This window comes from Bos indicus x Bos taurus, chromosome 5 (genome assembly GCF_003369695.1).
Source record: "Bos indicus x Bos taurus breed Angus x Brahman F1 hybrid chromosome 5, Bos_hybrid_MaternalHap_v2.0, whole genome shotgun sequence".
NCBI classification, from domain to species: domain Eukaryota; kingdom Metazoa; phylum Chordata; class Mammalia; order Artiodactyla; family Bovidae; genus Bos; species Bos indicus x Bos taurus.
The window spans coordinates 52,798,545-53,083,058 of record NC_040080.1 but is presented as its reverse complement, the minus strand read 5'-3'; the positions used below and the strand labels follow the sequence as shown (position 1 = coordinate 53,083,058).

Below are 284,514 nucleotides of genomic sequence, written 5' to 3'. Positions count from 1 at the left end.
TTTAATATGCCGTCTAGGCTGGTCATAGCTTTTCTTCCAAGGAGTAAGCATCTTTTAATTTCAACCATTAGCCGTTGGAGGTCTCTTATTTGCCAGGATGGATCTCAGTATCCTGGCTATGTTTGGCCTCATGACATATCTGAGAGGGGAAATCTAATGACTTCTACAGCTCCCTAATTGGGTTTCATATTTTCTCCAGCTGTAGAACAGTCTTAAATTAAAACTTGGATGGTTCAAGAAGGATTACTTAGATATATTTATAAAGCCAATCTCTCAGTTAAGAAAGTTTTTGTATGAAGCAAGCTATGCACAAGCAGAGCTGCTGATGATATTGCCTTTGCACTGTCTGGAACACTTGAAACAGCTGGAAGACATTCTTTCATGGCTGAGCAAACACCTACTATTGAGGCCCCTCATAGCCTTGCCTTTCTCCATATCTTTTCTGTAAGAAGCCTTCCTCCTCAGCTACCTTCAGAGCTCCTTGTACCCTGAACCTTCTCCTGGCTGCCATCCCATCTTACCAAAGAATTTAGACCAAAGTGATTTATCTTCAAGGACACTGGACTCATAGGAGTATAAATTAATCCTCACTGCTATGATAGATAGATTCCTTAAGCTCAGAGGCTTCACACAGTTGAAATTTATTTTTTGTATGTCCAACAATCCATGCAGGTAATTAGCAGGTAGCCTTCAATACAATGAGTCAGGGATCTCTGCTTGGTCAACTCCTAGGGGCTGGGGATCTTCTCTTCCAAGAAAATAAGAGAATGTTGTAATCACTGGGGGAAAATTTTTATGGGTAAAGCCTGGACATGGGATCTATCACTTCCATAAATATCTATTGACAAGAACGAATTCCATAGCTACATCCAGCTGCAAGGGAGGCTGGGAATTGTGATTCATCTGTATCCACCAGATCAAGAAGAAGATTTGGTTAGTCCCTAGTCATTTCTGCTAAGGTCCTACACTGGGAACTGAGAACTGGGCTCTCAGCTAACTGAGCTACTATCTATCTGTGCAACAGGACTGAGTTAAAAGGTTTTGCTTTAAAAGATTTCTGAGGTTGGCTTTTCTTTGGGAAGACCCCCTCGAGGAGGAAATGGCAACCCACTCCAGTATTCTTGCCTGGAAAATTCCATGGACAAAGGAGCCTGGTGGGCTACTGTCCCTGGGGTCGCAAAGAACTAAGCAACTGCACATGCAAGAGGTTGGCTTCAGCACCTAACAACAAGACTGTGAGCTGCCTGGGGGCTCAGCCTTGGACACTTAGTAAATGTTGTTAGGTGGAAAATTCCTGTAAGAAAGTGGATTTGGGGTTAGAAACAGTCTATTTATCAACAAAACAAGAAAGTCTATCTGTAAACTAGGAGTTAAATATATGTGTCAGCATGTCAAAGTCAAAGTGAAGTCGCTCAGTCGTGTCCGACTCTTTGGGACCCCATGGACTGTGTAGCCTACCAGGCTTCTCCTTCCATGGGATTTTCCAGGCAAGAATACTGGAGTGGGTTGCCATTTCCTTCTCTAGGGGATCTTCCCGACCCAGGGATTGAACCCAGGTCTCCCGCAATGCGAGCAGATGCTTTACCCTCTGAGCCACCGGGGCATAAGTATCTATTAAATGTGAATTTGGATATCAGGCAATTGGTTCCCATCCTCTAACAAGATTAAATTCTTACCATAAGATGGGTGGCTCACAGACATGTTAGGAAGTGACTATCCATGGTCATTTTGGGATTTTCTTGTGCAACATACAATCTGTTAAAAACACCACAACATTGATCTTTAGTGGTCTTTGGAACAGTACAGACTGACTAAAAATATTGTCTTCCACTAACCTCCAATGAGGCAACATGTTTTATGAGAATAAAATTTGTGGACCCCATTTATTGCATTATGGTGAAATTTTATTTCATGTTCTTACACATATGCAAATATGCCATTTTGAACATATGCTTGGAGAGAAGGCAAAAGACTGCTGGCAGTCTAGCCACTTAGCTCAGACAACAAACAATAGAATCTTTTTTTAAATCTGAATCAGAGCTTCTTACTTTGAAGATGACAAGCAGCTCTTCCTAATCCCCAAACAACATAATCCTGCATTGCATTGTCCATTTTATTTTTTAATCCATTTATTTATATTTATTGGAGGGTAATTACTTTACAATATTCTGATGGCCTCTGCCATACATCAACATGAACCAGCCATAGGGATGCATGTGTCCCCTCCCTCCTGAACTCCCCCTCTCTGCCTTGTCCATTTTAGAGGATAGACAATACCGTATGCTTACAAATTAAAATCAGGAAATTTTAGGTCTGCTAAGAAGTTGAACAATACAATCCTGATTAGAGAAATATGCAAAGACTGCCTTCCAGATGTACTTTGCATTTGCAAAATATTTCCATAACACTTACAGACATATGGACATAAATGATATTGTATTTGCCATGTCTGCATTTATTCTCATGAAATTGGATCAGAGATTAATTTCAGGGGGTGGTAGAAAGAGCTCTGATCTAGGAGTCCAGAGTTCTTAAATTCTTGACTCAGCTCTGCATTTACTAGCAGTGTAATTTTGAATAAGTTACCTAACTTCTCTGGGCTCTGGTCTCCTCCTTTGTAAAACTGATATTTTGATTAAATGACTTCCCCCACATACAGTATATCTTTAACCTTTCTGAGTCTCCATTTCCACAAATATAAAACTGCATATAAAATTATCTACCCTTTTTCCATCTTAGGGCTCTCTCAAGAATAAAAGAAAAAATATACGGATAAGAACTGTGAAAACTACAGAGGGATAGGCAAATGTAGAATGTTTTAAAGAAAAATAAGCACATTTGTAATGTCCAAATCTCTTGCAAACTTATTTAGTCTAGACCCAAGGATGGATACAGTGGAGTTTAAGATTCAGCTATGTTGATCCATCTAATCATCATTTCGAAAATTGAGAGTTATTTCCATTTTTGACAGGCTGTGGAAGATAGCCTAAAAATACAAAAGGGAAATTTTTAAAATTCCTTGAGATAAAGGAAAATGGGGACACCTTGATCCAAAATCTATGCAATGCAGCAAAAGCAGTTTTAAGAGGGAAACTTAAAACATAGTCACACATCAGGAAATAAGAAAAATATTAATTAAATTATCTAACCTAACACCTAAAGAAACAAGATAAAAAAAAAAAAAAAAAGTAAAGCTCAAAGTTTAGTACAAGGAAGGAAATAATAAAGATCAGAGCATAAATTAATAATGACTAAAAAAAAAAAGATTAATTAAGCTGAAAGCTGATTCTTTGAAAAGACAAAGTTTACAAACCTCTAGCCAAACCTCATTAAGGAAAAGAAAAAGAGAGAGAGAGCCCAAAGAAATAAAATCAAAACTGCAACAGTTACAACCTATATCATTAAAATACGAAGGATTATAAAAAATTACTATGACTCATACATGCTACAAATAGGACAATATAGAAGGAATGGACTTCCCTGGTGACTCAGACGGTAAAGCGTCTGTCTACAATGAGACCCAGATTTGATCCCCGGGTTGGGAAGATCTCCTGGAGAAGGAAATGGCAACCCACTCCAGTATTCTCGCCTGGAAAATCCCATGGACAGAGGAGCCTCTTAGGCTGCATGGGGTCGCAAAGAGTCGGACACTACTGAGCGACTTCAATTTCACTTTCACTTTCACTTTCTTTCAGAAGGAATGGATAAATTCCTAGAAATCTGCAGTGATTTTGGAGCCCAAAAATATAAAGTCTGTCACTCTTTCCACCGTTTCCCCATCTATTTGCCATGAAGTGATGGGACTGGATGCCATAATCTTAGTTTTTGAATGTTGAGTTTTAAACCAATTTTTACACTCTTCTCTTTCACTTTCATCAAGAGGCTCTTTAGTTCTTCTTTGCTTTCTGCCATAAGGGTGGTGTCATCTGCATATATGAGGTTATTGATGTTTCTCCCAACAATCTTGATTCCAGCTTGTACTTCATCCAGCCCAGTGTGTCTCATGATATACCCTTCATATAAGTCAAATAAGTAGGGTGACAATATACAGCCTTGACATACTCTTTTCCCTATTTGGAACCAGTCTGTTGTTCCATGTCCAGTTCTAACTGTCGATTCCTGACCTGCATAAAGTAGGAAGTCAAGAAATGCCTAGAGTAACAGGAAAATTTGACCTTGGAGTACCGAATGATCCAGGGCAAAGGCTAATAGAGTTTTGCCAAGAGAATACACTGGTCATAGCAAACACCTTCTTCCAACAACACATGAGAAGACTCTACACATGGACATCACCAGATGGTCAATACCGAAATCAGATTGATTATATTCTTTGCAGCCAAAGATGGAGAAGCTCTATACAGTCATCAAGAACAAGACCAGGAGCTGACTGTGGCTCAGATCATGAACTCCTTGCTGCCAAATTCAGACTTAAATTGAAGAAAGTAGGGAAAACCACTAGACCATTCAGATATGACCTAAATCAAATCCCTTATGATTATACAGTGGAAGTCACAAATAGATTCAAGGGATTAGATCTGATACCAAACATGTAAAGAAGTGTTAATACCTCTTTTCTTGAACTATTCCAGAAAACTGAAGAAGGACCATGTCCGAACTCATTCTACAAAGCTAGCACCACCCTGATTCCAAAACTAGACAATGACACCACAGAAAAGATAATTATAGGCCAATATCACTGATGAACATAGACACAAAAATGCTCAACAAATTATCAGCAAATAAAATTCAATAATATAGTCAAAGGATTATTCATTATGATCAAAGGGATGTATCCCAGGGATGCAAGGATGGTTCAATATCTGCAAATCAGTCAATGTGAAACATCACCTTAACAAAATGAAGACTAAAAACCATATGAACATCTCAATGGATATAGAAAATTTTTTCACAAAATTCAACATCTATTTATGAGCTAAAAACTCTCAACAAAGTGTGTATAGAAGGAACACACCTCAACATAATAAAGGTCATATATGACAAACCCAAAGCCAACATCATACCCCATGGTCAAAAAGTAAAAGCATTGCCTCTAAGATCAGAAATAAGACAAGGATGACCATTCTTATTACTTTTATTCAGCATAATATTGGAAGTCCTGACTGAAGCAATCAGACAAGCAAAAAATTAAAATGAATGCAAATTGGAAAGGAAGAAGTAACTGCTACTATTTGTAGATGACATGACACTACATAGAAAATCCTAAAGACACCATCAAAAAACTATAGAACTAATAAATAAACTCAGTAACTTTTCAGGATACAAAATTAATATACAGAAATCAGTTGTATTTCTATTTCTATTTAATAGCAAACTATCAGAAAGAAAAATTAAGAAAATAATCCCATTTAAAATTGCATCAAAAAAAGTAAATACCTAGGAATAAGCCTAGCCAAGGAGATGAAAATCTTGTACACTGAAAACTATAAAGCACTGACAAAAGAAACTGAAGATGACATAAACAGGTGGAAAGATATACTGTGTTCATGAATTGGAAGAATTAACATTGTTAAAATGGCCATAATACTCAAGGCAATCTAGAGATTCAATGCTATCCTTATCAAAATATCAATGGCATTTTTCACAGAACTAGAATCAAGAATCCTAAAGTTGGTAGGGAACCACAAAAGATCCCAAATATCCAAAACAATCTTAAGAAAAAAGAACAAAGTTGGAGGTATCATACTCTCTGATTTCAAACTATACTCCAAAGCTACAGTAATCAAAAAAATATGTTACTGGCACAAAAACAATCACACAGATCAACAGAATACAATGGCAAGCTCAGGAAGAAACCCACGCCTATATGGTCAATTAATCTACAATAGGGGCTTCCCAGGCGATGCAGTGGTAAAGAATCTACCTGACAAAGCAGGAGATGCCAGAGATATGAGTGTGATCCCTGGGTCAGGAAGTTCCCCTCAAGTAGGAAATGCTGACCTGCTCCAGTATTCTTACCTGGAAAATTTCATGGACAGTGGAGCCTGCCAGGCTACAGTCCATGGGGTCACAAAGAGTCAGCCACAACTGAGCACACACACAAAAACAAATCTGTAATAACAGAGGCAAGAATATACAATGGGGAAAAGACAGCATTTTCAATAAATGGTATTGGGAAAACTATAGAGCAGCTATATGCAAAAAAATAAAGAAAGAAACTGGACCACCTATATACAAAACAAACTCAAAACAGATTAAAGACTTAAATGAAAGACCTAAAATCATAAAACTTCTAGAATAAAACACAGCCAGTAGGTTCTTTCAGCATCAGTCTTAGCAATATATTTTTGGATCTGTCTTCCTTAGGCAAGTGAAACAAAAGCAGAATTAAACAAATGAGACTACATCAAACTAAAATACATAAATAAATAAAAACTTTTGCACAGTGAAGGAAACTATCAACAAAACAAAAAGGCAGACTATTGAATGAGAGGAGATATTTGCAAACAACATATCCTATTGAGGATTAATATACAAAATATACAAAGAATTCATATACCTCAATATCAAAAAAATATCTGATTAAAAAATGAGCAGGGTACCTAACCAAATATTTTTCCAAAGAAGACATATGGATGGCCAACAGACACATGTAAAGATGCTCAACATCACTAACCATCAGGAAAATGAAATCAAAACTACAGTGAGATATCATCTCACATCTGTCAGAATGGCTTTATGATAATGTTTATGAGAGTGTAGAAAAAGGAGAACCCTCAACACACTGTTGGTGAGACTATAAATTAGTATGTCCCTATTTGAAAATAGTATGGAGGTGGATGGGCAGTGCCTTCTCCCTGAAATGGGATTTCTGCTAAATGATTGGATGGGTATCAGTTTCTGTGCACAGTGCATTCTGAGAGTGCTCCTCATCTCTGAATATAATTAGAAGAGTGTACTAACTACATCCCGAATCAAGCAACTGGAATTCACATGGAGGATTTCTCTCTAACTTGCCAAAGACACTGGCTTGTCCTGACTGAGAAGTAAGCATCCTCTGCTCTGCTTCCTCTGAAGGAGTAACTGTGGGGCCCTTCATGATCAGGGGGCAAACACTGGATTGAGTAAGTATATTTCAGCATAGCTGCTCTTTTCTGCAACCAAGGGATCATGAGGCTGCAGAGTTCCAATGATAGGAGACCTCCTACATTTCCGTTCAGCCATTGCACTGCATTGAAACATGTATAATATCATATAAGAAACGAATCGCCAGTCCAGGTTCGATGCAGGTTACAGGAAGCTTGGGGCTGGTGCACTGGGATGACCCAGAGGGATGGTATGGGGAGGGAGGTGGGAGGGGGGTTCAGGATTGAGAACACGTGTACACCCGTGGCAGATTCATGTTGATGTGTGGCAAAACCAACACAATATTGTAAAGTAATTAGCCTCTAATTTAAATAAATTTAAATTAAAAAAATAAAATTAAGTCTAATATCATAAGGGCTTAAACTCACATTGTGTATTTGGGCAGGATTGGAGAAAGATATTTTGATACTCAGAGCATCAGCACTGCCATATGTAATTCAAAATAACATATGCTTTTTTTTTTTTTAACTTTACATAATTGTATTAGTTTTGCCAAATATCAAATGTCTTGTCTGCTGGGATGTTGCTATTCTGATTGTAAACTTCCTGACATAATATTGGGTTGGCCAAATAGTTCATTCAGGTTTTTGCTAAGATGGTATGGAAAAACCCAAATGAACTTTTTGGCCAACTCAAATACAAAAAGCCAAACTTTTCTCTATTTTAGTGGATTTCTATTTAGTTTTTTTTTTTTTTCCCAAGGAGATGAGAGATTGTTTTTCTGTCTACTTTGCTGGTTGCAAAAGCATATATGTAACCCTTGTGTTAGGTAATCTATCTATATGCAGATTAGGAAAACAAAACAGGAAAGATAGATTTTTTTTCCTACCTGGCCCTCTCAGTCTGCCTGAGCCAGGTCCACTCATTTTAAAATGAAATCAATACCAACAGCAAACTTGAATTAATAAACACTAAATGGGTAAAGTTTCACACAATGCTCCTTGGAAAAATAACATTTCTGAATGTGATCACACTGTAAGAACAAACTTGGTAGTTTAAGTTCTAACTCTAGTATAAGTTCTATAATTCTAACTGGTAGCATAAATTCAGCCTATAAATATTTATGTTGAATACTATATTATTTAGTAAACTTGCTAACCACTCTTCTGATTTTAGCCTGCTTTTAAATTTTAACCAGAGATAGGAATGAATCCATTTGCAATGCAGGAAACATGGGTTCAGTCCCTGAGTGGGGAAGGTCTCCTGGAGAAGGGAATAGCAACCCACTCCCATATTCTTGCCTGGGAAACCTCATAGACAGAGGAGCCTGGCAGGCTACAGTCCATGGAGCCGCAGAGTCAGACAGGACTTAGCGACTAAACAGCAACAACAAAAAAGTGTACAGACAAATATAAAATGCTAGCATTCAAAGAGTAGTTGATGGACAAAGTACAGTTTTCATCCTCGTAAAGGTGGCCTGCCCTTCTAAATCCCCTGTATGCAGTTTCTTAGGACTCTGGTTTAAGAAAGGTACTTATTATCCAAGGAACTGCAAACATAATGCATGTGATAGTCACATTTATAGTTTGCTTACGTCATTTTATTAACCAGAAGCTTAAACTTCAAACTGCAAATTGCATACAAATTGTAACCCACAGTTGTTTCCTGGATCAGACTTTTAAAGGTGAAATCCCCATTGTCCCTAATTCAGACTCTTTTACTCTTGACTAAGAGGTAATCTCCTCGGTGTTTAACAGGAGGCAACAGCTTGGGAATTCTCTCCCATTTCAAGTGCACACAGAACTGCTACTGCCTTTTATAAAAGTTGTGCATAAGCCTGGATACAAAACAAGCTAGGAAAAAGAGTCCAGTGAATTCAAGGAAAGTGCAAATAACCTCAAGGCCTAATCTTTCCTTTTCTGAGAGTAAGTGAATTTTATGAATCTGGACAAAAAAATTCCACTGAAGTGAGGCTTTGAGAAACATTTGTGCTGATGATGACAGTATTTTCATGGTAATTCATCAATGTTCTTGCAAAGCAATGGTAATTTACTCTAGCAAAATCCAGCTAATAGCCCTGTAGATTTGAGGCCTTCTTCCAGGAGGCCACATGCACATCATCCTGCTCTCTAGTGCCTGTGGACTCCATCACCACTCAAGAATTCCAAGCTAAACTGTGTTGTTCAGTCACTAAGTTGCATCTGACTCTTTGTGACCCCATGGACTACAGCAAGCCAGGCTTCCCTGTCCATCACTATCTCCCGGAGTTTGCTCAAACTCATGTCCATCAAGTCGGGGATGCCATCCAACCATCTCATTCTCTGTTGTTCACTTCTCCTCCTGCCTTCAATCTTTCCCAGCATCAGGGTCTTTTCTAATGAGTCAGCTCTTCATATCAGGTGGCCAAAGTATTGCAGCTTCAGCTTCAGCATCAGTCCTTCCAATAAGTATTCAGGACTGATTTCCTTTAGGAATGACTGGTTTGAACTCCTTGCAGCCCAAGGGACTCTCAAGAGTCTTTTCCAACACTACAGTTTGAAAACATCAATTCTTCAGTGCTCAGCCCTCTATATGGTCCAACTGAACATCCATACGTGACTATTAGAAAAACCATAGCTTCAACTATATGGAACTTTGTTGGCAAAGTAATGTCTCTGCTTTTTAATATACTGTCTAGGGCTGAACCCCTGGAACATCCAGGCCTGGTTTTTCCATGTCACAATTTCAAAGCCAGTGCCCAGTATGGAAAGCCCAACTGGGGTTAGAGGGAGTGGTGAGTTGGGGGAGGAAAGGGGCAGAAGACACAGTATTAATGATTGTCAAGCTCTGAGAGGCCTTAACCTGACAGCTATCTTTCTGAGCAGAAACAAGACTAAAACAAAAAAGCAAATTGTAAAAGACATCTATCAGTACCATTCACTTCCCTTTCTGATTCTGAAGAAAATACATATTCATTATAGATTTTTTAAAAACAGAAAGACTTCAAAAGGGACAAAATCATCAGTAATTTTATCCAGGTATTTTTACCCAGACATCTTTTATCCAGATACAGTTCCTTCCAGTTTTTCTCAATGCAGATTTTAATTACTCTATGCATTTTATGGGCTTCCCAGGTGGCACTAGGAGTAAAGAACCTGCCTGTCAATGTAGGAGCCATAAGAGACATGGGTTCAATCCCTGGGTCGGGAAGATCGCCTAGAGGAAGGCACGGCAACCCACTCCAGTATTCTTGCCTGGACAATCCCCTGGACAGAGGAGTCCAGTGGGTCACAAAGAGTTGGGCATGACTGAAGCAACTTAGCACACATGCAACTTTATTGTGTATAAGTACTTTTTTGAAAATATGATTCTTCTAGTCACAGAATATCACTATCTCTGGACACCTGTAAGTTACAGAATGTTCATATTACTAGACAACATAGGTGGTTTCAATTACTGCATAACTAAACATAACAATGTAGTGACAATCCTCGTACGGAAATCTTGATCTCACACTCTATTTTCTCAAGAAAGATTCTCAGAAGCGATGAAAGGTATCGATAGATATGGACATTTCAATATACTTGATACATAAAATTGAGTCAGGAATTCCCTGGCAGTCCAGTGGCTAGAACTCCATGCTTTCATTTTCTGACAGATTCAAACCCAGGTCAGGAAACTAACATTTCACAAATCTCATGGAGTAGCCAAAAAAAAAAAAATTTAAAAACTTAAAAGTTGAACAAGGTTAAATAAAAAATAATAAAAATTGAGCTAAATTGTTTTCCGAAAAGCTGTAGCAATTAGACAATCTGTTCAACAGCAAAGTAAGAGTCTCATATTAATGTACTTTCATCAACATCGAGCAGTAATTTCAGGTCAAAACTCACTTTTGTAGTTTATGCATACACAATACATTATGTATAGCTTTGGTTTGCTATAAAGTCAACATATTTGGAAAGCCACAGGAAACAGAGTGACCTCCAAGAGCATACAGTATACTGAAAGTGAAGCAGCTTGCCTGAGGTCATCTGACCATTTAACCATGAATTTGGGACTAAAAACCAAGAATTCTTCTAATTCCCAGCCCAGTTCCTAAGCAGTAGCGACTTTCAGTAAAAATAAAACCAATTTTAAAATGTGGAGAGAATGGGGAGATAGGAGATACTTTTCATTGCTGCTTGGTAAATAATTTTTTTAATTAACTTATTTATTTTAATTGGAGGCAAATTACTTTACAATATTGTGGTGGGTTTTGCCACACATCGACGTGAATCAGCCACAGGTGTACATGTGTCCCCCTATCCTGAACCCCGCCTCCCTCCTTCCTCTCCACCCCACCCCTCTGGGTTATCCCAGAGGACCAGCTTTAAGTGCCCTGTTTCATGCTTCGAACTTGCACTGGTCATTTATCTTTACATATGGTAATATACATGTTTCAACACTATTCTTGCTTGGTCAATAAACTTTTTCCTCATTGAATTTTCATATCTTTGCAGCACTGCCCCAGACCAGCAAGCCTGCTACCCAGCAGTTCACCAGTCATCACTTTTCAGCTCTCAGAGAGGGTCCTTTGGGAGGAGAGGAGTCACAGAGTGCAAATCTTATGTTTCAGAATTAACCACAGTAGTGTCATTAGGAAACTCAGTCTAGCCCGAAGATACCTCATGACAATCTAAAATCAAATGCAAGTGAGTCTTCCCTGCCTCTGTGCATGTGTGTTCAGTCGTGTCCATCTCTTGGTGACCTCATGGACTGTAGCCTGCCAGGCTCTTCTGTCCATGGAATTTTCCAAGCAAGATTACTGGAGTGGGTTGCCATTTCCTCCTCCAGGGGATCTTCCCAGGGATCGAATCCACATCTCTTGCATCATTTTACATTGACTGGTTGTGTTTAAACAGCTTCAGTCATCTGACTCTTTGCAACCCCATGGACTGTAACCTGCCAGGCTCCTCTGTGCATGGGATTCTCCAGACAAGAATACTGGAGTGTGTTGCCATGCCCTCCTCATTGGCAGGCAGATTCTTTACCACTGATAAAAGGCTATGCAGCTTCTTCCTGGTCTGCTGAGAACACCTACTCTTGGAGCCATCATGTAAGAAGCCTAACTGCACAGAGCCCCTATTGAGGAAGTCTACATCCTATTGAGAAGCCCCAGGGAGATGCACTGATTGACAGTTCCTGATGAACCCAGTCTTCCAGTCAGCCCAGGCACCAGGCATGTGAGGGAGGAACTTCCAGATCACTTCAGTCCCCAGCCATTTGAATCAGTCACAGTCTTCATAACTTTCCGCTAATGCCCCAGACTTCATGGAGCAGAAGCAAGCCATCCCCACTGTGCTCCCAGCTGAATTCCTGATTCACACAACGAGTGTAATAAAATGACACTTTTATTCATTTTATTCATTGCAGAGAAGGCAGTGGCACCCCATTCCAGTACTCTTGCCTGGAAAATCCTATGGACGGAGGAGCCTGGTAAGCTGCAGTCCACGGGCTCGCTAAGAGTCAGACATGACTGAGCGACTTCCCTGTCACTTTTCACTTTCATACATTGGAGAAGGAAATGGCAACCCACTCCAGTGTTCTTGCCTGGAGAATCCCAAGGATGGCAGAGCCTGGTGGGCTGCCGTCTATGGGGTCGCACAGAGTTGGACATGACTGAAGCGACTTAGCAAGGGCAATTGGTTATACAGCAATAAGTCATACCTTATTCCAGTAATAAGATAATTGAGGCTTCTTGCATAGCTCAGTTGGTAAAGTATCTGCCTGCCATGCAGGAGACATGGGTTCAAGTCCTGGGTCAGGAAGTTCCCTTGGAGAAGGAAACGGCAACCTGATCCAGTATTCTTGCCTGGAGAAACCCAGGGACAGAGAAGCCTTGTGGACTACAGTTCATGGGATCGCAAGAGTCGGACATGACTTAGTCCTATCTTTTTGCTATCTTTTTTTTTTTTTTCATTAATAAGCTGGAATACCTCTCCTCTGCTCCCCTATCCCTCATCCTCCCCACCCTCCTGTTCCATTGCATTATTGCTATGGTCTAATCTTTGTGTCCCACCACCACCTCCAAATTACATGTTAAAATTCTAATGCCCAGTATTATGGTTTTAGGATGTGAGGCCTTTGGGGTGATTAGGTCATCAGAGTGAAACTTCATGAACGGCAGTAATGCCCTCATAAAAGAGGCCCCAGAGAGGTCCCCTTCCACCCTGTGGGGACACAGCAAGAAGTCAGCAGTCTACAACCTGCAAGAGGGCTTTCCCCAGAACCTGACTAGGCTGGCACCCTGATTTCCGAGTTCCAGGCTCAAGAACTGTGAGAAATAAATTTCTGCTGCTTATAAGCCACCCAGATTATGGTATTTTGTTTAACAGCCTGAATGGACTAAGACAATTATTCTCCATATTTTCCTTTTCCATCTTCAGCCCATGAGCTACCAGGTCTCCTACTTTTCTTTCAAAAATCTCTGACGATTGGATTGGAACATTCATAACAATATTGAATATAAATATTTTTGATAACTGCATTGACAAAGAGACTTGGAAGTCACTGTGAAGCACATGAGAATATTTAGAAATGGACTTTTCAGTTGACATTTAAATGTCTGTGACATTTTCTCTGCTCTTTTCTATTTGTCATCCATTTCCTATCCCAGATCCTGCTGCTGAGCCACATCTTTTTTTAATTAATTTTTGTTAGAGTATAGGTGCTTAGAGGAGCAACCCCACGTCCAAGGAGCGGCGGCTGCATGGGCACAGGAGGGCCGAGAGGAGCTACTTCAAGGTCAGGAGGGGCGGCCATGAGGAGATACCCCTTGTCTAAGGTAAGGAGCAGTGGCTGCACTTTGCTGGAGCAGCCGTGAAGAGATACCCCATGTACAAGGTAAGAGAAACCCAAGTAAGATGGTAGGTGTTGCAAGAGGGCAATAGAGGGCAGACACACTGAAACCATAATCACAGAAAACAAGCCAATCTGATCACACAGACCACAGCCTTGTCTAACTCAATGAAACTAAGCCATGCCATGTGGGGCCACCCAAAATGGACAGGTCATGGTGGAGAGGTCTGACAGAATGTGGTCCACTGGAGAAGGGAATGGCAAACCACTTCAGTATTCTTGCCTTGAGAACCCCATAAACAGTATGAAAAGGCAAAATGATAGGATACTGAAAGAGGAACTACCCAGGTCAGTAGGTGCCCAATATGCTACTGGAGATCAGTGGAGAAATAACTCCAGAAAGAATGAAGGGATGGAGCCAAAGCAAAAACAATACCCAGTTGTGGATGTAACTGGTGATAGAAGCAAGGTCCGATGCTGTGAAGAGCAATATTGCATAGGAACCTGGAATGTCAGGTCCATGAATCAAGGCAAATTAGAAGTGGTCAAACAGGAGATGGCAAGAGTGAACATCAACATTCTAGGAATCAGCGAACTAAAATGGACTGGAATGGGTAAATTTAACTCAGATAACCATTATATCTATTACTGTGGGCAGGAATCCCTTAGGAGAAATGGAGTGGCCATCATGGTCAACAAAAGAGTCCGAAATGCAGTACTTGGATGCAATCTCAAAAACAACAGAATGATCTCTGTTCGTTTCCAAGGCAAACCACTCAATATCACGGTAATCCAAGGCTATGCCCAAAAAGTAATGCTGAAGAAGCTGAAGTTGAACAGTTCTATGAAGACCTATAAGACCTTTTAGAACTAACACCCAAAAAAGACATCCTTTTCATTATAGGGGACTGGAATGCAAAAGTAGGAAGTCAAGAAACACCTGGAGTAACAGGCATATTTGGCCTTGGAGTACAGAATGAAGCAGGGCAAAGGCTAATAGAGTTTTGCCAAGAGAATGCACTGGTCATAGCAAACACCATCTTCCAACAACACAAGAGAAGACTCTACACATGGACATCACCAGATAGTCAACACCGAAATCAGATTGATTATATTCTTTGCAGCCAAAGATGGAGAAGCTCTATACAGTCAGCAAAAACAAGGCTGGGAGCTGACTGTGGCTCAGATCATGAACTCTTTATTGCCAAATTCAGATTTAAATTGAAGAAAGTAGGGAAAACCACTAGACCATTCAGTTATGACCTAAATCAAATCCCTTATGATTATACAGTGGAAGTGAGACATAGATTTAAGGGACTAGATCTGATAGACACAGTGTCTGATGAACTATAGATGGAGGTTTGTGATATTGCACAGGAGACAGGGATCAAGACCATCCCCAAGAAAAAGAAATGCAAAAAAGCAAAATGGTTGTCTGAAGATGGCTTACAAATAGCTGTGAAAAGAAGAGAAGTGAAAAGCAAAGGAGAAAATGAAAGATATAAGCATCTGAATGCAGAGTTCCAAAGAATAGCAAGGAGAGATAAGAAAGCCTTCCTCAGCAATCAATGCAAAGAAATAGAGGCAAACAACAGAATGGGAAAGACTAGAAATCTCTTCAAGACAATTAGAGGTACCAAGGGAACATTTCATGCAAAGATGGGCTCAATAAAGGACAGAAATGGTATAGACCTAAGAGAAGCAGAGGATATTAAGAAGAGGTTGCAAGAATACACAGAAGAACTGTACAAAAAAGACCTTCACTACCCAGATAATCACGATGGTGAGATCACTCACCTAGAGCCAGACATCCTGGAATGCAAGGTCAAGTGGACCTTAGAAAGCTTCACTACGAACAAAGCTAGAGGAGGTGATGCAATCCCAGTTGAGCTATTTCAAACCCTAAAAGATGATGCTGTGAAAGTGCTGCCTCAAAATGCCAGCAAATTTGGAAAACTCAGCAGTGGCTACAAGACTGGAAAAGGTTAGTTTTCATTCCAGTCCCAAAGAAAGGCAATGCCAAACAATGCTCAAACTACCGCATAATTGCACTCATCTCACACGCTAGTAAAGTAATGCTCAAAATTCTTCAAGCCAGGCTTCAGCAAGACATGAACTGTGAACTTCCAGATGTTCAAGCTGGTTTTAGAAAAGGCAGAGGAACCAGTGATCAAATTGAAACTATCCACTGGATCATGGAAAAAGCAAGAGAGTTCCAGAAAAACATCTATTTCTGCTTTACTGACTATGCCAAAGCCTTTGACTATGTGGATCACAATAAACTGTGGAAAATTCTGAAAGAGATGGGAATACCAGACCACCTGACCTGCCTCTTGAGAAACTTATATGCAGGTCAAGAAGCAACAATTAGAACCGGACATGGAACAACAGACTTGTTCCAAATAGGAAACGGAGTACGTCAAGGCTGTATATTGTCACCCTGCTTATTTAACTTATATTCAGAGTACATCATGAGAAACTCTGGGCTGGAAGAAGCACAAGCTGGAATCAAGATTGCCAGGAGAAATATCAATAACCTCAGATATGCAGATAATACCACTCTTATGGCAGAAAGTGGAGAGGAACTAAAAACCTCTTGATGAAAGTGAAAGAGGAGAGTGAAAAAGTTGGCTTCAAGCTCAACATTCAGAAAACTAAGATCATGGCATCTGGTCCCATCACTTCATGGGAAATAGATGGGGAAACAGTGGAAACAGTGTCAGACTTTATTTTTTGGGCTCCCAAATCACTGCAGATGGTGACTGCAGCCATGAAATTAAAAGACACTTACTCCTTGGAAGAAAAGTTATGACAACCTAGATAGCATATTCAAAAGCAGAGACATTACTTTGCCAACAAAGGTCCATCTAGTCAAGGCTATGGTTTTTCCAGTGGTCATGTATGGATGTGAGAATTGGACTGTGAAGAAAGCTGAGTGCCAAAGAATTGATGCTTTTGAACTGTGGTGTTGGAGAAGACTCTTGAGAGTCCCTTAGACTGCAAGGAGATCCAACCAGTCCATTCTAAAGGAGATCAGTCCTGGGTGTTCTTTGGGAGGAATGATGCTAAAGCTGAAACTCCAATACTTTGGCCACCTCATGTGAAGAGTTGACTCATTGGAAAAGACTCTGATGCTGGGAGGGATTGGGGGCAGGAGGAGAAGGGGACGACAGAGGATGAGATGGTTGGATGGCATCACTGACTCGATGGACATGAATCTGAGTAAACTCCAGGTGTTGGTGATAGACAGGGAGGCCTGACATGCTGTAATCAATGGGGTCACAAAGAGTCAGACACGACTGAGCGACTGAACTGAACTGAACTGATAGTTACTTAACAATGTTGCTTTACTTTCTGCTATATAGCAAAGTGAATCCACTTATTGAATGTATAGAATTCCCAGAAGCTTCTATTACTCAATCAAATAAACAGTTTACAGAGGTCAATTTCAGTTAAAATAGTAAAATAAGCTACCAAAGTTGTAAGCACTTTAACCACATTTTTTAGCATCATATCCATATGAGTTAAGTCTTATTAAACCCATTTTACTGAAGGGGAAACTATGACTTAAAGAGTAACACGGCTCCTACATGGTGAAGCTAGAATTTGAATCCAGGGTCATATGACCTCAAATCCAATTCTCAACTACTGCATGAGTAGCTTTCAAGCCTTTCAGCCATGCCTCATGGTGAAAAAAAAAGAAAAAATTTAATCTTACATCATAGCCAATGAACACCGACACATATGAACTAGAAGTGTCAAGAAGCAATAAATACCTTACCAGGTATACAACACATTGATCTTCTCTATTCTTTTTGGTCTAGTTCTCATTTTTAAAATGTAGTTATGTGTCTTAGTTGCTCAGTTCAGTTCAGTCGCTCAGTCGTGTCCCACTCTTTGCAACCCCATGGACTGCAGCACACCAGGCCTCCCTGTCCTCACCAACTCCTGGAGTTTACTCAAACTCATGTCCATTCAGTAGGTGATGCCATCCAACCATCTCATCCTCTGTCGTCTCCTTCTACTCCCGCCTCCAAGTTGCTCAGTCGTGTCCAGCTCTTTGCGACCCCATGAACTATAGCCTACCAGGCTCCTCTGTCCATGAGGATTCTCCAGGCAAGAATACTGGAATGGGTTTCCATTCCCTTCTCCAAGGAATCTTCCTGACCTAGGGACTGAACCCAGGTCTCCTGCATTGCAGGCAAATTCTTTACCATCTGAGCTACCAGGGAAGCCCAAGGTGTGTGTGTGTGTGTGTTAGTCGCTCAGTCATGTCCAACTCTTTGTGACAAAATGTACTTAGTAGTCCATCAAATTGATTGCATAACTTCTTGCTAATTGAGAGACTAATACAGAGACTTAAAATATCACTACATTCCTTATCCAACTTGACTTATCTGGGAGGTCATTACTCCAAAACCCTTTTCTACTTTAAAGATTACTCACCAAAGAGCTAAACACAAAATATTTTAATACAACCTTTTTTAAAATTAGAAAGAAACTTTATCATTTCTATCAACCTCTTCTCTTTTTTAACATGGGACTATTTAATGAAAAGCTCAATTTGATAAATTTAGCAAACAAACTAATATCTCAGTTCCATACTAGATTTGGTTGCTTGACAGCAATAGAAGATACAGGAAAGATATTCACCCTGCATTTGCCTCATTGCTCAAAGCCCTTCCCAAGCAAGCTGCTGGCCACAGCCCCGACCAGACACCACAACACAAGAACCCATTTGCCCCTCCACTTCAGCTATTTGGACCATTAGCTGGGTAGAGAATGATGTGCCTGGCGTGAGAAAAGGAGCTGGACCATGTGAGGAATGAAAGTGAGGGCGTGATAAGTCCCTTCAGTAATGTCCGACTCTTTTTGACCCTATGGACCATAGCCTGTCAAGCTCCTCTGTCAACGGGATTCTCCAGACAAGAACACTGCAGTGGGTTGCCATGCCCTCCCTGCCATGCAGGGATCCAGAGATCAAACTAGGGATCGACCCAGGGATTGAACTCACGTCTCTTACATCTCCTCCATTGACATGTGGGTTCTTTACCACTAGTGCCACCTAGGAAGCCCATGAAAGTGAGAATGATGGGTAAATAATCCAAAGAATTGAGAGAGTAGACACTGAATGGTCATGTGGCAGGATGGGGCTGGAGAGGCCATGGTAATGACCGACATACCACAGTGATGATGATACCGAAAAGGCCACACAAAGCAGGAGGAAAATAAGTGCGTGTGAAGAGGAGCACACAGATGCCTTGTGCCCCCAGACAAAGAGGAGCTGGTCACTCTAGGCGGGACAAGTCCCATGGGCTTTCTGGTTTCAAATTCAGTGCTGTGTACTTGCAACAAAAACATACATTTTTCTTTCTGGAGATTTGTAAAGAGTTTAGTTCTTTACAACACAAATTTCCTTAATTAAATGGGCTCTTGAAATATTCTCACAGCAAGAATCTGAGAGAAGGGCAGAGTAGGACAAACACAGAGTCACAGACAAGAGATTTCATGGACACAAGATTTATAGAGGACCATTCCTATGCTTTTGTCTTCTGGAATAGTAAAAATCTTCATTACAATGCCTTTTATTTGAGTTATACAATACTTTATAGCCCACAAAATAATCTGTAAAGTGGGATAATAATTTTACCTGTTTCATATTTTTTGTGGAAGGTGAAATAAGCAAACACAAGAAAAGTCCTTAAATTAAGACTTTCCATATAGTTGATGCTCAGTAAATAGGACTTGATCTTATGACAATACTATGACATGGGAGGGTATTACATATGACAGGTAAAGACATGGGCACGCAAGAAACCCCAGGCCATGCTAAAGGTTACACGGCTAAAAAGTGGTAACAGAGGTCTTTGGGCTCTGCATCATCCAGAAATATTCTGCAGATATTTATGGAGTCCAGAATCAGTGCCAGGTTCACACCATCACAGTGAATGAGACAGATGCATTTCTTGCCTCCAGAAAAATTACGGCAAAATATTCCTTCCCCACATCTTATGTTTCTATAATATAGGCATCAAACTAGAGAGTTGTTCTTTTTTTCACACTCTACAAGCAAGATTAAATTAAGCTCTAATAAGAAAAAGCCACAAGACTAGAAAGGCATGCATCTTCTGCTCTCTTGAGAAATTATAGTTTCCTCCCCTGTATCTGTCTATAGCCTCCTAGGGTTACCACACCATGGTGCTAGGCACACTATATTGTAATTCCTTGAATAATTTTCAGTCCCCATTCTTTACCCAAGACCGTCAGCTCCCTAAGAACAGAAACTCTCCTCAGGGCAGCACAGTGTGCTAGTTGCTCAGTCATGTCCAGTGCTTTGCGACCCCATGGACAATAGCCCATCAGACTTCTCTGTCCATTGAATTCTCCAGGCAAGAATACTGGAGTGGGTTGCCATTTCTTTCTCCAGAGGATCTTTCCAACCCAGGGATCAAATCCAGGTCTCCTGCATTGCTGGCAGATTCTTAACCGTGTGAGCCACCAGAAAAGAACAGAGTGGGTGCCAAATGAATAACTGGTTGATTTTAATTCAGTTAAAGGCTAGAGTGCTAAGTCGCTTCAGTTGTGTCCAACTCTTTGTGACCCCATGGACTGCAGCCTGCCAGGCTCCTCTGTCCATGGGATTCTCCTGGCAAGAATACTGAAGTGAGTTGCCATGCTCTCCTCCAGGGAATCTTCCCAACCCAGGGATTGAACTCGCATCTCTTCTGTCTCCTGCATTGGCACACAGGTCCTTGACCACTGGCACCACTAGGCTTTTATATCAATGCAAATGCCTTGATTTTTCTTAACATTCAGGTTGGTCTTAGTTTTTAGTTCACTGAAAGATTTTTATTCCTTGTGTTGGTGGGGTTCCCCCACCATGGTGATTTTTTTCAGTTTAAGAAATGCATAAGGCACAATGAGACCCAGGAACTACAATGGTTCCTGCCACAACTATCAATAACACTTCAATACATTTTCTAATTAATTATACACATATTTATTAATATCATATTATTCACTATATATATATTAGATAGAGAAGCAAAGAGAGAGATCAAGAAAGATAGTGAAAAAATTGGTGTAGAATCCTTTGAAGTTTTTTATTAAAATTAAATGTAATTCTAAAGAAAAAATTCAAAACCATCTATCCACTAAAGACAGTTCTCACTTTGAGATAAAGCCATCACTTTGGGTCAATTAAACCTTGCCCAACGTGGGTTGTTTGTTTTTTTTTTTCCATTATTAACATATTTCATTCCTACCAATTCAGAGTAGAGTGATTTTGAGATCAAAATGTCTTTCCACCAAAGCTGGAGTTTACAAAGTCAACAGTGCTAAATGTTAATGGATTCTGCCCTCATGAACCAGGGGTATGGGGAGGTAGCTGGACCATTTAAAAACTTCATAAAGATCAAAGATTGGGAGTTAGCTATGAAGAAGTGAAGGTTTATAGAGACCCTCAAGATAAACTTTCCAAAGTTGGACTTCTCTCCTGGTTAACCTAAATCAACGGCATCTCTGGGGAATACAGTAAATGTGAACTTTCGTGTGGCCCTTTTATTTGTATGTGTGTGTTTTTGCAAGCACCACGGAATGGCAGAGGCTTCCTCATCAGTGGAACCATGTAGATTCAGAAAAAGCCATCTTCCATTGAGAAGACAATTGTTTTCTATAGAGACAAGAAACAAATGCCTGTGACCCAGGTCACCTCGTCCCAGCAGGCTTTTGCTGCGGCTTCCTCTGAGCAAACACAACAAAGTCCGGAGCAGTCAATCCTGCCGCCCCACACTGGGCCCCTGCAGTTGTGCTCTGCTATTTACCCTTCCTATTAATCTGTCAGTGTTCTAGTCAAACACGCAAAACAATATGGTGGGCGCATAGTTCGATTGGCCATTGCTAAGTAACTTGGGCCAAAGATGAAGAAATGGAACTTCCAACCCACAAAATGTGAGGCCCAATCTGGCTGTTCGAAAACGTTCAACAATACTGGGGCATGACAATTTTTCAGGGTGGCTGTGATTTAACATCTTTGTCACCAGAAAAGTGGTCTCATTAATGACATTCCACTCTGGAATCTAAATTCAGGTCATGTCTCTGTTCCTATCACTGCGGGATAGGACCGTCTGGGCGTTTTGGAGAGGAAGGTGCTCCGAGTGAGATGCCATCATCCTGTTAGTGATGGGACTACTGGATTTGGTTTGGCACACAGGTAAGCCTCTGGCTGACAACTGAAACATTCTTTGAAATGAAAAATGTCATTGTTGATACAACACTCTTGGAACACTAAAATGTTATAGCTCCACAGTTCCAAAATGTAATCCAAATTACCAAACAGTTGGAGTGAATTTAGTAGCTCATTTCCTCACTCCACTTTCCTCCTTTTCTGTTAGCCAAGAGGAAGCCTCAGAATCCTTCTCAACACAAAGCTCTAGGTGGCCATTTTTAATCTGTTAGGATTTGGACAAAAGATGAAGCAAATAAGTCATTCCAGCCCTGGAGTATCAAATAAACAAACTCATCAGAAAATAAGATGAATAGACGATCAACAACTGTCCGAGGCATTCTCTGCTAGTAATACAGGGCATGCATTTCCCTGTTGTGAATTTTCAGAAATCACACAGGGTGGGAAGAATATGTAGAGGTATTCATGCATCTGAGAGGCCGGGATGCAGTACAACAAAGTGAAAGAAAATATGGCTGTGGAAGTCAGGCTGACTTGGGGCTCAAATTCCCCCCATTTACTATTTACTAGCTACTCAACCTCTGGCAAGTATATAAGTCTGTGCTGAGATGTTTGTTCATCCATCAAATGCAGAAAACCAGGTTGTATAATACGTAAGTCAGGACTTTTCAACTCTGGTCCCTGCTCCATTTTTTCCAGCTATTTACTTCACAGACCAGAGGCATCTTTGGGTTCATATCCTTGCAGTTTTTGACCCAAGAGGAAAAAAAAACCCTCTCTTCCCAGCTGGAGTTTAAAAATTGAGAAAAAGAATTCTGATTGGCTTGACTGAGTTGTGTCACTCACTGGACTCCCACCATGGGGACTCTGATTGGCCCAGACTGGGTCAACTGCCCACCGGTTGCCAAGGTCCTGTGCTCAGGCTATCCTGAGAACCTCGGTGACAGTGGTAGAGGCAGTTTCTCAAAAGAAGTATTGAGTGGTGAAAATACTTTCCTGGGATAGACAAAACAGTAAATGTGTGCTCTAAGACCACATCAAGTGAAAAAAGTAAATAAAATAATACATGCAAAGAGCTTAGTAACTGGTACATAGTAGTATTCCATAGATGGTAGCAAAAGTGATGGTATTATTATTATAAATCTCCAGTCTCAAAAGGTACAATCAGTAGGAGGGTGATTCACAGAAAGATATTTAATGCTTCATATCAAGTTCATCACTTCTTGATGTCAGTTTTAAGTCTGGCTACTCAGATTGTGTGCTCAAATAGCATTCTCAGTGAAAAAGCCGAGTGCAATGGTCATATTTATCCTACTTAAATATAAATTTAGCTAATTCTAGTTGCAGAGATTTCACTTTGGTCCAGCTCACTGAAGAAAAGGTTGTGTTAAAGGATGCAATTAAGAATGTGATTTATTTATGCATTTACTTGTGCTCCTATGTGTCAGTCACTGGGCCAGATGCTGGGTGACCCAGAGAAGCAAAACTGACCAAGTCTCTGCCCTCAGGGAGCTGACTTTCCAGCAGCGGAGCCAGAGAGACCAGCTATGGGGGAAAATGAAGCACCATAAAAGGGGGAAAAAGCACAGAACGGATTTTAGATAGAGCCAGGCCCTCTGAGGAATGGCATCTGGACAGAGACATGAACCAAGCAAAGGAGCTACGAGAATGCTTTCCCCAAGGCCAAAGAGAGAGAACGGTGAGTACTGAGTCTGGATGTGGGGCAACGTAGCCAGAGCAGAGCAAGCAAGGTGATGGGGATGGGAAGTGATGGTAGACAGCTTGGCCACCCTCTAAGAGGCCTACAACCATGTTACCTTACATGGCAAAAGGGACTTTGCAGACGGGATTAATTTAAGGACCTTGAGGTGAGGGCTTTGCCCTATATTATCCAGGTGAGCCCAGCATCATTACCAGGATCCCTAAAAGTTGAAGAGGAAGGCAGAAGAAAAGGTCAGAAACGCACTATGAGAAAGAGTCAACCCAGTGTTGCTAGAGTGAAGGTGGCAGGAATCAAGGGATGTAGGAGGTTTCCAGAAGCTGGAAAAGGCAAGGAAACAGAACCTCTCTAAAATCTCCAGAAAGTAACGCAACCTTGATTTCCCAGTGAGACCCACGTCAGACATAAGACCTGCAGAACCACAAATAACAGATTTGTGTTGCTTTAAACCAGTAAGTTGGAGAAGGCAAAGGCAATGCACTCCAGTACTCTTGCCTGGGAAATCCCATGGACGGAGGAGCCTGGTAGGCTGCAGTCCATGGGGTCACGAAGAGTCGGACACGACTTAGTGACTTAACTTTCACTTTTCACTTCCATGTATTGGAGAAGTAAATGGCAATTCACTCCAGTGTTCTTGCCTGGAGAATCCCAGGGACGGAGGAGCCTGGTGGGCTGCCGTCTATGGGGTCACACAGAGTCAGACATGACTGAAGCAACTTAGCAGCAGCAGCAGCAAACCAGTAAGTGTGTGATAATTTGTTACAGCAGCAAAAGGCAATGAATATAGTATCATTCTTAACATTACCAGATGGTTATGTGTCAGTGAAAAGTCAGTGTTTTCTTGAAAACCTTGACTTATGCAACTTATCAGGAGTAAACCAGTTGCTTTAAAGTGAGGATATAAGCCCCACCCTAATGATCTGGAGCCATCTTTTAAGTACACAAAAGAAAGAATGGCAGAGAAAATAGGGGCTGTCTCTCCAGGTTTTCCTAGCAGAGATGTAATGTATCCTTAGAGTGGCAAAATTTTTTATGAGGGGATTAAAATAGGATGCTATAATTTACAATGATGTGGATAAATATGGAAATTAAGGGAAAGTTGAGCACAGAAGAACTGATGCTTTTGAACTGTGGTGTTGGAGAAGACTCTTGAGAGTCCCTTGGACGGCAAGGAGATCCAACCAATCCATCCTAAACGAGATCAGTCCTGGGTGTTCTTTGGAAGGACTGATGTTGAAGCTGAAATTCCAATACTTCGGCCACCTGATGTGAAGAGCTGACTTATTTGAAAAGACCCTAACGCTGGGAAAGATTGAGGGCAGGAGGAGAAGGGGACAATGGAGGATGAGATGGTTGGATGGCATCACCGACTCAACAGACATGAGTATGGGTAAACTCGGGGAGTTGGTGATGGACAGGGAGGCCTGGCGTGCTGTGGTTCATGGGGTCACAAAGAGTCAGACACAACTGAGCGACTGAACTGAACTGAACTGAACTGAAGGGGATGTTCCAAACTATAAGACCAATAGCACTGAATCAAGAATCAAAACTGTTGGCTAAAATGGAGCAAATCTACTGACATAAAAATATGTAAGAAGATGCATTACCTCTCATACACTACCTGTATCCTGACTGCAAAGGGTCTGATTTAGAGTCAATGAAAATGCTGCTTCTCCCATTGCTCCCTGCTGTATCTCTTTAGACATCCGTTCCATGAGTTCAACTCCCTATAAACAGCAGATGGAGAAAGAACAGCTTAACAGTGATGAGACAATGAGGAAAATGACATTTTTAAGATACTGAATCATCCTAACTATGAACATACTTCTTTTCAGTGACTGTCAACAAAATTATATACTTTTCTACATAAAGTTCTTGATCGTCTTTGTAAGATGTAATCTTAGGTACTACTGGGATTTTTGTTTGTTTGTTTGTTTGGTCAGTTTTACTTATTTTGCATTATAAATGGTATCTTTTAAATTACATGTTTTTCTAATTATGTTAAGGGTTCAAAAATGTGATTTAATTTTATATACAGTTTTAAAGCAGCAAATTAGCTAAACTCTCATATTAAGTCTCAAATATATGTCTATAAATTATTTGGGGTTTTGGTGTGAACAACTGTATCACCTGCTAATAGTGACACTATGTTTCTTCCTTTCCATTTTTTACTGTCTTACTGCACTAGCTTACATCTCTAAAATAGCACTTAACAGCTTAGTGGTAGTAGGCACCCATGTTTTTCCCCAAAACAGATTTATTGTAGATATACTGAAATAAATAAAGCTTGCATGCACAGGCCCCTGTGAGTTCTAGGAATTACTAGGATTTGCACCATATTCAATGGTGACTCACTCCAGTACTCTTGCCTGGAAAATCCTATGGGCGGAGGAGCCTGGTGGGCTGCCATCCATTGGGTCGAGAAGAGTCAGACACAACTGAGCGACTTCACTTTCACTTTTCACTTTCATGCATTGGAAAAGGAAATGGCAACCCACTCCAGTGTTCTTGCCTGGAGAATCCCAGAGACGGAAGAGCTGCCATCTATGGGGTCGCACAGAGTTGGACATGACTAAAGCAACTTAGCAGCAGCAGCAGTACCATATTCTAGGTAGAAAGGGCAAGGCTAGAGAAAGTGGGAGGCACTTCTGATAAATTGCTTTAAAAGGTCTCAAAGTGACAAAACTAAACACACTTTTCCCATATGATCCAGCAACCATGCTCTTCAGCATTCACCCAAAGGATGTGAAAACTTCAGTTCAGTTCAGTTCAGTTGCTCAGTCCTGTCCGACTCTTTGCGACCCCATGAATCACAGCACACCAGACCTCCCTGTCCGTCACCAACTCCCGGAGTTCACTCAGACTCACGTCCATAGAGTCAGTGATGCCATCCAGCCATCTCATCCTCTGTTGTCCCCTTCTCCTCCTGCCCTCAATCCCTCCCAGCATCAGATTCTTTTCCAGTGAGTCAACTCTTTGCATGAGGTGGCCAAAGTACTGGAGTTTCAGCTTTAGCATCATTCCTTCCAAAGAACATGATCTCCTTTAGAATGGACTGGTTGGATCTCCTTGCAGTCCAAGGGACTCTCAACAGTCTTCTCCAATACCACGGTTCAAAAGCATCAATTCTTCGGTGCTCAGCTTTCTTCACAGTCCCTCTCTCATATTCATACATGACCACTGGAAAAACCATAACCTTGACTAGACAGACCTTTGTTGGCAAAGTAATGTCTCTGCTTTTGAATATGCTATCTAGGTTGGTCATAACTTTCCTTCCAAGGAGTAAGCGTCTTTGAATTTCATGGCTGAAATCACCATCTGCAGTGATTTGGGAGCCCCAAAAATAAAGTCTGACACTGTTTCCACTGTTTCCCCATCTATTTCCCATGAAGTGATGGGACCAAATGCCATGATCTTCGTTTTCCGAATGTTGAGCTTGAAGCCAACTTTTTCACTCTCCTCTTTCACTTTCAAGAGGCTTTTTAGTTCCTCTTCACTTTCTGCCATAAGGGTGGTGTCATCTGCATATCTGAGGTTATTGATATTTCTCCCGGCGATCTTGATTCCAGCTTGTGCTTCTTCCAGCCCAGCATTTCTCATGATGTACTCTGTATAGAAGTTAAATAAACAGGGTGACAATATACAGCCTTGACGTACTCCTTTTCCTATTTGGAACCAGTCTGTTGTTCCATGTCCAGTTCTAACTGTTGCTTCCTGACCTGCATATAGGTTTCTCAAGAGGCAAGTCATGTGGCCTGGTATTCCCATCTCTTTCAGAATTTTCCACAGTTTATTGTGATCCACACAGTCAAATGCTTTGGCATAGTCAATAAAACAGAAATAGATGTTTTTCTGGAACTCTCTTGCTTTTTCCATGATCCAGTGGATATTGGCAATTTGATCTCTGGTTCCTCTGCCTTTTCTAAAATCAGCTTGAACATCTGGAAGTTCATGGTTCACGTATTGCTGAAGTCTGGCTTGGAGAATTTTGAGCATTATTTTACTAGCGTGTGAGATGAGTGTCATTGTGCGGTAGTTTGAGCATTCTTTGGCATTGCCTTTCTTTGGGATTGGAATGAAAACTGACCTTTTCCAGTCCTGTGGCCACTGCTGAGTTTTCCAAATTTGTTGACATATTGAGTGCAGCACTTTCACAGCATCATCTTTCAAGATTTGAAATAGCTCAACTGGAATTCCGTCACCTCCCCTAGCTTTCTTTGTAGGGATGCTTTCTAAGGCCCACTTGACTTCACATTCCAGGATGTCTGGCTGGTAACCATGATCACACCTGGGTCATGAAGATCTTTTTTATATATTTCTTCTGTGTAGTCTTCCCATAGTCAACACTTGTTCATGGGTATTTTAGGATATTGGCATCTATATTCACAAGTAAAACATTTTATTGACTTTGTTTTTTTACACTACCTTTGTCCAGTTGGCTATCAAATGCATTTTAAAATTTTCACCAGTTTTTATGTACTATAACAGTTTCTATAATGTGGAGCTTCTGTTTCTTTAAAACATTGAAAGATCTTGCTTGTAAAACTGTCTGGGCTTAGAGCCTTTTTTAGAGTTAATTATTTGAAAGCATTTTTCATCTTTGTCATGACTACTGTTTAAGTTAAGCCCTCCATCTCTCTTGAGTGAATTTTAATTGTTTTTGCATGTCAATATGATAATTTTGTTGAGGCTTTTAAATGTATCCCCCCAAAATTTTTCTACATAGGGGTTTCTTATATTTTAAATCTCTATATGTACTAAATTAAGAGGAAACTCTGGTTCATGGATTTTATTTCCTTGAAATTACAGGTATAATAGCTTCTGTTTTGGGAGAAGGCAATGGCAACCCACTCCAGTACTCTTGCCTGGAGAATCCCATGGACGGAGGAGCCTGGTAGGCTGCAGTCTATGGGGTCGCTAGGAGTCAGACACGACTGAGCGACTTCACTTTCACTTTTCACTTTCATGCATTGGAGAGGGAAATGGCGGCCTACTCCAGTGTTCATGCCTGGAGAATCCCAGGGACAGGGGAGCCTGGAGGGCTGCCGTCTATGGGGTCATTAAGAGTCGGGCACAACTGAGCAACTTCAATTTCACTTTTCACTTTTCACTTTCATGCATTGGAGAGGGAAATGGCAACCCACTCCAGTGTTCTTACCTGGAGAATCCCAGGGACGGGGGAGCCTGGAGGGCTGCCATCTATGGGGTCGCACAGAGTCAGACATGACTGAAGCGACTTAGCAGCAGCAGCAGCAGCAGCTTCTGTTTTATGCCTCAAGGGAAAATATAGAAATGGTCCCCCCCTCAAGAGATAATTCGTGAGACTGGAGAAAAGCTTATATATACAGGGCTAAATTTATCAAGAGTTACACCTTTAAAAAGGTGATATAGGTACAGCTCTCACTGTGTGTTTTTACCTTGCTTCCTCTTCTACCTTCCTGTGCCTGGACATAGCAGGTCTGGTTTCTACAAGGCAAGTTCCTGCAGTCAATATGGTGAGCATACCTCATAGACCTTGGCAATAGGCCTGCCAATCACTATTTTCCTTGTGAATTATAATCAGTCATTTCAGACTGGAGAGAGTGGGAATTCCATTCTGGTTTGAACTCAAGCCTCAATTCCCCAATTCATCTCTATCAGGAGCCCTTTACTCAGAGAGTAATTTGGCCTGTGTTAATATAGATGATTAGCTTGATGCAAAACATCAGCCTTTACCCTATGAAATAGGACTGAAGAGAATGAAGGAATGAAGGGAATGATTTTCCAAACATAACCCCTAATTTTTTAGATACATCTCTTTTCATTCTCAATTTTATGTGTTTGTGATTTTGTTTTGTTTTGTTTTTTCTTAAATAGGCTTTCCAGCAATTTGCATGTTATTACTGTTATTTCACAGTCTAAACTAAGAGATTCAGTCTGGGTCAAAAGTGACTGTAAAGACCTCAACTTCATGAGTTTATACATCTTCATTCTAATGTTACTCTACTCACATGGCACAGTTTCTTTACATAAACTTACTTCTCTCTGCCACTTTCTCCTCTAACAAATAATTTCCTCCGCTTCAAGTATGTTTCATAGCTTCTGCTTATTCAAGTCACCCATTTGATTATGATCTTTAATGGATCTTTCCCTAGCTCAATACTTTTCACCTCATCCTCGGATGCTCAGTATTCCCAGTTCAGATTCAGGAGGTAGGGAATCTTCCCAGCTCAGCTCATGCCTTCCTGCCAAGAAACATTAAAGATCCCAAGGAAGCTAAGGAATGACAGGGGGTCCATGCTCAGTCACTTCAGTTGTGTCCAACTTTCTGCCACGCTATGCGCTGTAGTCCGCCAAGCTCCTCTGTCCATGGGATTCTCCAGGCAAGAATACTGGAGTGGGTTGCCATGCCGTCCTCCAGGGGATCTTCCCAACCCAGAGACCAAACCCATGTCTCTTAAGTCTCCTACATTGAAAGGCGGGTTCTTTACCACTATTGCCACTTGGGAAGCCCAACAGGGGGCCTAGGGCCTCTTAAGTGTCTGTCCCTAAGCCTATCATCTTGATTTGGCCTCCTCAATAACAGCTCAGAAAAAACATGTTGAAAGAGATTTCTTGACTCACACCCTTATTCAAGCCCATCTCCCATCTTTGTTCTCTCCCCTATTCCCACACTATGATCACAGTCTCCAAGTTCTCCAGCCCTACATCCTCTCCTCTTGGTTCCTCCCTTTCTCTCATCACCTCCCTTGCATGCTCCCATCCATCAAGTCCCATCATTGTTTCTCTAAAGTAGATCCCAAATCCATCCATTCTCTTCATTTCCATTAATGCCATCTTCATCCAGACACCATTATTTCTTATCTGGATTATTACAACAGCCTCCTAACAGTTTCCTAACCAGTCACCTCACTCCCTATTCCTTCCATTCTTCTCGCTGTACTCCACAGAGCAGCAGTAATGACCTTCTAAACACATAAATTCAATCAAAGAGCTCCCTCACTTAAACTCCTTCAATAGCTCCCTATTTTTTCTAGGACAAAATACAGTCTTCTCCTATGCCTGACACAGCTCTCCATGATCTGGCTAAACTTTCTATGTCATCTCACATATGCTTCTCCCACTTAGAGTACTCCAACCACAACACTTTCTTTCAGAGACTCAGGACCCTTCAAGCTCTTCTCTGCCTAGGATCTCTGCACACATGCTTCTTTTTGCTTGACCTTCCGTCTGCTCCTTCACTTGCTTTACAGGTTAGATCTTCTCCGAGTATCTTCACTTGGCCACCCTATCCAAAGAATATTTCTCCCATTATAATTTTTTATTTTATTGCCTTATGTTTTCATTTTTTTAAACCTATCTCCCTAAATTATTGGAAAAGAAACTACAAAGAGAAGAGCAGAAGAAAAGAAAAAGCCAAAAAGAGAAGCAAAAACAACAATTTAAAAAACCTTCAAAAAGAAAAATGAAGGAAAAGCAAGAAATTGGAAGGAAATAAGAATAAAATTTTTAACCTTCCTGGAGAAAAAAAAAGCTCATAAAATTTTTAAATAAATGCAAAGGTTGTATGTGCCGCAAGTGAACATTGTAACCACTTTTTCCCCTAAGTCTTAGGTAATGGTTTCTAACTTTTCTGCCTTCAAAATCCTATAAGTCAATTTTCCTTGAATTCTGGTGACTACAAAATTCTCTAATTTGGAAACTTATCAAAATGAAGCCTAAGCATTTGAAAAAGTCATTATGAGCCACTAGAAGAGTCTAATGCTTCTTTTGTCATTGTAAGTTTGCACAGCGAGCATCCAAGACAAATTTTAAAATAAAACGACCCTCTCTTAGGACCACGGGTACATGAGGCATCGTTTCCTCACAATAGCCTGGCCCTCTCGCCTCCTTTTCTCCTCTGCAATGCCTCTTTGTAAATCCCAGGTGTTTGTGGGCATAAAGCCCATCTGAAGGGAGTTTATTGTGAAGAGTTCTTTCTTTGCCACTTGTTCTAAACCTGTTAAGAGAGTGCTACATGCCTTAGACCAAATCTCCATAAAAATCAAGAAACAAGAAGTTTTCTGTACTCCTGCCCGACAGCCACACTATGACATTGGTTCGACAGCTCTGTGACCCTGTATTGTCCCAACTTTATTCACTAGTCTCTTTTTCTTTTTCTCCCTCCCTCCCTTTTTTTAAGCCTTTATTGGCATTTTTTTATCTACTGTAAAATGAAAAGGAGGAGGTTGGTTTTTTGTTGTTGTTTTCTTTCAGCACCCTATGTGGCAGCTAGAAAAAGCTATCTGCAGTTACTGTAGTAATGGTTTCAAGAAACACCTGCAAATCAAAGAAAGACACCAGAACAGGGTCTTCAGATTTTTTTTTTCTTCTTCCCTCAGAGTTCCTTCTTGGCCATTATAGAGTAGGCTCGGGAATGAATTTATGTGACAGCTATGAAGTTAGTATTAAAATTGTGAATAGTGCCTAGCAGTTTTCATGCACTTACTATGAGATCGCCTCAATTTGCCACACAGCGGTGAATAGGGTGAGGAGGGCGGGGTGTCAAATGAATGGGAGGAGGAGGGACTGTGAATGGGGAAGGTTTCCCTGGAGGGAGCAGCACGGTAGTTACAAGAGAAGAGTGATTTATTTTTGAAATTTCAGATAGAAAAGCCAAGAGAATCTGCCTAAACGTCCTGAAGCACGAGGGTGAAGGATGTGAGATAAATGATAGGTTTGTACACATTTAGAAAGTGTCGACGCCAACTCTAGAATCAGGGACCGGGCGCGGGGTGGGGATAGGGGGTGCGATGCTAAATCCATTCCTCTGGTCTTCCAAAATTGAATATTAAATGCCAGCAGGGAGCAGATGTGGGTAGGGGCTGCAGAATGGGGGTAAGGGCCACGGAAGGAGGGGGTTAAGCGTTTAGTTCAATGGAAATTAACCACTTGGGGAGAATTAGAAGAGAGCTGGAGCGGACTGGGCGGGGGAGCGTGTCTATTCTGGCTAAGGGATTTGGGGAGGGCATTCAGAAAAATGAGGTGAGCCAGCCTGCAAAAGCAGGGTGGGGCGTGCCCTCCGCCGGCCTCATGGCCCCGCCCCCGCAGCACCCGCAGCTCCCCCACCCCCCGCATTAGCATGCGGGCCGCAGCGGGCCGGCCGGGCGGGGGAGGGCAGCAGTGGGATCGCCGCGCGGGGCTCATTGTGGGCCGCGCTCGCCTCCGCGGGGGACCATCTGCTCGCTGTCAATGCATCACCTGCTCGTCTGGGCCGTCGCCGGGGCAACGGGGGGCGGGGGATTAAGGAGCGTGTGCTTCTCGTCCCCGCCGCGGCGGCGGCGGCGGCGGCGGCGGCGGCGGAGGGGGCGAGAGCTGGGCGCTCCTCTGCTTCCCGCAGCCCTGGGACAGGTCTGCCCGGCGGAGGGGCCCGGCGATCACCGTGGCGAGCGCGGGCGCTCGCCGCTGCCCCTCGGGCTTTGCAAAGGCACCCGAGCCGCCTCCACTCGAGGAGGTGGCGGGAATCTCGAGGTGGGGCAGAGAGCAGACTCACCCAGAGGGCGAGAACTGCGACTCTCGCGTCTACCTGGAGCTGCGTGGGCCAGGTCCGGGGGCGGGAAATGGGGGACGGTGGGTGCCGCCCTCCGCCTCTTCCAGGGAGCTGGCCCGCTCAGCCCGTCCCTGCGGGCGCAGCGCAGTTCAGAGCCCTGCAATCTCTGGGCAGCCACAATGGGGTCAGTGTCACGGGTAGAACTTCCTGGGCTCCGGCCTACCATCCAAGTCACAGATAACTTCCCCACCTCTCCTCTGACATTCTAGTCTGCGGATCATCGCCAAGACTGGAGGAGCCTTGGAGATCAGAATATGAGTGATACCTGCTCCTTGGGCTTACCTGAATGGGCTGCTTTTCCATGGAGGGGATAATTCTAGAGATAAAAACCCGAAGAAGTCCTGAAATCCCTCTTCCACCCACTCCTATTCCTTGCACTCAGCATAATTTTTGAAGACAGGAGAAGCTTAGTGAGTGATGCAGCCGACAGCAGGGGGCAGAGCTAGGCTGCAGATGAGAACAGGGCCACTGGGATTATATTTGATCCAAGTCATGCTCTCTGGTTTAGAAACTTCCACGAAAATCTATGCTGTGTCCTTGCCCATCTCCACACCACCCCGCAACTGGTCAAGGACACCAGCTGCACCAACAGAGGTCAGTGATCAACAAGGAACAGTTAACTGCCCCACCTAAACCTAATACGGCCCACAAAGAGCCAAGGAGTTGTTCAGCTTTAATCACAACTCATATCTGTTTTTCGTTTTTCTTTCTGTGCTGGCCAACTGCTTTCATTCCTTTGCAGAATAACAGAAGCAGTAGAAAGTTGAGATTCACTGAGCCCCAAGCTGGATGCCCCCATTCCCTCCCAGATCACCATCTAAAACACTTTCAGCCAGGTAAAATCCCAGCATGTTTCTAAAGCTTTCTGAGTCAAGAATACCCCAAATCTTTCTAGAATAGATCTCATTCCAGAAGCTGGCAACCCTTGAGGGACCAACAGTCTTTGTTGGACTAACTTAGTAACTCAAACCCACTTTCTGCAGTTCTGCTTTCTGAAGAAACAGAATTTGTCTTCTTTTCAAGTCAACCCTTTGTATTGAAGAAATCGTTACATTGTCTACTAATCTTCTCAAATTTTCCCCAGTCTTTTGCTACATTTTTCTTTTCTTTAATAAAATCAATATTTTAAGTTATGCTAAATCAGATTTGTGATATTGACCTTCTATAACTTCTCCAACTAAAATCTCATATTCATCAAATAAATTTCTCCCACACTCTTATGATTTCTAGATATAAACACCATGAATTAGGTTGATTTTGTGATTAAAATTTCAAAATTTACTGTTACATTTATTTGTTGTTCCTATCATTTAATGTAAGAGAAAAAAGTCAACCATAAAAATATCTATGTGCTTTTCATGAGATGAAGGAAAAAGAAAAACAAGTGTGTAATGTAGAAACTTGCTTAAAAGATTTTTAAAAATCTACCCATCCAAAATTGCTTTTTTAACTTTCCAGAATTAAAGGTAAGAGTTCTTAGAAGGCATGCTCTTTGATTCAAAAGGTACTTCTGAATAGACAAAATCATGGCATCATTCCCACTATAGAAAAAATAATTGAAACCAAAAGATAAGTACCCCAAGATTGTTACAGACTGTGGCTGGGGATGTTCAGGGCACCTTCAACCCCACCAACCACCCAGCAGAGCAGCTTTCCCCCTCCAAAAGCACCTCAAAATGCTCTTAATCTGCTCTATTCCCACTTCAACAGCTGCTGGCTTCAAGACAGAGATGAGAACCCTTCACCAGTTCAACAAATAATCATTGAACACCTGCCATGTGTAAGGCAAACTAGACAAAGACCCCTCGCTCATGGTACTCACTATTCAACAGGGGTACACAGATATTTTTTAATATTTATTTATTTTTGGCTGCATCAGGTCTTAGTTGCAGTATGTGGGACCTTTCGCTGTGTTGCTCAGGCTTTTTTCTAGTTGCGGCTTGTGGGCTCTAGAGTACAGGCCCAGTAGCTGTGGCACACGGGGTCAGTTGCCCCACAACATGTGGAAGCTTCCTGGAGCAGGGATCAAACCTGTGTTGCCCACTGGACCACCAGGGAAGTCCTAAATTGATTTTTTTAACTCTTTATTCTTTTACCCAACAAATATTTCTTGAGCACCTAATTGACAATTTAGATAGAGGAAAATATACCCACAGGTAAGATATCTCTCTCAAAAGAAAAACACACACACAAAAAACAGAGCATAATGTAATTAATCAGAAAATATTATCAGTAGAACAAAGTGTCATGGAAGTATAGAGACAGCATCAGATGATTTTTGTCTAGATACAGCCGCACAGATGTCATAAACTGAACCATGAAGAGTTAGTAGGCATTCCCCAGCACCCAGATCAGGACCTGGCACATAGCAAATGCTCTAAAATAGTTGTTAAATGAACGATATATTCTCTAAGTAAGGAAGAAATTCCAGAGGAAGAAATCACAGCCTGAGCAAAGGCTTCAAGACATATTGTTTAAGGAATGAATGAACAATTCACTGTGAGCAAAACAAGGGAGAAGAAAGAGAAAGATGGACCAGTGGTGTGGAGGCATGTGGAGAAGAGACATGAATATCCTGCCAAGAATGTGGACTTTGTCTTGAAGACCAATAGTTTTTCGAGAGCAGAACACTTGTTTTAAGCAGAATCTTGCAAGAAACTCAAATACAATGAAATTGACCAAAATACAGCTGCCCTAGCTCAAAGAGGAATAGGATCTAACATCCTGCTTCCTGTCCACAACCTTGCCCACTAGGCACTGCTGGGGAACCCTACTATTTCCCCTTGAAATACTTTAAAAAAAAAAAAAAAGTGCCCTGGGGAGTGGGCTATCACTGAACAGCATTAAGCATGAGAGTGTGAGTCTGGATGAAAAGGAGTCTAGGAAAGCATTTAGGTTGCTATTGAAATTGTCAAAGCACAAAATAATGAGGACATGTTAGATAGGTGCCACTGGTAGTGAAATGGATGACAAAGAGATTTCGAAGATGAAATCCTTAATATGAATGATCTTTCTGCTTCAGGGAAAATAATTTCGCCTCTGGTACATTCTGAATTTTTGATATTTTTCAATAGTAATATGTAACAAACTGTGCATCATAACTATTACTATGCCCAACACATTCCCACACTTGCAGAAGTTTTGGAAAAAATATAAATTCCTTAGTACTAGCTGCTTCAGATGTGGCCCATATGTCAGAATATAGATTTTTGAGTCTTAAGATAAGCAAATGGAAGATTTATAAATATAACCAAAAGGAGGGTAGAGATGAGAGATATCTAATGCTCCTTTAACTTATTAATCAGGAGAAGCAATTATTGAGCAACAATCAAAGTTATGGTGCATAGTGACACTTCCCTGCACCCCCACAAATGTAAGCATTCAAGTGGTTTTCTTAAAAGTCACATGAAATTCGTCACTGATTACTTAAATTTAGCTACAACTGCACATTAAAAATTCCTCATGGGTAGAAAGCTTGCAATTTAAAGAATCCACAGCACTCTTGAACTGGGTAGGAACAAAGATATATACTCACACAAATAAGCTAAAGGAAAAGACGCAGCAAAGGGGAGCTGAGAAGCTGAGGAAATTCACATGATGAAGATAGCTGGCATTTAGCCAAAACTGAAAACTATAAATATTAATCAGATGAGAATCAGTGTCACTTTACTGCAAGAATGTTCTGTAATTAAAAGGGTGGATATTGTGTTGTGCATGTTAGCACAATTGCCACCCATAACATTGGATGCCAGCAGCTCCTGAGTGCTAGAACACAGATCTCTAAGGATGTCACCTAGCAGAGGATTTACTACATAAGCATCAGACATTTACGTCAAATTCAAATAACACTCTAAAATAAAGGGAGAAGAAATACCAGAGTTTCAAAATTATGCTTCTGTCTTGAAAAGGCAAGAAAAGTAATACTCACTGGATGCCTGTTAAATGCAGGCATCTTCTAGATGCTTTCCATACATCATGTCACTTAATCCTTTTAATTCAAGCTTGTAGACAAGGTGTCATCATAACCACATTTCAAAGATACAACAGTTCCTAAGTTGGCTTTGCAATCCAGGATATGGCTGCAGGTGAGTGTCTGAAGTGGAGCTAAAGTGAAGTATCCCTGACACTGACAAGTTTACAATCATAAGATTAGAATGCTGGATCATCCACATGAGCACTGAGTCTCCCAGGAAACTGATGACCTTAGAGTCAATGAGAAGGGTGGGAAGGAGGCACCAAAGCTCTCATTTGGGAAAATGAACAGTAACTCTACTAAGTTTCAGTGGTCAGGCAAAGGATGTTTGGGCAACCTACCAGGTACGTCAAAGGAGAGGGGATTGTTAATGGTTGAAAGAGCCAGTAGGGGCACAAAAGAATATTGTTCCCTTCTTTCTTCTGTGTCTGATCAAAGATAAGTGAGGATGAACAGCTTCTGCCCCAGGGGGGTGCAAAGGAAGTCATCCTGTCAAAGGAAAACAAGTTTTAGTTAGGTCAGAAGTGGAGGGACCTTTGAATGAAGAGGCCAGGAATGCAGAGGGGTTCCGATTGGGTCACTGTGTTGTCTCTTCCTTGCCTACAGTCTAAATCCACATCCTTCAGGGTTATCTCAACCCTCCATGATATGATCTTGTCCCGTTGTGCCCTCACTAGTGTTTAACAACCAGCTCTCTGGGAGGATAAAGTCCTGATTTGTTGCCAATTTCCATGATGTAAATACTCCAACCAAACATGACTGACTTCCAGCTTCCAATGTGCCATTAGTGAGAGCAGAGTTTGGGGAAGATATGCACAAGCAGCTTTTGAGGAGTCAGTGCAAGTTGACTCACAAACACCACTGCCCTTACTCTTTCATGTTTTCCTGTCTCTTTTTCCCACCCTGTATTCTTGTTCAAAGATGAGGCTGCTCACTTGTGCAAGCTCTACATTGCACACCGTGGTAGTGCCATATTCATCACAGTCCTCACTGGTATGTCTGTGTAATATGACAGTTACCCTTCAGATGGTGAGAAATATAGAGAAAGATGCCTTCCTTAATTTGCACAAAGGGCATCGTTTGGTTTTCGTGCTACTCAAAGACCACATACTGCAAGTCATAAGCCAAATCCAGCCCACAGACATGCTGGGTTTAAAAATGCTTGCTTCTTTTATTTTTTAACTACCTTGCTAACATTTAAAAATAGAGAAACAAACCCCCAAATGTCTAAGTTCTCTTGAAAAAATCAGAGCAGGCTGTATTATTAACATATGGAAAGTTCTGACATCTAAAGCAAGATTGTCATTCAAAAGATATCAATATCCTTCAGTCATCCTGAATACTTACCATTTTTACCTCAATAGTCCATTGGAATCTATGTCATCTGGACTCTCTCCCCTGCAGCTCCTCTTTTACCTTCACTCAGTTTCTAGAATAGTCTTTCCACCTTGGCACCTTGCACCTGCCATTCTTTCTGAAACTCTCCACTCTCCACCCTCTTCACTTGCCCGATTCCTACTCATCCTTCCATTCCAATTTAGACATAATTCCTACCATCAGCTCTCACCAAGACTTCCTAACAGCTTCCAACCTCCTTGTATCCAGGCCATGGGCCACAGAGCACTTGGAGTGACCTTTTTAAAATGTAAATCATAGCACAGTGCAATTACGATGAAACACAGACTCCTTAAAATGACCTTTAAATAACTGTGGGGTTCGGACCTCTCTCCATTCTTTGTCACACTATCTCCCTTTCTCCTTCACAAGCACACTGCACTTGTGCTCTGGCTGCCCGCTCTGCCTGGAATTCTCTTTCCTAAGTCTTCATAGACCCCATATCTTCATATCATTCAGGTCTCAGAGCCAATCACCTGCATGTTCTCAGAGAGGCTTCTCAGTCATCTATATAAATGAGCAGCCCTCTTCCCTACCAGCCTCCCTCCCTTCCTACCATCACATCCCTTTGTTGCATTTTTCAGATATCCCCCAGCACCTCCAGATCACAACTCCTGGTGGTGGATCTGTTGATCTGCACTTCTATTAAGCTGCTGTGAATGGTTCTGATTCACCAACTTGGGATGCCCGGGCTATAGTGGAGGTGATGGAATTCCAGTTGAGCTATTTCAAATCCTGAAAGATGATGCTGTGAAAGTGCTGCACTCAATATGCCAGCAAATTGGGAAAACTCAGCAGTGGCCACAGGACTGGAAAATGTCAGTTTTCATTCCAATCCCAAAGAAAGGCAATGCCAAAGAATGCTCAAACTACTGCACAATTGCACTCATCTCACATGCTAGTAAAGTAATGCTCAAAATTCTCCAAGCCAGGCTTCAGCAATACGTGAACTGCGAACTTCCAGATGTTCAAGCTGGTTTTAGAAAAGGCAGAGGAACCAGAGATCAAATTGAAAACATCCGCTGGATCATGGAAAAAGCAAGAGAGTTCCAGAAAAGCATCTATTTCTGCTTTATTGACTATGCCAAAGCCTTTGACTGTGTGGATCACAATAAACTGTGGAAAATTCTGAAAGAGATGGGAATACCAGACCACCTGACCTGCCTCTTGAGAAACCTATATGCAGGTCAGGAAACAACAGTTAGAACTGGACATGGCACAACACACTGGTTCCAAATAGGAAAAGGAGTACATCAAGGCTGTATATTGTCACCCTGCTTATTTAACTTATATGCAGAGTACATCATGAGAAACTCTGGGCTGGAAGAAGCACAGGCTGGAATCAAGATTGCCAGGAGAAATATCAATAACCTCGGATATGCAGATGACACCACCCTTATGGCAGAAAGTGAAGAGGAACTAAAAAGCCTCTTAATGAAAGTGAAAGTGGAGAGTGAAAAAGTTGGCTTAAAGCTCAACATTCAGAAAACGAAGATCATGGCATTTGGTCCCATCACTTCATGGGAAATAGATAGGGAAACAGTAGAAACAGTGTCAGACTTTATTTTTGGGGGCTCCCAAATCACTGCAGATGGTGATTTCAGCCATGAAATTCAAAGAGGCTTACTCCTTGGAAGGAAAGTTATAACCAACCTAGATAGCATATTCAAAAGCAGAGATATTACTTTGCCAACAAAGGTCCATCTAGTCAAGGCTATGGTTTTTCCAGTAGTCATGTATGGATGTGAGAGTTGGATCGTGAAGAAAGCTGAGGGCCGAAGAATTGATGCTTTTGAACTGTGGTGTTGGAGAAGACTGTTGAGAGTCCCTTGGACTGCAAGGAGATCCAAACAGTCCATTCTAAACGAGATCAGTCCTGGGTGTTCTTTGGAAGGAATGATGCTAAAGCTGAAACTCCAGTACTTTGGCCACCTCATGTGAAGAGTTGACTCATTGGAAAAGACTCTAATGCTGGGAGGGATTGAGGGCAGGAGGAGGAGGGGACAACAGAGGATGAGATGGCTGGATGGCATCACTGATTCGATGGACGTGAATTTGAGTGAACTCCGGGAGTTGGTGATGGACAGGGAGGCCTGGCGTGCTGCAATTCATGGGGTTGCAAAGAGATGGACACGACTGAGCTACTGAACTGAACTGGCCAAAAAGTTATGGAAAAACCTGAACTAACTTTTTGACCAACTCAATATAATAGGTGAGAAAAAAAAAAAGTAGCAAGCATGTTGAGGATTGCTGTGGCTCATTGTTAGTGATTTGTTCCTTCTGAGTTTTTGTAGTTCAGTACCACAGTGATGGTATGATACCACAAACCCAGCATGCTTTTATTATCATCAGTTCCCTGTCTTTTTATTAGTGATTTCTAATGCTTCCATCATCAAAATTCTACAGAACTGCTAGAAACAAAACCACAAATTCCTCCAGTCCCCATGAAGAACAGTTATGATCATACTAGTGAATGGATGGAGTGTAGGATGGACACCCAGAGGTGAACTCAGCAAGTTAATAGGATGAAACAAGCACAGACACATGTTAAGAAGAAAGCCACAGAATCTACGGGTGCTCAAGGATTGATGGGAAAGTGTCTAATGTCACGAAGAATTGTTAGATTAAAATCTTACTTAATGGTGATGAAAATACAAAGCCTAAAGGTAAAGAAAGAAATGGAAAGTGCCCATGTGATTAGCACATGTGAATAAATCTTGTGAGTAGAGGGACTGTTTTGCTGCCAGGGTGAACATGAGAGTCACAGAAAAATTATTTCCCAGCAGCTTTGCAAGCTTTTGAGTTTCTCTTAGCAAAATTGATGCCATTTGGTATGTCATTTCCATGACAAGCTTCCATATGAAATACTTAAATAGGAAAAAAAAGTCCCAAGTCAAATCTGAAAGCCTACATCCAATCACCGGAAATGCAATTCAGTCAGTATAAGACTGACAGTATTGAAGTTGTCCACCCTCCTGCTAAGAAGAAATATCACTCTTCTCTGAAATTTCCCTCATTTCCCAATTTGATAGAATCTCTCCTAGGACTATACATATATATATATATATATATATATATATATATATATACACACACATACACATACATATATATTTATATGCAATATTTTAGTTAATCCTCACAAGAACCCTTTGAGGTAGCTACAATATTTTCCCCATTTTATAGATGAAGTCAACTGAGACTTAAGGATGTTAAGTAATTTACTCAAGTCCATACAGCCAAAAGGTGATTAGGATGCTATTTACATTCAGCCCATCTGATGCCAGAATGAAATAATTTGTAAAGCACTCAGTTCAGCAATCGAATGCTTAGAGTGATCTTTTCAACACTAGGGTTTCCTCATGCCCCTCCCCATCTGCACCATTTGGTAGGTATTAATCCTACACTACCTTATGCTCCAAATTATGCAATGTTTATTGCTGAAGAATTGGGAAGGATACAAGAGTAAGTCTATAAAGTATCTCACTCCTTCTGAAGTTAATCACCACCCAACTAAGAAGCTCAAGGAAGAACCATTTTGCCAGAACATTTCCAAATCTGCCATTTTCAAAGGAAAAATAAATAAATAAATCTCAGCCCCTGAGCCAAGACTGAACACCTGTAGACAGACTTGAACATGCAGTTTAAACAATAACCAAAAAAGCATCCTTGTACAAAATACAGATGAGACTGTCAAAGGAAAGAAAATGGTAAATCACAGTGAGTTTCCAAGCCTGAACCAACTTAGCATCACTTATGAGCAGAGCAGGTACTGGATATTATACCCGGGGACCCTGACTCTAACCAACGTTCATTTTTATTCTGAATTCCTGTTTTGAGCAGTACAACCCGGCAAGCTTTCAGAGGTCACACCCACAGGTGGTATATAATAAATCCTAACAGACACTTTCTCTTTTCTTCCCTAAACACATAATAACAATTTCCACATCCTGTTTCAGCTTAGACCTTTAGACTTTCTGAACCCAGGGAGTTCTGACATGGAGATATAATTTTCTTTAAATCCCTCTGAAGCAATCCTTTCATCTGTGATAAAATTACAGTATCACACTCCCTCCCTCCTTTGTGAGATAGACTCAAAAGAAGCTGGGTCATAAGTATTCGAGGACAGAAAACTTTGATGTGAAATCAATAATCATATATTTGCCTCTTTTCTAATGACTGCAATTTGGGTTTTGGCCCATCTTTAATCCTTGTTGCACTTCTGCATACTGCACTTCTCCTCTGTATCCTAGACCTGCACATCAGGGCCAGCCCCCTCTTCTCCCAACACTTCCCAAGCAGCTAGGAAGTGACAGACATCACCTGGCCACTTTGGAGAGATGTCAAGGTACCCTTCCATGAGGCTGGGTGACAAAATTTTCCATCCTGACTCTCAAGAGGCTCCCAGGTGAGAGTTCCAATTTTTAAAGCCCCCAAAGAAGAAATGGCAGAGAGGCAGAGAGGCCTTTGAAATGAGAATTTCATTCACCAAAGATGTGAGTCTCATTATGACCTTCAGTTGGAGCCCAGTGATGTTTAGAAAGTTGAAGAAGTAAAAGATAACCAAAACAAATATTTTATATGTTTAGTATATATTTAGTAGAATTATATTTTATATAATTTATATCAATAATAGTATGCGTGCATGCTAAGTCACTTCAGTCATGTCTGACTCTGTGACTCTATGGACCATAGCCCGCCAGGCTCCTCTGTTCTTGGAATTCTTCAGGCAAGAATACTAGAGTGAGTTGCCATGACCTCCTCCAGGGGATTTTCCCCACCCAGGGATCACACCCATGTATCTTATGTCACCTGCATTGGCAGGCAGGTTCTTTACCACTAGCACCACCTGGGAAGCCCTAATAGTATACATTTATATAACCACATTATATAATGTGTATAATAAAATTATAGAATACATGTATGTATATATAGCATATGTATATATACATACATATATATATATATATTTTTTAAGTTGCTCAGTCACGTCTGACTCTTTGTGACCCTATAGACTATACAATCCATGGAATTCTCCAGGCCAAAATACTCGAGTGGGTAGCCTTTCCCTTCTCCAGGGGATCTTCCCAACCCAGGGATCAAACCGAGGTCTCCTGCACTGCAGACAGGTTCTTTACCAGCTGAGCCACCAGGAAAGCCCAAGAATACTGGAGTGGGTAGCCTATCCCTTCTCCAGCAGATCTTCCCAACCTAAGAATCGAACCAGGGTCTCCTGTATTGCCTGCAGACTTTTTACCGGCTAAGCCACCAGGGAAGCACACATGCATTATAGACATGCATGTATATACACACATATACATACATTCATATATGAGATGTAACAAAGATTATCACTATAAAAACACCCTTTAATCCTCACTTGGGGGTGTAAGGCATTTCAAGCTGGTTCACTCCATCACTCAACTCTCCTTTCTCTTATTCCTCCTAACTTTGCTCTCACACTTTCTAGAGACATACATATACTCACTTACTCAAAAGAGCCACTGACGTGTTCGTGCATCTTCAAAAAGTTTGTACAGCTAAAACCAGGGCAAGTAGACATGTGTCCCTTGGTCATTAAGTTGGCCAATAATGTAACATCCTTGATGAAGTCAGTAATGGATTGATGCCTTTCTAACAGCTATTCCTTAAATATTCAAATTTTTACATTTCTTTACAGTAGTATAAGTCTTGAAATATAAAAGTATACTTTTAAAATTTACATATTTAAAGCCCTAGCTTCACTGTTAGGAAATGGAAGCTAGCTATATACTCTTGCCTTAAATGTGCTTTAATCTACTCTGCAAACCAGAAGTCCAGGAGGCAAACTGACCAGTCTCCTGAGAGCAGTTTGAGAAGTGAGTGCAAAGATTTGCACCTGCTCCTTGGGAATCTTGGTCCTTTCCCAAGAAGATGAGCCATATTTTCTTTCCCATCATGATGGTTCTGAACTGGAAGTACATATTTTCTCCCTCACATCACATTTTCAGTAATATTTTGGTTCCTTTCATGGAATTTATAGCAAAGAGCCCAAGTGGCCTGCCCTCCAGTGAGACTTTGGGAAACTTTCGGGACTGTTGCTGGGGATGGGGAGGACGCTGGCCTTGACTGTGGACACACACCTAAAACACCTACTGCTTTCTGCCCAGCATCCGTTCCAGTTTCTTCAGGCAAGAGTCTGCTAACAGTCCTTTAGGAAAATGCTCACCCCCAACTTTCAATTCATCTGTCCAATGGGGCATGTGTCCCAAAAATGGCACAGTAACCAATTTGGAGGTCAGGATGTTTGCATGAACCCTCAGGAAAGGGGAACTTTTTCTAGGAGGTTTGGCAAACTGGTAGAAGGGAAACCTGGAGTTCCATTTGGCCATTTCCTGCCACCATGTGAAAAGAAAGATGAGACCACAGGGAGGGAGCAGAGATTCCAGAAAGAAAAGGATTTCTGAGGCCATGACTTCATAACTGATCTAGCCATGCGTAAGGCCAGTTATGACCCAGAATATCAATTACACAAACAAATACCTTCCCTTCTTTGCTTAAACCCATCTGAGTTAGGTGTTTTTGGTCCCTTGCAACTAAAGACGTCCTGAATAAAAGCAGGCTGTATAATCAGACTTTTCCTCCATAACCAAAAAAAAAAATTATTTTAAGATTTTATCCTCAGATTAGGAGGTGAGGTCTTTCTCTGAGGATGGATAACAGTCCATCTCTGGATCTGGATCTCTAAATTTGCAAGAAAATTAAAACAGAACCAAAACCCACTTGAACTAAATGCATCAACAGAAAGAGCATTCAGTCCTTTAACAAGCATTTATTAAGCACTAAATGCTTGCTGGATAAGTCACTGTGCCCAACATTGGGACAGCCTCTGAAAGAGAGGTAGCATTGCTCTCCTGTTGCTCACAGTCCCCAGAGGAAGCCAGAATATGAGTAAGTACTATGCCACGTGACGACAGGTGTTTTGGAGAAAAATAAAGCTGGATGGGGATTGTGGGGGGGATAGGGAATGGTAGGGAATGGGGGATGGGTTGATAGGAGAGGCCTCTCATCTGAGCAGAAACCTGGAGACGTTGTGGGAGGGACACACACAGCTCTCCGTGGTGGTGGGCAGAGTGGGGTGGGGGGCAGGAGGCGGGGGGTGGGGAGGGGGGAAGGGAAAATGGTTCAGGTCAGAGGGTGGAGTACCAGGGAAAACTCAAAGGTGGGAATGTGCTGGGCTGTACCCATGATCAGCCAGGAGACTGATGTGGTTGAGACAGGTAAGGAGGGATCCAAAGGAAGTAAAGTCAGAGTTAGGAGAGAGGCCAGATCCTGGGATCCCCCAAGGCATTGGAAAGACTATACTTTGACTCTGACTCAGATGGGAACCACTAGAGGGTTTTGAGAAGAGAAGAGATATGACCTGACATCACAAAAAGAATCAAATAGTTTCGCTTTAGAAAGTGAGTAAGGGGATGGGCAGGGCGGGGTAAGACAGGGGCTGAGAGAGAAGTCTCTAGGTAATCCCACTAAAGCTTTTAGACAGAAATAGTATAAAAACCTCCAAATCCAAGTAGTTTGTTGGTATGATACTGTAAAGGGAAGAAATGAAGACTACTGAAAATGATTCACAATTATACCGGCCGGTGAAAGAGTTCAAAACCATAGTGCAGAAATAATTATTTCAGTCTCTCACAGTTCCAGACCAGTGGCTCCCAATCAGGGGAACATTTGACAATATCTGAAGACCTCTGGGGTTGTCATGATTTGCAGCAGGCAAGGCGGGGAGAGAGTGCTCCTGGAAGCTTGCGGATAGAAGCCAGGGAGGCTGCTGAACATCTATAAGGCCCAGCACAGGCCCCCACTGACAAAGAACTATCCAGCCCCAGATGTCAATAGAGCTGAGGATGAAAAACCCGAGTCTGGAGGATGTAAAGACTCATTGTTCTTAGTTTTTGTGTTAGTGATTCTTAAACTGGCAATAAATATGAAATCAGAGAAGCACAAAATGGATTTGATTATTTTCCTCCTTGGGTAAATCATTTGAAAGGCAAAGATTATAGCTGCTATTTTACATTTAAGAACAACTTATTAAAAAAAAAATGAACAGTGGCCTATGTTCTCAAATAGACCATTGGGGGTAAAAGTGACATAAGAGTATTCCTAGATTTGCAATGGAAGAAAACTTAATTTTTTTAATATGAAAATGTCATTCCAGAGAAACAAAAGTACCTGGCACAGATTTTGCTTTGGGGAGGAAAATGCCTTTGAAAACCCAACTAGTTGCATAATTAAGTGATAATGAATGCAGAGCTGTACTTTGTATTCCATTCCAGCACATTGGAGTTGAATCTGAGCTTGAAAAGCTAAATCCCTCAGTGTTCTGGCCCCTCATCAGTGAAGTGCAAATCAAGGCCTTTAACTGCTACAGAAGGGGTGGCTCCAAAAAAAAGTGTGAACTACAAATATGATGTTTTCAAACTGCCTGCTTTCTAATGATATGCTAACTGTATGTAATAAAAAGAGATGCTTCATTGGAACAAGAAAGCGAACTATCATATGTGATGTTTTATGTACAATGGAGCAATAATCTACTTAAAATGAAAGAAAGGCTCTTAAATTCCATTTTATATGGTGAGCAGAAACACTTTCTGGATTTTTAACTCACTGATGGTTGTACCTAGAGAAAGACTAAATAATATTTTATATTTGTGCTCTAGCCAGCATTATGTATCAGAAAGATGTGTGAGAGTACATATGCGTGTTGGAAGGAGCTTTCTCCTAGGTTATAGAAATGCAACATTGTACAGTTAGTCCTTGGAAACTAGTTTTAAACTAAACTGGAGAAACATTAACCTTAATAGAGGCTCTGCAAACAAGAAATTCATGACTTGATGAACTACTTAATATGTTCTCATCATAATTAAAGAACATAATATAGCAACCTGTGGCTAGGCAATCATTCAAAGGAGCCCATATCATTCGATTTTTTTTTTTTTTAAAGAACTAACCATTTAAATTTCCTTATTTTTGGCTGTGCTTCGAGGCATGCGGGATCTTCCCCAAACAGAGACAGAACCCGTGCTCCCTTCAGTGGAAGCGGAGTCTTAACCACCAGACTGCCAGGGAGGTCCTGATACTGAGGTTTAAAAATGAACAAGCATAAAGTTAGGACTTCCCTGGTGGTCCAGCGATTAAGAATTTGCCTACCAATACAGGGGACAATACCAATACAGGTTCAGTCCCTGGTTGGGGACTATCCCACATACCTTGGAGCAATTAAGCCTGTGCACCACAGCTATTGAGCCATGCTCTAGAGCCTATGAGCTGCAACTAGTGAGCCAGCAGGCTGCAAATCCTGAAACCCTCACACCTGGAGCCCAGGCTCCACAAGAGAAAGCCTGCACAGCAATGAAGACCCAGTACAGCCAAAAATAAATAAATATATTTTTTTAATAGGATAAAGGTGGAAGAGATGGAAATTTGTTTTTGCTTCTATTCAAATTACTATTTTCTCAAATAAGGGATAAAACAAAAATTCCACATACAAAGAATTTAGGAGGTAAGCCTGCTGCTGCTGCTGCTAAGTCACTTCAGTCATGTCCAACTCTGTGTGACCCCATAGACGGCAGCCCACCAGGCTCCCCTGTCCCTGGGATTCTCCAGGCAAGAACACTGGAGTGGGTTACCATTTCCTTCTCCAATGCATAAAAGTGAGAAGTGAAAGGGAAGTCACTCAGTCATGTCTGACTCTTCACGACCCCATGGACTGCAGCCCACCAGGCTCCCCCGTCCCTGGGATTCTCCAGGCAGGAACACTGGAGCAGGTTGCCATTTCCTTCTCTGGTGCATGAAAGTGAAAAGTGAAAGGGAAGTCGCTCAGTCGTGTCCGACTCTTTATGACCCCATGGACTGCAGCCCAGGCTCCTCTGTCCGTGGGATTTTCCAGGCAAGAGTACTGCAGTAGGGTGCCATTGCCTTCTCCGGGAGGTAAGCCTAATAGGGAGCAAAACACATAATCTAATGTATGTTCAAGTTCGAGTACCATTTTTATAAATAGGTAGAGTTAAACATCTGACAAAAAAACAAGGCTGTACAATAAAGGAGTAAACAAATGACAGAAGCTGTGAGAAAACACACATCCATTTAATACAACTAGTATCTACTAGATTTAACAGAGAGCACAGATTCTTGCTTAGCTTTGACCCCAGGCACATGCCGTGGTGCAACAGCCCCGGAAGGAACCGACCAGTTACAGATCTGCTAAAGGGACTGCCAGGAAAGACCAGGACAGTGATCATACCAGGCTGTCCGATCAGCCTGTTCCCTATACAGTGGTAACACAATAATGGAAGGAAGAAGTTTGGGCAAACCAGATTGGTGACACAGTAAGACAGACCCTATATATATGTGTGTGTGTGTCCCTTTTATAAATATACATCCATCCAACTCTTTTTTGCTTAAGAACTCTCTGGGTGAGACAAGGAAGTAGCTGCTTCTGCTGGATCCGGTCAAACCAGTATAATTAATTAATCATGCATATCCATATTGCCCTGCCTTTACTGCAAGCTGACATTCCTGTACCAACACAACTGTGGACTGGGAAGCTTGCAATCTGCAGCAAGAGATTTGGATAGAAGTAGTCAAGGTCATGGTCTTCCCTGGTAGCTCAGATGGTAAAGAATACGCCTGCAATGCTGGAGACCTGGGTTTGGTCACTGGGTTGGTAAGATCCCCTGGAGGAGGGCATGTCAACCCACTCCAGTATTCATGCCTGGAGAATCCCCATAGACAGAGGTGCCTGGCAGGCTATAGCCCATGGGGTCACAAAGAGTCAGACAGGACTGAGCAATCTAAGCACAACACAGTCAAGGTCATAGCACAGAGAGTGGGATGTGAAGGAGGCCTTTGGGATGTCTTTGCTGATGCCAAACAGGAAATGGCATCAGCCTGCTTGAAGTTCAAGAGTGATGTGATCTACTTGATGGATGACCCACAAATTAAACAGACCATTTCAGATAAGTGGTTAGAGGGTTCAATGAGCTAAAACTTCTTTTCTGGTATTTTTAGATTTGAAGATACCCCTAAGATAGGCCAGTGTCACAAGAGAGGCTGGACTCTGGGAACTGTATTACTTGAGCTGTGCTTTGAACTATCAAATTTTTAATGGTAATGTCTTTTCTCACAAAGTGGATCTCTGTTACCCCTAGAATTTAGCTTTTAAAGACAGTCTTTAGCACGATCCTGCTCAGGAGGAAGAACTAAGAGCCACAGAGGACATAGTTGGGATTTGAAAGAAAATTCATTGAAGCATCATTTTAAATAGTTTCTTCTGAAAGAAGGTGTAAAATAATGGTATGGCTATGGATTTTACCTCCATTTTTTTTTTCCTTCTTTGTCACCATAAATCAGAAAAAAAAATTAAGCAATATTGCAAAGGCAATAGAAATATTTTAATGCCTCTGAAGGCCCAGCAGAAATGAAAACACTTCTGTCTAGATAGAAAGGTTAAAGAAATTTTGACTTTTGAGAGAGATGCACAGATGTTTTTTTGAACTCTAAGCAATAAATTGGCTCACAGGCTTGCTTCAGTGTGACATACTTGTCAGAGTCCCTGATGACAAATAACAGAATCTACCTTGGCTGGTTTAAGCAGAGAGGGATTTATTAAAAGTTATGTAAAGTAGCCACCCCACAGGATTCTCTAGAGAAATATTACTGCCAACTCTGCTCAGCATCCTCTCTTGGGACCCAGTACCACAAGCTCCCACTGTTGCCCCAGATGAAGAGTGTATCATTGCTCCACCACACCCAAAAGCCTGACTCACCCCCACGTGTGGCCAGCTCCTCTCACTCCCGTCTTCTAAATCAGATCTCATGTGGGTGGTCCCATCTGACAGAACCTGTCCACACACAGGCACCCCAGGTGTCAGAGAGTCCAGGGACCCGGGCTTGCAAGGTGAGAAATCATCAAAAAGTAGAGAGAATATTCAAAGTCATTCATTCAACAAATGACAGCCACAAGTGAAAAAAGTCCAATATGAATCCCAATCTACCTTTTTCATTCATATTTCTTCTCCCTAAACCCCACATTCTGGGCAGCCTGATCTCGTTATTATTTCCCATACGTCCTACTTCCCAGTTCTGGAATATGAGGCTTATTTAAGAAAACACAATGATGAGGCAAAAAAATCTGGATTTGAACCCAAGTCTATTCTCACAACCCAGGTTTTCCTCTCAGTCATGTGCAAGAGTAAATTTAAAGTCTACTTTTCACATTGTTCCCAAATACCAAGTTCTCTGTATTAGCTACTTAGTACCAGATACAAAGCTGACAGCAATTTCATTCATTTCAACTGTTACGTTTTTAATGCTTGCAATTGAGTCTTAGATCAGCCACCTAGAAATTATGTAATGTTTGGGCAAATTACTTAACCCTCTGAATCTGTCTCCTCATCCACAAAGTGGAAATAATGAGAGTTTCTCACACAGTTGATGCAACGACATCTTTGGAAACAGGGCACAAGCTTAGACTAGAATAGAGACAATGAATATCAGGGCCACACATCAAGGAAACAAAAACCAGCCTTATGCTTTAAGGGAGTAAGTAGGTGCATGTCTGTATGATTACAAAGGTCCCAGGAAGCCCTTCCAGCCCTCATCCAGGCCCCCTATACACACACACACACACACATACACGCACGCGCGTGCTACCTGCTCATTGATGACTATAAAGTCAGGGAGCTGCCAGGGTACAACTATAAGAAATGGGGTTGACAAGATCATGGATTTGAATAACCTACTTTGAGACAGAAGTGAGGGTTATGAGGTCCCATTCTGAGAGCAGTGGTACAGGAAGAGAAGGGCAGAAGGCACAGGACACTGCACAGGCTTCTGGTGGCAGGAGATGGGCACCACAGAGGGCCACCTGGCAGTGGAAAGGCGTGATGTGGCCACTGAAGTGACCCGGACAGCCTTCAAAGGGGCAAATGACAAGCTCTGCTTGACTAACCTGGGGAGTGAGTGGTGCGTATAAACAACCCACAAGACCCAGGGTAGGGATCACAAAAGACCGGAAAACCATGATGTCCAGTTCACCTGACGACGGAAACAAACTACCCACAACTCCTGGGCAAGGCAGCTTGGAAACAAGCCTCATTGTCAAGAGGATGAAGGCAGGAACTGGCATCTAGCAGGCTCTTGTGGCTGGATAAGCACACCCCTCTCACTCCCAGAGAGGAAAATAACCCCAGCTCTGAAATATGTTAGTCTGAAGAACTATCTGTGTTTAGCAAGATTATTTCCTACATCTATCTTGGCTCAGTATCAATGTTGCTATTGTTGTTCAGTCACTGAGTCACGTCCAACTCTTTTGTGACCCCATGGACTGCAGCATGCTAGGCTTCCCTGTCCTTTACTGTCTCCCAGAGTTTGCTCAAACTCATGTCCATTGAGTCACCGAGGCTATCTAACCATCTCATTCTCTTCCACCCCATTCTCCTTTTGCTTTCAATCCTTCCCAGCATCGGGGTCTTTTCCAGTGAGTCGGCTCTTTGCATCAAGTGGCCAAAGTATTGGAGCTTCACCTTCAGCATCAATCCTTCCAATGAATATTCAAGGTTGATTTCTTTTAGGATTGACTGGTTTGAGCACCTTGCTGCCCAAGGCACTCTCAAGAGTCTTCTCTAGCACCACAGTTTGAAGGCATCAATTCTTCAGTGCTCAGCCTTCTTTATGGTCCAGTTCTCACGTCTGTACATGACTATTGGAAAAACCATAGCTTTGACTATATGGACCTTTGTCAGCAAAGTGATGTCTCAGCTTTTTAATATGCTGTCTAGATTTGTCAAAATGTGTATAGGACTTGCCTAAGGCCACAGAGATAATAACTGCTGAATCTAAGATAAAAATCCAGGTCTATAAGACCTTATTGTTACCGTCACTCACTCATTCATCCACTCAAGGGACAGGCATGTTTGGGTCCATGGCATGTGCTATAAACTTTGGGTAAACATAGTTGTTATTCAACTCCTGTGTGCATGCGTGCTAAGTTGCTTCAGTCATGTCCAACTCTTTGTGACCCTCTGGACCATAACCTGCCAGGCTCCTCTGTCCATGGGATTCTCCAGGCCAAGAATATTGGAGTGGCTTACCATGCCCTCCTCCAGGGGATCTTCCTGACCCAGGGATCGAACCTGAGTCTCTTAAACAGCTCCTGCATTGGCAGGCTGGTTCTTTATCACAAGCTCCACCTGGGAAGCCTATTCAACCCCTGCTCCTCCAAAAATGTTCCTTCTGCCAATTTAATTCAATTATTATTTTTACTCAGCTTAAGTAAGACTGAAAGGATAACAGAATCTGATCTTCCCTTTAGCCTTATTTTCACAAACCCTAAGACCCACTCTGCCCCTCCTTTTTCAAGGATTTCTTGTTCTTGTATTATCTGTTTGTTCTCTGGCCTTTAGCTCACTTACAAAGGAAGATGAAAGAGGAAATAAGCCCAGTGATTTGAGTCTCTCCCACCACCCCCACTCCTTCCTTCTGTCTAGGAGGAGAGCTTGGGACTATAGGGAGGAACCAAAAAGTGGTCTAGAACACTCTCCCTCGGGTCCAGCCATGCTTCCTTGGGGCACAGAGTGGGGGCAAGAGAGATATGCCCAGTCACATTTCCCAATGTGCCCAAATGAGGGAGACACGCTTCCCTTGCCCCTCCCCCAGGCATGCTCCCTCATTCACACCAAGAGACAGCTAACCCTGGACACATGCTCCCTTTAAAACGCTACCCATTAACAAACCTAGCACACCCAGACGGTCATCAACTTTGCCACTTATCAGAATGACTGTCAGCCCAGTTACACAGTGAGGCCAGACCAAATCAACTTTGATTTATTTGAACCATATAACTCGCTAAGTACATTTATTTGTCACAATGGCTCTGATCACTCCCTGACAGGGTGTCTCATGGCTGCTCAGGGGCAAAACGAACAGAACAGGCCAGATCCATCAATAGACAGGACATGGGTGAGCTAAGTGCCAAGAGACCCACAACACACCTCCAGGAAATGTTCTCAGAGACACCTATGTTGTCACTGTGACTGGAGAAGCTCAGCATTGCAGTACCTGCATCTGGTTTTGATCAGCGTTGCCTCCTCCGGTGTCCAAGAAAGGCTAAAGACAAAGCACACCTAGCCCAGCTGCCAAATTTACTACTGGACCTATTAGATGGGGCTATTGTCACCCTGTTTATTTAACTTATATGCAGAGTACATCATGAGAAACGCTGGACTGGAGGAAGCACAAGCTGGAATCAAGATTGCCGGGAGAAATATCAATAAGTTCAGATATGCAAATGACACCACCCTTATGGCAGAAAGTGAAGAACTAAAGAGCCTCTTGATGAAAATGAAAGAGGACAGTGGAAAAGTTGGCTTAAAGCTCAACATTCAGAAAACTAAGATCATGGCATCTGGTCCCATCACTTCATGGCAAATAAATGGGGAAACAGTGGAAACAGTGTCAGACTTTATTTTTCTGGGCTCCAAAATCACTGCAGATGGTGATTGCAGCCATGAAATTAAAAGACGCTTACTCCTTGGATGGAAAGTTATGACCAACCTAGATAGCATATTGAAAAGCAGAGACATTACTTTGTCAACAAAGGTCTGTCTAGTCAAGGCTATGGTTTTTCCAGTGGTCATGTATGAATGTGAGAGTTGGACTGTGAAGAAAGCTGAGCACCGAAGAATTGATGCTTTTGAACTGTGGTGTTGGACTCTTGAGAGTCCCTTGGACTGCACGGAGATCCAACCAGTCCATCCTAAAGGAGATCAGTCCTGGGTGTTCATTGGAAGGACTGATGTTGAAGCTGAAACTCCAATATTTTGGCCACCTGATGAGAAGAGCTGACTCATTTGAAAAGACCCTGATGCTGGGAAAGATTGAGGGCAAGAGGAGAAGGGGACGACAGAGGATGAGATGGTTGGATGGCATCACCAACTCAATGGACATGGGTTTGGGTGGACTCTGGGAGTTGGTGGTGGACAGGGAGGCTTGGCATGCTGCAGTTCATGGGGTTGCAAAGAGTCGGACATGACTGAGCAACTGAACTGAACTGAACTTGAGTCTTAAAGGAGCCATGTGGGAAATGTTCTTTGACTCAGCAATTCAGCTCCTCTAGGAATTTACCTTAGGGCTTTCCTAGTGGCTCAGACAATAAAGAATCCGCAGGAATTTGTCTTAATGCACGCAAACATTTCACTACAAAATGTGACCATGATGATGATGATGATGATGGAGAAAACAGGAGATCAGTCTTGGCACTGGTCTATACATTTCTTGTATATTAACTCAGTTTATCTTCATAACAGCCCCACCAGGTAAGTGCTGTTATTGTTACCACTTTACAAATGAGGAAACTGAAACATCAGTTAATTAATTTCTCAATATTAAACAGCCAGTAACAAGCAGAGCTGAACATGGGGCCCTGGCAGTCTAACTTCAGAGACTGCTCTCTTAACTAGCTATGCTATTTGCAAGAAGCCTAGTGTGTTTTATTTTTCAATCATGCAGAACTTTCCAATTTACATCTTTTAGTCCTCAAAAAAGAATGATAAAGAATCCATAATAGTATTCTTAGCTAAAGCTTCAATACTCTGGCCATCTGATGCAAAGAGCCAATTCATTGGAAAAGACCCCAGTGCTGGGAAAGACTGAAGGCAAAAGGAGAAAAGGGTGGCAGAGGTTGAGATGGTCAGACAGCATCATTGACTCAATAGACACGAATTTGAGCAAACTCTGGAAGATGAAGGACAGGAGAGTCCGGTGTGCTGCAGTCCATGGGGTTGCAAAGAGTCAGGCACAACTTAGTGACTGAACGACAACAGAACAACAATAAAATAGAATTACCAAGATACCTTTGCATATCTGAGGTTATTGATATTTCTCCCAGCAATCTTGATTCCAGCAGATGACACCACCCTTATGGCAGAAAGTGAAGAGGAACTAAAAAGCCTCTTGATGAAAGTGAAAGAGGAGACTGAAAAAGTTGGCTTGAAGCTCAACATTCAGAAAACGAAGATCATGGCATCTGGTCCCATCACTTCATGGCAAATAAATGGGGAAACAGTGGAAACAGTGTCAGACTTTATTTTTGGGGGCTCCAAAATCACTGCAGATGGTGATTGCAGCCATGAAATTAAAAGACACTTACTCCTTGGAAGGAAAGTTATGACCAACCTAGATAGCATATTGAAAAGCAGAGACATTACTTTGCCAACAAAGGTCCATCTAGTCAAGGCTATGGTTTTCCCAGTGGTTATGTATGGATATGAGAGTCGGACTGAGCGCTGAAGAATTGATGCTTTTGAACTGTGGTGTTGGAGAAGACTGTTGAGAGTCCCTTGGACTGCAAGGAGATCCAACCGGTCCATTCTAAAGGAGATCAGCCCTGGGATTTCTTTGGAAGGACTGATGCTAAAGCTGAAACTCCAGTACTTTGGCCACCTCAAGTGAAGGGTTGACTCATTGGAAAAGACTCTGATGCTGGGAGGAATTGAGGGCAGGAGGAGAAGGGGATGACAGAGGATGAGATGGCTGGATGGCATCATCAACTTGGTGGATGTGAGTTTGAGTGAACTCCAGGAGTTGGTGATGGACAGGGAGGCCTGGCGTGCTGCAATTCATGGGGTCGCAAATAATAGGACACGACTGAGCGACTGAACTGAACTGAAGATACCTTTGAAAAGAAATAATACAACCCTCAGGCAAAATAAGACACAGTTTACTTTTTTAGGTATATTTAAGCTACCTGGCTTCCTGGCTTGAAACAGTCACCTTGCTGTATTCTCACATGGTGGAAGGTGAGGTCATCTCTGTCATGTCTCTTCTTCTAAGGGCACTAATTCCATTCTTAAGGCCTCCGCCTTCATGACATTACCTCCTAAAGGCCCCATCTCCAATTTCTATTGCATAGGGTTTAGGTCTTCAATTAAATGAATGTTAGGGGGACACAATATTTAGTCCGTAGCAGCACCAAGATTCACTGAAGTTAACAAATGTGTTCAAAATCACACAACCAATGACTAGCAGAGACAAAATTCAAATGTTGTGAACCCAAAACTAAATGTTCTTTCAACCATTTATGTTTCTAAAGGATTATGAGAGCTTGCACCTTAAAAAAAAAAAAAAAAAAAAAACACCACTGCAAGCTAAATTTAATATTTCATCCTATGGTTTTATGAAAATCAAAAAATGCCCAACCTCCAAGTACCTGAGAGCTTCCATGAAGGATAGGACTTAAAAAATAGAGATGATTGATGTCCTTAACCTTTATTTCATCTCAAACATTCCCAATAAAATGTAGCTCAAGGTCCCAACCTTTGCATCCTCTTATTTCCCTCTTCTCTTTACCATGACGGGTGGCCACAAATATGTTTTAGTGAATCCTCTATGATTTCTTTTGATAAACAAAGGTTTATCAAAACCTTTGTTTCTGAGGTGGATTTCCTCAGAATGTGATATATGCAATGCTAGATTTTGTTGACCTATTTGTGGAAATGTTGTGATGGCTTTCCTGGTTAATGAACTATTTCAACTGTGCCTGAGCAAACCCTCCGTTCTCAGGAAAGTCATTGCCAGGTGAACACCCAATTCTGAACAATGCCACCTCATAAACGAGCTACACTGAGTTAGCACAAAACCCCACAGGTCTGGGCTGGCAGCAGGAGATAGTCAGGGATGGGGAGTTTGAGGACATGAGCTCTACAGACTGTTCTCTGGAGTGTACTGGAGGGTAGGAGTCCCGCTCTTCAGAACACTGGCAGCTGGAATAAATGCATTGTCACTGATTAGCTCAACCTGCAATTTGCAGAAATCTGATTCCTTTTACTACATTTGGCTATTTCAGTGTTGCGGCATTACCAGCCCTCCACCTGGGCATGGAACTCCCATTGATTTTAAACTTCTGCTTCCCCCCACTTTCCGCTGCCCTGAAAAGCTACTTCCAAAAATTTCCTTCACAAAAGGATCACCTTCTGTCCTCATTCTTCTTTAGCTAGCATTACAGCTCTGACATCATCAAAACTCTCCCCAGAGACCCAGAGAACGGGTCTTAGAAACACATTTGTACAATCACCCTGTCTTGGTTTTGCTTCAGTCAATTAGCTCCGGGCACAGGTTATTAAAAAGTGTATTAGCAGAGTGTTCAGGGTAGTATGAGTACAGAGATAATGTAGAAGCTAAAAAGAAATAATGCGCATGAAATTACAAAACAGAAATAGACTCACAGACTTAGAGAACCGAACTTACAGTTGAGGGGTGAGGATGGTGGAAGGAAGGGATAGTTAGGGAGTTTGGGGTGGGCATGTACACACTACTGAACTTAAAACAGATAACCAACAGCGTCCTACGGTATAGCACAGGGACTTGGACCGGAAGGGGAGTTGAGAGGAGAATGGATACATATATATGTATGGCTGAGTCCCTTTGAGTCCCCTGAAACTATCATAATATTGTTAACTGTCTGTATTCCAATACAAGATATAAAGGTTTTAAAAAATACAAATATACGGCGAAAAGAAAAAGTGTATTAACGACCTGACTCTAGGCTTGCAAAGTACAAAGGAGGTTGCCTCTGACACAGCTAGTGGAGGAGACACTGAACATTATAAAGCCCGGGGTGGGAACCTTTCCATGTCCTCCTTTTCAGGGCTTCGGAAGGTAAACCGTGCCAGGCAATCCAAGTCACCAGGAACTGTGTGTGGAGTTTTCCTGGAGGCCCTTCTCTTCTGGAATCCAAGCTGTCAGCAGCACATGGGGCCGGCTGACTTATGGAGAGCGGGGGGCCTGGGCTTTGGTATTCTGCGGAGGCGGCGGCGCGTGCTGGGGGCCCCCGGGCGGGCGCGCTGGCGACGCCGGGCTCTGCCAGGCTTTGCGCTCCCTGCAGCCTGGCCCTGCCTCCCAGCAGGGGCGACCCGGGCTCCGAAAAAGGTTAACTAGCACAAACAGCCATCATTTGTGCCGAGTGGGAAAGCCCCATGTGTTGCCTCGGCTTCTCTTCATGCGGCGTGAGGGGTGGCTTTTCTCTGTCGTTCAGTCGGTTGGCACGAGGTGGGTGCCCAGCAGGCTTCCGCTTGGGGACGGGAAGGGCCGGGCTCCAGGCGAGTGCGCGGGAGGCAGAGAAAGGCGGCCATCGGCGGCCCTCCCGGCTTCAAACCAGGGGAGGCGAGGGCTGGGGGGAGAAGGGGGGTCGGCATGGAAGTCGGGGTTGGGGGGGGCGGTGGGGTCCGGCGCCGAATAGCGCTCCAGTGTGCGCTGAATAAAGGCGGTCACCTCGACCTAATCGGTTCAAACGCTCTGTTTTCAGACCCCATCTGCTTATCTCCAGCGAAGTTTGGGGGACAGCGCCGTCCTATTGTGGGCCCATCATTTTGCAAATCTATTCCCGTCAGGGTTCTCATTATCGCAGATGTCAGCGGAGGAATCCGAGCTGTCGGGGGACCGCCGACCATGAAAAGGAGGGGCCCCGCGGCCGGCAAGGCAAACAAAACAGCCGCCCCCCACCCCCCCCCGCAAACGTAAACAGGCCTGAGTGTCACAATATTTTCCCACATCGCCCGACCATTCCAGGGAACTTATTTCGAAAAGGAAAAGAAAAGGGGGGAGAAAACAGTATCAATAAAGAGGCGCAGTCCGCCGAGTTCATTTCCTCCAAATGGAAGGATGTGTATAACCTCTTCCTAAAACCATCCCTCTCTCGGCAACACAAGTTGATCAGATGTTTATTTCCCATCAGAGAGTTTCTCCTTGACATGAAAAACGGTGCAGTGGCCAACGTTTAGTCTGGGCAGCAATTAATGAAGTTGAATTCTTTTGGTTTTCCTTTTTTAAAAAAATAAACCCTGCCTCACCCCACCTCATGCAGTGGTCAACATGAGACCTAACATTTTGCACACTGTAGGAGTGAGTGAGTGAGCGATAGTTGCTCAGTCTCCTTGCCACCCCATGGATTGTAGCCCTCCAGGCTCCTCTGTTCGTGGAATTCTCCAGGCAAGGCTACTGGAGTGGGTTGCCATTTCCTTCTCTGCACATTGTAGGAAGGAGAGCGCAACTGCTTGCCATGCCCTCCCTCATAGCAGCAGGACATGAACAGTCTAGGGCTACTCATCTTGGGAGGAGTTGGTCTAAACAGGGTTTTCTGCTGTCAAAGGGAAGCAGAATTGGGTTTTGGAACCAGAAATATGGAAGGATCTGGATTTCAGTGGGCTTCCCAGGTGGCACTGGTGACAAAGAACCCACCTTCCCATGCAGGAGACGTAAAAGATGCGAGTTCCATCTCTGGGTCAGGAAGATCCCCTGGAGGAGGGCATGGCAACTCTGGAGAATCCCATGGACGCAGGAACCTGGTGGGCTACAGCACATAGGGTCACAAAGAGCCCAACACAACTGAAGCAACTGAGCACGCACACACACATGATTTCAGTGGTTTGAGTGGCAAGTTCTTATCACTATATTTTAAGTAAAAGAGTATTAACCAGGGAACTACTAAAAATTAGCATTCATCAAAACATATTAATTCCTGGACCCTGAGAGGCTCCCCTGAATTCCCACCCAGTATCAAAGTCCATGGCTTCCCTGGTAGCTCAGTTGGTAAAGAATCTGCCTGCAATGCAGGAGACCCCAAACGATTCCTGAGTTGGGAAGATCTGCTGGAGAAGGGATAGGCTACCCAGTCCAGTATTCTTGGGCTTCCCTGGTGGCTCAGATGGTAAAGAATCCGCCTGCAATGTGGGAGACCTGGGTTTGATCCCTGGGTTGGGAAGATCCCCTGGAGAAGGGAAAGGCTACCCACTCCAGTATTCTGGCCTGGAGAATTCCATGGACTGCATAGTCCATGGGGTTGCAAAGAGCCAGACAGGACTGAGCAACTTTCACTTCACATTAAAGCCCATCAGTGATTCTGTTTGAAGGCTAAAGCCCTCGCAGGACCTTCAAAGGAAAGTCAGTCACACCAGTTCTTTGTTGAAAAGAAGACAACTTCATAAAAGTGTGTGGTGGTTCCTTAAAAGTTTTATTTTACCCAAAACTTTAAAATCTGCATTAGGAAGGATTGAGGGATTATAGTTTTGACATAACTTGGGTTCTGATGTTTGGTGGGTTAAGACCAAATGATGAAGACAGACTCCAGTGTTATGGTCTAACTCTGAAATGCTACCCAAATGTTCCATAAGCATATCTATAAACAAGAATTCTTTATGAGCTTAGCATGTTCTAGGCTTCACAGAAACTAATTTAAACTGTCATGACAACTCTCCAAGGCTGCCAGGCAAATATTCGTACTCCCATTTTACAGCTGAGGAAACTGAGGCCCTCACAGAGCTATGGTTTAAACCTGTGTCTGTCCTCCACACCATCTGCATCACAGAATATCAAACAGCCACAAAAAAAGAAACAAATAAGTAAGAGATGATTATTTACCAAAAATAATAAGGACCTACTGTGCGGCACAGGGAACTCTACTCAGTACTGTGTAACGGCCTGTATGGAAAAAGAATCTAAAAGAGAGTGAATATATGTACGGGTAGAACAGATTCACTTTTCTGTTCTCCTGAAACTAACACAACATGGTAAATCTATACTCCAATGAATCCTTTTTTTAAAAGCCAAGAAAATATTCACAGCATACAAAATGGAAAAAAACCCAATACCAAAAGTGTGTCTAGTATGAGCCCAACTTGTTTTATAAAATGGACTTATACTTAAATTAGAAATGGGAAGCACTGGTGACTCAGTGGTAAAAACTGACTGCAGTGCAGGAGACACAGGTTCCACCCCTGGGTCAGGAAGATTCCTTGGAGAAGGAAATGGCAACCAACTCCAGTATTCTTGCCTGGAAAATTCCATGGACGGAGGAGCCTAGCAGGCTACAGTCTATGGGGTTGCAAAAGAGTCAGATACAACTTAGCAACTAAACAACTCTCTGGTGACCTAGATAGATGGGATTACATGCGGAAAAAGAGGGGCCCGAGAGGGAGTATATATACATATATATACATGTGTGTGTGTGTGTGTATATATAAATGTGGCTGAGTCACTTTGTTATGCAATGGAAGCTAACACAACATTGTGGAGTGGCTATACCCCAATAAAAAAGAATAGAAAAAAGTAAAAATAATAAAAATCACAGTTATTAGAGGATCTCTCTTTAAAAAAAAAAAAAGAAAGAAAGATGTGCTAAAAATATTCATTGTGGTTGTCACCGATTTTTTTTTCTGTCGCTACTTGAATTTAAAACAGTTTGTACCATAAGTTCATAAAACAGTCATTTTGTCTATGAGGTGGGAAAAGTATGTATTTGTTCTCAATGAGAGAAAATTTCATAAGAAAGGAAAGTAGCTGTATCTAATTTTGTTTAATTCTCCACAAACTCCTGACACAATGACACAGAAACTTCTTGGCTTTCAGATCTCCGACCTCCATGGCAAAATCAAACGTTGTCATCTGCCGTCGTACTGCTATGCTTATTAAATTATCATTAGTACGTGTGACCTACTAACTATGTGACCGCGTGCAGGAGAATGAGGATGACTGCTGTCCTCGTTCCAGTGGTCTCCGGGCTTGCCAGCCTCCTCTGAACAAGAGGGTGAGGCACAGCATTGAGTCTTCAAAGAGGTCACATCAAACCACGCTTGCCCCACAGGCAAGGTGAAGCGTGGATCACAGGGACAACGGGGAATTGTGTGTCTGCTGGCAGGACTGGAACCGATGCCAATCACACAAAGACCCAGCCTTCAGTTCAGCCCTTGACAGGATGCGATTCCTTTCAGGCTGACTCGGCCAACAGAGCAGGCTCCTGAATATTTTCTGGCTGCGTTTCCTAACACTAACGATGTAAATGAATATTTAGCCTCGGATATTAACTCGGAGTAACAATGCTGGTTATGTCCTCTAAGTCAGTAATCACTGAGCTTGTTGAATACTGTGGTGATTTGTCATGGCTGAAAGCAGCAAATTCGTTTTGGGGAACTTGAATTTTCTCAAATTGTCCCTTCAGATTCCAGCCAGGAGTTCACTCTGACAGTGTAAAGTTTTAATATTTGGCAGAGCCCAGCTAATCTCAAGTTCGCTAGCTCAATGATTTCAGTGGCTGCTGTCTTTATTGTTCCACTGTGCTTTTTTGGTCCTCACAGGTCTTAGGTGAGAAATATCCTCTTCCTGGTCCCCATTTTCTATGAAAATGTCCTCTGGATGACCTCAGGGTCTAGGTAAAACTATGATGCCAGGCATGTCTGGGGACCCAAGGCATGTCCTGTACTCAGAATATTAATGTTTCTGAAGCTACTTTTTGAAAACCACATTTTCTGAGATGTTTACAGCACACAGTTGAGATGAAAATATGTGAAAGTATTAAATAACATTTTTATAGGGCAAAAAGTTTCACAGATAAGCAATTTGATCTTATTCAAGTACACAACACTTGTCAAGCTACAATTTTCAAGTCATAGGATCAGAAAACGATCCAGTGAAAAACATGGTATGTGTTAACTTTCTACCACCCTCCTCCATAAATGACAACTCTCCCACCTTGGCACTTTGTGGGCAAAGATGTTTTGTGTGGATTCATGCCAAGGTCTGAACACTAGCCTAGCACTTGCAAATAACGTGGTCAGGGTGAGTCTTAATTTCTCTAAGCCTCAGTTTCCTTGTCAGCTAAATGGGGCTAATATAGGACCTACTTCATAGTGTCACTGTGCCAATGAAATATATTAAATGCTTAGCTCCATGCCTGGTCGCATGTTTGGGCATATAGTGAGCACTCAATAAATTTACTTCTTTAATGCAATCAACAAAATATATTAAGGATCTATTATCTCCAAAAATACCCCCATGGAGCTTACATTTCAGTAGATGTTACTGTTTTATAAAATTCCTTGAGGATTGTTTAAAGATTCTTCTTGTACCAGAAATACCTGCTAGTTACCAGCCTAGAGGGTTTTCCTTGTGGCAAGGCTGGTAAAGAATCTGCCTGCAATGTGGAAGACCTGGGTTCAATCCTTGGGTTGGAAAGATCCCCTGGAGAAAGGAAAGGCTACCCACTCCAGTATTCTGGCCTGGAGAATTCCATGGAATTCCATAGTCCATGAGGTCGCACAGAGTCGGACATGACTGAGCGACTTTCACTTCACTCACCAGCCTAGAAATAGCATTAGATTTCAAATAAATATCACAGCAATTTTCCTGAGGCTCTGTACACTCAAGTTACATGCTCTGGAAGAGGGGAAAGGAGAAGAATGTAGGGGCACCTCATAATCATATCCTCCTGTTCCTGCAATTACATTCCCAAATAGTTGACCAAGCATGATCCAGAGAAGCTATGACCCTTTCAGAGAATCCCAGCACTGCTTCCCAGATACTGCTCTAGCCTTAGATAAGAAGAGCTAGACATAGAGCACCATTCCCAACCCTGTGTTACACATAGAACTGAGGGCATTCATTCATTCCACAAATATTTACTCCATTTACCATGCACTAGTCACTGTCCTGGGCTTCCCAGGTGGCTTATTGGTAAAGAACCTACCTGCCAACGCAGGAGACGCAAGAGACTCCTGTTAGATCCCTAGGTCAGGAAGATCCCCTGAAGTGGGAAATGGCAACCTGCCCCAGTATTTGTGCCTGAAATATTCCATGGACAGAGGAGCTTGGTGGACTATAGTCCATAGGATTGTCAAGAGTTGGACATGACAGAGCAACTACATACACACACTCAGTCACTATCCTAGGGATAAAGCAATGAAAAGAGATTGTACCCTGCCCTCAAGCAACTTACAGTACAGTTAGAGAAAATATCAAATGAACAAGCACTTACAATAAACTGTAATAAGTGGTATGAGACAAATTTTCCATGGTCTCTCAAATTTCTGCCTGACTTGTGAGCAGAAACATTTACTGCATTTTTGGTGAGATGAAATTTGCATGGATATTTGCAGAGCAAACAGTATTGGAAAACAGAAATAGTATTTTCCTTCAGAGAAAGAGCAAGTATTTTTACTGTCCAGTAAAATAAAAATAAAGCCTCTCCCTGGGATGAATTTTGGGCAGGTTTTCTTGCAACCCATTAGAAAAGTTTCAGGCTCTCTAAATCCAGGATCCCGCCCCTGTAACACAACCCACTGAGGGCAAGTGTCACCCAGCCCCCATTACCTCACCCTGTAGAAACCCAACTCAGAGAGCCAGTACAAGAAAATGATGCTACTCTGGCAACCGCTACTGCTGTGAGTAATAAGCCTTCCTTTGTCTTTGACTCAGGAGTCTGTGTCCTCTGCCAAAAGCTAGGAGACTGGGGGAAGCTAACATTTATTAACATTTTCAAGTCGCCTTCCCAAAGGAAGGGATTGAGGAGCCAAGTCCTGAAGGCTGGATAGAGTTCACTTATCGAAGGGGAAGGAAAGTTGCTTCAGGTGGAAAGAATGGCGTATTCCATTTTCCTGAAAGCTAGAAATGACTTTCCTGATCTTTGCTCACCCCACACTCAGCTCTTCCAACAGCTTTGAGAGTCTCCAAGTCCTTATAATATACCCTTCACTGTTTGAGATACCTAGAGTGGTTTCTGTTTTCCTGGTCCAAACCTTACTGATACAAAGAGCTTGGAGAAGCAAGAAAGGACAGGATCATTTGTGGGAAGAGGACAGGGAGGCAGGGGAGATAAGGATAGCATTCAGAGTGTGAGTAAAGGAGTGGGCCTTAAAGAGATCGGAATTATCTTAATTATCTCAGAAGAGAAAGTAACAAGGATGAGTATGAATAAACCCGAGAAAAAAGAAGGGTGGGACATCCAAAGAGTCATTTCTCTCTCAGGAGCAATAGTATTAATTGCTACCATGTATTGCTCCCCTAATCTACATGAAATAATGATCTAAGGACTTTAAATCTATTTGCTCATTTAGTGTTCACCATGATGCAATAAGTATAATTATTATACTTCCATATTACACAGAAGGGAACTAAGATACAGAGATTGACTGCAGAGCCAGAATTTTAACTTGGAAAGTCCATCTCCAGATATACATATATAGACACAGATATAGATACAGACATAGGTATTCAGCTGCACTGAATTTGGTTTAATATTTACTTATTTATTTGACTGTGCTGGGTCTTAGCTGCAGCATGTGGGAACTTCCATCTTAATTGTGGCATGTGAGATCTGGTTTCCTGACCAAGGATCAAACCTGGGCCCCTTGCATCAGGAACACAGAGTCTTGGCCACTGGACCATCAGGGAAATTCCCTAAATTTTACTTAAATGATCTTTCCTTTTTGTTTATTACTTTAATAAGGAAAAATCACCTATCTACCCAGAATCCAAGACATGAACTTGAATACTAGCAAGTTACATTTACCTGAGTGCATCCTCAATGCTGTTCCCATACCTCTCCCCATCTGAAATGGTTGTATTGAATCTTGTCTTCACAAAAGCTTTACTTTTTAAAATACAGTCTTAAGATATATGTGTGTATTCCTAAAATTGTAGGATTAAATTTTCTTAATTTTAATTAAAAGTTGACATGCTAAACATGTCTGAAACAGTATTTCACCTTATATTTTATTGAACATGAGACAATATACATTCTTTTCACTTTTCAACTCTTTCATAGTTTTGTCCCCTTGATCTATCCATCACTGAGAAAGATGTACTAAAATCTCCCTAGAGATTTGTCAGTTTTTCCTTGTAGCTAGTTTTGGTTTCATGTATTTTAAGGGTGTGGTTGCTAGGCAAATTAGAATTTTTGTATTCTTCTCATAAATTGAACCTTTTCTCATTGCATAGCAACCTTCATTATTTCTCATGTTGTTCTTTACTGTAAAGTCTAAAGTCATTAATATTGCTACACCAGCTTTATTGTGACTAACATTTGCCAGCTATATCATTTTCTATACCTTTCAAATTTTTGTATGTAATGTTTTAAATTTCTCACTTTTTAAATGGCACATGGCTATATATATATTTTTAAACCCAGTCTGACAATCTTTGTCTTTTAATTGGAATAGTTACAATTTAATTTTTTGCAATAACAAATACATCTGGAATTACTTCTACCTACTTATTTCTTATTATATATTATATATAATAAAAAATTATGTATATTATATACATATGAAAAAGTGAAAGTCCCTCAGTCATATCTGACTCTTTGCGACCCCAGGCTCCTCTGTCCATGGGATTTACCAGGCAAGAATACTGGAATGGGTTGCCATTTCCTTCTCCAGGGGATCTTCCTGAGCCAGGGAATGACCCCTGGTCTCCTACATTGCAGGCAGATTCTGAATTAGGGAAGCCCATTAGGTACATATACATATACATATGTATTTGTGTGTGTGTGTGTGTGTGTGTGTGTGTGTGTGTGTGTGTGTGTGGCTGCACTGGGTCTTAGTTGCATCTCTCAGGATCTTAGATCTTTGTTGCAGCATTCGGCATCTTTAGTTGCAGCATGTGAAATCTTTAGCTGTGATATGCAAATTCTTAGTTGTGGCATGCGGGATCTAGTTCCCTGACCAGGGATCAAACCCAGAACCCCTGCAATGGGGGCAGAGAGTCTTAGCCACTGGACCACCAGGGAAGTCCCTCTACCAATTTATTTTGTACTTTATACTTGTCTCATGTGTTTTTCTTTTTTGTGATCTTCTTTCAGGGGCTTACCAGGTGGCTCAGCAGTAAAGAATCCACCTGCAAAGCAGGAGCCACAGGAGATGCAGGTTTGATCACTGGGTCAGGAAAATCCCCTGGAAAAAGGAATGGCAACCCACTCCAGTACTCTTGCCTGGAAAATTCCAAAGATAGGAGCCTACGGGGCTACAGTCCATGGGGTTGGGAAGAGTCAGACAGGACTGAAGTGACTTAGCATGCACACACCTTCTTTTGGATTGATTTTTCCCCCATTCCACTGTCTCTTCTAATGATTTAGAATTTATAATCACTAATTCTATTGTTCTAGATTTCCACATAAATCATAAAGTCCAAAATTAATTATATCTTTATCATCTTCCCATGAAATACAAGCCTTAAAACACTTCAATCCAATCAGTCACTTCCAATTTGCACACTATTGTTATTCTGTGTATTTAATTGTCTTGGCTTATCACCATCAATATTTTATAAAATCGATCTTTGTTTTAGACTTATATATAGATTCACAGCTTTTTAAGTAGTCATTCCTCCTTGCATCTAAGAACCTTCTATATGAGAAACCTTTGTTATTCTTCAAGTGCATCTTTTCAGAGTTCTCAGTAGTTACAAAGAAGCTGTTAATATCAAACATTCTCAGTTTTTATTCTTTCTGAAAATGTCTTTATTTCACTTTCACTGTTAGATATTTCGCTAGGTAATACTAGGTTGACAGGTATTTTCTCTGTACATTCACAAAAGTCTAATTTTTTTCTGGCTTTCATAGTTGCTGTTCAGAAGTCAGTTCTATTCAATTGCCATTCTTTTATAGATAGTCTATTTTTCTCATAGACAATAGCTTTGAAATTATTATCTTTCTTTGGAGATTTTAAAGTTTGATTGTAAAGTTTCCGAGTGTGTATTTCTTATTATTTGTCCTGATTGGGATGGATTCGTTTCTTAAATATGAAGATTGATGCTTTTCATTGGTTCTGAAAAATCCTTTGCTATTATCTCTTCAAATACCCTCTCTCCTTTACGTACCTCTTCTCTTCTTCTGAGACCCCAAATATTAGACCATCTCACACTATCCTTATGTCTCCTCTTTTAAGTATCTTTCATCTTTTTATTTCTTTGTGCTTTGTACTGGATACTTCCTTCAGGTCTAGCTTCCAGTTCATCAATCCTTTTTCTCACTCTGTCTAATCTACTATTAAAATCCATCCACTGATTATTTTTCTTCTAGTACCAGGTTTCAAGGCCGACCATTTTCCTTGCTGTTCTCTACTTGGGGGCTGGCAGCTGTATTTTTAGCTTACCCTTCATACTCAGCCTGTATGGACTTGTGGGATTCCAGCTATACTGGGGACCTCCCTTATGCTTCCCATTACTTTCTCCCATCTGTAAGAGACCATTACAATCAAAACCCAGCTTCACTGGGGTTTCTTCAAACGTCCTCAAAATGAAAGTATCTTTAGTACTTTGTTTATCTCTTGAGATTCATTTCCTCCTAACAGCTCACTGATGCATTTTAGGTTTTTTAAAATTTTATTCGGCATTTGAGGATTTCACTGGGAGGATAAGTAGAGTATCTTTTCTACTATTCTTCCAGAAATAGAAGATTGGTTTGTTTTCAAGTGGGAATCAGAACAGACACCAAATCTAACACACATTCCACTTTTATTACGAACAATTCAAACAGATGTTGGATACACACGCTATATGAAGAACAAGTTGTAAGCAAGTGTATACAGCATAACACAATTTTTGTAAAGACAAATATTTTTAAAATATTTAAATATATATGTATTTGTATATGTGTATGAGCATAGAGAAAGATTTAAAGAGCTACATACAAACTGTTTTGATTACTTCAGAATGGCTAACACTTGGTGTGAGAAAATAAGGGCAAAATATTATAAAAAGAGGGAAAATATACAAGTTGTTAAAACGTATATATTCTTCCAAATATGTCTAAATCTATAGACAAGGACTGAAAGGTAACATGGACAAAAGCATCGATGGTTAAGTGCTATCTTGCCCAACTATAAAGGGGTTGACCAGATGGTCTTGCACATATCCTTTAAATTGCCACTGAGATAAGGGGTAGTCTTGAATTACAATGGACCCACAGCAATCAGGGGCTTCCCTGGTAGCTCAGTTGGTAAAGAATCCACCTGCAATGCAGGAGACCTCAGTTCTATTCCTGGGTCAGGAAGATCCACGGAGAAGGGATAGGCTACCCACTCCAGTATTATTGGACTTCTCTGGTGGCTCAGCTGGTACAGAATCTGCCTGGAGTGTGGGGGGATGTGGGTTGGGAAGATCCCTTGGAGAAGGGAAAGGTTACCCACTCCAGTATTCTGGTCTGGAGAATTCCATGGTCTGTATAGTCCATGGGGTCACAAAGAGTTGGACATGACTGAGCAACTTTCACTTTGACAGCAATCAAACCAGTCAGTACTAAGAGAAATCAACCCTGAATATTCACTGGAAGGACTGATGCTGAAGCGGAAGCTATAATACCTTGGCCACCTGATGTGAAAGGGGCCAACTCACTGGAAAAGACCCTGATGCTGGGAAAGATTGAGGGCAGGAGAAGGGGGTAACAGAGGATGAGATCGTTGGATGGCATCACCGACTCAATGGACATGAGTGTGAGCAAACTTCAGGAGATAGTGAAGGACAGGGAAGCCTGGCATGCTGCAGTCCATGGGGTTGCAAAGGGTTAGACATTACTTAGCAACTGAACAACAACACGGTAATCTTTTCTCTTTCCCAGTTCCATTTCTGAAACACTTCCTCTGCCTTATCTATACTTGCATTTCAAACCATCACCTCAACCTGCATGTGACCTCAGAATTATTTTGTCTGTTTACAATTTTTCCTTCATTCTTAACCCAAAGCTCAATATTGTTGAATTTCATTAAGACTTCTCCATCTGGATAGGGTGACTCTATAAAAATAGGAACAACTAGTATTTCTTGAGCACTTACTGTCTATCAGGCACTAAATAGGTGCTTGCTCTGCATTACTTTATATTTGTCTTTAAAACAACCCTGTGAGGAGAGGTGCAAAGGCTGAGAGAAAGCATCTGAGGGAAATCTGATTAGAAAGTCAGATCAGAAAGTCATTCTGATGGAACTTCCCTGGTGATCCAGTGGTTAAGAATCTGCCTGCCAATGCAGAGAACACGTGTTGGATCCCTGGTCCAGGAAGATCCCACATACTGCCTGGAAACTAAAGCCCATGCACCACAATTACTGAGCCTGTGGTCTAGAGCCCATGCTCCACAACAAGAGCATGGCCCCTGCTCACAACTGGAGAAAGCAACAGGCAGCAATGAAGACCCAGCACAGCCAAAAGTAAAAAGAAAGAAGGAAGAAAGAAAGTCACCCTGAGGAGAAGATGATGATGCCAAGCCCTAAAGAATGGGTAGGGGCTAAACTGGTGATTCAATCCAAGAAATTGGATCTAGGAAACTCAGCATATAATGACTCAGTATTAACCTTCTAATTGACTGGCAAAGGAAACTATTTAGATTTTTTTAAGACCCAATTACAATTTTGCCCCTAAAGAGGAACCAGTGTTTGGAGTCCCAGTGAGCTTGAGGCTTTAACAGAAAGGTCCTGTCATGACTCCCTAAGAGAATGATAAGATGAATTCTATTTTTTAATTATCACTATTTTCCTCATTACTTTTAGGGTTTTTTGTGATTTTGTTGTTTAGATGATGAGTTGAAGAAAATAAACACTTAGGAGAAACAGTATTTCCTGGGGATCTTAAGGGATGTGAGATAATACGAGAAAAAAGAAACTGATGGTGAGGTGGTACAAATGTGAGGTGTTTTGGAGGATGTCATTATAAGATAAATGAAGACTGTTTAAGTGTGACGCTACTATGCTTAATAACTTGTCATCTTTCTGTGCTGTCCAATATGAGGTCAAAAGATACATAGAGCTATTTAAACTAAATAAAATGAAAAATTAAATTCCTCAATCTCACTAGCCATGTTTCAAGTGCTCAGTAGATATTTGTGGCTAGCAGATAATGATTGGAGAGCTCAGATATAGAATATTTCCATTGTTGTAGAAAGTTCTGTTTGAACTGAGAGCAACATCTTGAAAGGGAATAGCCCTCCCTAGTGTCCTACTGAACATTTACAGATACAATTTTTAGTGAAGTTTGCGATGATCTAAAGTTAAATGTCTTACATGGAAATTCTATCAACTTTAGTCAACAGTTATTTATTCTACCAACCCCAGTCTTCTAGATGCAAGACACTGAACCATCCATGGGAGGGGGAAGAGGGAGTTGGATAAAAAAACAAATTAGACATGACCACTGCCTTCAAGAAGTTTATTACCTAGAAAGGAATAAAGATATGCGACCTGCTTCAGGGGCTAGAAGAACCCAGGAAACTTTTCCTTAGGCACAATTTCTTCCAAGACTGAAGCTGTCCAAAGTACCCCAATCCAAATTCTCCAATGTTAGTTTCAGGAATGTTTTTGGGACTCTGGGGACAATGGAATGAGATGTGCACACTGTGACAACAGAGGTCTCCAACAGAGAGTCCTAGACAGGGCTCCTTTTAAAGCTGTCTCCCTCACCCATTTTCAAGATAAAAAGGAGCATGTTCAGACAGCATCACATGGCCCAGTGTGGTTCACTGTTGTGTGATATTAAATGTTCAGATTCCTCCAAAGAGAGAATGTAGATCAGTTCAGTTCAGTCGCTCAGTCGTGTCTGACTCTTTGCGACCCCACGGAGTGCAGCACACCAGGCCTCCCTGTCCATCACCAACTCCTGGAGCCTACTCAAACTCATGTCCATCGAGTCAGTGATGCCATCTACCATCTCATCCTCTGTTGTCCCCTTCTCCTCCTGTCATCAATCTTTCCCAGCATCAGAGTCTTTTCCAATGAGTTGGTTCTTCGAAATCGGCTTGTCTTATTTCCTCATTTGTAAAATGAACAAGTTGAGACTATAAGACCATCCCCTGCAGCTTCCCAAAGATTATGTTCAAATAACTTATATTTACTTTTATCTGAAAACATGAGGAAGCCAGTTTCACTTACCTGGATTGACCAAGGCGCCTACCTGCGGGCTGCATCAGAGAGTCTGTGGTCACATAAGGTATGTGAGGAATCGTTAGGGAGCAGCAAGATCTCCACAGCGTGGAGGCTCTGCCACTCTGCCTTGAACTCATGGTGACACATGATAGCTGGAGACGCAGTGAGTAGATGGTATGTTATACTAATTAAATCATCAGTTTTTCCAAGATAACGGTTAAAAAAATTCTACAAAAGAATAAATGCAGACTAAAGATAATGCAAATAGCACAGCTATAGATGGGTTAGACTGCATGAAATTGCCAATGTTTGCTCAGCTTTTATATAAGAAAAATAACAATTTGACGTGGTTCAAGCTAATGCTTGCAAACAACAAGGAAATGACACTGTCCCTGGGGCAGCCGATCAGCCACGTCACCAGGCAAGACAATGACCATCTCATGAGACTTTACAGAAAGTGAGCTCAAAGAAGGTGAAATTATCAAGATCATTAGAAATATGGACAGTATACCCACTAGCCTTAACTATCAACTTCCCTATAAATATATACTCTGCCTTACAATATTAGCTAACAATAGAATGAAGATATTAAAGTGGCTTATTGACTTCATCTTTGCGTTATTTTTAAGTCCTCTTCAGTGGTTTATTTTCTAATGTACATAATATGTTACTACCGCAATGCTGATTGGACTATACAATCAAAACCTGTGTAGCTGACTCCTTGACGGCCAACCATGGGGCCTCAGCAGGACCTCTGAGGACGATGGTTTATGTTCTGCTGCCATCTTGTGGTGAGTAAACTGGGAGCACACTATTGGGAAGAGTGGGGAGGACTGGTTTGGACCAGTGAACTCCAAACTTCTAGGGATCCTAGTGCCCAAAGGAAAGAATCTGAGTTCTCCTGCATGTCACTGTCACAACATCTGGAAAATTTCACAGCTCAAACCAGTCTCTTTTGGGGGTCTACAACCTTAGCAGGTAACCTTACCTCTTTAGACCCCTCTTTCCTTACCTGTAAAATGTTGACTATTTTCTAACTCTAGATGAACCGCACAGACACCTCCAGTTCTAAAATGGCTATATTAATAGTGTCATTTTTTTATTTTACTAGCTTCCAAATTCTTTATTATTTTCTTATTCCTTATGCCATAAAGAGCTATGAAATCTCAGAGTTGGTGCCCCCTTCTCTGCTTCTGTCATACTGTGCACACATCTGTATCTTACAGCACTTATTGGGGGTTTGGAGGGTTTTGGTGGTGGTGGTTGGGTTTGGTTCAATTTTACTTCTTATTCTGGTGTAACTTTTAGATTCACAGGAAGTGGGGGCAGTGTACAAGGAGTTCCTGTGCATCCTTCTCAACCTGCATCAATGGTAACATCTTACACACCTATAGTACACAACTACTGTACAGAAGCAAAACCAGGAAACTGACTTGAGTGCAATCCAGAGGCTATTCAGATTTCACCAGTTTTATGTGCACTGAAGTTTGTGTCTGTGTATGAGCTGTTCGTGTGTGTGTGTGTGTGTGTGTGTCTGCTCAATTGTGTCCAACTCTTTGTGACCCCATGGACTGTAGCCTGCCAGGCTCCTCTGTCCATGGGATTTCCCAGGCAAGAATACTGGAGTGGGTTGCGATTTCCTCCTCCGAGGGATCTTCCCAACCCAGGGAATGAACTCGAGTCTCCAGCACTGCAGGCGGATTCTTTACCACTGAGCCACCAGGGACGTTCAGAGCCCAGGGTAGCAGCTGTTGAAGTATGCAGATTTATTCAGTCCTGTGGGGTCATGATTATAATCCCTGATGGCCTCTGGACCAGGAGATCTGGGGAGTTCTCTTGGAGGACAATTGCAAAAATCAAAGCTCCTGATGAGGGTATCAGCTGCTTTCTGAGGAGTCTTTTTGAGCTGTAGCAAGGCAAAGGGGGGTACACAAAGATGGCACTTCCCTATTTATATTCTCTAGGAGCACCTCCTTAGCCCTAGTTCAGTTCAGTTCAGTCACTCAGTCGTGTCCAACTCTTTGCAACCCCATGAACCGCAGCACACCAGGCCTCCCTGTCCATCACCAACTCCTGGAGTTTACCCAAACTCATGTCCATTGAGTCAGTTATGCCATCCAACCATTTCATCCTCCGTTGTCCCCTTCTCTTCCTGCCTTCAATCTTTCCCAACATCAGGGTCTTTTCAAATGAGTCAGCTCTTCGCATGAGGTGGCCAAAATATTAGAGTTTCAGCTTCAACATCAGTCCTTCCAATGAACACCCAGGACTTATTTCCTCTAGGATGGACTGGTTGGATCTCTTTGAAGTCCAAGGGACTCTCAAGAGTCTTCTCCAACACCACAGTTCAAAAGCATCAATTCTTCAGCACTCAGCTTTCTTTATAGTCCAACTCTCACATCCATACATGACTACTGGAAAAACCATAGCCTGGACTAGCCGGACCTTTGTTGGCAAAGTAATGTCTCTGCTTTTGAATATGCTGTCTAGGTTGGTCATAACTTTCCTTCCAAGGAGTAAGCGTCTTTTAATTTCATGGCTGCAGTCACCATCTGGAGTGATTTTGGAGCCCAGAAAAATAAAGTCAGCCACTGTTTCCACTGTTTCCCCATCTATTTGGCATGAAGTGATGGAACCGGAAGTCATGATCTTAGTTTTCTGAATGTTGAGCTTTAAGCCAACTTTTTCACTCTCCTCGTTCACTTTCATCAAAAGGCTCTTTAGTTCTTCTTCACTTTCTGTCATAAAGGTGGTATCATCTGCATATCTGAGGTTATTGATATTTATCCTGGCAATCTTGATTCCAGCTTGTGCTTCTTCCAGCCCAGTGTTTCTCAAGATGTACTCTGCATATAAGTGTGTGGAAAACATGAAGCCTGTCCCTCAAGGTGACCTTCCATGCTAAGTAAACAGGCCTTTTTCATAAAAAGACTGTGAAGCTCTCTTGCTTCACAAAGACATCAGGAAATAACTGCATGCACCCAGGAGTTTCAGCAATGCAGCAGAAGAGTGCCTTGTATGTACATGCATCGGTTTTAACACCAGCCCCAGCCAGGGAGTGGGCGAATGCTACAACCGACAGAACTTTCTGCTTTAGCAAGGCAGCGATAATTCTGTGACTGCTCACTCCTTTTGGAGCTTTCCCACCTGAGCTAGGACATTAGATGGGACTCACATCGATGTCCACCAATGCCTTTATCTCCAGGGACCAGTTCTTCTATCCCCTGCCCATCAAGCCAATGCTTTTAGCTTTGGAAATAACTCTCCTTTGCATACAATCTCTGCACTTTTCAAACTTCTGCTGTCTTATGGCATCTCAGGGTGACTGAGACTGCAGGCAACCCTTGTAAGAGGGCACTTTGGGGTGTTTGGATATCAGCCCCACTGGTTTCCTATGCCAGATGCTTTGGGGGCTCATCCTTCTGGTATAGATTCTAGGGGACATGGGTGCCTGATGTGGGATGCCAACTCTTCAGTCATCCAGGAGAAGCACCCATCTGGTGAGATCCCTCCCTACTGTGTGAATCACACCAAGGGTGGGGTTTTGGCAAGAGCGTCTTTCTGCCTCTCCTACCCCTCTCAGGGTGGTCCTTTTAGCCTTCGTCGTGAAGGAGATGTTCACTAGTTCTCAGGTTCTTTTCGGAGGGAACTGATTGACAGGTAGCTGTATATTTGTTGTGCTTATAGGAGTAGGTTAAGTTCGGACTCTTCCTATGCCACCATCTGCATTCAACTGCCCTCCCTCTAACTTTTGGTCTTTATCTGTAAATTAGGGTATTTAAACCTTCCCTTTATTCTTTGCTGTCATGAACATTACAAGCCCAAACCTGTGAATGTAACCATGAATATGACCTTGTTTGGACCAAGAGTCTTTGCAGATATTAAAGGTCTTAGGACAAAATCATCTTTGACTATCCAAATGGGCCCTCAATCCAATGCCAAGTGTTGTTCTAAGAGGAACATGGAGGAGAGACGGAGGGATAAGAGGAGATAGCCAGCTGAAGATGGGGCAGAGAGTGGAGTTATGCAGCCACAAGCAGAGGAATGCCTGGAAATAAGGAAGAAATCTGCCCTCTAGCCTTCTTAGGGAACATGGCCTCCAGAGCTACAAGGAGATAAGTCTGTTCAGTGTTAAGTCACCCAGCTGGTGATCACCTCTTATGACAGTCCTAGGAGACAAATACAGCAGCCAAGAGCAAAATAAACAATATTCAGTTCCCAGAAAACACTTGAGTTCATCCAGAGTCATGCAAGAAGGAATAGAAAATGATAGGAAGAAAGACTGAGCATAGTGAAAGACACAAAGTTTAGAAATCAAAGAAAATATGTCGAAATTTTTTAACTCAAAAAAGTTCGTTTAAGTTTTTTAACTGAAAACAAAACAAAACCAAAAGTGTCTATGCTTGCACCTTCAATTGTTTATAAAATATTTCAGTTGTTGTTGTTGTTGTTTAGTCACTCTGACGTGTCCACCTCTTTGTAACCCCATGGACTGCAGCATGCCAGGCTTCCCTGTCCTTCACCATCTCCCGGAGCTTGCTCAAACTCATGTCCATTGAGTTGGTGATGCCATCCAATCATCTCATCTTCTGTTGCCCCCTTCTCCTCCTGTCTTCAATCTTTCCCAGCATCAGGGTCTTTTCCAGTGATTTGCCTCTACATATCAGGTGGCCAAAGTATTGGAGCTTCAGCTTCAGTAACAGTCCTACCAATGAATATTCAGGGTTGGTTTCCTTTAGGATAGATTGGTTTGATCTCCCTGCAGTCCAAGGGATTCTCAAGAGTCTTCTCCAGCACCACAGTTTGAAAGCATCAGTCTTTCATTCAGCCTTTCATTCAGCCTTCTTTGTTTTCACTGTGTGTTAAAAGTTGTAGGCCCCACCACATGGGCCTTCCATTACAATTTGGCCCAACTGCCAACATCTGCACCATTTTGCCTAAGAGTTTCCTCTGGTCACCAGAGCCTGCTCTGCCTGGGACACATGGCAAGGTGGAGTCCTGAAGGTCCCAGGAAAAACCCTCAAGCAGTGTATAACTAGAGCGGAGGTATACACATCCCCGTGCCCCACATCTCTGCTGGGACTCTCTGACCACTGAGTTGCCAGGAGGACTAAGCCCCAAATGCCTAGAGGACTACCCTGCTCCCCTTCCTGTCTTATTTCCCTACTCCCCTACCAGTGTCTCCTGGGATCCCCTCCCAAATAAACCACTTCCCCTTGGATCCTTTTCTGTGGGTCTATTCTTGAGGAGCCCAAACTAAGGCAGATTGCAAACACACTGAGCTGGAAGCAGTTCAGAACCGAACGCATAACATGAAAACTTTGTCTTCTTCAAGAATTTATTTGAACTGCCTACCTGTTTTATTTTAATGTTAGAAAAGTATCCAAATGTTAAACTGGCCTTGCTTGACATCAACATCTACCAAGGAGATACACAGAGCTGTAGAACTCCTCTTTTTCTCAACCTTATATCCACCTTCCATCGAGAGGTGAGTTCTAAACCCCAAATACATCTCATGTCAGTCCATGACATGAGATGTCATGAGATGAACATGACTCTGTTCCCACTGGACATCTAAATGCTTGTGTAACATAAGTCATTACCTTCAAGGAAAAAGAGGTTGGAGGAGATGAAAGGAGACAAGGCCTTGGTAAGGTGAGGTTCTGATGCCCAAGAGCTGAGTGACATTGGACACATGCAAAGCAGACTTCATGTTTAAGCCTGTGCACATAATTACTGGTGCAAGGATATATACTTAGCTTTCATTAGATTCTTAGAGCAATGTGTGACCCCAAAATGGTGAAGAACAGCCAGTATCTGTGTGCATGGTCAGTTACAGTACAAGGAATGGTTACGTACAGGTTCTGGAGTGTGACTGGTTTGGAATCCAGTTCAGCTGTTCCTAGTTCTTTCCTGAAGTCTGTGGCTCAGTCTTTTCATCTTTAAAATGAGGGTGAAAGAATACAGACCTCATGGAGTCACTGTGAGGACACAAGAAGATAATGCCTATAAAGCAGAGAGTATATGGTGCTTCTCAATGAATGTTAGCCACTGTAACTGTTCCACAAGTCATCCAACAGGGAGATCCATGGGGTCAGTCAGAGGTTCCCAACCTTTTTGGCACCAGGAACTGGTTTTGTGGAAGATTATTTTTCCATAGACAGGATGGTTTCAGGATGATTCAAGAGCATTACATTTATATAATGAAATAATGACACAACTCACCATAATGGAGAATCGGTGGGAGCCCTGAGCTTGTTTTCCTGCAACTAGATGGTCCCATCTGGGGGGTGATAGGAGACAGTGACCCTCAAAGTGTGTTTCACTCCTGCGAGAATTTAATGCTGCCGCTGACCTGACGGGAGGCAGAGCTCAGGTGGTAATGCGAGCAATGGAGAACAGCTATAAATACAGATCAAGCTTCGCTGGCTTGCCCATTGCTCACCTCCTGCTGTGTGGCCCAGTTCCTAACAGGGGTTGGAGACCCTTGATGTGAGTCATCCTTCTCCCTCACCCACAGCATTCAATTAATAACTATGACGATTTTCAACCCGAAGCTTTTCAACTCATTCAGCTCATTTTCACTCAAATTTCATTTCTCTAATCAAGGTGCTAGCTTGTCTTCCAGAAGATCCCCATGCTTAATCATCCTTGAATCCTCCCTCCACTGGAGTGATCAGTAGGCACTAAAATCCTAACATGACTTAAAACTCTAAGACCTTGGCCTCGACAGGGCTCTTCACACCATGCTCCAAGGGGCCTCTGGAGTGCCTGGGAGGAGATGAGGACCCTGCTGCTCTTGTTTGAGCCAAAGCCAGCCAAGTGGGTAGATTCTGTGCACTGGGCCTCCTCCTAGTGTGAAGAAGGGGCTGTGCTTCTTCAAACAAAACACACAAGCATGCACACACACAAACTAGACAAGTAACCACACCCACTCTCTTTTGAAAAATGAATACAAATGGTAAAGAATCTGCCAGCCAACACAGGAGACACAAGAAATGCAAGTTTGATTCCTGGGGTCAGGAAGATCCCCTGGAAGAGGAAACGGCATTCCACTTAGGTATTCTTGCCAGAAAATTCCACGGGCAGAGGAGCCTGGCAGACTACAGTCCATGAAGTCACAAAGAGCCGGACACAACCGAGTACACACACACAAGGTCCTGGATGCTATTGTAACACGGCCTCTGGCTGCATCTTTGCCTTCTCTGTTTCCATGTCACTCACCTCTGCCTATATCATTGAGCTACATGATCCAGGAGAGTATTTTTCAAATTTTCTGGTCCACTCTCATAGTTTTTTAAAGTATTGAGCCTCAGTACTTGTTTTCTTACTGAAACAAACAACCACAAATTTAGTGCCTTAAAAACAACACAAATGCCTTTTTTCTCCAGTAAGAGGCCTGAAGTGACCTCTAAAAATAGTTCACTATTCACTTGACTCAGAAAACCCCACAAAATCATGTAAATCAAGAGGTTCAAATCTTTGTGTACACTTTAAGAACACTCGTGAAACTGCCCAGGCCATTGAGGGTATGCACATCTGAAATGCCACCAAGTATCTGAAGGATGTCAGTTTTAAGAAGCAATGCATGTCTTTCTGTCATTACAATGCTGGAGCTGGTAGCCCCAAACAGTGGGGCTGGACTCAGGGCCAGTGGCCCCAAGAGTGCTGAATTTTTACTGCTTCTGCTCAAAAATACAGACAGTAATGCTGAACTTAAGGGCTTAGATGTAGATTCTCTGGTCATTGAGCCCATCCTGGTGAACGGGGCCCCAAACATGTGACACTGGATTACAGAGCTCATGATCAGATCAACCTGTTCATGAGTTCTCTCTGCCCCACTGAGATGATCCCTACTGAAAAAGAACAGATTGTGCCTAAACCAGAAGAGGAGGTTGCACAGAACAAAAAGATATCCAAAAAAAAAAAAAAAAAAGGATATTCCAGAAGAAAGTGAAGAAACAAAAGCTTATGGCCAGGGAGTAAATGCCACAAAAAATAAATGCAAATAAAAGTTAAAAAAAAAAATCACAAATGTATTATCGTACAATTCTGGCAGCCAGAAGTCCAAATGGATCAGCAGGGCTGCATTCCTACTGGAGACTCTAAAGCAAGTAATTTTGATACGTTCTAATGCACAACATCCTCAAGTCAGGCTCTGCAGAAACAATTTATTATACTTTTGTAAAAGTCCCGTTTCGTGGAGCTAGAAGTACTTAATTTCCATCTTCACCTTTTCAACTTATCCAGGTGTCTCTTGGCCATTAATACCCAACTGCTGGTGCCAGAGTGTCTGTTTTAAGAAGGGCTGCTGTCTTTTCTCCCCTTTTTCACTCTAGCTGTCAGATTCACCAAAACCTCAGAACTGTCGCTAATGTCACTTGGTTTTCTGGCAGTTGGAATCTGGAAATGGCCCCTATTTGTCAAGAATTTCCTGTGTCAAACCTGGCATTTGTCAGCTTGTCCCATGCCTTATCAGCTTCAGTCTTCACAATAACACTTTGCCAGAGGAACAGCCATTATCCTCATTGGACTCGTGAAAGGGGACATTCAGAGAAGCCACGTGACTTCCCAGCTCACATGGTGAGAACACAGGGTTCGCTGATCTAGAGATCACCCCCCACCACCCAGCTGACTGTCTCCACCAGCGTGATAGTCTCTCCCTATGGGGCTCCAACATGACTTCACGATTTCAGAAAGTTCTTGTCCAGGAAGATGAAGATCTTAATAACTCTGATCCAGGAACTTTCTGTGGCCAAATTACAGACTACTCAGCTAGCCCACCTTGTGGTAAAAGGGACCTTTCTCAGTACTCTCAGCCAGGGTCATCAAACCACTGCTTACTCTCCAAGGCTCACTTCTAAACCCCACTCTCCATGTGCAGCAATTCCACACTTTTGTATCTCTGAGTGTACCTTTAGAGATACCCTAAGGTATCTGACCCCTTTGCCATCAGTCCCTTGCTTTGAAAGATCCATGTTAACCAGAACCCTAAAACAGTCAATCTCCTGCCTGTGACACACCACTCCCCCTTCTATGATGGTCCTAAGACTGGCAATGCAGCCGTCCCCCTACGGCAGCAAGCAATGCATTTGGATCTGCTTAATCAATGGGTTACTCTGACTGACTCTTCTAAGACTCAGCCGTCAGTCCCTGGTTTCTCATATAGCTTGTGTGTGTTCCCAGTGTGTATCCACATTCTCTTCAGGTCCCTCAAGCAAGTAAACCTTCACAGGTACCCTTGCCCAACAAAGCAGTGAATCACTGACAGCATATCTCTGGGAACACTGCTTCATGGTCAGCCTGGTTCTCCTCCAGCCTCCAGAATGTATATATATCCTGGACTCCTCCCAGATATTCTCTGGTCCCCTTGTCAGTTTCCATTGTATGCTACAACCAATCAGAGTCCATGCAACAAAAGATCTAGAATTGCCCTGCAGGTCACAGTTGCACTAAGAATACATCTAGCATTTAAAGGCTAGGACAGAAATGAAATTCCCTGGGTCCACATATCAGTATGTTTTCAAGGCATAACTAATAACCACCTCATTGTTATAAGTGTGTGTGCTCAGCCACTCAGTCATGTCCAACTCTTTGCAACCCCATGGACTGTAACCTTCCAGGCTCCTCCAACCATGGAATTTCCCAGGCAAGAATACTGGAATGGGTTGCCATTTCCTTCTGCAGGGGATCTTCCCAACCCAAGGACTGAACTCAAGTCTCTTGCCTCTCTGGCATTGGGAGGCTGATTCCTTACCACTGTGCCATTTGGGAAGCCCCCATTGTCATATGACAGTAGGCATTTACTTTTCACCCTTTTGAGCTCAGCTGGGGTTTGGCCTGGGAGCTCTCCTATCTTGTTTCAGTTCAATCACACATCCAGGGGTTGTCTGACTGTCAGATGATCTAGATTCGTTTCTGCTAAGGTTACCAGGGTGACTGAGCTCTGTGCCCCCTGACTCTCATCTTCTAGCAGGCTAGCCCTTGAATGTTCTTGTGGTGATGCCAGAGGATCAGGAGATCACATCCTAGTGCTCAAGGCAGTTTCAGGCCTCTGCTTACATCGCATCTGCTAACATCCCATTGGCCAAAGCCTGTGCTCAGGTCAGGCAGCAGGTGCACTACAGAGCTCCATGGCAACAGGCACTGATGTAAGGAGAGGCAAAGAGCAGGGACCAGATGAAGGGTTCTCCTTCAGACCACGAAGGAGACTGTACACAACACATGCTGTGTACAGCTCCCCATAAAATAAGTCTGTCTCCTACACAGTGATTTGATATTTGCATCTGGGCTTCTCAGATGGTGCTACTGGTAAAGAACCTGCCTGCTAATGCAGGAGACATAAGAGACGTGGGTTCAGTCCCTGGGTTGGGAAGATCCCCTGCAGAAGGGCATGGCAACCTACTCCAGTATTCTTGCCTGGAGAATCTCATGGACTGAGGAGCCTGGCAGGCTACAATCCACAGGGTCACAAATAGTCAAGACATGACTGAAGCAACTTAGCATGCACGCATACACTGTGAAGCGATCACCATGGTAAGTCTAGTAACCATCTGTTCACATGCAAAGTTATTACAATAGTACTGACCATGTTCCTTATGCTGTAAGTTAGATCCCTGTGGTTTATTTATTTTACAACTGGAGATTTGTGCCTCTTAATCCTCTTCACCTATTTTACCCAACTGCCTACCCACCTCCCCCTGGCAACCACCCACTGGTTCTCTGTGTCTGAGTCTATTTTTGTTTTGTTTTTTTAGATCCCATGTATAAGTAAGATCATATGGTATCTGTCTTTCTCTGTCTGACATATTTCACTTAGCATGATGTGAAAGGATGAAACTTTCCCAAACCATATACAAAAATAAACTCAAAATGGATTAAAAATATAAATGTACAACCTAAAACCATAAAACTCTTAGAAGAAATAGGCAGTATGCTCTTTGATATCAGTTTAAGTAATATTTTTAATCTGTCTCCTCAGGCAAAGCAAACAAAAGCAAAAATAAACATATAGGACTACATCAAACTAAAAGCCTTTTGCACAGTGAAGGAAAGCAGCCACAAATTGAAAAGGCCACCTACTGAATAGGAGACAATATTTGCAAACAGCATATCTTACAGGGAGTTAATATCCAAAATATAAAAAGAATTCATATAACTCAACATCAAAAAAAATCCAACTGAAAAGTGGGCAGGGGACCTGAATAGACATTTTTCCAAAGAAGACATACTGATAGCCAGCAAACACAGGAAAAGATGCTCAACATCACTAATCACTGTTGCTATTCAGTTGCTAAATTATGTCCGATTCTTTGCAACCCCATGGACTGTAGCCCACTAGTTTCCTCTGTTCATGGGCATTTTTCAGACAGGAATATTGGAGTGAGTGGCCATTTCCTTCTCCAGGGAACCTTCCCAGATCAGAGATCGAACCTATGTCTCCTGCATTGCATCCTCTTAGTAAGGATGTGGAGAAAGGGGAACCTTTGTGCAATGGTGGTGGGAACGTAAATCGAAGCAGCCACTAAAGGAAACAGAATGGAGGTTCCTCAAAAAGCTAAAGCTAGAAGTACCATATGATCCAGCAGTCCTGCTCTTTTGGGTTTTACCAGAAGGAAAAGAATACTAATTTGAAAAGATATTTGTACCCTAATGTTTATTGCAGCACTGTTTACAATAGCCAAAATATAGAGGCAACCTAAGTATTCACCCACACATGATTGGATAAAGAAGTTGTGGTACACATATAATGGAATATTATTCAGCTATTGAAAAGAATGAAATCTTGCCATTTGCAACAATATGTATGAACCTAGAGGGCGTTATGCTTAATGAAATGTCAGACAGAGAAACACAAATACCACGTGATCTCACTTACATGTAGAATTTTAAATTTAGGTGTCCTGTATTTTTTTAATTTAATTTTTATTTTACACTATAATCAATTTACAGTATTGTACTAGCTCAGTTCAGTAGCTCAGTCATGTCTGACTCTTTGCAACCCCATGGACTGTAGCACGCCGGGCTTCCCTGTCCATCACCAACTCCTGGAGCTTGTTCAAACTCACATCCATCGAGTTGGTGATGCATGCAACCATCTCATCCTCTGTCATCCCCTTCTCCTCCTGCCTTCAATCTTTCCCAGCATCAGGGTCTTTTCCAATGAGTCAGTTCTTTGCATCAGGTAGCCAAAGTATTGGAGCTTCAGCTTCAGCATCAGTCCTTCCAGGGAATACTCAGAACTGATTTCCTTTAGGATTGACTTGTTTAGGCAGCCTGTATTTTTATTTGCTAAATCTGACTACTGTATCCAGAGGAAAAATGAAAATACTCTTAATAAGAGGAGAATGCACACTGGTCATATGTGAGGTCACACATGGACAACGCCTAGACTGTCACCTGGTATTTTGTAAGATCTCAACCAATATTTAAATAAATTACATAAACATATGTATATAATTTGGGGCTTCCCAGGTGGTACTAGTGGTAAAGAATCCACCTGCCTATGCGAGAGATGTAAGAGACGTTGAGTTCAATCTCTGGGTCAGGAAGATCCCCTGGAGGGAAGCATGGCAACCCACTCCAGTATTCTTGCCTGGAGAATCACATGGACAGAGGAGCCTGGTAGGCTGCAGACCATGGGGTCGCTAAGAGTTGGACACGACTCAGTGACTTCACTTTCACTTTTCACTTTCATGCACTAGAGAAGGAAATGGCAACCTACTCCAGTGTTCTTGCCTGGACAATCCCAGGGACAGGGGAGCCTGGTGGGCTGCAGTCTCTGGGGTCGCACAGAGTCGTACACAACTGAAGTGACTTGGCAGCAGCAGCAGCAACAGCACGCTGGGCCAGCCACACACATACACACACAAGAAACAGATCCATTTCCAAGAAAAACTGGTTTTAGTTCTGCCTCACATTCTTACTTCAGTCCTGAGACTTAAGGCCATTATCAATCCACAGATCTTGCTAGGGATAGGAAGATACACTTTTTTTCCCTCTCTCATTATGATTACTCTATAACAATACCTAAAACAACAAAGAATTTTTCCCAGATTATCTCCATGCAGCCATACTATTTTCGAACCAGAAGGGAACTTCAAGTCATTCCTGTCAACCCCATCATTTAACAGATAAATATATCAGGACCCAAACAGGTGAAGAGACTAATCAAAGGTTATTTACATAGTTATTTGGAACAGAACTGAATCTAAAACTCAGACTTTCTCAACCCTGGTCATTGTAATTCCCACTATTTCTGTGGTCACCTTTGCCACTGCATCCAGCAAGGTCTTCTGGGGCCAACACTGTAGCACTTTAAACTGAGTTGAGAGAGAAATTCTCATCCCACATAACACCAACTGTGTGCTCTGCCAGAAAGAGGCCAGATATTCCCAAAGCTATGTGCCCCTTAGAAGCCAGGGAGTACCTCCAAACACATGCATGACCCAGTGCGGCCTTAACTTGCAAAACCCAGGAGAATGTGAGCTCTCAAATTCTCACTCAGCATCCATTGCTTACTTCGGCAGGCCTCCTGGGGCTGGCCTGCCCGGCTCCTGTTCAAATACAGCTTCCTTTTGTTGACAGCAATTGCGCCAGCTGAGCGACTCTTTTGAGTCACAAAACAAAAAGACACCCAAAGAGGCAGCTTTCAAGATCTAATCTATGGCTAAGACCACCCCTCCCTGGGCTAGCGGAGTGGCTGTCAGCTGTCGGCACAGGCCCGCATTCCAGGGTGGAGCGGCAGCCTGTGCCCTCTGCCCAGAGCCACCCCGCTCGGCCTGATAAAGGCCTGGCTCCGTCCCCCAGGCGACATTCCACCACAGAGCAGCTGCACTTAGGTTTTAATGCGTCCTATTGTCCTCTTGATTTAATGAGGCCTCTTGGGCACTGGGTTTGTAAATGACAGTCATCGTAATGCCAAGGCCACGGAGACACAAACCATCTTGTGTTTGCCATCTCGGAAGCTCGCACCGCAAAAGGAAAATGTTTTTCATTTACAAACAAAATGCAATCATAAAAAAATCCACCAGTCTGGAATTTATTACTCCTCTGGAATTTATTATTATTAATTCTCCTCTGGTCCAGCAAGTCATTATAGCAAAGTGGAGAAGAGCATAAGTTTTGGAGACACAAGTCCCACTCCACACCTGCTAGATGGCACACGTTGTCCCACTACTTGGAACTCTAATTTTCTTGGCTATGCATATGTGGGTGCTCAGTCATGTCCAACTCTTTTGTGACTCCATGGACTGTAGCCCGCCAGGCTCCTCTGTCCATGAGATTTCCTGGGCAAGAATACTGGAGTGGGCTGCCATTTCCTTCTCTAGAGAATCTTCCCAACCCAGGGATCAAACCTAGGTCTCCTGCATCTCCTGCATTCAGGCAGATTCTTTACCACTGAGCCATCGAGGAATCTCACCTCCTCAACTGGTTGCTGGGCGACTGAGTGAGGTCACACATGGACAACGCTTAGACTGCCACCTGGTATTTTGTAAGATCTCAATCAATATTTAAATAAATTGCATAAACATATGTATATAATTTGGGGCTTGCCAGGTGGTGCTAGTGGTAAAGAATCCACCTGCTGATGTGGGAGATGTAAGAGACATTGAGTTCAATCCCTGGGTCAGGAAGATCCCCTGGAGGGAAGCACGGCAACCCACTCCAGTATTCTTACCTGGAGAATCACATGGACAGAGGAGCCTGGCGGGCTACAGTCCATGGGGTCTTCAAGAGTTGGAGATGACTGAAGCAACTTAGCAAGCATGGCATATATATACAATTTATCTTACTAAAATACATGTGATACTACAAAATAATGGCTGAAAATAAGTGTGTGTGTGTGAATATATCATTATTAAGTAACCTCTTTACCAGGTCTTAATCCCTTTCTCTTAGGGCTTCCCAGGTACTGCAGTGGTAAAGAATGTGCCTGCCAATGCAGAAGACACAGGTTTGATCCCTGGGTCAGAAAGATCCCCTGGAGAAGGAAATAGCAACCCACTCCAATATTCTTGCCTGGAAAATTCCATGGACAGGGGAGCCTGGCAGGCTACAGTCCATAGGGTTACAAAAAGTCAGGCATGACTGAGCATGTATGCAGGGGTCAAAAAAACTAGGACCACGAGGCAAACTCTGGCCACTGCCTGTTTTGGTAAAGTTTTACTGAAACACAACCCTACTCATTAGTTTATATATTGTCTATGGCTACTTTTGCAGAACAATGACAGAGATGACTAGCTGCCAAAGAGAGCTTATGACCAACAAAGCCTGAAATACTCTCTGGTCCCTTACAGAGAAAATTTGCTGTCCCATGGGCTAGAAATAAACAGGCCTAGAACAGCCTTCGGCACATAGTAGGCCATAAGTAAATACTTGTCGAAAAAAAATGAATGAACTGAATAAATGAAAGCAGGAAGTGGCTGATTTACTGCTGGTCCTGACCTATTGAGGGCTTCATGAAGTCACGACCACTTCATACTGATGTGTCAGCTCTCTTATTGTCCTGGGGAATTGTTGGAGCCATTGTTGGACATGAATAGGGCATAAATATCACTTGTAAATCAGACACAACGGCACTGGGTCCCTGCCAGTAGGCTCCAAGTGTTCCATCCTCTATTCAAGCAGAAGGAGAGAGGGAGCTGGAAATAGCGGAAAATACACTGAACTTTAGATAATATAGATAAGAGAGAGCAAAGGGGGCAGACTCTAAAATGTGCATTTTGTCTCTAGTTGTAGCAAAGGAAAAGGATGTAGCCCAATCCTAAGTCTGCAAAATTCTGCAGAGAGCAGTAAGAAAAGGAGACCTCCACATCAGAGGTCGATGAACACTGCAATTCTGAAAACAAAAACAAGATAAACACTTGTGTTTAGATTTGGCTAAGGCTTGGGTTGGACTAAATTATTTGGATACAATTGTCTGCTAAAACTTGTATCAAAATGCCTAGCTGAGGGACCTAATCAAACTTACAAGCTTTTGTACAGCAAACTATAAACAAAATAAAAAGACAACCTACAGACTGGGAGAAAATATTTGCAGGTGATTTGCCTGTTCAGTTTAGTTCAGTCACTCGGTCGTGTCTGACTCTTTTAAACCCTATGGACTGCAGCACACCAGGCTTCCTTGTCCATCTCTAACTCCTGGAGCTTGCTCAAACTCATGTCCATTGAGTCGGTGATGCCATCCAACCATCTCATCTTCTGCCATCCCCTTCTCCTCCTGCTTTCAATCTTTCCCAGCACCAGGGACTTTTCAAATGAGTCAGTTCTTTGCATCAGGTGGCCAAACTATTGGGAGTTTCAGCTTCAGCATCAGTCCTTCCAATGAATATTCAGGACTGATTTCCTTTAGGATGGACTGGTTGGATCTCCCTGCAGTCCAAGGGACTCTCAAGAGTCTTCTCCAACACCACAGTTCAAAAGCATCAATTCTTCGGCACTCAACTTTCTTTATGGTCCAACTCTGTACATGACTGGTGGAAAAACCATAGCTTTTGACTAGATGGCCCTTGGTTGGTAAAGTAATGTCTCTGTATTTTAATATGCTATCTAGATTGCTCATGGCTTTTCTTCCAAGGAGCAAGTGTCTTTTAATTTCATGGCTGCAGTCACCATCTGTAGTGATTTTGGAGCCCAAGAAAATAAAGTCTGTCATTGTTTCCATTATTTCCCCATCTATTTGCCATGAAGTGATGGAACTGGATGCCATGATCTTTGTTTTTTTGAATGCTGAGTTTTATGCCAGCTTTTTCACTCTCCTCTTTCACTTTCATCAAGAGGCTCTTTAGTTCCTCTTCACTTTTTGCCATAAGGGTGGGGTCATCTGCATATCTGAGGTTACTGATATTTCTCCCAGCAATCTTGATTCCCACTTGCTCACCCTATCTTTTAAAAAATATTTATTTATTTATTTACTTTTGGCTGCACTGGGTCCTTGTTGCTACTCCAGGGCTTTCTCTAGCTGAGGCTATTCTCTGGTTGCAGTGTGTGGGCGTCTCACTGCGGTAGCGTCTCTTGCTGGGCACAGGCTCTAGGCATGCAAGCTCAATATAGTTGTGACACATGGACTTAGTTTCTCTGTGGCATGTGAAATCTTCCAGGACCAGGGATCAAACACATGTCCCCTGCATTGGCAGATGGATTCTTAACCACTGGACCACCAGGGAAGTCCCCTCTCCTACTATCTCATTTGGCATGGGTTGTGGGGAAAAATTCTTTTACTACCCAAACAGGTCCACTAGCTCACCCTGTATGCAATGGATTTCTTGAACCCTCCAGGTGTCATATATTAGCAACTAGTGATAAGCACAAGCCAAAATTATCAAAGACGCAAAGCTATATATTTCCCTTCTATTGTGACTGAAAACCCTCCTTTGGAAGGTGGCAGGAGGGGACCCAAGTACAAAATCTAAGATGTCACTTTCACTTTATTAAAGTGAGTTGCTCAGTGAACCAGAGGCAACTTGTTTACTCAACCCGTCAAGGCCCCATGAACCTTATCTTACATGAAATCTAGCATCTCTTTATGGAAGATTCCACCCTACTCGGTACCGCCAATCCACAAAGCCCAGGGAACTGCACAGTCAGAAAGCAGGGTTCACATGCCTCCCACACCCAGGCTGGGAGAAAATTGAAATCTCAGGGCCTGTCATTGCTCCTTTTCACCACACGGGGTCACTGTTAAAGATAGATGCTGCAGGTCCTCGTGGCCTTGGCGCGCAGGTCCTGGTCCCTGTGCCAGTTGTCCTGAACTGACTCTGGAGGGACGGCCATCCTGAGTCCCATGTCAAGTGCAACAAGGGGGCCTGTGGAGCCCCCAAGGTGACTACTTTTAGGGATCAGCTCTTTCAGTTCACAGGCCATGCTGCCTTCCAGAGCATTAGCCAACCCCAGGCTCCCAGAATCAGGATTCCTTCTAGCACCCTCCTCAAGGACAGAGCCTTCTGCCACCTTTCCCTCTACAACTATACCATTTTTTTCAAATGGGTCACATCATGCCTCCCTTCTGAGGAGACCATCCTCAGTGGCTCCCAGACATCATGTGTTTAGAAGGGAAACTGCCCACAGTGATTCCAGGGGCACTTCTCTCATGACAGAAAAGAGCACACAACACATTTGAAACCAGGCGGCGCATCCCACACTAGGACCAAGTCGGTCTCATGCTAGTTCCTCTTGGGAGGAAGGGAAGCAAGAAGCAAAGGAACTTGAGACCAGTGTCGTTCACCTCTGCCCGGCACCCCACCGGGATTCTGTGGTCTCTCACTTCAAGAGAGGGAGAAGGCAGTGGCAGCCCACTCCAGTACTCTTGCCTGGAAAATCCTATGGACGGAGGAGCCTGGTAGGCTGCAGTCCATGGGGTCTCGAAGAGTCGGACACGACTGAGCGCCTTCACTTTCACTTTTCACTTTCCTGCATTGGAGAAGGAAATGGTAACCCACTCCAGTGTTCTTGCCTGGAGAATCCCAGGGACGGGGGAGCCTGGTGGGCTGCCGTCTATGGGGTCGGACAGAGTCGGACACGACTGAAGTGACTTAGCAGCAGCAGCACTTCAAGAGATTGCTCACCCTGCATCTGCTGATACAACTCCTTCCATTATTTTTATTAAATCCACAGGACACAGAAAATATAACATGGTGTCTATTTTTGCTGAAATCCCACTGACTGTCCTTTTGGGACTATTTGGATCATTTATGAACCATCAAGGGGTGGCTCATATGCCTTTAGAGCAGGACCATAAAGGACCACAAAAGGGGCCATGGCTCAAGGACACGAGAGTTTTTCTTTTTATGGCCAAGCATTAAGGCTTCTAGGATCTTAGTTCCCTGAACAGGGATGAGCCCACATCCCTTGCAGTGGAAGCCTGGAGTCCTAACCATTGGACCACCAGGGAATTCCTGACGTGAGACATTTTTTTAAGGTTTTGTTTTTCACCTAATGTGCATCCCAGGGCAGGTAGTAATTTTTTATTATAATTTTTTTCAATAACTTCAATGCATACAAAATTTAGGTAACCAACAAAATATACACTTTATTATAACAAATGCTGGCAGGAGGTATATTTTCAAAGAATAGGAATAATAAAACAGATCTTTGTTTCTTCAACTATCTGAGGTTTCTTTTCTGTTTTCCTTTCTCCACCTTCTTCTGCTGCTCTGTCTTCCTCCCTCACTGTCTCACACATTTTATCCTCTTTACCCTTTTCTTTTTTTGTTCCCTGGATTATTGGTCATATTTAAATGAAGTGTTTTAATCAATTATTTATTGAATAAAATATTATATTCCTGTTCTTTAAGAAACAGCCTTAGTGAAATTTTTTACATCCGAGACACAAACATACCAAATTACGAAAATGTAAGAGCCAAAACTATAAAAAGCTTTCTAAAAAACATCATAGAGGAAAAGTTTCATGACACTGATTTAGCAATGATTTGTTGACCATGACACAAAAACAGAGCCAACAAAAGAGAAAAAAATGGACAAATGGGACTTCATCAAAATTAAAAATGGCTTGTGCATCAAGGGATCCTACCAACAAAGTGAAAAGGCTGCTCATGGAATTGGGCGAAAATATTTATAAATTACATATATGATAAGGGATTAATATCCAGAATATATAAAAAGCTACAACTCAACGACAAGAAACAAACAACCTGATTTAAGAGGACTTGGATAGACATTTCTCTAAAGAAGATACACAAATATCCCATAAACATATGAAGAGATGTTCAACATCATGCTTCATTAGGGATATGCAAGTCAAAACCTCAGTGGGATATCACTTCATTAGGATAGTTTCTAAGGAAAAAATTCAAAATAACAAGTGTTGGCAAGGATGTAGAGAAATTGAAACACTTGTGCACTGCTCATGGGAATATAAAATGGTACAGCCGCTGTGGGAAGCAATATAGTAGCTCCTTGAAAAATTAAAGAGAACTACCACATGGTCAGCTGCTGGAAGGGGTCATGGAGAGAATATTGACCACCGATTGTCCCCGGAACTGGATGCTGGCATCAGAAGCTCCTCACCCCTGCCCCTGTCCACTTGCTTTCCCCAACATTCCACCTGCTTTCCCCAACCTAGAAGCTGCCCCAAGGACACAGCCTTGAGATAGCAACGTGTTGCTGAGAACTTCTGCATGTGCAAGTGAATGAACGTTAAGGCATCTGTATAAATTTTTAAGACTCCAGGCATGGAGATGTGCTCATCTTCCCGCCCCCGGGACAAGCAACATAAGAAAACTCCTTTGGTTATTAAAACTGCCACTTATCAATCTGGCACCATCCACCTCTTTCTTGGGTCTCTCCTTGCTTTCTGTGGGACCAGTTTTAGATTTTACCCCAAAAGGTCCTGAGGTTATGAACCGACACCAGCAATTCCACTCTTGGGAACATGGGAGGATTTCTGGACCTGGAGGACAGGAAGTGGAAACTCTCAGGCGTGCACCCTGGGAAGAATGAAACCTACCAACTGAAACCTACTGAGACTGATTTCCTATAAATGCCTGATTACAGAAGACAGAGACTTATCTCCTGACCAATAAATACCTGCCAAAAATCTTTCCCCTTCCTCAAGTCAGTGAACTCGCTGCTTGGATTCTGTTGGACACCCTGCTGTTTGTATTCCTTGCCCATGGATACAACCCACCCCAGACCCTCAATGACTTACCTGTGACTTGTACAGCGTGCATTTGGGGAGTTGCAATTACTCTGCTATTCCTGAAAAAAAAACTTAATTTCTGCTCTTTTGAGCTTGCCTCAGTAGACTTCTTTATCTGAGTTCACAGATACAGATCCAAAGGAATTGAAAGCAGGGACTCATTGGAGATTTGTACAACCGTGTTTGTAGTGACATTATTCACAGTAGCCAACAGGCAGAATCAACCCAAGCAAGGGCCCATCAAAAGATGAATGGGTAAACAGAACGTGGCTGTATACACAATGTAATATCATTCAACCTTGAAGGAAATTCTGACACATGCTTAGACATGGATGAACCTTGAAGACATTCTGCCAAGTGAAATAAGCCAGACATGAAAGGACAAATACTGTTATTTCCACTTGTATTCAGCACCTAGAATAGTCAATTCATAGACAGATAACAGAATGGTAGTTGCCTGGGGCTGGGGTGAGGGGGGAAGTGGGGAGTTAGTATTTAATTGGTATAGAATTTTCGTTTGGGATGATGAAAAAGTTCTGGAGATAAATAATGGTTATGTCTATACAACAATGTGAACACTTAATGCCATTGAACTGTACACTGAAGAATAGCTAACATGGTAAATTATATGCTGTGTATTAATATATTAACTGCAATAAGGAAATGAACTTCCTTTTAACAAATTATGAACCCTCAAGTTGTATTTTTCTTAGGTTACTTAGGTCCTCAACTAGAGAAAGCGAGAGAAAGGGAAAATGAAAAAAGAAAAACTTTCTGATGCAGATCTCCAAAAAGACTCAGCAAAGCTAGAACAAAAAAAAAAGTCAAAACCAGAACAGACTCAACTTGAGGAGCCCAAGAATCCTAATAGTTATGTGGCTTGTCCAAGATTGAAAGAAAGTGAAAGTCACTCAGTCATGTCCGACTCTTTGTGACCCCAAGGACTATATAGTCCATGGAATTCTCCAGGCCAGAATACTGAAGTGGGTAGTCTTTCCCTTCTCCAGGGGATCTTCCCAACCCAGGGATCAAACCCAGGTCTCCCATGTTGCAGGCAGATTCTTTATCAGCTGAGCCACAGAGAAACCCTTTATACAGCTCGTAAATGGAGAGCTAAAATGTAAAAGCTGGAGAATGTACAACCATTTGGTGATTTTTCACAGCTTAGAGTAAGAAGTTGGGAAAATTTTTATCTTAAATGGTTTGGGGGTCTTGTCTGAGAGTCTGTGATGGCGCCACATCGTGTTTGATCTCCGACAAAGGTATTGACTGCAGCAAAGTGCCACGGGGCAAGACGCCCTGGAGAATTGCACAGGCCACCCAAGCCCTCTGTAGACTCCTCCTCTCAAGGGCCAACACTGGGCTGGGGCTCCTGTAGGGAATGCGGGGGGTGGGAATGTGAAAGATGGGTGGAGTTAGGGCATAAGTCATGGGTTTATAGGTGTCACATTGTTACTTAGGATAGACAATGTGGAGTTGTTTTTATGTATGTATACTAGACTCTTTTCAGAGCCTAGATAAAACTTATCTCCCTTCCATCTGGATTACAAACATTTAAAAAACAAACATTTAACATTTCAAAGCTTCCTGCAGACGTCTCAAGGCCAGAAGTAATTGTCACTTCAGTATCTATACATCCCAGCAGTACCAGGTAGTGAATTAATTAGGATGATATAAATAGCAATGGTTTTTCAAAATTGAAAGTAATTATGAACATCATCCAACTTTCCCTCTTTGTTGGAACATTCCCATGAGCATATAAAAATGCAGTTATTTCTCTCATCTTCCAAAAATCCTTCCTTGACTCATTTCCACGCTTACCAGTTACTACATTATTTTTTGCTCCTCATTTGGTGGAGAATCCAGTTTTTTTAAAAAATTAATCTTCTCCATTGCTAATTCCTCTCATCTCATTCTTTCTTAAACCTACTCCATTCAGCCATTCTTCCCTACCTCTCCACTGAAATTGTTCTGGTCTAGTTCACCAAAAACCTCCGTATTGCTAAGTCCAGAAGCATAGCCTCAGTCCTTTCCATCTCACATTGTCACGGACACAAGGTGAGCATTCGCTCCTGCCTCACCTGCTTCTCCTGCACCCGTTAACGTCCGTGTGCCTGGGGCTCAGTGATCTACTGCTTACCTGCTCTCACTCCTTTACTGATATACCCTAACCCAAGGCTTTAAATACAATCTACAGTGCTGGTGATTCTCAAATATCTATGTAACTCCACCCTCATTTACTCAACTATCCCTTTCTCCATTTGCATATCAAATAGCCATCTCAAATGTATCATGTCCAAAACTAAATTTTTAAATGCCTGCATGCCTCCTAAGTCCCTTCAGTCATGTCCAACTCTTTGCAGTGCTATGGACCATAGCCTGCCAGGCTTCTCTGTTCATGGGATTCTCCAGACAAGAATACTGGAGTGGGTTGCCATTCCCTCCTCCAGGGGATCTTCCCAACCCAGGGATCGAACCCACATCTCTCAAATATCCTGCTGGCAGGCAGGTTCTTTACCACTAGTACCAACTGGGAAGCCTGAATTCCTCAATATCCCCTACAAAATCCTGCTTTACTCATATCTTCCTATTCCAATGGGTAGCAATCTTATTCTTTCAATTACTCAGGTCAAAAGCATCGAAGTCATCCTAGACTCTTCTCTTGCTTACCTTCCTCCCACACAAACTATTAATAAATTCTGTTCATCCTCCTTGTGAAATAGGTCAAGAGTCTGACTCCTTCTCACCACTTCCATACTCCACTATGGTTAAAGCCACCATCATCTCTTGCCTGGTTTGTTGCAATACCTGTTGAACGCCTTCCCACTTGCTTCTCCAAAATCTATTCTCAGCACAGCAGCTGGAACAATAGTTTCCTGACAAAGCCACATCTTTCCTCTACTCAGAACCCTCCAACACTTTCCAGAATCTTCACTGAGACTTTTACCTTCCATCTCCCATCACCATGTCCACCTATGGACCATTTCTCCTGCTGTTCCCTGTATCTGCAATGCTACTCTTGACTATCCACTCAGCAAATCCCCTCAGCAACCCTGAGTCTTTCTCATATTTCACCTTTTCAGTGAGGATTACCCTGAAAGGCATTACTCAAGATGTCTTTTCCAGCTCTCTAAAAACTCCTTACTCTGCCCAGCTGTCTCTATCTTTAAAATTCTTAGTAATTTTTAAGAAAGTGTCCTGCATTTCCATTTTGCACTAGACCCTACAAGTTATGTATCCAGCCTTCCTTAAAGAGCTCTACTTGCCTCTGTCCTTTTGATTTGTAAAACACAGAAAATAATAGTACTTTTCTAAAAGAGATTTTGAGAGGACTAGGTTAAGAACCAGGCACATTAATACTTATAAATTCATTCAACAACAATTTAATTTACTATTTGTCTACTATGTATCAGGCACTGTTCTAGGCACTGGGGAAATGCCTAGGGTAAACTGCTTTCAGGGAGCTTTCATTCCAGTGAGGGAAAGAGAACCAGTAACAAATAAGATACTATCACATGGGATAAGTACTAGGGGAGAACCAAAGTGGACTGGTGTAACACAGTGTCTAGATGACCATCCTGCTTAGGTGATCAGGGGCAGCTTCCCTCTGAAGTGACATTCCAATGAGAACTGATGCACAGGGCGGGAAGGGGAGGGTGGGACAAACTGAGAGAATAGCACTGACATATACACACTCAGTTCATTTCAGTTCAGTTCAGTCGCTTAGTCGTGTCCGACTCTTTGCAACTCCATGAATCACAGCATGCCAGGCCTCCCTGTCCATCACCAACTCCCGGAGTTCACTCACGTCCATCAAGTCAGTGATGCCATCCAGCCATCTCATCCTCTGTCGTCCCCTTCTCCTCCTGCCACCAATCACACTACCAGATGTAAAATAGAGATCTAGTGGGAACATGTCATGTAGCCCAGTAGTTTCAGCTTAGGGCTCCGTGATAACCTTGAGGGGTGATGACAAGAAAAAGTCAACTGTGCAAAAATCAGAGAGAAGCAAGTCCAGGCAGAGGAACAGCATTTGAAAATGCCAAAGATGGGAACAAACTTAAGGTGTGGACGACACAGAATAAAGCAGGAGGGGTGCAGCAGAGTGCATTAGAGAGTGCTTCAGGACGAGGCCACAGAGAAGTGGAGGTGGTTGTTTACTTGCTAAGTCATGTCCAACTCTTGTGACCCCATGGACTGCAGCCTGCCAGGCTCCTCCGCCCATAGGATTCTCTAGGCAGGAACACTGGAGTGGGGTGCCATTTCCTTCTCCAGGGGATCTTCCTGACCTAGGAATTGAACCCAGGTCTCCTGCATTGCAGGCATATTCTTTACCAACTGAGCTACAAGGGAAGCCACAGAGAAGATCAGAGACCAAAAGCCACAGCAATAAGTTGGGGCTTGGTTGAAAATGTGATGGCAAGTCATTCAAGAGTTTTAAGCTGGGAAAACTTGGTCTTACATGCTTAAAAGGTCATTCTGACTGCTGTTTGAAAAGTGAATTAGGGGGCAAAGGGGATGGAGAAAGGTCAAGTAGGGTGTTACAATGGTACTATGATAATGTAGGCAAAAGATGATTGCAGCATGAATCAAGGTGAGAGAGGTGAGGATGAAAAGAAGTGTTCAGATTTATGCTAGAAGTCTACTTATTGAAAAGGAATGAAAAGTGACAGTCACTCAGTCGTGTCTGACTCTTTGCAACCCCATGGACTGTAGCCTCCCAGGCTCTTCTGTCCATGGAATTCTCCAAGCAAGAATACTGGAGTGAGTTGACATTTCCTTCTCCAGGGGATCTTCCTGACCCAGGGATCGAATCCAGATCTTCTGTATTGCAGGCAGATTCTTTACCATCTGAGCCACTAGGGAAGATAGGATCAATAGGAATGGCTGGTGCTACCAGTAGAGAGGAAAAGAAGAGAAAGAAAAATAACTGTTGAACAATTAGGAGGATAAATGCTCATGATGATCAAGTAAATATCAAAAATTATTATGTAAATACCAAACAATTAACACCAGCTACTAACTAACGAATGCAAAATTCCAAAGAATAGCAAGGAGAGAAAAGAAAACCTTCTTCAGTGATCAATGCAAAGAAATACAGGAAAAAAATAGAATGGGAAAGACTAGAGATCTCTTCAAGAAAATTAGAGATACCAAGGGAACATTTCATGCAAAGATGGGCTCGATAAAGGAAAGAAATGGCATGGACCTAACAGAAGCAGAAGATATTAAGAAGAGGTGGCAAGAATACACAGAAGAACTATACAGAAAAGATCTTCATGACCCATATAACCATGATGGTATGATCACTCACCTAGAGCCAGACACCCTGGAATGCAAAGTCAAGTGAGCCTTAGGAAGTATCACTATGAACGAAGCTAGTGGAGGTGATGGAATTCCAGTTGAGCTATTTCAAATCCTAAAAGATGATGCTATGAAAGTGCTGCACTCACTATACCAGCAAATTTGGAAAACACAGCAGTGGCCACAAGACTGGAAAATGTCAGTTTTCACTCCAATCCCAAAGAAAGGCAATGCCAAAGAATGCTCAAACTACTGCACTATTGCACTCATCTGGAAACTCCCATGGATGGAGGAGCCTGGTAGGCTGCAGTCCATGGGGTCGCTAAGGGTCCAACATGACTGAGCGACTTCACTTTCACTTTCACTTTCCTGCATTGGAGAAGGAAGTGGCAACCCACTCCAGTGTTCTTGCCTGGAGAATCCCAGGGACGGGGGAGCCTGGTGGGCTGCCGTCTATGGGGTCGCACAGAGTTGGACACGACTGAAGCGACTTAGCAGCAGCAGCAGCACACGCTAGTAAAGTAATACTCAAAATTCTCCAAGTCAGGCTTCAATAGTACGTGAACCGTGACATTCCAGATGTTCAAGCTGGATTTAGAAAAGACAGAGGAACCAGAGGGCACATTGCCAACATCCATTGGATCATAGAAAAAACAGAGAGTTCCAGAAAAACATCTACTTCTGCTTTATTGATTATGCCAAAGCCTTTGACTGTGTGGATCACAATAAACTGTGGAAAATTCTGAAACAGATGGGAATACCAGGCCACCTGACCTGCCTCCTGAGAAATCTGTATGCAGGTCAAGAAGCGATAGTTAGAACTGGACATGGAACAGACTGGTTCCAAATAGGAAAAGGAGTATGTCAAGGCTGTATATTGTACTCTGCTTATTTAACTTATATGCAGAGTATGTCATGAGAAACGCTGGGCTGAATGAAGCACAAGCTGCAACCAGGATTGCCGAGGGAAATATCAATAACCTCAGATATGCAGATGACACCACTCTTATGGCAGAAAGCGAAGAAGAACTAAAGAGCCTCTTGATGAAAGTGAAAGAGGAGAGTGAAAAAGTTGGCTTAAAGCTCAACATTCAGAAAACTAAGATCACGGCATCCAGTCCCATTACTTCATGGCAAATAGATGGGGAAACTATGGAAACAGTGAGAAACTTTATTTTTGGGGGGTCTAAAATCACTGCAGATGGTGACTGCAGCCATGAAATTAAAAGATGCTTGTTCTTTGGAAGAAAAGCTATGACCAACTTAGCATATTAAAAAGCAGAGACATTACTTTGCCAACAAAGGTCCATCTAGTCAAGGCTATGGTTTTTCCAGTGGTCATGTATGGATGTGAGAGTTGGACTGTAAAGAAAGCTGAGGGCTGAAGAAGTGATGCTTTTGAACTGTGGTGTTGGAGAAGACTCTTGAGAGTCCCTTGGACTACAAGGAGATACAACCAGTTAATCCTAAAGGAAATCAGTCCTGAATATTCATTGGAAGGACTGATGCTTAAACTGAAACTCTAATACTTTGGCTACCTGATGTGAAGAACTGACTCACTGGAAAAGACCCTGATGCTGGGAAAGACTGAAGGCAGGAGGAGAAGGGGACGACAGAGGATGAGATGGTTGGATGGCATCACTGACTCGGTGGGCATGAGTTTGAGTGAACTTCAGGAGTTGGTGATGGACAGGGAGGCCTGGCGTGCTGCAGTCCATGGGGTCACAAAGAGTTGGACTTGACTGAGTGACTGCACTGACTGACTGACTAATTGATTAATAATGAATGCTAGGGATTGCCCTGGCAGTCCAGGGGTTAGCATTTCACCTTCCAATACAAGGGGTGGTTTGATCCTTGGTCGGGGAACTAAAATCCTCCATAAAAAAAAACATAAAAATCATAACATAAAACAGAAGAAATGTTGCAGCAAATTCAATAAAGGTTTAAATTGTCCACATCAAAAAAATCTTTTTAAAAAATAATGAATTCTAACTAAGAATTAGGATATTATCTTGAAATAACATCCCAATCAGAAACATGCCCTGAGGATGGAGAACAACATCCAGTTAAGATTGGTTGATGGAATGAATGAAGTGGGGGGAGTGAGATGGTGACAGGGAGGGAAGGGGGAAGCCAAAGAGAAACTCTGCCTACTTTACAATTTTGCCTAAAGCAGGACCTGCTGACTGGCCTCCACAGAAAGGAAAAACAAAATCACAAAAAAAGAAAGTTTGCTGCCTGGAAAGATTTGCCCTAACAAAGGAAAAGGAAAGGGCCAAGAGGACAGGGAGACACGTGTTTGGACACATCCCCTGCTTGGGAAAGCTGACTCCTGCAAGGGCCAGGATCTGATGAGTGTGCAGGAAACCCTTTTGCCCTGTCAGTTCCTCATAACAACTGCATGCATTTATTTACTCTCTTAAAGCACAACGCAGAGGAACCGGGAGGGGTGTTCAGGGCCAGGTGAAGGCATGGACATTTATCCATCTGTACATTCAGCACTTCCCTTCTGTTAGGAAGCATAAAGGAGAGGCGATGCCATGACCCCAGTGGACGTGCTACCTGGAGACACAGCACTTCAACTCAAACTGACAGTCACTTGAGCCCTTGTATCTTATACTCCCAATAACCTTCCTGTAAATTCAGCCCCTGAGAAATGACAATGGACTCGGAGGGTGCCTCTCTGTGAAGATTAAGTTTTACTGTTTTTGCATCATGAATAGTGCTACATGGGTACATGTGGGGTGCACCCTGTGAAGTTTATTTTTGACCTAAAAGTATTTTGTATGGTTCAGCCTGATATTTTCCTCTGCAGGCTGATGAAATCGCTTAGGCAAAATACCACCATGACAATAAATCCTAGGTTAACTATATCCCCACCACCCTCTTCTCAAAATCCTGGAATGTTTGTTTCCTTTGAGACAGTCATTTTGAGGGATTTAAGCCAATTCAGACTACTTGGGAGGGAAAGTAATTTACCTATAGTCCTCTAGGATGCACCCAGAATTCAAGTCAATCACCAAACGTGTTCAGGCTTAAAGAAATTTGGAGGGAGAGAAATCTTAGGGTGAGAAATGTGAAAAGAAATTTTTACTTTATTATTACATTAAATTATTATCAAATTATTATATTACACAAAGAAGTTTTATTTATTTATTACAATATGCTGTAAATGTGGAGAAGCAGATTATATATCACCTCATTCAACCCTCTTCTTTTATTATCAAAGTTGAAGGGCTTGCTCAAGGTCAGGGTCAGTAGTTTGGGGCATCACTGGAGCCAGACCCTTGTATGTATTGAACTAACTCTCTTTTCTGAACCTATATTCATCATAGATGGAAAAAGCCTAGGACTTGTGGATGAAAACCACTTTGTAAGAAATAGAAAAAATGTTTAACAAAAGTTACAAGAATTTCATTTCCCAGGAATCAGAATAATAATCCAACAGGAAAACATGTGGAAAAAACTCAACAAGCAACAGGGAAATTTTAGAGTGATTAATTTAGACGTATGCTATGGCAGAACTGAGTGGTGTCAAGTGCAGAAAGAACTGATTTGAGGCTCAGAGAATTAAAAGGAAAAAGAAAAGTATGTTTCAATAATGTTTTTGGGGTGATGGTGGTGTTTTTATTGAATTATCTAACCAGTTTCTGTAGCTGAGAAATGTTCACTTCTGAGAGTTCTGTCAGTCATGTATTGAGTGCTTACTGTCTATCAAACACCCTTCCAGATATTTGAGATCTACCAGTTAAATAAACAGACAAAAATCTCTGCCCTAAATGAGCATATATTCTAATTGGGGGGAGCAAGGAAAAAAATATCAGGATAAGAAGCAGCAGGAATACTGGGGTGGGAGCTTTCAGTAGAATAGTCTGCACAGGTCTCTTGGAGAAGGTAGATTTGAACAAAAGCTAGAAGGAAATGAATCAAATGACTCTTAGGAGAAGGTTGTTTCCAGGCTAGACAAGTCATGAAGGGAGAGGTATGCTTGGCAAGTGTCTGCTCCACCATATGCTGTGTAGAGCTGGTGTGGTACATGGCCCTGGAACATGGCTAAGTCTTTTTATATAAAACAGGAAGCCTCAGTCCATCCAATTTGCCATGCCATGTTATGCCATGGACAACAAGACCAGTAGATCACGCAGTGGACCACTGGGAATTGGTATACTTCAGTTCTGGGGCAAGTATGTCTATGGTTGTATGAATCTCAATCATATTCCTTATATTTGTTCTTCAGGACTTCTGGTGGTCATGACCTTGTCTCATATGACAACAGACAGACAAGTTTAGCATTTGAATGAGTGAATTAGATGAACCATGATAATCCATTCATTAGCTGGTTTATCATAACAGGTAAATGCCTCCGTTTTCACATCTACCAAATCAAGATATTACCTTTTTCCCAGTCTATTTCCCAATAAAATTTAAGCAAGATAATATGTGCAAAAATATGGTTAAAGTTATAATGCGCAATGCAAGGTGACTTACCCACTTCTGTGTCCTGAGAGCCCAGAATGGTGTCTGGCATTCCACAAATGTCTGTGGTACAAAAGCAAGACTAAGTAAAATTTACAGTGTGGTGGCAACAGAAAAAGCATCCTGTTAGACTCAACATATGTCTATACAATCAAAGTTATTTGGAATTATTTGGAACAATGACATATATAAACCAGGCCAAATAAAATATTATTTAGGCTTTTACTTGAAGACCCTTTAAAGAGGTTATTCAAAACATGATATGATAAATTGGAAGGTAATCCAAAACAGAGGGTATATATGTATATGTGTAGCTGATTCACTTTGCTGTACTGTAGAATAGACTCTAAGCTAGCACTAAGTCACTTCAGTTGTGTCTGACTCTTTGAGACCCTACAGACTGTTGCCCTCCAGGCTCCTCTGTCCATGGGATTCTCCAGGCAAGAAAACTGGAGTGGGTTGCCATTTCCTTTTCCAAAGGATAGTCCCAATCCAGAGATTGAACTCTCATCTCTTGTTTCCTGCATTAGCTGACAGGTTCTTTACCACTAGTGCCACCTGGGAAGCCCAGAATAGACTCCAATAAAAATTAATTTAAAAAACAAAATCAAAAAAAAGAAATTTCCGTTGCTTATATAAAAAATATGATATGAAATTCAGTTCAGTTCAGTTTAGTCGCTCAGTCGTGTCTGACTCTTTGCAATTCCATGAATCACAGCACGCCAGGCCTCCCTGTCCATCACCAACTCCTGGAGTTCACTCAGACTCACGTCCATTGAGTCAGTGATGCCATCCAGCCATTTCATCTTCTGTCGTCCCCTTCTCCTCCTGCCCCCAATCCCTCCCAGCATCAGAGTCTTTTCCAATGAGTCAACTCTTCGAATGAAGTGGCCAAAGTACTGGATATGAAATTATAGGATACTTTAAGTTTAGCTTGTTAAGTCCTTTGATTTAGAAAAGTATAAGATATTTTTTACCCAAAGCAGGGAAGAGAGAAGGGCAAAGAAAAAAGAATTCAATATTGCTCTGCAGATGGATATAAGAAAAAACTTTTAAAAACAGAAAGAAAGTGGGTTTCTTTTTAGTAATTTCTATATCTGGAATATAAATAGCTGTTGAATTGTTTCAATGTTACCATAAGATAAAGCTGAAACATTACTTTGACAACAAAGTTCCCTCTAGTCAAAGCTATGGTTTTTCCAGTAGTCATGTATGGATGTGAGAGTTGGACTATAAAGAAAGCTGAGCACTGAATTCAATGCTTTTGAACTGTGGTGTTGGAGAAGATTCTTGAGAGTCCTTGGACAGCAAGGAGATCCAGCCAGTCCATCCTAAAGGAAATCAGTCTTGAATATTCATTGGAAGGACTGATGCTGAAGCTGAAACTCCAATACTTTGGCCACCTGATGCAAAGAACTGACTCATTTGCAAAGACCCTGATGCTGGGAAAGATTGAAGGTAGGAGTAGAAGGGAACAACAGAGGATAAGATGGTTGGATGGCATCACTGACTCAATGGACATGAATTTGAGTAAACTCCAGGAGTTAGTGATGAACAGGGAGGCCTAGCGTGTAGCAGTCCATGGGGTTGCAGAGTTGGACACAACTGAGCGACTGAAATGAACTGAATAAGATGTGAAGGAGAGAAGAAAAGATTTTATGCTCCGGCCAAGATATTTCAGATGCCAAGAATTCTACCCAATGAGTACACAGGAAGAATATCCAGGATAATCATCAGCAAGCTATTTCTATTTTAAAAAATGAATTCCACTGAAAATGCCTGCTCGGCATAAAATCCTCAAGCTATGGCACAAGCTAGTTCTTTCTTCTCCTGGGAGACTACATTTAATACTGCTTAAAATTACAAACTGCGATTTTGAAAGTCTGTTTTGTTCGTTCTGTTTGTTCCACCTTGGCCAAAATTTAAATTCATCAGTGTTCATGTTAGGCTTGGAAGGGTCTGAGTAGGGATGAGCGGCGTTTCCGGAGAGTTCTCCCTGATTTTGAAATCGTGGGTTAAACCCATTTCACCTGTCATCTGCCTTCACTAATCAAGATCGTTTTCATTGTTGTTACAAAACTCACAAGTCCTCCAAGGAGCTTATGTCTAGAGAGTAAGATATCTGCCAGATTGTTTTCCAGCAACTTGAAGTCATGGGCAGCTGCTGCTGCTGCTAAGTCGCTTCAGTCGTGTCCAACTCTGTGCGACCCCATAGACAGCAGCCCACCAGGCTTCCCCGTCCCTGGCATTCTCCAGGCAAGAACACTGGAGTGGGTTGCCATTTCCTTCTCCAATGCATGAAAGTGAAAAGTGAAAGTGAAGACGCTCAGTCGTATCCAACTCTTAGCCACCCCATGGACTGCAGCCTACCAGGCTCCTCTGTCCATGGGATCCTCCAGGCAAGAGTACTGGAGCATCCAGTTCTAATTGAGCTGGTTAAGACCAGTTTGGAGAAGGCAATGGCACCCCACTCCAGTACTTTTGCCTGAAGAATCCCATGGACGGAGGAGCCTGGTGGGCTGCAGTCCATGGGGTCGCTAGAGTTGGACACGACTGAGCAACTTCACTTTCACTTTTCACTTTCATGCATTGGAGAAGGAAATGGCAACCCACTCCAGTGTTCTTGCCTGGAGAATCCCAGAGACGGGAAGCCTGGTGGGCTGACGTCTATGGGTCGCACAGAGTTGGACACGACTGAAGCGACTTAGCAGCAGCAGCAGCAAGACCAGTTTGGACCACCCATCAGCCAACTGGGCATGCGCGGGTCTGCCTATGACCTTTTGAACTTGCAGATAGCAGTAACCTAGGAGCCTGGTGGGCTGCAGTCCATGGGGTCGCTAAGAGTCGGACACGACTGAGCGATTTCACTTTCACTTTTCACTTTCATGCATTGGAGAAGGAAATGGCAACCCACTCCAGTGTTCTTGCCTGGAGAATCCCAGGGACGGGGGAGCCTTATGGGCTGCCGTCTATGGGGTCGCCCAGAGTCGGACACAACTGAAGCGATTTAGCAGCAGCAGCAGCAGTTACACCTGACCTGAATGTCGATTACCACACCTTCCAATCACCTCTCCCCGTGCTCTCTATGCCTTGGACCGCCCTACTTCGTTATTCATTATCCCATAAATAACCCTGGCCTGTTGCCTTTGGGAATGCAGATTTGGGATTTCTTCTCCAGTTTCCTCCTTCGCCACCCTTTTGAATAAACCCTCCTGTTTGCTGAAAAACCTCAGCACCAGCGTTTTGGCTAACAAACATGATTCAGTACCAGTTTCTCATGCTGAAAGGTTTCAGGGATGTAGTCTTGTTTCCCGTTTCTACATTTTTATTTCCCAAAGCACCATTTTCATTTGGAAAAATTCTAGGAGTTCTTGGAGATATTGAAGCTAAGTAAAGCAACTTTTTCCGTTTTCTAGATAGCTGCTCAAGAGAGACCAACAGGTAGCCACCGTTCTGAGTTCTTTTTCTTCCTCAGTCTAGCAAAAACTGCAGAGAGAATGAAAAATAAATCTTGACCAGAAAACTCACCTTACATCTCAATTTCTGGCCTTTTTTATTCCCCTGCAAAGCAAAAGATACAGTTGATTTCCCAATAAATGATTAGGTTTTTTCTGCTTCGAAAGCATCAGCTCTAACTCTGTTGGCCGCTTCACGAAAGTCCAGAAGCACCTTGTTCAAGATTCAAGATCCAAAGCAGGACCTGTGGATGATGGCTCAGCATCTACCTGGGGCTTCGCACTGCCTTCATTCGTCTCCCTCTCCATCAGTCATAGTCTTGTGACCTTGGACAAGTGAGTTAACCTCTGTCTGCCTCAGTCTCATCTGCAAAAGGGGGATGTGCATGTGTGTTAAGTCACTTCCATTGTGTCCGACTCTTTGTGACCCCATGAACTGTAGCCCACCAGGCTCCTCTGGCCATGGGAGTCTCCAGGCAAGAATATTGGAATGGGTTGCCATGCCCTTGTCCAGGGGGTTTTCCTGATCGAGGGATCAAACCTGCATTGACAGGGGGATTCTTTACCACTAGCACCACCTGGGAAGCCCAAGTGAGTTAAAAATTGAGTGCCTGGCATGTGTAAAAGTTTTTGTGTGTGTTTGTGATGGTCATGGTGAGGATGATGATTCTCCCTTCTTGGAAGGCTGCTCAAAGCACATGTGAAACATTTTATTAGTTGAAGTGGTGGTGGTTTAGTCACTAGTGTTAGCCACCAGGGAAGTTAGTTCTTAGACAGTAGGGAGTCTGCCTGCAATGTGGGAGACCCAGGTTCTATCCCTGGGTGGGGAAGATCCCCTGGAGAAGGAAATGGCAACCCACTCCAGTATTCTTGCCTGAAAGTCCCATGGACAGAGGAGCCTGGCAGGCTACAGTCCATGGGGTCGCAAAGAGTCGGACATGACTGAGCGACTTCACTCACTCATTCACAAGACTCCTACTGCCTTGACCCGTAGTCACTCAGTCATGTCCAACTCTTTCCAGCCCCATGGACTGGAGCCCACCAGGCTCCTCTGTCCATGGAATTCTCCAGACAAGAATACTGGAGTGGGCTGCCATGCCCTTCTCCAGGGGATCATCCCGACTCAGGAATCGAATCCAGGTCTCCCTCATTGCAGGCAGATTTTTTTATCATTTGAACTACCCAGGAAGCCATTAGCCACTAAGTCACGTCCAACTCTTTGTGACCCCATCGACTATAGTCTGCCAGGCTCCTCTGTCCATGGGAGTCTTCAGGCAAGAAAACTGGAGTGGGTTGCCATTCCCTTCTCCTGGGGATCTTCCCCACCCAGGGATTGAACCCAAGACTGTTGCAGTGCAGGCAGATTCTTTATCTCTGAGCTACCAGAGAAACCTGGTCAAAGTGACCAGGGACTAAAATCTCAATAACTGGCGTGATGTAGAGAAAGGAGCACTAACAATTCAGAATCCTACAGCCATAGGGGATACTTCACAGTGTAACCCAGGAAGTGTCCCCGCCCCTCTGTTGCCTTTTCCAATATGGAACAGTCTCCAGATTCCAATCAGGAAATTAACCCTCTCTCTCACAAGGAAATGATCACCCCTCATGTTGTCACCATTGAGGGCAGATCACAGGGAGCGGGGTAGGGGTGGGGGTGCTGGTAAGGAGGTGAGTGCCAGTCGAGGCGGACATGAGGAGGAAGCAGGAGAGAACAGAAGAAAGCCATTCCCAGGCCTTAAAGAGCTGCCAACATCACAGTAGCGGATACTGGAGGGAACAAACTGCCTGTGAAGTACTGTTGATTAAAAATCCTTGTCTGAAAACAACTGTGATGGCTAGAGACAATTTATAACAATCAGCAAAAAGGAACAGGGTCCACTATAATGAAAATGACATCCCACCCCATGAGGCACACAGAGGTCAGCAGAACTGGGTCAACTCAAGACAGAGGAAATTCAGAGCCGCCTCGCAGCTCTGCTGGGCTAAGGGTAGAGACGTGTGTAGAAGACATCTATGACATCAGCTGATTTTAATAATACAGTAATATTAAAAATGGCTGAGCACCTCACCTAAGGGTAGAGATTTGTGTAGCAGTCATCTATGACATCAGCAGATTTTAATAATACAATAATACTAAGAATGGTTGAACACGGCACCATTTTAACCACTTGTTCATTGCATGTGTATTGCAGAAGCAGTGGTAGAGATTTGAAATAACTTGAAGAACCTTTTTTCACAGCAATCAAATGAACCTAACAGAAATAAAATTAATAAACCTATTCAACTGCTAAACAAAGCCAGGTATTTAGAAATGTTTCTGATGCAATTAATAAAGTATGTGAACAGGTCCTGGACTGCGGAATCCCCATGGCCACTGGCAAGCTAATTTCTAAACCCTAATGTTGAAGTATTTAAAGATAGCATATTCAACCTGCTAAAGTCTAGGATAGTATCTCCCTTAAAAAAAAAATGTAATAGAATGTAGACCTGGAGGTGTGAAGGTTAGTGTGCAAAGAGAGAAAACTCTCTTGATCTAAAACTTTTAGAAAATACTGCTTTCAGCAAAGTGAAACTCTTTGGTTTTATTACTTTATGTTTTACTGAAAGATTTCTCAGAAACTTGAAGGAGCTAATGAGCATGTTCAATCCATAAGAAAGGTACAGCAGAGGCAGGGTGTTCCAAATTATCTAATAGAATTCTTCTCCATTACCCCCTGAAGCATCTTCCACAACCATTTGCTGCTGCTGCTGCTGTCGCTTCAGTAGTGTCTGACTCTGTGTGACCCCATGGACGGCAGCCTAGCAGGCTCCCCCATCCCTGGGATTCTCCAGGCAAGAACACTGGAGTGGGTTGCCATTTCCTTCCCCAGTGCATGAAAGTGAAAAGTGAAAGGGAAGTTGCTCAGTCATGTCCGACTCTTTGCGACGCCATGGGCTGCAGCCTACCAGGCTCCTCCATCCATGGGATTTTCCAGACGAGAGTACTGGAGTGGGGTGACATCGCCTTCTTCATCCACAACCATTCAGGAAATGCAAATATGGGTTCATTCCCCCTCCCCCACACACACACACAGAAATCCAACCCATTCCTAGGCACAGACACTAATCCATGTTCTTCAGAGAGAAAAGAATCAGAAAAAAATACTTTCAACTTCTTCCCCTCAAGGATTAGTTAAGGTAACATAGCTCTGTTAACAGGTTAGTCTCAATTTCATTGACTTTACACAATAAGAGTCGATTGTTAAGCAGCTGTCGCCCATGCAAGTGGAATCATCTACAAAGCTTTGTAGATTCTAAGTGAGGTTGAAATACACTGAACCAAAGGATTGTGAGGACTTCCTCATCTGGTGTCTTCTCATTCAGACCTCTGGGTTAGCCTCTGAAGGGCTTATCTGTACCAGAAGTTTCTTGGATTACTGATCAATATAATGTAATGTTGTTTCAAACATCCAGAGGGAAAGATTTTGTACAGTTAGGATTATTTAACCAAAACTAGTCTTTAACTGTGAGTCTCCCAATTAACTCAGTGTCATGAGATATACCCTAAGCCTGTTTTGGTAATTGTTGTTTTTCAGTCACTCAGTCATGTCCAGCTCTTAACGACCCCATGGACTGCAGCATTCCAGGCTTCCCTGTCCTTCATTAACACCCAGAGTTTGCTCAAACTCATATCCACTGAGTCAGTGATACTATCCAGCCATCTCATTCACTGTCGCCCCTTTCTCCTCCTGCCCTCAATCCCTCCCAGGATTAAGGTCTTTCCCAATGAGTCAACTTTCCTGTCAGGTGGCCAAAGTATTGGGGCTTCAGCTTCAGTCCTTCCAATGAATATTCAGGGTTGATTTCCTTTAGGATTGACTAGTTTGATCTCCTTGCTGTCCAGGGGACTCTCAAGAGTTGATTAGCCCAGACTTTATCCTTTGTGGTGCTAGGTCTGACATTTTTCCATCATGTCAATGAGACTGGAGCACCACCTGCTATTTATGTGTTAAGTATATTTTTAGGAAATAGAGGATAGTGGTTAATAGTACTAGCTCTGGAGTCACCCAGTTTGAAAACTAGATCCTCACCTATTTGCTGTGTGACCTTGGAAAAGTTGTTGCCTAACCTCTCTGCCTCAGTTACCTCATCTGTAAAATGGGGAGAACAATTCTATTTCACCAAGAATTGTGAGGATTAAATGGGTTAATCCATGGAGAAGTCTAGCAGAGTGAGTAGTACATAGTAAGTCTTCAACAAATGTTGGCTATAGTTGTTTTTCTTATTTTCAAATACAGATCTCTGCTCTATGCTGCTGGAGTTACAAAAGTTAAAGGCTAGGCCTGCTCCTCAAGAAATTAATAATTGGTCATCAGAGACAGACATACAGTGAATTGTGGATGGAGGTGACTGGGCTTTCGTAGAATGATGTGCAAAATGCTGGGAGGGCCTCCAAGATGAATATTAGAGGAGCAGGACAGAAGCCTTCCTGGAAGAGGTGACATTAGACTTGGGCCTTGAAGCATAAGATGAGACCTGTAGACTCAGTTATTTGCTGCTAAAGTGACTTGGAAGAGGACAAAGGATGAGTCAAAAACTCAACCAATGGCATCTTAAAAGAGACATTTCTTTGTGATAGAGTTTTCCACCACCATCACCTAAGTCAAGGACTAGCCTTCTGCCACATCCCCTCCACACCTGGAACTGTGCCCATTTATGGGTACCCCCATATATACTGCCTGATGACAAGCTCGGAACTTTGCATTCAGAGACAGAGGCTTGCAGTTTTCCATGGTGTGGTTGTGTTCATGTTGGCAGGGCCTGAGGTCAGCAGGAGGCAGGACCAGAGGAGGATGGGCAGAGCAGTGGGAGGCAGGAGCTTTTTCTTGGGAGTTTCACAAGGCACAAAAATTCCGGATCATGTCTCTGCCTCGGCCCCTTCAGGATATCCTGTCATTGAGCCAGGACATGTATACAGTTGAGAGTGGCCGATTTCACCACGACCCCTAGATTGGCCATTTTTCCTGTCTAGAGGCAGCTCTCGCATATCATCTGTTACAATCCAGGAAAAAAAGGAGAGGAAAAGATTTAAAAGCAAACACTGAAATGAGAAAGAATTCTCTGGGCGTTCATCAAGCTAAATTTAAGTAGCTACACAGTCCTGACAGGTGCCTGACGCGGAGAAGCAGCGAATATTTCCTCACCATGCTACAAAATGTAATACTTTTCTTTCTTGGATTGGTGGTACAAAATCTCTGCTTCCTGTCTGAAACTGCAGAACAGGTAAGATGAAACTTATGTTTTTTAAAAGTTTGTTTACCTTCACAGTTGTGTTTGAAACCTTTTCCTTTCCTATGTGGTCATGAGTAAAGCGTACTCTCTGGGCTTCACAAAATAAAAAGCTTATGGTGAATAGGATGCTAACAAGGATCCATCTGTCTGAAGGGGTACTAACCCAGTTGGTTCTATTCTGTGCTAAAATGCGATCACTGGGATCTCTGATTTTAGTCCTAACATTCCTCTCTCCATTGTGGATTTTGCTGTCTTTTCTGTTTGTTTTAATGAATCCCTCCCATTACATCATTCTGAATGTTGAAAATAACAATGACTGTAGAGAGATGAGTAGAGAGGAGCTCTGGGGAATTCCAGGTCAGGTCATAACTGATTGAGAAACACAAGGTCACCAAAATGCCGGGAATCCATCCATCTACCTACCATGAGTTGTAGTCAAAGGACCCAGGGTAGTGGAATCAATGGCCTGATGAAGGACACCAGCACGCCTGCCTGTCCAGCAGATTCACGTGAGTTGTCATCATACAGCAGGTTCAGAACCAGCTCTGCCGCAAGTCTAGGCTAGAGGAGGGTATGTGAGGGACCTCCCTGGCAGTCCAGAAGTTAGCACTCAGGGGCCATTGGTTTGATCTCTGGTCAGGAAACTTAAGATAACATAAGCTGTGCAGCCAAAAAAAATAGGAGTGTATATGAGAGATGATCTAAGTGACATTTAAAATGCATTTCACAAGTTAGGATTTCTGCTTTATGACTAATAAAACTTATAAGCATGACTCTGCATCTGTGCCAGGCAATTTCTTTACATATATATATATATATATATAGATAAAGATATAGATATACACATACATACAGTCTTTTTTCATATTCTTTTCCATGATGGTTTATCACAGGATATTGAGCATATCCTGTGCCATGCAATAAGACATTGTAGTTTATCCATTCTCTGTATACTAGTTTACATCTGCTGATCCAAAATTCCCAATACACCCCTCCCATATCCCCCCCACCCCCTTATCAACTACAATTCTGTTCTCTATGTCTGTGAGTCTGTTTTGTGACAGGCAATTTTTTATTTTATTTTATTGAAGTATAACTGATTTACCATGATGTGTTAATTTCTTCTGTACAGCAAAATGACTCAGCTATACATATCTATTTTTTTCATATTTTTTCATTATGGTTTGTCATGGGATGTTGTATAGTTCACTGTGTTATACAGTGGGGCCTTGTTGTGTACCATCCCACAGATAATAGTTTGCCCCTGCTAATCCCAACATCCCCATTGTTCCTCCCCGTGCCAGGCAAACTTTATCAATACCAATTTTACTCCAGTTGACTATACTCTGATAACGTTTTTCACTAAAATGTTGGAAGACAGCATATGGGTTAAGTGCTCCAGCTCTGAGATTAGATAGGGGCAAGATTGAACAGGGGCTTTCTTGTTGAATCAAGATTGAACTAACAGCTATTTGAGGACCAGTGACTGGACTTCTGTAGTGATTCAGACGGTAAAGAATCTGCTTGCAATGCAGGAGACCTGGGTTCAATCCCTGAGTCAGGAAGATCCCCTGGAGAAGGGCATGGCAACCAACTCCAGTTTTCTTTCCTGGAGAATTTCATGGACAGAGGAACCTGGTGGACTACAGTCCATGAGGTCACAAAGAGTGACTGAGTGACTCACACTTTCACTCCTTTTTCACTCTCTATGCTCCATGGCTTACTAACTGTTGAACTCTGAGTGTGTTACTTAGTCCCTCTAAGCTTCAGTTTCTCCCATGACATTGCTCCACAAACAATAGTAGCTGAGTTTACTCTTCAGATGGGACCATGTGAGAGAAATAATGAGCCTTTCCACATGAAAAGAATCATTTGAAGGTCAAGGGATTTCTTGAAAAGACAGTATTAATTCTGGCTTGCTAAGATAGAAAAGACAAAGTAATGTCACCTCATATACTTATCTAAATGGTAAACCCTAATGTAAAGAAAATCCTGTTTAAAAAATGTAGATGCGCCCTAACCATTAAAGGGAAAGAATTCAAGCCATATCTAAAAGTGGCTTTTATTTGTCCACAAAGAACATTCCAGTGCTATTTTGGTTCATAATGATCACCAAATGAAACCTTCCAGTAAAAACAGATGTTTGTTTTCCATATGACACTATAGTGTGTAGGGAAGAGCAATGGCTGATCAAGGAATCAAAATCACTGACAGTGACCTTGGCTGAGTCACTGAACCTCCCCTACCTCAGTTTTCCCCCTGCTAAAGTGAGGATAATGATACTTCCTCTACTTACCTCTACAGTGGTCGAGATCAAATAAGATGATGTCTTTGGAAGCTTGCATGACCATAAATTTCCCTGTAAATGTAAGCTTTCTTCTTATGCAGCCCTTACATATTTCAGTGAATTTAGAAATAGCTAGGATGTTCCCACCACCCCTAACCTAGTGCCAGACCCAAGGGATGACAAAGAAATAGGAGAAAGTGGTCCTCTCCTGCAAGGGTCTTTCTAATGGAGAGACCACAAAACATTCTTCACTGACCAGCCATAGGGAGAGGAGGAGTTGAGAGAAGAAAGATGAGTGTGGTTTTGTGGACATGGTGACACAGGGTATTAAAGGAGACAAAGTTTGGGTCACCAAGGGAAGAGGAAAGAACACTCTGATCAGTACAGGCAACAGGCCAAACACAGAGGTAAGAAAAGAGAGCAGCAGGACTCCCCTGGTGGTCCAGTGGTTAAGACTGCGTTTGTGTGCAGGTGTGCCTGCTCAGTCATGCCTAACTTTCTGCGACCCCATGGACTGTAGCCTGCCAGGCTTCTCTGTCCATGGAATTTTCCAGGCAAGATCACTAGAGTGGGTTGCCATGCCCTCCTCCAGGGGATCTTCCTGATCTAGGGACTGAACGCATGTCTCCTGTATTGTCAGGTGTATTCTTTACCACTGAACTGTGCTACCTGGGAAGCCTCCAGTGCAGGAGGCATGGGTTCAGACCCTGATCAGAGAACTAATATCATTGAATGCTGTATGATGTGGCCAAAAAAAAACAGAGAAGCATCACAGGAACTGACGTTTATGGTCTGTGACATTCCAGATACTGGGCCAGGTGATTTGCACGTGTTATACCACTCAGTCTCAATAACCTGTAGAGTGGTTATCAATATCCCCCCTTTACAGATGATGGCAAAGAATAAGGAATTCCTTTGAGACTATATACTTAGCAAGATACAGAGCTTGATTCCAATCTTAGGTCTTTTGAGTCCCAAGTTCAGTCTTTTTTCATTGTACAAAACTGCTGCTTAAGTTTGATGGGAAGATGAAGGAAACTTGAGAAAGAGGGGGAAATCCATGGAAGATCAGTACCAGAATCATGGATGAGGGACCCTGAAGACAAGGCCAAAGTGTGTCTGCATCATTCACTTTAGCAGTGAATTCTCTGCCACCTGCTGTTGCCAAATTTTTCCACAGTCATTCATTCAATCAACAAATCATTACTAAACTCTACTGTGTACTAGACACTGGTCCACGTGTTCAGAGTACAGCAGAGGACAGTATAGAAAATCATCACCACGCTCGTGGAGCCCACTTCCTAGCTGGATCGTAATGAGATTGTAAACGTCTTTGGAGCAGGAACTGTATGCTTCATTTAGCACCTGTACCACATTATGCCTATGGAATCGATGCTGAAAGAATATTCTTGAGACCTGTTGATCAATGAACAATTAACCTTGAAGAACCCGTTTACAATTTCCCATTTGAAAAGTGTACCCTGTGGTATACTTTCAGTTTCCCGTTTGAATATATGTTAACAGTGACATTGCCCTATTTTGCCAGACTCCAGACTTGGGATCCGTGATGGCAAAGGCATGGTACCAGCAGCAGCTTCCCATGGCAGACACTGATCCCTGTTGATCCCAACACTCCTTTCAGATGGAAAGACTGGCCAGTCATCACCTGTCAACCTCATTGCCATTCCTGTCACTTCGTTTACATGAAGCTAATGGAGGAGATTGGCCAATCCAGGCTCTGCTAGTGGGATTTGATTTTTTTTTCTTTTTTGTTTTCACAGGGAAAAAGATGTGATAAGAAGTCTCTCCTTACAATTAGAACTGAGTGCCAGTCCTGCTCAGTCAACTTTGGAATGAAGTGCCCAGATGGTTACACCAAGATTACCAATGGCACTCCGGGGATCCGAGATTGCAGGTACTCATCATGAGATACTGTATACGTGTGCTGGAGTCTTGGAAATTAAGGGATTGTGAATCCAAATGGAAACTTCCCGACTTAAAACTACAAAGCATTTCCATGATTTTTTCTTGTTCTAAGGTTGCATTGAGCCCAAACTTCAGCAACTTTGAGTTGTGAGTTGTGAGTCTAAAAATTATATTACGATTCACATTTTCATACAAAATTGACTACATTGTGTTGCACAGAAATATTCTCTCATCTTGCCCTTCTTTATTTTGAACATCTGGGGTTTGTTTCCTCTGGAAAGAGTTCTAGTCAGAGCATGTTAAAAGCCTTGGGTCTTCCTTTGAAACTAATACAACATTGTAAAGCAACTATACTCCAGTAAAAATTAATTTTTAAAAATACAATTTTAAAAGGCTTTGGGTCTGATAGTCATCTTACTAACCAGCTTTGCACCCTGATACTATAGAACCCAGAGAAGGGAGACAGATTTGTTGCATTTTAGGTGAGTGTTGCATTCTTGAAGACCTCTTTTTGACCTTAAAACTCTCATAATTCAAATTTAATCCTTACAAAGGATGACAAGCATTTCTGCCCACCAGCTCATGAATGCAGCCAGGCAGCTCAAATGCAAACACAAGTTTTAATTTACTCAGTCTCCTAATTTAAAAATTAAACTATTCAATGAGTTTGCTTTTAATTCAGGGGTGAGGGACTGGAAAATTTTTGTATAAAATGAAACAATTAACTCTGTTATATTACACTATTTTAAATTCACGTTTGCTTAATGCAGCTGTGCATCATTACATGCTAAGTCACTTTAGTCATGTCCGACTCTCTGTGAGCCCATGGACTGTAGCCCACCAGGCTCCTCTGTCCATGCAATTCTCCAGGCAAGAATACTGGAGTGGGTTGTCATGCCCTCCTTTGGGGATCTTCCCAACTCAGCGATCAAACCCAAATCTCTAAAGTCTTTTGCATTGGCAGGCGGGCTCCTTACCACTAGTGCCACCTGGGAAGCCCTAATGCAGTTAACGGTACTATATTCTAAAACCCCAAGTCATCATTTTTAATAGAAGTTTCCCAGCATTAACTGGCCTGGTATTAGCAAGGATGTGCAGCAGTTGACCACTCAGTTACTAAAGTGGGCACACATTTGCAACCAGATTCTCTGAGAAAGTACATCAGAAAGATTTGGGGCTCAAAGTTAAAATTATAGGGGGACTTAGAATATTCTTTATACTGTACTCTTCACGACCAAAGTGGGCACTGGGTTATGTGTCCCCGCCCCCACTTCTTCCCCTTCCCACAAACACAAAGAATATGATTATTGCACTCACGCTGTCTATTTTAGAACTGGGGACTTTGACATGTCACTCATTTATGCTGAAACAAATCCAAGGCTGGTTTTTTTAATATAAAATTTTAATTGAAATATAGCTGATCTACAGTGTTAATTTCATGTAGACAGCAAAGTGATTCAGTTATATACATGTATTCTTTTTCTTTATAGTTTATGACAAGATACCGAATATAGTTCCCTGTGCTATACAGTAGGTCCTTATTGTTGATCTCTTGTATATATAATAGTGCATATCTGTTAATCCCTCCTAATTTACTCCCCCCCCCCCCCACTTTTCCCTTTGGTAACCATTAGTTTGTTTTCTATGCCATGCCTGGTTCTTGAGGGGACATTTCATTTTCTTTTGTGCTCTCCATTTCCCCTTCTTTGTGAAGAAATGTCCATGCCAGTATGTTCAGCCTTTCAAAGAAATAATCAACTCTATCTCCAACTTGAGTGCCCACAAAGCCAGTAGCTCTGCAGTTAGTCAGCAATGTTCCAGGAACTGGTTTAGGGATACAACCTTGAACTCAGCATCACACTATTCTTAATGGCCCAATGAAAAGAAATGACAGGAAGAATGCTCTAGATACACTGCAGTCATGTCCTGGAATAAGCCATCCATGCAAAGATCTCTGTAAATAGACAAATTTAACCTCTGTAGTATATCTGTTCCTCAGCTGGTACAAAAACTGTTCTAAGGAACTCATGATTCTCTCTCAAGGAAACCATGGCAAATATTGCTCCCTACCACAATGGCACCCCACTCCAGTACTCTTGCCTGGAAAATCCCATGGACGGAGGAGCCTGGTAGGCTGCAGTCCATGGGGTTGCTGAGGGTCGGGCACGACTGAGCGACTTTCCTTTCACTTTCACTTTTCACCTTAGAATACCTCTCACAGAAATTTTCCATCTATAGCATCTACAAAAAATTTACAAGTCCTAAATGATCAGTTTATTTTGAAACCACAGATACTGTGCATCACATAACGCTTGAACTTTCCCTTCTTTTACTGGCTGCCAGCACAGTCGGAGACAAGTCTGACTAGTCTACATCTAACATATGCCTAGAACCTAATATTATTTCTTTCATCAATTAACTTTATTTCTAACAGTTTAGATATTTCACCCTTATTTCATCCTTCCCTGATTTTTTTCATCCAGCTCTTACATTAAAGATGAATCACGATTAAGCTTTATTTTACCTAGGAAGCAAAATGTGTTCAATCTACATATTTTAAAATATAGGCAAGTGTAAAGACCTGAATAAAAACCTATGGCAATCTCACTGCCCAGAGTTCACTGAGTTGCTGTAATCATGGGTGAACACTCACTGTTTCCCTTCAAGGTACACCTTTGAGGTCAGAGCATACTCCCTCTCTCTCCCCGGATGCCGCCATATCTGTAGGAAGGACTATCTCCAGCCTCAGTGCTGCCCAGGCCATTGGGGCCCAGACTGCATGGGTAAGTGGCCTGCCATGTTTCTTTGATATTTGCTTCTCAATGTCTCATTGTACAGGATATCAAGAGGAAGGAAGCCTGATAAAAGAGACTGTTAGCATCTTTTTCTAGAAGTTCCTTTTCCATCCATATGTGGAAAACCTTTTCAGCCCTGTCAGCTTTTATATTGATATCTGCTTTTCTCTCTTTAGGGATCTCTCTTTAAGACAATTCCTTTACAAGCCAGAAAAGGGGGCAACTGAAAGGATATTCATTTTTATAAAAGACTTTACTAGCCATAGAAATGGAGAAGGAAATGGCAACCCACTCCAGTACTCTTGCCTGGAGAATCCCAGGGATGGAGGAGCCTGGTGGGCTGCCGTCTACAGGGTCGCACAGAGTCGGACACAACTGAAGCGACTTAGTGGCAGCAGCCATAGAAAGGGAGTAAGAATGCCGGACTAGTATGATCTCAATACAATTTTCTTTAAGAAGACATTTGATTACAGTATCTCAAAGACTGTAGTTATTGTTTAGCAACCAAAATAATAATTAACTCTTCTGAAAAACTTGTCTTAGGATGCAATAGCAAACTCTGTAATGACCAGGTTCCACTGTAAGAAAAATCACTGGCCAAACCTGAGTCAGTGGTATGGTTTGAACTCCTGTGGTCCAACATAACATTTCTCAGCTGAAACTGAACTTCTTTTATAGTACGATTTTTTTTATTTATTTAATTTTTTTTAACTTTTTTAATTTTATTTTATTTTTAAACTTTACATAATTGTATTAGTTTTGCCAAATATCAAAATGAATCCATCACAGGTATACATGTGTTCCCCATCCTGAACCCTCCTCCCTCCTCCCTCCTCATACCCTCCCTCTGGGTCGTCCCAGTGCACTAGCCCCAAGCATCCAGTATCGTGCATCGAACCTGGACTGGCATCTCGTGAAACTGAACTTCTATCTTGATTAAAGATGTTGACCCTCAAGCAGTGACTAAGTCCCTGATAACAACATGCTAATTACATGAGATCCCTTTTGGAGAGGGAAGGATAGTAAAAATCAGGCATTTTTATTCATGAATTTACCATTCATTTTCCATCTTCTAAAATGTAATGAAAACATCATAAGGATCTACTTAAAGGGAGAGATTAGTTCTCTTTTGCTTTGTGTTTTCTCATTAAAATAACATGAGCAAATTGTACATAGCTTGTAAAATTTAGAAAGATATAAAGAAAGAGGAAAAAGTAGTGACTTGTATTCTATCACACATAGAAAACTATAAATACTTTGGCTTATTTCCTTGTTCCTTTTTCTCCCCATATTGCTTGTAAATAGTTGAGCCCATATTATATGCATAACATTGCCTGTTTTTTTTAACTAGTGATTAAATGAACAATAATTTCAATTTACTCAATACTGCTGACATTAGGTACTAGAGAAGTACTCGGCCTATATAATCTGATTTAATTCTTAAAACAAATCTTTAAGTTATACTTTCTTATCCCCATCCTTCCTATGAGAAATACAATTTAAAGATTGTCTCTTGCCTCTCTCTTTGGAGTCAGTAAATAAAGCACATTCAAGTTCAGGGCTGCCTGTCACCAAAGTCTGCTCTCTTTCTACTCTGTCCCACTGCCTGGAGCAGAATTTGTCTTAAAAGAATAAAAAAGGACTTCCCAGTATATTTCTAATTTCTCTTTTTTTCTACAAGTATTTTTTATTTGTTCCCATGGTTTTATTAATTGTAATTGTTGTACAATATTATATAAGTTACAGGTATACAATACAGTGATTCACAATTTTTTAAGTTTACACTCCACTTATAAAATACTGTCTATATTCCCTGTGTTGTACAGCATATTCTTGTAGCTTATTTCGCACCAAATGGTTTGTACCTCTTCATCTCCTACCTCAATATTTGCCCTTTTTCCTTCCTTCTCTCCCACAGGTAACTACTACTTCATTCTCTATATCTGTGAGGTTGCTTATACTGACTAGTTTGTTATAATTTTAGACCCCGAATATAAGAAACATACGGTATTTGTCTTTCTCTGACTTATTTCACTTAGCATAATACCCTCCAAGTTCATCCGTGTTGTTGCTAATGGCAAAATTTAATTCTTTTTTTATGACTGAGTCATATTCCATTATATATACCATACCTTCTTTATCCATTCATCGGTTGATGGAATCTTGGGTTGCTTTAATATATTATCTTGGCAATTGTAAATAATGCTGATATGAATATTGGGGTGCGTATCTCTTTCAAATATATACCCAGGAATGGAATTGTTGGATCATATGGTAGTTCCCCGGTGGCTCAGGCAGTAAAGAATCTACTTTCAATGTGGGAGACCCGAGTTTGATCCCTGGGTCGGGAAGATCCCCTGGAGAAGGAAATGACAACCCACTCCAGTATTCTTGCCTGGAGAATCCCATGGACGGAGGAGCCTGGCAGGTTACAGTCCATGGAGTTGCAAAGAGTCAGACACTACCGAGCTACTTCACTATGGTAGTTTTGATTTTAGTTTTTTGAGGAACCTCCAAAATGTTTTCCACAGTGGCTATACCAATTTACATTCCCACCAATAGTGTACAAAGGTTGCCTTTTCTCCACATCCTTCCAACATTTGTTGGCTGTGTTCTTTTTGATGATAACCATAGTGCCAGGTGTGAGGTGACATGTCATTGTGGTTTTGATGTGCATTTTCCTGATAATTAGTGGTGTTGAGCATTCTAATTTTTCTTCTGTTTGGTAGGTCCCTTCAGCCCTCCCAGTCAATTTCTGGATCATGCTCCTTACCCTGGGAAGCTCATGGTTTGGGGTTTAGGGTACCCTGGCCCTTCTCTGTTAACCATTCTGCTCTGTTTCACCTTAACATGTTGGCACTTTGTGTTCTAAGAGTTGGTCACATCAGAATGAAGCAATTAACCCAGACATCCAGATGTCGTGAACTTTCTTTTAAGCACCAGATAGGGTCATGGTCACATCCGGTTCACAGAATCATCCTCATAAAATTGAATTTTGTATTTGCTTTTCTGTTTCTAATCCACAGAAACTAATGTGATCTTAAGTTAATTAGACACACAGTAGACAAGAAAAGGCTTTGTCTCAGATGCAGTAGTGAAAGTGAGCATATCCAGTCTAGTGAATAACAGACCACAGCCCAGAGAGCAAAAGAACCCAGGGCCCGCTACCAGAAGTTTGAGGTTTGAACCTATTCCCCTCATCACTAATTTGGGCAAATGATTTGCTGCTTCTCCAACAGTCTCCTTAGCTATCAAATGAGGGTAGAGAGTCCTACCTTACAAAACTCTAGGAGGGATTTTAAAACATCAATATAGACAAAACTACTTAATAGAGTTCCCTGGTGGCTTAGACGGTAAAGTGTCTGCCTACAATGCAGGAGACCTGGGTTCAATCCCTGGGTTGGGAAGATCTCCTGGAGAAGGAAACGGCAACCCACTCCAGTACTCTTGCCTGGAAAAGCCTACGGACAGAGGAGCCTGGTAGGCTACAGTCCATGGGGTCACAAAGAGTCGGACACGACTGAGTGACTTCACTTTTCTTTCATGACACAAAGAAAGCTTTGTGTAAACATTTTATGTATGAATAAATGAGAGAATCAGAGTCAAACAGACCTCTGATCATGAAAGGCAGATAAAATGACTCCCTTTCTCTGAGCTCCTTTGAAACAATGAGGCATTCATAAAACAGTCAACAGGATTCAAAATCTCTGGTGGGTTTCATGCATCACACTGGCTATACCGAAATTGTGGCAATACTTGCACCTACAATAGAAGGAGTCACAGATTTCCTTGAATGTTCAGGCCTTTCCTTGTGATAGGTCTCAAGGCCGGAGAAGCAAAATGTGGAAACCAAGGTCAGGACATTTTTCTGCTGTTGTCTCGTTGGGGCAGAAGGGCACTCCCGTTTATCTTCATCTTCCAAACATACCAAACATCTCAAAAGGCTTCCTTCCTTTGACTCAGGAAAGAGATAAATGCTCTACTTGGCTGTGTATTTCACCTCTCCCATTTTGCAGTGATGACAAGTGAGATCTTGATTATTGCTTTACATTGCTGAAAGGATAAGGCCATTTCAGAGCCACTGACATATGTCCATCCTTCTTTTTGAGGAAGTGCAAGCCCTGGAACAGGCTTCTTTCCAAGGCAAGGGAGGAATCCACTTCCTTCTCAATGCGTCTGACAAAGACATTCACAGTCAACACCTCTGGGTTACTTTTAAAATTATTTTCATAGTGCCTTATTCAAAATTAGATAATTCGATAATAAACTCTGAAAACTTAGAAAACACAGAAAAGCACAAAGAAAAAACTGGCTCATTTTCTAAAATTAGGAATAAGGCAGGAATTCTCCCCTGGGGGAAAAAAATATGTCATCCTGATGTCAGGAAGATGTTTCTACTCAGGTTTACCTTGCTTTTCCCTCATTAAAACTTGTACAGCCTTATCAAAACTGTGTATGGGAGTTTCTTCCCATAAGCACAAAAACATTTTTAACCTTGAAACTTAATCACATTTGAACAACCAATATTCTATTTCAGAGGAAATGGATGTTTCAATTTGAACATCCCAGTTCTTTTTTATCCTACTATGAACTTTAGCAGATTTGTTCAAAATCTCAAGAGCGTCAGAAAAACAATGTGGGTGCAGGGTTACACAGAAACTCAATTGTTTCAATCTGATTATTTCATCTAGAAATGGCCTTGATGCTTTGTGAAGTCAATGTCATCAAATTAGGCACATTTATTTTTTTGCCTCGTGTCACTGCATCTTCAGACTTCTTATCCTTTCCTCTTGTATGTTTCCTGCCATTCACTGCCTGGGTTGCAAATAATGGACTACGTGGATTAGAAAGCACTCTGTGAGGCATGTCCTTCTTGGCTGTGAGTGACAAATTCACACTGAGTTCACACAAGGAAGCTAGTTTCATATCAGTTTCCCAGGCAGACAAATCCAGCTAGAGCTGTCAGTGGAATATTCACCATTTTTACGAAGCAGGACATAGCCTCTGTCTAGCACTGTGCAGCAGGCTTTGAAACAAAGACAGTGACACAAGTGGCCACCTCTGGAGTTCCTTGAGAGATAAAGGGAGGTCCCTGGTCTCTTGCTGGCCAGGAAGTTCATTATCTGCCTTTGAAAGAACAGAACGTCTGATGATTTGCTGACACCTTGTCGGGGTAAGCCTCCTGCATGAGCAAAGTCACGATGTGAGACCCTCAGAGCAGTGCTGACCAAAGGGAAATGTGATAATGACCGAAAATAGCTTTATCAGCTGCCTGAGCTCTCCCGCAGGTTTCAGAAACATGCCTTGAGAACAAATTCTAGAAGAGCTTTTTCAAGGGTGGTTGCTGAGAATGTCAAGTCTCACCAACTTTTTTTCCCTAATGAGGGCCTGTTGTTGTTGGTTCAGTTGCTCAGTCGTGTCCCTCTTTGCAACCCCGTGGATTGCAGCACGCCAGGCTGCCCTGTCCTTCACCATCTCTGGAGCTTGCTGAAACTCACGTCCATTAAGTTGGTGATGCCATCCAACCATCTCGTCCTTTGTCATCCCCTTCTCCTTCTGCCCTCAATCCCTCCCAGCATCAGAGTCTTTTCCAATGAGTCAACTCTTTACATGAAGTGGCCAAAGTATTGGAGTTTCAGCTTTAGCATCAGTCCTTCCAATGAACACCCAGGACTGATCTCTTTTAGAATGGACTGGTTGGATCTCCTTGCAGTCCAAGGGACTCTCAAGAGTCTTCTCCAACACCACAGAAGGGGCCTGAGGTGATAGAAAATGACTTGATAAGCAGAAAAGAAATGTACACTTTTAAAATTTTGATTTTTAAAACCAAACAAGTTGTTTTCACAAATTGTTAAAACATTCGACATAGGACAACAGATGAGGATTCTCCATACTCTCACACTCCTGCTAGCTTTTTTCCAGAGTTCCTTCCAGGGTTGGCCAACTTATAAAATTCAAGCATTTCTTGAGCCCTTGCTGTATGCTGCTCATAGTCTTCTACATGATAAACCCAGTCTCTACCCACAAGGAGCTCACAGATTGAGAGACAGGGATGCAAAAATAGATGAGGGAAAACAGACACACCTGAGAGTCCAGGTGAGAACCCTGGTCCTTTGGGGCTTTTGAGGCCTTTTGCAGCTTGCCCAAGGAGAGCCAGCTAGTAACTGCAGAACAGAACAGGAAACAAGGGCCATCTTCTGCAGAGCCCCAGCCACAACCCATTCCTGTCTCCTTACCCAAATACCTGGTTGTGTTGCCAAGTCAACCACTGGGAAAGCAGCCTGTCCCCCATGAGCCTCCTCCTGGAAAACTTGCTTCCACTGTTAGCTGGGAGCCTGTCACCTGCCTGGAGCTGATTCCTTGATACCAGAGTCCCCCCTAGTTCCAACCTGGCACTAAGAGGCAGTGTGGCTTTACAAATGTTATAATCACTGAAGTTAAATTGCCTTTACCACATTCTCCTTCTGGGACTTTGCTAGTTACTTACCCTCCCTGCCCAGTTGCCAGATTTCTCAAATAACACTAGAGGATACCCAGTTAAGTCAGTTGCAGATAAACAGCAAATAGGCATACAGTATTTGGGACATGCTTATTCTAAAAAATTATTCATTGTTTATCTGCAATTGAAATTTAACTGGCATCCTATATTTTATCTGGTAAATGAATCCTTTGGTCTCAGTTTTCTCATCTGTAAAATGGAGATGGTAGTGGTAATATGCATGGGTGCTAAGTTGCTTCAGTCGTGTCCGACTTTTTGCGACCCTATGGACTATAGCCCGCCAGGCTTCTCTGTCCATGAGATTATCCAGGCAAGATTACTGGAATGGGTTGCCATTCCCTTCTCCAGGGGATCTTTCAGACTCAGGGATTGAACTCTCACGTCTCCTGCATTGGTAGGCTGGTTCTTTACCACTAGTGCCACCTAGGAAGCCCTGGTGGTATTATGCCTACCTCCAAGGCGGTGCTGAGGACTAAGGGAACTGGTACACATAAAGAACCTAGGATGTGCCTGGCGGATAGTAAGCATTCAGAATATGCTACTTACCAATTCTGTTTCTGTGGTTCTCAGATCACTGGCTGGCCTCTTTAGTTCAGGAGGTGTGTCTTGGTTTAGTTTTATATTCTAAGCTACTGATCTTGTATACTCCGGCTTGGTGTTAAGGACTCAAAATCTTGAGTTGGGCCTGATTGCAATGGCAACTCCAACACTTACCAGACCTGTGATCTTGGGCAAGTTACTTACCTCTCTGAGCCTCAGTTTTGTTATCTGTAACCTGGAAAGGAAGATAAGGATGAGAGTTTCCTGTACAGTTGTTTTGAGAATGAAACCACACATGCAAACTGCTTAGCAATAATATGTATTCAACAAGTTCTCTCCATCTATTGTTGAGCTGATAACTACCTCCCCACTTAGGACATTTCTGTGCATCTCATTTTTTATACGGCTTGTGATCCCTTGGGTTTATTATTTTCCTTCCCACCAGTGTCTGCCTTTCTGTGGACCCCCTGGGTCACCCTGATGCCTCAGGTCAAAGCAAAGGCCTGCCCTTCAGAAATGTGGGGACAGTAGTGGGTTGGCCTGCTGAAGTTGCTTTAACAGAATACCATAACAACAGACATTTATTTCTCATAGTTCTAGGGGCTGGGAAGTCCAAGTTCATCATGCCAGCAGTTTTTGGTTCCCAGGGAGGGTCTTCTTGCTGGCTTGCAGATAGCTGCCTTCTCTCTGTGGCCTCACATGGCAGAGAGAAAGCTCTGGTCCCTCTTTCTCTTATAAGGGCTCTAGACTCATCATGGGGTTCCCACCCTCATGATCTCATTTAAACTTGATGTCCCAAAGCCTCCCCTCCTAGCGTCATCAGGTTGGAGGTCAGGGTATTAGCATATGAACTGGGGAGCACAGATATCCAGTCCATAACAGTAAGCAATCACTTTGCCCTTTAGCCTGGTGGGTCACAAGCCCCCAGCTGAGATGGCTGGCCAGAATGAGGAACATGCTACAGAGAAAGCCTCATGTCCCCTGAAGAACATGTGATGCTTAGGCTCAGGAAGACTCCTGGAGACAGCCAATTCCAGCCAGCAGGCGACCCACCCTTAGCCCTGCCATAGGCAGACACTCAGTGGACACCGCATGGATCAGGCTGCTCATTTCAGAGAAGGAGTCATCAGGGCACCTCTTGAGAAATCAGCCTGAAGCACCGAGGTTGCCTTATCAGCCCCTCCCTGCACACAGGCCCTTTTCTGTCCTCACTAAATCTTCACTTTCTGGTGAGGACATGGAGGAAACGTTACCAGCTTTGAAGATAATTGAGGGCACTTAGTGAAGGTTTAACTGATTCATTAAATGAATGACTTATAAAATATTTAAGCCATTTAAAGTAATTATAAGCAATTCATTCAGAGAAGCACAATCACCTCCTGAACATGGATAGTTTTACAACTACACTGGAGTATTCAAATGAAAAAATTTAAAGGTTGAAGGTAGGAAATTGTTTACCATGTGTTTAAAAACAGCCGTTTCTGACTCTAGTGTCTTAATTTGTTTTCCTTTCCAGTGAGTATAAACTATGGAAGTAGACACCCCTGAGGTCTACATGGAAGTAAAGTGTGTTTATGGGGACATTGACTACTTTTTCCAAACCTGTCATTGAAGAACATGATCTGCTAATGGATTTTTCATTTATGCTTAAGTCATAATTTACATACAGTAAAATTCTCCTTTTTTGATGTAAAGTTATACACACTTTGATGAACCTAAACAGTTATGTAACAAGGACCACAATCATGATAGAGAACAGCTAGGTCACTCCCCAAAATACTCTTTGTAGTCAAGTTCTCCCTCAACCCCCAACCCCTGGCAAATACTGATCTGTTTTCTGTGCCCGTCACGGTGCCTTTGCGATTCCTATGACTGGAATCATACAGTATGTACCTTTGTGAGTCTGGTTTCTCTCACTTAGCACATGCATTTGAGATTCATCCATGTTACAAGATCAGCAGTTCATTCTTTCCTAATGTTTCATAGTCCACCATCATCTACCCAGTTCATCTATTCACCAGCTGAAAGACATTTGGGTTTCCAATTTGGTGCAACTAAGGATAAAGCTGCTATGAACATTCACATACAGGTTTTAATGTAAATATTAGTTTTCATTTCACTTGAGAGTAAATACTTAGAAGTGGGAGTCCTGGATTGTATATTGAATGTATTTTAACTTTATAAGAACTGCCGAACTCTTCCAAAGTGCCTGCATCATTTTTTCATTCCCACCGACCACATGTGAAAGTTCAAATTGTTTGGTATCCTTGATAGCACTTGGTATAATCAGATTTTTTTTCTTAATCTCAGCCAGTCTGATCAGAGGCATTTTATTGCAGCTTGTTTTAATTTCTGTGGTTCATGTGCTTATTTGTTATTAATGTATCATTCAGGTTGTTTTCTTACTACTGAGTTCTTAGGGTCCTTTAACTATTTGAGATAATGTCTTTTATTTGGTATATGACTTATAAATGTTTTCTCAAAGTCTGTGGGTTGTCTTTTCATTCTCCAAACAGTACCTTTTGAGGAGCAAAAGTTCTTAATTTTGGTGATGTCAAATATTTCAATTTTTCTTTCATAAAAATTGCTTTTTGTATCACATCTAGAAATCTTTGCCTAACCTAATATCACAGAGATTTTCTTCTATATTTCCTCCTAGAAGCTTTGTAGTTTTAGGCATTACTTTTAGGTCTATCATCCATTACAAGTTAACTCTAGCATGTGACTCGTGGTCTGAATCAAAGTTCATTTATTTTTATACAAATATCTGATAATTCCAGCATCATTGCCTTTGGGCCCTTGTATAAAATAAATTAATCATCAATATGTGGATCTATTTCTGGACTCTATTCTGCTCCATTGATCTATGTGTTTATGCCTTTACCTTACCACACTATCATGATTACTGTAGCTTTATAGTAAGTCTTAAAATTAAGTAGTGTAAATCTTCAAAATTTGGTCATTTTCAAAATTAACCTGGTTACTCTAGTTCTTTTACTTTTCCATATAAAGAATCAGTTTATCAATTTCTACCCAAAAAATCCTTCTAGGATTTTAAATAAAATTGCAGTGACTCTATAAATCAGTATCAGTTCAGTTCAGTTCAGTCGCTCAGTCGTGTCCGACTCTTTGCGACCCCATGAATCGCAGCATGCCAGGCCTCCCTGTCCATCACTAACTCCCGGAGTTCACCCAGACTCACGTCCAGTGAGTCAGTGATGCCATCCAGCCATCTCATCCTCTGTCGTCCCCTTCTCCTCCTGCCCCCAATCCCGCCCAGCATCAGAGTCTTTTCCAATGAGTCAACTCTTCGCATGAGGTGGCCAAAGTACTGGAGTTTCAGCTTTAGCATCATTCCTTCCAAAGAAATCCCAGGGCTGATCTCCTTCAGAATGGACTGGTTGGATCTCCTTGCAGTCCAAGGGACTCTCAGGAGTCTTCTCAAACACCACAGTTCAAAAGCATCAATTCTTCAGCGCTCAGCCTTCTTCACAGTCCAACTCTCACATCCATACATGACCACAGGAAAAACCATAACCTTGACTAGACAAACCTTTATTGGCAAAGTAATGTCTCTGCTTTTGAATATGCTATCTAGGTTGGTCATAACTTTCCTTCCAAGGAGTAAGCATCTTTTAATTTCATGGCTGCAGTCACCATCTGCAGTGATTTTGGAGTCCAAAAATATAAAATCTGACACTGTTTCCACTGTTTCCCCATCTATTTCCCATGAAGTGATGGGACCAGATGCCATGATCTTCATTTTCTGAATGTTGAGCTTTAAGCCAACTTTTTCACTCTCCACTTTCACTTTCATCAGGAGGCTTTTGAGTTCCTCTTCACTTTCTGCCATAAGGGTGGTGTCATCTGCATATCTGAGGTTATTGATATTTCTCCCAGCAATCTTGATTCCAGTTTGTGTTTCTTCCAGTCCAGCATTTCTCATGATGTACTCTGCATATAAGTTAAATAAGCAGGGTGACAATATACAGCCTTGACGTACTCCTTTTCCTATTTGGAACCAGTCTGTTGTTCCATGTCCAGTTCTAACTGTTGCTTCTTGACCTGCATACAAATTTCTCAAGAGGCAGGTCAAGTGGTCTGGTATTCCCATCTCTTTCAGAATTTTCCACAGTTTATTGTGATCCACACAGTCAAAGGCTTTGGCATAGTCAATAAAGCAGAAATAGATGTTTTTAGGGACAACCTAAAATATTGACTCTTTTAATCCATAACCACAGTGTATCTGGGATTTTTAAATTATTTTTGTCAGTGTTTTATAGATTTCATCTTACAGATTTTGCACAATTCTTGTTGTATTCACACCTGAGTTTTGCCTTTGGTGTTAAGTTTACTTATATACTTTTATTTCAGTTATCAGCAGTTTCATGTTAGTTTATAGAAATGTAATTGATTTTTGTTTATGTGTCCTGTGTCCTGAGAACTTATAAATTCATGTATTAGTTCTAATGAATTTTTGGAGATTGTTTTGAATTTTCTATGTGGAAAATCTTATTGTCTGAGAATCAAGAAAATTTTCATTTCTTTTCCAATCTGTATCCATTTTGAGTCTTTTTTTCTTACCTTACTGCACTGACCATGTTATGTTCTTTATACCATTGGATTCAGTGGGCATAATATTGTTTAGAATTTTTTAATGTTCAATATTTGTTCTAGATTTTAAAGAATTTACATCTATGGGGGGCTTCCCTGGTGGCTCAGACGGTAAAAGCATCTGCCTACAATGCGGGAGACCTGGGTTCGATCCCTGGGTTGGGAAGATCCCTCAGAGAAGGAAATGGCAACCCACTCCAGTATTCTTGCCTGGAAAATCCCACGGACGGAGGAGCCTGGCAGGCTACAATCCATGGGGTCGCAAAGAGTTGGACATGACTGAGTGACTTCACTTCACTTCATTAGGGACGTTGGTCTGTAGTTTTCTTGTGATGTATTTGTCAGGTTTGGGAATCAGAGTAATGATGCTCTTTGTATAGAATGAACTGGGAAGTGTTCTTTCTTCTTCAACTTTTTAGAAGAGTTTTTTTATAATTGATAAGATTTCTTCCTTAAGTGTGAGGTAATATTCACCTAGAATCCATCAGCTTGGAGTTTTCCTTGTGGGGAGGATTTTAACTTCCAATTAAACTTCTTAAATAGATACAAGGATATTCAGTTTATCTATTTTCACTTAAATGATCTCTGGTGTGTGTGTGTGTGTGTGTGTGTGTGTGTGTGTGTTAGTCACTCAGTCGTGTCCGACTCTTTGCAACCCCATGGACTGTAGCCCGCCAGGCTCCTCTGTGCACAGGACTTCCCAAGCAAGAATATTGGAGTGGGTGGCCATTTCCTTCTCCAGGGATTGAACTCAGGTCTCCCAAATTGTAGGAAGATTCTTTACCACCTGAGCCCCCAGGGAAGATCTTTGGTAGTTTGGAACAATGAATTTATTCACCTCATCTACATTGTCAAGTTTTTTGGCATAAAGTCATTCCTAGTATCTGCTTCAGATCAGATCAGATCAAATCAGTCGCTCAATTGTGTCTGACTCTTTGCGACCCCATGAATCGCAGCACACCAGGCCTCCCTATCCATCACCAACTCCTGGAGTTCACTCAGACTCACACCTATTGAGTCAGTGATGCCATCCAGCCATCTCATCCTCTGTCATCCCCTTCTCCTCCTGCCCCCAATCCCGCCCAGCATCAGAGTCTTTTCCAATGAGTCAACTCTTCGCATGAGGTGGCCAAAGTACTGGAGTTTCAGCTTCAGCATCATTCCTTCCAAAGAAATCCCAGGGCTGATCTCCTTCAGAATGGACTGGTTGGATCTCCTTGCAGTCCAAGGGACTCTCAAGAGTCTTCTCCAACACCACAGTTCAAAAGCATCAATTCTTCAGCGCTCAGCCTTCTTCACAGTCCAACTCTCACATCCATACATGACCACAGGAAAAACCATAGCCTTGACTAGACGAACCTTTGTTGGCAAAGTAATGTCTCTGCTTTTGAATATGCTATCTAGGTTGGTCATAACTTTCCTTCCAAGGAGTAAGCTCTGCTTATTATCCTTTTAATGTCTCTAAGATTTGTGGCAATGTCTCCTCTCTCATTCCTGCTATAATCTGATGAAAAATAATTTCTAAATGAAGGCATTAGACTGAGATCATCCTAAAGTTACAGAGTATACCTTTTGATCTTGTGTCCCCAGTGTTAATTGAAATCTAGAATATAGGCTCCATGTGGGCAGGACGCCTGGCCTTCCACCAGCTGCCCAGGGCTGCACTTTCCTCTGAAGCAAGTCTTGGTCCACTTAAATGTCCAGACACTCACTCCTCGCTAAGCTTGTTCACAGCAGACCCTGGCTGAAGCACTATGGACCCTGCCTGGTGCCCTGCCCATACACAACATAACCATCCCCATGCAAAGACCCACTGACTCATCACCTCCCAGCAGCCTAAGAAGCATAAAACCCCTGGGGTTGTAACAGGGATGAGTTAATTAGTTGATTGTAAAGTCAACAGCAAATGTTCAAGAAAGGGCAGAAGGTCTGACAGGTCCTAGTACAGTCCCTGACTACATTGTGATTCCTTCCTCTCCCCTAAGTAACCTTAGATGATGCCTGCACGGTCTTCAATTATTTCTTATCCCTGGCACCTAGCAGATGCTTCATGCATCTTTGCAGAATGCTTGCGTGCAGTTTCAAATGAATATATCTGCTCTTTGATTCCCCAGAGTGCCCGGGAGGAGCAAGGTCCCCCTGCAGTGGCCGGGGCCGTTGTGCTGAAGGCATGGAAGGAAATGGAAGCTGCTTATGCCAGGTAAGTTCAAAACAGTATTCTCCTCCTTCCTGACTCTGCTGTCTCCTTACCTGTTGTCCCTCTGTAAACACACACTGGGTGAAGACTCTAAGAAGCAGCGATGTTAGTGGGGGTGAGTGGGGGAAGTGTATGCATGTTACAGGCTGGGGGACCTTAGAGCAAGTCAGTTAACTGCTCAGCCTTAAGTGAATCCATCTGTAAAATGAATTTAATAATAATACTGAAGCAATTATACTTGTTGAAAAACTGAGATGAGAACAATGCAGGGCTCTAGAAATTGTGTCATTGTTACCCTTCAAAGTCACCACTATTGGCAGACTAGTCTTTGAAGCTGTACTCAGACCCATGGTGAGCGCTTGGTCTGCCAATTGAGGAATTTCTTTGCTATCCCATGAAAGGGACTTTTTGCAAGCTTCAAGCCTTACACTATGGGAATACAAAGAAACCCTCTGAAAAGAATTGAGCTCAACTGTCTTTAGAATTGCAAAACTGAGAATGTATTCATTTCACCCTTGGGTGGATTTAGGATGTGGCCATCAGTGCTGATTCTCTAGTTATACCTTTGAAGCAACTTTCTTCAGAAGAGCTCCAGATTCTTAGCTCCAGACTGATTCAAGGAATGAATGTACAAATTATAACACAAAAAAAGAGCAAAGAAGAAAGAGAGTTTCAGGACAGGCACAGAGGGAAGATCCATTTGAGAAATGAATGCTGACCGGAGAGTCAGAAATCTATGGTCTTCGTGGGTAACACAGATTGCTTGGGTCTAACACCCTCCCCCCTGGTGTCCTGCAGGAAGAATTCAGTGGAACAGCCTGTGAAATCTGCGCTGCTGACAACGTATTTGGGCCCAACTGTTCAGCAGGTATGTCTCACTTTGGTGTCATCAAATGCATTTGTGAAGGTCCAAAGTCGGACATGGTTTATACACCTCAACACCCCGGAAATAAAGTTCCTTGTGGGGGAATGCAGAACAATTCTCCAAACCAAGGCTGCACAGACAAGACAACAAGTTGACAACAAATCTTTTAAAAGGCAGTCTGAAAGGACAGACACTATGTCTGTGGTCGGCACTTGCAGGCAGCCACTCACCAAGAATGCTTCCTGACAAACTTGGGGGTATAGGATTACCTCGCTCTAGGCTCCAGGATCCAACATCCACCAGTTGTTTTCCTGCCCAGCTACTCCCTGAGGTCTTTCTAGACTGTGGTCTCAGCACTGACCTTCTCCCCAGGGGCCTCTATATCCACCACAGGTCCCAACACATTCTAACCTATCCCTTCCTTTCGGGAGTTCACAAACACCTGAGGTCATCAGAGGTTGTTGGTCCCATTTTGCAGATTATGGATTTGTCCCCAACATGGGTTTATCCACTCTCTCATTGTTGGTTCTCCCCAAAGCTGACCCATTCTGCAAACGTTCTCATGTAAGTAGCATATTTGAGAGGGGACCCAGGGAAACACTAAGAAAGTGACATAGAGGAAATAAAGGGTGTGCTGTCAAGCCAGAGACCAGCGTGGATGACTAGAGCTTAATCCCCTGGGGAACTCTGGAGTCTGCAAAGAACACTCACCTTGGAGTTACCTCACATGAGAGGAGAGGGAGCCTTGGGGTAGTGGGCAGAATAATGGAACCCCACTTCCTCGCCACCAAAATGTCCACATTCTAATACCATGGACCTGGGAATCTGTTGCCTTCCATGGCAAGGGGAAATTAAGGTAGCAGATGACAGAGGATGAGATGGATGGATGGCATCACCGACTCGATGAACATGAGTATAAGCAAGCTCCAGGAGTTGGTGATGGACAGGGAAGCCTGGCATGCTGCAGTCCATGGGGTTGCAAAGAGTCAGACACGACTGAGCGACTGAACTGAACTGGAATTACAGTTGCTAATCATCTGACTTTACCATGAAGAGATTATCCAGGATTATCCTGGTGGACTCAATGTTATCACAAAGGTCCTTAAATGTGGAGGAGGGAGACAGAGACAGAAGATATAGATATGTACCTTCTGATGTGTGAAAGACTCCAGATGTGATGAGATATAAGAGTGGCAAGATGGGAGAAAGGCTCCATCTTGCTGGCTTTGAAGGTGGAGGGGGCCACGAGCCAGGCAGTGTGGGCAGCATCTCAAAGCTGAAAAAGGCAGGGAAAGAATACTCCCCTCCAGAAAGGAGTGGAACCAGCAACACCTTGATCGATCTTAGTACAACTGCTTTGGGTTTCTGACCTCCCAAACTGTAAGACAGTAAATGTGTGTGGTTTAAGACACTAGGTTTGTGGCAATTTGTTACAACAGCAACAGGAAGCTAACACATGTAGTCATTAGGGCAGAGTCATTCATTTCCCGGCACTTCCAGCCCCCGGTGAAGCAGCCGGTGGAAGAGCCATCCCAGAAAGTGTCCACAGGCTACTGCTGCTGGAGGGGAGCTGAACACATGGACTTTGTGAGGTCTGAGATTGGGAGGCATTGTAGGCATGGTAGGGACAGTGTCTGCCAGAGCCTTAGTCTCCCTTAAAAGGATAGGTCAGGTCACCTTTCTCCAACACCACTTTGGTTTGGCTTTTATGGAAAAATCATATTTGCTAGGTACTGCATTGATTTAAATATTTTTGGCAAAAAAAATACAGACATCCCACCCCTGTAAGTTTGTGCACTCTATAGCAAGTTTCCTTTGTAATAATGAAGCTATTATCTCCCTCTAATCCATGGGGTCCATGGAGGCCGATGCTGTCTTTATCTGCTTCTGTCCTGACCCAGAAGCATGGGTGTTGGGAGGCATGGTGTCGAGGTGATTAGCTTTAGACTCAGACTGGGTTTCAGTCCCAGGGCTGCTGCAAATTGTGGAAACCTTAAGTTTACTGAGCATGCTTTCTGCATCTTCTTCTGTAAAAATAGAAACAACATTGCCTCCTTTAGAATTATCATGAGGATCTAACGAGATAATCGGTGCACAAGTGTTAGCAATTATTATGACTATGATTAATACCTACTCTTTCCTAGTGTTCCCTCCCAATCTTATGTTTTTCTTAACCCATTACTTTATAAAATAGTATTTCATAAGAGTGTTAGCAAAACCAAATTTAAACCAGATGTTAGCATTCTGAGTGTTTCTTTAACATTATATTGGATTGGCCAAAATTCCTGAATGACCTTTTTGGCCAAACTAATACATTAAAAGACAGTAAAATGTAATCAACCAATTGTTTACCAAGAACATGATAAACAAATTGTCCCTTCTTTGCCACAATACAGTTTAAATCACATATTTTAAATAAATACTGAAATGGGAAGAAAGAAGCCCACACTGCTTACTTAGCAAGAAAGCCAAGTAATTGTTTGTGGATAAAAATTTAGAAAGATGAGCTCATGTCACTTCCAGGAAACTGGTGTTGGTTGCTAATGAGCATAGACATACATGGAAATTCCAAACATTTTTTAATTAAAAAAGTGGCCTCTCTTTACACCTCTTTGTGCCATGGGGAAAGGGCAAGTGAAAGGGAGCAAGGTGGTTTGTTGAAAATCCAAATTTTTGAGCCAGAAAATTGGAAACCTAAACTGAGATTCGGGAGATAAGACTCCCAGTTCTTAGTTCCAACAGAACTTTGTAAGATGATGGAATGTCCTGATCTTCATTATCCAACATGGTAGCTGCAAGGCATGTATGCATGCTAAGTTGCTTCAGTTGTGTCCAACTCTTTGCAACCCCTTGGACTGTAACCCAACAGGCTCCTCTGTCCATGGGATTCTCCAGGCAAGAATACTTGAGTGGGTTGCTGTGCCCTCCTCCAAGGGATCTTCCTGACCCAGGGATTGAACCTGACTCTCTTATATATCCTGCACTGGCAGGCAGGTTCCTTACCTCTAGCCCCACTTGGGAAGCCCCTTAGCTCATGTTACTCAATTTAAACTTAAATAGCTTCAAGTGGAGGAGAAGGCAATGGCACCCCACTCCAGTACTCTTGCCTGGAAAATCCCATGGACAGAGGAGCCTGGTAGGCTGCAGTCCATGGGGTCGCTAAGAGTCGGACACGAGTGAGCGACTTCAGTTTCATTAGAGAAGGAAATGGCAACCCACTCCAGTGTTCTTGCCTGGAGAATCTCAGAGACAGGAGAGCCAGGTGGGCTGCCGTCTATGGGGTCACACAGAGTCGGACACAACTGAAGCAACTTAGCAGTAGCAGCAGCCTCAAGGGGCTAGTGGCTCCCATATTGGATAGTGTAGCTCTAGACCATAATGGCCAAGGGAGCAGGCTTCAAGTCACGCAGGCCTGAGTTTGAAACTAAGCCCAGTTGCTATGGGATTTGAGGCAAGCTATTGAACCTCTCTATGCCCTCCTCATCTATAAAACAGGAATAATAATACCTGCCTCATGGGATTAACTTGTAGAAAAGCTCTTAGCAGCATGTCATGAGCACTTGGTGAAAGCAAGTATTGGTATTAAGTGAGGACAAGAGCAGTTCTACAGTAAGGAGAGCATTCATTCACCTGTGACTGCAGGATGGCTCAGTGATGCTGACCATTTCCCATTGGCAAGAACTGGGGGAACCTGCGAACCTTTTTAGCCAAGCATCCACTGGGTGCCAGTGTTGTTCCACCCACTGAGGCACTGGCCATTGGCGGTGGCGATTCTGCCTGTAAGTAGGACAGCTATGAGTTGCAGTTTTATTTTTAACACTGACTTTAACCTGCTGCCGGAGCATTCTCATACCTGATTCTTGATGTGCTCAGAGGTAATTTCAAGCTGCATTTATCAAGGGTATTCATCTCAACCACCAAGGCCCTCACCTGCTCAGTGCCTCACCCCAGGTTAAGGCAGAATACAAAGCCCCCTCTCTCTCACATGATCCCAGATCTGTCCCACAGTCATGCCTTGTTAATAATAGCTGAATGCCTGCTGGGCACCAGGCAGTGCACAAAACTTGACACACAGAATCTCTTTGGAACAGCTCTGCAAGCTGGGTTCCTTGAGTTATGAATGAAGAAGCAGCGAGGTTGCTCAAGGTCCTGCAGCTACTTTAGGAATAGAGGCAGGGTTTGACCCCAGGTGTCTTACTCCAGAACCTGGGCACCCAACCACTGCACCATTCAGCCCCTGGCACACATCCACCTTGCGTTAGACCCCTTACAGGCGATGGGCATCCAAAGAGGGGGAAGAATAGCTCCCCACCCCCAAGGATCTGGAAATGTGGGTGATGCTTCTGAGCCAGTGCGCACCACACATGCAGGATGCTACAGGAACACAAGAGGGCAGCCTACTCTGCCGAGGGGCGTGGCACAGGGGGCTTTGTGCCCTGTCCCTCTGACCCCAATGGTCACGGCTTTGGCTGTTTAGGGTCCCATACCCCAAGGTTCACATGTCTCTACAGATTTACTGTAGCTGGTTTCACAAATGCCCAGGGCTCTTTCAGTGACATTTGGGAATCCCTCTGCCACTCATATCTCCTTCCCAAGGACACTTTCTGGGCAGTGACTGGCAGCAATGGGTGTCAGAAGCTCCTGAAAGCTACTGTGCCAGGTCAGTTAATCCAGTATAGAGATCGTGCCAGAGGCCAGGACACGGGGTGCCTGAAAGGGAAGCTTAGGGAGGAGGACAGGCCTTTGTAGCTAGCACTGAGGTTGAGAGCAGGGGCTGAGTCACATTCGACTCCCCTCTCCTGCCCTTGCACCCCATCCACTGGGTACATGACAACGTTTAGCACGTGCGGCATCACTGTATCTTTTAGAGTCTGGTCGTGCCACTGCACTGTGAGCAGCTTGAATCCAGATGTTGTGAATGACTTATTTGCATACCCAGTGCCTAACCCAGTGCCTGCCACTCAGTTGGAACTGGGTAGATATTTTTTTAATTGAACTAATTTACATCTTTGCTACCAAGTCCATAGAACACTCCCACGTCAACCCAGTTATCTCCACGACCAATTCGACTTCCCTCTGGAACTCTGTTCAGAAGGCTACAGCCAGAGGTTGACATCAAAGTGCTTTGCTAATATGGAAACCATGATAAATTGATTTTTGAAGGGAAGATGATAATTGCAAATCCATTTAATTCTTCAATCATTTGAATAAGTTCTGGAGCTAATTGTCTCCCATTTTGTATATGTAGCATGGGGTTAATTGTCATGTTTCCCTGGGTGCTGTGAGCGTCAGATGAGATCATGCCTGTAAAGCATGTGACAAAGTGCCTGAAGGAGAGGGAGGGCTTGATAAAGGGTCAGGCAGGGCCAGTGCTAGGCCAAGGTGAAGAGGAACATGTCTTAGGTGCAAAATTTAAGGAGGCATCAAAAACTCAGTAATTGAGAGAAATCGTTTTTTAAGATTAGGGTGGCTGTGACAAACTGTGGCACACCGGGTGATTTAAAGACATGAATGTATTGTCTCAGTTCTGGAAGCGAAAAGCTCACAATCTGCATGTAAGCAGGGCCAGGCTCCTTTGGAAGCCTCTAGGAGAGAGTCCTTCCTGTCTCTTCCAGCTTCTGGAAGCCCCAGGCACTTCTGGGTTTGTGGGCACATCACTGCAGTCAGCGCCGCGGTCTTCACTCGATCATCTTCTTGCTGTCTGTGTTCTTGCCTCCTCTTATAAATCATATTGGACTGAAGCCACTCCACTCCAGCAGGACCTCATCTTAGCTACTTATATCTACAGTAATAACTCTACTTCTAAATAAGGTCTCGTTCTGAGGTCCTCGGAGTTAGGACTTTGGAGGGGATGAAATTCAACCCATGACAATGATATTTTTAAATTATCAAGCAAAGCATCAAAATGTTAAAAAAAGAGAGAGAGAGAGAGAGAGAAGCAGGATTCCACTCTGCATTTGAAATCCCCTGCTTCGCTGTCCTCACCCTAACCCAGCAGGATGCTGTCTTTATTCAAACTGAGCTGTGCAGTTGTCAGTATTGTTATAAGGTGCTCTAAAAGATGTTGTAGGGAAGCAGAAGGCAAGGGAAAGCCTTCCGTGGGATTCTAATGGAATAGAAGAGAAAAATAGACAAAGAGAAACAGAGCCCCCGACAGCTGTAGGCCAGTTGCTAGCCTAGTTGTTCCCAGCCAGGCCGTGGTGTGGCTCTGCTGAGCATATGCAGTGTCACAGAGTGTCACCATCCATGATGCCTCTGTCTGTGCTGGAACAAGACAAAAACTAGGCCACCAACTTGTCATGCCTGAATAGAGAAATAAACAGCGACAGAGGGCAACCCAACCGCCATCCCTCCTGGTTAACACAAGTGGCTACTGCTACTTCTCCAGGACCGCCGCACCCCACCCCCACCCCAGCACTGCCGATTTGAACCACTGCTGTGTTCCTGGTGATATTTGGCGGGCACCACAAAATGAATAGTTGCAGCAGAATGTGATAGTGAACAAGGTACAAAGAAAGTATTGCTGGAGCCCAGAGAGACACAGGTTCTGTCCTGACACCTCTGAGATGGCACCACAGAGGAGAGGGGCTCTAGCTGGCCTGGAAGATGAGGATTTCAACTGCATGCAGAAGGGAGCACAGTGGAGGCCAAAGCATGGAGTTGTGAAGTACAGCGTGCGTGTCCTGCCACCTCCGCTGGGCACGATCTTTCCCAGGACAGCTCCACCCCCATCTCTCCCTGGACAGCCTTCCCATTTCTTCCTGGCCAGCCGTCATAGCCATTGACTCATTGCTTGTTGTGTTCAGTCAGTAAGTCTTGTCTGACTCTTTGGAACCCCATAGACTATAGCATGCCAGGCTCCTCTGTCCTCCACTGTCTCTAGGAATTTACTCAAATTCGTGTCCATTGAGTCAGTGATGCTTTCTAACCATCTCATCCTCAGTCTCCCCCTTCTCCTCCTGCCCTCAATCTTTCCCAGCAACAGGGTCTTTTCCAATGAATCGGCTCTTCACATCAGGTGGCCAAAGTACTGGAGCCTCAATATCAGTCCTTCCAATGAATATTCAGTGTTGATTTCCTTTAGGATTGACTAGTTTGATCTCCTTGCAGTCCAAGGGACTCTCAAGAGTCTTCTTGAGTACCACAGTTCGAAAGGATCAATTCTTTGACACTCAGTCTTCTTTATGGATCAATTTTCACACCTGTACTTGACTATTGTTATGTCGTATGACTTGTATGTCATATCTTATGTCATAGCATTGATCACGCCATGTTGTGATGGGCTGCTTTCTCCTGCCTTCCAATTGTGAGCTCTTTGTGGGCAGGGACTTCGGGTCCTCAGTCCCGAGCACAGCACCCTATGCATCCATGTTCAATACCTGTTTTGAAGAAGGTGAGCTAGTGAGTCTTCCCATGCACTTAAATACTAGGATGTATAAAATGAAATGGTGAAAGATGAACATGAAAATTGTTAAAGATTGGAGTCGGCTTGGAGAGGACCTTGTTTTCCAAACAGGAATTTAGATTTCATTAGGTTAGCAACTGGGAGTCATTGAGATATTTGGGGGAAGATCACCTTGATGCCATTACTGATCAAATGAAATGGAAAACATGCAGAGGTGAGAAGTCAGACAAGAAGTCCAGGTAAAATGCTACTGCAATAGTCTGGGCAAAATAGGATAGAACCTGCAAGAGGCTGGTTCCCATGGAGATTGAAGCTCAGAGGATTAAGGGGGATATGTAACAAAGAATGCAAAGAATGTGAAGGTTTATTAGATATTTGGAATACTTAAAGCTTAATTCATCTGGCTTTTCTGGCATGATTAGGATTTAAGCTGGTGTGTTCTTAATAATGTTTCACTTGAGCTAATGTTAAATTGACTTATGTGTACTAAACACATGCATTGTAGTCAGGATAGTGGTCCCCTCAGAGATACCCGTGTTCTAAGTCCTGAAACTTGAGAATATGGTAGGCTACAGGCAGAGGGAAATTGAGATCGCTAAATAGGTGATTTAAAATGGGAGAAGTTGCCTGGATTATCCAGGTGGGCCCAATGTGGTCACAAAGGTCCTTGTAAGTGGAAGAGGAAGGCAGAAGAGAGAGGACCAGTAGAGACGGCAATTTGAGAAGGATTTGGCCTCATGTCACTAACTTTGAAGATGGAGAAAGGGGCCAGGAGCCCAGGAATGCTGGCAACCTCTAGAGGCTGGAAAGGCAAGGGAGCAGATTGTCCTCTAGAGTCTCTAGAAGAAATACAGCCCAATGAATAACTTGATTTTAGTCCAGGGAGACATAGTTCAGACTTCTGACCTTTGTTGTTCAGTCGCTAAGTCATGTCCAACTCTTTGCAACCCCATGGACAATAGCATGCCAGGCCCCTCTGTCCTCCACGATCTCCTGGAGTTTGCTCAGATTCATGTCCATTGAGTCAGAGATGCTATCTAACCATCTCTTCCTCTGCCTCCCCTGTCTCCTTTTGCCTTCGATCTTTCCCAGTGTCAGGGTCTTTTCCAATGAGTTACCTCTTTGCACCAGGTGACCAAAGTATTGGAGCTTCAGCATCAGTCCTTCCAGTAAATATTCAGGGTTGATTTTCTTTAAGATTAACTGGGTGATCTTGTAGTCCAAGGGACTCTCCAGAGTCTTCTCTGGCACCGCAATTTGAAAGCATTAGCCCAAGGAGACATACTTCAGACTTAAAACATACAGAACTATAAAATAACAAATGTGTGTTGTTTTAAGCCACTGACTTTGTGGAAATTTGTTACAGCAGCAAAAGGAAACCCATACAATACACTTCACAGGGGGCTGGGCAGAGGATGCTGGTGACTCAGTCAGACAGTAAATCTTTCTACAAATGAACCACAAGCTGAGTGCTAAAGAGATGAATATTTATTTCAAATGTGCTTCATTTCTCATTCCTTTAAAAAAAAAAAAAAAACTTTATTTGGCTCCGTCAGGTCTTTGTTGCAGCATGCAGCTTCTTCATTGCTGAGCATGGGCTTCTCTCTAGTTGTGCCGGGGCTCAGTAGTTGCAGCACGTGGACTTAGATACCCAGCAGCACATGGGATCTTAGTTCCCTGACCAGGGATTGAACCTACATCCCCTGCATTGGAAGGCAGATTCTTAACCACTGGACAACTGGGAAGTCCCTCATTTCTCATTCCTGAAGGGATCTGTCGCAGGGCTGAAAAGTCATCTGTTTCAAGCTAGTCAATGTGGCTTAGTTTTTCTCTAGCCTTTAAAATTTCTTCTTTATATTTGCATTGCCCTCATCATTTGGGGAGTAGATTTCCTGTAGATTCCTCCTGCCAACAGCAATTGAGTCAGTAGCAATTCTCTTTTAAATGTGACAGGTGTGTATATAAGACATTATATTGAGGTATCGGGAGATGAAGTAACTAACTTGAAAGCAAGGAATAGCACTCCAGTACCTGTGATATGCCACCTGTGCTTTATATACATGTCCTCATTAAACTCTATAGAAATCCCATGAAGTGGGCATCATTTTCTACATGTTATAGAGGCTCGGCAGTAAAGAATCCTCCTGTCAATGCAGAAGACTTGCAGGAGATGCGGGTCCAATCCCTGGGTTGGAAAGATCCCCTGGAGCAGGAAATGGCAACCCACTCCAATATTCTTGCTTGGGAAATCCCAAGAACAGAGGAGCCAGGCAGACTGCAGTCCATGGACTTGCAAAAAGAGTCAGACACGACTGAGCAGTCACACACACATAGACAAATATAGTAAGTCCCCTTCAGGCAAGTTGTGAACTTTCAAAGATATGAACATGCATCTGGTTCCAGTAAGAAACCAGAAACCGTGCCATGAAATTGCAGCTTGCCCTCCATCTCCTATTGCTGACAATCCTTCAGCTCTACTATTTCCCACCTACTCTCCCTCCTCCAGTCAGTAATTCTTCTTCCCTCTTCACTCAAAGCCAGCCCTTGTATGCCATCTGCTGTACTATACTATTGTACTTTTCAAGGTAGTGTACTGTAAGATTTTAAAAGCTTTCTTTATTTTTGTTTTGTATTTATTATTAGTGTGAAAATTATGATAAACCTATTATAGTACAGTATTATATAGCCTATTGTGTTAGTTGGGTACCTAGACTAACTTGGTTGGACTTACGAACAAATTGGACTAACGAACGTGTGCTCAGAAAGGAACTCATTTGTATGTAGGGGACTTACTGTAAACTGAAGCTAATAAAAAGAAGCCAAGAGTCAAGCCCAGGTCTCTAGGGCTTCACACCCATGGTTTTCCCCACTTCATCAAGCAGAATCTCAGTCTACACCATCTGAAAACAGTACCCTTCCAGAATCTCTGGAGGAAGTCTATATCAGGTAACGAGAAGTCCCCATTTTCTGTCCACAGTGTGCAGCTGTGTGCATGGAGTATGCAACAGTGGAATACACGGTGATGGGACCTGTGAGTGCTACTCTGGGTACACTGGCCGCAACTGTGATGAGCGTAAGTATCGCTAGTTTCCTTTATTCCACTGGGCTTCCCTGGTGGCTCAGATGATAAAGAATCTACCCTCAATGCAGGAGACCTGGGTTTGATCCCTGGGTCAGGAAGATCCCCAGGAGAAGAGAATGGCTACCAATTCCAGTATTCTTGCCTAGAGAATCCCATGGACAGAGGAGCCTGGTGGGCTATAATCCATGGGGTCGCAAAGAGTAGGACATCACTGAGCGACTAACAGTTAATATATCATACAAATCAAATACACAAATGTATGCATTTCACTTGTGTGTTCATGTACTGGGGCCCTAGGTGGGTGATGTGCATCAAATGTTTTGCTGGAATATCGTCAAAAATTTTAAAAGAAAGGACAAAAAGAGAGGAAGGGAGAGGGGGAGAGGTGGGGGAGGAAGAAGAGGGGAGAGATAGTATGGAAGATGGGAAGTCCCAGAAGGTTTGGGAACAACACAGTGACATGGCTGCAGCCATGTTTTAGGAAGGCCCAAGCTGGTGGCAGTGTGAAGATGGGATGGAGAGGAAGACGCTGGGGCCATTTCAGCCAGTTAGGTCCCTTGTAAGGGAGATGAGGCGTGTTCTCACTTATAGGTCTCAAAGACAGAGCGCATCAGCAGGAAATGGAGGCTCACCAAGGTTAAATGATTCACCAAAGTTCACAAAATAATGAAGGGCTGGGTGGTACTCAAGTCACTGAAATTCTCTACACAATTGATCCCCTTGGGCTCAAGCAAGAGATAGAGGTCACAGGGTGATTGCAACAAGGGAAGTTTAATGTAAAGAATTAGTAATAGGAGAGTGGCTATAAATACACAGATTAAACCACAGGGCTGATGGGGCATAACAGAGAAGGTGACAGCCATCCCCAAGACTGGGTTCAAATCCTGTTGGAGAAGGTATGGTGGCAGCCCGCTTGGTAGGGGAGAAGTTTGCTGGTTTGCTAAACCAGCATGGGAGTGCAGTCACCCGGCAGGCAGGCGACAGCTGCCAGGGCACCGACGGGCTAAGGCTGAAGGGCACGGAAACATCAAGGACACTGTGACCTGAGAATTTGGGGATGCTCTGGCTTAACACGGCAGAGATTTATTTCTTACTCAGGTAGCAGTCCGATGTGTGTGTTCCTGGCTGATACCAGCTCCCACCACATGGTGTTTAGGGATCCAGAGCTTTCCACTGTGTGTGTCTGTCAGTCTATAGAACCTCAGAATGCTCTGCACTGAGCCACAGAAGGAGGGATAGAGTGTAGAGAAAAAGCTGCTTATAAAGTCTAGAATGGTACATAGGATGGCCAATATTCCATCAATGTAAGCAAGTCATATAATCCCACATGGATGCAAAGGAGGGGGGGATTGAAATGTGACTCTGAAAAGGCAGCCCCTTCCCAGCAACAATTTGACTTTATGGAAGAGGTGAGGGGATATTCTCTATGAATTTTTTAAATTTTAATCTTAATTGAAGGATAATTGCTTTACAATATTGTGTTGGTTTCTGCTGCACATCAGCATGCATCAGCCATAGGTATACATATGTTCCCTCCCTCCTGAGCCTCCCTCCCACCTCCCACCCCATCCCACCCCTCTAGGTTGTCACAGAGCACAGGTTTGAGCTCCCTGCATCATACAGCAAATTCCCAATGGCTATCTATCTATTTTACATATGGTAATATGTCTGTTTCCATGCTGCTTTCTCCATGAGTTCCACCATCTCCTTCCCCACATGTCCACAGGTCAGTTCTCTATGACTGCGTCTCCATTGCTGCCCTGCAAATAGGTTCATCAGCACCATCTTTCTAGATTCCATATATATGCATTAATATATCATATTTGTTTTCCTCTTTCTTACTTCACTCTGTATAATAGGCTCTAGATTCATCCATCTCATTAGAACTGACTCAGATGCATTCCTTTTGATGGCTGAGTAATATCCCATTGTACATATGTACCACAGCTTCTTTATCCATTCATCTGTTGATGGATATCTAGGTTGCTTCCATGTCCTAGCTATTATAAATTAGAATACTTCCTAACACCATACACAAAGATAAACTCAAAATGGAAAAGACCTAAATGTAAGATACTCTCTCTGAATTTTTGATTCAGCCAGCCAGTATTGGGAGACAAATGTGTACCTCACATTTGTGCACATCTTGAGAGTCATTACTTTGCCAACAAAGGTCCAGGATGTGAGAGTTGGACTATAAAGTTGAGCGCCAAAGAATTGATGCTTTTGAACCGTGGTATTGGAGAAGATTCTCTTGAGAGTCTCTTGGACTGCAAGGAGATCCAACCAGTCCGTCCTAAAGGAAATCAGTCCTGAATATTCATTGGAAAGACTGATGCTGCCGCTGAAGCACCAATACTTTGGCCACTTGATGCAAAGAAGTGACTCATTGGAAAAGACCCTGATGCTGGGAAAGATTGAAGGCGGGGGGAGAAGGGGACAACAGAGGATGAGATGGTTGTTTGGCATCACTGGCTCAATGGACATGAGTTTGAATAAACTCTGGGAGCTGGTGATGGACAGGGAGGCCTGGCATGCTGCAGTCCATGGGGTTGCAAAGAGTCAGACATGACTGAGCAACTGAACTGAGAGTCATACACTGACTACCCTTTGTTCCAACATCTTTCTGAGGATGTCTGCATAGCGAACAGCCTTGGAAGATATAAGACCTCCCTTGGGAGCAAATACACGCACACTTACTGCCTGTTAATGGATTGCCTCTCAGCTCCAAATTCACCCTTCTTGCCTGCTCTGTGAATATAAAGTAGGCTTTGAAATATTTCTCATTTGCCTGCCAGCAAGATGTGAAACCTCACCAATAGAGGGCGCTAAAGGGACACCAAAGGAGGAAGGGTTTTCTTGTCTTGTTTCTGGCTTAGCACGCTCACCAGGTTCCTGAAGAACACAATTTTGCTCCACTGCTCAGCCCTGCACATTTCTCCAGCACTAGCTTCCTGCGGGGATTAGGATGCTCCAGTATTTGATATCTGCATGCCTTGTCTGGTGATTGACTCAGGCAGCAGCAGCATCAACCAGGAGTCCTGGACAGTGAGGCTGGTGCCCCAGTTCAGGAGTAGGCGTGCTGTTCTGCACACCCTCCCCTCAGCCGCATCCACACCAGGGGCCCCGCAGGACTGGCCACCTGGAGAACTGACCACCCACCTTCATGCCACACAGCTGGCTCCTGAAGCCACCCCGCCCCCACTCACACACAGGAGTGCACCATGCTTCTGAGAGCATGGGCTTCTCAGCTCCTACTTCCAGTAACGTCCTGAGGTGAGCAGCCTACCCAGGCGCCAGGGGAGCCCTAAGGCTTAGCACCTCCCCGTGAATGATCTTCCCTGGAGCCCCAGAGGGATGGAGTCCAATAAGTCTCACCATCGGACACCTCAGCAACCTCTCCACTATAGAAGTGACCAAGATCCTTTCCTTTCCAGTGACATCTGTGTCTCAGCTCTGGAGGGAGGAGGACTTGCTCTGATCTTAACCCAAGAGGAGTGATGGCTCTTTTTCTCCCTTTATTCTTTCCAATTCTTTTTAACTCTCAGGGGCCATTTTAATCTGTTCATGAATCTTTATACTAAAACTTTCCCTGTTTAAATAATTGTGTGATTTCTATCTCTTACCCAGGCCTTAACTAAAACATTGCCTATTATTTAAGATAAACGAACAAAACTGCATTTCACTTCCCTAAGTCAGGGCACATCTTCTGTAATGACACCTGTTCAGGTCTCAGTCTGGCCCTCTTTGCATTGCCTGGTGGGAACTGGGGCTTGGAAGAACTGGTTCAAAAATGCTGACCCTCTGGCTACTGTGGGTGATGTGAGTGATAAACTGTCCTTTATCTCTGACCCCGGCATGTCATATCTTCTAGCAGCATACGTGTTACTGTGTCAGTCCCAATTGTTTGCTTTGCAAGCTGGCTCCTTATGTCAGATTCTTTATCATTTTTAAAAGCCATCTAAGCACCATCTGTTGATATATTATAAAATACTATGCAGTCATTAGAGATCAAAGTACATCCTTAAATACGTCCATGCTGCTGCTGCTGCTAAGTCGCTTCAGTCGTGTCCAACTCTGTGCGACCCCATAGAGGGCAGCCCACCAGGCTCCTCCATCCCTGGGATTCTCCAGGCAAGAACACTGGAGTGGGTTGCCATTTCCTTCTCCAATGCATGAAAGTGAAAACTGAAAGTGAAGTTGCTCAGTTGTGTCCGACTCTTAGCGACCCCATGGACTGCAGCCCACCAGGCTCCTCTGTCCATGGGATTTTCCAGGCAAGAGTACTGGAGTGGGGTACCATTGCCTTCTCCAAAATACCTCCATAATGTTAAATTAAAAATTAAGTTCTTAAATATTTTAACAGGATTCCATTTTGTTTAAAAAATGTCTTATATGTAAATGTATTATGTTGGTTTTTGCCATTGATTATTTTGAGAGTGGGATAGGAGAATGAAACTAAAAAGACAGCTAATTTTTGCCTTACAAATTCTGTATTTTTTAAATTATTACAAGGAATCTGTGGTCACTTTTGTAATAATAGGAAATATTGTATTTGTTGAGTTGTTTTTTTAAGAACTGGTTGTACTACTAATGCAATTACCTCAACAATCTTCCTTTCCAGCCATCCCGGAATGTGCAGCCTTGCTCTGCCCAGAAAATTCCAGATGCTCACCTTCCAGCAAAGATGAAATCAAACTAGAATGCAAATGCCTTCCCAATTACAAAGGCGATGGCAAACACTGCGAGCGTGAGTAGAACCTCCATCCTGCAGGTTTATTCATTAAGATGGTTAGATTCCTCATCAGAAAAACGCCTCACAGCCTTCTTAATATTAACACAATGAACACTTCTATTTTTCTCGGTGCAGTTGAATGATATATATTAAAAATTCTAGGCAAAATGCTCATCATGTGGTAGCTCTTCAATAAATGATCATTTCTCCTGTTATCAAAGTGTATCTATAGATTTTTAGGGCTTCCCTAGTGGCTCAGACAGTAAATAATCTGCCTGCAATGCAGGATACCCAGGTTTGATCCCTTAAATATATATGTTTTTGCTTTATATTACCTGAATCAGTGTTAGGATAGGATGTACTTTGTTTGCTTCTTCCTTTCTCCCTTCTTTCCATGCTCTTTCACTTCATGAGAGGTTATAATCGGTTCTGAACATGCTATTGGAACCAGGCCATCTGTGTATACATCCCAGATCTGCCTGTTAACTGACAACATGACCTTGGACGAATTCTTGAATCTGCCTGTGCCTCCATTTTCCTGTCTATGAAATGGGCATAATAGTGGTAACTACCCTAGAGGATTGTAAGGCTTAATTGAGTTCATATATGTCAAATGCTTAGAAAAGGGCCAGTACATATTATAAATTCTATAAATGTTAGTGCTTTCTTTCATGCCACCTTATATTTAAATCCACACATAGCATGGCATAATAATACATCATCAGAGTACTGGTAGTTATCTGAGGTCACTCAGTCGTGTCCAGCTCTTTGCGACCCCGTGGACTATAGCCTACCAGGAGGCTCTGAGGAGCCTCTCAGTCCATGGAATTTTCCAGGCAAGAGTACTGGAGTGGGTTGCCATTTCCTTCTCCATCATTCCTGCAAAGCATATATAAATCAATTTGGTAGGTGGAGGTGATCCAGAAGGTAAGATGAAATGTTTTTTACTCTCTCTTGAAACTGTTAGGTTGCCTGTGCGGCTTCCCTGGTGGCTCAGACGGTAGAGAGTCCACCTGCAATGCAGGAGACCTGGATTCGATCCCTGGGTTGGGAAGATACCCTGGAGAAGGGAATGGCTACACACTCCTGTATTCTTGCCTGGAGAATATAATGGACAGAGGAGCCTGGTGGGCTACACAGTCCATGGTGTCGCAAAGAATCGGACACAACTGAGCGCCTTTCACTTTTCACTTGGTTGATTTCCCCTCTCCCTCCCTCACAGTTGATTTCCCCTCTCCCTCCCTGCATGTGGTAACCACCTTATTTGGTCATTGCTTCTCCAGCCATCAATCCGTGTTCACAAAATATCTGCCACCCTCATGCTCGGTGCACCTACCTGGGACCAAATCAGCACAGGTGCACATGTCAAGAAGGCTACCGTGGGGACGGCCAGGTATGCCTCCCGGTGGACCCCTGCCAGGTTAACTTCGGAAACTGCCCAACAGAGTCCACGGTGTGCAGATACAGCGGGCCTGGACAGGTGAGCTAAGGGTGTCTGGAACTGACGCGAACAGGAGGAGGACCACCCACCGAAGGCCAAACTGTGCCGGGGTGTAATTTGTCATCTATGCCCTCCCACTTCTCCCTTTCCATGCTCAGGTTGGGCTTCCTCCCCAGCCAGACCCCCACGTGCTTGGGGTCAACCTCAGTGAGCCCTAATCTACCCTCTGAACTTGCCTTTGCTCAGCTATCTAGTCGAAACTTCACTGTCTCTTCTATCCCCGTCCCGTTTGATGACTGACAAAATACATACATATGACTCAAATTTGACTAAGAAATTCATCGTTAACTGTTAAGTGAATATGTAATTGACTTTCGCCCACAATCCTCCATTCTCTCTAATGTCTTTTCAAAGTGATAGAGGACTCTAAGGACCAAAAAACTGTCCCCCCCAAAAAGATAAACGCTGATAAAATGTTAGGCAGCATGGACAGATTTGTAGGGAGCAATGAAGTTGCCCTGCAGTAAGCCATATGTGTTTCTCTAAATCACATCATGACCTTGCCACGTAAAATTCAGCCTGGTCAGGAGACCTTTGCTGCAGAATCCTGATAAGAGATACATTTCCCCAATATCCCATTTACCCACCAAATAGTGGGTGCCTACTGCAGCCATGTGATCTTCCCTGGTGGCTCAGTGGGTAAAGCATCTGCCTGCAATGCGGGAGACCTGGGTTCGATCCCTGAGTCAGAAAGATCCCCTGGAGAAGGAAATGGCAACCCACTCCAGTACTCTTGCCTGGAAAATCCCATGGACAGCGGAGCCTGGCAGGCTACAGTCCATGGGGTCGCAAAGAGTCGGACACAACTGAGCGACTTCACTTCACTTACTGCAGCCATAATTGCACGTGAAGTGCCCAGTGGAGGAAATCCATCCATACAGGAGACTACAGCTGCCTGAGGGAAAGGAAAGGCTTCAGTGCCTGACCAAAACCAGCCACAGGTCCCCAACAGTCTCATCTGCATGCCCTGGGGATGCTCCTAGAGTGCCCTGCAAAGAATCCACCGGATCTCATCTCTAAGAAGAAGAATACATCTCACAACATTTCTGCTATCGATTTCTGAGGCGGGTTGGCAAGAAATTCAAAGGGCTGAATTCCCATCTTCTAAATGAGATCCCTCGTGGGAAAAGTCATGTTACATTGTGAATCAAGGCCCTGTACCTAGGGAGTGAGATTAAAAATATATCTCGTCCCTTAAAAAAAAAAAAAAGTCCCCAGGCATATTTTCAAGTCTTAGAAACATCGTTCACACAGAAACATTGTTCACATTCATTTTTCCAGAGCAAGTCATTCCTCAACCTGGGCATGATTAACACTTTGAACCTGAGACCTCTTTGTTGTAAGGAGTGTCCTGTACATTGCAGGATGGTTAGCGGCATCCCTGGCCTCTCATGACACTGGCCCCTTCTCCTGTTGTTACAATCGAAAATGTCTCCAAGCATTACCAAGGTCCCTTGGGTTGAGACTCCCAGTTGAAAACCACTATTTTAGAGAAATAATACATCTGAATGTCGATCTCCACCATCTAAATCTAAGAGCAGGAAATATGGCACCAGGGAGGCCCAGGGTTAGCAAACCAGGAAACTGAAAGGTGAATTACAAAGTGTATGAATTCCCAAATGGATGAGAAAACATGATTTCCAATTTTAGATACAATGATGAATTTTAATTTCAGCCCATGCTTTAGACCTACCCCAAGTCAGCTTGCATGCCAGGATAAAGACAGGAATTTAAGAATGTCAGCCTAAGTGACTAATGAAAACCATTCTGTTCTCTTCCCATCTGCTGAAGGCTTACTGCGAGTGTAAGCAACATTACCGCAACTTTGTCCCTGGAGTGGGATGCAGTATGACCGATGTGTGTGAATCTAACAACCCCTGCCACACGCATGCAGACTGCACCACCATCACACCAGGCCAAACCAAGTAAGTCTTTTCAGTTCCACCACGGTGTTTCCAAGAGGGGGAGGTGGTGGCCAGTCAATGCCAAAATGTCCTTGAAGGGCAGGAAGTGTGTCTTATTCAGCCTTGCATCCACCCCCACCCCCACATAGCACAATGCAAGGAGCATAGTAGAGGCTCAGTACGTCTTTGTATAATCAATGAATTGTTCAATAATGATTTCCTTGATAGTGATCTTGACACCCTGAAATATTGACCTGATCTGAAAACATGGTGTAAAGTGGTCAGAGCATGGGAGAATGAAGCCATTGCCACTGGGAAAATGAATGTCCATTGCAATGACAGGAGTGTGACCTCTAATGCACATGTCATCTATGAAACAGTGCTTGGCAGTGGTGCAAAACAAGGGGAAAGTGAAAACTGGGGAATGTGAACATATAAAAGTGGTGTTTTCTGGACTCCAGGTTTCAAAAGAAGGGGTTTACCTTGAGTAAAAAATATTTGCATGAAAATTCCTGAGACAGGCACAGTTTCCCTGGTGGGAAGATGGTACTTGGAATTTAAAGACCTGGGTTGAAGTCTCCACATTGGTATCTGTCAGATTCATGACCTTGGGAACATGATGTAGTCTTTCTGGCTTCAGTTCTTCCATCTATAAAATGAGCGGTGATGTCTGCTTCATACAGTTGTCGTGAAGATTCATGACAGAATGTTCTGGAAACTCCTCTTCAGCTGTGTTATGTTTTATCAGTGGGTGAACTAAGGCTAGAACCCAAGTCTTTTTGTCTCCGAGGCAGAGGCTTGCATCTCGAGGCTACTCTTGGTTCTCATTGTCACCACCATCTGCAAAAAGCCCATTCTGCTGTAGTGAGCTCAGAGCCACGGTAGACATAGAACAGTTTCTGTGCTTCCTCTAACATACCTTTTATATATGGGTCTTGAATGGGTGGATTTTCCCCAGGTTTGATGGTCACTGTGTTCTTTCTGGGCAAGTAAATGGATCTGTACACTCTGTGGAAAGAGAAAGAGCGTGGGTATCAGAACCCCTGGGTTCAAACCCAGCTCTGCCACCTCCCTTAATCTTTCTGACTTGTTTCTTCTGTCACAAAAGGGGAAAACTTTAGCCTCCAAGCAGGGCTGGGATGAGGATTAAATAAGATTGCATTCATCCATCTGTGAGAGGAACCTGGCACACAGAAAGCACTCCATACACACCACGCACACACAAACCCCTCCCAGACGTACACACAGGCACACACACATCCGCAGAGCACGTCCTGTGCTGAAACCCAGGTTCTGACAGTGATCACAGCACTGGCCAGCTTACACATTTTGTACTATCTTCTGAGAAAACTTGAGAACACTTTAAACATTTTATTTCTTCTGCATTTGAGAAGATAAAATAGAAAAATGAAACTGGAACATCAGAATAATAGAAGTTGCATTAAAACTTGTGTCTAGAATGTCCGTGGAACTAATCATCAATGTTAGGGGTCTGTGTGTCACTAAAAAGTCTCCTTGACTACCACCCTCAAAAGAAAACTATCCTCAGCTGGGAAGTTGTTTTTGTCATTGTTTAGTCACTGAGTCATGTCTGACCCTTTTGCAACCCCATGGACAGTAACTTACCAGGCTCCTCTGTCTGTGGGATTTCCCAGGCAAGAATACTGGAGTGGGTTGCCATTTTCTTCTCCAGGGGATCTTCCCAACCCAGGGATTGAACCCACATTTCCTGCATGGCAGGTGGATTCTTTAGCCACCAGGGAGCCTCAACAGGGACGAAGCCTAGGTTAAAGGCTGGCTGAGTGACATTGATAAAATATGGGGCCATCAGTAATTTAGTTCACCCAGAAGAGGGATTTATTTGGTCTATGCCTTCTTGATGTGGCAATCAGTCTATGCAGAATATTCCAAATCATGCTGCATTAGTCATAGAAGATGACCCATGCATTGTCTCTTCTGTCAATAGCCCTAATGTTGTTAGTAAACCCATTTCACAGATGAGCAAACTGGGGCCCAAAGATGTTAAGTAATCTTTATCATGTCATCATCAGTTATTTGTTTTCAGGCTCATTTCCAACAACATGATGCTAAAAGAGCAAGATATCTGTTGTTATTGTCTTTATAGCCTTCTCCCCTAGCACAGTTTCTAGATTTCAGTAGGTACTTCGAAAATAATTGGTTCAACAATGAGGCACTGTCCCAGGTGCTGGAATACAGGGAGAAGAAATAAGGTGGGATCCAGATTCTAGGAGAGCTTCCAGCTAACAGAGGGGGAAACAACCTGACGAGGCCATTCTGGTAGGAATGGTTGTGGTAGAGGTACCGACAGGATGCTTCTGTGGGGAAAGTGTTGGGAGGTCAGGTAAGGCTGCCCAGAGCAGGTCACACCTGAGCTATGAGAATGGTCCTGGCAGGACACCCACCTGAGAATAACAGAACAGTCTAGAAAAAAAGCAAATTGTTGCTAGAATTTTGCGTGAACAGCAGGAAGGAGACATAAGCAAGATTCCCCTCTTTGAAGTCTTGAATGCCTGCTAAGCACTTAAACTATATCCCATAGATCAGAAGTCTCCAACGTGTCTGGCACCAGGGACCAGTTTCATGGAAGACAACTTTTCCATGCACGGGGGTGGTTTCAGGATGATTCAAGCACACTGCATTTATTGTGCACTTTATTTCTATTATTATGACATCAACTCCACCTCAGATCATCAGGCTTAGATTCTGGAGGTTGGGGACCCCTGTTATAGACAAAAGGAGCCCCTGAGAGAATTAAGCACAGAGATGCCAGATTGCCATCTAGGACAGACCACCCAGGGCTTGTGTGGAAGACTGACTTAATGGGAGGAAAACTCAGGTCAGAAAGACCAATTAGGGAGTCATTGCAGCAATCCAAGCAAGGGATTTGTTCAGAAACATTTTTTCAGCAAACATTGAAGATATATATCTTTGTGCCATGGGACTGATTTAGAAACATAACTGGATTAGCAAGGGTCTAATTGTTCTTTGAAATTGTTCTACACATGAGTCATACCTGTGGTATGCTTGCTCACAGCACCCTTGCATCTCTCCTCTCTGAATTGTTCTTCCCCATCTCCTGTTTCTCACTTACCACCAAGATCCTGGTGAATGTCACCTTCCTAAGCACCTTGCCAATTTCAGCCAGCCGCCAGCCAGTCTTTGCTAGGGAGCAGTGGTTTGCTAAAGCTAGGGCTTATTGAGTCCTGAGAGCCGATGATTAAATTCTCAGGAACTTGCTGGCTGGTTAGTGTCATGGTAGTTTGAGATTGGCCGAGGCGGGAGTGTGAACCATGGAAATTGTCAAAGGCTGCAAATCAGAGCTATTTTTTCCCCTGGAGATTTGGGTGTTTAACATCTACCAGGACACCACTGCTAGTACATCTTTAATTCCATTTCTCCTTTGCGAACCTAAACTATTATATAAAATTCTGTGACTTTCCTTGTTTATGTATTTTTGTTTATTTTACAATTATTCATTAAATACCTACTATGGACCAAGGCTTGCACTGGATCTTGGGTTTATAAGAATGAATGAATACACACATTGCCCTTGTCCTCACTTTTTTCTCAAATCAGAAGGGGAAGTAGATCTTAATCAAATAACCACTCAGATGAGGATAAAATTACAACTGGAACTGGTGCTGCAGAAAAGAGCCACTTGGTGCCACGAGCTACATGGCACACTAAGGGGGATATGATGTACCAAGTGGGGGTGGGATGGAAAATCAAGGAAGGTTCCCCTAGGAAGGGATGGTTGAGCAGAGATCTCAGAAAGGAAGAGGAGGGGAAGAAGCTTTCAAACAGGTCCACACCTCTGACTCTTTACTTGAGGCCAGCTTCAGCTTATTCTGATTCTGTGCTTCTGCAGTAGGGACTGAGACCCTACATTTGTAGCAAGTCCTAATGGTTCTGATGTACATGGGCTTTTGGTCATGTTGTTATTCAGTTGCTAAGTCATGTCTGACTCTTTGCAACCCCCTGGGACTGCAGCATGCCAGGCCTCTCTGGTCCCCACTATCTCCCTGAGTTTGCTCTTGCTCATGCTTAGAAAAAATATTGAAAACAAAGAGTATACAAAGAAATCTAGTGTAGCTGGCCAGGCTCCTCTGTCCATGGAATTCTCCAGGCAAGACTATTAGAGGGGGTTGCCATTCCCTTCTCCAGGGGATCTCCCCAACCCAGAGATCAAACCCAAGTCTCCTGCATTGCAGGCAGATTCTTTACCATCTGAGCCACCAGGGAAGCAATGTTTACATATACGCACATAATGTATTAAGTATCCATTTCTTGTGGGCTGCTGTGTGTTAACCAGAACATTAGGAAGGCTCAACTGTGTTCATCCCACTCTTCTGGCCTTGTCTCTATCCCACTCTGAGCATCATCTTCCCCTTCTGCACAGTGAGAGGTTTGAACTGTATGATCTCAACATCCAATGACTTTGGGACCCTGAAAATATGTTTTCACGCTCTCTGTAGATGCACTTGTCGGAAAGGTTACATAGGCGATGGCTCAACCTGTTACGGAAACATCATGGAGCGACTCAGAGAATTAAACACCGAACCCAGAGGAAAATGGCAAGGAAGGCTGACCTCTTTCATCTCGCTCCTGGGTATGCAGGCATGGGTGCACATTTCCACAGAAAAGGCAGCCTTCTGGTGGGCAAGGATATCTGAGACACACAATCACTCAGAAAGGGGTGTTCAGGATAGGCAAGCCTCTTATCTAGCAGGATCAGCCCTTTCTAGGAAGGGCAAGTGGAAGGAAATGGACAGACAGATGTCCCAAGGAGACAGGAGTTAGTGCCAAGAGATCCAGTAGTGCAGCAGCTGAGGCAAAGGTCCTGGGGTCACCACTGAGTAATAGGTCTGCAACAGCAGTGAGATAGGCAGCTACAGACGTCAGGATGGATACCATCCTCTTTCCCTTGACCTTATGGGTCCTCCAGATGGGAAACAACATTGACAGGTAATACTGGCAGGCGGTATTCATGCTCTTTAGTGGAGGTGCTGTTTGAATGTGGGGCATAGTCTTGATGGCACGTGACCGACCGTCTCACTCATCGATGGGTGTTTAGCATCCTTTCCCACCCGAACCACTAACAATCTAGAGTGACGCATTTTCCAACAGCCCCTGGACAAGGTGACAGCCAAAAACACCCTCCTGCATGTCCAAAGGCCCCCAAGAGGTCATTACCCCTCCCTCACATATGAAATAGAGCCGATTACAGCATTAGACAAGATTTTCAACAAGACACAAATTTTGCTGATCAACAGAAAATGGGCTTGAGCAATCAAACAAATCTTTAACATATCAGTCTCTAGAACTGACCAGTCAGCAAGCACGATTTCCCAGAAAGAGCACAGACAGGGAAGAAAGTGTTCTGCATGGATCGGTGCTGTGTTCTCAAGGCAGATAACATGCATCCTACACAAACAGCTTGCTCTTTGCAAGACACCCCATGGGCAGTCTGGCATCACTGGTGGGCCTCTGGGATCTCTCTCCTTCCTCTCTGTGCTTTTAGAATATCAGTGAGAGCAGACAAAGAGGGCAGTGTCCTTTGCAGGCTGTATAGACCCTCAGGCATTTCTCTGGACAAAGCCTAGTCACCCTTTACCTGCCTGGCCTACAAGGTGCTAGGACACGTGGTCTCGTGTGTGAGAGCACAGAGCCCAGCCTGCTGTCCCAGCTCCCCAGGAACATGGAAACAGGACCAGCTATGAAACTGGTAGAGCCCAGTACAAATGAAAAGACAGGGGTTCTTTGTTCAAAAAGTATTGAGCATGTCACAATGGCAGCCACAAAGCATTAAACCAAGCATGAGGCTCTTCTGAGCTCTTCCATCTCCTGGATGAAACAAGAGCTACATCTTTACTCACTAAGATGGTAACAGCTTGAAAAGTCAGGCATAGGGGCAGAAGGTGGCCAATGATTTTTGTCACATGACCCTCAAAGAGCTTCTCATCCCAGGGTATCTTTGAGCCAAGACGGTGGTTGCAGGGAAAATCACACAGTTGTGAGGAACATTTCACTTTCTTAGCATTTCACTTCCTCTAGGGCCTGCATAATACCAGTTAGAACAGAGAAACTCAGGAGTCAGAAGGTCTAAGTGGACCACAAGGGTCATTGCCTGATTTTACTTCTCATGTGCCACTGACCCATTTGCTGTTTTCTTTCTTTGTGTATTTCGGCTCCTAAGACAAAGCTTATGCCTGGCCACTGAGTAACCTGGGACCATTTACTGTGCTGTTGCCGACAGACAAGGGATTAAAAGGATTCAATGTAAGTATTTAAAATAACTTTATTTTATAAATAGGAGCTAAGGCAAAAAAAAAAAAAAAAACCTTAGTAGACAGTATCCTCTTTATCTAAAGTGGGAAACCTCCATTGAAATTAAATCTACTGATGACAAGGATGGCAATTTCTTTTGTAAACTTTTTGTAAAATATGACACCTTTAGGGATTGTATACCGATTAGGAGTGCACAGCTCAATGAACCGTCACATGTATCTAGCAAGACCATTTGCAGCTCCCTACAAGACCCCCCAGTGCCCTCTTCCAATCATTACCCCTCAAGGGTAATCCCTAAGGGTTCTCAGCTGCTGTCACATGCTAAATAAGATTTGCTTTATGCAAAACTGCTCACTCACCACAGGAGGAATTAAACTTACGTACCAGCTAGGTATTTGTTTCTTTAAAATCACCATAAATGGCAACAAGGATAGAGGAAACTAGAAGAGAAGTGTAGTCTTCAATGGGAGCAGCCGCTATCTCAGATAATGCCCACCAGTGGGAATGAAACCCACAGTACCCGGTGGAGGTGCCCCATTGTGGTAGTATCAGCGCCATAGTTAGATACGGTTTAGTGTAGATAGTGAACATACTGATTCATATGGAATTGGTTTACCTTAATCCAAGATATTTTGTGATTGTAATGTGTGCTGAATTAAATCAACACCCAGAGAGTTTCAGACTCTCTCCTCCTAATATGCCACCGCCATTCATCTGCCCAAGATGAATATGTCATTAATCTCTGAAGATGCACTCACATCTCCCCTGTGGGGTAGGAGAGCTAGTGGATGTTGAAGGTGCCTGCGCTAGACACTTTGCATGTGATCGCCGGTTTAATATAGAGATTGAATTTACACAGGATTAAGAAAGGTCTCTGTTGAATGATTGTTGATTATATAATATTGACAAAGTGTCCATTTGGTCCAGTGGATTTAAAAATTCTTAATTTTTCTATTCAAAATCTCTTTTTGTCCACTCTACCTGTTTTTTTACACAACTTCATATTTCATTCCCAACTGATTCCTGGGCTCAAGATGACTGATTCCTTGACTCTTGCCACCCACCTTGGTCCTTCTGGCCCCAATGCTCCCCACTGGTTCCCTGCTAGAGCAGGCCCCAGAGTTTGAGAGTGTACCACGTATCAGCTCCCACTCTCCAAATTTCTGCCCCCTTTACGACCTGGCCCAGGGGAGTTTAACTCTGGGACAGTCGTCTGTACCTCAAAGAGCCCAGACTCAAGTTGTACACTCACTTTGATGTTCTTGATGATGAATGAGTCATAGCCTGAGTCCCAAACCTCATTTTTCTCCTCCAAACCTCCATAGAGATGGAAGAAATAGGCTTTCTTTTCTCAGGTAAATGAATTTTTGCTGGATAACAAAGCTGCTCAGTACTTTGTGAAACTCCATATAATTGCTGGGCAGATGAGCACTGAGCAAATGAACAACACAGACACCTTCTATACTTTGACGGGGAAGTCCGGAGAGATCTTCAGTGAAGATAAGGTAAGGGGCTCTCTGATCTTCACTCTCCGAACCAAAGCGTCCACTGAGTCGATGGCCACAGCGGGCGCTCTCTTGGTGTCCAGGGGTCATGAAAGGTTATGAAGAACTTCTTTCCTTGTTCCTCATTTGTCACAGTACTTCCCTACCTAGGACAAAAACAAAGAGCCAACACTGGAAAGGCTCAGGTGCAGGCGATGCACTGTTAACAGAAATGGGATTGTAAAGTGATTTTGCCCTGGTCTGAATTAGTTTTCAAGGCAACCATCATTCAACTGCCAGCAGGAAGGAGAAAACTGACAGTAAACCCATTTCCTAGAAGCATCAGCACAAAGCCAGATCAGCACTCATCTTAGAAAAGGAAATGGATTGTTTGTTTTAGGTGGCCAAGTATCCACCCTCTCCAACTCAACACTCCATCTCTCCTAATGCCGTTAATTCTCTTTTGTTTGTTTTAAAATAATTTTTTGTGACTTTACTGAGCTGAAGGGCACATGGTCAATCAACAGACAGTGGTGGCAGGGGATGGGGTTGGGGGGTGGTTATGACCTATCTGGTTGCATTTCACCAAATATCAATAGTTGATAGATCAGTGAGCACTTAGTACATGCAAGATACTGGGGTAAATCTCTATTTGTGATATTTAAGGCTCACAACAATCCCGTGAACGTTTTTCCAGTGGGAAAACTGAAAGGTCACACAATAAGCGCCAAAGGCACGATTCAAACTCAGGTCTGCCTGATCCCAAAACGTGAATCATTGTAACTTTTTTTTTTGGCTGCCCTGGGTTTTTGTTGCAGTGTGTGGGATCTTTGTCACAATACACATAGTTTCTGTCATTGTGATGTGCCGGTTTAGTTGCCCTGCAACGTATGGGATCTTAGTTCCCCAACCAGAGATCAAACTTGCACCCTTTGCATTAGACGGCTGATTCTTAACCACTGGATCCCCAGGGAAGTCCCCCAAAGCCTGAACCCTTAACCAGTATGTTGTACAGTGTGTATAAGGATGCATGGATGGGTGGGTGGGTGGATGGGTGGGTGGGTGGATGGATGGATAGATGAGTGGATGTATGGATGCAGATGTGGTTTCCTTTCTCACAAGGACATGTATTCATTCATTTACCTATTCATTCAGCACATATTTTTTATTGTGTGCCTCTTCTGTCTGAAACACTAAAGTAGGTAAGTAATGAGTTTACAATAAATTGAAGAGTTTGGGGTCCCTTTGTAGCTTGCCGTCTTTTGGGGGGAGACTATACAGTAATTCCTTATTCCCATTTAGCAATCATTGATAGTCAGAAGTGACTTCATATGTTATCTCATTTGAGCTCAAGGAAAGACCTGTGAATTCAATGGGGCAGAAACCATCATCCACGTTTTAGGTTAGGGAACTTATCCAAGATCATACAGCCAATAAATGACAGAACCCAAGGATTTAAGACTTCTTCTAATCCAGTGCTCGATTTTCAAGGACACACATTAATTTAGTTTTATTTTTCCTTGGTGTTTTAGGACAATCAGCTAAAGCTTAAACTCTATGGAAGCAAAAAGACGGTAAAAATTATACAAGGGAATATACTTGCTTCCAACGGGCTCTTGCATATCCTCGACAGAGCCATGGACAAGGTGGTGCCCACGTTTGAGAGCAATACTGAGGTGAGAACTTCAGGTAAAAGTAATGTCAAGTCAAATCCATCTTCCCTTGTTCCTCAGAGAGTCATGTTCATGAAGAAATGCAAGCCAGCACCATGGGCTTGTATTTCTGTTTTTAGTAGAATTCTGACACCTCTGTGGAGAAAGAGAAAGGCATCGCCTGAAGTGACTTAGCAGCAGCAGGTGTAGGAAAGAGGTTGATTTTGTGATCTTTTTCATAGACACACCTGATAACTCAGACCAATTGTCACATAAATTTATCCCTTGTGCATTATGGAGGAAGGCATATCCTCCCTGTGATAAAATTCATTCCTTCTAATCTATTTGATGATGGCCAAAGACTATCTTGGGGCTTCCCAGGTGGCTCTAGTGGCAAAGAACCCGCCTGCCAAACGCAGGAGACATAAGAGATGCAGGTTTGATCCCTGAGTTGGGAAGGTCCTCTGGAGGAGGGCGTGGCAACCCACTCCAGTATTCTTGCCTGGAGAATCCCATGGACAGAGGAGCCTGGCGGGCTACAGTCCACAGCGCTGCAAAGAGTCAGACATGACTGAAGTGACTTAGCATGCAAAGACTTTCAGAACATGCAGATCTGAACTACTGTTGAAATAAACACAGGAAGCACATGTATAATGTGTTGTGGTTAGCCAGATCCTTTTATAGATGTCCACTTTCCTCTTTATTTACCCTTAGCTTTCCATCAGAAAAGTGAAAGTGTTAGTCACTCAGTCGTGTCCAACTCTTTTACCTCATGGACTGTGGTCCACCAAGCTCCTCTGTCCATGCAATTCTCCAGGCAAGAATACTGGACTGGATTGCCATTACCTTCTCTAGGGGATCTTCCTGACCCAGGGATCAAACCCAGGTCTCCTGCATTGCAGGCAGATTCAGATGATTCTGAGCCACTGGGGAAGCCCATAGATGTCCACACTTCCATGAAATCCTGTCATCAGTCTTTTCATGTTAAAGCAGCTGTTTCCTAAACCACCTCCCTTTTTTGTACTGAACTTTAAGCAAAATGTCTCTTTTTAGCAAACCATAATGACCATGCTACAACCAAGATACAGCAAGTTCAGATCTTTGTTAGAGGTATGTACTTTTCATGAACTCCTAGAAAGTTTTTTATGTCTAGTCCTTGGTACAATAAAATTAGCAGGGGGTATCAATTATAAATACTTTCTGGGGAATTCATGTATCTATCTGAGATAGGTTACAGATACAAATTTTCATTTCTTAAACACAGAAAACCAGTGTGGGACATGCCTTAAATGAAGATGGGGTTGGTGGACCATACACTGTCTTTGTTCCAAGTGATGAAGCATTGAATAACATGAAGGATGGCACTCTTGATTATCTCCTTTCTTCAGAGGTATTGTATCCTGTGTACTCTAATGGTGTCATGACAGCATCACTGCTTCAGTCTGTACCTATACAGGCTTTTTCTAATTTAAGGACAACAAATAAGTAGCACATGTACCACTTACATTTCTGCAACCAAGGCAGACATCATTAATCAATCACAGTGCTCTGGAACTAAGCCTAGATGTGGCTACAATCTCCCCAGTAGAGTTCCATGTCACTATAAGACATGTGTCTTTTCTCTTCTAAGACTTCTCAATAGCAAAATCATAAATTTTAAGTTCCCTACAACTCTAAAACCATCTAAAAATGAAGCCTGGCAGGGCATTCTGTGTCAAGTCTAGGTTAAATGTAAAAATAATGTTATTTTTAGGGGCTCCCAACTCTTTCTATGGCTTTCAGTTCTCTCCACAATAACCCTCTCCTTATACATCATAAACCTTCAACTCTCGCATGTCCTCCTCAAGAAAGGAGATTTGTTTTACTCTTTCAGTCTAAGGTAAAAATAATGGACACCATTTAAAGTGTTTCCTCTTTCAGGAATAACAGCCTTAAATGGAAAAGAAAAGTGAAAGTTGCTCAGTCGTGTCCGACTCTTTGCAACCCCATGGACTGTACAGTCCATGGAATTCTCCAGGCCAGAATACTGGAGTGGGTAGCCTTCTCCAGGGGATCTTCCCAACCCAGGGATCAAATCCAGGTGTCCCACATTGCAGGCAGATTCTTTACCAGCTGAGCCACAAGGGAAGCCCAAGAATCCTGGAGTGGGTATCCTATCCCTTCTCCAGTGGATCTTCCTGACCCAGGAATTGAACCGGGATCTGCTGCATTGCAAGCGAATTCTTAACAACTGAGCTATCAGGGAAGCCCAACTGAAAAGAAGGTTAGCTAATTATGGAATTTTTTATTAGAATGACAATTAGTGAAATTATAAGAAAGGCCACAAGCTTTTCCCCAGTGCCCTGAGGTCCTGCCACCATCTTGGAAATGGGGCAAAACTACTTGTGACCTCGCATAGATCGGTGTTGATTACACAGAGGGTCTGAGTCTCTTAGAGTAGTGATCCTCAAACTTCAGTGTGCTTAAGAATTACCCAGGGAGGGCTTCTCTGGTGGCTTAGTGATAAATAATCCTGCCAGTGAGGGAGACAAAGTTCAACCCTGATCCAGGAAGATCCCACATGCCACAGAGCAACTAAGCCCCTGTGTCACAACTGTTAAGCCTGTGCTCTAGAGCCAGGGAGCCACAACAAGAGAAGCTACTGCAGCGAGAAGCCTGCACACCACAACTAGGGAGTAGCCCCCACTTGCCCCAAGAAATGCCTGTGCAGCGACAAAGATCCAGCACAGCTAAAAATAAGTAAATAGTTTTTTTTTAATAAGAGAATTACCCAGGGAACGTGTTAAATAGGTAGATTACAGAAAATTCTGATTTCATGGCATTGGAAATAGACATTTTGGTAAGCACCAGCTTTCTAACTCCGATATCAAGTCACACTGCTTTTGGCACTTGAAGCTTGTTGCCTGAATGATGCAGAGGGTCACATGGACACATCCCTTTCTGGAATACTTTCAGGTGTCTACGAGGATATCCCGATCCAGAATGCCTGCATGCTTAGTCACTTCAGTCATATCTGACTCTTTGCAACCCTATGGACTGTAGTCTCCCAGACCCCCCTGTCCATTGGATTCTCCAGGCAAGAATACTGGAGTGGATTACCATTTCTTCCTCCAGGGATCTTTCCAACCCAGGGATAGAACCCGTGTCTCTGCCTCCTGCATTGGCAGGCCAGTTCTTGACCACTAGTGCCACCTGAGAAGCCCTGCATCCAGAATACTTAGCATTAAAAAAAAAAAAAAATAGGTATCAAGGAAATAAGTCAGAAGGTAATCTCTTATGTTACAAGCAGATGTTAAACATATTTAGAGATTTGTTACAGGTTTTCATTGAAAAAGTCATATTTCCCAGTGCCTTTAAAATAGGATGCTATTTTAAAAATATGATTCACACTCAGGTTTCCTGAAACCTAGCTATTATAGGAAAGCTCTTAGTCTTCTCTTTAGAACTCATACTCATATTTAATTTTAAAAGCCAAAGAAGTAATAATTTCTCCCCTGGGAATCTATTAAAATTCTGAGATTATATGGTTTTTCTTTGATACAGATACTTTTTAATAAGAATAAAGGAGTTCTCAGAAACCTAATCAGGTGAACTTAAAATTAAAACCTTTTAGCTAGAATAGAAAAAGTCACCCTTGCTGCTTTTCTGTCAAGCACTTTTGTTCGAGAAGCTTCTCTTTTTGTAACTCCTTCCAGCAGTGACTGGGGCTGCCTCACTCAGGCTCTCGAGAATAGAATGTAACTCTTCCCATCTCCTAGACAAACCTAGACAACATATTAAAAAGCAAAGACATCACTTTGCCGACAAAGGTCTGTGTAGTCAAAGCTTTGGTTTTCCAGTAGTCATGTACCAGTGTGAGAGTTGGACCATAAAGAAGGTTGAGCATCAAAGAATTGATGCTCTCGAACTGTGGTACTGGAGAAGACTCTTCAGAGTCCCTTGGACAACATGGAGATCAAACAGTCCATCCTAAAGGAAATCAGTCCTGAATATTCATTGGAAGGACTGATGCTGAAGCTGAAGCTCCACTACTTTGGCCAGCTGAGTCAGAGGGCTGACTCACTGGAAAAGACCCTGATGCTGGGCAAGATTGAGGGCAGTAGGAGAAGGGGGTGACAGGGTGAGATGACTGGATGGTATCACTGACTCAATGGACATGAGTTTGAGCAAGCTCCGGGAGATGGTGAAGGACAGGGTGGCCTGGTGTGCTGCAGTCAGACACGACTTAGCGACTGAGCAACAACAACAACTTCCCAGCTCCACTCAGTGAAATCACATCAGTAGCTTGAACTCAGTCCCTGGTAGGAATATTGACACCATGGAAACTGGCCAGTACTATAAATCAGGGCTTATTTTTTCCTTATAGAATGGATTTAACAGCACAGCACTGCTCCTGGCTCTCAATCTCATTTCTCTCAAAGGCAATATCTTACTTCTCACAAAGAACATATAACTTCAAGTCTCTCAATCCTGAGTCTCAAATTGTTTTTCCACTTCCAGTTTCTAGGTGAGGAATAGAATCATCTTTTCTACCGCTTTCTCTGGTCCAGAGCCAATGTGGGTCAAGATTCCTCAACCTATAGGAAGCTCCCTCTTTCTCCATGAATCTTAATGACATCCTTCAGTTTTAACTTCAGAGAGGCGCCTCAGCTAGAGACAATAAGCTCCCCATCAGTTAGGCCAATGAAATGAAAGGTAGACTGGTTTCATTAGAAGGATGTTTTCCAGTTCTGCTTTGGGAATGCCTTGTTTCCTTCCCAGTTATCTTTCTGCTTCTCCTTGAAGCAAAATTTCAGTCCTGAACTATCTGATCCCTGCAGAGACCATAGCTACTGATCACAAGCCCCAGCGTATGACTTCATCACTGAACTAGATAGAAATAAAAGCAAAGGGAGCAAGAGACCAGCCCCTGCCAATTCACAAAGACCTTGTGAGCAAAATGGGACAAAAAGAGGTGAATTTACAGAGTTCAAGGTCGTAGTCACTATTTGGTAGAAAAACTCTCCCTTTCTGTCTCTGGCACCAAACAACTCAGTTTTGTGGTTTGTTTGTTTTCACCTAAAACAGCAAGTAGGAAGTGAATGTCCACATAAAGGAAAGAATGCATTGCACCAACAAGCTCTCCGACAGCATCACCTGTAAGCGAATCCTGTGGATCTAAGCCATCTGGACTAAACTCTGGCTGGATAATGGCCCCCAGCCAGATAAGTGGCAGGTTCAGACAATAGTGGAGTGATGCTGATCAACTCTTTGTCCCTTTCATTCTCCAGTTGCCTATAGAATGGGTCCGATGCTAATTAAGTCTTGAGGCTTTAGAAGTGGATAATCCAGCTGATAAAGTCTTTCCTATAAAATAGAGGGCTGGAAGGGGTCCAAACCAACCCTGTTATTTTGCAGTCTAGAGGTGTGAGATGCTTGCTCAGGGTCACACAGAAGAAGAACCAGGACTAAACTCAGATTCCCAAGGCCCAGCTCAGTGACCTTCTCAGGACCTCTTCCCTCCTCCCTTTAATAACTTGCTGGCACAGATGTTTATGCAGGTCCTGCTGTGCTGACTGGGGACGCAGTGATTAATAAGCCAGACAGACCCAGTTCCTGCCCTCTGGGAGTTTGAAGTCTACTTTGGTCTGGTATTTTCAAGGGTCCCCACTTTTCCCCACCCTTTCTGCCACTGAGCATTCAAGCTTGTATTGGCATTGCTTCTGCCTGCAAGTCCTCACTGCTAGGTTCCATAAAGTAGTTGTCAGGGAAAGTTAAGATGCAGAAGCTAAGTGATTTGCTCAAGGTCTTATGGTAACAGAACCAGGGTTACAGAAACCGTCACTTCCAGGGCTGGCCAGCTGGTGGTCAATTTCAACATTCTTACCAGTCACCCTGCCCTGTGCTTAATGCTGTTGACCTGTAGATATGGTGGCCTTCCAAGTGTTCACACCAGGACAATTTTGAGAGTGAATGGGGCTGCCAGGATGATCGCTGTAAACCAGGGTTGTTCTATACAAACGAGGATATGTGGTCCCTCTGCTTACAGTTAATTCCCCTGACATAGGGGCCAAGGGGAAGTGCAGAGAAGAATCTGGGTGAATGGAACTTGGGTTCAGCAGGGCTTTCTTTCTGCCTGGGACCTCACACTGTTGAAACATGTCCCAACAGGTCAGCCTCTTGGAGGTTATTATGATCTCGATTTGTGATCCTTTACCTTTCTAAGACACAGTAGCTATGGCTGTGCCACTGAAGTAGCAGAATTCAGGGCTTCGAAGCTTGTAACCCCTGGCTCTGACTCAGCTGGGAGATTACAGTCATGCTGTAGTCGACTGCCACTGCCTTCTTCCCCCAGAGAGTGGCCCCTGTGCACCTTAATTCTGTCCACTGTCTCCAGGGCACCCCTCTAGGGACTGCTCATCCTGCTTAGAGTCCCAAGACTCTTTCTATTTCCTGAAGCATGAGAAACCTTGGAAAGGGCCTTGAAGGTGAGATGAACATGTACCATAAGAACACAGAAGAAAGAGTCCTGGTCACACATTCCTAACAGGACTGTATGTTCCTAAATAACCAATACATGGCCTGATGAGCCCACAGTTATTTATGGAGTGAGTGAAACAGAATCACAAACTGAGGCTGTCTTAGAAAATCTAGAAGGTAGCCTTAGACATTGAGAGAGGTGATGGAGCAGAGTAACTGGGACCTTGAGTTACTTCTCAGGCTTATAGTCTAAGTTATAAGTAGCTTTGCAACCTTGGACATGGCTTTAAAACTCAGTCTTATCACACATAAAATGAGTCAGTAGCATCCCCACCTCACAAGGCTGTTGGGAGAACTAAATGAGAGGTGCACATAATATTATGGGAACAGCCCCTGCCTGTCACAAAGTAAAAATGTTAGTTATTTGGGGGATGGGTTTTTCTCACCCTGGATTTCCCAAGAGAGATTATGGGTCATTTATTTTTATTAACCAAGTGACCAGAGTCACTTGAGAAATTTTACACAAGAGAGGGAAATCTGTGTTTTCCTCAATGACTTAAAGAAGTATTTTGATTCCTTTGCAGGGATCTCGGAAGCTTCTGGAACTCATCAGATACCACATTGTCCCATTTACTCAGGTTGGCCCTCCTTTCCTGCCCTATTTTTCCCCCTGTTTTCAAGATATCTGGTCTTAAATTTCAATATTTTAGTGCTAGAGAATGTGGGACAATTATTTATTATCTTAGCTCTGAGCGCATGCTTATGTGAATAATGAACCTGTCATCTAAGAACTCTTCGAAACCCATTGCAGAAAGCTCCCATTACTTATTTCATAAACTTTCAAGTTATTTTTTCCAGTGAAGACTCTGGGTACTGCTCTCAGTATCTCTATTGTTCTCTTGTCCTTGCAGCTGGAAGTGGCCACACTCATTTCAACCCCTCACATCAGGAGCATGGCCAACCAGATCATAAGATTTAACACGACCAACAACGTAAGTGAAAACTCTGTCTCTGGTGTCATTGCTCACATGTGTTTTTTCCTCTGCTTATGGCTGTCCATCGGGTTATCCTACCTCAACACTAATTCACAGGCTTCGGCTCTTTGTGATTGCTTCATTCATTCATTATGGCTTTCTGCAAATATCTGCTGAGCAACTCCAAGTGTGTGAGTCTAAACTAGAAACCAAGGATAAAGATGTGGAAAAGATAGGCCTACGTTCCAGCAAGGAAAACAACCCTTAAGCAACTAATTAGTGACCAGTTAGTTATTTAGCTACAATTATAACAGGGCTCCCATGAGGAAGTTAAGAGGGCTCTGGAGCAGCAGAAGCAGCAACAGGAGTAGACAGCAGATCCGGGGTTCTAGAAGTCCTCAGTCAGGAGATGATGCTTCAAAGGATGAGTAGGAGCAAGTTCCAGGCAGAAGGCAAAGCAGGTGCAAAGGTCCTGAGGTGGGAGGGAACATGACTTATGTAAGAACCTCAAAGAAGGCAGTGTTATTCAGCTAACTTCTCAGGGTTGTAATATTAGCAGAAATCTGGCAGCAGAGAGATTATGTCTCCTGTTGGTTCACTATGGATGGTGATGGTGATGCCCCTTCAACCTTTCAACAAGTTTCTGTTGGGTGCCAAGAATGTGCCATGCCCTCAAGTTTGGAACAAACAGATAAAAGTCCCTGGTTGCATGGGACTTTCATTCTAGTAAATAAGATGATAGATCATAAGCAAATTAAATATATCGTATATCAGAGTAGTAAGTGTTAAGGTAAAAAAAAAAAAAAAAACAGCAAAGCAAAGATGGGAAATAGAAAGTGGGAATGGGGCTGACATTTTAGATACAGTGTCTAAGAAATCCTCATGGACAAGAAAACATGTGAGCAAAGACCTGATGGAAATGAAGGAATAGGCACTGTGAGTACCTGGGGGAAGAGTATTCCAGAGAGAGGAAACAGAGAGTGCAAAAGTGCAAAGCAAGGAGTGTGCCGGCCTGATCAAGGAACAGCAAGGTCCTCGGGGCCAGAACAGAGGGACAGGAGGAGTGAGGTCGGAGGAGGTCCAGGCGGTAAGAGGGAGAAGGAGAGGTGTGGTCAGGTCACACGTGGCCTAAAAACTCAGGGCAAGGATGAAGGCTCTTAGTTTAAAAGAGATAAAAAGCCACTAGAGGATTTTGAGCTGTGGAATGATGTGATCGGACATACATCCGGGGAGACTATTTAGGAGGGAATGTAATAACTCAGAGAAGAGGGGCAGTGACGAGCGGGGAGACAGGGAAAGGGGCAAAATTAGAGGTACGCATTACTGGGCAAAAGACAGGCTTAAGGACGTATTACACAACCTGGGGAGCAGAGTCATTATTTTCTAATAACTGTAAGTAGAAAATAACCTGTAGAATTTGTGTCAAAGTGTTTTAGTTAAATAGAAGGAATAATGGTAACTGAGAGCAGAGTGGTAGCTGAGACCTGCTAAGGAGTGGTTGAATTCCGAAGGTGTTTTGAAGGAGACCAGCAGAATTTGCTGAGGGATCCAATGGGGGATGAGGAAAGAGGAAGCCAGAGATGTTTCCTGAGCTTCTGACTGGAGCCACCAGAAGGATGGTGTTTCCATTAGTATCATCCAGCAAGATTTGGAAGGAAAGTAGAGATCAGAATTCTTTGCCAATTTGTTCATTTTCTGCTCCCTCGCCTACAACATAAGCAGGAACTTGTCTGAGTTTGTTCACTGATATCTCCTGAGACCCCGAAGTAGAGTCGGTCCAATGTATCTAAACAAATGGATCTCCATTTCACCATGGGGGTAAAACAGTTTGCCCAAGGTCTCATAGCAAATATATCACAGAACTCAAATAGTTATACCTCCTCCCCAGTCCAGTGCCGGCAAGGACCATTTCTGCAAGGACATCCTTGCTTAGAATCAGTTGAGAATTCATTCAACAGATTCATCTCTCCCTGTCAGCCAAGCCCTTCTAACCACAATCCTCCCCTCAGCAGAAAGTTAAGTGAAGTTGAAGGCTCTTTCAGGAAGCTGCCACCATTCAGATCTGCCTGGGGGCCACCAGCGCTCCTCAGGCAGAAAGATGAAAGATGGTGTTGTTTCTCTCCAGGGACAGATTCTGGCAAATGGTGTGGCACTGGAAGAAATGGAGGTCGCTGCCAAAAACGGCCGGATTTACACGCTGACTGGAGTCCTCATACCTCCCTCCATCATCCCAATCCTGCCCCATCGATGTGATGAAACAAAGAGGGAGATGAGACTGGTAAGGAAACTAGGGAACTCAATAAGGGAACCCTAAAGAGCCCTCACAGAGCAGACCATTCCGTCCTCCTGATTCTGAGGGAACTGACAGGGAGAGTCTCACACGGGAGCCTTGTTCTAAAGGATTTTCTGTCTTCATGAAGAGGCAGCGGGACCTGAGGTCCTATTTCATTGAACACAAACCAAAATTCCTGGGGGAATTTCCACACTAACCGTTGCTACCCTGGTATATTCATTTTCTAAAGCTGCCACAACAAGTTACCACAAAACAAGTGACTCAAAGTAACAAAAATGTATTCTCTAAACAGTTCTGGAAGCCCGAAGTCCAAAATCAGGGTTTCCTATTTCCATTGCAACTTTTTGGCTCAGCTGGTTTTAATCAGAACAACTAAATTTCAACAAGCTTTTGAACAACCTGGACCAGAGCCACCCCACAACAAGGCGGGGAGTCACAGCTGCCCTTGTCTTCCACAGACTTCCTTCCCTGAACTTGAACAGCTGCTCAGGGTGGGAGAGCTCTAAACAAGTCTAACTGTTGACTCCCATCAAGTCTTTCCTGCAAATTGTTCAAGAGCTTATTCTCCATTTCCCCCCAAAACAGAATCAAGATGTGGGCTTGAGCCACAACCCAAAGAATTTTAGTTAAATAAGAAGAGCTTCCCCATAGCTGCCTTAGAATGAAGTCTTCTTTTACTGTTTTATCTGGATTTAAATCAAACCAATGTGCTCTGGTTTAGGGTTGTTCTGATTAGATCTATTAAAAGTAGCAGTGAATTCTCTAGAAGGTATTGAGGGCTAGTAAACAGTAGGCATAGCTAGTCCCTTCTAGAAATCTGTTTTCAGAACCCATAGCTGCCTTTGGGCATGTATACTTAGATTTAGAGGTTTAATTAATAACTCTCTATACCAGTTAAGATCCCTGCCAGATACAGAATTTATCCCAGTGGTTCAAATGAAGAGACTTTAATTAAGAATCTGTGACAGAGGGGTGGGCAGGGCTGAGGAAACAAGCAAGTGATGCTGGGCCATCCAAGGAGAAGCAGTGGCAGGAAACCAATACAACAGAGGATCAAGGGTGGGTAGGAGCGGGAATCACCTGCGGCCACTGGGAGCAGGGCAAAGGGAAGAAGAGGTGTCCACCAGGAGCTGGAGGGATGGCACTCGAGCAGAGAGGGAGCAAGAAAGAGATACCTTGACCCTGTCTTCCTCCTACCCACCGATATCCTGCTGGCCCCTCACCCAGACCAACTGGAAACTGGTGAGGAAGCCCAAGGTTGACCTGCTGAAGCAAAGAACCCAGTAGCGAAAGTCAGAGGGACTTGAGTGTGTAGTCAATGCTAATGCTTTGTCCTTGGAACAGGTGGGCAACTGCAGTATCCCCTCAGGGACAGGGGCCTCCCTACATGGCTGAGGGTTGACCAGAAGCCTGAGGCCTGCAGACAGTCTGAACCTGAAAGAGGATGAGGAAGGGGCTCGTCTAAGCAGACCTAGTTACTTCTCCCAAACCTCTCTGGAGTTGACATCACTCGTTCTCTCTAGGGAGGAGGCAGTAGGGGCAAGGAGAGGGGCCAAGAGTGGGATGCTAGTGGGACCACCTTTCTAAGGGGCATAAGGAGACATAAGGCCAGATGCAGTGGCCTGCTGCTGCTTCTTATAGGGACCCCTGCACTGACCCCTGTCCTTCCTTCCAGGGCACATGTGTGAGCTGTTCCCTGGTTTACCGGAGCAAATGTCCGGCCGACTCCGAGCCCACAGTGAGTGTGACAGCTTCAGAGAAGCACACATCACCCCAGCAACCCCACGGGTGTGATTTCTCATCCTTCCCACCTTCCCTCTTAAAAGATAATCATTCCAACTAGGATTGGCTCTTAGCCTGCTCTGTCTGGGGGGACGGTAGAAAGATAGCTCACAGATCTGTGTTTGAGTTCTTGCTCACTTATCCAAGGTAAGTTGCTTCACATTTTTACTCTAATTTTCTTATCTGTGAGTAGTAATAATAGCAACATCCACAGCAGAAGCAGGATTAGCATAGATAAAAACCCAAGTGCAATGCCTGGATCAAATAGCCACTCAGTAAACATTCCCTCTCTAATCTTCCTCTTAAATAAAATCCATTGTTTGTTTAAGAGAGACAAAACTTTACCTCCACCCTCTTGAGGTCTGCAAGACCCTGGCTGGGCCTGCAAATTAAGTTGACATAAGATAAATTAACAGGAGAAAAGCACAATTTTTTTTTTACACATACATCAGTTGAGTGACTCAGTTGTGTTCCAACTCTTTGTGACCCCATGGACTGCAGCACGCCAGGCCTCCCTGTCCAACACCAACTCCTGGAGCTTGCTCAAACTTATGTCCATTGAGTCCGTAGTGCCATCCAACCATCTCATCCTCTGTCATCCCCTTCTCCTCCTGCCCTCAATCTTTCTCAGCATCAGGGTCTTTTCAAATGAGTCAGTTCTTCACATTAGGTGGCCAAAGTATTGGAGTTTCAGCTTCAGCATCAGTCCTTCCAATGAATATTCCGGACTAATCTCCTTTAGGATGGACTGGTTGGATCTCCTTGCAGTCCAAGGGACTCTTGAGTCTTCTCCAACACCACAGTTCAAAAGCATCAATTCCTCGGCACTCAGCTTTCTTTATAGTCCAACTCTCACATCCATACATGACCACTGGAAAAACCATAGCTTTGACTAAATGGTCCTTTGTCGGCAAAGTAATGTCTCTGCTTTTTAATATGCTGTCTATGTTGGTCATAACTTTTCTTCCAAGGAGCAAATGTCTTTTAATATCATGGCTGCAGTCACCATCTGCAGTGATTTTGGAGCCCAAAAAATAAAATCTGTCACTGTTTCCACTGTTTCCCTGTCTATTTGCCATGAAGTGATAGGACCAGGTGCCATATCTTCGTTTTCTGAATGTTGAGTTTTAAGCCAACTTTTTCACTCTTCTCTTTCAGTTTCATTAAGAGGCTCTTTAGTTCTTCTTCGCTTTCTGCCATAAGGGTAGTGTCATCTGTGTATCTGAGGTTATTGATATTTCTCCTGGCAATCTTGATTCCAGCTTGTGCTCCATCTAGCCCAGCATTTCGCATCTACATAGGAGTTTCCACTGGAGAAGGAAATGACAAACCACTCCAGTATTCTTGCCTAGGAAATCCCATGGACAGAGTCTGAGCCTGGTGGGCTACAGTCCATGGAGTCGCAAAGAGTTGGACATGACTTAGCAACTGAACCCAGGAGCTTCCATAGGAGAATGAAGACCCAGAGAAATAGCAAAACCCAAGTGTTTATAGAGTAGGTTGAACAAAGATAGGTAACTGTGGAAAAGTAACTAAAATGTGAAATATATTTCACAATATATACCTATATCAAGTCATTATCACTATGTTATATGTCTTAAACTTGTGTACAAGTTTTTTGTATCTGCTATTTTCAAGTGCCTTTAGCTCAAAATAATCCATATGGCACATTTGGAGGGGGCATGTTCTGCTACACTTCATTGGTGTCTGCTCTTCCCAGGCATCTTTCTGGAAAGAAACAAATGAAATATCAAGAAAATGACACTAGAACCATCAAAACCTTGTGATGCTTCATTGAATTCCACACCATGTCTACTGAGGAATATAGAGTTGGTTAAGGAGCATAAGGGCTTACCTGGCAGCTAAGTGGTAAAGAATCTGCATGCAATGCAGGAGTCCCAGGTTTGATTCCTGTCAGGAGGATCTCCTGGAGAAGGAAATGGCAACCCGGTCCAGTATTCTTGCTTGGGAAATCCCATGGATGGGGAGACTGGTGAACTACAGCCCACGGGGTCCTAAAGACACAACCTAGCAACTAAAACAACAACTATAGCTACACCAGGGGGCATAATGACGAATAAGATATTGTTTCGTTTTTGTCCTGAGAAGTTCTAATCTAAAAAGGAAAACAGACCATGGTACAATGATCCATAATTCATAGGCCAGGTAAGTACTCTACTGGTTGTAAAAGCAACAAGTTTGAAGATAAAATTGATGACAGAAATTCCTGCCTCTAAGTTTGTCCTAAGAAAGACCTTCCCAACTAGAGAGTTCATCCCACACTAGAATAGATGGCTAAAGAGAGTGATGAGTTTACACAATCCTACTGTGGAGCACTTCATAAAGAAACAAACACACACACACTAAAATAGGCATAAGTGTTCAGATATTTGCTCCGTGAAGCCGGCGCCCCTGCGTCCTGCAGGATGCTGTCAACCAGTGGTTGTGGAGAGGGAGGGGGGAGAGGAGACTGTGGTGACTGGCATCCCAGTGATTGCTGTGTGCCAGACATTGTTCTAAATGCTCTGTGCAGCGAGCCTGCAAGAGAGGCACCTTATCATACCAGTGGATAACCTGAGAACTAAGGCGAGGAGACATAACAGCCCTCGCACAAGGTCACACAGCTGGTAGGCACAGACCATGAGCCTACATTGCCTCTGCCCAAGGAAAGAGAAGCAAGAGAGGAAAGGAAGAAATGAGATGCATGGGTCAGAGCCCAGAGAGCCCCAAACTGCCCCTCCCAGGCTCCTGTGGTCTGTATTTGGCTAAGTATCCTGACAGCCAAAGAGAGAGTTGAGTACTTGTTCCTCAGTGACCTCAGAATTCCTCCAGACATCTAAGATTTTAGGATTTTACTGACTGTGGAAGTTTTCATTGCTCTCTGCCTGTGTAAGAGACTAAGATGAGGAGTACCTCGATACTAGTTTTTATCTAACATAAAATTTGAGCCACAGATTAAATGCTCAGGATTAAAGTTGAGATCAGCACTTTTGTCCCATTTCACAGATTAGGCAGCTTGAGGCCCAGGAGGCAGTATGACTTGCCTCTGAGATCCTAAAGTTAGTAGGTGGTGAGACCCATTCTCTCGATTTACCACTTACCAGTAGTGTTTCCTAGAAAGAAGATTTAACCAGTCCAGGCCTCAGTTGCCTCATCTATTAAGAAAAGGGATGAGAAATAGCCACACAGAGTTAAATAATGATGATCTCCTATGGGCAGTGTGTCTGGCCCTAGGAGGTTCTCAATAAATGGTAGTTCTCAATCATTCTGAGTGGGTATCAGAGGTTAGAGAATGGTAGGAAATCTGCCATTAATCCATATAATCCACAGACTGCACTGTTTTGTTTGGTAGATCTTTGTACAAACTAGGATGGAAATCTCTAATAGCTCCAGAATTTCTGAATAGGAGGTTTTGTGTGTATGTGCTAAGCTGCTTCAGTCCTGTCTGACTCTTTGCAACCCTGTGGACAGTAGCCCTCCAGGCTCCTTTGTCCAGGAGGAGGTTAGAGCTGGTTATTAATTGGAAGGAAGACTAAACCACACCCACGATGCACAGGAACATGTTCCCAGATTGATCAGCAATGTCTGCCAGGACACAAGAGGGTACGAAAGGTACCTATGCCCCAGGTCATCATGCAAACCCTGGCCTGTATTCTCCCAACAAGGAAACAGAGGCCTAACAGGTGACCGAGTTCTGCCTGGACCCGTGTGAGCTGTGTACTTTAGTGCTCTATCCTGGCATCGATGGTAAACTGGCGGAAATACATCATCTAGTGTATAGAGAAGCCAAGTGATGTCCAGATGACCTCAAAATGCAGACTGCAGTGCTTTTTCTTCTTGACTTTCTTCCAGACACTCTTTGTTCACAAGTGTATCTACACTGGCCGAATCAGGAGCCCGAAGAATGGATGTGCCAGATACTGTAATGCCACCGTGAAGGTGAGGCGTGTGTGTGTGGCCGAGGACCTCATCCAGGCCACCAAGGCCCATACAGAAGCCAGCAGGCTGGGCAGTTCTTAGGCCCCAGGGTCTGTGAATCAGAGGTTGCCAGTGGGAGCTTGACCACATTTTCCTGCAAAGGAAGCTTTGAACAGAGTTCCCTGCATCTTTGCATCCATCCCATGGTTCCTATGGCTCTTAATACAGAGCCCACACCCCTGACACTCCCCTGCCTGGTGCACACTCCCCTGGCGTGGCTCCACCTCATTCCCACCTCAGCACGTGTGCCTTTGCTAGTTCCTCCCTCAGAATGCTTTTCCAGGTTTTCTCGGGGCTGACTCATCTCTCAAGTCTCCATTCCACCATCGCTTCCTCTGTCACCGCCCAATCCACATGGCCCCCCAGTGTCCCCACACCTCTGTCCCCAGCCACCACTTGATAACAGCACTTCATTTTCCCAGCACATACCACTCTCTCAAATCTTTTTTTTAATTTATTATTTGTGTCTTCCCTGACTAGCTGGAACACAGGCTCCATGAGCACAAGCCCGTGTCTCTCTTGCTCGTACGGTGCCAGAGCCGGGCAGGCAGCCAGGGGCAGCCCTCAGGAGGTTCACGGTGAACTGATGGCTGAGCACAAGCCACGCTGTCATCCACCCGAGAAAAAGGCATTCTCCTGGGGAGGGGAGGAGGCCGATACTGTTTGTGATTGTAATCGAAATGAAAATGAATAAAATGAATTTCCTTTGAGGAACTGGCACTCTGCTTTGGATTCAAAAAGGCAACGTGCATTTTGTTTTTCAGATTCCAAAATGCTGCAAAGGCTTCTACGGGCCAGACTGCAACCAATGCCCAGGAGGCTTCTCGAATCCGTGCTCCGGGAACGGGCAGGTGATGAGGGCTGAGGCTTACTTTTTCACAAAGGCTGAGGTTGACCTGTGTTGTTGTTGTTCAGTTGTTCATCGGACTCTTTTCAACGCCATGGACTGAAGCACGCCAGGCTTCCCTGTCCTTCGCTATCTCCCAGAGTTTGCTCAAACTCATGTCCATTGAGTCTGTGATGCCAACCAACCATCACATCCTCTGTCGTCCCCTTCTGCTCCTGCCCTCAATCTTTGCCAGCATCAGGGTCTTTTCTAATGAGTCAGCTCTTTGCATCAGGTGGCCAAAGTATTGGAGCTTCAGCTTCACTATCAATCCTTCCAGTAAATATTCAGGATTGATTTCCTTTAGGATTAACAGGTTTCACCTCCCTGCAGTCCAAGGGACTCTCAAGAGTCTTCTCCAAAACCACAGTCCAAAAACATCAATTCTTTGGCACTCAGCTTTCTTTATGGTCCAACTCTCACATCCATACATGACTACTGGAAACACCATAGCTTTGACTAGACAGACCTTTGCCAGCAAAGTAATGTTTCTGACCTGTGTTAAGTCAAAAAAAGGATTCTTAAAACCATTAAACCAAGAAATGATTCAATGCCAGTCACGGTTCCCAGGGAACAAAAGAAACAGATGAGTTGCTAAAAGAACAGAAGATGTCTGCAGGAGAAGGAATCTTTCCTGGGGGAGTGGCAGGGGGCAGGGTGTCCGGCAAGGTCCCTTCTGGCCCGCTTTCCTTCTGCTGAGGGCATGACCTTGAACAACTCAGCAAGGCTTTCTGGACCCCACTTTCCTCCTGTGGGAGATAGAATTGTTGGCCTGTATTGATGTTCCAAGATTTTTTAGGATCAAAATTTTGTTATTCTTTAAAAAAAAAAAGAAAAACTGCTCAGTGAATGCTTTTTTAGCCCATCTAAAAACCTGGCTTAATGAAGTGTAAGAGCCAGAACCTGACTCATCTAGCATGGAGGCCAGGGCTGAACAAACAAAGGTAAAGAGGCTGTGGTTCGTTTGGGGAAATTATGAATCTGCACATATAAGAAATCCATGTCAAAAATATGCCTCTTTCAAGGGGAAGGAAAAACTGCCTGAACACCAAGGGGGACACCACACAGGCGAGGGTAATAGGGCGAAGCTGCTACGAATTAACCTCTGTAGCTGGGAGATCTGTTTGGGGCCACAAGCCCTATTGTGATGCATGTCAATCAATACAAATCTAACCTTGAAATTGCTGGAGAGCTAGGGGGAAAAACTCGCACACTGAAGGGACAAACTGCCATTTGGAGTCACATAGCTGAGCACGTGAGAATCTGCAGAGAAAGGCTGGCCTTCATTCTGAAGGTTGGAGGTTTATCAGTCTGACCCTTAAGCATTGTGTAGAGGTTCCAGCTGTGACTGGCCCCCCTCAAATGACTTCCTGTAAAGTTCTGAATCCTGGCTTGGGATTCCTATATGTCACTGTCTTAGCTTTGTACCTAATACCCACGGCTCCACTTTCCACAAGGGTTCCCAGAGAGTCATTTCAAGCAGAACTGAATCTGAGTCAAAGAAGCAGGTCAGGAAACAAGCATCCGGGACTCCTGGCCAGGGGCAGGGGGTGGGAGGTGTGCTGTCCTGACGGCCAGGGGCCCTGTCTTTGTTCCCAGTGCACCGACGGCCTTGATGGCAACGGGACGTGTGTTTGCCAGGATGGCTTCCGAGGCACCCAGTGCCAGTTCTGTTCAGACCCCAGTAAATACGGACCTCGGTGTGACAAAAGTAAGTGTCGTTTCCAGAGCTGCCTTCTGCTCCTTAGCCAGGGTCCCCATGGCTCTGTGGTGCAATCCTGGTGTTGGGTGCCCCTTGGCTTGGTGGGTGCCCCTATCACAGGGCAGTTCTTAAGCCCTTGGGTCCCAAATGCTAGCATGTGCCAGGTTGCTGAGCCCCCTCACAGAGCTCTGAGATAGAAGGCCTGAGTGGTACCCTGGGGATTTGCATCTCTTAACAAGTGCCCTGGGATGTCAGCACCACTGACCCAAGAGCACCTTTAAAAACCAGTCATGTAGGGTTTCCCATGTACCTGAACTGATCATGGACTTCGTAGCAGCACACAGCCTCCCCACCTTTCAAGCAGTCGTCTTCCGTCAGCTCCTCCCTTTGCTAAATGTGTGGCCTTGGGTTAGTTAGGCCTCCGTTTCCTCATCTATAAAATGAAAGTCATATCGGTAACTACCTCATAAGGCTAGTACAAGTTATAAATGGAAAACACTTGCCCGAGAACAATGCCTGGCACCTAGTATGCACTACCAATATTATTATCTGTTATTGTTATTCTTATCTATTATTGTTATTCTTATCTATTATTGTTATTCTTATCATCTATTATTGTTGGCACTGTTGCCGTTATGCTAAGTTCAGTGATATAAATGTCAGGAAACTCAGAGAACATGTAGAAAGTTCTACAGTACTAGGTATTGAAAAATATACAGCTATATAATCTTAGAAAATACATTGTTCTTAAAAATAATACAATGTGAATATATAAGTATATAAATAAAAATATACATCTCTGTGTATCTAAGCTAAGATTAGAACTCGCTGGGGAGAAAAAAATGGCTTCCTTGGTGGCTCAGTCGGTAAAGAATCTGCCAGCAATGCAGGAGACCTGGGTTTGATCCCTGAGTCAGGAAGATCCCCTGGAGAAGGAAATGGCAACCCACTCCAGTAACCTTGCCTGGAAAACCCCATGGACAGAGAAGCCTGGCAGGCTATAGTCCATGGTTCAGAAGAGTCGGACACAACTTAGTGACTACACCACCACCACCACCAAGCTGAGATCAGAACTTGATGGGGAAAAAAAATGAATAGTTCAGAGCTTGCTGTGGAATCAGACCAACATGAAGTTAAAGCTCCATTCTGAAACTTACTGGCTCTGTGACCTTAAAGGAATTCCCTGGTAGTCCAGTGCTTAGGACTCCGTGCTTTCACTGCTAAGGGCATAGGTTCTATCCCTGGTCAGAGAATTAAGTTCCCATCAGCCACGTGGCACAGTAAAAAAAAAAAATCTGAGACCTTAGAAAGAGTCTCTCACTGAAGCTCAGTTTCCCCATTTATAAAACGGAGACAATACTGTACCCACTTCGTAGGTGGCTGATTAAGTTGGATCATAATTGAGGACTATAGCCCAGAGCACGTACCTAGCAAGTAATCAGTGAATGAAGCCGTTCTTACTACTATCACTGCTAACTCCACTCATCTGTTACAGAACACACAGCCCCTCTCCTCTCTTACTGTATCTGATTTTCACAGCTACCTCTCAAGAGGGATGGGACACCAGAGCCCAGCAGAGTCAGGGCTGCCGATCCTAGTCCAATGCTCTTTTTGCCAAATAAGGTTTCTGAGGGGAAAGAAAATAGGGGCTTATTCCAAAGCCTGTTGATAGAGGCATTTTTATGAGGCTAGCAGGCAGGATGCTAAGGCTGGGAAAAGACTGGTAGGCTTCCTGCTCCAAAGCCTCTCGTCCAGGTTTGTGACTGCCCACCACCTCACACTGGGGAGCTTCCTCTTCTTTCTGGGGTCTTGTTCCTTGCTAACTAAGCCCTGACTTTCATAAAAGTTTATGGAAAGTCTTTTTTGTTTTAAATCTCTTCCAGCCCCCACTCACTATGTTTCTTTTTCCTGGATGCTGGCTCCAAGCCCCCACACTAATTCCTCTCCCCGCAGTCCCTTCTGGGGCAAAACCACAGATTCCTTCATTTCTGATCATATTCAAACCCCCAAATCCTTGCCACCTGCCTTTGAGAATCTCTAGAGTGTGAGCCTGACTCTGATAATTGCTGCTTTTGCAGCAATTTTTAAATATTTGTAATCAAAAGCAAAATCAGCAGCTAAGATGATAACAGGCAGGCGGAAATGCCAGTCGATTTACTGATCTACTGTTAGTGACTCATGGTCACTAACTGGAATGGAAGTTGAAGGTCTGAGTTCAAGTCCCTGTATGGGAAAGTACCAGCAAGTTAGGCAAATTAGACCATCACCTCTCTGGGCTCAGTTTCCTCATTTTGAACATGGGAATGGTAAGAGTACCTACCTCTTGAAGCTGGTGACTATGAATGAGAGTGGTTTGGTTGCTAAGTCATGTCTTTGTGACCTCATGAACTGTAGCCCGCCAGGCTTCTCTGTCCATGGGATTTCCCAGGCAAGAATACTGGAGTAGGTTGCCATTTCCTTCTCCAGGAGATCTTCCTGACCCAGGGATCAAACCCAGGTCTCCTGCATTGCAGGCAGATTCTTTTACTGCCTAAGCCACCAGGGAAACACCGTAATTGAGAGGGTACAGGTTGAAGACTGGTTCAGTGCCTAGAACAAGGTCAGTGTGCAAATACTGGCCATGAGTGGCACTGGTCTGCTATGATAGAGTGGAGAACAATACATAAGCCGCACATCAGAGGCTGTGCTGGCAGGAGAAATCACTTCTGTTTACTCCAGAACATCTTCAAGAGAAGGCAGAAAATGTCAGACTAAACTCTCCAACAGGAAGTAGGTGAAAATTGAGTTCCTTGGCCTCTTTCGTTCATCACACTCCCCCTCCCACTGCACCGCACACGCAGACATACACAGCAGTACCGAGGTCGAGCTCTTCTCTCTGAAAGCTGTCCTGGCACAGGGACAAAGATGCTCCCAGAGTCTTCCCAGGCTCAGCCACCAGTTCTGTCCTGACAGGAGTGAGGAGATGGGGGTTGAAGATGGGGGACTTCCTCTGTGGCCCATGTGCCCACTGCTAAGCTTGTCCCCAAGCCCTGAATGGCCCTTTTCCTTCTCCCTCAGCATGTCCGTGCATTTTCGGAACGTGTGATAACAGGATTGACAGCGACGGCGCCTGCCTTCCTGGGAGCTGCAGGAACGGCTCTGCGGGGAGATTCTGCCACAAGCAGACCTCAGCCTGTGGGCCCTACGTGCAGTTCTGTCACATCCATGGCACCTGTGAATACAGTGATGGAACGGCAAGGTAGGCGCAAGGCAGGCGTGCCACCCTGTTACCTGCAGACAGACCCAACCCATGTCTAACTTCTCCATAAACAAAGGCCTATTCTCTCCAGCTGCCAGCATGGCTTTAGTGGAGAAAAGCTCAGACTGAGATGGGTTCAAACTGTAGCACTTCCTACTTTTGAAACTTAACCAGCTGTGTGACCTTGGGCAGTTACTTAACCTCTCTGAGCCTCACTTTCCTCATCAGTACAATAAGGGTGATGTTGCATACCTGGCAGGGCAGTTGTGGAGGTTAGATCAACTGAATGCCCAAGCACCCAGCACCAGGGCTAGTACATCATAGGTCTTCAGTCATGGAAACTGCAATAATTACCATCACTCAAGTAAAAGAAATGAAGATTTACCCACCAACTTTCCAACCCTTTAAAATCTCTTTTACTTCCTAAGATCATTAATAATAACTCCCATATTAAAGACATCTTACAGGAAAACTGGGTCTTTGGATCACCAGTTGATGTCTTAATGTTGTCTAAACTATCGCACAATTGCACTCATCTCACATGCTAGTAAAGTAATCCTCAAAATTCTCCAGGCCAGGCTTCAACAATACGGGAACCGTGAACTTCCTGATGTTCAAGCTGGTTTTAGAAAAGGCAGAGGAACCAGAGATCAAATTGCCAACATCCGCTGAATCATCAAAAAAGCAAGAGAGTTCCAGAAAAACATCTATTTCTGCTTTATGGACTATGCCAAAGCCTTTGACTGTGTGGATCACAATAAACTGTGGAAAATTCTTCAAGAGATGGGAATACCAGACCACCTGACCTGCCTCTTGAGAAACCTGTATGCAGGTCAGGAAGCAACAGTCAGAACTGGACATGGAACAACAGACTGGTTCCAAATAGGAAAAGGAGTACGTCAAGGCTGTATATTATCACCCTGCTTATTTAACTTATATGCAGAGTACATCATGAGAAATGCTGGACTGGAAGAAACAAGCTGGAATCAAGATTGCCAGGAGAAATATCAATAACCTCAGATATGCAGATGACACCACCCTTATGGCAGAAAGTGAAGAGGGACTAAAAAGCCTCTTGATGAAAGTGAAAGTGGAGAGTGAAAAAGTTGGCTTAAAGCTCAACATTCAGAAAACGAAGATCATGGCATCCGGTCCCATCACTTCATGGCAAATAGATGGGGAAACAGTGGAAACAGTGTCAGACTTTATTTTTTGGGGCTCCAAAATCACTACAGATGGTGACTGCAGCCATGAAATTAAAAGACACTTCCTCCTTGGAAGGAAAGTTATGACCAACCTAGATAGCATATTGAAAAGAAGAGACATTACTTTGCCAACAAAGGTCCATCTAGTCAAGGCTATGGTTTTTCCTGTGGTCATGTATGGATGTGAGAGTTGGACTGTGAAGAAGGCTGAGCGCCGAAGAATTGATGCTTTTGAACTGTGGTGTTGGAGAAGACTCTTGAGAGTCCCTTGGACTGCAAGGAGATCCAACCAGTCCATTCTGAAGGAGATCAGCCCTGGGATTTCTTTGGAGGGAGTGATGCTGAAACAAACTCCAGTACTTTGGCCACCTCATGCGAAGAGTTGACTCATTGGAAAAGACTCTGATGCTGGGAGGGATTGGGGGCAGGAGGAGAAGGGGACGACAGAGGATGAGATGGCTGGATGGCATCACCGACTTGATGGACATGAGTCTGAGTGAACTCCGGGAGTTGGTGATGGACAGGGAGGCCTGGCGTGCTGCGATTCATGGGGTCGCGAAGAGTCAGACACGACTGAGCAACTGAACTGAACTGAACTGAACATATGCAATGGGCTGGGGGGAGGAAAGTCAGAGAAAATTTTCCTCTCTGGGAATATATGGTTCAAAAGCAGCACCTACACAAAAAAATTTCCTGGAAAATGCAGACCTGAGGAATTCTTGGCCTCATTTTTGCAGCACTTTTCTTAATTTGGGCTTCCCCTGTGGCTCAGCTGGTAAAGAATCTGCCTGCAGTGCAGGAGACCTGGGTTCAGTCCCTGGGTTGGGAAGATCCCCTGGAGAAGGAAAAGGCTACCCACTCCAGTATTCTGGCCTGGAGAATTCCATGGACTTTATAGTCCATCACGTCACAGAATCAGACACTGAGCGACTTTCACTTTTCTTAATTTGGAGTTGCCTAGTTAAGTGCATCCATCCCTGTTTATGGCCAACCTCCCCCACCAGTCTGCAGGCGGCATAGGGAGAGACTGGCTTTGCTCCTCCATGGTGGTACAACAGAAATGCATCTCCCTAAGGGCTTATATGGACTTCCCTGTGGCTCAGACAGTAAAGCATCTGCCTGCAATTCGGAACACCTGGGTTCAATCTCTGGTTGGAAAGATCCCCTGGAGAAGAGAATGGCCACCCACTCCAGTATTCTTGCCTGGAGAATCCCATGGACAGAGGAGCCTGGCAGGCTATGGTCCATAGGGTCGCAAAGAGTCGGACACTACGGAGCAACTAACATTTTCACGTTCACACATAGCTTTATAAAGATGTTAAACTCATTTTCCAGATAAGGAAACAGGCTCCCAAAGGTTAAGGGACTCACCCAGGGTCCCACAACCACTGAAAGGTGGGGCCTGGATTCCCGGCCAGCCGTGTCTGACTACAGAGCCAGGAGTGGCCATGACCACTATGCCATTTGCTCCCCTCATAAGGGCAAAGCGTCAGAGTGCTGAGCCATGAACCCGTCCACCTCTAGCTAGCTGGTCTTTTGGGGAGTGGGGTGGGGATAGTTGCTACTTATATTTCTGGGGCTGACTGTGTGCTCACTCTTCTTTGCAGCTGTGTTTGCAAACCAGGATACGAAGGAGATGGAAGCTTCTGTGTGGAGATGGACCCTTGTTCAGGATCAATCCCAGGGGGCTGCAGCCGCTATGTGAGTGTTGCCCTTTATCTCCAGGCTGCCGGGTGTTTTAGGAAATCCTGAAGGAAGGCCTTCCAAAGGCAGTGTTGAATGACTTCCTGGCATGAGGCATATTTGCTTGAACCCTGCATTTTAAAGATGGTGCCAGGTGCTTTCTGTGACCCTCCACTTCTGAAATCCATGTGTGCTTGGGGTCCAGGACTCTCGGGCTCCTAAAAATACAAACAGAATCAGATAGTTTAGATCATTAGTCATAAACTTGTGATTCAGACGTTACAACTTACAAGTGACTTTCATGTAACATGATCTCATTTGCTTCTCTCACCAACCCAATGAAACAGATGTTGTTTATTGCCATTTTACTGATCAGGAAACTGAGGCTCGGGGACATCAAGTGACTTGCCTTAAGACCTATTGGTGTCAGCGGTGTACCCCAAACTGACCATCACTTTCATTAATAACTCTGGAATATCACCACCACCACCTAGCCAAGGTCACCTCCATTCCTTCCCTACAGTTTAATAACTGCTGTCCCTGCTGCTTCTCTATAGCCACAGCCAGAGTGGATCAGATCCTGTTTCCCCTGCATGCTGAAACCCCTTCGGGAACTTGCCCTGGCTCTGACGGTGAAATCAGGTGCAAGTGCCTTGCCCAACTCCAGACTCCCTTTGGACAAGCCTCACCCACTCAGCCTCATCTGCACAGCTCTCCTTGCACTTCTCACTCTGTCCTTCAGCCTCCTGGTGTGGTCATCCTGAAAGGCCTGGAACTCGTACAGATAGGAGCTTGGGTTAAAACATCCTATATACCTGGGTTTATGCCCCTTTATGGCTGTGTGACCTTGGGCAAGTCACTTAGCTCCTCTGAGCCTCAGTTCCCTTATCTGTAAATAGAGATAATCACAGTACCTTTCTCAAGATGAAGGCTTACACCTGCAAAACATTCAGAACCATCCCTGACTCAATAAATGGCAGTGATGTTAGCAACGCTGGCCATTAGCTGGCCAACAACAAGGCAATTTGTTCTTTAAATCATCTTAGCTTTTCCGTCGATCTCAATGCAAGTGTGTATTTTAATCATTTCCTTTGTACTCCATGCAAATATATACCTCTTCAGGGGACCTCTGAAAATCTTTCTTTTGCACTTAACGATCATGTGGCTGGCCTGGGGTTTCAAAGGCTTTGTTGCTGCTTTTCCTCTTGTAGGCAGAATGCATCAGAACTGGCAGGGGGACCCACACCTGCGTATGCCGTGAGGGATGGACCGGGGATGGAAGAGATTGCTCAGAGATCAACCCTTGCTTGCTGCCCAGTGCTGGCGGCTGCCACCACAATGCGACCTGCTTGTATGTAGGCCCCGGGCAGGTAGGCGTGATTAGGTGGAGGGCAAAGCGGAAACACGATTCCTGCAGTGGATTTTCTTTTTTTCTCTAAACACAGAAGTACTCTGGCTAGAACTTACTGCAGCTCTTTAATCATTTGTAACAGTGGGAAGGAGTTAATTGTCACAGCAAACCTATGACTAGGCAGTTATTTTCTTTTACCTTTTGATCCCATTCACCCACACCCCACCTCTGGCAGCCACCAATCTGTTCTCCATATCTGTGAGCTTGGTTTTGTTTGATTTTTAGATTCCACATATACGTGAGATCATATGTTGTTTGTCTTTTTCTCACCTGTTTCACTTAGCATAGTGTCCTCAAGGTCCATCCATGATGTTACAAATGGCAAGATTTCACTCTTTCTTTGGCCGAATAGTATTCTAATGTATACATACACCACATATTCTTTATCCATTCATCTGTTGATGGTCAGTTTGGTTGCTTCCATGTCTTGGCTATTGTAAATAAAGCTGCAATGAACATGGGGGTGCATATATCCTATCAAGTTAGTGTTTTTGTATTTTTCAGATAAATATCCAAAAGTGGAATTGCTGGAACATATGGTAGTTCTGTTTTTAACTTTTTTGAGGAAACTCCATACTATTTTCCACAGTGATTGCACCAATTTGCATTCATATCAATAGTGCACAAGAATTCCTTTTCTTCACATCCTCGCCAACACTTTATTATTTCTTGTCTTTTTGATGATAGCCTTTCTTGCAGATATGAGATGAGATACCTCATTGTGGTTTTGATTTGCATTTCTCTGATTATCAGTGATGTCGAGCATCTTTTCATGTACTTATTGGTTATCTATATGTCATCTTTGGGAAAATGTCTGTTCAGATCTTTTACCCATTTTTTTAAATTTGGTTGGTTTTTCAGGGATTTTTTTTTGTTTTTTTGGCTGTTGAGTTATATGAGTTCTTCATATATTTTAGATATTAACCCCTTAACAGATTATGATTTGTAACTATTTTCTCCCATCCCATAAGTTTCCTTTTCATTTTATTGTTGCTTTTCTTTGCTATACAGAAGCTTTTTCATTTGATGTAATCCCACTTGCTTTTTTTCGCTTTTGCTACCATACAGGTACTATTACATAAAAAAGAAGACTGAGGCATGGAGAAGTTACATACTTTGCTCATGTTACACAGAAACCAAATTGTGGTGTGAAATTCACACCCAGACAGTCTGACTCCGGAACTTCCCTCTTGGTCTTCCCTTGATCTCACTCTGTATTTCTCCATAACACTCTACAGTTTGTTGATCACTTTCACTTAACCTCATTTAAGGGACACTGAGGCAGAATGAGCTACTTCTTAGAAATTAATTTCGCTCCAAGTGAGGTGATGACAGTGTATCATGACTGTAGCCATGAAGAAGTCCTAATCATAAAAGAACTCACTGCATTCTTATCTCTTGCCAACCATTTGGCCAACAATTCCATTCATTTTGGACTCACCAGAGTTGCCACATTGCACTTGAGGAAGAAAAACAATTTCTTGGTATCAGTATTAGTTTGCTAAGACTGCCGTCACAAAATATCACTAACTGGACGTCATAGAGCAACAACACTGTATTGTCTGACAGTGTGGGAGGCTCGAGGTCCAAGATCGTGGTGTCAGCAGGTTTGGTTCCCTTTAAGGGCCGTGATGATGAATCTGTTCCATGCCTCTTGGTGTCCTTGGCTTACACATGCATCACCCTGATCTCTGCCTTCATGTTCACATGACCTTCTCCCTCTGTGCCTGCCTATGTACAAATCTCCCCTTTCTGTAATGACACCAATCATGCTGGATTAGGGACCCACCTTACTCCAGTGTGACCTCATCTTAACTAATTCATATTAACAATCCTTTTTCCAATAAGGTTACATTCTGAGTTGCTGGGAGTCAGAACTTCTACATAAGAGTGAGGAGGTCTGGAGAGGGACACAATCCAACCTGTATAGTATCTGTTCCCTTCTGTCTATCATCCTTTCTACAAACAAATATGAAAAACTTCTAATGGGGGTGATGGAGGAAGAGAAAGGACTTTTTAGGGTGTTACGTAAGAAATAAAATAGGCTGATTCTAGGATTGCCCTCAGTAATGTTACTAGTTGCCTTGAAATCTTGTAGATATTCCAACTAGGCAAAAGTCCTAATTACCATGAATGTTCATTTTAAAAGACAGACCATGTTGGGGTCAATATATTAGTCTTGGGGGTGCAGGAAGGTGCTACCCCAAGAAGATTAAACACTCTTGTTGATAAGGTCTTGCCCTAACTTGTAAAGTTGTATAGATGAGCATATATTTACATATATAAATGAGCATATATTTACATATAAGATACCCAATTTACCTTATAAAGCATATACAGCAAATAATACTTAAACCCTTAAAGATGAAAATTCATAAATAGAGGTTCTGTTCATTTCTTCTCACAACTTAGTGGGTCATCTTGTATCACCTCTAAATGTAACCACTCTCTAGACCAGCCCCTCAGTAAACCTCCTCCAATCAAAAGCTCCTGCTTTCCCACCTCCGTTCTTTTTTCTCTAACATGTGACCTCAGTTTGCATGGACTCCCCACTCCCCCCACCCTCTCTTAAGGTCCATCCACACCACACTTCCCAGAAGAATCTTCCCAGCTCATCCCCCCTCCTCTGAACAGCTCTGGTCTTCATCACAGAAGCATCCCATGTGCCACTTCATCCATAAAACTTACAGCATCTCTTGTTTTCCAGTGTTTGTTAAAGATCGGATTCTTCTTACTTACTTGGTATGCTTTGTCCTCCTCGCTTCAGAGAAAGCAGCTTCAAGGTTCATTGCTGGTTCCATAATGGTCACTCAGTACCTCTGTTGAAATGATTACTTCTTTTTAAGTTGAGTTTTTTAACTTCAAAATAATGTTGGAAGACATTTGGGAATAAAAGTGAAGAGAAAAATTAACACCATTCACAGTGTACCCGCAGTCACCATTTGTGTGCTGATGTATTTTTTCCTTCTGGTCTTTTTAATGCAGAGGTTTTTACTTTCCTCTCCATTGTTGCAATCCATTACATTTTTGTTTGGTTCCTGTTCTGTACTTAGCACACACATTTCCCCATTTTGTCATACAAGCCATCACTATCATATTTAATAACTGCGTGATCGGGGCCGCTGCTTCCTTGTAGTTTGTATGCTACACAAAGTATCCAGCCTATGGGGCAAGCCGGGGCTGAAACCCAGCCTGCACCCTGCTCGCCAAGGTGTGGACCCTGGTGTGGACCCAAACCTTCCCAGAAGAAGGGGGGCATTTTTTTTTTTGCATGATGAAACTGCCTGCCTGCTGAGCCACTTGCCATGTGTTGTTCACGTAGAGATGGTACCTTCCTTACTCAGATCTGCCTGCTCAGAGGGGATGACTGTTCAAAATTACACAGTGTGCCTTATAGACCAGCAGTGGCCTTGTGCGTGGATTTCCACTAAGTGGATGCCTCATAACTTACTTCATCTTTCCCTCTTAGCTGAAGGGGCCAATTTTTTCAGTGGAATGTTCTTTAGGGTCTCTCTGAGATAAATCTCCATATGGTCCCTCTAGGGTAAGGAATTCAAAAAAGAAGTAACAACCAGCAAGAACCTACTGTATAGCACAGGGAGCACTGCTCAATGTTATGTGGCAGCCTGGATGGGAAGGGAGCTTGGGGAAGAATGGATACATTTGTCCCTATGGCTGAGTCCCTTTGTTGTCTACCTGAAACTATCACAGCATTGTTAATCAGCTCTGCTGCTGCTGCAGCGGCACTTCAGTCGTGTCCGACTCTGTGCGACCCCATAGACAGCAGCCCACCAGGCTCCGCCGTCCCTTGGATTCTCCAGACAAGAACACTGGAGTGGGTTTCCATTTCCTTCTCCAATGCATGAAAGTGAAAAGTGAAAGTGAAGTCGCTCAGTCGTGTCCGACTCTTAGCGACCCCATGGACTGCAGCCTACCAGGTTTCTCCATCCATGGGATCTTCCAGGCAAGAGTACTGGAGTGGGTTGCCATTGCCTACTCCAATACAAAATTAAAAGTTTTAAAACCTTTTTAAAGGTCTTTTAAAAAGGAAAGTAACAAGGAGCTTTAGACTGGGAAATGTAACATAGAATGCGGAGACCAATAGCTCTGGAGTCAGAGAGTAACAAAGACATTACTGGTGTTCTCTAAAAGGGTCAAACAGCTATGGTTTCCATACTTCATTTCTTGGTGCTGTGAGAGGGCAAGGTATGAAAGTCTGTTGTTTTCAATAGTCTCTTTTACTTTGCTCTTTGAATTACAGAATGAGTGTGAGTGCAAAAAAGGATTTCAAGGCAATGGGATTGACTGTGAACCAATAACATCATGCTTAGAACAAACTGAGAAATGTCATCCACTGGTGAGTTACTTGATTTTTCTCATTAGTACTTTAAAACAATTACTTGAGAAAGAAAGAAGTTTGGATTATTTTTTACCTGGGCCCAGTAATGAACAAAATCTCTCTTACTCCCAAAGGGAGTCCCTAAGTAGAATGTGAGTAATTATTGCAAATTTCTCTCCATTCCAAAGCATGGAAGAATCAACACACAATTGCCAGAAAAGATTCCCAGATAAATCTGAATTTCAAATAAATGACAATCCTTCAGGACAAGCAGGACCCAAATATTATATCAGTTCAGTTCAGTTCAGTTGCTCAGTCGTGTCCAACTCTTTGCAACCCCATGAATCGCAGCATGCCAGGCCTCCCTGTCCATCACCATCTCCCGGAGTTCACTCAGACTCACGTCCATCGAGTCAGTGATGCCATCCAGCCATCTCATCCTCTGTTGTCCCCATTTCCTCCTGCCCCCAATCCCTCCCAGCATCAGAGTCTTTTCCAATGAGTCAACTCTTCACATGAGGTGGCCAAAGTATTGGAGTTTCAGCTTTAGCATCATTCCTTCCAAAGAAATCCCAGGGCTGATCTCCTTTAGAATGGACTGGTTGGATCTCCTTGCACTCCAAGGGACTCTCAAGAGTCTTCTCCAACACCACAGTTCAAAAGCATCAATTCTTCGGTGCTCAGCTTTCTTCACAGTCCAACTCTCACATCCATACATGACCACTAGAAAAACTATAGCTTTGACTAAACGGACCTTTGTTGGCAAAGTAATGTCTCTACTTTTCAATATGCTATCTAGGTTGGTCATAACTTTTCTTCCAAGGAGTAAGCGTCTTTTAATTTCATGGCTGCAATCACCATCTGCAGTGATTTTGGAGCCCAAAAAGATAAAGTCTGACACTGTTTCCACTGTTTGCCCATCTAAACAAAAAATTATTCATGACTTATCTAAAATTCATTCTTGGTATTTTTATTTGCTAAATCTGGCAATTCTAAATCAACAGAATAGTTGAAAGGGTAACTAGATTCTCATTTTGAATGTCATAACAGAGTTTAACCCAAATTACTGGTGAAAATGCCCATTCAAGGATAGGTTGAGCCTTGTGTCTAAATTAGGGAAAAGCAGGCACAGATGTTAGAGCTGGTCATGGTCATGTTTTTAAGAGAACATCACTAAGCACCCAGCATCAAAACCGATGAAAACACTTAATCACAATGCTTTGGGTTGCAAATAACAGAATCCACAAAAATCAACTTAAGCGAAAAAGGAATTTGTTGGACACATGCCCCAAGGGTAGCTCCATAGGCAGGAATTACAAAACTTCCCAAGGGCTTAGAATCAGGATCAAGGCAGCTTTTTCCATCAATCCTCTGAGACCACACAATTTCTCATTTTGCTATTCTCTGTGCTTTTACTTTCTCTGTATCTGTCTCTGTCTCGTTCTCTCAAATTTAAGTGCAGTTTTTTGCATCTTGGAATATCTGACTCCCCATTCTTAGAGGGCATCTACCAGTGATGCCCACTAACTCAACAGCATCCCATGTCCTAATTCTTACTCATAGGAGAAAGGATCTGACCAGGGTCTGGACCAGAAAGGTTCCAGCCCAGCTGGGTCCAGGTGTCCACATATGAGCCAGTCAGTGCTTGCCAGGGAGTAGGATGACATGAGCAGGACTACCAGACCCAGCCCTAGTATATGTGGGGAGGTGGGTGATTTTCAAAGAAGAAAAAATGGGAGATGTCCCTACAGTATCTGTTACCCAAGAGTCATAAGAGCACTTCACAAAGCTGAAGAAACTCCAACAGTCTTAATTTAAGGCTGACTAAGCCCTGATATTCCAAACATGATAGGTTATTGGAACTTCCACTTCATTCCAAGCTGTGGAAGAATGAGCATAGGGTTGCCGATAAAGTGCAAGACACCTAGTTAAATTTGAATTTCATATACACAGTGAATTCTTTTCCAGCACAAGCATGCCCCCAAATCGTATATGGGACATACGTATACAAAAGCCTCTTTGTTTGTCTGAAATTCACATTAACCATGTGTCCTGATTTCTGCTCACTAAATCTTGACAGGGATGAAAAGAATCTAATTGTGATTCCATAAGAGCTATACCAAACCTGCAGGAAGGGCTGAGGGCCTGTGGGTTACTTCTAGTAATCTTTCAGTCCTGAATTTCACTGTAGACAGAGCCCAAGTATTCACAGGTACATCTCAGATCTAATGCTTTACTTAGGAAAGCAGATCACTTCTCTCATCTCCTTTGTATCAGGCAACCTGTCAGCTTACTTCCTCCGGCATCTGGAGTTGTGTTTGCCAAGAGGGCTATGAAGGAGACGGCCTTCTGTGCTATGGAAATGCTGCAGTGGTAAGTCCTCTGAGAGCAACTTCAGGACAGAATCATAAAGACAAAAATCTTCCAGTTTAAAAGAAAAAGACAAACACTCTTGGCTAGGATGCCTTTAAAGTTCTCTACCAATCACGTGCTCCAGGAGATTCTGTCTGAAACAAGCAACTTCTCACAAATGGCATATGTGCTCTATGGGTCACAAATTTTCTACAAATTGGAGGGAGGGAACTTTTATTTGGCACCTTCTGTGTACCAAAGCAGTCTTGTCTTCTTTTTCTTGCCATTCTGCCTCTTTCCAGTCCCAGACTTCCCAAACGAGCAAATAACTGGCACCTGCTGAGTTCCTGGGCAATCCTGTCCAGGTTGTAGGCCTTCTATAGGTATCCAGAGCACGCTGTGCTTACCCTTATCTAGGGTATGTGTGTGTGCACCTGTATGCACCTTCTGTGTACCAGCATCTTACTAAATCCTTAACAGGCAGCCACACTTCATTTAAACCTCATCACAACCCTCTGGGCTTACGCTGTTATTATGCCCATTTTACTGATGAGGAAACTGAGAGCCTAAGCAAACTTTCCTCAGCTCACTCAGCTGTCTGTGTGCAGAGCCCAGCTCTTAACCATCAGCACAATCTGTCAATATAGGACACACCCCACTGGACTATCACCTCTGGAGGGCAGGTCTTTGTCATGTTTCCTACTTCATTCCTACTGTTCATAAAGATCTTTTGCAATGAGAAAGTAAGTTGGTGAATTTTCTCCTCACTCACTTTTTGCTCAGCTCACTGGCGTTTAGTTCCTGCGCCTCCTCTCAAGAGGAACCACTGGTCTCACAGTGCCAGGGCTGCGCCTGCCCTAACATGCTCTTTGATGGCTGCAGCATCTGACCATGGCCGCCCTGCTGTCAGGGTCCTTCCCACCCTTCACTGCACCTGTTTCTCCTCTTCATCCCATTAGGCCCATCTCCCAACACCCATACCATGGAGCTTAAACCCAACATTTTCTCTGCACTGTCCATGGCCACATTTTCTAAAATTTTAGAACCCTAAAATCCTGCTCTCACAATGCTTTTCTCCTCCCTGGGAAAACAAGATCAAGTCCAAGTCCTCCGCCTGGCACTGCGAGGACCTCACAGGGCCTCAACTCAGTTTCCTTCCAACCATTTTACCTGAGCTGTCACCTTCCCAGCTCAACACCAGCTCTGTTCCCCTCCCCCACAGACCCTGCCTTGGGTCTTTCTCCCCTGTGTTCAGTTCCAGCTCGCACCCTCCTCTCCCTGAAGGGATTACTCGAGCACCTCAGTTCTTGTATCACTTACTAAACTGGTTTACTTTTTAACCAGGGTTTACCAACTTACTCAATAACCTCAACTACTTTCAAAAAGTAGTTAAGACATCTCTGAGATATATTGTCTTTTGGTAAATTTGCACATGCTGCTGCTGCTGCTGCTAAGTCACTTCAGTCATGTCTGACTCTGTGCGACCCCACAGACGGCAGCCCACCAGGCTCCCCCATCCCTGGGATTCTCCAGGCAAGAACACTGGAGTGGGTTGCCATTTCCTTCTCCAGTGGGTGAAAGTGAAAAGTGAAAGTGAAGTCGCTCAGTCGTGTCTGACTCTTTGCGACCCCATGGACTGCAGCCTACCAGGCTCCTCAGTCCATGGGATTTTCCAGGCAAGAGTACTGGAGTGGGTTACCAAATTGTTATTGCCATTTTCATGGTGTTCAATAGTTTTTAAAATGTTTTCACATACATTAATGCATGTAATGTTCATAATCCCAGGAGCAAGCTGTCATTATAATCATTATTCAGGTGATGCTCTTGCATTCTCAGAGAGGTTAAGCCCAAGATCATACAGCTGGTAAATGGCAGACCCGGGAACTGAACCCAGCCTTTTTAAACTCAAAGTCCAGAGCTTTCCTTACTCTATCACACCTTCAAATGTCACTAATCTACTAGCCTTCTGGGTTATCTTTTCAAATCTTAAAATCCCCAAAACAGCTATAAGTTGCATAAGGTCAGGGGCCAGCTTTTCTCTTTCATATCTTACGGCCTCCCTCACTCCAACCTGGTGCCAATTGTGATGGTTCAGTATATATGTTCATTAACAAACCCCATGGTGGATAAGGAGAAGGCAATGGCACCCCACTCCAGTACTCTTGCCTGGCAAATCCCATGGATGGAGGAGCCTGGTAGGCTGCAGTCCATGGGGTCTCGAAGAGTCAGACAAGACTGAGCGACTTCACTTTCCCTTTTCACTTTCATGCATTGGAGAAGGAAATGGCAACCCACTCCAGCGTTCTTGCCTGGAGAATCCCAGGGACGACGGAGCCTGGTGGGCTGCCATCTATGGGGTCGCACAGAGTCAGACACAACTGAAGCGACTTAGCAGCAGCAGCAGCATGGTGGATTAGTTAGAAATAACAGTGGCTAAAACTTACTGTGTCCTACATGCCAGCCTCTATTCTAAGCACTTTAAAAACATTAACCTTTCCAACTGCCACATCAACCCTAACAGTCAGAGCTTTTATCATCCCTATTTTACAGCTGGGAACATTGAGGCCCAGAGAGATGAAGTAGCTTGCCTAAGGCAGCAGCCCCCAGCCTTTTTGGCTCCAGGGACCAGTTTCGTGGAAGACAGGTTTTCCACAAATTGGGGATGGAGGGATGGTTTCAGGATGATTCAAGCATGTTACACTTATTGTGCACTTTATTTCTATTATTATTATTCAGCTCCACCTCAGAGAATCAGGCATTAGATCTCAGAGGTTAGGGACCCCTGACCTAAGGAACTATGAAAGGGCCAAACCAGAAAGAAAACCCAGGTGGTTTGGTTCCATGTCCCAAGGCCCTGCTCAATGCTGGCTCTGAAAGCGGGCAGTTTACTGAGCCCTGTGACCCTTCTGAGGGACTGGGTGGCCATGTCCTTACAACCAAAATAGATTTGGACAAACTTGAGGTTGTTGTCTCATTTGAATTTTCTGGAAATACTCCTTTACCTTGAATATAGAAGATAATTTGAGCCAATAAGCATGAAAGAAACTGCATGGCTCTGGCAACATGGGGATTCATCCAGCCTGGGCATCATTCATGTCGACATGGGCAAGGCTGGCAAGGATGATGCCCAGAGCTGCCCAGATGTGCCTCTCACTGATCCTCCTCTGTGTTCTCTCTCCTCTCTCCTCCCTCTCTTGCACGAAATGAATAAGGAATTGTCCTTTCTCTCCGCTGCAGCTGTATTTAACCAGTGGATAAATGTGAGTACCTTTGTTGAAAATAGGATTGGAAATATATATAATTTTAGAGATACGGACCGCATGTAATAGAAGACTGAAAATGGTGGGGGAGGGAAGGCAGTCATCTAGAGCAGTGGTTCTCAGCCCTGAGTCCACTTTAGAACCATGTGGAACACACGTCTTTCAATAGCCATGCCTAGGCTCCCACCCCCAGATGCTCTGATCTGATTGGCAGAGGTTTGACCTGGGCATCCGTGTATACCAGGAACCTCACAGGTGATTCTAGCATGCAACCAGGGCTCAGTACTTCTAGTCTAGGATAAGCTGGGGTGATCGACTTTTCAACCAACCTGAATATATATGTATGGCTTCATTCTTCATTGAAAAAAAAGGTCTTTTTATAAACTCAATATACTTCATCATTAGTAATTTGCCAAGTTAGATTTGGCATTTATAGCTACAATCCTAGCACACTTCATGTGGGTTTTGCCCTCAGCCCAACATGTCCTGAGGAACTGTCCCCTCTCCCTTGGAAAGTTCTAAAACCAAGAATCTGATCTCCAGCATCCCCAATTGTCTGAATCTCTGTCATCTTTGCCCAAGTGGCCCAAGATGGCAGGCTCAGCAGCCATTGTGACAAGTGTTTAGTCCCGTTTAAGAAGACAGGTGCCAAGACACGCAGTGTGTGGTCAGCGGCCACTGAAGGACAGCTTCCTGTTGCTTCCACGTGGGGTCTCTCCTACTCCCATCACGTGGGAGAGGAGGGCCCTACAGCAGGTGCTGATTTCCATAGGACCCACCCACATGCGTGAGTTTGCCCATGGTGTGCTGTATCCCGCTCATCCCAGCTTGCAAGAGCACAGCTTTCCCAGCCCCTCTTTCAATGCTGTCGTGATGGCAGCTGGAAATCAGCCGTGATGGGAGAAGTTACACCACAGAAATCAGCAAGCATTGCAAACCAGGGCTTTTGTTTGTTTTTTCTGGAGAGCCAGTTGTTAAACATAAGCCCGTCAAAGCTTCTACCCAGAACTTTTAATACTTCTAGGCAAATAGATAAAGTTTGATTTCAGGCCTCCAGTCTCTCTCTCTTGCTGAAACTGTTTCTGGAGTCTTCCTACCATCCTTATTCCAAAGGCATCCAAGGATTCTCAGGGTCTCTGCACACATGTGTGCACATACACACACACACATGATCCTGTCAAGACTGTTCTCTGCCTCTTCGTTTAAACTAAAGGGTAAATGACAGATAATGATTTGAAGTGTGACCTGATTAGGAAGATATACCTTTTGTCAAGGCTCACACATTTAAATAAAAGTAATGAGTCTCAGAAGGAATGTGGAGGCATCAGTCAGTAGGTGGGATGGATTTGGGAATGGAATCCCTAGGACCTTCCCAGTATCTCTGAAATGATATCACATGGGATATTGGATTTCTGCCAAGGATTAAGTCAGCCCCGTTTGTCCTCTGACATGAGTCAGGCCACTTTCTTTTCCTTCTGGGATTCAGAATGCTTCCCTACAACACCTGTTGTCGACCACCTCAAATCTTACTGTCCTTGTGCCCTCCCGACAAGCCATTGCGGACATGGACCAAGAAGAGAAAGCCTTTTGGTTGACCAAGAGCAACATCCCTGTCCTCATAAAGTACGTATTATGTATTTTGTTCTTCACGATGTCTTACTAGCATCAGTGTGAATGAAGTGCAGTGGAGGTGGGCCCCATGGGCCTTGAGGTCCATGCAACTGAACATGTTCTAGGGCTGCCGCTGCCCCGCTCTTTCCCCCAGGATGGAAGTAGTCAACATGACTGACAGCCAACTCTGCTAACTGCTTTTACATACAACCTAGTTAATCCTATCTGTGAAATAGACATTATAATTATTCCCATTTTACAGATGTGGAAACCAAGGCACAGAGTGATTAAATAACTGACCCCAGAGGCCATGGCCAATAGTTTCAAGAGGAGATTTTGAATCTGGTAGTCTGGCTCCAGAACCTACCCTCTTAACTACTCCCGACACCACTGTCTCAAGCATCAATATCTCATTACAGCCCTTATGGACTATTGTTATAGGTACCATACACTACTGGGCACATACGGAGTGGCCGATCTGCAGGCCCTGTCACCTTCTGACATGCTGGCAACATCTTTGCAGGGCAACTTCCTTCAGCTGGTGAAGGCAGATGGGGTAAGAGAGCACCGTATTGGGTCTGTTCAATGGAAACTTGTGACATATGTTCATATCATACTTTGAAGTTTTTATGTTATGGAAATTTCCAAACATGAGCAAAAATAGATGGAGAATAAACCTCCATGGTTGGCATCACCCAGCTTCAACAACTATCAACATATATTGATACACACACTCACAGAGTTACTGTATAGCAGGGCTCCTATAAGATGAGGCTCTCTCCCCACTGGTTGGCCACAGGTCTTCTATTAGACCACAGACTGATCCAGAAAGACAAATATTTCACTTCTTCTGGGTGAAGGCAGTGGAGTTTCACAACTTGGATTTTTATGTGTGGCTAAGAACTTGTTATTGGTAACCTACTTATTGAGTCATTAGAGATCACTACAATATTATACTAAGTTAGGGTCAGTCAGTCAGTCTGCAGATGTTTACTGAACACCTACTGTATGTCAGGAACTGATCAGAGGGCTGGAGACAGGATAGTGCACAGGAAGAGGGGAGCCCTATAGATGCTCACCTTCTGGCATTTTCTATAGCATTTCAAGGACTTGGATTCGGTTTTCTATAAGGAGGTCTGGCTGCCCTGCTGAATGCAGCAGTGATTTAAAGCTCTTTCTATGAACTGCACAAAATGAGGATAGATGGTCTACTGGGAAGTGAGAACTACCCCATCAGTGGATTGTGGGCCACGGTCAGAATGCTCTAGAATTGCAGCTCTAAAGCATTTCTGCCTTCCTACCCATCAGCAGTGGTGCTGTGAAAAGGTTCTATCTATTTAGGTATTACATAAACGTATGTGCTTCATCAGAATAGTCCTTTTAGAAAGCAGGAAAGAGTTACATAGGGCCGCATGGTCTCTACATTTTGTTACAATAATTCTAGAACCTTACTTGCATATATCAGTCAATGGGTGGTTTTCCACTAGTGTTTTAAATCATTGACTCTCTGAGCAAGCATTAACTGAACACTCACCTTGGGAAGGTTCGTCCCAGGGTTGTAGCTTCAGAAGTAAATCAATTAAGACCTGTGAATTAGAGGCGGTAACTATCAAAGACACAATCATAATGAATTCTTTCTTATGTCTGATATAAATGTCCCCCTGTAACCAAGAGAGAGGTGCAAGGTGGCCAGTGTTATTTGCTTCAGGACCTCTGCTGATGTGCCTAGGATGAGACAAGTCCCCTCAGGATCCAGGGTTCCCAGGAAGAATTTCAAAGTGCAGTGGTGGGAGAAGAGGAGAGGAACCCCAAGACAGCAGAGGCCAGTTGTGTCATACTTGGTTGGTGGCTGCATGAGCCTGCATTTAGGCTTGCTCACCTCCATTCCCCATGCATTTCATATTCCTGTAAAGTTGGTAACTGTCTGCATTATTTTGCTAAGGCTGCTGTAACCAAGAACCACAGACTAGGTGGCTTAGACAACAGAAATTGTTGTCTCAAAGTTCTGCAGGCTGGAAGTCCAAGGTCAAGGTGTGGACAGGGTTGGTTCTGTCTGAGGACTGGGAGGTCAGGCTCTCTCCTTGGCTTGCAGATGGCAGTCCTCGTGTTCACATGGTGTTCTGCCTACATAGTTCCTATGTCCAAATTTCCTCTTCTTATAAGGACACTGGTCATATTGGATTAGGGTCCACCCTATGACCTCAATGGATATGAATTTGAGCAAACTCCGGGAGATAGTGAGGGCCAGGGGAGCCTGGCATGCTACAGTCCGTGGGGTCGCAAAGAGTCAGACATGACTAAGTGACCGAGCAATGACAACGACCTCATGTTAACTCAGTTACCTGGTATAAAGACTTTGTCTCCAAATAAGGTCACATTCTGAGGCACTGGGGGTTAGGACTCCAATATGTGAATTTGGGGGACACAATTCAACCCACCATGCTATCTACAGTGCTTTTCCAACTGCAGGGTCTGTTTAGTGAGCCTCAGCCAGCACTTTTTTAATGAAATAGAATGGAGTAGAATCAGATGCCTCCCACATGGTAGAGGAAATTATTATTTCATTTCAGTTGTGTGTGTGAGAGAGAGAGATCAAATGGCTCACAGTTTTAAGATATTTCTAACTGTACGTCATGGTCCAAAAGTGAGAAGGTCACTACTGTTCAAAATGTGGAAACCCTAGAAATCACTCAGTCCCCGGGTGTACTCTATAGGGACTCACCTTCTCACTGTGGTGCATTTACAGAACATCACAATCGAAGGAGCATCCGTCATTGACGGCGACAATGCAGCCACAAATGGAGTGATACACATCATCAACAAGGTACAGAATCGCTCCCTCCTGCACATCTGGCCTCTCCTCCTTGTGTTATTTATCCTCCTACACAGTATCATTTGTGGGGTGGGGGGGGAGTACTTAGCCTTAATATAAAAGTAACCTACTTCATTATTTTTATTTTAAAACCGTTTAGAGGCTCTACTCATTCAGTAAGACTCAGTTATTCTTTACTTATGCCTGTATCCTGCAGTGGGTTCATATAAAGTGTAGTCGTGTATATCTCTTATTTATGAGACCATCTTACAAGGCGCCCAAGAACCTTAGTATTAGGAAGTCCATAACCCACACGGGACTTAATCAAGAACTGGAAGAAAGGCAGCTATGTATGTGTCACTGGTCCTCTCCTGTCTGCGTTATTGTGCCCAAGAAAAAAAAAAGGAAAATGGTAGAAAAGATATTGTGGAATTTTTATTTTCTCTTCAAATGCAATTCAACAGTATTCAAGGCATGACATAGAAAAAAATTAAATGGAAAATGAGTTTTTAGACTATCCTATAATTTTTAGTTACTATGTTAAGAACTTCATTTAAATTTAAAGTTAGAATTTAGGGTATATTGGAAAATTTTGAAAAGTAGAAGATTAGAAAAGACAATTAACTAATTGCATTTTAACTAAAATTACTCTCATTTGACACTTATATACTCCCTTTTTTTATTTCAAGTTACAGAATATGTTAACAGTTTCTGTTCAGGAAAGGGAGACTTCTTATAAGACTTCTGAGTGCAATATTTTGCAAAGACCTTGCAAGTCTCTTGTATTAACAAGAGGCATAAAGAAATACATTTTATGAGCAAGTGGTAGGTCACTTGCAGAGAACCATGCTGAGTTTATGGCTTCATTTATCAGAAAGCAACATTACCAAGAGTGCTTTTTTTCTCCAATCCTGGCTTTTCAAAGTACACTTTTTTAAAAAAAATCATGAAATTACCTCTTCTTATCATTTATATTTTTATTTCTGATGAACACAACCCCATCAGTAAAATGGCACCCCAACCCATCTCCTATACTGAGTGTTATTATCATGGGACCAATTCAAAGTCCCACCTCCTCCATGAAAGCCTTCCCTGATCTCTACAACCCACATCACCGAGATTAACATAGTGGCAAGCACGTAAGTCCTAGAATCATACAGGATCTGGGTTCAGGCATTCAGCTAACTCTATAACCTTGGGCAAGTTACCCAACCTCTCTGAGCTTCATTTTCCCTCCCTTTGAGGATTGAGCGACACCGTCTCTCTCAATGTGTGCTGCCTAGTGAGGCCACAGTAAATCTCAGTTTTATTCCCTTTTCCTTCCCCTGAAATCCTGTGGGATTTCTGATATGGAACCCATCTGACATAAGTGCACCCCTGTCTGATGGCCTTTATGGACTAGGTCACGCGCACCGTTCTTGTGTGACGGCTCGTCCTGAGGGGCGGAGCTGCGTCTTCTCTCTGTCCTGCATCAGCATTACCACCTCACCTGACATGCAGTAAAATCGGAATGATTGACAGCCCGTTAGGTGCCAGGCATCATGCCAAGTATCATGCATCCCGTTTGGTTTTTACAACAACCCTAAGAAAGTATGTACCATTCTCCTCACTTGCCAAATGGGACACATGAGGCTCCTATGGCTAAGCAACTGGGTTGAAGAAGAAATTTGTGTGAACACAAAGGTTCATGGATGTGTGTCAACTGATTCAAGTTTGCTACTTAGCCTCTGGGTTGCACTGGCTCCTCGAGGAGCGCCTTTTCTATCTATCCATTGGATTCTGTGGTCCCTCTTGTCAGGGCCACCACAAACAGCTATGCAGGCTGTTCCCTGCCTAGAGGGGCCTGGTCTACAGGTGGAATGGGGCTGAAATCCAACCCACTTCATGCCCCAAGCTATACACTCCTGTTTAGTCTTGCAAACTATCAGAGAATGCCTTGTTTCAACTTGAAGTGGCCTCAGGATCACATGGGGTTCCCTGGCGGTTCAGTGGTAAAGAATCCACCTGCCAATGCAGGAGATGTGAATTTAATCCCTGGGTCAGGAGGTCCTCTGAAGGAGGAAATGGCAACTCACTTCAGTACTCTTGCCTGGGAAATCCCATGGACAGAGGAGCCTGGTGGGCTATAGTCCTTGGTGTCACAAGAACAGACACTACTTAACAACTAAACAACAACATTATAATTACATACTGTTGTGACATGAACCAGTATATTGGAGAGCAGGAAGCCCTACCAACACAAGTTAACAGAATTTTGGGACTTTCTTTCCCAGGTTCTGATTCCCCAGAGAGGTCTAACTGGCTCCTTACCAAACCTGCTCACCCGACTGGACCAGATGCCTGACTATTCCAGCTTCCGGGGCTACATCATTGCAAGTACCACATCCTCTGCATGACCCTCTGCTCAGGTTACCTGGGAACAGAAGTCCCTCACGTGCTCCTGTCTCTCTCCATCACAGCAATATAACCTGGCGACTGCGATCGAGGCTGCTGATGCTTACACGGTGTTTGCTCCAAACAATGATGCCATCGAGAGTTACATCCGAGAGAAGAAGGTCACAACTCTGGTAGGTATTAGCAGTAATAACCCAGGAAATTATTTTCCAGAAATTCAAGCACTTAAAGTTTTCAGTCGATCTACCATGTACCATGTCACTCTTTCATCAAAACTGCCTTGTGAGTATCCACTTATTTAACAGAAACTCAAGCAGAGACTCTGGAGAAGGAAATGGTAACCCACTCCAGTATTCTTGCCTGGAGAATCCCATGGATGGAGAAGCCTGGTAGGCTACAGTCCACGGGGTCACAAAGAGTCGGACACGACTGAGTGACTTCACTTTCACTTTCACTTTCAAGCAGAGACTCTCATACCCAAACCTCCCCCAGGCCAGAGCTGCTCATGTATTTCATCCGTACCCCTGGAAGCACACACTCAGGCTCATAGACACAAAGATGCAGTCTCCCCAGGAATCTGGAAGCATCTTCATTGCCACCCCTCCTCCCCTCCCTGGCTTCTCCCCTGTCCCGCACAGTGAGCTGTCAGCACAAGGGACCTAGAGGGAATGGACTGTCTCCATCTTCCTCCTAGTCGCCCCATCTCTGTCTGCCCTGATTCCTAACATCTGGAGATAAACAGTCAAAACTTTTTCAAAGGACTTTGTGAAATAATACTGGGTTGGCCAAAAGGTTCATTTGTGTTTTTCTGTGACATCTTATGGAAAAACTCAAACGAACTTTTGGGCCAACCCAATGAAAAGCTCCAATCCCTTCACTCTCTGGCTCAAAACCCTTAGGTGGCTCTCCATTTCCTCAGTGACTAAGTCCAGACTGTCTCCCCAGGTACTTACAGCCTCCACAAACTGGTCACAATTACCTTCTATTCAGTGCTGGTAGCAGACTTTCCATTTAGAAGGATCCCAGGGGTGTCCCACCCCCAGCCCCATAGCAAGGGAACAAGTTTAAAGTTGTAATTGCACAGCAAGTGTGCTGTTTTCACTTCTAACTTAATATGGGGTAAGGGATGCTAAGGAGACAGGGCTGGTACTTGAAGTCCCGCTAAGCCGCTGTTGGTCCACTGCTCTCTCCCTACCCATTCTCTGCAGACACCATGTGGTCTAACCAGAGTGATGTCATATAGACCTAAAGATGGAAAACGTGTGTTTGCTCCTGTCTACACACACACACACACACACACACACACACAGGAACCCTCCAGGCTCTTCTGTCCATGGGATTTTCCAGGCAAGAATACTGGAGTGGGTTGCCATTTCCTCCTCCAGGGGATTGTCCCCACCCAAGGATTGAACTGGGTCTTCTACACTGCAGGCAGATTCTTTACCAACTGAGCCACCAGGGAAGCCCCCACCACACACACACACCACCACCTCATTCAGGAGGGCTGCCCTTCCTCCTTCCTTGCCTCCTGAATCCTCTCCATCCATCAAGTCCAGTCTCACCTTCCTCGGGAAAGCTGGTTCTAGCCCCTTCAGTTCAGTTCAGTCGCTCAGTCATGTCTGACTCTTTGCAACCCTGTGGACTGCAGCATGCCAGGCTTCCCTGTCCATCACCAACTCCTGGAGCTTGCTCAAACTCATGTCCATCGAGTTGGTAATGCCATCCAACCATCTCATCCTCTGTCGTCCCCTTCTCCTCCCACCTTCAATCGTTCCCAGTATCAGAGGCTTTTCAAATGAGTCAATTCTTTGCATCAGGTGGCCAAAGTATTGGAGTTTCAGCTTTAGCATCAGTCCTTCCAATGAATATTCAGGACTGATTTCCTTTAGGATTGACTGGTTGGATCTCCTTGCTGTCCAAGGGACTCTCAAGAGTCTTCTCCAACACCACAGTTCAAGAGCATCAATTCTTCAGTGCTCAGCTTTCCTTATAATTCAACTCTCATATCCATCCGTGCTGCTGCTGCTGCTGCTGCTGCTGCGTCACTTCAGTTGTATCCGACTCTGTGCGACCCCATAGACAGCAGCCAACCAGGCTTCCTGTCCCTGGGATTCTCCAGGCAAGAACACTGGAGTGGGTTGCCATTTCCTTCTCCAATGCATGAAAGTGAAAAGTGAAAGTGAAGTCGCTTAGTCGTGTCCAACTCCAGCGACCCCATGAACTGCAGCCTACCAGGCTCCTCCGTCCATGGGATTTTCCAGGCAAAAGTACTGGAGTGGGGTGCCATTGCCTTCTCCGATCCATACATGACTACTGTAAAAACCATAGCTTTGACTAGATGGACCTTTGTTGGCAAAGTAATGTCTCTGCTTTTTAATATGTTGTCTAGGTTGGCCACAACTTTTCTTCCAAGGAGCAAGTGTCTTTTAATTTCATGGCTGCAGTCACCATCTGCAGTGATTTTAGAGCCCCCCAAAATAAATTCTGTCACTGTTTCCATTGTTTCCCCACCTATTTGCCATAAAATGATGGGACCAGATGCCAAGATCTTCATTTTTTGAATGTTGGGTTTTAAGCCAGCTTTTCCACTCTCCTCTTTCATTTTCATCAAGAGGCTCTTCAGTTCCTCTTCACTTTCTACCATAAGGGTGGTATTATCTGCATGTCTGAGATTATTGACATTTCTCCCGGCTATCTTGATTCCAGCTTGTGCTTCATTCAGCCTGGTATATAAGTTAACTAAGCAGGGTGACAATATACAGCCTTGACGTACTCCTTTCCCAATTTAGAACCAGTCTGCTGTTCCATGTCCAGTTCTAACTGTTGCTTCTTGACCTGCATACAGATTTCTCAGGAGGCAGGTCAGGTAGTCTGGTATTCCCTTCTCTTGAAGAGTTTTCCATAGTTTGTTGTGATATACACAAAAGCTTTGGCATAATCAATAAAGCAAAAATAGATGTTTTTCTGGAACTCTCTTGCTTTTTTGATGATCCAATGGATGTTGGCAATTTGATTTCTGGTTCCTCTGCCTTTTCTAAATCCAGCTTGAACATCTGGAAGTTCATGGTTTACATACTGTTGAAGCCTGACTTGGAGAATTCTGAGCATTACTTTTGCTAGCATGTGAGATGAGTGCAATTGTGCGGTAGTTTGAACATTCTTTGGCATTGCCTTTCTTTAGGATTGGAATAAAAACTGACCTTTTCCAGTCCTGTGGCCATTGCTGAGTTTTCCAAATTTGCTGGCATATTGAGTGCAGCACTTCAACAGCATCATCTTTTAGGATTTGAAGTAGCTCAAGTGGAATTCCATCACCTCCACTAGCTTTGTTCTTAGTGATGCTTCCTAAGGCCCACTTGACTTTGCATTCCAGGATGTCTGGCTCTAGTTGAGTGATCACACCATCATGATTATCTGGGTCATGAAGATCTTTTCGGTATAGTTCTTCTGTGTATTCTTGCCACCTCTTCTTAGTATCTTCTGCTTCTGTTAGGTCTATACGATTTGTGTCCTTTATTGAGCCCATCTTTGCATGAAATGTTCCCTTGGTATCTCTAATTATCTTGAAGAGATCTCTAGTCTTTCCTATTCTATTGTTTTCCTCTGTTTCTTTGCATTAATCACTGAGGAAGGCTTTCTTATCCTCTTTGCTATTCTTTGGAGCTCTGCATTCAAATGGGTATATCTTTCCTTTTCTCCTATGCCTTTCACTTCTTTTCTCAGCTATTTGTAAGGCCTTCTTAGACAGCCATTTTGCCTTTTTGCATTTCTTTTTCTTGGGGATGGTCTTGATCACTGCCTCCTGTACAATGTCATGAACCTCTGTCCATAGTTCTTCAGGCACTCTATCAGATCTAATCCCTTGAATCTATTTGTCACTTCCACTGTATAATTTTAAGGGATTTGGTTTAGGTCATACCTGAATGGTCTAGTGGTTTTCCCTACTTTCTTCAATTTAAGTCTGAATTTGGCAATAAAGAGTTCATGATCTAAGCCATAGTCAGTTCCCAGTCTTGTTTTTGCTGACTGTATAGAGCTTCTCCATCTTTGGCTGCAAAGAATATAGTCAATCTGATTTTGGTATTGACTCTCTGGTGATGTCCATGTGTAGAGTCTTCTCTTGTGTTGTTGGAAGAGGGTATTTGCTATGATCACTTCGTTCTCTTAGCAAAACTCTATTAGCCTTTTCCCTGCTTCATTCTGTACTCCAAGGCCAAATTTGCCTGTTACTCCAGGTATCTCTTGACTTTCTACTTTTGCATTCCAGTCCCCTATGATGAAAAGGACATCTTTTTTGGGTGTTAGTTCTAGAAGGTCTTGTAGATCTTCATAGAACCATTCAACTTCAGCTTCTTCAGCATTACTGGTTGGGGCATAGTCTTGAATTACTGTGATATTGAATTGTTTGCCTTTGAAACAAACAGAGATCACTCTGTCATTTTTGAGATTGCACCCAAGTACTGTATTTCGGACTCTTTTGTTGACTATGAGGCCCTTAACTGGCCCCTTAGCTGCAGATAATCTCTTCTGCCTCTGAGTTCAGACCATCTGTACACCCCATAGCACTTCTACACCTCATATAAGGAAATGTCTTTGCAGGTGAGTAGGTCTTAGTTCTCCAATTAGATGAAAACTCTGGGCATTAGATTTTTGTAACTGGAATGTTGAGCGAGCAGCACTCCTGGAACAGAAGTGGAAATCATCTTTTCTTTGTCTCCCCACTCCTCCCCCATCCCTTTGAACATGTGTAGCAGAGAACATTCATTAACTGCCCTGGGATAAAACCTCAGGCAATCTCGCAGAAAGGCTTATCACTTTCAGCCACAAACACAATCTCAATTAAGTAAAAATTAAAAAAAAAATTTTTTTTTAACCAGCCCCTTGTAGTTATCAACATTTTGAATTGGATTTAAAATTAAATCTTCTTTCCTCGCTTGTCCCATGCTGGTACTTTGTCCCAATAGGACATTAGAGGAGGGGGCTTGGTCCTTGCACCAATCAGAGTCTATCAGAGTGTGGGGAGGGGGATAGATTGGGAGTTTGAGATTGACATGTATTCACAAGTCTATTTAAAGTGCCCTTCCATGAAAAAGATATTAGTATAGAAAGGTAAAAATTATTACTAAAAAAAAAAAAAAAAATTAGGGTCCATCAGGAGACAGAAACCATACCAGGAAAAATTTAATATTATGAATTGTTTATTGGGTATAAAGCTATATAAATATAATTGAAAGGTAAAATAGAGATAGCATAGAAGCATCTATAACCCCAAAGGCTGGGAGAAGAAAAGAAAGAGGTCAGGACAACTAAAACTTAGAAACATGGAGGGGCCCAGAGAAGCAGTGACTCAGACCTGTGAGGGGCAGGGCCCATTCGTCTAGTGGCTCTGATGTTGGAGGAGGGTCCCTGGGGGCCCTTGGAGAAGGCATTGCCAGGCTGGTGCTGGCGTCTTGAAGAAGAGGGGAACATGATAAAACCACTCTGGGAGTCACAGGTCTCTGCCATTCAGATTCAGCTGCCACTGCAAGCGTGATGAGATGCAGCTGGGATGATGCCCAGTGAGTAGCCCAGTGAGTGCCCAGGGACTGGTGGACCTGTGGGCTGACTTTCCCTTCTGTGTGTCATCCAGGAGGAAGACATACTCAGGTATCACGTGGTCTTAGAGGAGAAGCTGCTGAAGAATGACCTGCACAATGGCATGCACCGGGAGACCATGCTGGGCTTCTCCTACCTCCTCGGCTTCTTCCTCCATGATGACCAGGTGCGATCCTTCCTCTGAAAACACAATGGGCGTCCTAGCTCTGCCATCCGCCATCACTTTCGCATTGGATAATCTTCATGACCACTTCCTCAGCCTTATCCACAGCAGACAGCTGTCTGTGTTCCACCACAAAGTAATGACTGGGCCAGACTGGGAAGCTCCTCCTTGTCCACCCCATCACCAGCCCTCAGACCATCAGTGTGGTCTGACTGGTCTGGGGATTGAATCCCAACAGTCACAGGGCCCTTCAGTTCTGCTTCCTAATAACAGACAGTCCCCAAGCCACCTCCAAGATGGCAGGGAACCTGGCAGCCAAACGTAACCCCCCAAAGTGGCATGGCCCCAGGGTGTAAGGAGCCACCTGACATGTGAAGGAAGGATCCAGCAGCCACATGAATGAACAATATTACCATTGCTTGTTCATACAGACTGCAGACCTAGGGCCAACTGCCCCCACCCCAGTATCCCAGTATTAATCTCACACAACCTCTAAGCACTTAAAGTGTTTAGAATTTGTAAAAAGAATTGAGACTAAATACATATTTTAAACATTTCAGTATGCAATTCTATGTACCTATGTCAAATAACCAGTGAAACAATCAATTGGAAAATTCAATAAGAAATTCACTATGTGACTCTGGTATAAATTCTCACAAGAAAAGGTAATAAAAACTAATGATTATTTAGGAGAAACTAAGCATTATATTAAAATGATGAAAATTTAACCCCAAATTTTTAAGCGGTAATATTGTTCCCTGTAAAAAAGTGAATTTTTTTTAAAAAGCACAATTTTAGAATCAATATTCTCAGTGTTATCATCACTGAAGCCCAAGTGAATTTTGTGTACAGTTGCTTTTTTTCTTAACATGCTCAGGTTTTGGGTTGTTTTTTTTTTAAGTCTTTCTGGTTTTTCATTACTTAGAGAATAATCGAACACCAAATATTTCCCTCTGACTCCTATAAATAATCTTACCTATTGTGTAATAATTTTGAGGAGATCCTTTTAAATACATTTCCTTTTTTTTTTTCCAGGTAAGGCAATTTTTGTTGATAAGGACCTTATATGTTTGTTTTTATCTTTGTTATCGTTTATTTCTTCATGTAGAAATGAATATTCTGGTTAGTTGAATCAGTTTTGATTCTGTCATGTTTATTTTCCATGTGTTTGAAAAGTCTTTGATCTAGAGCTTTTTTTTTTGTCTTTTACAATAGAGACTTTATCTTAAATAGTTCTATCTTACAATAGAGGTTTTGCTTTTATTGATAACTCATTCACTCTCAGGACAACAGAGATGTGGGAAAATGCTGTCTAAATGAAGAGATTTGTGTTCAGATCAAAATTCTAATGTAGCTTGTAATTCTTCAAGTATATCTCATAATAAAAATGGTTCAGATTTTTTTATGCCAAATCAACAGTATTACAACATCAGAAGTTCTGACATTTTGATATTTTAAATCAGCTCAGCCTCTTGGAATTCTGCAGATTTGTTTTGTGATCACCCTTTGACTCCACAAGTGAGGCCCCTGCTGCTTCTCCAAACCTCCACAGGCCCTGGACCACTTCTGTGCACCTCAGTCATGATTCTGCCCAACATCCCACGGAAATTCACTTGAGTCCAAGTAAATCATCAGGGACTTTAACAGTCGGTGGAAGTTCAAGTTTAAACACTTAATAGCGTCACTTCACTCTTGATGCATTGGGGAGTTTGGGAGATGGTAATCATTTTTAAATGCTCATTAGATATGAAGTTGACATCTGTTTAGTACAACAAAGAATTCCCTCTTCTCCCAACCTCAGCCCTGCTACAGCTATACACACACACAAGTATGACCCCTCAGGTTTTCAAACAGCCATTTGTTTTCAGTTATATTAATTATACTCAGGAATGAATTAATGGCTTTACTTATTTTGCACTAAACAATCATTAAGATATCCTCCGATTTAAAAAAATCAAAACCAAACAAGTTATAACTCAAAGTTGAATTTAAGTTAGAAATTTAGTTCCCATGTCTTACACACTTACTGACACACTAGGCAAAGACGGTACAAACAAAGACAGTACAAACGTCCTGCGGACACCAGAGAAGCCCCAAGGAAAACATGATACGGTTAATGCAGACCTCTGAGCAGTCGCCACACCCTAGAAAGTGGTCTATCTGGTAGAACACATTTTTGCAAACTCTAAAACACTCAAATACTATTTTTACTCTCGTGTAACGGTAATTTAGTCTTACTGAGGGGTGCTTGCAAGGTAACCAGGAAGCAGAGATATGCTAAAAGGGTGCTAAGTTTCATTCTCTATGTCTTGGCTGTGGAAGGCATCTACACCTCTGAGGCCACCAATAACTAGCACAGCTGAGCACATCCTTGGAGACATATTATCAATGGCACTAACATAGTGATCGTGATTCAGAATTTTTTGAACAGTGAAAACTGATCATTTGGATGATGGAGAGAAAACTTAGAGATTATCAGGAACAACCTCTTCTTTTTACAAAGGAGGAAATTGAGGTTCAAAGAGGAAAAGCAACTGGCCCAAGGTCACACAGATAGAAGGCACCAGGTGCAGAACTGTCACTCAGACTCCCCTCTCCTAGGGCAGAGCTGTCTCCTGTACAATGTGCTGTACCTGCCAGGTGAATATTGCAGAATCTCCTAGGCTAGCGTCATGTTGACATCCTCCAATCCCTATCGTCCTTATTTCCCTTAAAACCACTGTAGTAAAAATTGATAGTTAACCTTCCTGTTCACAGCTCTATGTAAATGAGGCTCCGATAAACTACACCAATGTAGCCACTGACAAGGGAGTGATCCATGGCTTGGGGAAAGTGCTGGAAATTCAGAAGAATAGATGTGACATTAACGACACTACTATCGTACGAGTAAGTTCTATCCAAGACCAATGATGTAACTAAAGAGTGTTGGCTTATTTTTTATAATTTTGAAAGCCTGGGACTCATCTATCAGAGTATCTCAATTCAGTTCAAAAAACCACTAAAGGAACATCTCTAAGAGCATACTTGGTTGTGGGTCTACAGAAATAAATAAGACATGACCCTTGCCCTCAATGGGCTCACAGTCTAGTGCCTTGTGTGCCTTGGAAAGGCTGCCTGAAGGGTTGTGTTGAGCAGGATTTCAAAGCCATGGTCTTCCTCAAGAGGAAAATGTGTCATGCCCAGCATAGGCATAGGGAAGGAGCCCTGTACACCCATGGGCAGGGTTGGGCCCACCATCATCTACCAGGAGAGAAAATATGGAAATGGATCATTTCAGTATAATATGGGACAAGTAACTGAGACTTTTTACTCCATGAGATGGTATAGGTTCTCTCAGTAATAATGATAACTGTTAACATCTGTTGGGCACTTTTTATGTGCTAGGCACTGCTCCAAACATTTTACATGTATTAACTCATGGAATCCTCACAACACCCTACAGAGTAAGCACTATCACTCTGCCCATTTTGCAGATGGGGAAAATGAGCCATAGAGAGATTAAGTGACACCCCCAGGTTCACAGAGCTACCAAGTGGCAAAGAAGGAGTTCAAGTCCAGGCAGTCTGGCCCCAGAGCGAGAGCTGTGAATGACCAAGCTATACCATCCATAGGTGCCAAGTTAAGAACTAGTCACATTGGCCTCCTCCTGTTTTGCAACAGGCTGATACTTTTAAAATGTTTGTTATTCTTCACCTGCAAATCTTTGTCTCATGACAGTGGGTATTATCTCCATGCTGACCTCTCAGTTGGACAGTGTGCCCCTAGGGCTGGGGGCACTGTGGGTGATGCATTCTTTAATCTCACAGTCTGGCCCAATTCACTAAATAGCGGGTTTTCAATAAATGAGAGTTGGTGTTAAAGGAATTAGGATTTAATTGAGTTAAGACTCGCACATGTTACAAAATTACATGCATCTGAAATGTATAGTGGAGAAAGTGATGCTCCAATGTCCATGACCCGAAGTAGCTGAAGTGTTTGGCTCAAAGGACAGGAAAGAGGTTAGCCAGATGAGCTTCTGATTTGCATTTCTATAGCCTGAAACCTTCAGCCTCAAGTCTGGAAAATATTTGCAGCCTTGTTTTGATTAAAAGTAATAACCATGAAATACTCACTTTGCCTCTGTGTTTTACCAAGGGAAAGTGTGGAAAGTGTCCCCAGCCGCCCATCTGCCCATTTGGAACTAAACCGCTAGTAAGTATTTCTTTGATATCTTCTTTGATAAAACTGTTTCTGGATCACAGGAAGGTCTGAATTAGAAAGTGAGTCTCCAGCACACCTCATTTCACTGCCCTCCTTCCTTCACTGGGTTTTAATTTAATCTCACCTTCTTAATCTTGTATGCATCTTTCTAAAGTCTTGAATCCACTGTTTTGAACCAAAGCAAATTTGAACCAAATTTTTATTAATAAATAAATAGAAACAGGAGCTCATCTCAATCAGCGCCCAATGGAAGAAGGGATTTTTCAGTTTCTACATCTTTCATATCCCAGTAGCTGGTTGAGGACAGGAGCAGGAAATCTTATCAGAGGAAGTGGACTTCACAGAAACACTGTTTCAAGCCTTGAGGAGTCCCACCTTCCTGATTCCCTTTATGGTTGAAGTTATAACTAACTTTCGCAAAGAAACACATGACAGACTTGGGGGGCGATACACATATCTCTGAATGAATGACCTGTCTATGTTTCTTATACCTGTTTACAGGAAAAAAGTGCTTCAGAGGATCCAACAATTACAAAGGATCAACACACACGCACCTTCCATGGCACAATAGCAATTTATGACAATAACAATGCTGACTCTTCTTACTTGAGTTTGCATTTACTCTTGTATAAGTCTTTGTAAACAGCTTTAATCCTGCCTCAGACCAGGCAACCATCAACCAATAAATAAAAAGAAACTAAGTCTCAGTTCAATGTGGAGGGTTGGGAAGATGCTTTTATCTGAGATACTCTATGATTCTTCCTAACCTGAATTAATCTTCTAAAGAAAAGTTCTGTTTATGGAGTATCACTTTAAGGGATAATTATCTGCATTTTGCCACCTAGTATTCTGGCAGCCAACATTTCAATGTTGCATTTTCTTTTTTATGAAGCAGCTCCAAGAAGCCAACCCCCTCCCTTTCCAGAACATTTCAATTAGAGAGACAGCAATGTATCACCCACCCCCTTGCTTTCAGAGATTGGAAAGCTTTGTCCTAACTGAAAAGCTAATATTAATATAATTGCTGTTATTTCATAGGGCCAAGAGATGAGGAGATGTCTCTATACCATTTATTTCATGGGCAGGCGATCCCCGTTCTTAGGGTGCCAGCCAAAGTGTGTGAAAACCGTCATTGTGAGTATAACAATTTAATAAGCCTTCTAACAATGGCAGTAATATTGAGAAACATGATCATATGCTATACTTTTCAAAGTGCTTTTGCATGGATTCCTTCTGCCATCTTGCCTTCCTTCTCATTATTTTTAAATATTTATTTATTTAGCTGCATCAGGTCTTAGTTGCAGCATATGAGACCTTCACTGCATCATGTAGGATCTTTCGTTGTGGCACATGGGCTCTCTAGTTCTGGTGCATGAGCTGAGTTGCCCCATGATATGTGGGATCTTAGTTCCCTGACCAGGGCTGAAACCCACATGCCTTGCATTACAAGGCGGATTCTTAACCAGTGGACCTCCAGGGAAGTCCCCTCATTATCTCCATTACAGTGGTCACTCAAAATAGCCAGAGTAGCACTAAAACTCAGGATAGCCCTACAAGTCAGTACATTGGTGACAGCTGCAATTTTCAGTCTCATGATGAAGAAACAGAGGGACCAGGAGGCTAAGAGGATCTTCCTGTTCTCACAAGAAAGGGAAAGAGACAGGAAATGGGCAACTCCCTAAAGCAAGAACAGGGGCGCCTGGTCATTTAGAAAAGTGGAACCCCAGGGCTAGGGACCTCTCGGCTGTGGCTTTGGAATCTGCAGGTAAATTCTCTATAACATCCTGTCCCGCTCCTTTCACAGAAGACACAGCCTCTGCCAATCCTAGAGGCAAGTGATTCAGCTGTTAAGTTGTGGAGCATGCAGCTGCAGGAGATGTTGTGTTTTAGTGCACTCAAGAATAAAAGCAGGCCCAAGCAAGCAGATAATCCTGCAGGGCTTCCCGGAAATAAGAGTCATTATAGAACATCAGGGGTCTCACCTGCCTCCCAACCTTCAGTACCAGATGAAATAACACAACACACAGAGGCCAGGTTTGGGGATGGCCAGGGCCCCTCCCAGGTGGCTCAGTGGTAAAGAATCCGCCTGCAATGCAGGAGACATGGGTTCCATCCCTGGGTCGGGAAGATCCCCTGCAGAAGGAAATGGCAACCCGCTCCAGTATTCTTGCCTGGGAAATCCCATGGACAGAGGAGTCTGGCAGACTACAGTCTATGGAGTCGCAAAGAGTCGGAGACCACTTAGCGACTAAACAACAACAGGGCCCATTTGGCATCACCTACATGACTCTTTCTTCCTGCTGCCCCTCCTCCCTTCTCACTTTTCTTCACCCTCTCTTCCTGCTTGCCTTTTTCCTTCAGGTCCTTCCTAGCTCTTCAGCAGAAGCTTCCATGCTGGTGCTGGCACCCGTGGAAATTGCATGCCCCCTGCCCCGTTCTTGGGGGATGCTGTCCCCGTCCCTTATAACCATTCCACATGTTTAAGGCTACGGGCACGCATCCAGTCCCGCCTGCAAGATGTCCACACTGTGGCTGGACACGTCCAAAGGACAGCGGTATGGCCCTGTCCCCACCCAGCCTGGCCCTTCTGTTTCAGACAAGAGAATGCTGCGCGGGCTACTTTGGCCCCCAGTGCCAGCCTTGCCCAGGGAAACCTGAGAACGTCTGCTTCGGAAATGGGATCTGCTTGGACGGAGTCAATGGCACAGGCGTGTGTGAGTGTGGGCGGGGCTTCAGCGGGACGGCCTGTGAGACCTGCGCTGAGGGCAAGTACGGCATCCACTGCGACCAAGGTGCGTACCCCACCACCCCCAGCGGGCTCCCCAAACCAACCGGAAGTGCAGGAGGAAAGAGTCTAAATACGTGCTCCCTAACCAGCTGGTGTCCAGGGCAGGCTGGAATCCACACCCCACCACCTCGCCCCCGCCGCCATTATCATGTAAATTACAAGAACTTCCGTGTTGTGTAATTTGCACTGGCAGAAACTCCAAACATTTTCTGTACTGACTAACCTGCATCTACCAGCCCACTCCAGTCTGCTCATTGACATTGTCCAACCCACCCATGTTTCTGTATTAGTCTGTGGGCCCTGGTCTCTGTGGTTACACTCAGTTTTGGACATTGTGTGATTGTTTGAAAATCAACTCTGTGCACATTATCTCATTTAATCCACACGGAAACCATATATACTGGAGTGTTCATGCCCCCTTTTTACAAATGAAGACTTAAGGCAAAGAGGTTGAATGACTTCCCCCAACGTCACACCTGGTGAGATTTGAATGCACACCCTGCTGCCCTCCAAAGCCTTGTTCTTGAATCAGGCCCTTTATGTGATGGTCACTCTATTGATCCACACAGCCAGCCACATGCTTTATGTTGTTTTTACGAAAATTGTGATCTGTTTTAGCTAAGTCACCTGCAGTCTCTCACCCTGACTTTCTTGTGGCCAGGGGCACACACTTATGAGGGGGCTGACAGGAAAGAAGGGATTTTCTAATCCATGATGGGAAAACAAAGCATTTTTTCTACCTTCTATTGAGAGTCATGCGTGTGACCTGGCTATCACTGTTTTCTCATCAGCCAGCCCAAGCCAGACAAAATCAATATATAATTGAATCATTATAATTGGGCTGTATAATATGTAATTGGCATTACTGTGCTGATTTTTTCTGTGTTATATGGGAGAATTATATACTTGCATTTATGCAGGATTTCCTAACCTAGGATCCACAGATGATCCTCACAGGGCCCAGCAAACCCCCAAGGCTGAATGCTTTTTTCTGAGAAAGGCATCCTTAGCTTTCTTCCAGTTCCTAAAGACACTCACCACACTGCTGCATAACAAAGGAATCTGCATTTCTGTGTAGTCAATGAAGGCAGTGCCTCACCAGGTTTATAGGATCCTAGCAGACTTCTCTCTGAAACCTACTCCTAGGGAATAAACATGGTTCCATCCCAAGGGATCCCACATAACCTTGGCTCCTCTGATAACCTGAGCCAAGGACGCTCTCACACTGCTTGGGTCACTGCCCCGCAGTGCTACACAGTCCCCAAAGGGTGGTCTTTGTTGAAGCACAACCTGTTTCACCATTTAGCACACTCCTATGCCCCCTGCCCTTCCTGGGAATCCAATCCCTTCCCGCACCCACCCATTAGTGACACTAATTATCTGGAAATGGACTGGAGAATTCAAATGCAGAAGTGAACCTTTGTAGTAAATCAAAAGTGAGTTATTGAACACAGGTCAAAAACCTGACAATGCATGGCTGTGTTTCCACTTAGTGTGTACTTGTGTCCATGGGAGATGCAATCAAGGACTCTTGGGTGATGGTTCCTGCGACTGTGACGTGGGCTGGCGAGGAGTGAAATGTGACAGTGGTAAGAGCCAACCTTCTGGTACTTGTGATCTGTTCTCTATTTTTTCCTCCTAAAACGGAAATGGCATCTTCATTTCTTTCTTTGGCAATAATTCCTACTGGCAGCAAAAATAGTTTGTAAAATAAAAGCATTAAAAAGAAAATAAAAATTATTCATACTCCCAAGGCAGGGAGAAAACTATCATTAGTATTTCATATTGGCCTTCCAGCCTTTTTCTAGGTATAGACATGTGTATGGGGCCATGCTCTGCACACAGTTTTGTGAGTCTCTCACTTCACATAATATATATGATCAATATCTTTTCATGTGAATAAATACATAGAGAAATATCATTTTTTCTTAATTTCTATATAATATCCGATCATCAGACTGTGTTAGTGGCTCAGTCGTGTCTGACTCTTTGCAACACCATGGACTGTACCCCACCAGGTTCCTCTGTCCATGGAATCTTCCAGGCAGGAATACTGGAGTGGGTAGCCATTCTGTTTACCATGTTCTTAAAATTAGTTTTCTGCTATCATAAACAATGCTGCAAAGACTATTTCATTCATATATATATATATATATATATTCATGCATATGTGTGTATATATTCATATATATTTGCATTTATCTTATTAATCCATTTGGTTAGATTCCTTGAGATGGAATTTCTGAGTTAGCAGTTGGTACTTTGGGGGAAAAGTTTGCTACTTATTGCCAAGAGATTATATCAATTTATTTCCCACTCTCAGTAGGGTCTGAGCCAGTCCATTTTCCTGAACCCTCCCCCTTCCTACTGCACTGATGATTCCTTATGTGTCCCTGTGAGAGTGATGAGGAGAGAAAATTTCACACAGAAAGAAGCTTATGGAAAAGCCCAAAGATGTGGGGGAGTTCTGCACATCTACAGAACCACAGGATTGCAGGATGAGAGGAATATAGGGGCAAAGAGGAACGTGGAATGAGAACAGGCTAGAAATGTGGGCAGGAGTCAGGTCATGGAAGCCTAAGGGTGATGGACCTTCTGCTGAAGCTTCCTGTTGGGAAGCCTTTTAAGGGTTTTGAGCAAGTCAGCAGTATGGTGTGATTTGTGTTTTAGAAAGGTCATTCTGACACTGGACTGGAGAAATTACCCCTGGAAGCAGGTATCAGAGAGTCCCCCTCTTCTGGGGCGGGAGCTAGAGAGGAGTCACAGGTGCCTGACAGCCCAATGAAAGCTCCAGGGATATGGAGTTATCAGAAAGAGTGTCTTTGCCCAAAACTTCAGGTGATGCTAAAAATCAGGGTAACACAGATTTCATTGAAAAGCTAAAGTTGGAAGTGTAAATGGTCGCAAGCCAAGGAGATACCCTAGAACAGATGTAAAATGCTGGTGTTCCAAGCAAGGGTTTAGAGGGTCTGGGAGAGGGAAGTAGGGAGCAATGGGGTCACATAAACAGGAAGACAGCCTGGGGGAATCCCTGAAATAGAGCAAGACAAAAGTGACAGCCAAGGATAATCAGGAGGTCATCTGTTGTATCATAAACTATCCTCGTGTGCACAGGAGGACCAACAACGTTTAAAGGACAGGGAACAACCTGGAGGCTGCACAGGTTTTCAGGAGGCAGTTAACAAAAATCTGAACCAAGGTGGTGGCCTGACTGTGGCAGGGAAAATGAAGACACTTAATTGCCAAATGAGTTAAAATCAAGAGCACGAGGTGACTAGAGATACAGAAGAAAGGAAGAGGGAGGGAGGGGTCCACTGTGTAGATGATGGGCAAGTTCTGGAAGAGTCCAGCTTAGGGGCAGGAGGGTGAGATTGAGGGGCGGGAGAACACCCAGGTGGAGATTCCCAGGAGGTATTAGCTCACTCATTCATTCATCAGACACATGGAGCTCCTGCTGGAGGACACGGCAATGAGTAGTGTGTGGTCCCTGCCCCAGCAGCCGGCAGTCTGGGGAAAATGCGGGTTTCCAGACAGTCACTGTAGAGCAGATGTGAGTGTGTGGGTGGAAGTCTCAAGAGTGAGGCCAAGGCTGGAGACATAGGTGTCATTAAGCAGGTGGAGGTGTATTTGTGCCATGAGGGGAAGAAAGCGGGGCCAACGATGAACCACCAGACTCATCTTCTTCCTGCTTTCTCTACTGTGGAGAAAGACCCCAGTCCACCCCCGCCTGCTCACCCAGTCTTGGAGCCACCCTCTCAGCCTCCCCCTGCTCTGTCCCTAGTACCATAGGTGAACTATTTCAGCTCCTTCCTCCTGCTGTTCCTCTCACCAGTACCCTTGTGATCCATCTCTTTGCCTTCTGTCACATTTTCCTCCATTCCATTCTTCACGCTGCTGCCACACAGAACCATCTAAAGCATAGATGTCTTGGTCTGTTCAGGCTATAACAAAGTACCATAGACTGAGTGGCTTATAAACAACAGAAAGTTATTTTGTTCTGGAGGCTAGCATTCAGAATCAGGGTGCCAGCATGGCTGGGTTCTGGTGACGGCCCTCTTCTGGGTTGTAGAGGGCTGTCTTCCCACGTGATGGCAGAAGGGGCAAGGGAACTCTCCAGGGTCTCATTTATAAGGACATTAGTTTCATTCATGAAGATTCCACACTCATGACCTAATCACCTAAGTCCCCACCTTCAAGTACAAACATATTACAGATTACATTTCAAAGTATGAACTGGGGACAGGGGACATAAACATCTTGACTAGTATTATTTCCCACCCACGCCCCAGGACTTAGTGACCTGCTGTGATTCTCCATTGCTTCCAGGAGGAGAAATTTCATTGCCTATAGGAAAAACACCTTAGGAGGGTGTTCAGTTCAGTCACTCAGTCATGTCAGACTCTTTGCAACCGCATGGACTGCAGCACCCCAGACCTTCCTGTCCATCACCAACTCCCAGAGTTTACTCAAACTCATGTCCATTGAGTCAGTTATGTCATCCAACCATCTCATCCTTTGTTGTCCCCTTCTCCTCCCACCTTCCATCTTTCCCAGCATCAGGGTCTTTTCCAATGAGTCAGTTCCTTGGATCAGGTGGCCAAAGTATTGGAGTTTCAGCTTCAGCATCAGTACTTCCAATGGATATTCAGGACTGATTTCCTTTAGGATGGACTGGTTGGATCTCCTTGCAGTCCAAGGGACTCTTAACAGTCTTCTTCAACACCACAGTTCAAAAGCATCAATTCTTCGGCTCTCAGCTTTCTTTATAGTCCAACTCTCATATCCATACATGACTACTGGAAAAACCATAGCTTTGACTAGATGGAACTTTGTCAGCAAAGTAATATCTCTGCTTTTTAATATGCTGTCTAGGTTGGTCATAACTTTTCTTCCAAGGAGCAAGCATCTTAATTTCATGGCTGCAGTCACCATCTGCAGTGATTTTGGAGCCCCCAAAAATATAAAGTCTCTCACTGTTTCTACTGTTTCCCCATCTACTTGTCATGAAGTGATGGGACCAGATGCCATGATCTTAGTTTTCTGAATGTTGAGTTTTAAGCCAACCTTTTCCCTCTCCTCTTTCACTTTCATCAAGAGGTTCTTTAGTTCTTCTTCACTTTCTGCCATAAGGGTGGTATCATCTGCATATCTGAGGTTATTGATATTTCTCCCGGGAATCTTGATTCCAGCTTGTGCTTCATCCAGCCCAGCATTTCTCATGATGTACTCTGCATATAAGTTAACTAAGCAGGGTGACAGTATACAGCCTTGATGTACTCCTTTCCCAATTTGGAACCAGTCTGTTGTTCCATGTCCGGTTCTAACTGTTGCTTCTTGACCTGCATACAGATTTCTCAGGAGACAGGTCAGGTGGCCTGGTATTCCCATCTCTTTCAGAATTTTCCACAGTTTATTGTGATCCACACAGTCAAAGGCTTTGGTGTAGTCAATAAAACAGAAGTAGATGTTTTTCTGGAACTCTCTTGCTTTTTCAGTGATCCAGCGGATGTCGGCAATTTGATCTCTGGTTCCTCTGCTTTTTCTAAATCCAGCTTGAACATCTGGAAGTTCATGGTTCACATACTGTTGAAGCCTGGCTTGGAGAATTTTGCATCACTTTACTAGCGTGTGAGATGAGTGCAATTGTGCGGTAGTTTGAGCATTCTTTGGCATTGCCTTTCTTTGGGATTGGAATGAAAACTGACCTTTTCCAGTCCTATAGCCACTGCTGAGTCTTCCAAATTTGCTGACATATTCAATGTAGCACTTTCACAACATCTTTTTAGGATTTGACATAGCTTAAGTGGAATTCCATCACCTCCACTAGCTTTGTTCTTAGTGATGCTTCCTAAAGCCCACTTGACTTTGCATTCCAGGATGTCTGGCTCTAGGTGAGTGATCACACTATCATAGTTATCTGGATCATAAAGATCTTTTTTGTATAGTTCTTCTGTATATTCTTACCACTTCTTCTTAATATCTTCTGTTTCTGTTAGGAGGGTGTAGTACAAAGCTATTTGCCAGTTGGCACTTGCCCAGTTTTCCAGCCTGATCTCCAGTGCACAGTCTGTACAAGGAGCACAATCTGTACAAGGAGCTTCAGCCTAGTAATGGAAATAAATGTTCAGTCATATTCAAAAAATTGCAATATAAGAGTGCAGAGTAAAGCACCTCTCCACCAGACTAGATTACCCTTTGTTCGAATGCAAACTCCCCACTCCCGAGTCATGTCAGACATCGTTAATTGGTTAATTGATCATTGCACTCTTCCCTCTGAGGTCAGATAGGGGCGCCACATCCTTCTCAAAAGAGCACACCACGTGGTCTCTATCAATTAACTGAATCAAAGGTCTAGAGCAGATTCCAGCAAGGGGGTCCTAAAAGGTGGCTGGGATTTCAGAAACAGAACAGAGAGAAAGAGATTTCCGGACTCAGGGACTAGCGCACATAAAGGCACAGAATGGCACTGCATCCACCTAGTTCATCGGAGTCTGTAAATGTTCCCTCTCACAGAAGCACGACCACTCTCACAGCCAGGCCTCTGTTTCAGGACCTTCTATATAATTTGGCCAGGCCTAACAGGATTTCTTTCCCAAAAGCTCTTAGCCTGAGCAACCAGCCCAGTGGGTACTTTTCCATCATCTCTAACAATTTCTTGCCTGATCCTCCCCTGCCAGGAAGTATGTTAGCTGGGCATCCAAGAATAAGAATGTAATATTGTTCCAGGAAACTTAGGAATTCATTCAGCAAATAGGTGGTGAGTACCTGCTGCATGCCAGGCTCTGGGCTATTTTTGCACATGCAAAACAACAACAACTTAATTATAATTAGGTATTTGCTTATTTGGGCTTCCCTGGTGGCTCAGCAGTAAAGAATACACTTGCCAGTGGTGATGGGGGTTGTGGGTTTGATCCCTGGATTGGGAAGATCCCCTAGAGAAGGAAATGGCAACCCACCCCAGTATTCTTGCCTGAGAAATCCCATAGATTGAGGAGCCTGGGGAGCTACAGTCCATGGGGTCACAAAAGAGTAGGACATATCTTAGTGACCAAACAAGAAATTTGCTTGTTTATATCACTCTGTAGCAAAATGATGAAAAAAAAGAATAAGGAACATAGAAGGTATAAACATTGGGTTGGCCAAAAAATTCATTTGGGGCCTTCCTAAGCTCTTACAAAAACCCACATGAACTTTGTGGCCAACCCAATAAAATAGGAAATTAAACCCCGGGGAGCAGTGTGCAGCCTCACCACCTAGCACACAGGAGACACTCCATCGGTGTATTTGACCTTCAGATTTGTCTCAGCTTCCTAGAAACCAAGGTAAAAGAGAACTTACATGGTCACATAGTTCCCATGATGTGTACCAGTTAACTTGTGAGGAACTAAATCATTTCCTATCACCAAGTACTAAAAGAATATTCTTGAGTGAGATTTATTTTAAAAAGTCTGACAGCATTTGGTTCTCTTTTTGCAGCGATCACAAAAGACAACTGCAACGGGACCTGCCACACCAGTGCCAAGTAGGTGCCCTCTGGCCACCTTTGGGAGTGATGCAAAGGAGATTTTTCCTAATAGTATGTGTTCACCAGACCCCATCTTTAGGGAAGAAGCTTCCTGAGACCATTTCTGAGGATTTATGATCAGATCAGATCAGATCAGTCACTCAGTTGTGTCCAACTCTTTGCGACCCCATGAATCGCAGCACGCCAGGCCTCCCTGTCCATCACCAACTCCCGGAGTTCACTGAGACTCACGTCCATCAAGTCAGTGATGCCATCCAGCCATCTCATCCTCTGTCGTCCCCTTCTCCTCCTGCCCCCAATCCCTCCAAGCATCAGAGTCTTTTCCAATGAGTCAACTCTTTGCATGAGGTGGCCAAAGTACTGGAGTTTCAGCTTTAGCATCATTCCTTCCAAAGAAATCCCAGGGCTGATTTAAGTAAAAACTAAAAATGAGGCCACCGTCAGTTTGCCAGATCCAGCCTTTTGAACAAGCTGCCCCCTGTGCTACCTGACACGTTGGCAGAGTGCCAGTTGTTACCCCCGTTCAAGCCACAGGGACCCTTTCACAGAAGCAGAGGGAGCCTGGTGGGCCTCCATTTCATCAAACCTTACTTGCAATTCACAGCCAAGCCTTCTGTCTTCATAAGTGAACTTCATATTCATAACACTCAGAGGAGCTAATGGGTTAATTCATTAAGAATCCAGAAGCTGGAGTTAGACTTGAATCAGCCTCTGTCGTTTCCATTGATTGTATAACCTTGATCCACTTATTTAAGGCCTCTAAGCCTTGGTCTCCTCATCTGTAAAATGGGAAGAATGATAGACCTACCGGTTAGGGCTACTGGATATTGTGTAGGTTACGTCAAATAGTGTGTGAAGTATAGGTTTGAGCACATAGGATGCTCTCTGAAGATGGGCAGCTGCCCTCCGTATCCTTGGACCAATGCCTCCATGTACACACTCTGTTGTTTGCCTGACAAGTGACTGCAGTTTTAGCTGCCCATGGCAGGGCTGTGCTAGGGATCAACTCTCCTCCCAAGCCTTAGGGAGGACCTCTGAGTGCCTCATGGGGCAGGAGCTGGGATCCTAGGGAGAAGGGTATTGTGAGTCCCATCCAGGCAGGAGGCGGGATGTTGTGCATTTTTCTGTAAACACCACTTGCCCTTTCTCTTGGCAGCTGTCTTCTCAATCTGGATGGCACAGCCTTGTGCAAATGTGCAGCAGGGTTCCAGGGGAATGGGACCATCTGCACAGGTAAGTAAGGAATTTGCTAGGTGGAGGGTAACCCAAGCTATTGAGAGATCTGTGTTTCTGCAGACTAACTGGGCAGCTGCAGGACTTCCCTGGTGGTCCTGTGGTTAAGACTTCATGCTGCCAATGCAAGGGGTGTGGATTCGATCCCTAGTCAGGGAACTAAGATCCCACTTGCCATGTGATGAGGCCAAAAATAAATAAATGGACAGCTGCTAATGAGCAGTGATGGGGAACTGGATGTGGTAGGGTGGCTGACCTCATTCAGGGGCAGGACACCTACTATTCACGGATTAGATGTGTTGGTTTTGGAACGTCCGGGGCCACTGCCCTGGTTCTCTTCTCTAAGTCTTGGCCACAATTGGAATCACCTGGAGAGCTTTAAAAATCATGGATTTGGCTGACCAAGGGTGTGGCATGGGCATGGGGACTCTGAAATGGGACACGAAGAGGCTTGAGCCCTGGTTCTTTTTCCCATTCCCCACATGGCCTTGGGTGGTCTCTAAACTACCCTTAAAGTAAACATAAAACTATGTCCCTTGCAGAGCAATTTGGGATGAAATGACCTCTCCACGTACAACAACAGAATGAGACAGCTGTCAAAAACAGCCCCGATGTTAGACTCCTTGGGTTCAAATCCATGTTCTTACACTTTGTGTTACCTGGGGACAGTTGCTTGACTGCTCTTTGCATCATTTTGTCATCTGTAAGTTGTAGGTCATAAGAGAATCTTGCTCAGTGGATTGTTGGATGGCAGCATGACTTAATTAATACCTGTGAACATTCCTGGCACAGAGCACTCAATAAATATGAGCTAACGCTCTTATGGTGACCAATACATATTCAGTGCTAGAAAAAAATGGAAACAGCATCATTTTCTCTTGACACTGTGTCCACGAGGGCTTCAGTCCAGACTGTGGTGGAGCTAGACAATGATTGCACCAGTTTGCTTTCTTTTTTTATTAATTAATTAAATTTGGGCTTGCGTTAGCTTTTTCTGGTTGTGGTGAGTGGGAGGCTACTCTCTAGCTGTGGTGCACAGGTTTCTTATTATGGTGGCTTCTCTTGTTGCAGAGCACAGGCTCTAGCACATGCGGGCTTCAGTACTTGTGGCACACGGGCTTAGTTGCCCTGCAGCACATGGAATCTTCCCAGAGCAGGGATTGGACCCATGTCCCTTGCTTTATAAAGCAGGTGGACGCTTAACCACTGGATCACCAGGGAAGTCCTCACCAATTTGCATTCTAGACCATCTGACCCTGGGGATTGTCTCAGGTGTTCCCTGAAGTAGGATGTGTTCAACATACCAGTGAAAACAATGGAAAGACAAGTAACTGTGATTTCTCTTGCCCCCTGTTTTTCGGGGAGATAGCAAAACGGCAGCTGTTATAAACAGTCCTGTCGTCAGACTCCCTGGGTTTAAGTCTATGTTCTTATAGTGTATGTTACCTGGGGACAGCTGCTTGACTTCTCTTTGCATCATTTTGTCATCTGTAAGTTAATATAATGCTCAATATTTCTATAAAACTTTCATATACATTATCCAAACCTGTGCATAAGCTTGTATGGGTGTACCCCAAAATTCATACTAATTAAGTCATTTGTCTAAAGTCACATGTTGAATGAAGGGCAAGCCAGGACTCATACACACACCTTGGGACTCCAGATCTTAGATCTACTTGGAATTGATTTTTGTATACATGCCTGCATACTCAGTCTCTTCAGTCTGTCCGACTCTTTGCAACCCTATGGACTGTAGCCCGCCAGGCTCCTCAGTCCATGGGATTCTCCAGACAAGAATACTGGAGTAGGTTGTCATGCCCTCCTCCAGGAATCGTCTCCACCCGGGGATCGAACCCATGTCTCCTGCTTTACAGGTGGATTCTTTACCACTGAGCCATCAGAGAAGCTCTTTTGTGTATATAGTGAGGTCCAAATTCATTCTTTCACATGTGGATATCTAATTGTCTCAGTATCAATTTTTAAAAAGATCATTCTTCCTGTGATGGAAATAACATATTGGCACCTTTGTGGCAAATCAGTTGACCACAGATGTTTGAGTTTATTTCTGGACTCTTAATTCCATATGGATCCTTCTGCCAGTTCCACTCTGTCTTTATTACTGAAGCTTTGTAGTAAGTTTTGAAATTAGGGAATGTGAGTCCTCCAACTCTGCTCTTTTTTTAAAGATTGTTTTGACTGTTCTGGGCCCTTTGAATTGATATACAAGTTTTAGAATAATCTTGTCAGTTTTTGCAAAGAAATCAACTGGGATTTTGACAGATTGTGTTTAATCTGTAGATCAGATATAGGGAGTAATGTCACCTTAACAATATTAATTCTCTCCATCAATGAACATGGAACGTCTTTCTATTATTTAGGTTATCTTTTCTTTCTTTCCACAATGTTTGCAGATTGCAGAGTGTTTTATAATTTGTTAATGGAGTCCATCTTTTGATGCTATTGTAAGTGGACTTGTTTTCTTAATTTCATTTTCAGTTTGCTCATTGCTATGGTCTAGAAGTACAATTGATTTTTGACTGTTGATCCTGTGGCCTACAACATTGTTGAATTCAGTGATTCACTCTAATTCTTTTTAGTGGATTCTTCAGGATTTTCCATAGCACATCATGTTATCTGCAAATAGAAATGCCTTTACATATTTTCTAATCTGAATGCCTTTTATTTCTTTCTTGCCTAATTGCCCTGACCAGAACCTTCATTCAACACAGTGTTGAACAGAAGTGGTAAAAGCAGACCTACTTGCCTTATTCCTAATCATGGGAGAAAGCATTTGGTCTGCCATCATTAAGCACGATCTTAGCTGTGGGTTTTTCATAAGTGAAAAATGTCCTCTATCAGGTTAAGGAAGTTGCCTTCTATTCCTAGTCTATTGAGTGTTTTTATCATTAACAATATTGAATTTTGACAAAAGGCTTCACTCCTTATACTAGGATGATTGTGTTTTTGTCTTTCATTCTGTTGCTGTGCTCTATTACATTAATTGACTTGGGGGTTGTTAAACAATCTTGTATTCCTATATTAGTACCTCTTTCTTATAGTATGTAATCACGTTTATATATTTCTAAATTTGACCTGCAAGTATTTTCTTGAGGATATTGAATCTATATTCATGAAGGATATTAGTCTATAGTTGTTTTGTGATAGCTTTTCCTGGTTTTGGTATCAGAGTAATACTGGTCTCATAGAATGAGTTGAGAGTCTTCCCTCCTCTTTCAGTTTTTAGGAGAGCATGTGAAATTTTGGTATTTATTAAATGTTTGGTAGAATTCACCAGTGACATCTAGTGCTTTGCATTCTTTTGAATTATCTATATTTAATCCAATGCCTGCCATTTTGAAGTAACTTCTATTTCTCAATCACTCAAGTAAAAACACATCAATTTTCCCCCTCCTCCTCTACTGCTCTGTGTCATCTTTCTCTTCTATAGCAATCAATGCCTGTGAGATCAGCAATGGAGGTTGCTCTGCCAAGGCTGTCTGTAAAAGAACCACCCCAGGAAGCCGGGTGTGTGTGTGCAAGGCAGGCTATACTGGCGATGGCATCGTGTGCATAGGTAGGTACCACCTCTCACCTGCGATTTCCAACTGCCTTTAGTTTTGACCCCTCGGTCAAGGTGCTGTCTGATCCTTCCACTTGCTTTCCATTTACTTGTTTTCCCTTGGCTGCTTATAAGCAATCGGATAGGAAATGCTTTCACACCAAGCAAACATCCTGCTTCCCATCAAAATGTCCTCCTAAATTGAGCATCTACTGATGATTCTTCTCTGAGCAAATTACACTGTGATGGTTATAAATGTGTTTTTTTTTTAAATTCCTACGTCTCTTCATTCATAACATGCTGAATTAGACTCCAAAATCTATTATTTCAAGTTCTTGGCTGCAAACACTCATATTCATTCAATAGAGGGACAGAGTCAAGCCTGCAGATACGCCTCTGCTGGCACAGTCCCGTCCCAGAGGAGTCAGTTTTGAGAAACCACAGCCAGCACCCTCCCTGTTGGGTTCTTTCAGCCACAGAGTTGCCAAGAAAACCGACTCATGCTTTGACACCTGCTCTGCTTGGTTGGATCCATCGAGATGCCTTTACTTAAAAATAAGGCTCAATTCTCATGCCAGGTGTGGGATTTTTGTTTTAAAGAGATCAACCCCTGCTTGGAGAACCATGGTGGCTGCCACAGGCATGCAGAGTGCACACAGACGGGACCCAACCAGGTGAGCTCTGTCTCTCTGGGGGGTTACATTTTCCTAGGAGCCAATTCCTGCAGATACAGACCCAGGACTGAGGGAGAGGGGCTGAGAACAGACCTCTAGGGAGCAACAGGATGAAATAAATACATTAGAGGGAATTCTGAAACAATTCCCCTAGAGATGGTTGTTTTGGAAAGAGGAGGAAGGTAGGAGGAGCAGGGAACAAAGGGTTCATGGGAAAAAGGCCTTTCCTAAAGTGGGGCTTCCCTGGTAGCTCAGCTGGTAAAAAATCCACCTGCAATGCAGGAGACCCCGGTTCAATTCCTGGGTCAGGAAGATCCCCTGGAGAAGGGTTAGACTACCCACTCCAGTATTCTTGGGCTTCCCTGGTAGCTCAGATGGTAAAGAATCTGCCTGCAATGTGGGAGACCTGAGTTCAGTCCCTGGGTTGGGAAGATCCCCTGAAGGAGGGCTTGGCAACCACTCCAGTATTCTTGCCTAGAGAATCCCCATGGACAGAGGAGCCTGATGGGCTATAGTCCATGGGGTCACAAAGAGTCGGACACGACTGAGCGACTAACACAGCACAGCGCAGTGGGAAGAAGTGGGCATGTGCAAACACCACATGGCTCCAGAAACATGAAGGTCTCCAGCCACACTCTCCTTTCTTTCAGCTTTCTGATGCCCAGAATCTTACCATTTTTCTTGGGCTTGAGCCTCTGAAATACATGTACAACAGCAGAAGATAACGGTTTTAAGCCCTCTCTTGGTCACATACTCCCCAGCGCTGTGGCCAAGGCATTGCCTTCCTAGGGAGAAGGTTAGGTGGGGTGGGAGCATGTGAGGACTCCACATAAAGGAGGGGAGGGGTTGAGGGGCGAAAAGACTGGGTAGGGAAGCTGGAGGCTCAGGAACCCGGACTCTGCCTCCCTCGGTCCCTGTCAAACTGTGAGCAAGCGGGAAACTGTGCATCAGAAACTGGACAGATGATGATGGAGTGAGAGCCAGCAGGACCTGACTGTGAAATGCCCCGTTCTGCCTTCTTCCTGGACAGGCTGTCTGTAACTGTTTGCCGAAGTACACTGGAGATGGGAAAGTCTGCACCCTCATCAACGTCTGCTTGACCGTGAGTACCGCCCCCTCCCTGCATCTAGGGTGTGGTGTTGAGGTGCCCTCCATCAGAGCTGCTTCTGGGCCATTTCTTCCTCATGTCCCAGTTGCAGAGTTGGAGACACTGCAGTCTCTGCCTCCGTCTTCATGTGACCTCACCTCTGTGTCTGGATCTCCTCTTCCAGTGAGGACACTAGCAGACTTAAGACCCCCTGATTAATCTAAGACATCGCATCTCCGAGATCCTTCATTGCATCTGCAAAGACTGTTTTTCTAAATAAGGTCCCATTCACAGAGATCAGGGCTTAGGATGTAGACATAGCTTTGGGGAGGACATAATTCAACCCACCCCAGAGCAGGAGGAGAAGGGGTCTCTGGCCCTGGTCACAGAACAAGCACATGGCAGAGTCAGAACTTGAACCCCTGTCTGTCTGACTCACAGGTCACACCCTTGGCCACTTCTCGTGCTTGTTCCTCCACGAGGCTCTGATCCCCAGCAGAGGCCCAGTTCATACACCTTCCCTCCTCATCCATATCTCTGCCCACCTGAGAGTCTCCTGCAAGCATGAAAACAGCACAGATACTCCATAATTAAAGCCCTTTCTCTCCAGACGAGGTCCCTACTGTCCCCCATGACGGTCTGTCTATTTTACACCAACTACCTTCTGGCTGGTGACTATTACTTTGCTATGATGGATTAGAGTTTAGCCTTTAGCTGAGAAGTGTCAAACAAGATTGATGCCTTCCTAGTTAACTGCCGGGTGCTGATAAACTTCCCATTTGGCAACTCTGGACTGATCTCTTCAGGGCTGGAGATCTGCTGGGATGGACTTGCCATCTTGAGATATGGGCACACCTCAGAGACATTGTGGCTTCGGTTCCACCACCAAAATACAGTGGCTATTACAATAAAGCAAGTCACAAGAATTTTTGGTGTCCCAATACATAAAAAGTTATATTTATACTATATTGAGATCTGTTAAGTATGCAATAACATTATGTCTAAAAAAATACAATGTATGTAAGCCAACCATACTTCAATTTTAAAAAGAAGACAGTAAGAGTTAAATAAATAAATAATGTATTGGGTTGCCCAGAAAGTTCATTAGGATTCACTTGTGACATCTTATGGAAAAGCCCAAACGAACTTTTTGGCAAACCCAATACATACCTTAATTAAAAAAATATTTCATTACTAAACATTGCTAACCATCATCCAACAACACAAAGTCATCACAAACTTCCAATCTGTAAAAATCACAGTACCTGCAAAGTTCAGTAAAATGAGGTATGCCTGTGTAAGGCTGGGTGAGTAGGATGACTCTTACAACTTTAGGGAGATGGAACACAAATTCAGGAAAAGAGCAAATAATGCAAACCAGTCAGTTCAGTTCAGTCACTCAGTTGTGTTCAACTCTTTGCGACTCCATGGACTGCAGCACGCCAGGCTTCCCTGTCCATCACCAACTCCCAGAGCTTACTCAGACTCATGTCTGTCGAGTTGGTGATGCCATCCAACCGTCTCATCCTCTGTTGTCCCCTTCTCCTGCCTTCAATCTTTCCCAGCATCAGGGTCTCTTTTCCAATGAGTCAGTTCTTCGCATCAGGTGGCCAAACTATTAGAGCTTCAGCATCAGTCCTCCCAATGAATATTCAGGACTGATTTCCCTTAGGATTGATTGGTTTGATCTCCTTGCTGTCCAAGGGACTCTCAAGAGTCTTCTCCAATACCACAGTTCAAAAGAAACCAGTCAGAGAGTAAGACAAAAAGTGAATGTCAATACAGAATTGCTTTGTGAGCATTGGCAGGGCTGGCAAGCTAACTGGTCTGATTCCTATCCCCCACTCCTTGGAAATTTTACCAGAATAATGGCGGCTGTAGTGAATTTGCTATCTGCAACCACACTGGACAAGACGAAAGGACTTGTACTTGCAAACCAGACTACGTTGGGGATGGGTTTACCTGCCGTGGCAACATCCATCAGGTAACGCAAGGCATGTTTCTGTAAAGTGAACTCTACTTTCCTCCTTGTGTGAAGAATCTAAGGCACTGAGAAGGGTGCAAGAGTTTTGTTCCATATAAAACTAAAATGTGAGGGAGGTCCCTGGAGGGACCTGGAGGTCTAGTGGTTAAGACTTTGCACTTCCATCAAAGGGTTTGATCCCTGGTCTGGGAACTAAGATCACACATGCCACACAGTTCAGTTCAGTCATTCAGTCATGTCTGACTCTTTGCATCCCCATGGGCTGCAGCACGCCAGGCCTTCCTGTCCATCACCAACTCCTGGAGTTTATTCAAACTTGTCCATTGAGTCAGTGATGCCATCCAACCATCTCATCCTCTGTCTCCTCCTGCCTTCAATCTTTCCCAGCATCAGGGTCTTTCCCAATGAGTCAGTTCTTTGCATCAGGTGGCCAAAGTATTGGAGTTTGAGCATCAGTCCTTCCAATGAATATTCAGGACTGATTTCCTTTAGAATGGACTGGCTGGATCTCCTTGCAGTCCAAGGGACTCTCAACAGTCTTCTTCAACACCACAGTTCAAAAGCATCAATTCTTCGGTGCTCAGCTTTCCTTATAGTCCAACTCTCATATCCATACATGACTACTGGAAAAACCATAGCTTTGACTAGGCGGACCTTTGTTGGCAAAGTAATGTTTCTGCTTTTTAATACGCTGTCTAGATTGATCATAACTTTTCTTCCAAGGAGCAAGCGTTTTTTAATTTCATGGCTGCAATCACCATCTGCAGTGATTTGGGAGCCCAAAAAATAAAGTCTGTCACTGTTTTCATTGTTTCCCCATCTATTTGCCATGAAGTAATGTGACCAGATGCCATGATCTTAGTTTTCTGAATGTTGAGCTTGAAGCCAACTTTTTCACTCTCCTCTTTCACTTTCATCAAGAGGTTTTTAGTTCCTCTCCACTTTCTGCCATAAGAGTGGTGTCATCTGCGTATCTGAGGTTATTGATATTTCTCCCGGCAATCTTGATTCCAACTTGTTCTTCATCCAGCCCACCATTTCTCATGATGTACTCTGCATAAAAGTTAAATAAGCAGGGTGACAATATATAGGCTTGATGTACTCCTTTCCCAGTTTGGAACCAGTCTGTTGTTCCATTTCCAGTTCTACATGTTCCATGTCCAGTTCTACATGTTCCATGTCCACACAGCATGGCCAAAATGTAAAACAAACAAACAAAACTATAAAACATGGAAATTTTATCTTCCCATGAGAATTCACTTGATCTGGCATGCAGTGATTCAGATTAACAGTTCTCAAGTCAGAAAATGCCTGGGTATGAATTCAGCTCAGCCAGTTATTATGGTAATGTGACTTTAGGCAGATTATATCATCTCTTTGTGATATATCTGTTTTCTAGCCTTTAAAAGAAAATAATGGTAGCATTCCAAGCAAGTTGTTATACGATTTCAATGAGACAACGTGTGTAGCAGGCACAGAGTACATAGTAACTCAAAGACATGGCCATGATGTAGGCTGTTGTTGGTGTGTGTGTGCGTGTGAACACACCTGAACATCTGTACTTGGTAGAGAGATGCTTGGATGTGATACCTGTAGATTTCTACCTATTATAAAGTGAACATCCTATTATTTGGTTTAAAGAGGGACCAGAGCATTCTGGCTGATTGAAATATTCTTGTTAGTAGAGAAAATAAATCTTCCATAAACCTATGAAAGATTTTTTAAATACTTGAACTTGCAAAAATGCTCTTAAAGCTCAGGTACTTTTATAAATGGCTGAACCTTTCCAAGGTAAATCAGATGGTGACTCCAGGAAGCTTTTAGAGCTCACGGTATATCCGCATCATCATTCTGAACATCAGTCGTGAGCCTACAGATGAGACTTGTTTAAGAAGCCTGCCATGGCAGTGTATTCATGTGTGCTCAGTCACTCAGTTATGTCAGACTCTTTGCGACCCCATGGACCGTAACCCATAAGCAGGCTCCTCTGTTCATGGGATTTCCCAGGCAAGAATACTGAAGTAGGTTGTCATTTCCTACTCCAAGGTATCTTCCCAACCCAGGGATCGAACTCACATCTCCTGTATTGGCAGGCAAAGTCTTTACCACTGAGCCACCTGTTAAGCTCTAAAAAGATAGTAGATTCTCTCAATCTTGGAGAAATTGCCCTGTGATAACCCTATATTGTTCTTGTGTTTAATTCAGAGCCATTAAGTGGACCTTTTTGTCTTTGTTTCCAGGAGCTTCCCAAGAATCCAAAAACATCTCAGTTTTACTTCCAGTTGCTGGTAAGAATGCATATGTATGTCTAACTAGAAGAATTGGGTCTCAAACCCCTGATATGGGTTAAAGATATGAGTTAAATCTGTAACCTCTGGAGTAGGTAAAGATAGAAGACAGTCCTGGAACCTACATTTCTGCAGTACTCTCTGTGTTGGTCATCTGTGAACTTCTCAGGCCCCAGGTGGGCAGCATACAAGTGGAGTAATGGTTGCCCTTGCCCGTTGCACATGTGAGAATGTATTTTATGAAAAAACTGCCATCCAACCCGTTTAGACAAGAAGCATTACTGGGGCAATCAGCTAACTCTTTGGGTGAAAATATTAAGTTAAATCTTACATCAGAATACAGTCCAGAGATACTGAAGAAAAAGAATAAAAATCTAGAAGAGTAAAATCTAATTACTTTACAATATTGTATTGGTTTCACTAGCCTCCAATTAAAATAAATCAAATTATTTTTTTTAAAATATAGATTAAAATCTAGAAGAAAATATAAGTAACCATAGGTCCTTAACCTTGGCAAGAACATAGAACAGTTGAGTAAATTGTCCTATTACTTAACATTTGCATTCTTATCTCAACCATAGAAAACATTTAGTGTGTGAAAGAGACACACTGGCAAAAAGTTATCTGGAAATAACAGAGATCTTTCTAGGTGGTGGGATTATGGGTAGTTATTTTCTTTTTTATACTATATTTTCAAATCTTTCATACCAGTCAACATATGTCATTCTACAACCAGATAAAAATAAACATTATTTCCATGTCTAAGGAAGTAGGTGATTCTGAATCTAAGGCTAAATGAAACACGAGTCTCCCCTTTTGGTTTTTCTCTCCCCTCTGCCATCATGTACTCTCTCTCCGTTATTTGTCTGAGCCCCTGCCTTTACTTACGTTACGTATTGGGTTGGCCAAAAAGTTCATTTGGGTTTTCCCATACGACGGTACAAAAAAGCTTGAACGAACTTTTTTAGCCAACACAATACATGGCATGTGGCCCCCACCTGCCTTCCCCACAGGAACATTCTGTGCGAGACCTGGTTGGCCCTGGCCCCTTCACCGTCCTGGCACCTTTATCTGCAGCCTTTGATGAGGAACCCCAGGTAAGCATGAAGCTAGAGGCAGGTAGGTAGAAGAGTTTTGGGACTGGAACACAGTCTTTGGGCATCACCCTGGAACCAACACGAAAGACATTTCTAAACAGGAGATTTAGAATCAGCTGGAGGTGACCACCAATGAAAGGGGTTGCCTGTCAGTGTGGGAAGCCCCATCATTTAAGTGGATTTGGGGTCACCACTAGCATAGACTTCTAGAGGACATCCCTAAGTAGGGTAGGAGGTTGGGAAAGACCAACCATTCTTAAATAATTTAAACCCTGATAGACACCCCTCAAAAAAAAAAAAAAAAAAAAGGGAATGCTAGATTAATGGGATATAAATAGGTTCTTTTCTTGCAGAATTTATCAGAGCCTTTACTATCTAACATTCACTTGGACTCTTCATGCTGGATTATCCATTAATATGTAATAATGTAGCAAGCATTTATTGAATGTTTCCAACCAGAGGGCTGCTAGCTCTGGCTGGAACCCTCGGATCTATTGCAGATTAAGGACTGGGACAAAGGGGGCCTGATGCCCCAGATTCTTCGGTATCACGTGATCGCCTGCCACCAGCTTCTTCTGGAAAACCTGAAATTGACCCCAAATGCTACTTCTCTCCAAGGGGAGTCACTTGTCATCTCCGTGTCTCAGGTAGGAGAAGCCACTTCAGGAAGGTGCTCATTTTCCTTGGGCCCTCTCTCTTTCCTCTTCCTTAGAGCAGTAAGAGTAATAATAATAATAACAACTAACACACTCGGGAATGACTGCTCTATCCCGGCTACTATCCTAAGTGTCTGATGTGTGTGTGCTAAGTCACTTCAGTCATGTCCAACTCTTTGAGACACATGGACTGTAACCTGCCAAACTCCTGTCCATGCGATTTTCCAGGCAACAATACTGGAGTGGGTTGCCATGCCCTCCTCCAGGGGATCTTCCCACCCAAGAATCAAACCTGTGTCTCCTATGACTCCTGCATTGCAGGCAGATTCTTTATCCCTGAGCCACCAGGGATATGTACTAACTGATTTAATCCCCATAATGTAGATATTATTATTTTCCTCAATTTAAAAATTAGGAAACTGAACTCAGGTTAAGTAGCTTTTCCAAGATCACACAGCAAGTCAATATTAATATTAGAGCTGGAATTGAAACTCAGAGGCAAGGCAGCTTCAGGTGGTCAAGAGAACTGCTTTCAGCAATAGCTGGGGAGGGATGAAAGCTTTTGTTCAAAGCCTTGACCAAGCTGATGCCTTCCCTCACCACAAAAAGAAACACATGGTGACTGTGGAATTCATGACAAAGGGGGAAAGTGTCTGGTGGGGTCAGAAGGGGGGTTGCTAGAGAAGACATATGAAAGAGAAGGAAGGCAATTTTGATCAGCTTATTATTTCATATTAGAGAATCGCAGTGAAATAACTGTTCTGGTTAATTGTTCAATCACTGAGTTGTGTCTGACTCTTTGCAACCCCATGGACTGTAGCATGCCAGGCTTCCCTGTCCTTCACTGTCTCCCAGAGTTTGCTCAGACTCATGTCCATTGAGTTGGTGATGCCATCCAACCATCTCATCCCCTGTCGCCCACTTCTCTTCCTGCCCTCCATCTTTCCCAGCATCAGGGTCTTTTCCAATGAGTTGGCTCTTCACATCAGGTAGCCAAAGTATTGGAGATGATTTGCTATTAACTTCTCCAGGTGAAAATTATATTCTTGACATATGCTTAAGTAATTTGGATCTTCAGATTTTGCTCACAGCTCTACTTGAACATTCACTTTCATGATGATTTAATATGTTCACAGAATATTTTGGAAGAAGTGATTTTGTGTCTATTTCTCTATGTGCTCATTTCCTCTTTTTTCTTTTTTGGTTGATTTCAGGACATGGTATTGATAAATAATAAAGCCAGGATCATATCCAGTGATATCCTCTGTACAAATGGAATCATCCACGTCATAGACAAACTGCTGTCTCCCCAAAACTTGCTTATCACCCCTAAAGATGCCTCTGGAATGATTCTGGTGGGTGAACTCATTGTCAGACTCTTAGCATGGAGTGACTCACAAGATGTAATTTATTATCTCAATTCTGCTTTTGAGGCATTGTTCAAGACAGTTAAATTTTGCTGCTTCAATCTCAAGTTACTATTAAAAACCTCACTGGGGCTTCCCTGGCAGTTTAGTGGTTAAGACTCTGCACGGGAGATGCTGGTTTCGATCCCTAGTCAGAAATAAGATCCCACAAGCCACATGTCATGCTACCCCCCAAAAAACAAAACCTCATTAATACTGTTCTTGCGTGCACACTAAGTCGCTTCAGTCATATCCGACTCTTTGCGACGCTATGGACTGTAGCCCGCCAGGCTCCTCTGTCCATGGGATTCTCCAGGCAAGAATTCTGGAGTGGGTTGCCATGCCCTCCTCCGGGGGATCTTCTCATACCAGGAATCGAGCCTGAGTCTCTTATGTCTCCTGCATTGTCAAGCAGGTTCTTTACCAGTAGAGTCACCTGAGAAGCCCATAAGAAATACTATTCCTAGTAAGAAGTAAATAGGTGAAAGTAAATAGTTGAATGGATTTTGTAAATTATTCTTTAGTTTCCACAAGGGCAGGTTGTGCATAGATTTGGAAGATGGAGAAATTACATAGATGGATGATAACGATGATGAGAGAAATGATAGATGATCCACAGGTAGGTAAGCACGTAGGTAGATAAACAGATAGACGGACAGATACCATTAAAACTAAACCAGGAGTAAAACATCTTCTCAATGGACAGAAAAGACACTTTCAACTTTTTTGTTACTTATTAGTGTTGGGTTCTTCATTGCAGACAGCTGAATCCACTGTACCTCATTTAAATAAAAAGGAGTTTCTAAAGATGTTAAGTATATCACCAAATCTCTTGGAAAGCAATAGAGCCTAATTCAGACACTACACAGTTCAGTTCAGTTCAGTTCAGTTGCTCAGTCATGTCCGACTCTTTGCGACCCCATGAATCACAGCACGCCAGGCCTCCCTGTCCATCACCAACTCCCGAGTTCACCCAGACTCACATCCATCGAGTCAGTGATGCCATCCAGCCATCTCACCCTCTGTCGTCCCCTTCTCCTCCTGCCCCCAATCCCTCCCAGCATCAGAATCTTTTCCAATGAGTCAACTCTTCCCATGAGGTGGCCAAAGTACTGGAGTTTCAGCTGTAGCATCATTCCTTCCAAAGAAATGCCAGAGCTGATCTCCTTCAGAATGGACTGGTTGGATCTCCTTGTAGTCCAAGGGACTCTCAAGAGTCTTCTCCAACACCACAGTTCAAAAGCATTAATTCTTCAGCGCTCAGCCTTCTTTACAGTCCAACTCTCACATCCATACATGACCACAGGAAAAACCATAGCCTTGACTAGATGGACCTTTGTTGGCAAAGTAATGTCTCTGCTTTTGAATATTCTATCTAGGTTAGTCATAACTTTCCTTCCAAGGAGTAAGTGTCTTTTAATTTCATGGCTACAGTCACCATCTGCATTTTCACCATCATCTGCAGAATCACCATCTGTGATTTTGGAGCCCCAAAAAATAAAGTATGACACTGTTTCCACTGTTTCCCCATCTATTTCCCATGAAGTGATGGGACCAGATGCCATGATCTTCGTTTTCTGAATGTTGAGCTTTAAGCCAACTTTTTCACTTTCCACTTTCACTTTCATCAAGAGGCTTTTTAGTTCCTCTTCACTTTCTGCCATAAGGATGGTGTTATCTGCATATCTGAGGTTATTGATATTTCTCCCGGCAATCTTGATTCCAGCTTGTGCTTCTTCCAGCCCAGTATTTCTCATGATGTACTCTGCATAGAAGTTAAATAAGCAGGGTGACAATATACAGCTTTGACATACTCCTTTTCCTATTTGGAACCAGTCTGTTGTTCCATGTCCAGTTCTAACTGTTGCTTCTTGACCTGCATACAAATTTCTCAAGAGGCAGATCAGGTGGTATTCCCATCTCTTTCAGAATTTTCCACAGTTTATTGTGATCCACACAGTCAAAGGCTTTGGCATAGTCAATAAAGCAGAAATAGATGTTTTTCTGGAACTCTCTTGCTTTTTCCATGATCCAGAGGATGTTGGCAATTTGATCTCTGGTTCCTCTGCCTTTTCTAAAACCAGCTTGAACATCAGGAAGTTCACAGTTCACATATTGCTGAAGCCTGGCTTGGAGAATTTTGAGCATTACTTTACTAGCATGTGAGATGAGTGCAATTGTATGGTAGTTTGAGCATTCTTTGGCATTGCCTTTCTTTGGGATTGGAATGAAAACTGACCTTTCCCAGTCCTGTGGGCACTGCTGAGTTTTCCAGATTTGCTGGCATATTGAGTGTAGCACTTTCACAGCATCATCTTTCAGGATTTGAAATAGCTCAAGTGGAATTCTATCACCTCCACTAGCTTTGTTCGTAGTGATGCTTTCTAAGGCCCACTTGACTTCACATTCCAGGATGTCTGGCTCTAGGTCAGTGATCACACCTTCGTGATTATCTGGGTCATGAAGATCTTCTTTGTACAGTTCTTCTTTGTATTCTTGCCATCTCTTCTTAATATCTTCTGCTTCTGTTCGGTCCATACCATTTCTGTCCTTTATCGAGCCTATCTTTGCATGAAATATTCCCTTAGACACTACACAGCTGGGGACAAAGCTGGGGACAAAGCAGCTGGGGACACTTGTGAAGGGAGGACACCTGACTTCCCCACAGGGCTGCCCAGAACCAGCTCTGCCTGTGCCCTCTGTCTCCAGCCCCATCTCTAGGAAACAAGAGTCTGCACACCAGATGCCTCCAGCCCTGTGACCATCAGAAGATCTAATATCCCTGCTAGCAGCCACCACTTCCTCGTGTCATGTCTTTCTACCTATAAGTTTTGTACAAGCACTTCTGCTTGGGGGATGCCATATCACATGTGGGACTCTAGCTGCAGGGCAGTCTGGGAAAATGCAGTGCTTAGCCATCCAGCCCCTGTGTTACAGAAAGGCAGGCGTACAACCTAGAGTCTCCTATGTTATCTTCCCCTCATTTTATTCAGTTGAGCGTTTGTTAAAGTGCTTTGTGAACTGTACGAATAAAAGTTTCATTCCCATTCTTACTATCTTTGCAGCAAAATCTTACGACAGTGGCCATGAACCACGGCTACGGCAAATTTAGCAACTTGATTCAGGTAAAAGCCTAGGAGAAAAGTTGCCTCGGGGGATGTAAGCTACCGTAGTTTTTGTTTGCGGCACTAGCCAGCTGTTGTGGGGTTTTAAGGAAGTCTAATGTTCTGGAGAACAAAGTCATACTCTGCCCCTCCATCCCCCAAATGTTTCCTAGCTGAGTTAGAAGTTGAAGTATTTGAGGCTAGAGTGAGGGAAAGGAATTAGGATGTGCCCATTCCTAAAACAGGGGCTTCATGTCTGGAATGATCACCCCCTTTACTGAGATGGGGAAAGCTGAAAGGCAAAGATGGGAAATCTCTGCCCGTTAGACAGGCAGAAATTACATTTCAAACCACGTTTTTCTGACTTCAGAGACAAGTCCCACGAATTGTGTAGAGAAACTTCTTGTTCAAAGATTTCAGAGAATAATCAGGAAGGAGCAGGTTCTTCCACGACTTCCTCCACCACCTACCCCAGCAGTCTCAGGAGGTCTCTAAGAACCCTGGGGTCCCCATAGCACAGACTGCAAAACCTCTGTGCAGACCAGCAATTTCCAAAGGGGTCTCGGGCTCAGACTGTCTGGGGAGCTGTTTAGAAAAGGAGATTGGAAGGTGCTCATAATAAGACTCTCCAGTGATCTTTGCCCACCCACCCACTCCCTAAACCTTCTAATGCCCCCACCCCTGGGCATCAGGTCTGCTTGAACACAAGCTTTTGTAGCAAGTTAAAAGTCTCTCTGGGTCTCAAAAAGAGGGAATAATAAAGCTTACTTCATAGGGTTGTTGGGAAAACTACAAGAAAAAATGTATATGATGTACAAGAAAAAATGTAGAAGATTCTCAAAATGATTCTTTGCCAGTCACCTGGCAATTTCTTTTTTGAGTCTATGTGATCTAGAAATCCTCTAAATATATACAAGTATCTCAATATTGTATAGGTTTCACATTTTTAAAGGAAATGTGGGGAAAGTGCTAAGTGGGTCTTCCAGAAATTAAAACGTTTGGACAAGAGTAGTGGCAAAAAAGAGTCTTGCTAAAGTGTGTTTCCCTATTAACAAAGTCCAGAATTGGCCTTTCTGTTTTACTTTCTAAGAAAATGAGAGTCAAAATGACGGGAGTGTGAAGAAAGCCTTCAGTTTCAGGCTGAATCTCGTTTAAACTAGCCAAAGGCCTGAGAAGCCCCATGGCGGGCACAGAGAGGGCCCCAGGCTGGCTTTTGCTCTGGCCCTTGGGTTCCAGAGCTAGTGCTTCTTGGCTGGGCTTTGGGGCGCACCTGACCAACTCCTTGTGTTTCAGGACTCCGGCTTGCTGAGCGTCATCACAGACCCCATCCACACCCCAGTCACACTTTTCTGGCCCAGCGACCAAGCCCTCCAAGCCCTGCCCCGTGAACAACAGGATTTCCTGTTCAACCAAGACAACAAGGACAAGCTGAAGGAGTACTTAAAGTTCCACGTGATCCGAGATGCCAAGGTATTCTGTTTTCACACAGACGGGAATGGCAAGGTTGCCCTCGAGGTGATCAAATCCAGGAATTGTCTTTACCTCTCAGTCTCCATGGTGTTGGGAGGTCTGAGCATCCCCTGCCCCCACTGTGTCCTCCTCTGACTGGCTGTGGGGAACTGACCACAAGAGTATAGCTCATCTGGTTCTGTTTCTCCCCTGCCATTGTTTTATTTCCCCTAACTTTAACCAATACTCAAAAGCATCCTTCCCCTCTTCTACTGCAGACCAGCTCCCTCCCTTCCCTAGTTCACAAGGCAAAGTGTCTCAACAATTCCCAAGTTTCTCCCAGATGGACTCTTTCTCCCCCATTTCCAGAGTTTCTAGGCAAAGGATGGATTCATCCAGCTGTGACCAGTTGTTGGCTCGTGTACCAATCTACTGTGATTAGGGAAGCAGGATCTTGCAGAAACATGGCAGCTCTTGCTAAAACCCTGTCCCTCTGAATCCTCCTCCAGGACCCTGTTTCCTCCCAGGAGTGAGACATCTAATCCAAGAGGGCCTATTATCCTCACTTTGGTTAATTTGTAGGTCCTGTGTTAGTTTCCTAGGCTGCCATAACCAATGACCACAAACTGGGTGACCTAAAACAGTAGAAATAAATCCCCTCAGAGTTCTGGGGACTGGAAGTCTGAGATCAAGGTGTTGACAAGGTTGTTTCTGCTGGAACTCCTGAGGGAGAGGCTGTTCCCTGCTTTCTTCCTGGCTTCTGGTGGTGTCCAGACATTCTCGGCATCCCAGGCTTGTAGCTACATCCCTCCAGTCTCTGCTTCTGTTGTCACATGGCTGGCTGTCCTCTCCCTGTGTGTTTCTATGTCTTCACATGGCACTCTCCTCTTCTCTCTTCTTCTTAAGATGACACCAATATCTTTGGATTAAGGGCCCACTCACTTCCCTGGTGGCTCAGACATTAAAGAATCTGCCTGTAATGCAGGATATCCGGGTTCGATCTCTGGATCAGGAAGATGCCCTGGAGAAGGGAATGGCTACCCACTCCAGTATTCTTGCCTGGAGAATTCCAGGGGACATAGAAGCCCAGCAGTCCATGGGGCCACAGAGAGTCGGACATGACTGAGTGACTAACACTCTCACTACTCTCATGTGGCTTCATCTCAACCAATTACATCTGCAATGATCTCATTTCCAAGGAAGATGACATTTTGAGGTAATGGGGACCTAGACTTCAGTGAAACTTTTGAGGGGTCACAATTCAACCCATCGCAGTGCCCTAATGCAATTTCCCTAACCCTGGTCTGCCGCAGGCTTCATGCAGCAACACAGCACCTTCCATGGACTTCTGAACACAGAAGGGGAAGGAAGGGTGACTGAAACAGGCCGGAGGAGACTTTCCTACAGAAAAAAAGTCCAACTTCCTAGAGAATCCATACTTATTCTTCCTTTTGATTCTATCTGCTGTCATTTTGAAGCTGGAATTTAGAACTCAGAAAAAAAACTTGTATCTAAATTTGGTTTGTTAGCAAAGCTCCTTCTTCAACCCAAATTCAGGGTATTAATGTGATCCCATCACCCCTACAGGTCTTGGCAGTGGATCTCCCCAAATTTGCTCCCTGGAAGACCCTGCAGGGTTCTGAGCTGAGTGTGAAGTGTGGAGCTGGCAGTGACATCGTGAGTATTATCACCCACAGCAGGGGCGGGGGCAGAGAATGCATGCCCCAACCGTTGCCACTTCCAGGAGATGTTTCATTTTTTCCCACATTGGCAGCAAGTTCTTTCTCTCACTGCTTTTATGACTGTATCCCCTGAATAAGTGAATATGCAAACCCTGATAAATCCTGGCCAGCCCAAGCCCTCACCAGGTGTCAGGGAGCCCCCCTTACACTTGTAGAAAGTAGCTTCTGATTGATTTTTCAGAAGATTTATTTTCTGGTGTGAGACACTTCCCTGAAACAAGAAAGAACACTGTCATTCCTTTCCCTTCCTTCCTGGCCCCTCTGCAACCTCCCCTCCAGCCCTCTCTTGGCAGTCAGAGCCAGCTCTGGGCTATATCTAACTAGATCAGCAAACAGAGAGAAAATTTGCAATTTTCACCTTCTTTGGCTAGTTCCTGACAATATTACCTTCCTGTAATTCCACATGATAAGTAGATTTGGTGGGATAATAGTAGCTACATCCTGTATCTTATATTTAGTGGAAAATGACAATGGCTTAAATATATAAGGGTTTCAGTTCAGTTCAGTTCAGTCGCTCAGTAGTGTCCGACTCTTTGCGACCCCATGAATTGCAGCACGCCAGGCCTCCCTGTCCATCACCAACTCCTGGAGTTCACTCAGACTCACGTCCATCAAGTCAGTGATGCTATCCAGCCATCTCACCCTCTGTCGTCCCCTTCTCCTCCTGCCCCCAATCCCTCCCAGCATCAGAGTCTTTTCCAATGAGTCAACTCTTTGCATGAGGTGGCCAAAGTACTGGAGTTTCAGCTTTAGCATCATTCCTTCCAAAGAAATCCCAGGGCTGATCTCCTTCAGAATGGACTGGTTGGATCTCCTTGCAGTCCAAGGGACTCTCAAGAGTCTTCTCCAACACCACAGTTCAAAAGCATTAATTCTTCAGCACTCAGCTTTAGCTGTCTTTAAAAAAAAAAAAAACTACAGTAGCCAATCCAGCTAGTATGATAGCTCACTGAGGGAACTCCTTCTGTCTTTCTGCTCTGTAGCATGTATTTCTAGCCTCACAGTCACCTCAAGGTCCAACATGACTGCTGGAGGTCCAGCCATCACATTTACTCTCTAGGCAGGAGAAAGTGAAAAAGCGATTTACCTCCAAACTGAGTTGGTTACCTTCAAGGAGCCTTCAGAGAAGTCTCAAACAACATTTTGTTTACATCTTCTGACAAGCAAGAATCCCTCTTGATGATTGGATTGGAATGGCATTAAATTTGTTTCTGAATCCAAAGAGTGTTAACATCTTTACATCCCAACTTCTGGAAAGTTATCCCAATGTAGTTATACTCTTGAGATCAGCTACACTACCTCCATAGAAACTGGACACTTATCAAAAGAATATCAACTGTTCATCCTGAGTGCTCAGAGAAAGCAATGGCACCCCACTCCAGTACTCTTGCCTGGAAAATCCCATGGATGGAGGAGCCTGGTAGGCTGCTGTCCATGGGGTCGCTACAAGTTGGACATGACTGAGCGACTTCACTTTCACTTTTCACTTTCATGCATTGGAGAAGGAAATGGCAAACCCACTCCAGTATTCTTGCCTGGAGAATCCCAGGGACGGGGGAGCCTGGTTGGGCGCACAGAGTCGGACACAACTGAAGTGACTTAGCAGCAGCATCCTGAGTGCTAATAAGGCTTTCAGAGCACTTTGTATTCAGAGTACCATTTAGTTAAACTTTATATGCAATGTAATCATTAATCCTATCTACCTGGTGAAAACAATTAAACCTCAGTGAAGTTTAGGGACTGGCTCATATAGTGCAAGAGTGAAAGTGCAGGGATTCACAGTTTTCTAGTGTTCTTTCCACTGAATCACACTGTGTGCATCCTATCAAACACTACTGAGCTGTCTTTTTCTTTTCATAGAACTTTCTAAAAGCATTTTGCTTCCTGTTTGTTGGGGGGTGGGGTGGGGAATATACCCATCAATTTACTAGCTGTGTAGACTTTAGGAAGAGATGCTCAAGGATTGTTGCAAGAATTAAACAAAACAATGTGTCTAGAACATGATTTAGACAATGTCTTGTTGTTCAGTCAATAAGTTGTGTGACTCTTTGAGATCCCATGGACTGCAGCATGCTAGGCTCCTCTATCCTTCACTATTTCCCAGAATTTGCTCAAACTCATATTCATTGTGTCAATGATGCCATCCAACCATCTCATCCTCTGTTACCCGCTTCTCATGCCCTCAATCTTTCCCAGCATCAGGGTATTTCCAATGAGTTGACTCTCTGCATCAGGTGGCCAAAATATTAGAGCTTCAGCTTCAGTATCAGTCCTTCTAATGAATGTTCAGGGTTGATTTCCTTTAGGATTGACTGGTTTGATCCCCTTGCAGCCCAAGGGACTCTCAAGAATCCTCTCCAGCACTACAATTCAAAAGCATCAATGCCTAGTGCATGTGAAAAAGAAGTTGCTATCAATATAAGGTTAAAGCCCGTCACTGTATATTTTGGAAGGGAAGTGGTACTGGAGCTTTGCTAGGTGCTGGCACTAAATAAGAAAACTGGGTAACTGCCCATGAAGTGGCCGTGTCAACCAAGTTTGTCCTGAGCCAGGGTCAGGCCACATCTGCTCCACCTTGTCACCCCCACCACTACCATCTACACTTTGATGGAGCAGTATTGCCGAGTGGCCAGGAGTAGGGGGCTGAGGCTGCCAGCCTGGGCGTGAATACCCACACCAGCATTTTACTGATCGTGTGACCTTGGTGAGTTACCTAACCACTCACTGCCTCAGTTTCCTCATCTGTAAATGGGAATACCGGCAATAGTAGCCACGTCATAGGGTGGCTGTGAGGATTGAAGGAACTTGCATAGGTAAAGCACAAAGAACAGTACTTGGATATAATACATTCTAAGCATTTGTGATGTAGACATTTATATCAATACGTATCAGTTCTTTCTGACTCTGGTAGGTTCTGGCCACATTTCATGGCTTGAGAAGAGGAGAAGTCTGAGGATCACAGACTGTTCACCCTCTCTCTCTCCCTGTCTTGCAGGGCGACCTCTTCCTGAACAGCCAAACGTGCAGAATTGTGCAGCGGGAGCTCTTATTTGACTTGGGTGTGGCCTACGGTATCGACTGTCTACTGATTGACCCCACCTTGGGGGGCCGTTGTGACACATTTACCACTTTCGATGTCTCGGTCAGTCCTGAAAACACTACTGTAGAAAGAGACCCTTGGGCCAACAAACAGCCCTTGTGACCTAGCGTGGACCCCGCTCTGAAGACTCAGAGGGCTGGTCCCCAGCGAACATGGGAACCAGGGGCTCAGGAGGCCATAGGACAGGGCTTTTCAGATTCACCATCAACAAGCATCTACTCAGTCCCGTACAGACCTTTCCCATTCTCATTTATCCACCCACCCGTTCATCCCCTCACCATTAAGCGAGCAGCTGTTGGGGACCAACAGTATGCCCTGTTCTGCCAGTCATTTTCTAACCCACCCATCCACTCAGTCATTCACTTATCCATTCAACAAGCAGTTTTTGAGCCTCTGCCAGAATAAACCAGGTGAAACTGCCATGTTTGACAGAGTATGGCTACAAAAATGACCGTGTCATATGGTTCTAATATCTAATATATGTGGCCCATACTTCCATTCACTTGCTCAGGCAGTAACACTGGTTGGACCTCTGTCCTGGGCCCTGCACTGTGCGAGGCACATGTGCATTTCACACTCGTTCATCCATCCAGTACCATTTATTGAGTGTGACCTTTGAGCCTACTATTTGGCCCAATGCCCATCTTACCCCTATCCAACAATAGAAGTAGTGATCATCAACTCCGTTATGTCAATTTGGAAATTGAGTCTCAAAGAGATGAAGTGACTTAAATGGCAAAGTCTGTGACCAGTTGATTTCTATACCAGGTGACTTATAGGCATTCAATAAATACCCAAATTACTAGAATACCAATCAGCCAAAGTAAGGGATGAAAAAACAGTTGTTAACTTCTTAACTTCCAAAGTACATATACGCACATTTTTTTTTTCAGTTAATCATTTTTCCTCACAAATCCCCTGAAAATCAATAGCAAGAATTAGTATCCCTATTTTATAGGTTAGAAGACTAAGGATCAAAGAATGTGATTCACAAAAATTTCACAGCTGATCTCTAAGGGAACTGACACTTGTATCCACATTTCCCATGGCTGCTGTGCCATGTGCCATGTGCGCCTGCCCTGTTGCCCCTTCATCTAATAGGGAACTTATCACCTCAAAGAGCTAACCAAGGAGCTGAGGTCCAAGACAGACCTTAAGAATTCTCTATGGCAAAATTGCAGTGCATTTGTTTTTATATTCTTAATCATAGCTTGAGTCTTAATCAAGATTAAGTTCTTAGTCAAATAATCTTTGCTTTGTTTCCTGATATTCTGGATTTTTAAGTGTTTCTTTTCTTGCATACTAGGGGAATTGTGGAAACTGTATCTTTACTCCCAGTTGCCCCAAGTGGACTAAACCAAAGGTAACTATGAACACGGTGATAATGTTTGGAGAGTGATAGGTTTGTTTCTTTATTAGACCCCAGTTTCCTTATAGGTATGGGTGTGTGTGCATCTGTGTGCATCTGTGAGTGTGTTATAACTGCATGTAACTAATTCATGTCTTTCTTTCAACAATCAGGCCACTGGGATGAGAGGTGAACATTCTTAGCCCAGGGAAACTGTCAGCCCACATTTAAAATCTAGAAGAGTCATGAGATTAAAGACCTAGAAGGGGTTACAAAAACAATGCTAATTATAAAAAATAATAGCTGCCTTTAGTTGGTTGCTGCTTATGTCCCTGGCTCCGTGTTGAATTCTTTATTTTGACATTATCCCCTATTCCCATTATAATACTGAAAAATATATTACTACAATTTATGACAAATGAGTCTCAGAGAGGGTAAGCAATCAGCCCAAGACCACACAGCTATAAGGAACAAAGCTAGGATTAGAGCCTAAAATACAATGTAAGAGTAATGGTTAAGACAATTAAATTCGGAGTCCACAGTTATGGGGACAAATTGCAGTGGGTGATCTTTGACAAGTCACTTAATCTATACGCCTTTGCCCCTGCACATGGAGCTAATAATAGTTCTGTGTGTGATTATTAGGAAAGTAAGTTTTCAAATGTGGGTACAGAGCCTGGCACATAGTAAGTACTAAATATTGGTTTAAGCACTTACTCCAAAGTCAAGCTCTTTCTACCCTACTAGTAACACGTCTAACAGAAACACCCCTACAAAAATGAACTGTAACCCCATACCCTCTCTACTGATGATCTTGGGGGCTTGCCAGACCTCTCTCCTGATAGAAATCTACCTCTTCCCCACTTCCTCCCCAGGTAAACTCATCTTTTGCAAACAGCTCTAAAGGCCCCCAAGTCCTTCTTAAAATGGGGCAAAATCTTTTTTCCGTGGACTCCACCTCTGTCCCCTCCCCCATTCATTTGCCTCTCTATGCCCCTGAGAAACGAATTCCCTGCACAGGGCTCATGGCCATTTGAGGCCTATTTTCTACTTGGGCAGTACCTAGGATCCTCCACTGGGGGAAGACTAGAGCCAAGAGCCCAAGTACAGGGATGGAAGGTGGAGGGATGGTTGGATCTCTTCCTTTAGGGCCAGAAGCAGAAGTGTCTGTACGACTTGCCCTTCAAGAGGAACCTGGAAGGCTGCAGACAGCTTTGCACTCTGGTGATACAGCTCCCCAAGTGCTGCAAGGGCTACTTCTGGCCAGACTGTCAGGGTAAGAGTGCTCTTATTATCTTGTGATTCTGAAGTGATTGCACAATCACTATGGAGCATTTGAAAGTACCAGAAGTATAAAGTGGAAGGTGAGGATGGGGGAGCAAGGGAGTATATTGTTCTTAATGATTCTACTAAGAAAAGATCCAAAAGCAATTATTCTAAAGAGTTGTGTAGCTTTCCTTCTCCATTTTTTTTTTTCTTATCATATTTGGTTTTTACAGAGTTGAGATTCTGCTGTACAAAGGTTGTAAATCATGTGTTTTCTGCTTAATGTTATAGAATAAGACATTTCCCATGATGCTAGAAACCCTATATTTTATTTTTGAAATGATACTGATTCCAGTCTATGATACTGATAAGCACACTAGTTTAAATGCATCTAAGGACATCCAGCTCAGCAGGGTGCTATATCAATGTGGTATATGTGGGCCACTATTTCCTAAAAACTCCCCTGATAAAAGATGTATAACATCACCCTTCCTCCCTAAGCTCGCCCTTTCAGGAAAGGGCTCCTGAAACCCCTGGGTCTAGATACAACTTCTACCCAATAATGCAGCAGCAACAGCATAACAAATGCCATAGAACTTCCTGACCACCATGCACTGTTTTAAATGAACACATTTATTGAGTGCTACTTCCCATACAGGGCTTCCCTGGTGGCTCAGTGGTAAAGAATCCTCCTGCCAGTGGAGGAGACGCAGGTTCGATCCCTGGGTCAGGACGATCCCCTGGAGAAGGAAATGGCAATCTACTCCAGTATTCTTGCCTGTGAAATCCCATGGATAGAGAAGCCTGGCAGGCTATAGTCTAGTCAGTCGACTTGAAGACCAAAGAACAAAACAATTTCCCATATATGGCAATACATCTGAACCTCTCAACAAACCCTAAGAAGCAGCTTCCATTGTCACCCCCATTTTACAGATGAGAAAGTGGAGGTGCACATTGAATAAGAAGCAAGTCCAAGTTCCCCCATTGTGTCTCCAGGAGCCATGATTTTAGGTATAATGGGCTTTCCTGGTGTCTCAGTGGTAAATAATCCATCTGTTATATAGGAGACATAAGAGTTCAGTTCAGTTCAGTCACTCAGTCATGTCTGACTCTTTGCGACTCCATGGACTGCAGCATGCCAGGCCTGCCTGTCCATCACCAACTCCCAGAGTTTATTCAAATTCATGTCCATTAAGTCCGTGATCCCATCCAGCCATCTCATCCTCTGTCGTCCCCTTCTCCTCCTGCTTTCAGTCTTTCCCAGCATCAGGGTCTTTCCCAATGAGTCAGTTCTTCACATCAGGTGGCCAGAGTATTGGAGTTTACACTTCAACATCAGTCCTTCCAATGAATATTCAGGACTGATTTCCTTTAGGATGGACTGGTTGGATCTCCTTGCTGTCCAAGGGACTCTCAAGAGTCTTCTCCAACACCACAGTTCAAAAACATCCATTCTTCAGCACTCAGCTTTCTTTATAGTCCAACTCTTACATCCATACATGACTATTGGAAAAACCATAGCTTTGACTAGATGGAACTTTGTTGGTAAAGTAATGTCTCTGCTTTTAATATGCTATCTAGGTTGGTCATAACTTTTCTTCCAAGTAGCAAGTGTCTTTTAATTTCATGGCTGCAGTCACTATCTGCACTGGTTTTGGAGCCCAAAAAAATAAAGTCTCTCACTGTTTCCACTGTTTCCCCATCTGTTTGCCATGAAGTGATGGGACTAGATGCCATGATCTTCGTTTTCTGAATGTTGAGTTTTAAGCCAACTTTTTAACTCTCATCTTTCACTTTCATCAAGAGGCTTTTTAGTTCCTCTTCACTTTCTGCCATAAGGGTGGTGTCATCTGCATATCTGAGGTTATTGATATTTCTCCCAGCAATCTTGATTCTAGCTTGTGCTTCATCCAGCCCAGGTTTCTCATGATGTACTCTGCATATAAGTTAAATAAGCAGGGTGACAATATACAGCTTTGACATGCTCTTTCCCTATTTGGAACCAGTCTGTTGTTCCATGTCCAGTTCTAACTGTTGCTTCCTGACCTGCATACAGACATAAAAGATGTGGGCTCAATCCCTGGATGGGGGAAGATCCCTGGGAGAAGGAGATGGCAATCCACTCCAGTATTCTTGCCTGGGAAATCCCATGAACAGAGGAGCCTGGCAGGCTACAGTACATGGGGTTACAAAGAGTTGAACTCGACTTAGTAAATCACCACCATACTTTATTTATCATGATCCAGTTGAGAAAATTCCAGGCTGAGAGTCTACACAATTACTCAACCTTCAGTCCATTCTCCATCACTAAAGCATAGACCATTCACCAAAGTCAGTGCCATCCCATACGTTTGTTCAGTGCTTTATATTTTCAAATGCTGCTGGTTACAGTATTTCATTTGATCCTCATAGTCACAACATGGAATAGGGCAAGGGGACATCATCATCACCATCTTAACATCATCCTCATCTTAACTCTAGAGTTAAGAAAACTCTGAAGCTCAGAGCAAATTCATTATTCAGCCCAGACCAGCAAGCCCAGGTCCACGTGTGTGCTCAGTCACTTCGAATGTGTCCGACTCTTTGCAACCCCATGGACTGTGTAGCACACCAGGCTCCCCTGTCCTGGAGATTCTCCAGGCAAGAATACTGGAATGCATTGCCATTTCCTCCTCCAGGGGATTGTCCTGACCCAGGGATGAAACCCACGTCTCTGATGTCTCCTGCATTGGCAGGAGGTTTCTTTGCCAAATCCAGGTCTCCTGACCCCCAAATACAGCACACAGTTCAATACATCACCCTTCCAGTCCTATCAGATACATTTAAACTATCAGCCAGTGGCTTACCCTAAACATCCAGTGACACTATATGGATGTGTCCCCAGGAAAACAGACCTCCTAGACTAATAGAGGACAGAACCCACAGCTGAGGTCAGGTTAGCAGCACATTTACAAAGGCACTGAGCTGCTCTGGGCCTAGGGAGACTGTTCAGTCACTGCTGTTTCATCTCTTCCAGCCTGCCCTGGAGGCCCAGATACCCCATGTAATAACCGGGGTATCTGCCTGGATCCGTACTCACCCAGCAGACAGTGTCAATGCAACAGCGGCTTCAACGGGACAACATGTGAGCTGTGCTGGCCGGGGAGATTCGGGCCTGACTGCCAGCGTACGTGGCATCCCCTCCACTGAGTTTTCGCCTGTCATCAGCTGGGCGTGCATCCTTGCCTGATGCGTACCATCCACCTGGGCTAGAAGCATCCGTCCTCTTTTTTCCCAGCCTCCCATTTGCCTGCTCTTTTTTCCTCCTCGGATATTTTCCCAATTTCCATCCACCAATTGAAATTCACATCCCCAGGAGCCACCCAGGCAAGCTGTAGCCAACCAATGCTCATTCAGTCATTTGACTACCATGTATATGCTGAGTCTTTACTAATATCAATAGCTCACGTGTATGAAGTGCCTGCCATGTGCCCGGCAGGTATGTAGTAGCATCTTATCCTCACAACAAGCCTTCGAAGTGGGAGCTATTATTATCTCTCCTTACAGATGGATAAGGTGAGGCACAAAGAGCCTAAGTGACTTGATCAAAAGCCAGGAATAGTTCTAAATTGTAGGGGTACAGGGTATGAGAAGGGGATAGAATCTCAGCTTTCAAGGAGTTACACTCAAAGGGAAGAAATAAAAATAACAGAAACAAAAATAGACATAAAGGTACAAAGAGAAAAAGGCAGGTGAAGGAGATCAAGAAAGAAAGGAAATACAACTCCAGAAAACATCTCACAAAATATTTGAGTAGAGACCTAGCCGAGATGAGGACTTCGGTGGCTCAGACGGTAAAGTGTCTGTCTACAATGCGGGAGACCCGGGTTCGATCCCTGGGTCGGGAAGATCCGCTGGAGAAGGAAATGGCAATCCACTCCAGTACTATTGCCTGGAAAATCCCATGGACAGAGGAGCCTGGTAGGCTACAGTCCGTGGGGTCGCAAAGAGTCGGACACGACTGAGCGACTTCACTTTCACTTTCGCTTTCTAGCAGAGATGAAGGGGCCAGGTGTGGGGATATCCATAATAGCTCTATCCAGTCAAATTTCAGTGATGCTGGAAATGCTGCCTAACTCTGCCATGAGGAAGCCACTAGCCATGTGTGGATATGGAACACACAGAGTCTGTGACTGAGGGGCTGATTTTTGTTAATTTTAATTAGTTTATATTTAAATAGCCATGTATGATGACTGGCTGCTCTGTGGGACAGTGCAGACTAAAGGAATGACTTTGTGGGAAGAGAGGCAAGTGCAAAGGCCCTGAGGTAGGACAATGTTCAGCATGCAAGGCCCAGCCAAGCGGCCGAGGTAGCTGAGCAGAGTGGGCAAAGAAGAGAGAGGGAACACAGAGGTGGGCTCAGAAGGTCGCCAGGGGCCAGATAATATGGGGGCTGCTTGGCCAGAGACAGATCTTCAGCATCTCATCTAAGTGCGGTGGCGGCCAGTGAAGGATTGTGAAAGGGCCACCCCAGCTGCCCTGTGCAGAGAGTACCATGGGAAAGCAGGAGCAAAAGAAGGGCCGGCTTTGGGGACGCTAATGCCCCAATCCAGGTGAGAGATGGCAGTGCCTTGGGCTAAGGTGTTGGTGCTGGAGGTGGTCAGAAGCAGAAGGAATGTTTCTTGAAGCTTTGACTTTTAAATGGATTTCTGTTAGGAGGCCCAGATAAGGTTCCCTTCCCTTTCTGTTCTATTTCATACCCCATGACACCCTCTACTTCTGTAATTTACAACACTCAGCATATTTATCATTACATGTTCAATAGCCCATTACCCCTAGACTGTAAGCTCCCTGAGAATAGGGACCTTATGTCTTATGTTTTCCACTGTAACCTCATTGCCTGGTAGCCTGTGCCTCATGGTAGCCACTAAGTTTATTTTTTGTAAGTTTGAATGAATGAATGTGAATAAGCACGGGGCCTCCCACACTGACCACACAGCCAGCACATGGCCAGTGAGCTGGCAGATTGGACTTCAATCCCAGATCCCTGCTGACTGACCACATTCCAACTTGCTCTACAGCTTGTGGCTGCTCAGACCATGGACAGTGCGATGACGGGATCACAGGCTCTGGAGAGTGCATCTGCGAGACAGGGTGGACGGGCCGCTTCTGCGACACCCAGACAGGTCTGTTGTGAGGGTGATTGGCTGCCAGCAGCCCCTCGCTGCAGCAGACCTTGCCAAGAGCAGCCGACTGAGGGTGGGGGTCTGAGTGACATCTGAAAAAAACAGCTGAGCAGGGGTTCACTTATCCACGAGGAAAGATGGCTACGCGGCCCTGGGGTCAGGAGGTCTGGGGACCCAGAGGAAACGAGATGAAAAGATTGAACGCAAACCCAGGAAACCAGCCTGCAGTCCTGTCTGTCATGGAAGGACCCACCTCAAGCAAAGGACTATTGGGCAGGAATGGTCCCTCAGGATCACTGCCCAGGTCTGGTTGTGTGTGAACACAGAGTTGGAGGGTTTCATGGAAAATACAGTATTCCGTGGAGGCCAGGATCTGACCCTGAACTCTGCTACTTACTAGACAAATGGCCTCAGCAAAGCCACCCTCTCGGAATCTTGATATACTCGTCCGTAAACAGAGAGCCTCTTGCACGGCTTGTAGGGAAGGACTGTTGTGAGGGTCAGGGTCATGGGTTTGGAGCGCCAGTGCATGTGGGCACTCAGGAACAGTAGCTGCCAGTATCATCGTCAGTTACTGTCATCTTTGTCATGACCTCAGTCCTTACTGAGCTGTCAGTTTTCTGAGTTCTCCCTTGCACCCTGAGCCCTATGTTCCAGTCAAAAGGTCTAAGGTGTGAAGGTTGATGATCCAGTTGTCACTTCATCGTCCCTGGGGGCAGAAGGGCGTGACCAAGCTTTTCTTTTGAGTAACAGCAACCCAAATAGCCAGAATCCTGGCAGTCCTCATAACTTCAGTCCCTCCCCCTCCTTCCCTCCCTGCTTCTCCCCCTCCCCCTTCTTCCTCCGCTCTCCTCCCCCTCCTTCTCTCCTAACCATCCCATGGCTTCATGCTGCCCCTGGATACTGCAGCCCCTTTCAATTACCAAAGCCCCAGATTAGTGGTACCTAAGAAGGCCCTTGAAATTCCAGATGTTCAAGTTGGATTTAGAAGAGGCAGAGGAACCAGAGTTAGAATTGCCAACATCCATTGGAGCATAGAAAAATAAGAGAATTCCAGAAAAATATCTACTTCTGCTTCATTGACTACACTAATGCCTTTGACTGTGCAGATCACAACAAACTGGAAATTTCTCAAAGAGATGGGAATACCAGACCACCTTACCTGCCTCCTGAGAAATCTGTATGCAGGTCAGGAAGCAACAGTTAGAATCAGACATGGAACAATGGACTGGTTCCAAATGGGGAAAGGAGTAAATCAAGGCTGTATACTGTCACCCTGCTTATTTAACTTCTATGCAGAGTACATCAGGCAAAATGCTGGGCTGAATGAAGCACAAGCAGGAATCAAGATTGCTGGGAGAAATATCAATAACCTCAGATACACAGATGATACACCCTTATGGCAGAAAGCAAAGAAGAACTAAAGAGCCTCTTGATGGAGGTGAAAGAGGAGAGTGATAAACTTGGCTTAAAAACATTCAAAAGATGAAGATCATGGTATCCAGTCCCATCACTTCATGGCAATGAGATGGGGAAACAATGGAAACAGTGAGAGACTTTATTTTCTTGGGCTCCAAATCACTGCAGATGGTGACTGCAGCCATGAAATTAAAAGACACTTGCTCCTTGGAAGAAAAGCTATGACCAACTTAGCATATTAAAAAGCAGAGACATTACTTTGCCGACAAAGGTCTGTATTGTCAAAGCTGTGGTTTTTCCAGTAGTCATGTATGGATGTGAGAATTGGGCCATAAAGAAGGCTGAATGCCGAAGAATTGATGCTTTTGAACTGTGGTGTTGGAGAAGACCCTCGAGAGCCCCTTGGACTGCAAGGAGACGAAACCAGTCAGTCTTAAAGGAAATCAGTCCTGAATATTCATTGGAAGGACTGATGCTGGAGCTGAAGCTCTAATACTTTGGCCACCTGATGTGAAGAGCTGACTCACTGGAAAAGACACTGATGCTGGGAAATACTGAAGGCAGGAGGAAAAGGCGGTGACAGAGGATGAGATGGTTAAATAGCATCACCCACTCAATAGATATGTGTTTAAGGAAACTCCGGGAGATAGTGAAGGACACGGAAGCCTGGCGTGCTGCAGTCTATGACATCACAAAGAGTTGGAGACAAGAACAAAGAAGACCCTGGAATTTCTGCTCCAATTTAACCATCTCTTCTGGAATCCCGTGCTCTCAGGGCCAAAGAGCTAGTCTGCAAAATTCATCCTTGATGGCAGACTTTGAGGTATAAAGTTTTCACTGGTTGCCCCTAAGGTTAACATCTTTGCATTTTGATCTGGATAACATGGCAGAAATAAAGTCTTAATACAAAAGAATAATTCTGGAATCTCAGAATCCCAGGCTGGGAGGGACCTTAGTAAATCACCCCATTATGACCCATCTTGCAGCTGTAAGGGGGCACTTTAGAAACACAGGGGCAGCCAGATGGCATCTTGGAAGATGCCTTAGCTGGATCCCAACGCCTCACATCACGGTGGGAGATGAATTATGACTTCTTTCTTTTCAGCTTTGGCTCCCGTGTGCACGCCTCCTTGTTCTGCTCATGCTACCTGTAAGAACAACAACACATGCGAATGTAACCTGAACTATGAAGGAGACGGAATAACGTGCACAGGTAAGTCCCGTCTGTGCACGGGTGGACCAGCAGCGGGGTGCAGGGGTGGAGTGGAACTCAGTCAGGGGACCTGGGCTCCGTCCCAGCCCTTCTGCTTCCTGCTTGGGCTGCTTCAGCAACACCTACCCTCTCTGTGATGGGTTTGCTCATGCCTAACCTGCCCACTTCCCAGGCCATGACTTTGAACTTGCTTTGCAAACTGCAATGCACTTCGTTTTACGGTGTTTTTGTAACTTTACAAATAATCCAGTCTTATTTTATTGAGAAAATATTCTATAGTATCTTAAGACAGTGCTTCCCTCAGATACAACTTAGCAACTAAACAGCAATTGTATTTTTTTTTCAAGTAGGTCACGCATTTTATTTCTTTTTTTTTTTTGATTCATTCTTTTTTTTTAATTTTATTTTATTTTTAAACTTTACATAATTGTATTAGTTTTGCCAAATATCAAAATGAATCAAAACAACAGTGAAACCTACACTTACTCTCACCACTCAGTGAGAATCACTCTGCACACAGCTATGTCTGTCTCTAGTAGTTAGGATATGGGTTCAGCCACACAGAGATCCAAATAAACAGTGGCATAAACAAAGCCGGTGTTTAGATATTTATTTTTATCTTGTTTAGTACTTTGGATGGAGGTATCCAGAGCTAACATAGGGTTTCTCTGTGAAAGTCTGGGGCCCAGACTCCTTCTGTCTTGTTGCTCTGCCATTGTTCACTCACCTGGCCTGAGATGGCCACGACCAAAAGCACATCCCAGGAAGCAGAAGGAAAGAAAGTCAGGGTGGGGGGAAGCAAACCTCATTCCCTTTAAGGACATACCTAGAGCTTTCCATGTGGCATGGCGCTAGTGGTAAAGAACCCACCTGCCAATGCAGAAGACGCGGTTCAGTCCCTGGGTCAGGAAGATCCCCTGGAGGAGGAAATGGCAACCCACTCCAGTATTCTTGCCTGGAGAATCTCATGGACAGGGGAGCCTGGTGGGCTATAGTCCATGGGGTCACAAAGAGTCAGACACGGCTGAGGCAACTTAGCACACACAGAAGTTGCTAAACTCCTGTCTGCTCCATCACATTGTCTAGAACCTCATTCTCTGTCACACCTGGGACAAAGGAACCTGAGAAATAGAGTCTTCAGTTGGCCAACCATGAGCTAAGCTATAAATCTCAGATAGAAAAAGGAGACAGGAGATATTAGGGGAAAACTAGCAGTCTCAGACACATGTACCTTCTGTTTTCATGAACATTAATGAAAACATGAATGTCCCTATTCATATAGGGACAGATACTTTCTTTACAGAACTGAGATCTTGCTATTCCCGCTACTTTATAATCTGCCACAAGGCAGTCCAGAATTGGCTTAGCATCCTCAGTGGCAGCAAAGACCTAGGTTCTGTCTGTCCGCTCTGCCAGCCTCGGGCCTTCTGTCCTCATGTTCATGCTCTCAGCCAGAGAGGCAGAGGAGAGAAGCCAAAGGGCTTTCCAGCTACTCCTGGGCCTGGAGCTAATCTATTAGTAAGTTGAAATTTGGGGGCTTGTGAAAACAAAGGTTAAGAGGCAACACAAAAGAGTGGGGGAAATGTGGGCTTTGGAATCAAACCACCCTGGGTTTAAAACCAGCCCCTCCACGTTGTAGCTAGTTTGCCTTTGATGGTCAGTTAAGCTCTGAGTTTCAGTTTCTTCATCTGTAGAATGGAGGTAACAGTGTCTGTGTCACAAGGTGCTCAGTAGTGCCTTAACCCTACACACACACACACACACACACAACTGTGTCCTATGTTAAAAACCCAAACTCATTAGAAAACTACTATCAAAATGGAGCCTAGAAGTTTATGATTAAAAAGGGCAGAGGTGGACAGATATCCCCAGGCCTGGTCTATCAGGGCGGGGTCCCCAGCCTCCAGAATCTAACACCTGATGATCTAAGGTGGAACTGATGTAATGATAATAGAAACAAGGTGCACAGTAAACGTAATGAGCTTGAATCACCCTGAAACCAACCCCCGGCCCCTGGGAAGATTGTCTTCCATGGAACCAGTCCCTGGTGCCAAAAAGGTTGGGGACCATAGTGTTAGGGTGTTAGCCACAGGACACTAGTGTTGGCAGAGGTAGCACAGAGGCCACCAGGCACCGGGAGAGGCGGCACTGACATGTTGGGGCCCATTTCCTTGCCTGGTGCACCTGGTCCTGGGGTGACCCACACCCTGATCTGAAGCCCCTGTTACACAGAGTCTACCTTTCTCTGCTCTTGCAGTTGTGGATTTCTGCAAACAGAACAACGGCGGGTGTGCAAAGGTCGCCAAGTGCTCCCAGAAGGGCACGAAGGTCTCCTGCAGCTGTCAGAAGGGCTACCAGGGGGATGGCCACAGCTGCACGGCGATTGACCCCTGTGCAGACGGCCTCAATGGCAGGTGTCACGAGCATGCCACCTGCAAGATGACTGGCCCGGTGAGTCTCTGTCCCAGGGAAATGGGGGGTGGGGTACCACCTGTGCCTCCCTCAGCCTGGCTTCTCCACTCAGGTCACCACTGGCCTCTTCCTAAGCCTTCTTCCCACCCAAGTCTATTTCTCTATTTCTTGATAAGTCAACAAGCTAAATACAACATGGAACCTGATGCAGGAAAAGGACCTTCCTGGAAAAACTGGTTAGGTCCACTTAAAGTCTATTGTTTAGTTAATAGTAACACATCAACACTAGTTTTTTAATTTTGACAATGAACTGTAATTAGGTAAGATGTTAACATTAGGAAAGACTGGGTGGAGAGTATAAGGGAACTACTCTCTGCATCTTTTTTTTTTTAATTTTTTTTTTTGCGTCTTTTCTATAAATCTAAAATTATTCAAAATACAAATCAAAAAAGTAAGAAGTGGCAGGAAAAGTGCACTCACACCTTTTTAGAGTGCAGTCAGTGCCCTGTTGCCCCTTTCTCTGATGGGAAGGGAAGACGGTGGGAGATGATGTCCATTAGGGCTACAAATGTGAACTCAACAGTCAGGCAGCCTCTGAGTCTTGGCTCCTGGCCTGATATGCTGTGCAGTCTGGGGCTGGCTGCTTAACCTCTCTGAGCCTCAGTTTCCTTAGCCACAAATTATGAGCCTTATAATAATGCAGACCTCACAGGATCGTTCATGGGGATTAAAGGACATCATTCATTGGCTCAACAAATGGTCATCAAGCACCTACTGTGTGCTGTTGTAGCTGTCAGGGATGTAGCGATCAAAAGTTTATACGTGATAGAAGGAAGAGGCATGCTCAGTTCTGAAATCAGTCCAGTGTGATAAAAGGGATCAGGAGACAGGGAGGGTCTCTCTGAGGAAGTGACAACTGAGCTGAGATGTAAAGGAGGACACTCCATCCTGAGTCTGGACAAAAGCAAGACAGAGCAGTAACTCAACTCCCACTGGCCAGGAGGGGCATGTTGCTCATCCTTCTGAGCATCTCCTATGCTGGATGGTAGCCCGTGGAGCACATGGGATTCTGGGGGCCCAGAGAAAAGGCTCTTTCATCTTTCCTGTTCTCCCCCTAGGGCAAGCACAAATGTGAATGTAAAAGTCATTATGTGGGAGACGGGCTGGACTGTGAGCCAGAGCAGCTACCCATCGACCGCTGCCTGCAGGACAACGGGCAGTGCCATGCCAATGCCGACTGTGCCGACCTCCACTTCCAAGGTCAGAGTGATCTTGACCCAAAGTGCCTGATCTTAAGGGTTGGGGAAGGAAGCTCTGTAAGAGCAAAAGGGAAAAGTCTTAAAAACTGGGACCAAACAGCCCATGCATTGCCCAGGAAGTAGTGGGCTTCTGCAGTCCAGGGGCAGAGTACACTCAGAACTGGACTGTGAATGTTAGAACTAGGAGCTCGCTCGCAGGTTGGCTACTATACTCACTCTTCCCTGGTTGCTTAGCAACCCTTGCCACTGTGGATTGGAAGTGAATCTGAGGAGCATAGTTTAAGATATTAAATAACAAAGAGATAGTGCCTCCCACAAGCAGAGCAGCAGTTTCTTAGTAGTTGTTTTAATAATAGCACATCAATCAGCATATATACTACATTCATTTCCATGGATGATTTGAATGGTTTATCATAAACCCACAGGTAGAATCACACTAAGAATCATAACACACAATAAAAAGCCAGGTAGCACTGCAGAGATGTGGGTAGTGGGGCATCTTGACCCCTGATGGAGAAAAGCCATTTGGGACCCATGAGTGGGGTTCTGAACATGGGGCAAGGAGTGACCGCAGTGGTTCAGAAGGCGATTCAGAGCATCGTGCATTGTGGCTGATCGGGATTTACTGTTTGTTTTATAGACATGGTAATTTTAGTGGCGCAGCTTTCTGACATCTCAGTAATAACTGTTAATTTAACACCTGCTATGTACTGGCTTGGTCTGTTTGGGCTGCTGCAATATAGCCCAGGTGGCATATAAACAACAGAAATTTATTTCTCAGCTCTGGAGGCTGGAAACCTGAGATCAGGGTGCCCACGTGGTGGGGTTCTGCTGAGGACTGTCTTCCAGGTTGCAGACCACTGACTTCTCCTAGTGTCTGCACAAGCCGAAGGAACAGGGAGCTCTCTGGGGTCCCTTTTATAAGGACTCTGCCCACTCATTGTGGTTCCAACCTCCTTACCTAATAATCTCCCAAAGGCCCCGCCTTCATCATTGGCCATTGTTAGCATCATGATGCTAACAACATCATTGTTAGCAAATCAGGTCTCACTGCTCACCACTTACAAAATCAATATTCACAAACGTTGGTCGAAAGGAAAGGTACCAGCAATCTGGGTACGTGGTGGACTCAGTGTCCCCCTCCCCAAACCAACCTCCAACGAGTCTGCTCGGCCATGAAAGCTTTGAAAGGGAAACAGGGACGTAATCTCAGTTAATCATTGCGATGAGCGGGGACAGAGTTGTCACTATCCCCCACTGTGTGCAGGTCGACTTCTTATGATTTTTCTGTAGATGCTCTCTTGTTCACACAGTCGGTTCATGAAATGACTGAAGGGGAAGCTGGGGAAGGGGAAGCTGGGGAAGAGATCTGGTCATCTGTTAATTACTTATTCTTCATTTCTACTTCTTCGATCTACAGAAGAAACCAACACATTAGGGGAAGGTATTATGTGATCAAAAGATTTGAAAGCTGGTCTAGGGTTGGAGATGGGTAGAACTTGGGGATGCCTGGTTTAAGGTTAGTGACAAGACAAGGGGGCCTCCTGCAGAGAGCTCTGCCTGCCAAAAGCTGCTTGCTTACATGAGATAAATTGCTATCGTCTGTCTTACTACTTTTCTTCCCCCAGTTTTATTAATCTTAAAAAGGCTTCAACTACACTGGGAATCTCCTTTAAAAAAGAGACTGTCACATATTGTCATATATCCTATGTATTTCTCCTGCTTATATACCCTCTATTTCATCCCCCAAATGAGTTGGAGGTATCTTAGGACTTAATACATATTATGGACTAAATGTTTGTGTTCCTCACAAATTCATGTGTTAAAATTCTAACCCTCAAAGTAATGATATAAGCAGTCTTGGGCAGGAAACAGCTCCCCGGGGGCTACAGTGGAGGCTTAAAAGATGCTTGAGCTGATTAAGCAGAGAGGAGCTGGCAAGGCATTTCTGCTGGGAGGACTCGTGGACAGCAGAGAATTATCAAGGGTAGTTGGGAAGGATGAGGCAATGAGGGGGTATGGTGTATTATCAAGGCTATGACCCCAAGGTAGCAGGGTCTCTACTGGGAAGAGGAATGATACCAGGAGAGAAGGGCACTCTGTAGACATGGAGAGTGAAGAAAAGGAAAGGATCCACCATAATGTAAGGTTTCCATCTCGAGAGGTCAATTCAATGGTGGTATTAAAGCAATCTGGGAGAGGGGGACCCAAGAACTTTGAAAGCTTGGTTGGGGACATTCTATGTTCAAAGTGATTGTGGATCTTCCAAGTTCTATCACAAGGTGATGGTAGGACTTCAAAGCAGAGATTCTGTAGGCAGTTGCTATGTAGGATGGGGTCAAGAATGATCAGCTGGATAAGAGATGTTGACTCATGAGTCATTTGCCAGGAGGAATGTGGAATTAAGTGATACTTGGGTTTTTTTTTTCTTTAGAGCACAGTTCATTTAGCCAGTCCTGCCTGTTTCCACAGCTCACAGAATCTATTCATTGCCTAGAGCATTACCCATCTTCTCCCGGGGGCTTCACTCTTCTACTTTATTATGAATACCAAGAAAATTATGGTAGTGATACTGAGCGACCAGGAGTCACATCTGGATCCACCTTCTGTTGTAGCTGAGTGGTTACCCTTAGCAAGACAAGACAGCATTGGGATAATGGCCCAGCCGTCCTGGTGGGCAGGTCACAGAGTCATCCCACACTCAGGGGGACATGCCTAGTCTCACATAGTTCAGAGGAGGGCAAACCAGCATAGCCTTTGAGGCAACAAGTTTGGCAATGTGTACGGAAAGCAATACAATAATTCATGCCAAGACTCAGAGCACCATTTCAAGGGACACATCCTATAGGAATAATCTAAGAATTGAATAAAGTTAACCTGGTGGCTCAGACAGTAAAGAATCTGCCTGCAATGCAGGAGACCTGGGTTTGAACCCTGGGTCAGGAAGATCCCCTGGAGAAGGGAATGGCAACCCACTTCAGTATTCTTGCCAGGAGAATTCCATGGATAGAGGAGCCTGGCACGCTATAGTCCATGGGCTCACAAGGAGTCGGACACTACTGAGTAACTAACACTTTCACTTCACACCACCCCAGCATTACCTAACATCACAAAAAAATGAGAAATTACAAATTGGTAAATGATGATTGAATATACTGTTATATCCTCTCAAAGACACAATTAAGAATTGTCATGGCAAGGATACGAGGCTAAACACCTGTCCATTCCTCCCCAAGCTGTTCTGTTGGTGAGTGTTTATGTTCCAGATCTGGCTGACAATATTATATGGCCGTGGAATGAATATACCATTGGCTATGATCAAAGAAGAAAATCTTGTGCATTTCCTGTTGGTAAAGAATCTGCCAGTAATGTAGGAGATCCTGGTTCAATTCCTGGGTTGGGAAGATCTGCTGGAGAAAGGATAGGCTACCCACTCCAGTGTTCTTGGGCTTCCCTTATGGCTCAGATGGTAAAGAATCTGCCTGCAATGCGGGAGACCTGGGTTCAATCCCTGGGTTGCGAAGATCCCCTGGAGAAGGGAAAGGCTACCCACTCCAGTGTTCTGGCCTGGAGAATTCCATGGACTGTATAGTCCATGGGGTGACAAAGAATCAGACATGACTAAGCGACTTTCACTTTCACTGGTTTGGTCTCCACACTTCCCCTGCAGGGGGCATAGGTTTGATCCCTAGTCAGAAAATTAAGATCCCACAGACAGAGCAGCCAAAAAGAATAAAGAAAACCTTAATCTTAGCTCTTTTTGGAGGGTAGAATGTACCCTTTTAGTGGCATCTGATAATGAACTTGACAATATAAAAATGTGACTTGGTTCTTGATCTATTTCAGATCTCTGCATTAATTGGTTTAAAAGAGATATCATATATTTTAAAGATGAATATTTTCTAGTATCTAAGGGGTAAATGGCTAGAAAACTTTTTTAAAGGCATAATGGCAATCAGAAAATACGTGTGTTCTGTGGCAGAAACTCATTTTAATGTATTTTTTTTTCATGGCTGTGAAGTTCACAAAAAGTGTTCAACTAAAAGTATCAAGGTAAAATCATGTTGTCAGAGAAAATGTATAATATTGGGAAAGAATCCTCAGAAAGAATGTTATAAGAAAGACTTCTAAAAACTATACATGCAGCATACTGCCGTATTTGTGATATACGTGACCCGCAAATGAATAGAAAAAAGACTGAAGGGGTGAAATTACATCAAAATTAAAAGTTACAAAAATGAAAATTCTGGACCAGAAGTACATCAAAATGTTAGCCATGGAGTAATGATTATTTCCAGCGAGCAGGAAGATGGGTGCTTTTTATTTCTTTTCTTTACTGTCTGGCCCCATTTCCACCTTGAACACTTGCTACTTTCATAGTTAGAAAAGAAATAAGTATTTTAAATGACATCTCAAAGGAAAGTGACATCCCAAGAAACTCTGGGATGTGGCCAGCATTCCACTTTGAAAATCTCTGCTGGGAGAACTGTCAGCTGAGGTGTGGGGCTGAACAATTCCTCTCCTGCCGCTTCTAGATACCACCGTCGGAGTGTTCCATCTACGCTCCCCGCTCGGCCAGTACAAGCTGACCTTTGACAAAGCCAGAGAGGCCTGTGCTCAGGAAGCTGCAACTATGGCAACCTACAACCAGCTCTCCTATGCCCAGAAGGTGGGTTGCCAGTCTGTGGGTGCCATGCAGGCAGGGTCTTCTGGGTGCATATGGTGGGTTTGCCACTTTCTCTTAACACAGGGGAGTCTTTGGCTGTTGCCTTCCTGGATGGGGGAGTTCAGGGAGCTCCCGAGCATGTCCACTGGGGGTCTGTCATGTGTCAGCACAGAGTGGGTGCTTCACTGACATTATCGTCCATTCTTACAACATCCCTGGAGGTAGGTGTTCCTACTGCCATCTTACAGATAGGGCAACTGAGGTTCGGAAAGGTAACATGTCCAATGTCACCCAACCAAGAAGTGGCAGATCCAGGACTCAACATACCCCGACTCCACAAGTCTGCTCCCAATCATGACATGCAACCACCAAGGCAGAGGCACTGACTGGAAGTGTGCACCTCACGGGTGGAAACCAGAAGAAGATCAGTTACCCACAAGCCTAGGGTGTCCCTGAGCCCAAAGGCAGCCAAGTGTCTCTGGAATAGCCCAGGTTCCCTATGCCTGGGGGCATTGCAAAGGGCGTACAGAGAAATTGCCCCAGCTGTCAGCCAGGTAGGAAATGAAGCTCTGTCCAGAGCTCTCTCAGCCTCTAACATCAGAAGCCCAGCCCATTTGGAAAGGTCAGCAACTCGGAGTAGCCTACCAGTGAGTGCTCACAAGATCACTGCCCATCCTCGTGATTTTACTGCCCTTCCTCCAACCTCCATCACGACCAGATCTTCAGACCTGACATTTCTTTACAAGGAACAAAGCCCTTGATGCCAGGACCCAGCATCTTGGAGGGTCAGAATTTCTTGTTTCTCCTTCTTGCTCGAGCTTCCCAGGTGGCTCAGCAGTAAGAATCCACCTGCCAGTGCAGGAGCTGCAGGAGACTTGGATTTAGGAATCTCTGAGTTAGGAAGATCCTCTGGAGGAGGAAATGGCAACCTGCTCCAGTATTCTTACTGGGATATTCCCATGGACAGAGGAGCCTGGCGGGCTACTGTCCATGGAGTTGCAAAGAGTCAGACACTACTGAGCAACTGAGCATGCGGACACATGCCTGCTTGTTCATTGTGTGACCTCAATCAAGGCATTGAAACCCCTGTCCCACCTGGCATGTTTATAAAGGACTAAAGATAATAAGCCACACAAGGGCTTCCCTTGTGACTCAGCTGGTAAAGAATCTGCCTACAATGTGGGAGACCTGGGTTCAATCCCTGGGTTAGGAAGATCCCAGGGAGAAGGGAAAGGCTATGAACTCCAGTATTCTGGCCTAGAGAATTCCATGGACTGTATAGTCCACAATGTCGCAAAGAGTCAGACACAACTGAGCGACTTTCACTTCACTTCACTTCAGAGGAAATAAGACAGAATGACTGACACACATGGGAACTCAGGTTTTAAGATTAAGAGCTCTGGAGTAGAGAGCCTGGGTTTGAATCTCAGCCCTGCTACTTGCTGGCTCTGTGACTTGGAGCAAGTTACTTAACCCATTTCGCCTCTATTTTCTCAATTATAGAGACCTTTTTTTTTAAGGTTCTATCGCAAAGGGTTGATGTAGGTGATAAAGGTTTTGACACATGAAAAGTGCTTGCAAAAGGACCTGGCCCAGGATAAGCTCTCAGTAAGTGTTGGGATGATGATGATGGTGATGCTGGCCATGATGGTGGTCATGATGAGGATGATGATGGTGAGGATAGTGATGGCCATCAACTGGAGTTCCATTGACCCATAAGCAGAGGAATTTGCACCTAGGGGTAACTAGCTATTTGTAAATCCTTTCTCAAGAGCAGAGGGAATAAAAATGGGTATGAAGGACTTGAGCACTTACAGGGAAGAGAAGGCACCACTTTCATTCATCCAGTGGCTCAATCAACAAAAATGTAATGAACACCTACTATGTTCCAGGCACAGGGGTACAATAGACAAAATGAGCCATAACTCCTGACTCCATGGAGTTTTCAGTCTGATGGGGGAGTCAGACATTAGCCACAAAACTCCACAATACATATGAAATCACAGCTGACCAGCATCCATCTTTGTCTCTACAGGCCAAGTACCACCTCTGCTCAGCAGGTTGGCTAGACAGTGGGCGAGTAGCCTACCCCACATCCTATGCCTCCCAGAACTGCGGCTCTGGTATCGTTGGGATAGTGGACTATGGACCAAGAAACAACAAGAGCGAGATGTGGGATGTCTTCTGCTACCGGATGAAAGGTAATGGCCCCAACCTTGCTTCAGATTCCAGGCCATGCAGCTGCTAAGCCTTCCTCAGCTGGGCTGGCCAACCTCCCAGCGTGAGATGGGGTAGCCAAGACGCCTGCCGCACCAGTGTGACTCTGTGTGTTTCTGCCTTCCAGATGTGAACTGCACCTGCAAGGTGGGCTACGTGGGAGATGGCTTCTCGTGCAGTGGAAATCTGTTGCAGGTCCTAATGTCCTTCCCCTCGCTCACAAACTTCCTAAAGGTCTGTACCACATCTGTTCGCTTTCACCTTGGGGTGGAGGGGTGAACTCAAAGCAGATATGAGAGAGTCTAGTCCTTGAGAGAAGGCGGAGGCTCACAGTCACGGTTGAGAGTGTGGACACAGCCGCACTGCCCAAATTTGACACTTAGATTTGCCACTTACTTGGTGCGTCACCTTAAATGAGTTGCTTTCCCTTCTGGGCCTCAGTTTGCTCATCTGTAAAATGGAGATGACACAATCTCATAGGGTAAGGTGATAAATAAATGACTTGATATTTGTAAAGTGCTTAGCCCTGTGGCCAGCAGATGGAAAATGCTATCCTGGTGTTAGCTGGTAACTCATCTATCTGTTTGCGACTACAGCAGCTTCAGAGTCTGCCCTGTAGAAATAAGTTGCTCTTCTGTCTTCATGGACAGGGTGGGGCACAGTTAAGTCTGCCTGGTGATCACCCAGTGGCCAAATTCTCAATATATAGTCAACTTGCATTCTTCACTGTACTTTTATCTTTAAAAAAAAAAAAATTTAGTTTTGCCCATGCTACATGGCTTGCAAGATCTTAGTTCCCCAACTAAGGATCAAACCCACACCCTCAGCAGTGAAAGCACTGAGTCCTAACCATTAGCCCACCAGGGAATTCCTGCACTGCATTTAAAGTCACTTTAATATGCTACAAGTCATGTCCAATGAAGAGAAAGTCCCTGTTAGAGAAAGAATTGGTGTTGACTATGAATATGAGAGTTGGACTATGAAGAAAGCTGAGCACCAAAGAATTGATGCTTTTGAACTGTGGTGTTGGAGAAGACTCTTGAGAGTCCCATGGACTGCCAGGAGATCCAACCAGTTCATTCTAAAGATCAGTCCTGGGTGTTCTTTGGAAGGAATGATGCTGGGGCTGACACTCCAGTACTTCGGCCACCTCATGCAAATAGTTGACTCATGGAAAAGACTCTGATCCTGGGAGGGATTGGGGGCAGGAGGAAAGGGGGATGACAGAGGATGAGATGGCTGGATGGTATCACCAACTCAATGGACGTGGGTTTGGGTGAACTCCGGGAGTTGGTGATGGACAGGGAGGCTTGGCATGCTGCAATTCATGGGGTCACAAAGAGTTGGACACAACTGAGCAACTGAACTGAACTGAACTGAACTGATGGGAAGACTACACAGAAGAAATATATTAAAAAGATCTTCATGACCCAGGTAACCATGATGGTGTGATCACTCACCTAGAGCCAGACATCCTGGAATGTGAAGTCAAGTGGGCCTTAGAAAGCATTACTATGAACAAAGCTAGTGGAAGTGATGGAATTCCAGTTGCGCCATACTGTTAAAGTGCTGCACTCAATATACTAGCGAATTTGAAAAACTCAGCAATGGCCACAAGACTGGAAAAGGTCAATTTTCATTCCAATCCCAAAGAAAGGTAATGCCAAAGAATGTTCAAACTATTGCACAATTGCACTCATCTCACAATTGCACTCATCTCATACACTAGCAAAGTAATGCTCAAAATTCTCCAAGCCAGGCTTCAACAGTTCATGAACCATGAACTTCCAGGTGTTCAAGCTAGATTTAGAAAAGAGATCAAATTTCCAACATCCATTAGATCATCAAAAAAGCAAGAGAGTTCCAGAAAACTATCTACTTCTGCTACACCAAAGCCTTTGACTGTGTGGATCACAATAAACTGTGGAAAATTCTTCAAGAGATGGGAATACCAGACCACCTGACCTGCCTCCTGAGAAATCTGTATGCAGGTCAAGAAGCAACAGTTAGAACCAGACATGGAATAACAGACTGGTTCCAAATTGGGAAAGGAGTACATCAAGGTTGTATATTGTCACCCTGCTTATTTAACTTATATGAGTACATCATGTGATATGCTGGGCTGGATGAAGCACAAGCTGGAATCAAGATTGCTGGGAAAAATATCAATAACATCAGATATACAGATGACACCACTCTTATGGCAGAAAGCGAATAAGAACTAAAGAGCCTCTTGATGAAAGTGAAAGAGGAGAGTGAAAAAGTTGGTTTGAAACTCAATATTCACCAAACTAAGATCATGGCATCTGGTCCCATCACTTCATGGCAAATAGATGGGGAAACAATGGAAACAGTGAGAGACTTTATTTTCTTGTGCTCTAAAATCATTGCAGATGTTGACTGCAGCCATGAAATTAAAAGAGGCTTGCTCCTTGAAAAAAAAAGTTATGACCAACCTAGACAGCATATTAAAAAGCAGAGACATTACTTTGCCAACAAAGGTCCATCTAGTCAAAGCTATGGTTTTTCCAGTAGTCATGTATGGATGTGAGAGTTGGACTATAAAGAAAGCTGAGCACCAAAGAATTGATGCTTTTGAATTGTGGTGTTGGAGGAGACTCTTGAGAGTCTCTTGGACTGCAAGGAGCTCAAACCAGTCCATCCTAAAAGAAATCAGTCCTGAATATTCATTGGAAGGGCTGATGCTGAACCTGAAACTCCAATACTTTGGCCACCTGATGTGAAGAACTGACTCACTGGAAAAGACCCTAATGCTAGGACAGATGGAGAAGGCAATGGCAACCCACTCTAGTGTTCTTGCCTGGAGAATCCCAGGGATGGGGGAGCCTGGTGGGCTGCAGTCCATGAGGTCACACAGAGTCGGACACGACTGAAGCAACTTAGCAGCAGCAGCTGGGACAGACTGAAGGCAGGAGGTGAAGGGGATGACAGAGGATGAGATGGTTGGATGGCATCACTGACTCGATGCACATGAGTATATGCAAGCTCCAGGAGTTGGTGATGGACAGGAAAGCCTGGTGTGCTGCAGTCCATGGGGTCACAAAGAGTCAAACACAACTGAACAACTGAGCAACTGAACTGAACTTATCAAAGAACTGAGCTTTGATATTAATAACAGCAATAATAACAATAGCTAACATGTCCTGTGCATTTTCTTCACACGAGGCATTCTCTGAGGCCGTTCAGGTTACTTTTCACTTGCTTCACAAAACATAAGCTCCATAAGGGAAATTATTTTCTCCGCCTTGTGGCTAGCATATAGTAGGTGCTCAGTAATACTTGTTACACAGAATAAATCCTTATGCAACCTTATGAAGTCACTTTTGCCATTATTTCCATTTTGCAGATAAAGAAACTGAGGCTTAGCAAGGTCAAGGACACAGCCAAGGAGAGGGGACAGAGCATAAGTACAGGGCTTGTAGGAACAGGGCAGAAGCTAGACCCAGGACCCCAAAATAGTGAGTCTTTGTCCACAGACCACTTAACTAGCCTAAAAACTCAGGGTTACTGTAAATATTCTAAAGATGAACACCCAAACCAATGTTTGTGCTGTGTGGGAGTGTGGCTTGTGACAGCATCTCAGATAAGACTTTGTAGAACAAAACCCACTGGCTGTGTGCCCTTCAGCAAATTCTCAACTTCTCTGGGCAGCAGCAGGGCTCTCTGCACGATGACAGTGCTGAAGTGCATAGTGCGATTTCTTAAAATCTGTTCAGTGAATATTTATTGAGTACTTAACAATGTGCTTGAGATATATCAGTGAACAAAACAGACAAGAAACAGAATAAAGCGAATAGTATTGAATGCTAGAAGGTGATCTAGACTATGGGGGTGGGGAGGGGACCCACAGGGTTCCCATGTTGCCTAGAGTGATGAGAGAAGGCCTTAGTGAGAAGGTAAGATGTAAACAAAGTGTGGACAGAAGAGAGGAAGTTAGCCATGCAGATTTCAAGGAAGAATATTCCAGGCGTAAGGAACAGCCAGGCAAAGGATGAAAGGCAGGACGTTGCTGAGCAAGCCTGAGGAACGTCAAGGAGGCCAGTGTGGCTGGGGCAGGGTGAGCAAGAGGACAGCTGGGTGCAGGGTCAGAGGAGCAAGACTCCAGGTGGTTTGGGCCTCGTGGGCACTGTAAGGACTTTGGCTTTTCCTCTGGGTGAAGCGGGTGCCTTGCAAATTTTTGGCAAAAGAAGACTCCGGAATTCACTTAAGATCTCAAAGCCTACACAAGCTGCCTCGTTGAGAATGGCCTGTGATCTGGCTGTGTCTTAGGACCATAGGATTTATCAAGGAAAGGAAAAATCCTCCTAAAATTTTCCCAAGGGGCAGTCAGAAAGATGAGCAGATGAGTGGCAGCCTGAGCTGGGGTGATCATCAGGAATACTCCCAAAGGGGTGATGCCGCCCTCTCCAGCCAGTCCCTCCCTAAACACCACGCTGACCCTTCTGACCACCTCCTTCCTATCCCCAGGAAGTGCTGGTGTATTCCAACAGCTCAGCCAGAGGCCGGGCATTCCTGAAACACCTGACTGACCTGTCAATCCGAAGCACCCTCTTTGTGCCCCAGAACGGTGGGCTCGGGGAAAACGAGGTGAGCTGGGTTCCTGGTATCTGCGTTTAGTGCTTCTAGACAGTATCAGTTATCACTTCAACGATGCAATGTCACAAATGACCCCACAGTGCAGTAGCTACATTTATGTGGCTCACACAGCTGCAGATCAACTGGCAGTTCTGGGCTTGGCCAGGCATGCTTGCGTGTCTGAGCTGGGCTGGCCATCAGCCGATCTAGCCTGGCCTGTCTGGGACTCTGCTCCACAGGGCTCTCAGGCTTCAGCAGGTTATCTCAGGCATGTTCTTCTGGCAGAAAATGCCAGCACTTTCTAAGACCCTGTCTGGTCTCATTTGCTAACATACCACACACCCAAAAAGTCACGTAGCTGAACCCAAAGCCAGAGTGGGAGGCCCTCAGAGTTATAGGGCAAAGGGCAAGGATACAGGGAGAGGTGAAGAACTGGGGCCAGGGATGCAACTGATCTACCACACCGACCTCCTTCGTGTCATGGCACACAGAGGAGCTGGCAGCGTTTATTAAGCCTGCCCACAGGCTCCGACAGCCTCGAGCCCTTATCCCACTGAGGGCTGAGAAAAGCAATACCTCTGCTCACTTGTTACCCACTCGAGACCCACTCCTCTCAGGACATCACTGGGAAGCTTTGCTTAGACCATTAAAATGACTTCCAAGTAGAGGCAGAAAAGTCAAGGCCTCGAGAAGTGATTTTTTTTTTCTGTGTCATCCTTATCACGAAAATGAAAAAATATTGCTTGACTTTTAAAGACCATTCTTATGTCTCTCCTCTCCTCTCAGACCCTGTCTGGGCGGGACATAGAGCACCACCTCTCCAACATCAACATCTTTTTTTACAATGACCTTGTCAATGGTACCATCGTGCACACGAGGCTGGGAAGCCAGCTGCTCATCACCTCCAGCCAGGACCAGCGCCAACTGGTATGAAAAGTCTTCTGGGCTTATTGGGAGAAATGGAGATAATAAATGCAAAGTTTCTAGCATAGAGTAGGTGCTTAATAGATGGCAACGCTTATAATGCGAAAGAAAACTCTAAAGCTACAGTAAGATGGTACTGGCTGAACACCAGAACACACCATACTGACTGTCAGGCAGCCCCTACTCCTTGAGCACTAAGCCCCTGGTGACCGCCAGCCCCAGAAGCTGATAATGAGGACCTATAAATGAAACCATTCTAAAGCTGTCTGATTCTCTGCCTTTATTTCTGTCAGATTTTCAGCCTATCCCAGGTATTAACACGTGAGCCTTGAAGTCAAATGACCTTAGTATGTCTGCCGCCCACTAGCTCTAGGACTTTAGGTAACTTGTCTGAACTTCTCTGGGTCCCAGTTTCCTCATCTGAAAGACAGGGGTGTTGGTGATGTGTTGATGATGGCGATAGCAGTGATGATGCTTATGATGGTAACAGTGAAATTATTTTGATAATGGTGGTGTTGATAATTGCAATGACGATGGTGGGGATGATGGTGGTGGTTGTGATATTAGAAGTGGTGATGGTGGTGGTAACATGACCATGATGTTCAAATCACAGGCTTCTAAAGTATTCTTTCAACTGAAGTCTAGTTGATTTACATGTTGTATTAGTTTTAGGAGCACAGCAAGATGATTCAGTTTTTTATAGATATATTCAGGTATATACGTATTTTCAGGTTCTTTTCCTATATAAGTTATTACAAAATATTGACCCTCTGACCAATTGGTGGCTCAGACAATAGCACAGGGAACTATATAGTTCCTTTGAGAAGGAACCTTGGAGAAGGGAATGGCTACCCACTCCAGTATTTTTGCCTGGTGAATTCCATGGACAGAGAAGCCTGGCAGGCTACAGTCTGTGGGGTCACAAAGAGTCAGACACAACTGACACTTTTTTCACATTATGTATGTTAATCCTGTACTCCTAATCTATCCCTCCTCCCACCTTTCCATTTTGTTAACCATTCAGTTCATTTCAGTCGCTCAGTCGCATCCAACTCTTTGCAATCCCATGAACCGCAGCACGCCAGGCTTCCCTGTCCATCACCAACTGCCGGAGTCTACCAATATCCATGTCCATTGAGTCGGTGATGCCATCCAACCATCTCATCCTCTGTCGTCCCCTTCTCCTCCTGCCCTCAATCTTTCCCAACATCAGGGTCTTTCAAATGAGTCAGCTCTTCGCATCAGGTGGCCAAAGTATTGGAGTTTCAGCTTCAACATCAGTCCTTCCAATGAACACCCAGGACGGACCTTTAGGATGGACTGGTTGGATCTCCTTGCAGTCCAAGGGACTCTCAAGAGTCTTCTCCAACACCACAGTTCAAAAGCATCAATTCTTCAGCACTCAGCTTTCTTCACAGTCCAACTCTCACATCCATACATGACCACTGGAAAAACCATAGCCTTGACTAGACAGACCTTTGTTGGCAAAGTAATGTCTCTGCTTTTAAATATGCTGTCAAATTTTAACCATAAGTTTACAGAAATAGTCTATGAGTCTATTTCTGTTTTGGAGACAAGTTCATCTTTTTCTTTTAGATTCCATATATGACACATTCAAAATTTACCTTTCTGACTTACTAAGATAATCTGGGTCCATCCATGTTGCTGCAGATGGCACTATTTCATTCTTTTTATGGCTGAGTAATAGTCCATTGTTTATATGTACCACATCTTCTTTATTCATTCATCTGTTGATGCTCATTTAAGTGGCTTCCAAGTCTTGGCTACTGTAATAGTGCTACCATAAACATTAGGCTGCATGTATCATTTGGAATTATGGTTTTCTCTAGCAATTTGCCCAAGAGTGGGGTTGCAAGATCATGTGGTTGCTCTAATTTTAGTATTTTGAGGAAACTCCATACTGTTCTCCATAGTTGTTGCGCCAATTTATATTCCCACCAGCACTGTAGGAGGGTTCCCTTTTTTGCACACCCTCAACAGCATTAATAATTATTTGTAGACTTTTTGATGATGGCCATTCTCACTGGTGTGAAGTGATACCTCATTGTGGTTTTGTCAGATCATATGCTTTTATGGAGATTCAGTGATTCAGGGATTTTGACATGTGATAATGGTATCTGACATGTAGCAAGGGCTAAATGAATATTTTTTATAAACACTGAGTATTTTTTAAATTTTATTTAGTTATTTTTGGCTGCACTGGGTCTTCGTTGCTGCACATGGGCTTCTCATTGCAGTGGCTTCTCTTGTTGCAGAGCATGGGCTCTGGGGCACACAGGCTTCAGCAATTATGGTGTATGGGCTCAGTATTTGTGGCTTGCAGGCTCTAGGGCACGGGTTCAGTAATTGTGGCACCTGGGTCCAGTTGCTCCAAGGCACGTGGGTTCTTCCTGGGCCAGGGATCGAACCTGCGTCCCCTGCACTGGAAGGTGGACTGACTTCTAATCATTGGACCACCAGGGAAGCCCTAATGAATACTTTTAATACTTACCTAATAAATGATCTTTATTATTGAAGATCAGTACTTTAGACCAGTACTTCTCAAACTTTAACAGGCACTTAAATCACTTATGAGTTTGTTAAAATGCATATTGTAATTCAGCAGGTGGGTTGTGGGGCCCCAGGTTCTGCATTTCTAATCAATTCCCGGGTGTCTGCCCACACCACAAGCCAGTGGCTCACACTTTGATTAGCGAGGAATTAGCTCACTTAACATCCCTTTCTTGTGTGGTGTGCCCACACCACAAGCCAGTGGCTCACACTTTGATTAGCGAGGAATTAGCTCACTTAACATCCCTTTCTTGTGTGGTGTGATGTTCACAGCAGTGGGTCTGGAATTGGGGCATGGGGTTTGCCACCTACTACCTATGTGATCTTGGTATGTGTGATCACGAACTATGTGATCACACCATTTTCCTTCTGACCCCTCATCTGTTAAACAAGAGGGCTGGATAGAATGACCTCCTGGGTTCTCTGCAGCCCAGAACAGTTTGTTGGCACAAGAACTACTAATGTACTGTTCTGGGCTGTCCAGAGGGTGAGCACAAGCCCCATACTGCCCATCAGTGAGGATGGGCCTGAAACCCAGGCTCCCGGACCTCAGGGAAACTGGACAACTTTCTTCCATGGAAGGGCTGCTGCTGCTGCTGCTAAGTCTGCCCACATGGAAAGAAAGAATCAGATAGTCAGAGATATCTGATAGACAGCCCTCTTCTCACCTCCCTAGGAGACCAGGTTCGTGGATGGAAGAGCCATTCTGCAGTGGGACATCTTTGCCTCCAATGGAATTATTCATGTCATTTCCAAGCCTTTAAAAGCTCCCTCTATCCCAGGGGTGAGTATACAGCATTCCTGGTAAGGAGGAGCCTCGATGTCCACTCCCCAAGTAGCGAGCTACTCCTGGGAGCCCTGCCACCCCATCCATGGCAGCTGGCCTCAGGGATGCCCAGCCCGCATCCAGTGTGTCAGTGACATAACACGTGTCAGCACCAATATTTGCTGAATGAAAAGGGCAGGAAGTGCCAGTGGAGAAACCACTGGAAGGGGAGTGAAAATCCTGAGCCCCTCCACCTCGTAACCATGTGAACTCAGACAAGCCCCAGAAACATCATCGAGCCTCATTTTTCTTATCTGCAAAATGGAGGTCAAAATGCCTTCTTCCCTGGATTCTTGGAAAGACAATGAGTTAATGTAAAATAATAAAGACAGTTCCTGGCACTTGCTTTATAAGAGTTGGTCAGCTGGCTGTGGTCAGTTGGTGGTGATGTTAGTTTTCTAACTTTGTTCTAAAGGTATGAAGCTCCAAAACCAGGCTGGCTTCAAAGCCCACCTCTACCACTTACGGGCTGTGTGACACTGGGCAAGTGCTTACCCTCTCTGTGTCTCTGTTCTCCTGTATAAAAATGGAAACAGTAGAAACTGTTCTTATCTCTTTGTGTTATTATACATTTAATTGGATTATTTTATGTAAGGGGGCTTAGAACAGGCCCTGGAAGTAGTAAGAGCTAGATACATATTGACAGCTTTATCATTATTTTTATCCCAGCCGGCACAAGATGCCTCAGGCAAGCCAGAATGGGGTGGGCTCCAGGAAGCATGCCTCTATGGGGAAGTCACTTAGTTCTGGTACCAACCACTGCCCTTTCTGTGTGTAGACGCCAGGCCACACCAGCCTGGGAACAGGGGTGTTCTTTGCCATCATCCTGGTCATCGGAGCCATTGCTTTGGCAGTGTACTCCTACTTTCGACTAAACCGGAGAACGATTGGCTTCCAGCATTTTGAGGTAAGACAGAGAAAAACAGGACCATGGGGATGGGGGTCCATTCTGAAACCCAGCTCCAGCTCTGGGCTACTCCAGCAGACCGGCTGCTTCCTCGATGAGCACTTGGCACACTTTTCCTGTCTCCTGGATGGGGCCTCTGCCCCGAAGAGATCAGCAGTGGCAGCTCCAGGGCCCTCTACCTGGCTGAATCAGAGGATGGAGGAGGGCGAAGGGCAGCCAGTAGCCCTTCATGCCACAGGTGTGGCTTGGAGCCAAATTCACCAGGGGCCCAGGAGGCCACTCACCTTGGAGGAATCACAAGACAAGCTTCAAAGCTGACTCTGAGGGTGGGGACACGTTGGGGGTCTGCACAGCCAGAGGCCTCAGGTCACAGCCAGTGAAACACACTGGCCCTATTTGAACAGCTGAACCCACATCCAGGTCAGTGGGTCTTAGTTCACCATGGGAGACCCTGCGGGCCGGATACAGCTGCAGCCCCCAAGCAGTAGGTCACTTCCTTCTGGCAGATAACCTATACAAGGATTATATACACCACATTTAACAAAAGTGCCATGCTGCACGATTCCTTTTATACTAAGTTCAAGGATAGGTAAAACCATTCCAGGTGATGGGAGTCAGAAAAGCAGTTTACCATGGGTGGGACCAGATATTGGCAGGCAGGGGGCATGAGGGCACCTCCTGGAGGATGGAGATGCCCTGTATGCTGATTTGGGTGGTGGTCACACATGGGTGAACATATTTAAGAAGTCATTGAGCTGAACACTTAAGATTGGTGCATGATATTACATCTAGATCAGATCTCAATAAAAGGACAACAGAAAAGTTCCCGGAGGTGGAGGTGGGGGCGGGGCTTGCCTTAGCTTCCGACTTGGCTGCGACACCCTACCTTGGGGACTTCGTGGTGCTCAGCCCTGTGCTTGTCTGTCCGAGCAGTCGGAAGAGGACATTGACGTTGCAGCTCTTGGCAAGCAGCAGCCCGAGAATATCTCGAACCCCATGTACGAGAGCACAACTTCAGCAACCCCGGAACCTTCCTACGACCCGTTCACAGTGAGTTTGTCTCTTCATCTAAAACAGGTTCAGCTGAGGTTGGTGGGGGGCGGCGGGTAGGGCAATGATGTCTTTCAGCAGACCTGTGTAGAGCACTGCGCCAAGAAATCTCACTTCTAGGACACGTCTCCAGGCTACAAGCCTAGAAGCAAGCTGGGTGAAGCCCTGTGGTCGTTCTGTGTTCTGAGCTCTCCTGGGTGGATTGTGGATTGCAGAGGCGTCCATCGGTTAGATCTAGAAAAGAACTAGGGGTTGCACAACCCCAACCTTGGGACCGGGTGAGAGGTGACAAGGAGAAGAAACCTTGGGCTGAATTCTGCCACAACCACTGACGAGGTAGCAGGCTCAAAGGAAGACCTGAAACTGCTTCAACATTTACACTGTTGTCCGGGATTCTTCTGCCTGTTGTCAGAGCTGCTTCTTACTTTAGGAGCTACGTCTCTTTGACGAGGTTTTTTTTTTTTTATCTAGGGGCATGGGTCCTGCTCTGGTCTTCCAAGAAAGGGCCACTTGTTTCTAGAATTAGTGACCCTTGAGCTTGGATGGAGCCGCCACTGACCGCAGCGCTGTGGCAGGGAACCCATTCACATCAAATGTGCGAGACACACTCTGCCTATGTTACCAGGTCTGGACTGAGAAGCTAAGAGTGAAATAAGAGAAAACATACTGGTCTTTGCCCCAGAGCTCATAAACTCCTCTGATTTCTTAAGTGGTGAGAATACCAGGGGCATCTTTTGTTCTGAGATTCTGGGTTGGCTCCTGTATGCCTTCTGGTCACCAGAAAGACCAAACCATGATTCGAAGGTTGGGATTTTTCAGTTCAACCCTTCACTCTCCAGAGGGAGAGGCCAGAAATGTAGCTGATAGTCGATGTGAGGAAGTCTCCATAAAAATTCCCCCCCCTTTTTTTAAATGTGTGTGTAATCTATTATAGATTTCAGTTTGTAGTTACCGTGATGTTTTGTTATAGCAGTCCATATATAAACAAGATTATCTTAACTTGCTGGTCTTTTAATTTCAAATACATTTCCCATATCCTGCATTTGTGTTCTCCTCATGACTGCTGGTTTTGATATCACTTCTGTGTGATATCCATCCTTTACTGGATGTTTGCCTTTACCAATGAGCTTTTCTAGTCATAATTTTGTTTCTAGTTGTGGCCTTGTCCACTTAAGAGTAGTTCCTTTAGCATTTGTTAGAAAGGTGGTCTGGTGGTGCTGAATTCTTAGCTTTTGCTTGTCTGCAAAGCTTTTGATTTCTCTGTTAAATCTGAATGAAAGCCTTACTTGTAATTTTGGTGTTTTCATAAGAGGTGAGCTCAAATCCTTCTATTCTACCATCATCCATAAATCCCAGTGGTAGGGGGTTCAGACATCTTCCAGGGTGGTGAACATATCCACACTGGGAGGGTGATGCACCTGAAGTCCACGGGGCAGTGGCTATACTGAATTTTTATAAGTTGGCACTGAAACGTTACAGCATTCTATTGTACCATTTTAAGCTTACAGAATGCAACACTTTGTTGTTATTTTTCTAGTAAACCAAATGCAACTCTCCCATGGTTCTCAGTGCCTGTGGTAGTAGATTTAATATATTTGCAATACGGAAAATAATCAGATCATAAATCCTATTGCTTTTTAATCAAACCCATGTAAAAGTTTCTAGTCCAGATTCAAGGGCAAGTTCAGTTAAGCTGCATTTATTAACCGTCTATTTCTATAAGCCTTGTGATATGGAAATCAACCTCATTTTAAAAGCAAGGGGAGTCCAAATGCTTGGGGCTGGTGCACTGGGACGACCCAGAGGGATGGTATGGGGAGGGAGGAGGGAGGAGGGTTCAGGATGGGAAACACATGTATACCTGTGGTGGATTCATTTCGATATATGGCAAAACCAATACAATATTGTAAAGTTTAAAAATAAAATAAAATTTAAAAAAGTAACATAAAAGCAAGGGGAAAAATTTCATATTCTGTTCAGGGCTCTCCATGGCCTCTCAGCTGTCTGGCTTTTCTCGGGGCCCCATGAGCACTGTCGATGGAATACTCACCTGAGGCAGGTGAGAGTACCTAAGAGACAGGACTCGGTTCAACCTTCCTAATCAGACCAGGTGGCAAAAATATTCCAGTTACAGGAATCCTAAGCTGAGGGCACCAGCCCCAAATCTGCTTTATTCTCATGCCTTTTATACTGAAGGAGCAGATGTTGCCTCTAGACGACCTGGAGCCAATCCACACATTGTGAGCATCCATTATGTGAATGGACAGAGCTGCGGTCTGATCAGAGCCACAGACAGCAGGAGGTTCAGGAGGCCGCCTCTGGACTATTGCTTCTGATCAGACCCAGTTCAGGATGAACTGTCAACCGGAAAGGATTTTTTTTGTAACCAGAGTAACAGCCATGTTTTGTGGGGTGGTTTTATTTTCCTTAGAGTAGTATCTAACTTAATTCACACACCTCCCTGTCAGATAAATACTATTAGGCCCCTTAATAGATGAGAAAAATTCTGCAGAGGTGAAATGACTTGTCCACATGTTCAGGCCGAGACCATACCCCATCTTCAGGCCATGAACCAGGACAGCAGCGTGAAGCCACCCTCGCTCCCACCGGATGTGTTCACAAGAGACTGCAGGAAAAATAGTGTTTTTAGGCTGAAAGAGAGGAAAAAGTTTTCCTTGACCCTCTGATGATTCATGGCTGGGCCTGAAAAGTAAACTGGTAAAGACAGACTCACAGAAGAACATATATATTTTATTGAACATTTATGTGTACATGGGAGCCTTCATGAGAAAATGAAGACCCAAAGAAGGGACCGGAACAGGAAGCCTTTGCACCTTTTAGACTAAATGTGTGAGGAATTGACAAGAGAGCTTTGGACCTAGAGGTAGTAAATGGTGAAGAAGTCACTAGGAAGATAAGGGTTAGTGAACAAGGTTTGTTTGTACAGGTTTCTTGGCCCCCAGCTCCCCAGAAGTGATGCATCTTCTTTCCTCTAAAAATTTCATGAGAGAATTTTATTACCTGTTTCAGGGGAAAAGGGTAGGGGGCAGAGTTAGTCAGAGTGACCTTTCTGCTTCTGTCATGTAAAAGAATTCCTTCAGTTTGACATTTAACATGCCAAGTTACTGGATTGGGGGTAGCATGTCCTAAGGGCTTTCCCCAGGGCTTCAGTGGTAAAGAATTCACCTGCCAATACAGGAGATACAGGTTCAATCCCTGGGTCGGGAAGATCCCCTGGAGAAGGAAATGGCAACCCACTCCAGTATTCTTGCTTGGAAAATCACATGGACAAAGTAGCCTGGTGGGCTAGTCCACGGGGTCACAAAAGAGCTGGCCATGACTTAGCAACTAAACAACCAGTGTGCCCTAAACCCGCCAAGGCCTCAGACCAGTAGCCAATATTATGTTCAACCTCGAAGGATGCACCTTCTGCCTGGTTCACAGACTTCTCTTTTCCAGGATCCTGCCGACCAGCTGCTGGACAGCAGTGACCCCCTGGGGGCGCTATGAGGGCTGGACCTGCCCCCTCCAGACATCACCGCTGCCACCTGGGTCCCCAGAGCCACCTCAGAAAGGCCATCAACTGTGAATCCTCAGCCCCAGTTGACTGTGGGAAATGTAAGCTCCTTTAACATTTCAAAGTCTGGAGCACTCAAGCCATACCTCATCGCTTCAGTTGATCCAGGGGATATTCTGTTTCTGTGGGTGAGAGACCATATTAAGCCCACCCACCACCCAGGGGACTGCTCCCTCCCTGACCCTCTGCTATCTTCCCTAACCTTCAGTAGCACCTTTTACCTTTTGCCCAGCACTCTAGTGACCTTGTCTTATTTCCCTGTTAAGACTGTAAGCTTCCAAAAAAAAAAAAAGACTGTAAGCTTCCGAAGGCAGAGACCTTCCTCATTCGTCTTTTTATCTTGACACCCAGCACAGTGTGTGGCATGTGAAATGTGCTCAATTATTGGTTACAGAACAGAAATAAAGTCAGTGGAACAAATCCAGTGTCTGGGAAACAAATCGACCATTTGCCATAGGAGGGGTCAAACTCTGAAGGTAAAATCAACTCATTAGGGCTCATTAGGGCTGTTAGTTAGCCAACATCTGCATTATGAGTGCTTCTTTCTTAATTCTGTTTGGTTTGCTTGTTTGTGTGAAGAAGACATAATAACCACAAGGAGATACCACTTCACACCCACGAGGATGGCCATCCTTAAAACACAGACAATAACCAGTATCCTCGAGGGTGTGGAGAAACTGGATCCCTTCTACTTTGTTGGTAGGAATGTAAAATTGTGCCCCTACTGTGGAAAACAGTCCAGCAGTTCCTCAAAAAGTTAAACATAGAATTACCATGTGATCGAGAAATTCCACTCCTAGGTACAGACCCAAGAGAAGTGAACACATGTCCATACTACAACTTATAGAGGTAGCATTATTAGTATTATTCATAATAGCCAAAACATGGAAACAAGCCAAGTGTCTACTGACTTACAAATGAATAACCAAACTGTGTCTTGCCACACAATGAAATAGCATTCCTAAAACAGAACTAAATAGATACATGCAACACCATGGATGAACCTTGAAAATATGATGCTCAGTGAAAGAAGTCATCAGACACAGAAGACCACATACCAGATGATTCCATTTATATGAAACGTCCAGAATCGGGCCAGTTCTTCTCCATGCAGGACTCTGTGCAAGGCTGGATGTCCACCGGACCCTCAAAAGGCCCGAAGTGGCCTCTCCATCACTGTGACAACCAAGTGCCTCCAGCCCACCCGCCACCCTTTTGCAAGCTACCCCGGGGGTAGCACTGGCCAGGCTCGGGAGCCCCCTCTGGGAAATGGAGATGGGAAAGGCTGGGATGAGCAGATCTCAGACCCCCCTCCATCACCCTCACGACCCAAACAACTTTGTTCCAAATCATCAGGGTTTTTGCTGAGCCAAGTCCAAAGTTCATAAGCCCCTGGAGTCTCAGAAGCTTCCTCACAACTCCAGGAAAGGGCATTTATTCAGGCAGAGGAACGATTTACCACCTCCTCTTGGACAACGTGCCGTGATAGGGCAATGCTGGCTCTCCAGGAACTCGCTCCCCAAGGGGACCGTGGGACGGATTCATTAGTGAGTCCACCAACTCCACCATCAAGGGGACAGAAAGGCACATGATTAAGAGGAAAAACAGCAGGCACCCACGAGAGGAGTGAAGGAGATGAAGGTCCTAGCACAATAGAGGTCAAGGATATTAAGTTTAAACACATTCAAACAGTTTAAAAAG

At 43.7% G+C, this 284,514-nt stretch overlaps 1 protein-coding gene and 1 pseudogene across 1 annotated transcript; both read left to right on the top strand.

The window, feature by feature from the left end:
* Nucleotides 1-78,799: 78,799 nt before the first annotated feature.
* LOC113893449 lies at nt 78,800-80,394 on the top strand (annotated as a pseudogene).
* A 30,806-nt stretch (nt 80,395-111,200) lies between these two features.
* On the top strand, nt 111,201-283,233 carry STAB2 (stabilin 2). Its single transcript, XM_027541952.1, has 69 exons — nt 111,201-111,564; nt 115,642-115,775; nt 118,454-118,569; nt 132,349-132,434; nt 133,230-133,299; nt 143,679-143,774; nt 148,408-148,533; nt 149,802-149,998; nt 151,811-151,944; nt 156,420-156,553; nt 158,141-158,223; nt 159,588-159,737; nt 161,249-161,392; nt 162,422-162,478; nt 162,633-162,758; nt 168,412-168,465; nt 168,739-168,819; nt 170,927-171,079; nt 172,770-172,832; nt 176,729-176,815; nt 177,619-177,705; nt 179,340-179,451; nt 182,500-182,680; nt 185,493-185,586; nt 186,780-186,938; nt 191,241-191,336; nt 193,596-193,691; nt 196,883-196,930; nt 198,417-198,553; nt 198,983-199,097; nt 201,288-201,365; nt 203,627-203,725; nt 203,813-203,920; nt 209,377-209,508; nt 212,263-212,391; nt 213,640-213,696; nt 214,744-214,839; nt 216,302-216,497; nt 217,987-218,082; nt 223,970-224,015; nt 225,175-225,251; nt 228,700-228,825; nt 229,411-229,484; nt 230,515-230,586; nt 232,436-232,555; nt 234,796-234,843; nt 235,857-235,940; nt 236,441-236,587; nt 237,811-237,951; nt 241,068-241,127; nt 242,400-242,576; nt 244,143-244,232; nt 247,293-247,439; nt 248,704-248,760; nt 249,895-250,021; nt 253,028-253,177; nt 255,072-255,176; nt 257,701-257,808; nt 260,066-260,259; nt 261,339-261,480; nt 266,015-266,148; nt 268,181-268,346; nt 268,490-268,596; nt 272,851-272,970; nt 273,745-273,885; nt 277,130-277,237; nt 278,058-278,186; nt 279,120-279,236; nt 282,696-283,233. The coding sequence occupies exons 1-69, from the start codon at nt 111,487-111,489 to the stop codon at nt 282,744-282,746; spliced, it is 7,650 nt and encodes a 2,549-aa protein (XP_027397753.1). The 5' UTR covers nt 111,201-111,486; the 3' UTR covers nt 282,747-283,233.
* Nucleotides 283,234-284,514: the final 1,281 nt, after the last annotated feature.

Excerpts from the sequence above, each read along its gene's own strand:
- STAB2 (XM_027541952.1), top strand. The coding sequence starts at position 111,487 with ATGCTACAAAATGTAATACTTTTCTTTCTTGGATTGGTGGTACAAAAT. Across the intron at positions 198,554-198,982 it reads AACATCCCTGTCCTCATAAA|GTACCATACACTACTGGGCA; the intron begins GTACGTATTATG and ends CTATTGTTATAG. Across the intron at positions 232,556-234,795 it reads GCCGTGGCAACATCCATCAG|GAGCTTCCCAAGAATCCAAA; the intron begins GTAACGCAAGGC and ends CTTTGTTTCCAG.